Source organism: Delphinus delphis, chromosome 9 (assembly GCF_949987515.2).
Source record: "Delphinus delphis chromosome 9, mDelDel1.2, whole genome shotgun sequence".
In the NCBI taxonomy this organism is placed as follows: Eukaryota; Metazoa; Chordata; class Mammalia; order Artiodactyla; family Delphinidae; genus Delphinus; species Delphinus delphis.
The window spans coordinates 61149885-61418132 of record NC_082691.1 but is presented as its reverse complement, the minus strand read 5'-3'; the positions used below and the strand labels follow the sequence as shown (position 1 = coordinate 61418132).

Here is a 268248-nt window from a genome sequence, read left to right as displayed (position 1 = left end):
AGTTGGAATTTTACATTTGTTTGATTATTGATGTCCGTTCCTCACAAGACTGTAAGTTCCATGAGGGCATGGAAAGTGTGGCTTTTTGGCTCACCGTTGCAGTGCTTGGCACGCAGTAACCTCTAGGTAAGTATTTGTTGAATAAATGAGTAGTGAGAAGGCCATTTACAGGCTGAACATTGGATACAGAGGATAAAAATTGGAGTTGGATAAAAATTCATTCAGCTCATAGATATGTGCTTTGTTTTCCTCAGTGCCGGGGACGGTATCTTAGTCAAGGCAGGCTAAGCCACGCAGTGGAAACAAGCCCCTCAGCCTCAGGGTCTTGATGGAATGAAAGCACGTTACAAGTTTACTTGGTACACCCTCTCATCTCCCTCCGAACAGTTCCCCACTTAAGTGGCAATCCTGGGTGTCTCTTCTCCAAGCGGTGACTCAGGGACCCAGGCTCTTATCTAGTGCTAACCAGGCCCCTGGGTCCCTCACAGAGTCTGTCACTAGATCCTGTGCACCTGGCTGGCCAGAGAAAAGGGGCAGATATTGGAAGAAGTTTTGGCCAAGCCTGGAAGGGTTTGCATCCCTCTGCCCACTATCCATGTTGGCAGAAATCGGTCACATAGGCAAACCTACCTGCAAAGGGGTCAGAAAATGTGGTTTTGTGTGTGTGTCCAGGAAGAGAAAGAAAAAAATTTTGGCAAGCACATAGCAAGCGTGTCTTTGCCACACACACGAACAATTGTCTGGCTATCAAGTATCTAAGCTAAATATGCAATCTTAGTAAAACATTTTACAATAAACAAAGTTACATGAAAAAATTCAAGTGTCAGTTCCTGTTATTAAGCCATCAAAATGTCATAAAGAAAAATTTTTTGTGTCTGTGTGGATCAGCTAAATTCCTTCTGCTTTAAACTGTGTATCTAGAAACACCATCTAGCACAACTGATTAGTTTCAAACCAGAACATCATGTTAAAATGTGGTTATGCAAAGAAAATAAAAACACTAATTCAAAAAGATTAAAAAAAAGTGGTCATCATCTTGATTAAATTCCCTCTCCATATGGATCTCCCCTGTCACCCCACTCTTAACGCCATCGTCACAGGCTAACTTCAGTATTCCTACTCAGTGCTGTGTTCATAATCCCTTCACAGCACTGATCTTCACAGCACGACTGTATTATTATTATTGATCTTCTGGCTGTCATTAAACAACACTGTCCATGATAGGCCTCACATCTGTACCCCCAGCATCTAACACAGTGCCTGGGACCTATGATGGTACAATAAGTGATCTGTGAATGAATGAATGAATGAATAAAGGAGTGAATGAATATTCCCGCTTCAGTGATTGTTTCCTGAAGGTTGCACATGACCTAATCTTCCTTGACATTTCCCCTGTGGCAGATGCCCCTTCTGTTTCCTCTCTGGGTGGGACTTTTTGTTTCTTTCACCTCGAGGATTCTGGAGTTATGAAACTGGCCTGCTATGTTCTCTCCTTGGCCCTCTTTCCTCTCTCCTCTGTCTCTCTCCAAACAGGAATCCACATTAAACTGTCACTGTGTTTTCTTGTCAGCCAAACAGTTCTGACTTCATTTAAAATTTGTAGCTTCTTTATTCTACCCTCTACCAGTTCTTCAAAAATTAAAAGTGCTGCTTCATCCAAATCAGTATACATGTATAGAACTGAACAAAGTTTTATGAGGTCATACCCATGCTACGTGGGATGCACTCCAGTTTCTAGTCTATTCCATTTCACTTTTGTAAAATGCTGGTTACTACCTGCTGAACTGACTTCATAAGCCACTAATGGGTTGTAATCTGCAGTTTGACAGACGATGGTCTAAATCAGTGCTTTGCAAACTTTAGTGCATGAAAGAATCAACTGGAGACCTTGTTAAAACAGACTGCTGGGCCCTACCCTCAATGATCCTCCTTCCTTAGGTCAGGGTTGGACCTTGAGAACGTGCATTCTAACAAGCAGCCCAGTGATGCTGCTGCCACAAGACGTCTGACCATCTTTGGAGAAGTACTGGTCTAAATGACACTCTCCTGTACATAATCAGAACTGTTGTTTTAATGTCTCAGAGACCAGAGCCCCAGCTCTTTAAAATTTCTAGTATTTGAAGCTTTTTTATGTTTTGTTTTTCTTCCTCCTGACAGGGTTAAATGATGATATTTGACCACAGACTTTAGGGGTTCACAATTAGTTTGTATGGTTAAAGCACTTCATGTTGACAAATTTGGTGACCAGAAACCCACACTGGAACAGATAAGCTAGTTGTGGGATCCTCAATAAAAATACCTGCCCAGTCATTTCACTGTTATCTAGTTGAATTGCAATTGGAGTGAGTCTCTTCCCTTTGGCATTTACTCTTTTTTGTGTTTATCTTTCCTCTGTTGCCCACTCTTTTAAAGCTGTGATGGATCAGGCCTTTGACATGTAGGACAGCAGATCTGCACCGGGCAGAAGACCTGTCACACCCCTTAATCTGCTCAGTTAGGCCCATAGCCTCCCAACCATGCTGTCATGCAGTCAGCACCGGCCCTACACTGTCTGCTAAAGTCTCTGCCATCCCACTTTCCTCTCATTATAGTATTTAAAAGATGGCCATGGTTTTGCCTTCTTTTTTGGGGGGAGGGGTATTATATACTACCTAGTCTCCTTACCAAACTATAGGACTGCATGTATAATTACCTATCTTTAAGTAGGCTTTTTTCCTATTCTTATATTTCATTTTTAAAGAAATAAATGAGGCATCTAAACAATAAAATTTATCTTAATCCACCCTACAAAAGATTTTAGTGGCGATTAGAAATTTAGATCTTAATAAAACTGAAGTCAGTTTAGAGGAATATTTAGGAATTGCACTGTTGGGTAATTTTTCAAAGAACATCAAAAATTGGGATAATATCTTTAACACACTTTTATTTTTCTGTCATGAGTAAGCCAAATACTTCCTTCCCTTTACTCTCATTGATTCTTTAATCAATCATACCTGTCTTCCAAAGGACGGAGCCATCATGACGGGATTATAAGCACACACCATGAAGTAGGTAAGCTCAGGCCAGCGTTCGCCCCTGGCTCTGCCTAGCACTGCTGTGGGGTTTAGGACAAGCCACTTAAACTGGTTAAACCTGTTTTCTCTGTAAAATGCAGATAATCATAATACCAGTCTCACAGAGTAGTTGTGAGTCTCAAAAGATTCAGTCTCTCTTTACTTTGAAATTTGTTAATAGATAGACATATTTTAATCTCAATGTTATTATCCCTAGCAGGTTGTAATCATTTGCATACTACCTCTAGCAGGTTATGATATTGTGCAGTTTAATATATACTGACACTGACTGGGACTGATTTTACCAATTTGTATAATTTTTTTAATTAATTAATTAATTAATTTTTTTATTTTTGGCTGCACTGGGTATTCATTGCTGCGCGCAGCCTTTCTCTAGTTGCGGCGAGCGGGGTCTACTCTGTTGCAGCGCGCGGGCTTCTCATTGCGGTGGCTTTTCTCTTGTTGCGGAGCTCGGACTCTAGTCGTGCGGGCTTCAGTAGCTGTGGCTCCTGAGCTCCAGAGCGCAGGCTCAGTAGTTGTGGCACATGGGCTTAGCTGCTCCACGGCATGTGGGATCTTCCCAGATCAGGGCTCGAACCCATGTCCCCTGCATTGGCAGGTGGATTCCTAACCACTGCCCCCTGAGGGAAGTCCCCTATGATTTTAATATATATTGGCACTTGAGAATTTATTGGTAATAATTGTTTAGTAGTAATTTACTAATAAGTATGTATATCACTACTCTAATTTTGATGACAATATGACGTGTCATGATGACAAACCTACATCTTTCTATCATTGGACGGATTAATGTGTATGCATGCACATATATGTATGAAATGTGAAAAGAAATTGTCATTAAGAGACCAGGGACTAGTTATTTGAAATATATCTAAAGCTTTAAAAAAAAAAAACTCTTGGGCTTCCCTGGTGGCGCAGTGGTTGAGAGTCCACCTGCCGATACAGGGGACACGGGTTCGTGCCCTGGTCCAGGAAGATCCCACATGCCGTGGAGCGGCTGGGCCCGTGAGCCATGGCCGCAGAGCCTGCGCGTCCGGAGCCTGTGCTCCGCAACGGGAGAGGCCACAACAGTGAGAGGCCCGCGTACCTCAAAAACAAACAAACAAACAAAAACCTCTTGATTCTATAGGATAATTAAATTACGCTTTCACTAAGGAGTCTTCGGAGTCCTGAACAGGACTAAGTGTGTTGTGAAAGCATTTCATGTTAATCAATCAGTGGCCAGATCCCTAAGCTATGTCAAACATGGATTCTGGGATCATTTTCCTCTCCAAAAATAGCGCGAGATACAATGTAAGCAACTACTAATAAAAATAACTTAATTCTTGCTTATCAAAATGATATTGAGTATTAATAAGAGCTTAAATATTTATATTATGCTCTCTTCTCAATTAATCCACTTTGGATTGCAAAAAGTACTTTTAAAAAAATCTTTAAAAGCCCTTGTTTTAAAACCCTTAATACAAAACGACCACAACCCATGATGATTTTCCTCCATTATGAAGAAAACTCTCAGATTCCATACAGAATGTTTTAAAAGGAATCCCTGCTCTTTATGAGGGGCATACTGTTGAAAAAACACAACATTTAGTGGACAATTGTGTCATGAGGCCAGTACCGAGGGGCATTTCCCTGCCTACAGAAATGAAGAACAGCTTGGAGAAAAAATAGCTCTCTGCTACATAATGCATGCAGTGCCTCCTCCAGTGCATATGCACCACCTCCCTGCTTCCTGTCACTTGCGGAAATCACTATGGTTATACATGAATGATTAAGTAGTAGTATAAGACATTTTCCCTTACCCGGAAAGGTAGCCAAAAGCCCCAATAAAAGCAAGCCCCTTATTTTAGGCCTAGATTGCATAAGCCTCCCAAATACAGAACTCTGTTTCTGTTTTATTTTTAACTCCCTACAGTGCCTGCTTCTGAGACAGTCTGCACACAGGAGACATCAGTAACTGCTGTGGATCACGAGAGACAGCAGTGACAATACCCGTCCTGAATCACTACCGACTTAGCAGGCTGTCATTACCGCATTAAGTTTGCGTGTGTCCCATTTGCCATCTTCTACACTTTTCATCCAGGGCAGTCCATACCTTAGGTGGCCAATTCCCTTTGAGTTGCTATTGATTGACGTATGCCCCCAGGTTTGGCCAGGTTGCAAGTGGTAAACTCATAACTTCAGGATGATCTTTCCCTGGCAACCAGAAAGAAAACAGAGCAATAAGAGCTACTGTTCAACTTGCCCCACCCTCTATTTCCCAGAAACTAGCTGGGCTCTGGCTGCACTCTAGGGATACAGGTCTAAACCGTGTAGGCTTTGGAACATAGCCCTGAACCAGGTCATCCCTGGTGCATGGAAACAGCAGAATACCTTGGGACCTGCACTGGAGATGTCTTCATCCCTTAAGCAAAAAGTGACTGTGCATTTGTCATTGCCAGGCCCTGTGCTTATCACTGGGAATGCAAAGCTAAGCCAGACAGGGTCCCTGCCTTCAAAAACCTTACAGCATAGAGTCAGAGGACATAGATATAAATAACGAGATGATTAGAGTGCAGTGTGGTAAATACATGCTGGGGTGGAGTGCAGGGATGGGGGTTGGGTGAAGGACAAAGATGAATTCCCAGAAGTGATACTGAGCTGAATCTTGAGAGAGAGAGAGAGCTGGCTTAAGCAGCCACAGGCATTCCAGCCTGAGGGAGCATGAAGCAAGTGAGAGCTTTGAGCATCTGAAGAACGGCATGCAGTTCATTACAGCTGGAACGAAGAGTAGGGAGGCGATGAGGTGAGCGAATAGGCTGGAAAAGCAGGTTGAGGCAGAGACTAACTGGCATGGTGTGCTGGGTTAAGAGGTTAGAATCAATCCAGGAGACAAAAAGGAACCACTTTCATAAACAGGGAAGTAGCATGAGTGTATATACAGTTTAGAAGGATAACTCAAGCAGTATTTTGGAGAATTTCTTGATAGGATGGAGGAAAGCACAGTGAAGTGGAAGACTGGTTAGGAGACTGATGTAGGGCAGATTCAAAAGCTATTAAGAGAATAGCCACCATAGGTCTTGGAGACCAATTGGATGCTGTGCATGACTAAGAAGGGACACTCAAGGATGACAGGTAAGCTTTTGGGTCCCTGGGAGCACTAGGTAGGAAAGATCAATTTGAGAAGTGGGAGATGAATTCAGCTCTACAAGGCAGAACAAAACCAGCCTTTAGGTTGTAGCAAGGCATGGGGTTAAGTTCTGTTGGCTTTAGGCATCCAATCCTACACTGAATTTGCACGGGGCTATAAACAGCTTTCTCAGAGCCCTGGATTTCATTTTGCACAATGTTTCTCAGTGCAGGAACCATGTCTCCTGCTCTCCCTGTGTCTTCACCCTGAACCAACTCAGTGTTATTCCTAGGATCAACATCCTGAAAATGGGGAGTCACAAGGGGTAGCAGAGGTAGTGCTGTGCACAGTCAGGTTGGAGGGCCACCAAATATTAATGCTGGGTGTGGCAAATTTATTTCTCTTCCTTGTTAACATTCCATGACTGAAGGAAATTTAGGCCTTATTATTTTCCCACACAGTTTACTACAAACAGCAGTTTTCTATCACATGGAATTAGGCTATTAAAAAGTTCATCACCTCAAAAATTGCATCTTATAGTATTTTTATTTAAAATAATGACTGTGATAGGCAGAAAAATGCCCACTAAAGATGTCTATGCCTTTATGCATGGAACCTGTGAATATGGACTTTGCAGGTGTAAATAAATGAAGGGTGTTAAGATAGGGAGATTGTATTTTCTGAGTGGGCCCAATTTAATGATAAGGTTCCTTATAAATGAAAGAGGGAGGAGGAGAGGCAGAGGCAGAGTGATGCAGTGCAAGAAGGACTCAATGTGCCATTGTTGGCTTTGAAGACAGAGGGGGCTACGAGCCAAGGAATGTTGATAGCTTCTAGAAGCTGGAAAAGGCAAGGAAATGGATCCTCCCCAGATCTTCCAAGAGGAACACTGCCCGGCCAACATCTTGATTTTAACCCAGTGTGACCCATTTAGGATTTCTGACCTCTAAAACTGCAAGGTAATAAATTTGTGTCGTTTTGAGCAACCAAGTTTGTGGTCATTTGTTACAGCAGCCATAGGAAACTAATATAATGACTGTTCTTTAAGACTTCAGAAGCTCCCTGATTACAAACTGCCTCAAATAAATAAATAAATAAATATTCTCGTAAACGTGGCCAATGAAATCCTTATGTAGCTAATCATAAATATTTTTTCTTGGCTTCCTGCCCTACTCTTGAGCCATGGTAGCGTAAGATGCTTGGTTTCCTGAAGCTGGGCACTACAGGTATCTGAGGTCGCATGTGCTTTTAAAAGACCCTAAGTAGGGCTTCCCTGGTGGCACAGTGGTTGACAGTCCGCCTGCCGATGCAGGGGACACGGGTTCGTGCCCCGGTCTGGGAACATCCCACATGCTACGGAGTGGCTGGGCCCGTGAGCCATGGCCGCTGAGCCTGCGCGTCCGGAGCCTGTGCTCCGCAACGGGAGAGGCCACAACAGTGAGAGGCCCGCGTACCGCAAAAAAAAAAAAAAAAAAAAAAAAAAAAAAAAAGACCCTAAGTGGAACACAGCTGGGACTTCCCATTACCAGCCTCAAAACAGCCTGGTAGGCTGCCTTCCAAATGCAAGCACAGAGATTAGAAGATTACAGCATGAAAACAGTACAGCCTTTGGTTCAGGGTTTCTGTGTTTTAAAAGAACTCTGAAAAGTTAAAATGTGTAAGTATATAATATATTTGGTGAAATTACAGTTCTGAAAATAGCCCTGTGTTTGCCAGGACTTGGGGAAGGACCCAGGGTGCTGTCTGGTACATCTCCTGCAGAGAGAGGGTGGCGGTCGGAAAAGTCCACACTGACATCTAGTGATAACAAAACTGCACTGCCAAAGGCTCCAAACCTGAAACCATTTGTGTCGACGGGCTCCTCATTTTCGATGCACTTACCCCCCAAGAGGGTTCAAGACGCAGCGCGGACCCGAAGACGGACCAGGTGACGTCAGCGGCCGTGGGCAGAGCCGAGACTGGTCAGACTCCTTTATGCTGTGTTCACCGGTACAAAGTCAGCCATCTAAGAGTTTTGCATCTTACTTTTTAGAAATTATCATTTCTGCACATTATAAAGCTACAGATTATACTTCTAAAAGCCTTTTTGTGCTTCTGGTGGCCAGACACTTTAGTGCCAAATGAGTTTAAGAGCATTTATGTTTTCCAGGTTCACAAAACAATCCCTTAGACTGTGATGTCCAGAGCAAGAAATAATCTGCCTCAGGGATGCGCAAGTGCAGCAGATACATGCCCTTCTTTGCCCCTGGAACTCTATCTGCATTTGATCTTCATCAGCTATGTAGCCTAAAGCACAGAAGAAATGGCAAAGAAATCCCCTTCCATTTCTTCCATTTTTCTCCGATGCATGGTGAAAATAAGTCAACACAGATATTCAATTTCTATTTCTTTCCTTAAAGGGGGCAAAATTAGAAGCAAGACTGGATTCTGAAGGCTGTACAGGTACAAAATGATGATGGGGTTGCACAACCATGTGAATGTACTTAACGCCACTGAACTGTACACTTAAAAATGCTTTGGACAAACAGCAAGGTCCTACTGTATAGCACAGGGAACTATATTCAATATCCTGTAATAAATCATAATGGAAAAGAATATGAAAGAGAATATATGTATGTATAACTGAATCACATTACTGTACAGCAGAAATTCACACAACATTGTAAATCAACTATGCTTCAATAAAATAAAAAATTTTAAATGTTTTAAATGGTAAATTTAATGTTATGTATATTTTACCACCAGAAAAAAAAAAAAAAATGAGAGGCTGACCCACATCAGTAACAGTGGGAATGGAAGAAGAGTCTACTGGTCTAACGAAATGATAGGATGCAGATTCATTTTCATAGCATGGGCAAATTGTGAACCAATATTAAACTCTAAAAGATTAATGCCAACACGCTCTTACAACTGTCTCATTGAAACAAACAGACTTAAACAGTATGGAATAACTTAATCAGATTTTACAACGAAATGTATTTCTCTTCATACATTTAGAATATTTTCTTTTATGACATATAAATACCAAGCTTCAAGCAAATCATACAGATGGGAAATGTGCTGCACTAAAAGCACACAGATTTAGCAGAGAAAGGGCAAAAAGAAAACACACACACACGGAACACTCCATGAGGCATCTCTGATTCAGTGTTGAGTGTCAGAAATAAGAGAGAGGTAAAAACATTTCCATAATTGAGCTCCTTTGGTGAGGCAAGCAAAAAAGGAAAAGATATTTGAATAGGAAGGAACTTCAGACATGACTTTTGCAAACAGCAGATTCATACATTTGGAAATGACAATTTGTTACTTTTTAGAATTTGTAATACATTGAAATTGTGATTCATTGAAATTCCAGGGAGGAATTAGGAGAGATCTGGAATTTCTTCAGAAAACGCAACATTTCAATTAAACGTTCAGCCGTACATCTATCCGATTTCTCTAGCATGTCTTTTCACAAATGTCATGCTACTTATAAATTTTGCTCTGTTTCTTCATGCCTGCCCCCCTCCAATGATTGGGTGACATGAAAAATACTGTCAAGGCCAATATTAATGAGGAGAATGGCAGCTACAATTAAGATTTCATTTTAAAACAGCAGGATTTTTTTCTACTGAATTATAGTTATTTGATAATAACTCATGACTTTTAGTAGCAGAAGAGTTTCTTCCGGAACTCACAAAGAATTGAATATGTAGAATTAAAAAAATTTTTTAAAGCCCCACCATGCAGGAAATTTACTTAACTTGATACATATGAACTTCAGAGAAGCAAGAGTTTTGGAAAGGAAGATCATCTCTAGGATGTTTGTAAACTCAGTCATTATGCAGGGGAAAACAAGTGTCTGTTATCTTCAGTGTAAATATTAGAATGATAATGGCCTATAGTCAAATTTGAAATGGCGATGGCTTGATAAAGTGAATAATAGAAACGGTCTTGTTTTTCATAATTTAGTGTAATCAAACTAATGGTTTTTGTATACTTTTCCAAACTACTTACTGGAGATATATATATATATATATATATATATATATATATATATATATATTTTTTTTTTTTTTTTGCGCTACGCGGGCCTCTCACTGTTGTGGCCTCTCCCGTTGCGGAGCACAGGCTCCGGACGCGCAGACTCAGCGGCCATGGCTCACGGGCCCAGCCGCTCCGCGGCATGTGGGATCTTCCCGGACCGGAACACGAACCCGTGTCCCCTGCATCGGCAGGTGGACTCTAAACCACTGCGCCACCAGGGAAGCCCCTTACTGGATATTTTATGATGAAAAAATAATTATCTTTCTTGTCAGGCAAAATATAAAGAATCCAGATTTCCTCATCTGAAGGGTAAATAGCTTCAGGAAGAAGTTTATATCTGTTGGAGCAGTAATTCTAGGCACTGATCTACAGACCAATGCAGGTCTGTGATGAAGTTTTCCCAGTGAACTAAGAAAAATTAGGACAACGCAGTAGTTGCTTCCTTATCTAAAAAAAGCTAACTGTCTTCAAACAGTATGGTGGTACCTCCAAACATTAAGCATTCAATTACCATATGATCCAGCAATCCCACCTCTGGGTATATACCCCAAAGAATTGAAAGCAGTGAATCAAACAGATTTGTTCACCCTGTTCATAGCAGCATTATTCGAAATAGCCAAAAGGTGGAAGCAACCTATATCTATCCGTGGATGAATGGATTAAAAGAATGTGGTATATACATACAATAAAATATTATTCAGACATTATTATTTTTGTTTTGTTTTGTTTTGTTTTTGCGGTACGCGGGCCTCTCACTGTTGTGGCCTCTCCCGTTGCAGAGCACAGGCTCCAGACGCGCATGCCCAGCGGCCATGGCTCACTTCCATCAACCAGAGCCTCGATACGGCATCATATTGTCAGCTGGAATTTCGGCCTTAAAGGGTCAGGGTGCATATCAGAATAGCCGGGAGTCATGTACATTAGACAAAGGCCCTGGGTGATTCTAATAAGGCCCTCTCCCCACTCCCAGGTGGCAATGACCCCTTCCCAAACCCAGCTAAACTGAGAATTCCGGCTCAGTAGTATTAATAGAATAGGATATTTGAGTGGGGCTAGAAAGAACCTAGACATCTCATTTCTTAATTCACCATCTTGCCTCCTCTACAGGACTGTGACTTAGCCTCCCAGAAAATGGGTAGGACTTCCAGGGAAGGCAAGTCCTTCTGAAATATCCAGCAACCAAAACAATACAGAGGGCTTTCTTTGTTTCTGACACCAATCCTTCATACTGGAATTTGAACACATTTTTCCTCACTCTTCCAGGCTAAGTTATTTCGATATTCTGGGTTATTGTTTCCTCAAGGAAAAATGAAAAGGAATAAGTCAGGTCTTCCAGACTGCAAGTTGTGACCCATTAGTGGTGCAGGAAACCAGTTCAGTTAGGCATGACCAGTATTTTTTTTCCTAACAAAAGAAAAGAGTATTGAAAGACTAGAAAATATCAAAGTGCATCACATGTAGTGAAGGTAAATATTATTTCATTGTACTCATCAAATCATCTTTATAATCTGTTATGGCTTCAAATTCTATGACTCTCAGTTTCACAGTAAACACAGAACTCTCCCCTCACCCACTCCAGCTCACCATCCCCATCAACAAATCCAAGAGCTCCATTTGCCCTCGAGACCCATGTGGTGTCCTGGGAGCAATCTGCCTTGTTTCTTTTATGCAAACTTGGACGTCAGGCTTTCCTCTGGATCTCCCCTGGCCCGCGGGATAATGATTTTATAGTGCTATTGTAATTGTAATTGTTTTTTTCATCTCCCCATAAAGCTCTGCCTATAGTTTGACGAAGTCAATTGCACATAAGAGAAATGAGTGAAGGAAGGAAGGAAGGAACCAACAAGCTATATTTGCTTAAGGGAATGGTTCTCAGACCTGGCGTCACATCAGAATCCCATGGGAAGCTTTTTCTAAGCTCAATACCCAGACCATACCCAGACGAAGCAGAATTACCTTCAGTGGAACCCAGGCATCAGGATTCTGTCAAGGTCCCTATGGAAGTCCAATGTGCAGACAAGGTTGATACCCACTGGTTTAGACCAGGACCTGGGATCTTGTTACAATGCAGATTCTGGGTCCCTAGGTCTGGAGTGGGGCTCAAGAATTTTAGAACATACAATGCTGCTGGTTTGCATCATTGCTGACTTTGAGGAGCTATGGAAGAGTATCTTATGGATGCTGGCAATATAGAATGAACCAAGATAACAAAATCAGACAGACCTGGAAGATAGCGAAGGTAGTGACCAGGCACGTGGCTTCTGGGGTAAACTGCCTGGGATAGTTCATTACTAGCTATGTGACCTTGGGCTAGTTACTTAAAGGTTTTCCCATCTGATAATGGAAACATGACAGTATCTTAACTTATAGGGTGGTTGTGAAGACCAAGCAGCATACTTCATAAAGACCCTGGCACATACGTGTGCTTTATTAGTATTATGATTATGTATTCCCACTCCACTTACTAGCTTTGTGTCCTTGGTAAGTTACTTAACCTCTCTGAGTTTCATTTTTCTCAAATATAAAATGGGAACTCATAATATCCATCCCACAAGATTGGCTTTACATAAAGAAATGGTATGTAAACTTCTTAGCACAGTATTTGACCCATGTTACATGGTCAATAAATGGTTCTTCAAATCAGTTTCACTTGTACTGGAATAAATCACTCTGATCCCCCCATAGGTACATTCTCTATTTAGCCATCTGCCAGATCTCAGAACCTCCTCCTGCCCCTACCCTCCACAGGCCCTAGGCTGTGGGGCCAGATGACAAAAGATGGAAAGCTCATCTCTTCATTTCAACATGTTATAGTTCAACAGCAGGACTTGTTTTTCTACCCTATTGAGTTCACATGGGTAGGTTTTGGTAGAAGCAATTACTTTCCATATTACTTTACAGATGAAGAAGACATAGACTTGGCTCTGACATGTCGGATTTTCTCAAGCATGTCCCATATAGAGGATAAAAGCTCTTGATTCTAATCAGAGCCAGAGAAAATACTCCCAGCTTCATGCCTCTTTTTCAAAACACTTTGAAGACCTGCAATGTGCCAAGTGTTGTACCAGTTTCAAACAGAGGTTTGAACAAATTGCTATAGGATCACAGGTGGGGGTCTGGGGGATAGTGGGAGGCAAGCTCTGACACGTGGAGACAGGGCCAAGCAGGATATGGTATTTCACAGGAGAGGTGCTATTTTGGCTGGGCAATGAAGGTCAAGGAGGAGTCGGTAAATGGGAAATGGGGGGGAAAGTTGTTCAGGAAGAGGGAATAGCGTGGACAGTGACGATGAGGTGGCAACAGCGTGGTGTGTTTGGGGAATGGCCAGTGGCCAGAATGGAAGAATATGGAGCCAAAAAGTTAGCCTGGGGCCAGATTGTACGTCAGAAAAAAGAGTTTGGATTTTATCCTGTCAGCCATGGTAGTATGACCACATAATTCATCATCCAAATGGGTCGTTTTTGAGAGTAGAAGGGCATGCTAACCAGATGGGATAACAGAACACCCCACATAAAACTGCACTTTCCAGAGCTAACAGGGTCATTCAGTCACCCTAGCTTTGGAAAACCTCTAAGGCCTGACACTGTTCAGATGTGTGTATTATAGAGGGGGTTCTGGTAGCAATGCAGATTGGAAAGCAGAAGGGGTGCCTATAGTCAGGAGGATAGCTAGGAACACAATGGGGATGGAGAAGAGAGACATCTAGGAATGGTTTATTCAGAAACGGAATGAACTGAATATATGGAGGGGGGGGGAAGGAGGGAGGGATGGAGAGGGAGAGGGAGGGGGGGAGGGAGGGAGGGATGGAGAGGGGGAGAGAGAGAGAGAGAGAGAGAGCGAAATGTAAGGACTCAGCGTTTCCAAGCTGGTTGATGTGGGGATTAAGGAAGATAAGAAGAGAAGCAGGTTTGGGGGAAACAGCTTGTACAATCTGAGGCATGTTGAGCTGGAGATATTTGCTAAATATCAGTGTCAAGCAAGTAGAGCTGGAGGCATGGGGCTCACAAGTGGAGATGGGAGATATAGGGGAACAAAGGAGCGAGTTATTCATTCAGCACATTCAAACAGGTGGAGAACGATAAAGACTGACATCATCCTTGACAGGACAGCATCCCTCACTGTTGATCTTTTTAGAGTGGTGGAGGTGGAAGCCAGGCCATTGCTTACTGAAGACTGCTTGGGAATGAGTACTAGAAGGCAACTATAGACCACTCTTTCCGGGAGGTCAACAATGACCGGCAGGAAAAGGAGTTACAGCAGCTTGAAGGGGAGGCAGTTTCCCTGCTTCATTTTCCTCGTGCTGTTTACTCTTAAGTCTGGTATAACATGTGGTTAGAAAAAGCAGCTGAATTTACCCCAGGTCCCCTGGGTCTCACAGTCACAGTCAGGAGAGCTGAACTTAAAGTGCTTTTCCTTGTCCAGATTGATGGTAGCTTTAAGCAATTATGTTGAGAGTGTGTTTTCCAGTCCCAAATCTTGAGGTCTTGTATTCAGATGTAACTTGGTAATGGCCCAGTTAGGACATTTCAGTGCATAATGCTTTTGCACATGTGTTGTAGGCCACTATAGCTTAGCTATTATAAACAGTGAAAATGTCAATTGAAAGAATTTTATATAATGAATACTCATGATTCTGTGTGTAAGACCAAAGATGGATGAATCAGTGCCCTCAGAGCTTGCAGAAAGCCGTGACTTTCCAAAGATAGTGTGGGGCACCTGAATTCTCAAGGCCTTGACTAACCTTGGTCTGAAGACATGCAGGTTACCAAACTTGTCCTTGTGGTGGGTCATCCCCAGCGACAGAAAGTTGTGGGCTCTACTATAATATAAAGCTAGAGAGAAATCCAGGTAATATAAAGTTCAGAGAATGAGGACTCCCTTGAAGAATGAATAGAGGGTAACTCTACGAGAAGATACAGCTATCAAGGCTGCAATTCTTGCCTTCACCTCCTGATGCACGAAGCAATGAGTGAAAATAATTTGTTGGCATTAAGAAATGTTCCTGGGCCTCCCTGGTGGCGCAGTGGTTGAGAGTCCGCCTGCCGATGCAGGGGACACGGGTTCGTGCCCCGGTCCGGGAAGATCCCACATGCCGCGGAGCGACTGGGCCCGTGAGCCATGGCCGCAGAGCCTGCGCGTCCGGAGCCTGTGCTCCGCAACAGGAGAGGCCACAACAGTGAGAGGCCCGCGTACCGCAAAAAAAGAAAGAAAGAAAAAAAAAGAAATGTTCCTACTTGGACTTCCCTGGTGGCACAGTGCTTAAGAATCCAGCTAAGCCCGTGAGCCACAACTACTGAAGTCTGCGCGCCTAGAGCCCTGCTCTGCAACAAGAGAAGCCACCACATTGAGAAGCCTGCGTACCTCAACGAAGACGCAATGCAGCCAAAATAAATAAATAAAATTAATTAATTAAAAAATTGGTTCTTGGGCTTCCCTGGTGGCGCAGTGGTTGAGGGTCCGCCTGCCGATGCAGGGGACACGGGTTCGTGCCCTGGTCCGGCAGAATCCCACGTGCCGCAGAGCGGCTGCGCCGGTGAGCCATGGCCGCTGGGCCTGCGCGTCCTGAGCCTGTTGCTCCGCAACGGGAGAGGCCACAGCGGTGAGAGGCCCACGTACCGCAAAACAAAAACAAAAACAAAAAACAAAAAAATGGTTCTTAAAAAAAAAAAGAAATGTTCCTACTGATAGACCATATTGGTTATATTAAAATTTTTTGGTCATCTTCCACCTTGAGAATTTCTCTACCACTGCTTTATCATACTGGCTATGCATATAATAACTTTTATTTCTCAAATTTCAAACACTGACATTGCTACCATCCATCACTCTCAGGTACCTCCTCTTCAGTCATGCGGAACTTTAGGCACCTGTTCAATATCCTTCTCTCCCAAGTAGTATCAATCAGGAAGATTTCAAAATCCATATGGACACCCTCTGTCTTAGTCTATTCGGGCTGCTAAAACACAATGTCATAAACTGAGTGGCTTATAAACCACAGAATATTATTTCTCACAGTTCTGAGTCTGGGAAGTTCAAGATGAAGGTGCCAGTAGATTTGGTGTCTGGTGAAGGCCTGCTTCCTGGATGGCCATCTTTTCACTGTAACCTCACATGATGGAAGGGGCTAGGGAGTTCTCTGAAGCCTCTTTCATAAAGGCACTAATCCCATTCATGGGTACATCACCTTCATGATCTAACTGCTTCCCAAAGGCCCCACCTCAAAATACCATCACCTTCAGTGTTATGATTTAAACACATGAATTTTGGGAGGATATAAACATACAGACCATGTTACCCTCTCATCAGCCTGGCCTCAAAAATCCACTACCTGCCCTCTCCCCCACAGCAGTAACATTTACTTACACTCCACTCCAGCTATCCATTCCCAACTTACCCTGGATTTTGTCATTACTTGAAACTATTCCACTATTTCAAAACGTGTACTTGTTTTCCCCACTAAGACCTCTTTGGAGTAATGTCAGTGAAAATGGCAGAGTAAGGATCTCCGAAAATTCTCTCCTCCACAAAAACAATGAAGAAACTGGCAAAAATGGTCAGAATCAACTTTTTCAAAACTCTGGAAATTAATCAAATATTGCAACAATCCAGGGAGTTTTTATTCAAGAAAAGCAGTTGAATCTCACTAAGAACAGTGAGCTTAATTTGCCCTGTTCCCATTACCCACATCTCCCAAATTTGTAGCCTTGAAAATGAACAGCCAACAAGCACAGTGAAAACCAGCATGCTGACAGCAACTGGAGAGGGTAAAATAAAACCAGAGCACTTTCAAAGACTCATTCTCGTAGAACTGTCATAATTTGACCTGTCTGGTGTTTCCCTGGAATATTCCAATCGTAAGGCAGTCTTTATTTGACTTCTTTGGAGCTCACCCAGTGGGAAAAGGACTTTTCCCTGAGGACTTTTGTTGAAAATACTTAGAGGCAATTATTTAATTTCATTACCACTTGAGGCAGTGGATAACTGTTGGCAAACAGTAGGCTAAACTAGAAGCTTAAAAGGAAAAGATGGGGAATGCCCATAGGGACTTTAAAAAACTCCAACACACTTCTGGGAAACTAGAAGGCCATGTGCATGCATGGGGCTGTACACATGCTCAAGTTGTGCAAGTGGGTGAGCTCAGGAAAGACCCGAGTAGGCCCTGAGTTTTCACCTCTGTGTAACCTAAACTTGAAGCTGTGTGCAAGTAGGAAGTGTAGGCTAAGGCAGAGTTTTCAATTGCCTGACTGGATATTGAAGGCATGACCCAACACGTACACAGAGCCCCCTCTGTAAAGACTGGGAGATTCATTGGTTCCCAACATTTAAGGAAATCTCTATCTAATAATTACCTAACCACTAAGCTAACTGAGGAGAGACTTAAGTGTCAAAAACAAACAAACAAACAAAAACTATCAGAAACAAAGGAAGGGGCAATTTAATAATAATATTTGGAGACTTCAATATGACACTTTTAATAATGGATAGAACAACTAGAGAGAAGATCAATAAGGAAACCAGAAGATGTGAACAACACTTTAAACCAACTAGACCTAAGAGACATTTATAAAACACTCCACTTGCCAACAGCAAAATACACACTCATCTCAAGTGCACATGGAATGCTCTGCAGGATAGACTATACTGTTATGCTATAAAACAAGTTTAAAACAATTTTAAAAGATTAAAGCTATACAGCATGTCTTCTTGGGCCACTATACAATGAAACTGAAGTCAATTAACAGAAGAAAATTTGGGGAATTCACGAAAATGTGGAAATCAAACAACACATTTCTAAATAACCAATAAGTCAAAGAAAATCACAAGAGAAATTAGAAAATACTTTAAGAGGAATAAAAATGAAAACACAACATACCAAATCTTATGAGATACAGTGAAAGCAATGATTAGATGGATACTTTTAGCTATAAACACCTATATTAAAAAAGAAGAAAGTTATCAAATCAATAAAATAAACTTCTACCTTAAGACTAGAAAAATAAGAGCAAAATAAACCCCAATTAGGTAGAAGGAAGGAAACAATAAAGATCAGAGTAGAAACAAATTGGAGAAAAACAATAGAGAAAATCAATAAAACCAAAACTTGATTCTTTGAAAATATGATAAAATTTACAAACCTTTGGCTGGACTGACAAAGAAAAAAAGAGAGAAGAATCAAATTACTAAAATCAGAAATGAAAGAGGGGGCATTACTACCAAATTTACAGAAATATAAAAGGATTATAAGGGAATGCTATGAACAACTGTTATGCCAGAAAATTGGATAGCTTAGATGAAATGAACAAATTCCTAGGAAGGCACAAACTACCAAAATGGACACAAGAATAAATAGAAAATCTGAATAGACCTACAAGAAGTAAAAAGATTGAATTAATAATTTTTAAATTTCCATAAAGGAAGGCTCAGGACCAAAAGGCTTCACTGTATGAAGAAACTGATGAATTCTAACAAAGGTTTACAATCCTTCAAAACGCCTTTGAAAAACAGAAGAGGAAGGAACACTTCCCATCTAATGCTACGAGGCCAGTATTACCCTGATACCAAAACCAGATGAAGTCATCACAAGAAAAGTATATTATAGACTGATACCCTTATGAATCCAGATATAAAAATCCTCAACAAAATATTAGCCAACTGAATCCAGCAATATGGAGTATACACTATCATGACCAAGTGATTTTTATTCCAGTAATACAGTGTTGGTTCAACATATGAAAATCAATCAATGTGCTACACCATGTCCATAAAGGACAAAAACCGTATGATCTTAGCAACAGAAAATACGTGGAGATCATATATCTTTTTTTTTTTTTTTTTTTTGGTGGTACGCGGGCCTCTCACCGCTGTGGCCTCTCCCGTTGCGGAGCACAGGCCCCGGACGCCCAGGCTCAGCGGCCATGGCTCATGGGCCCAGCCACTCCGCGGCACGTGGGATCCGCCCGGACCAGGGCACGAACCCGCGTCCCCTGCATCGGCAGGCGGACTCTCAACCACTGCGCCACCAGGGAAGCCCCCATATATCTTATAAGGTCTGCTTTCTAGGATATATAAAGAACTCTTACAACTCAGTAATAATAAGACAAATAACGCAATTGAAAACTGAGCAAAGAATATCTACAAATGTCCAACAAGCACATGAAGAGATGCTAAACATTATTAATCATCAGGCAAATACAGATCAAAACCACAGTGAACTATCACTTCATACCCACTAGGGTAGCTATCATAAAAAGGACAGGCAGGGCTTCCCTGGTGGCGCAGTGGTTGAGAGTCCGCCTGCCGATGCAGGGGACACGGGTTCGTGTCCCAGTCCGGGAAGATCCCACATGCCGTGGAGCGGCTGGGCCCGTGAGCCATGGCCGCTGAGCCTGCGCGTCCGGAGCCTGTTGCTCCGCAACGGGAGAGGCCACAACAGTGAGAGGCCCACATACCGCAAAAAACAAAACAAACAAGCAAACAAAATGGTCAGAATGGTAATGTTGATGTTATCTATATTTTATCACATTAAAAAGGGGGGAAAAGAGCTGAAAATTATATAAATTATATATATATATGAAATTCATGCTTCTTATAAAAAGTTAAAATGTTTAGCGTGTAACTTATTCACTGTTAGCAGTTTAATGTGCTAGTCAATGTGTATATACTTAGTTTGTTATGTTATAATTTTTGCTTTTCATTAAATGGGATCAATAACGTGTCATAACGTCTGTCCATTCCTGTACATCTAGAGCTACAATGTTCAGTACTAGAATACTTAGAAACAGACAAACCTATTTCTTTCTGTGTTTAGGAATACTGTGGAGAATTAGTTTCCCTAAGGAGTCCAGATGCACCAGCCCTTATACTTCACAACGTGTATGTTATATTAATTGGTGATACACTCAGAACAACAGTCATGGTAGAGAAGAGGGTTGTAGAAGAAAAAGTAGATAATCCCAATCTTCTGAGGTTACCTTCAGTTTAGTGGAAAGTGCTAATAGTCTGAGTTGGGAAAGAAAGGTTAGGGTGGGGTTAGAACGGGGATGAGGAAAAGAGAGGAAAGCACTAGCCAGTTAGGAATTCTCTCTAGCCAGGAAGTAAGTGCAGAGAGGGAAGGTGGGGCATGGCAACGATGTCTTGGATAGTAAAGAGGTAAGGTTTAGATTAACAATTTGCTCAGAATCAACCCCATTTTAGCTAACGTTAGTTACCTCTAGGCAAACTAGTTGGCTGGATGATGGTGTAAGAAGAGACTTTATACCATGTGCCCTTTACTTTTGGATTGTGTACCATTTGACTGTATTAAGTGAAATGTATGAGAGTTTCCCAGCCTAAGGACTTAGTACCGTGTTTTTTACTATCTGTCACAGAGCGTAACTATAAATCTAAAGTCAGGTACATTTACAAGGGATCATAGATCTCAGACATAGAGGAGATCCCAACAGATTATTGGTCTACCCATTGCCACCAGCCAAGGCCCCACCCGCCAAAAGACAATGTGTCATGGTGGTTCAGCATGCTGGCTCTGGAAACAGGTTCAACTAGGTCTAGGTTCAACTCCTGGTCCTGCTGTTTGTTAGCTGTGTGACTTTGGGCAAGATATGTAATCTCTCTGTGACCCAGTTTCCTCAGTTATAAGTTAGGGATGATAATATAATAGTACCTACCTCGTTGGGGGGTTGAAAATGAATGCATAGGAAGGACCCCAGCCATGTGTTTGCTACTTTGTTGTTGTTATTGTAATTACTAATTTAAGTAAGTAATTGAGGAAAGGGCTCCTGCTTCCTAGTGCTTACATTTCCCACCATACTGTTAGTAAATAATGATAATAATAATAAAAATAGCCTATACTTAGTTAACAGTTGCTGTGTGCCAGACACAGTGCTAAATTACTTTGCATACCTTCTCATTGAATCTCATGAAGTAGGAGCTGTTATTACCCCCATTTCACAATCGACAAAACTGAGGCTTAGAGAGATTAGATAACTAGCCCAAGATCACACTGCTAGTAAGTGATGGGTTAGGATTTGAAGTCAGATGTGGTTCCTGAACTTCTACTTTATACTGACAATGCAACAAGCAGAATTGTCAAGTCACTTAACAGAATACAGGTTAAATGGCCAAAAGCTATCTCCCCCCCACCACCACCCTACTGCAGTTTCCTCTGTATTTTCCCACACGATTCTTCAATGGCATTTTTCTACGATAAGCATTAGCAATCAAATCACTCATTGTTCCTTTTAAACCTGAAAGATACCATTATTTCTCTAAATCTTAATGATTTTTTAAGGCTCTATGCTCTCAACCCATGTGATGGTTAATTTTATGTGTCAACTTGACTGAGCTAAGGAATGCCCAGATGATTCCAGATGATTTCTGGAAGAGATTAGCATTTGAAACAGTAGACTGTGTAAGGAAGATCGCCCTCACCAATGCAGGTGGGCGTCCTCCAATCCGCTGAGGAACTGAGTAAGACAAAAAGCTGGAGGAAGGGAGAAATCCCTCTCTCTGCTTAGCTGGGAAATCCATCTCTTCCTGCCCTTGGACATCAGTCAGTGCTCCTGGCTCTTGAGCCTTCAGACTAGGACTAAATCACCCCACCAGCTTTCCTGGTTCTCAGACTGCAGACGGCAGATCAGATCATAGGACTTCTCGGCCTTCATATTCACACGAGCCAATTCCTATAATACATCTCCTCTTATATATATCTCTATATAGCCTATCAGTTCTGTTTCTCTGGAGAACCCTGACTAATGCAGCCCAGTACCACAAGCACATCAACTCCCTAAAAGCCCAAAACACAACACTTTCAGGTCGAACTGCCAAGCAAACTCTTGGTTGTTAGAAAATTTGGTTACATTAGCAAAGGCTGGTGATTTCCAACGAAAGCACACCTTCTAGAAGGGAGAGTGTCCCTGAAGACAAGATTATTTAACATTTAAGGAAACTTGATTTTTATTTTTAAAAAAATGGCCCAAAGCCAGGCAGTGGAGTGATAAGGAAGCAAGGTGAGTGCCCTCTCTGTACCACTTCCCATCCATTCAGCCCGTCACAACTGGGAACATAACACCTTCAGGTCCAGAGAGCTCAGTTATGACTGAAAGTAGTGGTGATTTCACAGTCATAATTAGTATTAATCTACCATGTCTTCTATGTGAAGCCCAGCGACAGATGTTGTAAATTCTACCACAGTCATGATAAACTCCAGGGGATTTGAGGGTGACAGTTGGTTCCAGGGCACGCGGGAACCTGACATGTTGGCCATCTGTTGCAAAGAGCATAAGTGACTACACAGGGAAAGCCAACTTGTAGGGATTTCCCTGTTCATAGTTTTTAGAGACACATGCTGAGTAGCATTTATTGCTCATTAGCCCAGATACCTCTAAGAGATTCTGCCTAAACTACTATAAATCTCTTAGTCAAGCAGCATGGAAATGGCCATGTATATTCATGGGGAGAAAGAAAGAGCTGGTGTGTGTTTCTGAAAGGAGAGATCAGCAAAAGCCAGAGAGGTCAAAATGTAGCCCCATGTCACCTAGAGTATGACAATGAGTATGCCACGTATACACGAGTATGCCCCTTCCTGAGCCCTTGGCAGACATCGGTAATCAATCATTGTAGATGATCACTGCTGAGACTGGTCTTCGAATCTATTTCAGCTCAGGGCACAGAGCCACTACCTCTTCTTCAGCTTTAATTCTCCTAAAGAAACTTTGCCACCCCTGGCCTAGTTTCCCCAATTCATTGGGGACAGCAGACTAAGTGTTTTTTGCTGTATTTCCTGCTTTTCTGCCACCAGCCTCAGATTCCAGCTCTCCTTTCTCAAGGCATCCTTCATGCCCTTCACTCTTTGTGACTCTCTATGGTCACAACTTACCCAAGAGGCACTGGCAGAGTTAGGGAAGACATTTAGTATATTTAGCAACTGGTTCGGCTCAGGTGCTCATCAACCAATGGCTCCCTGCCCATAAACAGCCACGAAGACAGCCCTGCAATGGTGCGGGTTACCTTGAAGAAGCATGGCATCCAGCCAGGGCGCTGGTATTTTCGGGCAGCATTTAAAAGATATGCTGACGTGTACACTCAATAAAAACAGAACCGTCTGGAAATTCCAAAGGACTTGAATTAGAGTGACTGCCGGTCCAGATTTATGGCCTTCACGCTGAGGGGCCCAGCACATTCCTTGCCCTTCTGAAGGGTATGCGTAAGGCCGTCCTCTATTGGATCTTAAGCATTACTTGGTCATCACCCCTCCCCCACCTCAACCCTCTGGAATTTTCCACAGCTAAGGGTTTTTCTCTTTGGCCCATTTTTCATACTGAAACATACCAAGAAAATGAGTTGTTATTTGGAGGCTTATGCACTTCCATCTCAGCACTAGGGTGAAAAAGCTCTGTCCTTTATCTCTGTCGCTTGAAAAAAACAATAAAGGGAAAGCCTGCACTGAGCAAACAAATGATTACATACCCTTTGAATGAAATGTATCTTAGAACTGTTTCCTGATGTGTGCTCCTTGGATCCTTTGCCTGCACTCAGTACCCTGGTTTGTTTGTTAAAATACTGATTCCAGGCCCTCACCCCAGGCCTGTTGACAAGAGGGCGAGGACTCTACAGTTTTAACTAAAGTTTGCAAACCTGTGGCTTGAAGACTTTTAGTCATTCTGCCCAAAGACTTGGCCTTCTCTTGAACTGACTCCTTAACAATAAAGTCTTGACAATACAGAACATTAGCCTTTCTTTGTCATCATCACAGTAGAACTTAATCACAGATAAAACAAGGTATCAGACCTAGAAATAAACACTGGCCCGTGTATCACTGAATACAAGGCCAATTGCTGGTTATGGCCCTGGAGGGCAAATGAACTATTTGTTTCTATGTCATGACATTTAGTCAACATCGATCATTCTTATGGACAGAGGGAGAAGCAAGGATAGGTTATACAAAAGAGGAGATAAGCCAGATATTTTACACCCAGCTCTGGAAGGTACTCAGGGCCACAGTGTGTCTTGGGCACTTGGTCTCACTTGGCCCCTGGCCTTGGAACCTCTTCAGAGTCCCTTACACCCTCCACAGACCAGAAGAGGCCCTGGTGTCAACGGATTAACCAGTCCTGGTCAACCCAGGATTGTCTCTGTTAACGGTGAGTCTCTGTGCCCCTAAAGTCTTTTCATAACTTCTTTTTAGGCATCAGGATTAAAATGCCAGTCCCCAAATAGCCTTCAGTTGACATCAAAAGTATATCCCAGATTAAAATATGTGTCCAGTGGTTTTATTTTGAGAAGTAAGCTAGTGAGGCTAGAAAATCATGGACTTTGGGCTCAGACAAACTGAGTTCAAATTCAGACTGCTGCCGGTTAACAGCTCAGGACCTTGATCGAGTGACTTGTTTTCTGAGCTTCTGATTTTTCCTATTTTAAATTGGCATAATGCTTCCAACTTCATACAGTTACTAAGGAGATTTAATGCAATAATGGATATGAAAGCACCAAATGCAGTTCCTGGCACACAGTATACACTCAGTGAATGTTAGTGTCCTTCCACTTAAGAAGCTGGATAGATTTCCAAAGCTTAGATTATCTCTGCTAGCCAAAGGAAGTTAATCATTGACTGACAAAACCAGGTCACAGAAGATCTAGGAAACAATAACAAGGTTGTCCTTCAGCTCAGTGTTTCCAAGCAGACTTTGGAATCTTATGGACAAGTACATTTTATGGATGTTAAAAACACCAATTTAATGCCAAAAAATAGGAAGAACATTATATCAGAAGAAAGAACAGTTGGCAACAATACGCACATTCACACATTCACATACACACACACACACACACACACACACACACACACACACCCCACATTTATCCTTTTTTTCTCATTGATAGAAAGACCCACTTGGAACTGTTTTTTTAGGAAGCCACTGTTCTAGAAGTAACACCACATCTATCTTCTCAGGCCACAGAACCCCATGAATCAGCATCTCGCTCTAGAAACCTTCCATGGACCCAGCAACAGAGGTGCCACAAACCCCTGGCAAGCCTGCATCAGTGTACGGCCCTGAGGTTAGGCCTCTCCATGGAAATGGCAAAGCCACGGCCACTAATTCCAACAGCCTTTGCCAAATTCCTCAGGACAGAAGTAGAAAACGGTACTCTTTCCTTTTCACATATGAAAAAAACCAAACAAACACAAAACCAGACATAAAAAAGGTTAAATAATTTTTCTAATTCACATTGATTTAGTGGTGAAAACAGGATGCAAAATCCTATTTTAAAGCTGGAACTGATATTCATAGATTTGAGAGCAATCTACCAGTCACCTATCCATGCTGCAGACACACAGATAGAATAAGTAGGGCAACTGTAAACCTGCCAGCATCAGTCTGGACAGCAAAAACAACATTAATGCCTTTTTTTATTCCCAAGATTATGTGTACTCTATAAGCCAATTATTTAAAGAAAAGTTTACATGTGAGTGTTTTTTTTTAAGATATAAACATAAATATTTATTTAGAGAATATAACAAATGTTTAAAAGCTGATAAATCACAAATGTCACAAATCTAAAAATGATATTATCTGAGTCTTAATTAAATGCCTGACATACTTCTATACTCCTTTGTTTTTAAACATGTGAAGGATTTGGGCATTATTGATGTCAGCAGAGTTGCATTTAAATCAAGGAGTTTCAGGGTCCACTGAGGAGTGGAGTAGGGGAAGGGAGTAAATCATCTACAGAGGAAGAACACAGGCCCAGAGCGGCAAAGCGACTTGACTGGCGAAAGTTGGATTCTGGTCCTCATTCTGCCAAAGGCTCACTGTGAGATAGCAGCAAGTTTCTCAACTTTTTAATCTCAGCCTAATGTCCCTAACATTGTGCTTCACATTCTAAGGGTTGAGGTCACTCACATGTTTGCCCGAACACAAGGTAAAATGCTTTGGATTTATATAAAGAACGCTTTCATCATGAGTCAAAGGCTTACCGGTGACAAATAGTTATAGACCATTTAGTAGTGACGATGCTTTCTGCTGCGGGTGTCTGTCCTTCAAGAGCTAGGTTAGCACTGCAGACAGAGATGAGAGGCAAGTTTTACCCGTTAAAAGTGTCTCTGCCACAGGCTTGTGGTTGCCAAGGGGGAGGGGGGGTGGCAAAAGGAAGGATTGGGAGTTTGGGATTAGCAGATACAAACTATTATATATAGGATGGATAAACAACAGGGTCCTACTGTATAGCACAGGGAACTGTATTCAATAGCCTGTGATAAACCATAACGGAAAAGAAGATGAAAAAAATATATATGTATAACTGAATCCCTTTGCTGTACAGCAGAAATTAACACAACATTGTAAATCAACTACACGTCAATAAAATTTTTTAAAAAATTGTCTCTCCCCCCTCAGCATGTGTCAGGGCCTGAAGTTCCCACCATTTGTCTCTTCTTTGGGTCAAGATGGTGTTTTCATTCATCTGTTCATCCATGCACTTACTTGACAGTTACTAACCGAACCCCTGTGTGGGCCAGGCACTGGGTGTACAGTGGTGCAGTGTCCTCGTGGTGTTCATCATCTCCTGGGGGAGATGGGCGTTAAGCGATTATGAAATTGTTGTGATATTTGGTAGCAAAATCTAAGAAGGAAAAGAGCAGAGCCAGGGCTCAGTTGGGGGAAAAGACTTTGAGGCTGAGATTGAAGGGTGGGAAGGAGGTAGCAGCTGAGTGGGGGTGGGAGGGGGTCCTCTGGGCAGTGGCAGCAACACTGGCGCAGGCCAAGGTCCAAGAGCTTGGTGAGTTTCAGGAATTGCCCTTGAGGCTGAAGCAGAGCATGTGAGAAGGAAAGTTGTAGGAACTAAATTGGAGACTTTACTAGGGTCTGGTAGCTCCAAAAAGTAACTTTACAATTAAAGAATGTTGCCTTGAGTACGAACAAAGCCCACTGGATAACTTGGTGTGCAGAGTGTATCAGGTCGGCAAGCCTCAGTAGGGGTGTGACAAAGGACAGTCAGAGCTGATGAAGACAGAAGAAGGAATGGTCTGAAGGGACACTTGGGTAGGAGCTCTATCTCTCCCCATGGGCTGAGGCATTGGATAGATGTGGGTACAACAAGAGGTGGGAAGACTGATGGCTGTCAGACTTCACCCAGGGCCACGGCTGAGTCACTCCCGGGACTGTGGGCTAAGGCTGCTTAATCAACCATATGCCTCCATCAGGCCGCTCTGAAGCTGAATTATAGTCATGGCATCTTGGAGCTGAAGGGATCAGGGTGATAGTCTAGTTCAAGTTCCTCATCTTACAGGTTACAATTCTATGGCCCAATTCAGTTGAAGTGAAAGCTCCCAACTGGTGGTGAAATCGAGGTCAATTTCCTGACTCTCACGCACCATGCTGCCCCCATGGGCCTTACTGCTGATCACGAGCTCCTCCACGTAATCAGAATCAGCTCTCAAGGGAACTGGGTTAGATACAGTCAGATAGTACGTGCTCAAGAAATACTGGTTGGGGCTTCCCTGGTGGCGCAGTGGTTGAGAGTCCACCAGCCGATGCAGGGGACACGGGTTCGTGTCCCGGTCCGGGAAGATCCCACATGCCGCGGAGCGGCTGGGCCTGGGAGCCATGGCCGCTGAGCCTGCGCGTCCAGAGCCTGTGCTCCGCAACGGCAGACCACAACAGTGAGAGTCCCGCGTACCGGAAAAAAAAAAAAAAAAAAGAAATACTGGTTGAAATAAATTATTTCCCTGCATCAGATTTTCCTTTAGTTTCTTTTCAAGTTCATGTAGATTAAAAACTAAACCAGATAACTATAGCCCTATACTCACATGAACTTGTGAGTCATCAGCATCCTTCAGAAGAATTGCTGTTTTGCCAGTTAAAACTAGTATTTTGGGTAGAGAATATTTAAGGAAATGAAATACATGAAATGCATCATTATACTCATCAAAGAAATTGCGTAGAATCTGAAATAGGTTTCTTTTTAGTTAATAAACTAAATGTATTGAGATCTACAGTATGTTCATTTAAGGGGTGGGAGAAAAGTTGGAGGTAGGCGAAGGGGGGAATAATATCAATAGATTATTTCACTTCCAGGAGAGATTATGTTAAAGAAAAACCTAAAATCAGAATTTTTAACATCAAAACAAAGGACACAATAGATAGCAATTGGATGGTAGGAATTAGTAAAATTTTGGCTCTGAATATGTCTTTTTAGAAGTATAAAGAACACCAGAAGGAAAAGGCATAAAAGGCATTTCCCTGAGAATATATTAATCTGCTGTGTGTGTGTGTGTGTGTGTGTGTGTTGTGTGTGTGTGAGCTCCTTACACGTGGGCAAGTGCTGTTTCCATAGCAACTGCAGTGGGGAGGGGGAAGTATGCCTTGCCATGAGGCAATCTTTTTAGATTCAGGCACACTTACAAAGATCTGTGAACTGAAAGCTATGGAGGAGAGATTTTGAAACCAAAAGAAAAAGTATTCTAATATTCTTTGAGATGACCCCCAAGAGGTCTAGCTATCATCCCTGCTTCCCTCAGTCATTCTCAGTGCTGGATTATCTGCTAGCTCCAAGCTTAATTTCGGGTATATTTTTAAACACATGGCACTCCGTTTCCCCAAATCCAGCCTAGCTACAACCTCAGTCACCATTTACTGTATCCCTGGGGGTTTCTCAAACCTGGCCGTAGGATAGGACAAAGATCTCATAATCATTGCTCCTGAATACAAAATGTTTTTTAAAAATGTGACAAATTTGACTATACATCCAGAGTTCCTACAGTGGTAGTCCTTGGTCTGGAATGTCTGACTCCCTTTTGAGATGGTTAAAAAATAAGGAAGACAGGGCTTCCCTGGTGGCGCAGTGGTTGAGAGTCCGCCTGCCGATGCAGGGAGACACGGGTTCGTGCCCTGGTCCGGGAAGATGCCACATGCTGCGGAGCGGCTGGGCCCGTGAGCCATGGCCGCTGAGCCTGCGTTTCCGGAGCCTGTGCTCCGCGATGGGAGAGGCCACAACAGTGAGAGGCCTGCGAACCGCAAAAAAAATAAAATAAAATAAGGAAGACAGTTTTTAGCCCCACATTTTTATTCTTGGACATGAGGTTTGCAAACTTTTCCCTTTCTTCTGATCTCACCTTCGAGTGTTAACAAAGTTCAATGAAAGAATAAATGTCCCTTTTGCCTTCAGTGAGAAACTTGATGTTTGATGCTCTGCCCAGCCACCGGTGATCTTTTCTGAGCTTTTCCTCAAAGACGTATAAGGTGATTTCTAGCAGTGGCTCCTTATTGAACTTGTGTTACTTCTACTTAATTCTCAAAAGTATTGTTTACTTATTTCATTTTCTTGTCTTTCAGGGGCTAGAACTTCCAGAAATAGTGATCTTGATTAATAAGAATGCCTTGACTTTTTAAAAACATATTTTGAAGAGAATAAGCTTAGACACTTACCCATAGTTGTTTGCTTATGGGAAACTTGGTTCATGCTTTCTTAACCTACAGTCTGATACTGGCCGCACAATTTGGCACCTGACAAGCAGGAGTGTATAGATCTTCCAGCCTAGATTCTGATGCTTAGAATTGAATCCAGCATTAGAGTCCACTTTTTTTTTAAGATGTTGGGGGTAGGAGTCTATTAATTAATTAATTTATTTTTGCTGTGTTGGGTCTTCTTTTCCGTGCAAGGTCTTTCTCTAGTTGTGGCAAGCGGGGGCCACTCTTCATCGCGGTGTGCGGGCCTCTCACTAGCGCGGCCTCTCTTGTTGCGGAGCACAGGCTCCAGACGCGCAGGCTCAGTAGCTGTGGCTCACAGGTCTAGTTCCTCCGCGGCATGTGGGATCCTCCCAGACCAGGGCTCGAACACGTGTCCCCTGCATTAGCAGGCAGATTCTCAACCACTGTGCCACCAGGGAAGCCCCCAGAGTCCACTTTTGAGAGTCGGCTCCATTGAGAGTAATGTCCCCTTAATATAAGATGATTAAGGAGGGGGGATAAATTAGAAGGTTGGAATTAACATAGACACACTACTACATATAAAATAGATAAGCAAGGACCTACTGTATAGCACAGGGAACTAAACTTCATAGGTTTGTAATAACCTATAAGGGAAAAGGATCTGAAAAAAAATACATATACGTGTATGTATAACTAAATCACTTTGCTATACACCTAACACTAACACAGCACTGTCAATCAACTGTGCTTCAATAAAAAAATTTTAATAAATAATAAAATATAAGATGATTAAGCAGACAACTAAGCAGAAAGCAAGATCTTCATTCAACTGTGAACATTCAAGATGGTGTGCGTCTCAATAAAGAACAATACCAGGCAAAACTCAAAGACTGTAAGCTAGGTATACAAAGGTGAATAAGATAGCACAGTGCTGGCACACAAAAGTCAGTCGGTAAATATTGCTGACACTCATCTCCTGCCCACACTTATCCGTGAAGAAAGGTCAAATGATGATCCAACCCATCTTAACAGCAAAACACTTCTTTGCTATATTTAGAGAGGATAAAAACACCAAGCCGGAGGATGACTGCCTTCCTCACTATGTACAACTCATTGTCCTTTCATGAAAGAGGATGTGAATCAAATCCATCTGGCCACTTTTATTTTCTGAATAAGTATCTTACATGGAATCTATAGGAAAAGAAAAACCCAATCTCCTTTCAGTTCTCATAATCACAAGGTGTCCATCGTCATAGGGATCAGGAACGGTTAAATAATACGTGCATTCTTTTGCTCCCTTTTTCTCCTTTTATTTGCATTTCCCAGTGGATTAAAATAGTTAAGAGTTCAGCTTGGAAAACAAAGAAGCAAAGGTTCCAACAATACTGTATTTCTATGGACTGTGCTCACAGCACAATCACGAGGATAAAGTTATAAATGATATGGCTTTGCTAGTAAGGCTCACTTATTTGCATGCCTACACTGAATTCAATGATATAAAGGATAAAAACAAAGACTTTATTATGTCTTCTAGTTTTACAATTGTCGTGCTTTCTGTTGAGTCATTATAAGTATAGTTCATTCCTAGCTGGCTGTATTTCTCAGTTTTTTTAATCACCGTTCACAAGTTCCTATGTTCTGTTCCTCTTTTATAAAGCAGCTTTCTTTTCACCAGTTCCAATTGGTCTAATGATTGGGTAGACCAGCAGTGTGGCTTTATGTTCAAAATTCATGCAGAATCTGATCTCTTCTCACCATCACAGGCCGAGTCAAAAAAAAAAAAGCATCATCTCTTATCTGGATCACTGCAGTGGCCTCCTGACTGGCCTCTCTGCCTCTACCCTGGCCCCTTGGAGTCCATTCTCGAAAGAGCAGCCAGGGTGGTCCTTTCAATTCAGAAGTCAGAACCGGCTCCTCCTCTGCTCAGAGCCTGGCAGGGTCCTGCACTTCACTCTGAGTGAAAGACAAGTCTGTACAAAGGCCTAGGAGGCCCACCATGACCGGGCACCCCATTACACTCTGACACATCTCCCATTGCTCTCCACTGCGCGCGCTGTTCTTTGAACACACCACGCATACCCTATTCCCTCTGCCTGGAACGCTCTTCCTCATGTAAAGGCATGGTTACTTCCCTCGCTTCCTTCAATATATGTACTCGAATGTCACCTTCTCAACAAGAGCTCCCATGACCACCTTCTGCACAAGTGGATCCTGTCCCCTCACTCCCACTCCCGCACTCCTGGTCCCCTTTACTGTGCCCTATGATTCCTCTTTTCCATAGAGCCTATCACTTTCTAATATATTATACTATTTCCTTAAACATATCTTGTTTATTGTCTGCTAGGCCCAGTGTTTGCTAATGTGCTCCGAGCACAAAACAGTGCCTGGCCAGTAATGAACACTAGGAAATATTTGTTGAACGAATGCACTCATCCCCAGTGCCTAGAGCTGCTCTTGACACAGTGGGCTCTCAATGCTTGTTGAATGTCTCTCCCCTGGGGAGGAACAGGACTGTGTCAAAACAGAGGGGACCCAGGCAGCGTAGGCTGGGGACTCAGAAGACTGCAGGTTCTCCTTCAGCTGGCTTGGAGGCTTGGCTCTGCTATGTCCTCGTGGTCTGACCTGGGCAATTCACTTCATCTCTCTGAGCCCCTGTTTTCTAAACTACAAGTTGGAGATCATAATAGTACCTTCTTTGTAAGGGGCTTATGAGATTTAAGTGTGACAATTCAGAAAATAAATCTGGTAAATGCTCAATACATTTGAGCTATTGTTATGATGAGGTCTTATTATTTTACCCCTCTTCCAGGGAAATAACGTCCACATTCTTTCTTACCTCTCACGATTATTGGCACAAATATGCAACACTTTAAGTGGAAAACGCTTTGTAAACCATACACCACTCTACAGATGCTAGGGATTATGATGATGATTCTTCCGAATCCCCCAGAAGACCTAGCACCACGCTGCACATACAAGAGGTGGCCAGGGAACACTACAGACTCTGAAGTCTGTCAGCAACTGGGGAACTGTCTTAAGTCTGAAAAAAAAAAATGACACTGGCTCTAGTCCATAGCTAGAATCCCTTCTGCAACAGAGCTCCTTCCCTGTGGCACCCCAGAGGCAGGAGGAAGGCTACGGCTGTATTTCAAAGCCCTCCTCCTTCTCTTTCCTCTTCCTCCCTGGGCTGCCAGAACCTTCGTTTGCCGTGAAAGCACAACTGTATTGCTGGAAGTGAAATTTGCTGTCTGCCCTATCCGGTGGTTTCTGCACGTGGGCTGTTACTATGTTCAAAGTATTAAGCTGTCTGCAAGTGGATTATTTACAGAGCTTCTCTCTTCCCAGAGCCGCTAATATGCGGATGTACTCCGACCCTCTTCGCCCTAACGGACACTTTTTCTCATGTGTCCCGCGGAGACCCTTTGTTTGCTGCCAGCAGCTGGCTATGCTGGGTACTTACTGGCACAATTCTCTCCAATCCCTAGAAGACGCAGCCCTCGCCTACCCACCAGGGAGGAAATAAGATTTCTGCTCAAAGCTAGCAACCCTTCTCTGAGGTGGTGTCATACTGAGACAGAAAAATAAATGTGCTGTTTCTGCTTTTAAATGGCGTTGGATGATAAGTCAGCCTTCCAGACAGACTTTTGACACCAGGAGGATCAAGGTATGATTGCCTTTGAGTATTCCTCGCACAGAAAACCGCTCCTAATTGGACAAAAGAGAGAAAGGAGCCAGCTGCTGCTTTCATGTTTATTTCAACACCCCCCACCCCCACCGACAGTCAGAAACGCCTCATTGTTTCACTACCATTGAAATTCGATTGCCACTACATTTTCTACTGGCCTCCGCTCCCCTCTATGCAAATTGGGCAGAAGAAAGAAATTCATAAAGCACTCCTTTGGTTTCTGAATGTATTGTTTGCATATAGACATTGGCAGCCGGAAAATATCCTAGCAAGGAATGTCAAACTGACAACACTGTTTTTCTATTGTTCTCTCTGAAAATATAATTGTTAAGGTATCCATAAAGGCAAGCCAGATTGTGTTTTATCAGTATTTTAGTAGGAGCCAAGAGGCTTGGTGGTTCAACTGTGGGCATTGGACATTAATGAAAATCATTTCTGGGAGAGTTCAGTTTATAAAAGATTAAAAGAATTCAGCAACTTGAAAAAAAAATTCGTTCTGACCCTCTGCTGACAGTTGATGTTTATGCTGGTGGCTGAGTATTATATAATGATTTGTACAGCACTTTACAGTTTTTAAAACATTTCTGCCTCCGGTATGTCATATGACACTCCCAAGGACCCTGTGAGGGAGGCAAGGGCAGCTTTCTTATCCTCATTCTACAGACGAGAAAACTGGTTCTCGGAAAGATGGGGACATACAAATTGTCACAGAATATGCCCCATCCCTCATAGGTCTTAGAGTGTCTTTTTCTACCTTGTTTTGTTGGCAGATTTCTTATCCTTTGAAGCTTGAATAAAACGTCTCCTCTTCTCTGAAGCTTTTCCTGTTTCCCTCTGCTCAGCCCCCTGAAACTGTTAATCGGTTTAACCAGTATCAATGAACAACGATTACATGCGCCCCAGGCAGAGATGCGGCACTGTCAACATAATCGTGGGCCCACAGCAAGGAGCTTGTTGTCTGTCTAATGACATGGAATGTCTAACTCCTGGGGTCCCCCAGGGAGCCAAGAAATAGCACCCCTCTATCTTGACCAAATTCCAAACTTATTGAGAAGTAAATTGGAATATTGGCAAATGGGCCCCACACGTATCGCGTACCTGGTAAAGGTGAAGTCGGAGAACGGCTCAGTGGGAGGACCAAATGCATCTGTGACCTGAAACCCAAACCAGCCAAGCCTCCCTGCCATCTTTGCAGGCAGAGCTGGCCTGGGGGGTCCCCACAGGGCCCCAGGATGGGCGGCAGCCTGCCCCTGCGGCCCAGACAGAGGGCCAGCTTCTCACCCGCTGAGGCTCCCAAGAGGCAAGATGAGGGAGCCGCTAAGCCGAGCGCCCAGCAGCACCAGCTCCTAGTTGTTCTCCCAGATTTACCGCTCAGATCACACCCGGAGGGAGTAAAGGGTGTCTTTCGGTCAAAATGTCTCCTCCCGGGAGGCAAAGAAGGGGAAAGTATCCCCCTGTAACACCGTTCTAACTCATGCTCACTCCGTGGGCTCAGACGCAGAACTTACAGGATGGAGAGGCTCACGTGCTCCCACCGAGCTGCCCGCGGTTCCGACCTCTGTGATGGCACGTGCTGCGTGCTGCCAGCGTCTCTGCCTACTCCATAATGTGAGAGATCCCAGGGCAGAGACCATTTCTCAGTCAGTGCCCAGCGCAAGGCCTGGCCCCGGGGCAGTGCCCGCTGTGGCTTGCTGACTGCCCGTGCAGCCTGGGGACTCATCCCTGGTGACCAGGGGACAGAGCCAGAGCCAACAAGCCTGCTCCCTGCCTCAGGGCTCTCTGCCCTGTGCTGCCTCAACGGTAGCTACTCCCTGACCCGTAACCCACATCCCCTCAACCCAAAAAGGAGAGGAGGGCTAATAATGCAAGCAGATAAGGTAGGGGGTGGGGGCGGAGAAAAGGAACCAGGCATGGCTTTCTTGACATAAGAGAAGCCATTTTGGCCTAAGCCATTTTGTGATCTAAGCCTGGCCACAATGCTTGCCCTTGAACAGGTGTCAGTAATTAATGATCTTAAGAGAACAAAGGCATGCGGGAACGGAAAAAAGGCCTTCAAAGAATAGTACAGTGACAAAGCAGAGTCCTAGTTCCTCCTCAAGGGGTACACATAATAACATACCTTTGAGTTCTGCAGGAACTAAGCCTCCCACTCAGGTGGAGGATGGAATGATGATGTTGACCCTCCTGACTTCAATCAACTAAAGCTTGGACTCTGTTGACCTTTGCCCCAATTCTATGCTGAGTTCCCCTCTGTTTAAGCCCCTTCATGACTATGCATGTACTCTTAGCCTAAAACTACCCCAGTTTTGCTGTTCAGGGAGATACTGCTTCGGGAAAGATACCCAGTGTTCTCCTTACTTGCTGCAAGTAATAATAGATCCTTCCTTCTGATCTTTGGCCTGGTTCTGTCTGTTGGCTCGACACCCACCAAGAGGCGAACCCAGTTTTCGGGTAACAATAACACTAATAATAGTTAATGCTTATGAGAGCCCACTGTGTGGCCCTGGTGTTTACACACACATACCTCTGTCGACCCCTTTGAGCTGGGTACTAATATACCCTCATTCTATGGATGAGGAAACTCATGCTTAGAGAGGTTTAGGCACTGGCCCAAAGCCACAGAGCTAGAAGTGACCCTGGCTCACACCTGGACTCTTAACTCTCATAGAATGTGTTCAGGAAGTTGACAAAAACAAAGCAACCCAAAGGCTAAGCATTTGCATAGTAATATCCAGGGATGTTTTCCTGATCATCCATCTTTGTTATAGACCCTGTATGACATGGTACAGAGCTACTCAAAGCTGGCCTGAGAACTGTCACTGGTTTAGAAACTGTGGTGGCAACTTGACACAGCTGCTATAGCCAAGTGATCGCCATTTGTCTTGTTGAGTGGGGGGAGACCTTTTGGATGAAATGACCCCATACAATGAGCCACAAGTGGCCTGAGCTGTGTACCAGTATCTGATTGCAAATGGTAAAAATGGATTCTTTACCACAGTTTTCGAAGCACCAACACTGTAGTACTATTTCAGTTAGCTTGAGCATGGACGATGGCAAAAACCCAGCCATAGCTAGGGGACTTCCCTCTAGCTCTCCTTGCCTCCTGTCTGGGTGACCTGGGACAACGCCCCTCAGGACAGCTGTAAAGTAAGGGGCTTGGGCTCAGTTCTCTCTAAGGTCCCTCTGGTTCCTATGCAGTGGCATATGCACATGCATATATGTTTGCTACGGAGCTGTGGACGAAGAATGTCACCTGCCATTTCAGTAAACAAAGGATGTTGCAGCCCTCGGCCAATGCAGCCGCCCCTACAGTGCACCCTGAGGGGATTCAGGATGGAGAAAAACAGGATACTGGCCCTAGGTAGTTACAGTGCCTATCAAAGGAATAATTTCAACAAGCCCCGATTCTTGCATCTTCCCATACATAGAAAAGCACTAAAATTAACTTGAGATGTCTGGTTTTTTTTTTATGATTAGCAGTAACCTTTAGATATTTGACTACCTGTTTCTTTGTTTTTTTCTCCCAGCAGAAACTCCTATATACCCTGGCTCTTCCTTTACCTCTTTGGAACAATTCCTCAGAGCTATCTGAGAGGTGCTGTCCCCAGCTATAGTCTTCGGTAAGGCTAACTTTTAGGTTGTGCACTTTTTTCCAGTCAACAGAGCAAACCTTTTTTTTTTTTTAATTACAAAATTTTCTGTTTATTGAAAGAGGATCCTTATACTTTGACATTTATCTTCTATCACTCTTGTGCATTCATATAACAAAATAAAAAGTGAAATAAATTGGTTCAGGTATTCCTAAAATTTCCTATTCACCGTTGGACTCTTCTAAGTCACTCCTAGTTTTTGGCATCCTTCCCTTCTGCCCTCCCCACAGCACTTTGCTCCTTCAAGGCTGTTGCTCTTACAGCATTTCTTAAAGAGTGCTCCATTATCGTCACCAGGATTTTTTGTCTTTAATATTGATTTATTTATTTATTTGGTTGCATTGTGTCTCGGTTGCGGCAGGCGGGCTCTTTAGTTGCGGCATGCATGTGGGATCTAGTTCCTGGATCAGGGATTGAACCCGGGCCCCCTGAATTGGGAGCACGAAGCCTTAACCACTGTACCACCAGGGAAGTCCCTGTCACCAGGATTTTCTTCCAAGCCCTTGCTAGGTTTGACGCACAGGCTCCAGTGGCAACAATACTTCATGACTACTACCCGACCAATGGTGATTGAGAAATGCATTCTGATTTCTGATAGGTTAAAATGTGAGTAAAGATATACATTTTAGGATTGATGAAATATGGTAGCTTGCTCACTCTCCTCTGCCTTCTCCCATCTTTGCTAATAGTAGCACCAAGGCACCATAACAATCTCATCGGAGCAAATCATTTTTACCATCCTCCTCTACAGAACAAAATTATTTTCAGCACAAATTCTGTAGTAATCAGAAATTAGCACAATCTCCTGAATTTGTTCTTTAATTTAAAAAACAAATAAATAATTTTAAAAGAGTGATTTCACTTGTTTTAGAGGGATTTCATTTTAAAAGATCACTCAACTGTGATAAAATATATCATGAACTAAAATTTGCATCTGCAAAACAAAACTATCACACCTCACACTCCACCTTCTGTTAGCTGTTTTAACTTTAAATACTAAGATGAATTCCCGGAAGTCACACAGAATTGAAGTAACTCAAGTTTTGTTTCTTTGTCTTTACAAGCCCTGAGCTCTCATCCTTGCTTCTGAGTCTACTGTTTTCACTCAGGAGTGTGAAGGGCTGTAGGGGTTGGAGACACACTGAAGGGATTGAAACTGTTAGCACCTGAGTCCGGAATGTCAGAGGCTGATTGTATAACTGGGAGTTCTCCGGTACATAACTAACAAAAATGTGCTAACATGAAACTAATTGCAGCCGTGCTTTTTAGAGCTTAGCAAATAAGATGGAAGGGGGAGGCTATTTTATCACTATTGTTTGGAAATGTTGGCACCTGGTGACAATAAAAAGCAGAGCAATTTTTAATTTTACTTGGGTTTTTAAAAAATTATTTTAAAAATTCTCTAGAGACAATGGACCCTCTTATTGCTTGAATCCAGGGCAGGCCACCTTACCCCAACACCTTACTTTTGATTTGCTGCTGCTTCCAGTTATAATAGTGGGTGTATTTTAGGTGATTGGTTTTAAAGAATTTCAACAGCAAGGCACTTGCTCTGCTGTTTCAATAAATTTTAGTTCTGGGCCAAGGAAGAAAAAAAAGCAATCAATATTAATAATAGTCAACACTTACTGTGTATGTGCTTTCTGCCAGGTACAGTGCCCAGTGTAGGTGCACTCTCTCTTCTTTTCTTCCAAAGGCACCCCTAGGAGATATGTTCTATTACTGTCTCTAGTTTACAGATAGGGACACTGAAGCTCAGAGAGGCCAAGTAACTTCTCCAAGGTCACACAGTTAGTTAAGTGGTAGAGGATGGGTCTGGGCCCAACAGCATGACTTCAGGGTCTATGTCCTTGACCTTCAAGCTCTATTCCCTTCTACTATGCGTCCACCTACCATATGCCCATCAAACAGAAGACAGCACGCCACAGTAAAATTGTAACCATTTGGGGGTATCGCTTCAGGACTAGGAACTGTAAAAACCCTACCATATTTAATCCAAACAACAGCCCTGCAAGGGAGGTATTTAGTATGCCCTTTTACCTGGCAGGAGAATGATATTCGGTAAGGTTGTTTTTAGATTACAGAATCAGTAGATGACGGGGCTGGTATTCAGACCTACACTTTTCTTCTGTGCTTTTTTGTTATCTCACACTCCCTGCCTAAGACACCCTACGGTGCCTTGAACTAGAAATACATAGGCGCACACACAGTATGAGAATATCCCCATGCGTAAGAAACAGGATGCTGTCAATGTAGACGGAGAGCTAGGTACTTGATTCCTCAGCCTGCCTTGCAGCTTGTGTGGGTGGCACAGTCCAGGCCAATGAGATGTTAAAGGGAAGTTGGCTGGTGGAGGTGTGTGGGTTCTTGGAAGACAAGTCATGAATAAGCAGTTGCGATGAAGCAATGTAAGTCAGAAATAAGCAGAAACCAAGAGGTAGAAAGAAGGAAAGTTGAAAAGTTACAGGGTAACCACAGGAGAATTGCATTGCCTTCAAAGCAGGAAGCCACTAATAGCTGCTACTAAAGGACAAATAAGGTGGCCAGGCCCCTTCCCTGTCAACCTTCTAGAGCTCTGTGGTGCCATAGGAGCTACTATGGTTCCAGGCTGATCACTGACTAGGCTCTGTGGCTGGTGAAGCCATGTCATCTAGCTTATCTCCCCAGATACACTCCCCATCAGATCACATTAGTCCTGGTAGTCTGAAAGAGCTTAACCAACATGTTGGCAACTCAGGGTCATCATTCCCATCATCATCAGTCCTCGTGATGTGTTGCACATACACCTATGGAGCCAGAGACTACACACAGGGTGCCTGTGGGCCATATTTGTCCCAAGTATATGTCTTGTTTAGCCTATGTGGTATCTTAAGATGTGTACTTGGATGCCTTTGGATGAGGTGTATGCCCTTCAGTTGGTCACGGTCCCTACCCCTCTCTCCTTCTAATACTTGCCCTACTTTGCGCATTCACATGACCTGCTTGGTCCCTGTAGGCACTTGAGTTGCAGCCTCTGGCAGACAATTGCAAAGGCAGTCAGGTCACATATGCTGCCCAGGTGCTCCACACAGCTGACTTCTCCTGGCAGCAGCAGCCCCGTGCCCTCAAGGCAGGACAGGAAGCTGCTGCTTTCGCCAGGATCTTCCTTGTTTCTAAGGGCTATTGAAGAGAGACAGAGAGACAGAGAGAGAGAGAGAGAGAGAGAGAGAGAGAGAGAGAGAGAGAGAGAGAGGGCGCTTGTTACCACCCCTGCAGACCACAGACATCTTTCAGTCACTTCATCATCGACTTACTTCTCCACTGCAGAGTGTCTGCTGCTCATAACTCCTGTCGCCACTTCTAATCACATCCAAGTACCACTTAACCACCGCAGCTTTCTCCTCTCCTGGCCTTCTGTTGTTTTTTATCATACCTGTCTTACCGGTGTTCTGTGGTTGATCTTTGTGGTCATAACCAATTAGTGGGCACTTCTCCTTCTGCCCAGCAAACCCTGACTCTCAGCACACTGCGGGTCTGGGACGGTGGCTCTGGATAACAGTGTTGGTGAGCTGAGCCCTCAGGGCTGCGCTTTACTGTCAATCAGTTCTGGTTTTGTTTTCCCCAAGATTTCTGGACTCCAGAGGGATTCTAGAAGCCTGACGGATCTGAAAAATGGGGCCAGTACAGAGGTGTGGCTTACCTCCGAAAATAACAGCCCGTGAAGATAGAGAAAGGAGAGATTACTGGGACGTATGTGAGGTGGTAAACAAGTTTTCTTTACAGGATGAGTTAAACCAGAAGAACAAGGATTACAAAGCACATCCCAAACTGTAGAGGGGCAATAAAAGTGGGTGACAGTGCAGGACATGGTGTATACACACAGGAGTGTGTATATGTGTCCACATGTGTGCTTACACATTTGTGCACACATGTGCATGTGTGTACGGAGCAGGGTTAGCACTGGAGAGCTTTGGAAAATCAGGTTAGGTCAGGACATATTATAAACACATTATTGAAAGGTAGGTGAACACATGTGGAATCACTGCAGTAGGTAGTTTAGAGCTATTGACCGGGAGAGACATTTGGATCCAGGTACCTATCTAGGTGATGTTCCAAACGCAGAGTAGAAACGGAGAGGAAATCATCCTAGGGTATTTTGAAGGCATAATTGACAAGCCTGGATGACTGGCTCAATTTGAAGGGCTGAAAGGAGGAAGCAGTCGATGTAGATGCCAAAGTTCTAAGCTCAGGGGCATATTGGCACAAGCCATAGAATGGAAAGGCTGAGAGAGCTGAAAGGAGATGACGAATTTTGTTGTAGAAGTGACATTTCTTTCTTCAGAAAGGGACCTTTCTTCCTCCGGTATTTACTTAGCTGCCTATGAGGTTGCCAAAACAGATCTGCATCTGCAGTGGAATGGGTAAGCCTGGAAAACAAGGACGAGCTTCTGTCTTGCCGACAAGCCTGGGTTTCTTAGCCAACAGGACAGCAGGACCAGAAGCTTCCACTAGACTAGCCTCCATCAAATGGCTGCTGGTCTCTGGCCAGAATGAGACAGATATCTACCAGTTAGTCCAAGACGAGAGCTCAGAAGCTCATTCCTTGATGTGACTTCAGAGGAATGCTCACATTCTTTGGCTGACAGTTAGGTACTTGTCAAATTTGGCCCCCTTAGCACACTAGCAAGCCGCCAATCTGTTAAATAGAAACTGACCCGGCACGGGAGGCAAGTGAAGGGCAAATGGTCATCGCACTCGACATCCCTTGCCATAGACCACATCCCTGTTCTCTGCGTTCAGAAACTGTAAGTATCAGCAACCCCCAAACTACATCAAGTTGTAAGGCCCCAGGAAGGGCAACTGTTCTCAGGCTGTGCAAACTTCTTCTGGGAGTTTGGGAACCTTTCTACGTCCCAAGGACCTACGTGGGAGCTCCCGTGGCAGGTTCCCCCTGGAATAAACTGACTGATTTTCACAACACAATCGTGCACTGGAGTTTCAAACTGGTTGTGGATTTTGGACCATGGATCAACAGGCACCTATTGGGCCTGTATAATCCTGAATGGTAGCATGTAAACTTCACTGTCACAAGACCAGTCAGTTCATTTGGGGACATCTGGCTTTTCTTGGTGTCCAGGCATTCTGGAAATCCTAGGTGGGTCTCCACGACATGCAACAGAGTGAGCAGTTGTTCAATGTGCTGGTTTCATGCATGCAGAGCTAAGCTGGAGGCTCAGCTTTGCTTCTACCAGCTGCTCTGACCCCAGGAAAATTAATTAACTTTTGTAAGCCTCGGTATCCTTATCAGTAAAATGGGGATAACAATGTCTTCAGAGTGTTGTTGTGATGAATAAATTACATATAAAGGCTGTGTGAGTTACCTATTGCTGCATAACAAATGACCCCAAAACATTTAGTGGCTTAAAGCACCAATAAGCATCTAATATCTCATCGTTTCTGAGGGTCAGGAATTTAGGAGTGGTTTAGCTGGGGGGTTCCGGCTTGGGATTTCTCAAAGAGTTCAGTCAGATGTCGGCTGGGGCTGCAGTCATCGGAAGGCCAGACTGGGGCTGGAGGATCTGCTTCTAAAGTGGCTCACTATGTGGCAGATATGTTGGTGCTGGTCCTGGTTCCTCTCCACACGGGCCTAATTATAGGATGTCTAGAGTGTGTTCAGAGCCATCAATTCTAGAGACCAAGGCAGAAGTTGCAATGTCTATCATGACTCAGCCTCAGAAGTCACACATCACCACTTCCACTGTATGCTATTGGTCATATAGGTCAGCCCTGATTCAGTGTGGGAGGGGACTGTACGAGGGCATGAATACCAGGAAGCAAGGATCATTGTAGGCTGTCTTGGATGCTGGCAACCACAAGGACTTGCACGGTACCTAACTAAATAGTAGCTGGTAACAGGATGATTTTTGTTATCTGCTTCTTATCACTTCCACAAAAAAAGGACCATTCCTTTTCCTTTGCTCTAAAGTGGCCAAACATTGCTTTGCTACTCTCAGATCTCGTGAACTGTCAGTCCCATGGTGATGTCAGAAAGCACAGGACCCCACAGTCTCCAGAGGGTGACTCAAATACCTTAAAGATGTACTCTGAAACTTGGACCTCTTCTATTTCTTTCCTCATTGGTATAATTAGAATCCCTCACAGCAACTTCTTGGTTTCTCTGATGATTTGAATGCTGCAGTCAGCCAGGATCTGCAGGACAGAAGCAATCACTGCAGCAGGAAAGATGCTGACTTGCACTTTATGGTCCAGCTCTGCTAGGCAGAGAATAGTGACCCGATCACCCCGTGACTATAACAGAGAACTTGCCGCAAATAGAAATGTGCCATTAGAGGGCAACTGGCGAAGTGTGTCATCCCTTGGGCAGTGTTTATCAGCAGCAGCCCCAAACACTTGGTTAGTTGTAAGCCACTGTCAGGGTGACTTTCCCTATATCATCACAGCAGTTGTCACACATTTGATGAGACTCAGGTTGGCTAGTGATGGGATGGCTGAGGACACCTCAGTGGCAGAAGCTGCCAGTTGTTTCCCCATATCAGTTCTTCCCTTCTTCCACAGGAAGAGGCATATAAGTGGAGGTCATATGTGCAGCTGCTGGAAAGGGAGCATGTATTTCTTCTCCTCTTACTCCTTCCTGTTTTCTGGAAGGTTGATGAAATAACTGGAGCCCCAGGAGCCATTTTGGACCACGAGGTGACCTTGGGAATGGCAGCCACTTGCAGCAGAGCAAAAAGATAGAAGAAATGTGATAGCTCCCTTCCAACTCCAAGCTGCCTGCCTCTAGATTTCTTGAACATTAGAAAGAAATAAACTTTAAGTTTTTTTAAAAGCCATTTTTACTCTGTTTCTTTCTGTTACTTTATGACAAACCTAACCCCAACTAGCACAGCTTCCTATTGTAATGGTTATTATTACAGTTCTCGCACATGATCTGCCACTGGGGCATGCATTTACCTGCTGCAGGAAAGTCTGCAGAAATGATCCCAGGAGGAAGAAGATAAATCATCATTTATAGTTTCATGCAACATTTATTGAGCTCCCCCTACCATGAGCAAGGCACTGTAAGGAGCTCAAAGATGAATAGGTCTCATCCCATGGAGCCCAACTACCAAATTACATGCAGGAGGTCCAGCAGTTTTGTACAGAGTTTGTTGTGAGTTTCTCCCTGATCTTGGGTCCCCTGTTACCACCATTTTGTTTGTTCATACATTTGTTCTACTGTTCTTTCTTTCTTTTTTTTTTTTTTTTTTTTGCGCTACGCGGGCCTCTCACTGCTGTGGCCTCTCCCATTGCGGAGCACAGGCTCCGGATGCGCAGGCCCAGCGGCCATGGCTCACGGGCCCAGCCACTCCGCGGCATGTGGGATCCTCCCGGACCAGGGCATGAACCCGTGTCCCCTGCATCGGTAGACGGACTCTCAACCACTGCGCCACCAGGGAAGCCCTCTACTGTTCTTTCATTCATTCATTCATTCAACAAATATCCATGAAGAACTTCCATCGGTCAGGCATTGTGCCAGGTGCTGAAATCACAGTGACGCACTGAAACAGATGTACATGTGCTTGTGAAGTTACCAACGTAGCATGCTGCAGGGTATAGGGGTATACTTTGGGTTTCTATGCCTTAAAGAAAATTGTGTTAACATTACTTCTTATTTCAAAAGTGACATATATTCAATAAACAAAGAGAAGAAAATAATCACAATTCAGGAACAAATACGAACATTCTCCTATTTTTCAAGTCTTAGTATAGGTATACTTTTCTTGTTTTACGTGGGAATAATTAATTTTGGGACCTGTTTTTTTTTAATATCATATTAGGAACATTTCACCTTGACAATAAATATACTCCCACGACAACATTTTTAGAAGGGATCATGTATTCCATTGAATGGAGCTGATGTGGGACGTGTAGACAGGTCTTAATTTTCACCATACTAAAGAGCTGCTATAGTGAATATTTCTGTAGCTAAACATTTTGTGTACTTATGATTATTTCTTTGGAATGCATTCTTTTTTTAATGGAAGGATAGTTAATTTACAATGTTGTGTTAGTTTCAGGTTACAGCAAGGTGATTCAGTTATTTATATATTCTTCTTCAGATTCTTTTCCGTTATAGGTTATTACTGGAATACATTCTTAAAAGTAGAATTGCTGGGGCTTCCCTGGGGGTGCAGTGGTTAAGAATCTGCCTGCCAATGCAGGAGACATGGGTTCGAGCCCTGGTCTGGGAGGATCCTACATGCCACGGAGCAACTAAGCCCGTGCGCCACAACTACAGCCTGTGCTCTAGAGCCCGCGAGCCACAACTACTGAGCCCGTGTGACACAACTACTGAAGCCCACGCACCTAGAGCCTGTGCTCCGCAACAAGAGAAGCCACCACAGTGAGAAGCCCGTGCACCACAACGAAGAGTACACCCCGCTCCCCGCAACTAGAGAAAGCCCATACAAAGCAACGAAGACCCAATGCAGCCAAAATTAAAAATAAAATAAATAAATTTTTTTTAAAAAGTAGAATTGCTAGGTCAAAATGTGTGTACAATTCTAAGAGTTTTGGTACAAATCAAAAACGAAATCTAACTTTAAGTGGTTAGACAAAGTTAGTCTGCCTCCAACAGGCCAAGAGTTCCACTCAATGTTTTCTTTTTAACGTAAAGACTTTGAGAGGACTCCCAGAACGTGATGAATCACTTATACCTTCGTATGACTCATTTTTTAGACTGCTTCCCTCCCCAGAGGAAAGCTCCAGGAGAAGACAGGACTCTGGCAAAGGGCACAGCAAGGTGGGCCAGGCCAGGTAACAGCAGCCTTAGCAAATGTCCTGCTCCAGGAGTAGACCTGCTTCCCTCCTGCAGAATGTCCTTCAAGCTGATGAAGTTGCACATTATGCTCACTGGAAAGGCAGGAGGCCCTGATTCAAGCTCCAGGTCCTGCCCACAGCAGTTAGCTCTAGAGAAGATGACGGCTCGTCCCCTTTCTCCAACTTCATCTTCTCTCCCTTCTCCTCCTTGCCCTCTTTCTTTGTCACTGATTATCATTTTCCAAAATGAAAAGAGCCTTACTGGTTTTTCTATTTATAAAGGGATGCAAACCCTTTGAAATAATTTTAAAGAAATACAGAAAAGGAGAAAGAAAAAATAAAAATCACCCCCAAATTTTGCTATCCACTGATATGACCGCTGTTCATGCATAGGTGAACATTCTTCTAGATGTCTGTCTGCATATACAACAGTTCCCATTTATTATCCAGCCTTACAAGAAATTCATGAGATGGGCAACATTATATCTCTCGTAATTATGGAACTGAAGTGCTAGAGATGTCAAGTTGCTTGCTCAATTTTATAGAACTAGTCAGTGTGGCACTGGATTTGAACGTGGTTCTCTTACTCCAAAGCCTGCAAATCTTAACCATTGCGTGATCTCTCCAACTCTTCTGCTTTCTTCTTTCTGTTTATATATTTGCACAAATGGCGTCCTTTTATGGCCTTTGTTTCTCTGTTTCATTCAAAAAGGTGCTGGGGGCATCTTCACAAAGATGTTTCTACAGTGGGCTCTAAAGTTTAAGTCTTGACAACTGCTTATTAAGTCTGTGACCTTAAGCCTACTTAACTTCAGGCCATTTTCCTCATCTATCAAATGAGTAATATAATACCTAGCTCAAGGAGTGGTTATGAGTATCGAATCACACAATATATGTAAAGCACTTGCCACATGGCCAACCCGCATTAAAAATCAGCTCTCGTTATCTTTCCAGGCAGGAAATATAGATCACCACCATTTGAATGGCAGCTCATTATGTCTTGTGGTCTATTTAACAGACATTAAATAAGGTCTTGTCTTGACATTTTGTTGTCTCCAATTCTCCAATTTCTCACTAATGTGCATTCCAACACTTCCATCTTGCACACCTGTCCAGTTGCTTCCTTAGGATAAATTCCCAGAATAACTGGGTCAAAGTGGATGCATATGACAGATATGCCCTGCAGAAGGGTTGTACCAACTTATTTCAAGAGGGAGGTTCTTAACAGTGCAGGAAATGGGAGCAGGAAATTCTCCCCTCCAGTTTCTATTTCTTCCCTCCCTGTTAGCTGTGAGAGTCATGTCACTTTCTAGAGACCCCTACTACCCAATTGACTATGTTAAAACCCTTCCTTCCTTCCTACCTTTCTTCCTTCCTTCCGCAGATTAAAAAAAGAGAGAGAGAGGACTGTTGGATGTTATAGCCAGGAGCACCACACCTTCGGTTACAGAGGTAAAATGAAAAGTGGCATAATTCTGTTGAAAACAAAACAAAACAAAACAAAAATTGCTAAAATTCAGTTCTGCTGAGCCCTCATACATTAAAGCCTGTGTGTGTGCTTAATTTATATGGCATGTTCACACAGAGGCACACACAGATTTGATTATATAGGGGAAGCTGTATGTCTAATAAGGGATTTACACACACATTAATGCATGTGTGTGTGTGCATATGTGGAATATACACATGATGTGTGACCAAAAATTTAAAGCAGAAAATATAACTCCTTCTTCTCAAATCCAGACTGACATTTCCTACAGAAGTATTAAACATCCTTTTGTTTTTTCATGTTTACAAATACTTTGGAATAAATATTTATTTTCCTGATTTTCACAGACACTGCAGATCTATATCTGTCATTTTTGTAACAAGCCTGTATTTTAAAACAAGAATAGGTGAGGGCCAACTACTGGGCCTGCGCTCTAGATGTCGCGAGCCACAACTACTGAGCCCGTGCACCGCAACTACTGAAGCCTGTGTGCCTAGAGCCCGTGCTCCGCAACAAGAGAAGCCACCGCAATGAGAAGCCCGCACACCGCAACGAGGAGTAGCCCCTGCTCACCGCTACTAGAGAAAGCCCGAACACAGCAATGAAGATGCAAGGCAGCCAAAAACAACAACAACAAAAACCCAAAAAACAAGAATAGGCGAGGGCTGCAGTCAGGGTGGTGGGGAGCCAGCAGGGCATTTTACAATCGATCACAAGGTGAATACTGGCAGCTGATTTCGCTGTTAGGTCTGCTCCCCCCCTCCACTACCCCCAAAAGACCCTCTGAATGCAGAAACTCAGCTACTCCCTTCTTTGACTTCATATCCATAGGAGAGATATAAAGAGGTTTCAATTATTTTTTAAAATTCAATTTTACTCTAAATTCCTTAAGCAAAGGAGCCATGCAGGACTTGAGTTGGGCTGATGAAGCTGTAATCAGATCATCTGGTCTATTTATCTCCAGGAGGCAGGGCACTTCCCAACAATATGTTCCCTGGAGTTTTCTGGTTTGGAGTCAAGCCCCTGGGTCACTGCCTGGCAATTAAGTAGACCATGCAATTAGGCAGAGGAGAGCTCACGCCCCCTCTCTCCTGTTTTTTTCTCAGCGAAGTTGCATCTGCGGTTTGTGTCAGTTCTAATAAGGCTAGTTAGAAGTCAAGCCATCCCTCCCTCCAGCCAAACGTTAACAAGGAGATAAGGTGGGAAGTCCCTATGATTCCATTTTGAAGTGCAACGAAAATTTTCCGAAATGCAATTTAAGCTGTAGCGGAATCACCACCATCCTCAATACTTCATCAGACTCAAGAGTTTCAAACAGCAGTGGAAAAGCACAGTCTATCGGGAAACCACGTCCCAGCCCTGATGCTAACTGACCAGCTGTGTGAGTGCAGGCAGCTCACTTGACTCTGGCCTCCTCTTCCAATGATGATAACAATACATGCGCTTCCCATCTAAGTCGTGGAGCTGCCACGGTAAGAACCAACTGAAGTAACATGAGAGTATTTTGGAAATAAACAAGGCAAGGTATTCATTACTGGTGGCCTGGTTTATTGGAGTTGGTTGAGAAGATATAGAGGAAAGACTGATTTCATTCAGCTAGCTGCTCCCATCGTCCTCCTGAGTAGACTCGAGGCTAATTTTTCTCTCTCCCTGCACGTCAATCAGCACTTAAGTTCTTCTGCTTACCTCTTGCTCCAGCTTCTAAATACCCCAAGGGAAGGAGACTCTGTCCCACCCAGGTAATTCATCGGCTAGTTCAGAAATCCTTATTATCTAGGAGTTCTTTCAACATCTATCCACAGCCCCTTGCACAGCCAAGGAAATTAATTGCCTCTTACTCTGATCTCAGAGGAAATAAATATCATCTTCTCTTTCGCCTGACCTTGAAGGCGGTTTAGAGTCTTCCTCTGCCGCTGTGTTTTTTTTTCTCTCTCTTTCTAGTGGAGTAAAGGCAAGAATTTATTTTATATGCAGTTAAGAGGAATGTCAAAAATTTAGTTTACCTGCAATTCGAAAGACAATCCTGCTAGAACAGAAGACTCAGAAAGAGGCTGAGGACAGGCTTCTAGGTAAGGGGAATATTTAAATGTTGTGAACAAAGCAACGTACCACAATGGCACCTTCAGGAATCCCACCTGAAGCCCAGGAAAGACCATGGGGGAAGGTGAATAGAAGAAAAATGTTTCACAGCTACAGGTATAGAGGCCTCGAACTGGAGCTCTGAATGGTCTCCTCTTGTCACTGGCCCAGCAAGAGCAAGAGTCCAGCAATGCTCTGTTTTCCAGAATCTTCCTTTTTAAGACTTGAGAATGCTCTGAAGGCACTCAGCAAACAAGGCTTAAGGGCATGTATTACCACCAGCTATATTTCACAGAAAGAGAAATTCAAATAAACCCTTGCTCTTCCTTTTCGCATCTTTTTGCTCCAACATAATGAACTCTTTATCGAATCTCAGTTTTCCAGTGATGCTAAAGTATTGAAAAAAGTTCCAGCGCTGTGATTTCTACAATGAAGCTTCCAGTTTTTGCTTTCCAGGACAAAGAGGCTACTTTTCAGAAGGCAGACCATTTTGAGCTTGAGTAAAAGTTGGTCAGCTGGGAGGCAAGGATGGGAAATTGCTACCCTCACAGTCTAAGTTGGTTTACGCCAAGGCACAGAAAGGACTTCCAAAGATTGGAGTCCCAATGGCCTTTTATCACTGCAGTAGCAACGCTTTCCCTTCAGTGATTGTGTGTGAGGCGGGGTCTCCAAGCCCACAGTCACCAGCAAAGTCTTGGAATGCAGCCCACTTTCAGCTATGTCAGCCCTTCCACATGTGGGCCTGGGCATCAGGTCCGGGCACTAGGCCTGCCCCTAACATTGGTGGGGCCCAGAGCAAGAGTACAACTGGATGCCCCCAGCACATGGCCTGCTCCATCTCTCCTCCCACCCTGCTTCCATCTTTCCCTGAGAGGGACTTTTGTACACAAGCTCCATCCATGCTCCCCAAAGACTGCCCTTAGCCACGGCTCAGATCAATCGGAGAGCCCTCTGGGGGTGGAGCTCATTCTTGGGAGGATAGATCCAGGGAAGAGATCCACACTGGCCTTGGCAATCAGCTTCTGACCATGTGAGCACAGAATTCTAAGTAACCGGAGCGTGTTCTAGAATCTCAGGCCCCAGCCAGACCTACTGAATCTGAATCTGCATTTCAGCATGATGCCCAGGTGATCTGTGTATACACCAGAGTTCAAGCTCTACTGGCTGGAAGCAAACTCGAAGCTTGTAGAAGGCAGAAGGGAGCTCTCTCCTCCCACCCCTCCTTCTCTGTGCCTCGTTTTCCCCATGGCTTGCCAGAGGGTGCCAGGCCTGGCTGCATTGAAGGCCTCTCTAGAGAGCTTTCAAATGTGACACGTGAACCCTACTCCAGAGCTCTTATTTAATCTGGGCAAAAGGTACTGCTTAAGAAGCTCCACAGGTGATATTGCCACGCAGCCTGGGCGGAGAGTCACAGGCAAGTCCAACACCCAACATGTGGCCACCTTCAGAACTGCCATGTGGCAGGGTAAACACACCCAAACTTACATCCTTGAGGGCTCCGGAGCAAGTCTGGCTGTATAAGCAGTCAAATCTCTGTAAAACTGTACAAACAGTCCTGTCTCACAAAATCCCAGAAACTGATGCTGTATGTGAAAATGGTACCTCTCTGAGAAACTAAGTCTTACTTAACTTGGACACTGCTGTCCAATCCTGCTGTCCATGGCAGTTTGCTACCTCAGCTGATTCCTCTGAGGTGAGTGAAATTTGGGAGAAATATCAAATTCATACATCTATTAAATAATTACTTGTTCTAATGAAAGTGCCCATGTTGAACATATTGATATAGCTGGTCCTTTCCAGTCACTTATTAACAAATAGATATTTATTGAGTCCCTACTGTGTGCCAGACCTAATGGGGCTGCAAAGATGTTTCAACATGACAGACTCTACCTTTGAGGACCCCACCACCTCATGGGGACAGGCAAGTGCCTAGAATTCAGGAGAGTCGAGTCCTATCTGCCCTTCAGTTTCTGAATCTGTAAAGAGTGGAATAAAATCTAAAATCTTTATGATTAGTGCTTAGGGTGTCTGAGGGATTTGAAGCACCATCACTTTTTTATATTATAGTTAGCATTTTCTTAACCTTAAAAAATAATCTGGATATATAAATCTAGTTCCCTCAAGTCACCCAGCTGCTTACAAAAAAAAGCTTTCTGGATGAGGCATAAATGTAATTGTAAATGATTGAGGGTCCAACTTGATAACTGTTTTCCCACAGTTTTGCAATATTGTATATTTGCATAATAATAGAATGGACAGAGATAGGAAACTTTTTATTATGCAAATCATGAACAATGAAAAGGGAGAATTTGGGGCACTCTATTTTCTTCTAGAATTTCTGTGTGTGGGGGAATGGGGGTGGTGAATGGGTGTGCACCTGTGCCCGTTCTTGTATTTTCTTGCCTGTTTGTGACCAGGGAAAGGCAGGAGGGCAGAGAGAAAGGGCAAAGGATCCTGGCTACAGCATAGCCCATCAACACGCGTTCCTCAGACTGTACCCTGGCATTTGGATGATTAAATGGCAAGCATAGCCGGCAAAATGTATTTCTGCGAAAAGTTTAGTGCAAACTTAAAGCAGAGAATCAAAAAGACAGTGAGGGGCTTCCCTGGTGGCGCAGTGGTTGAGAGTCCGCCCGCCGATGCAGGGGACGCGGGTTCGCGCCCCGGTCTGGGAAGATCCCACATGCCGCGGAGCGGCTGGGCCCGTGAACCATGGCCGCTGAGCCTGCGCGTCCGGAGCCTGTGCTCCGCAACGGGAGAGGCCACAGCAGTGAGAGGCCCGCGTACCGCAAAAAAAAAAAAAAAAAAAAAAAAAAAAGAAGAAGACAGTGAGAGAGGCAGAAGGTCAGCAGAGAAATATAAGAGAAAAGATGGCTTTATAAGGCTGCTTGGGAGGAGAGCGCAAGGGCTGGTAAGACCAAGAGAGCAGCTGTCGGAGGCCAGCCTGCCCCACACGCGGCTAAGGAGCTACGTTTTCTCCAGGAGCAGCCTGGGCTGCCCTGGATACAACTGACAGGACTTCCGCCGAGAGAAAAAAGAAGTCCCTTTTTCAGAACAAATCAATTTGACAGAGTCTGAGCCATTCTGTTGTACCACGCTTGAGTCTTCGCGTGGCCACCTTCAGAGCAGTTGAACAGACGTCAGGCTGCCTGCCACAGCCAAAGAGGCTCCCCGACAGAGCACATGGCAGGAGCTGGGTGCAGGCGGGCACCCCTGCATCCCTGGCATGCTCGCTCTCCACCCCACCCTTCTGTCAACCAGGTGCAGAGCTTGGCAGGTGCCTCTCTGGCTCCGGTTTGCAATCCTTCATCACAGACCTGCTGCCCACGCTTCATTTGGGGGATGAAGACAGTAAACACCAGCCTGCCATCGCCTGTCTTTCCGCGTCCATCATCCTGAGGGGCAGAGCTGACCTTAAGCAGACAGTAAGCATCATCATGGCAGGTAAAATGGGTACTTGGAGCCAGTGGGATGTGAGTAAAGGTCCAACTCCCTTCTCTTCCCAGTCCTGGGCACTGGCCTGCTGAGGCCCATCTCCCTGGAAATTTGCCTTTGTGACTGTGTGACACCTAGGAAAGAATAATAGCATGTTTCCCCAAGTAGCTCCTTTGTGACAAGATAATATGTCAGGAAGGAGGGAGAGAGATGGAGGGGCAGGTAGTAGCGGCTGACACTGGTGGTAGCTAAGTTCCCATCTTTGGATGCGGCCGAGGTAAATGAAGCCTTGTGCGGTCCTGCTAAGTGGTGGGTGAGCAACTGGGGCAGGCAGGCAGGGAGCTGGGAGTCTGGCGGTGATTCAGGCCCAAAGAGCTTGCTGAGCCAGTGTATTTTAGAAGAAGGTGGCGGCAAAGGGAAGTGGGAAGTGAATGACTGATAAGGAAGTATTTCTGAAATAGAACCTATCTAGGTTTGGAAGCCGGTGTGACAGCTCCCGGTGGGAGAGGTAGCAAAAGCCTATTATTAGGACCGATGGGCACAGAAGCGTCGCGTCACCCCACGGCAGCACAGCCTGCCCACACCTGAAGCCCAGTACAAGTGGCCCCGCATCAGGAGTGACCCACACAGGAAGAAAGTGCTTTAGATAGACACAGATTGACACTGCTAGGGCAGGAGCTGAAGAGGCCTAGATAACTGAATGCATGCAAAATAAAAGGATCGCGAGATGAATTCTAAAGAAAATACAGCAACACCATAGCAGAACGTTTAGACAATTAAAGAGGAAAATCCATGGTATTCTAAACCCATGGTATTCTCCCTCCCTAATGAAGGTATCTTCATCTTGCATGTGCTTTTCTAGTTTGGCTCACACATTTTCACAAAATTTTCAGTCCACCCAGAATTTCATATGGCTTTTTTCATTTGCCCTCACGTCATAGACATTTCCCAGTGTAACTTCATACTCTTCTTATCACGGATAATGGCTATAAAAGATTCCACTTAATGGATATACCATCATTTATTGAAATATTTCTCTCTTCTGTAAGTAGATTGCTTTCTTTTTAAAAATGACTTTATTAAGTTACAATTGGTATACAGTAAATTGTACAAATTTAAAGTGTACAATTTGGGGACTTCTCTGGTGGCCCAGTGGTTAAGAGTCCACCTGCCAATGGAGGAGACGTAGGTTCGAGCCCTGGCCCAGGAAGATCCCACATGCCTAGGAGCAACTAAGCCCGTGCGCCACAACTACTGAGCCTGTGCTCTAGAGTCTGCAAGCCACAACTACTGAGCCCACGTTCCACAACTACTGAGCCTGCACACCTAGAGCCCGTGCTCCACAAAAGAAGCCACCGCAGTGAGAAGTCTGTGCACTGCAACGAAGAGTAGCCGCCACTCGCCACAGAAGAGAAAGCCCGTGCGCAGCAACGAAGACCCGACGCGGCCAAAAATAAATAAACAAATTTATAAAAAAATAAAGTGTATAATTCGGTAAGTTCTCTCTCTATATATATGGAAATGAAATTAATATTTTAAAGCAGGACAAGAAAATTTAAACATAAAATTCCCTCTCCGTGCTTGTATGGGCCTCCTCCCTCCCCCACTAATATGCAGTGAGCATCTGCATTACACATTAACCAAGCTTCCTCAAAGATGGGAGTGCCTGCTCCACCACAAAAACAAAGATCTTTGTTTTTCTTCTGACGCTAGCAATGCAACTTCTTAAAAGCATAGCGTTCCTTCCCAGCTTTGTAGGGGGTCATGGTGACTTGCTTTGTATGTGCTTGCCTGGACTATGTATCCTTGCTGAACTTTATGCAAAATATCAATATGACATTTTTTTTTTCAATATGACATTTTGATGTAAGATCGTTTGTCTCAAAAATGTGTCTGACTGTGCCTTCTACTTCTAACAGGTGTAACAGCTCTCAGAGCTTTCTGAGAGTCTGTTTCCCTGGATTATAATCCTCAGTTTGGCTAGAATATAATCCCCCCTTTTTGTTGTTCTTCTTAGTTTGATTGTTAACTGAATTTTCCCTGATATATATCACCTATGAAACCATCACTACAACCAATATAAAAAGATACCCACCACGTCAAAAAGCTTCCTCCCACCTCTTTGTAATCTCTCTCTCCCCTGCAGCGTCATTTCCATGTGGTAGACTGTTACTTTGGTGGTTCCCCAAACCTCCTTGTATTCATATACTTATGTAGCCCCCTCCCGTTATATCTGGCTGCCCGGTGATCTATTTTAAAAGATTGTGGTGAGGGTGATGCCATGCTAGTTTCAGGTCTAAGTCTTAGGAAGTACTAGCAGCTCATGCTTTTGTACTCTTGATATGTGTTTTCTTGGAACTTGACTGCCATGCCACAAGGAAGCTCAAGCAACCATATGGAGAGGACCTCTGGTCAATAAATAACCAGCCATTTGGGGCTTCCAAACATGCCAGTGCTCCAGCCCACATCACCTGAAACATGTTAGCTCAGTCATCCCACAGAATCCTGAGAAGTAGTAAATTCTTGTAGTTTAAGCCACTAAATTTTGAAGTGATTTGCTACACCATCATCAGTAAGTAAAATAGGTAGAGAATATAAGCAATTACTGTTAGGATAGGTTCCTATTCTTTGAGAATCCCATAAAATAGGACAAGAGAGGTGAGGCAGGATTTTTTTTCAACTCCATGTCATGCTCCAGTTATTACCTAGCTATTGCCTCCTTTACAGTTGAACTTTTTGGCAAAGTGCTTATATTTACTGTGCATCCTTCCTCGCTTGGAGTTTACTCTTAGAATTGAGCCTCTGATGATATCACCCCTTGAAAATGCTCTCACTGGAGTCGCCAGTGAATTCCTTTTTGCTTAACCAGGAGGAAGCTTTTCAGCCCTCATCTTATTTGACCTATTAGCTGCATTTCTCTGTTAGTCACTCCCTTTTTAACTTGTCTTTTCCCTGAATGCACTGGGTAAGACAGATATTGATTCAGCCACATTTAAGAGATCTAAAGAAATAGCTGCTTAGAAAGCATAGGATCTTATTTCACTTTCATGCCAACACTGGAGTTGGTATTTTAGCTCTGCTCTGTGACATTGTCAGAGGCCCAGGTTCTTTCTATCTTGTTGCTCCAACATTCCTAGATGTTCCACCTGTGTGCATCGCCCCAGATGGCTCTTCACCACAGCTTCATTCCACCACTGGGATAAAAGGAAAATACATAGGGGAGGACACACTTCTTCCCTTTAAGAGAATAACCTGTAGTTGTCCACATCTCTCCTGTTTAGATACTGTTAGCCTGAACAGAGTCACATGTTCATATCTAGCTGCACTAGAGGCTGGGAAATACAGTCTTTAGTTGGGTAGCCATGTACCTGTTTAAAATTCTACCACCATGGAAAAGAGAATGAATGTTGGGGCAACTAGTCGTCTCTGCCACACCGACTTCTGTGACTACTATTTCTCATTCTGCTTTGTAAGCTTCTCTTCTTCAACCCCATCCTCAAATGCTGAGACCCCATAGGCCTTATCCCACCCTCTGCTTTTCTCACTCTACATATACTCCTTGATATTTAATAACCTAAAGGATGTCCCTAGTTTTACCCTCGTATGGCTGTCTTGAATCCCCCGCTCCTTTACCCACTGTTTCTAAGGAAAAGCAGATTTGTTTTGATATTAGCCATAGCTCATCTATAGATATAAGGTGTATGTGTGGAAGGAGAGAGAGGTTCGAAAGGCTTTCCAAACTTAGGAGGATGAATATTTTAAAAATATTTTTCCTGTTTTGTGTTATTAGACTTTTTTTTTTTAACATAGAAAAGTATAAGAAGATTTCATGGAGAAAAGCCATAAGAAGTCTGAATTCCCTGAAGACGGTTATATTATACAGCACTTTATAAATTCCTTTCTCTCATGTAATCTCCATAACAAATCCATAAGGACAGTACTATCCACATTTTAAAGATGAAGGTGGTGCTCAGATGAGTGAGGTCACCTGCCTGAGTCGCAGAGCCAGCAAAGTGAGCACATGTGTCAGGCGGGTCTGCACTGTTCTCCCACCTGGATGCTTTCTGGACGTGGCTGATAGTGTTACCAGAAAGAATACTTGGGGCTAAACATTCATAAAGGGGTCTGGTTGCCTGGGGGTGGGGCATGCTCACATATGGACAGGGTACAGGTTCAACTGTAGGTCTATGTAGGAGCAGGGAGAGTGGAGAAGGTTGATAAAGATTATCATTAAAACCCAAGTCCTAATTCTGGGAGGGGCCCACAATCAGAAACTTGGAGGGCAGGCAGATGTCAGGTCCTGCAAGGGGACCCCACCTGGGCAGCGTCGGTGTTACAGTCAAATGCTGATCTTCCTATTTGAGGCTGTCATCAGACTTTGCCCTAGCTGGGTGTTGGTGGCTGCACCCGGTTTAAGATCTCCTGGTGGTGTCATTAATGGCTGGGCTTTGAAGGAAATTTCCCTGCCAGTCGGAGCTTGTGCAGGTGAAAAGAAGGTACAGCTAGTCCAGAGCATCCAGAGGCCTCCTGTGGTTCTGGGCATCACCAGGCCATCCTTCCTCCTGTCTCTTGGACAGAGGAGGCAAGAGCAAACTGCAGGGAGGGTCTGTGGCATGTCTGGGGACTGGGAGGGAAGCAAATTCCTTCCTCACCATTTGTCCTAATGTCGCACCTTCAGTGATCTCACCTACATTCCTGAGGTTGGGAATGGGGTGGGGAAGGGTCAAAGCAGTGCTCAGGGCATCCCTTTCACCGTCTCCAAGAAACAGCATTTATAGAATAATCATGCCAGGGTTCCCTCCTCCGAGAGTAGCTGACAGGCTTTGGGAAATCATTATCACTATCAATAAACATCACGCCTGCTTATTGTGCATCAGTCAAAGGAGAAGGAGACAGAAAAAGAAGGCTAAAATTACCCATAATTTTACCACCAAGAGATAATAAATGTTACTATTTTAGTGTATGCCATCCAGACATCGAAGTATTTAGCAACGTGATTTCTTTAAAGATGGGGTCATACCATATATACAACCAGATTTTTTGGCAACCAGGGTTTTTTTCACTCATTAATGTACTGTAAATGTCTGTGGCATTAAATACACTTCAGCAACATTATTTGCAAAGACCATCGTGGAATAGCATATGTGTGTACTGTAATATACTCAGCTAATCCTCCTTACTGACCATTTGGGTCATTTCAATTTGTTCTTTATAAATAATATTAGGATGAACACCCTTGTGATTTCCTCAGAATACATTCCTTGATTTGGGCCCAAAAACATTTTGAAAGCTTTTAACGTATATTCTTCTCCAGGTATGGCATTTCATTAGTCTAATGTTCAATTTTTCCATAAACCTGATTCAAGTGAAAGCCCACAGTTGCTACCCATTTAACTGATTAGATTTTTAAATTTTATTGAGGTGTAATTACATACAATGAATGCCATCCTTTTTTGTAAAATTTTTATTTTGTATTGGAGCATAGTTGATTAACAATATTGTGTTAGTTTCAGGTATAAAGCGAAGTGATTATTATATTGGGCTGGCCAAAAAGTTCGTTCGGTTTTAAGCAAAAATAAGAGACTCATTTTTCATTTTCACCAAGAACTTTATTGAACAACGTATTCATTAACCGAATGAACTTTCGGGCCAACCCAACACACATACATGTATCTATTATTTTTCAAATTCTTTTCCTATTTAGGTTATTACAGAATATTGAGCAAAGTTCCCTGTGCTACACAGTAGGTCCTTGTTGGTTATCTACTTTAAATATGGTAGCGTGTACACGTCAATCCCCAAATCCCAATCTATCCCTCCCCCCGACCCTTCCTCCCTGGTAACCATAAACTCATTTTCTAAGTCTATGAGTCTGTTTCTGTTTTGTAAATAAAGTTATCTCCATCCTTTTAAAGTGTACAATTGGATGACGTTTAACAGGAATCCACACCTGTGAAATCACCACAGCAATCGGCCACAGAACGTTTCCATCACCCACAAGTTTCCCAATGCCCATTCCAGTACTTTCCTCCCTCCACCCCTCAGCCAGCACTGCTGATCTGTTTTTTGTCACCATGCAGGCTAATTTACATTTTCTAGAATTCTATATAGATGGTATCATATAGTCTGTACTCTTTTGCTCTGGCTTCTCTGCATTAGCATAATGATTTTAGGGTATCAGGAGTCTGTTCCTCTTTATTGCTATATCCATTTCATAGATATGCCCTATTTTGTTTAGCCATTCACCCATTGATGGACATCAGAGTTGTTTCCAGTTTTTATTTCATGTGAATAAAGCTGCTCTGAGCATTTGTGTCCTAGTCTTTGTGTGGACATATGTTTTCATTTCACTTGTGTAAATAGCTAGGAATGGAATAACAAGGTCATACAGCAGCAGGTGAATACTGAATTATTAAAAATACTTATTTATTAAATTGACTTTATTTTTATAGCAGTTTTAGGTTCACAGCAGGAAGTACAGAGAGTTCCCATATATCCCCTACCTCCACACACGCACAGCCCCCTCACCATTAACATCCTGTGCCAGAGTAGTAGATTTGTTATAATTGATGAACCTACATTGACGTACCATTATCAACCAAAGTCCATAGTTAATACCAGGGTTTACTCTTGGTGTTGTACATTTTATGGATTTTGACAAATATATAATCATATGTATCTACCATTATAGCATCATACAGAATAATTTCGCTGCCCTAATACTCCTCTGGGCTTTGCAGATTCATCCCTCCCTCCCCACCAGCCCCTGGCAACCACTGATTTTTTTTTTTTTTTTTTTTCAGTATGTGGGTCTCTCACTGTTGTGGCCCCTCCTGTTGCGGAGCACAGGCTCCGGACGCGCAGGCCCAGCGGCCAGGGCTCACCGGCCCAGCCGCTCCGCGGTATGCAGGATCTTCCCGGACTGGGGCACGAACCCGCGTCCCCTGCATCGGCAGGCAGACTCTCAACCACTGCGCCACCAGGGAAGCCCTCTGCCCAGTTTTTAATCAGGTTGTTTGTTTTCTTATTTGTGAGTTTTAAGGGTTCTTCGTGTACTCTGACTCATAGTCCTTTATCAAATGTCTTTTGCAATTTTCTCCCAGTTCTGTGGCTTGTCTTCTCAACCTCGTAACAGTGTCTTTTGCAGAACATAAGGTTTCAATTTTAATGAAGTCCAGCTTACCAATTATTTCTATCATGGATTGTGCTTTTGGTATATTAAAAAGTCATTGCCATGCCCCAAGACATCGAGTTTTTTCTCCTGTGTTAATTTTAGGAGTTTCGTAGGTTTGCATTTTACATTTAGGTCTATGAACCATTTTGAGTTAACTTTGGTGAAAGGTATAAGCTCTCTGTCTAGATTCATTTTTTTGCATGTGGATGTCCAGTTGTTTCAGTGCCTTTTATTGAAGACTATCTTTTCCACATTGTATTGTGTCTCTTTCTGAGCTTTCTATTCTGTTCCATTGATCTATTTGTCTATTCTTTCACCAAAACACTCTGTCTTCATTACCACAGTGTTATAGTAAGTCAAAGTCAAGTAGTGTCAATCCTCTGGCTTTACTCTTCTCCTTTAATACAGTGTTGGCTATTCTGGGTCTTTCAGCTCTTCATACAAACTTTAGAATCAGTTTGTTAACATTTCCAAAATTAACTTGCTGGTGAATGCATTTGGTGTCACTGAACTGTACCTTTAAAAATGGTTAAAATGGTAGATTTTATGTTATGTATATTTTACCACAACAAAATAAATAAATAAGAAATGAAGGAAGAAACAAAGAGAGGGTACAGGGGAGGAAAAAGTTTTCTTTACCTTCTTAGGGTCTCTTGACATTTTAGGGTCTGAAAATTAAACTGACAAAGACATATTAACAGGGAAAAGCACACAATTTATTTATTTATTTATAATTTTTTTGGCTGCGTTGGTCTTCGATGTTGCACGCGGGCTTTCTCTAGTTGCGGTGAACTGGGGCTACTCTTTGTTGTGGTGCACAGGCTTCTCATTGCGGTGGCTTCTCTTTGTTGTGGAGCATGGGCTCTAGGCGCACGGGCTTCAGTAGCTGTGGCATGTGGGCTCAGTAGTCGTGGCTCTCGGGCTCTAGAGCGCAGGCTCAGTAGTTGTGGCGCACAGGCTTATTTGCTCCGCAGCACATGCGATCTTCCCGGAGCAGGGCTCAAACCTGTGTCCCCTGCACTGGCAGGCGGATTCTTAACCATTGCGCCACCAGGGAAGTCCCCACACAATTTATTTAATAGAAGTTTTATGTGACATGAGAGGCTTCATAAGGAAATGAAGATTATGACCTGTTTCAGGGAAGAAAGTTTGTGGGGGGAGGTCAGAGTGACCTTCCTGCTTTTGCCTTTTTTCCCAAACTCTTTCAGTTTAAAATGTTTAATATGCCAAGGTGCCATATTTTGGGGTAGACTGTCCTGATCACCATCAAGGGCAAGTGAGAGAAAGAGGAAGGAAGAAAGGAAGAAACGAAAGAAAAGGAAAGAAGGCAGGCAAACATCTGCTTTCCAACAGCAGCAAAACTTGGTGTTATAAAAATCTATTAAAAAATAAACCAGCCCATCTTCAGTCCTAGAACTGTGACTTCTCAACTGAATAAAGAAGTGTCTCATTTCATTTCATTTGCATATTAATGTAATGCAAATACAAGAATGGCAGGAAGTGAATGGGGCGGGGTGGGGGGGTGGAGGGGTGCCACCAGCAGTAAACACTTGGTTAAAAAGTTGAACACAGCATGTCGGTGTGAAGGGCATGCAGATAACAGATGAGGAGACATAAGTTCTGATAAAATAGAGTCAGTTTATTCCAAAGACCTAAGGACAGACATGTTACTCAGACAGCCGGCAGTGGGCTAAGTGGGCGTGACAACAAGACATGTCTTTGTTTAAAGTTCATTTGAGTTGTTGTGACTGTAGTGATAGGAAAGGCAGGGAAAGCACAGATGCAGTTGTGTCCAGGCTACACAGAAAAGAGAGCTAGAGGAAACACAACTTTTCACACCATGCCTTGGAAGCACCTGCAGCAAATGGAAACCTGTCCTTAAAAACCCACGTTGCATGAATGGTTGGTTTGTGCAGACAGTTTTGTTGAAGACTGGAGTGTTATTTAGGTTTCCTTTTTCCTTAAAAGAGAAAACAGCTTTGTTTGGAATTGCTAAGTAGGAGCATAGATTTCACTATTAGATACTCAGGGCACTGCCTGTAGATGCTGTCACCGTCTGCCTGGCATAAATTAATTAATAGGAATTAATTAATACATGAATTAATATGCTATGTGTTTCCCGGCCTTTCTCTCTCCTAGCAGCATCTCCCACTCCTGGGCTGGACCCAGCTTCTCGTCCGTCTCTCTCAGCCATGAAGCTGTTCTTGTGGTTCAGTCTATCAGGCGCTCACTAAATACTCAGAGAAAGAGTGGACTGTGGAGTAAGGAGGCACAAGGGAGTCGAAAGTATCTCTTGAAGAGGAAGGGATCAGAACTGGGTAGGGGTCTCCGACGTGAGTGGCAGCCTGGAGCGCTGGTAGAGAAGCACTCAGACGCCTGGCCCCGGCCCCGTGGGAGAGCCGGCTGTGACCCATTCGCCATGTCCACCTGGGGCAAGGGATAGGGGACTGGCGACACTGGAACTGCATATTTACATTTTTGGACTGGGACTATTTCCTCTTTCTAGTCTCGTACCTTTCAGTGACGGTCCCAGCCAGTTCATTCTTTTCTGGGGTCTAATTCTATGCAAAACGCCTATACTAGTTTCCTAAGGCTGTCCTCACAAATTACTACAAACTGGGTGGCTTAAAACAACAGAAATTTATTCTCTCAGAGTTCTGGAGGCTGGAAGTCCAAAAGCAACGTGTCGGCGGGGTTGGTTCCTTCTGACGGTTCTGAGGGAGAGTTGGTTCCATGCCTCTCTCCCAGCTGCTGCTGTTGCTGGTGACTGCTGGCATTCCTTGGCTTGCAGTGGCATCCCTCCCACCTCAGCCTTCATCATCGCATGGCCTTCCTCCCTTGTAACATCGCAGCATCTTTTTATAAGGACACCAGTTGTACTGGATTAAGGGCCCACCCTGCTCCGGTGTGACCTCAAATTAACTAAATACATCTGCAATGACCCTATTTTCAAATAAGTTCACATTCTGAGACATAATTCAACCCATAATAATGACTAAAGCTGAAGTTTTTACTGAAGCGTTAAGCCACCGTGGTGCAAAGGCAGAATTGCTTTGCAATCCATCTCATCTGTTCTTATTTAAAAAAAAAACCCAGGATAATAGGGAGGTGGGGGGATGCATGACTTTAATCTGAGGAACTGTACCCTGGGTTTAAATATCTTCTCTTTTTAAAGGACTTTTCATTCCATAAGCTCATTTTTTCTTATATTTGAGAACTTAGGGCAGAATTTTCTCCAGACTCCTGGACACTGGAATCCAGCCGAGCATGGTCAGAAGGCACTTTGAGGGTCCCTCTGTTTCCTGTGCCCATGGCTGGCTCCATGGCTGAAGTCCCATAGAGAATTCCCAGTACTGTCCTCAGCATGTTAACATGGGAAAACATACATGAAACTAAATTTTTCTACCAATTCAAACAGACCTGGTGCAGAGTATAAATGCATGAGGATGGGCCTCTAAGTCCCTAACAAATCCAAAGCATTACTTTTCTGAGCCTCAGTTTATTCATCTGCAAAATGGAGAGGTTGGCCTCTGAAGGAAACTTTAGGCTTCTTTCCCCTCTCCCCTCAAGCTGAAGCTCTGTGTGGTCAGGGTAAAGGCATTCTCTGGTCACTGCTGGTAGGAAAAACTTTTACTAGGTCTGGTTAAGTGGACAAGTGTAGTATGTCCTTACTTCTATCTGTGGAGACTGTATTAACATCAATCAAGCCACTGGGATGGACTGGGTGGGTGTGTTTGTGACACTTGAAATGATAACGCATGGACAGTCCCTGCTATGGACTGAACTGTGTCCCCCCAAAATTCATAGGTTGAAATCCTAAGCCCCACAATTGCGGCTGTATTTGGTGATGGGCCTCTAAGGAGGTAATTAAGGTCATAAGGGTGGGGCCCTGATCCAAAAACATTAGTGTCCTTATAAGAAACACCAAAGAGTGGCAGATGTGAGACACAACAAGAAGGTGGCCATTTGAAGCCAGGAAGAGGACCACTGAAGAGGACCAGCATCTTGATCTTGGGCTTCCCAGCCTCTAGAACTGTGAGAAATACATTTATGTTGTTTAAGCCACCCATTCTAGGGTATTTTGTTATGTCAGCCTGAGAAGGCCAAGACAGTCCCCTATTCAGTTCTAGGCAGGACGAGCTACTAGAGTGAAGGCTCCTTCCCCAGCCTTTCATGGACCAAAAGTGGCCATGGATGGTGCAGCAGGACTCCTGTGGGGCAGGATTGGTCATGATTATAGTCACTGAGGAGTGTGTTGTTTGTTTTGATCCTGAGGAATTTACTCACTTCCGTGAGTAAGTCAGGGGCTCTGTGTACCATCCTGCCCTTGACCAGTCTCTGTCCACATGCTGGGTCAGCATGAGCCTGTTGGGAAGAAAAGTCCTCAGTGTGTCTTTGGGTTGCTCACCAACTCTCAGAAAAGTGCTTCAAGACCTTTCATCCTCTCCCTGCACTAGTTCCCTCCAGGCATCTGCCAGCAGCACGTGCAAGACTCAGACACCACTTCTTTTCCATCTGTTCCCCCATTATTCTCCATTCTCATCACTGTCCATTCACAGTAAGCTAGCAAAGAAAATTTGAAGGGGTATATGCTTGGAGGTGGCTTACTACTAATTAAGAGCCTCAAACAATAAGAAGATTGGGTTATGCTTGCCATGGAAACTTAATTTGATCCACAAAGGGAAAATGGATTTCTATGTCCTATAGTTTTGATTTTTTTCCATTTACTTCTCAGCAGTGTCCAGGTAGTGGGCTCATCTTTTGGTGCTGATCAATTTGATCCTGTTTATTGGACATTTGGGATTTAGAAATGTGTCCCTACCTTAGACAATGTTCAGTGGCACCCTTCCATTCCCATGTGTGATCTCTAGACCTGTACTTTTTCCTCCTACTTTCTCTCATATTGTTGATTTCTCTAAGACCATTCAAATCAAATAAGCATATCTCCCTTTACTCCCCCACCTCCTTTTGTTAAGATCTGCTTAAAAAATCAACAAATGCCAGGCTTCCTGGTGGCACAGTGGTTAAGAATCCGCCTGCCAATGCAGGGGACACGGGTTCGAGCCCTGGTCTGGGAAGATCCCACAAGCCGCAGAGCAACTAAGCCCATGCACCACAACTACTGAGCCCACGTGCCACAACTACTGAGCCCATGCGCCTAGAGCCTGTGTTCCGCAACAAGAGAAGCCACCGCAATGAGAAGCCCACGCACTGCAACAAAGAGTACCCCTGCTCGCCACAACTAGAGAAAGCCTGCATGCAGCAACGAAGACCCAACACAGCCAAAAATAAATAAATAAATTTATTTAAAAAAAGAAAAGTCAGCAAATGCCTTGTAATCGGTTTGGAGAAGCCCTTGACTTCATTTTTGCATGTGAATCTCTGCCCCTCCATGAGCAGTGAGGATTAACCACCTGACACAGAGATTCCAGAAGCTAAAAGTGCATGGTTTCTTTTCAGAGGGGGAGGGGTGGAGTCACCTCTCTGCTACTCTGGTCTCTGCAAATGAAGGTCTGCAAGGAGAAGTCTTAGGGGCAGAGCTCTCGGAGCAGATGGACAATTCAGAGTGTACACCCCAAAGAAGGAGCTCTGCAAAGGATGGTGAACCACAAGTCAAATGTCAATGAGCTTAACCTGTGACTCAGAGTCAAGCAGGCAGGCAGCAGGAACCTTCTGGCAACTTTCCCATTGTTCAGGCCATATCATTGAAACACCCTTGCCCTTTTATTAGTCTTTGCGCTAGGCACAGTTCTAAGTGCTTGACACCCTTATCTCAGTGGTTCTCAAACTGGGGTTCAAGGACCCCACAGGGACTAAGAATATCCTGGGAGAATTTAAACATTTTGTATTTTCACTTCAATAAGGTGGGCATACCTTGGAGATATTGTGGGTTTAAACCACTGCAAAAAGTGAATATTGCAATAAAGCAAGTCACATGGATTTTTTGGTTTCCCAGTGTATATAAAAGTTATGTTTATACTATCCTGTAGTCTATTAAAAGTGCAATAGCATTATGTCTAAAAAACAATCTACATACCTTAATTAAAAAATACTTTATTGTTAAAAAATGCCAACCGTCATCTGAGCCTTCAGTGAGTTGTAATCTTTTTGCAATAATAACGTCAAAGATCACTGACCACAAATCACCATAACAAATATAATAATAATGAAAAAGTTTGAAATATTGCAAAAATGACCAAATGTGTGACACAGAGCCATGAAGTGAGCAAATGCTGTTGGAAAAACGGTGCCAATTGGCTTGTTCCATACAGGGTTGCCACAAACCTTCAATTTGTAAAAAAAAAAAAAAAAAAAAATGCATTATCTGTGAAGCACAATAAAGTGATGTGTAATAAAACAAAGTATGCCTGTAATCTTCAAACACATTTACATAAACATATTTGGCTGGGTCATCTAGATGGACACCTTGTAACTGAATACTCATAATTTCAGCAACTATTTTGCTCTTGGGTTTCTCACCTTTTGTGGGTGTCTTGAAGCGCTGTTTAATTGTCACTAGCTAGTGAAGAAAGAACAGATGCTTTTCAACAAGTCATATAGGGAGGGGTCACAGACCCGAATACCACAGGGTCTGGCAGCTGACATGAATGAGTACAGCCGGGGGAGTGGAGTTGGGGGCAAAACCGAAGCCCAGGCCTAGGCTAGAGGGGCCGCCGTTCAGCTCCAGACTCTGTGGCCTTGTGGGAATGTGGGCCTCATGGGGCTAGATCTTCCAGCTATTCAGGAGAAGCTGGAAAGGCAGAGTTTGTGTGAAATGTCTTAATTCTTCTATAATAGCAACTAACTGAAAAAAAAACTCCGAATATTGTGAGGGGCAAATGAAACATGTCCCTGGGTTGAAGACAGCCTGCAGTCCTCCAGGGTACAACATCTAAGACTCAGGTTGTAGGTGAGACTAATCATCATACAGCATGTAGTGGACTAGAGATGCCAAGCTCAAAAGAACCATGCTCTGGCAGTTGCTAGAAGTGAATGTTTCAAGAAGCTGAATTAATTTCAGCAAAATAACGTCTTCCTTCACGTTAATTGATTTTACTTTTATTGGCTTTTTGTTTGTTCTTTTTACTTGTAAACTTGCCTTTGGTTGTATAGTTGTATAAGAATATATTTGTCAGTATTTAAGACATGTCCTAACTTAAATAATTCAAATCAACAGTGGGGATCTAAGATAGAGTCATTCTCAAGTCTGAGAAATGACGTCCTATCTCATATAATCTTCTCATAAGTCCTTAGGAATATGTATCACTATTTCCACTTTATAGATAAGAAAACTGAGACTCAGAGAGGTTAACCGATTTGCCCAAACTCACACAGCTAATAAAAGGCAGAGCTGGGATCTGACCCTAAGTCAAGACTGACTCCCAAGCCCAAGATTTCAACTCTGACTCCCAGATTAATAGCACTAGACATGTAAATGATGCCATCCTTCTCCCATTGAGTCCTCTCATCTTGCTTTTGACCTTCCACTGCCATCTGCCAGGCCAAATGCACACACCCTCCAAGTTTAGAGGGCCAAGACAAGGGGAAGGGGTTAAGACTTGGACAGCTGAGATTCGGGTCTCAGAGGGACCCGGAATTCAGAAGGACTTTGGAGGAATCTGTGATCAGAAGTGTTATCAACGATCTCTCAGTTACGTTGCTGGTCACTTCAGTTTTGTTGAACTGGCCTGGAAACCTAAACACCATTTACAATCTTGTTCTTATAGATAAATATCATGCAAGTTCCAATATACGTTTGGAAACAGCTCAATGTCATCTAAACTGCCTGCATCAGGATCAGATCTGTGGTTGGTGGGGAATCTGCTGAGAAGGTGGTGGGTTTGCATCCTTTATGAGCGGATTAGATTTCTCTCTGTTCTGGGTCACACATGGCACTCCTGGCTCCATCTGCGACTGTATGCATGAGTGGCGTGTAAAAGGTTTAGTACAGGTTCACTGGCACACCTGGGGCAGTGGGACCTGAAAGAGGCCTGTGGCTAAAGACTTTAAACAATGCACGGGAAAAACTGGGAAGGAGATGCAGTAATAAGTTAATAGTGGTTGTCTCAGTGGCTGTAGCATAATGGGAGATTTAAAGTTTCTTCTTTATAATTTTCTACGATATGAAAACAGCATATTGCTTTTGATATAAAGAAAATTATTTTTGGATGAGAGAAAAAGGAATGTATGAAAAAAAAAAAAACCACTCCTGACAGTGGGGAAGGAGTACTCTTGCCACACACGGCCATCTGTTACATCTTCCTAAGCATCCCACAGTGTAAGAAGACAATAGGAATCACAGATTGGATTCAGAGCAAAATATGGACAATTGTGACAGATGGAAGTGTTCCAAGGCACTCGTTAAAGGTGTAGGCAGCGACACACTTCTTGGTTTCTTCCCCATTGACTCATATGCAGCTCTGAGCACATATTCCTCCCCTGCCCCTCAAGCCCAGGCTCCCTCCCCTCCCTCTAAGGACTGGCACAGGAACAGGGAGATTATGTGGTCCCATAAACTCCTTAATCCACTGTGGTTGTCCTGGGTACTTGCTCTTTTGCCACTTGTGTTGCTGCCAGTGTAAGTGTCTGCCTCCCTATGTCCCCTTGGTGGGCATGTCCTCACAGGACTGCCATGCTGTGTGCATATGGGCACCTGCCCTTGAAGCCCCTTACTGCAACCATTGACTCCTTCTTCCAGGTATTAACATAACTTCCCATTGGGGCCAGAGATCCCAAATCCACAAACCCTCAGCCCTTCCTGACATTGGGGCTGCAAGCTCTCCCAGCCCTTCAAAGCCCCCATCTCAAACTCCTATGCCCCACCTCCCTGCTCCAACCCATGTCCATTTGGGATAACTCCCAACCCTCCCTAGACGGGTCCAGAAAGACCAAATCCACACCCAGGTGGGGTTGTCTTTTAAGCAGCCTTTAGAACACAGAAGAGCCGATCATTCTCAATGGGAGAAGGGGCAGAATACCAAAGAACCTGAAAACCTGACCCTTCACTGTGAAGGAAGAGGGAGGAGTTTGCTGTTGTATTCTTACGCTCAGGAGTGTAAAGCAGCGAAATAAATCACTAACTGGGTGCTCACATGGAAACTAAATACGTAAAGAAATTACTCCAACTGCCCAGGTGTGTCTGGGGTGGGGGTGAGGAGAGGGGATCATCACCTCCTCCCAACCGATTCTTCCCATGTTGTGTCCCTACAACAATTTTAACTGTGGTAAAATACACATAACATCACATTTCCATCTTGACCATGTTAAAATGTACAGTTCAGTGGCAATGAAGTACATCGTATTTTGTGCAAACATCACCATCACCCATCTCCAGAAATTTTCATCTTCCCAAACTGGAACTCTGTGCCCATTAAACAGTGACTCCGCATTCCCTCCTCCCCCCATCCCCTGGCAAGTACCCTTCTACTTTTTGTCTCTATGACTTTGACCACTCTGGGTACCTCACATAAGTGAAGTCATACAGTATCTGTCTTTTTGTGACGGGCTTATTTCACTTAGCGTAATGTTCTTAAGGTTCATCCATATTGTAGCATGTGTCAGAATTGCCTCCTTTTCTTTTTTAAAATTAATTAATTTATTTATTTTTGGCTGCATTGGGTCTTTGCTGCCGTGCATGGGCTTTCTCTAGCTGCGGTGAGAGGAGGCTACCCTTCTTTGCGGCGCACGGGCTTCTCACTGCGGTGGCTTCTCTTGTTGAGAAGCATGGGCTCTAGGTGCGAGGGCTTCAGTAGTTGTGGCACATGGGCTCAGTAGTTGTGGCGCATGGACTTAGTTGCTCCACAGCATGTGGGATGTTCCCGGACCAGGGTTTGAACCCATGTCCCCTGCATTGGCAGGCGCCACCAGGGAAGTCCTGCTTTCCTTCTTAAGGCTGAATAATATTCCATTGTATGTATAGGTCACATTTTGTTTATCCATCTATCCATCAATGGACAAGAATTGCTTCCACCTTTTAGCTGTTTTGAATAATGCTGCTATGAATATGGATGTATAAATATCTCTTTGAGTCCCTGCTTTCCATTCTTTTTGGTTTCAATAACTTTTTTGAAGATTCTATGTCAGTATAATGGCCATTAAGTCTATGTTGAGAGATCAGAGGGTAAAATTAAGAAGTGAGATGCAGAGAAGCTGGTCCAAGGGCGACTCATTTTCATGCTTATTCCTCAGCTGATGGTGGCAGCTCATTGAGTTTGCTCTGCCTCTGACAGTGAATTTCTCAGTGATTCACTAGATAGGTCATTAAAGATAGGCAAATAAGAATACTGGGAAGAGATAAAGGGAACTAGGGGCTTTCAGTTTGTCCAGGAGCAGACTCAGGTGCCCTTTCCCTGATCTCAGGTAATCTTGATGGATTCCTGCTTGAACATCAAAGCAAGGGGGACTCCAGGGGACTCTCCAGGGCCCAGGCTATGATTCTGGCTTGTCACCTTCTAGGTAGTGTGACCTCAACCGAAGCAGCAGGAAAACTCACCAAGGTGTGAATATAAGGCAGAAAAAAAGACATTAGCTATCCTCACACCTTGGCTGCCCACCCCAAAGAGGGACATGGATTCAATAAACATCTCTGGACTTTTTTTTTTAATATGTTCTGTCTTTTTGGTCAAATCAAGTAATTAAAACACTTTTAATAGTCTCAGCATTAACAAAAAATGGGACGAAGGCTGTTTTGATTTTTGTTTTTAGAGAACTAAATCAGGCATGTGAAATCTAAAAGGCACTAACTTACTAAAATCCTGCAGTGGTTTCCTTATGTAACTCTGTTTTTCACCAAACAACCAGGGCAAAGGGAAGGAGCAGGAATCTTTGGAGCCAAACTTTAACATGGTTGTTACTCAAGATGCCAGGTTAAAAGTCAATTCAACTTGAGGGCGAAATCTTAATTAATATTATTTTTGTATGAAAGCAAACTGAACGTATTATAGAGAGGAAGACAAATTTTCCATTCAGAAGCCTAAGAGGAAATTGAAACTTAAAGCAAGCCATGTGGGTCATGAGCCCCTGTATGGAGGGCCAAGGGGAAAGGGCTGATCTTAGAGACATTCCTTAGGAAACAGCAGCTAGCCTGCTGATAGATGGAATGTGTTGGAGTCCTTGGCAAAGAAACATCTATTGAATCTGCAGTTGTTTGGGCTCCTTTGAAAATACTGGTATTAATCCAAGTCTATTATTACCATTGCATTTTCATTTCCTCTTCTCTTTTATGTTTATATTTCTTGTTGCCCATACTAGTCCTGAGTGGTTTACCTGCCATTTTACATACAAGCAACGCAAATATTTTTAACCACAGTGAGGTCACATCCTAACATTATTCATACGCCTTTTGTTCATTTTGAGTCAGAGGAAAAATTCTCCTGTTCTTCACGTAGGTCTTAATCGGGCTTGAATAGGAAAATAATTTGAGGTTCTCCTTTAATATTTAGTAAGCACTGTGCTGTGCTAACATTTATCTGGGAGTTCAAATGATTTTGATGGAGTAGTTGGATGGAGGGACATCTGTCCCCAATTATCCCTCTTTTTCTCTGCCTTTTATTGTTCTCCTTCCACACCACTTCCCCCAAAGAGAGTTGCCTCATGGGTCGGTCAAAATCCACAATGGAATCTTTCTGCAGTGCCCACGTGGAGTCTGCCCTCTTGCTACATGGCAAATCTGTCATCTAGCGGTTGGTCCCTTTTCCTCACCTACACAATGAAGCTTATGATTTATTACAAACTGGGTCCAAGGCCTAATTTCTGTTCATAATACCCTGTCATCTCTGCGTGAACTGTGCTGTTTAAGGGCCAAGATTATAATGAAACACTGGTTTGAGAGTTCACAACAGTGGGAATTAAGGAAATATAGGAGATGCTGTCTTCAGCTGTGAACAAAGACGTTTAGGATACCCAGTGCCACTGCTTCTCAGCTGTGGGTGGAGGTTGTTCCTTTCGTTCATTGTGCTGACATTTGCAAGCTGGATCCTCATACATTTATTGAACAACTAGTCTTGAGATCAGTCCAATGTCCTTATTTCAAATCTTTTAAAATACCACCTCTTCCAAGAAGTTCACTGAAATTAAGTAGAACTGAAGTAATGATCGTCCTTCCTTATTCTGTTGTCTTGGAACAGTTTCTCACCTCACAGCACCCAAACTGGAACCACCTATTAACTTCATCTCCAGATGGGTTCCTTTATCTATAAACATGTTACTCTAATGTTTTCTAGAACATAATGGCTGAAGACATCAAGACAGAGCAGGCACAGAAGATATTAAAGAATAGGAAGTTTACCTTATTTAACTTTGTATGTTCCAAAGGGCCCATTAGCATCATAGCTGATACTAATCATCGGGTGGATGAATTAATTTAATAATAAATAGGGGGGACTTCCCTGGTGGTGCAGTGGTTAAGAATCTGCCTACCAATGCAGGGGACACGAGTTCGAGCCCTGGTTTGGGAAGATCCCACATGCCGTGGAGCAACTAAGCCCGTGTGCCACAACTACTGAGCCTGTGCTCTAGAGCCCGCGAGCCACAACTACTGAGCCTGCGTGCCACAACTACTGAAGCCCACGCGCCTACAGCCCATGCTCCATGCTCCACAAAAGAAGCCACTGCAATGAGAAGCCCACGCACCGCAACGAAGAGCAGCCCCCGCTCGCTGCAACTAGAGAAAGCCTGTGCGCAACATTGAAGACCCAACACGGCTAAAAATAAATAAATAAATAATAAATACATTTAAAATAATAATAATAAATAGGCTACTGGTTTATCACCCAGAAAGACTCTGAGATGCTCATAAGACCCTCCCGACAATCTTTTAGGGCTACTGAAGATTGTGTCTGTGTTTCGAAAAAGAAAGTATAAAGAAAAGAAACAATTTGGATCTTGGACAAATAGTAACAAAGCCAGACAAACCCAGGTCTGAAATGAGCAGTGACAACAATCCAGCCATTGATTTCTTAGAATCTAGACATTTACAGGAATGATGAGATGCTGCTTTGATAGTGATTCCAAACTGCTGCTTCTTAGTCACTTAGCTTCTACAAGATAATATTTTTTTTTAACCCCAAACCACAACGGTCAGAACCACAGAGCAATATACTGTAACAAGAGAAGTGTGCACTGCCATGGCATTTCTCCCAGCGACTATCTGTGTCAGTCCCAGGAGCTATCTGTGTCAGAAAGTCTTTGGGGGCCAACTGAATTAGTCAACATCACATATTATACCCCCATCTGGAGCATTACACTGTACAGTTATATATTAAAGACTCTGAGAAGTTGACCTGCTAAATATATTTGGTCACAGATTCCTATTTTCATATAATATCTATCACTTTTGCACAGAACCCACTTTAGGAAAAACACACCTGCCTGAAGTTCATTGATAGTGTTTTCATGCACGTGGAGCAGAGATTTGCACCTGCAAGAAATTTGTGCCAGAAGAGACATGCAGTCCGTTGGCTACCAACACATTTTCCCTTCTTCTTCTGAAGGGTGACCTTGACCCTCTGTCAGCCTTCTTCTTCTGTATGACCTTGACATACCCTGCAAGTGAGGTTGGGCAGGTAGACCAGAAGGACCAAACCGGAAGGACCAGAAAGTGGGAAGCTTGAAGCGTAGTCTTGCAAAGGCTGGCAACTATGGGAGAGAGCTGCCAACTCCCAGTTTGGGTTGAGTGTGCACTCATTCCTAGAGAAACGGCAATGTTCTGCTGATCAGAGGTAGACTCTTGGCCAGTCACAGGGATGAGTGGCAGCCTTGGAAGCACATCTGACACTTATGTTGGCAGCAGATCAGAGGCTAGCACATTTCCTATGAATGTTGGATTTGAGAGAATTTTCATGGTATTTGCTATTACTTTGAAATTGGTCCACAACCTAGCAGATGAGATGGGGAAAAGTGCACAGTTTTCTCTACAAAATTCAAATAGTTTCAGGGCTTATTGAAGCTTCCAGGGCAAAATATATCCCAGACATAGGTGTGTGAAACAGGTTTCCAAATCCTGATTACAGGAAGCTATGGTATCCTATTCAGTTGTAGCCCTGTGATTTTCTTGGCGTGGTCAGGTGCTAGAATGATGTATTTTCGGATGTGTTTCTCCCTTCCCCTCTGCCCTTCTACTCTCTGTCCTTTCCTTATCAGTCAGCCTGACACCCAGCTTGCCACAGAGGTGAAGAGACATTGCAGAAAGCTGAGCAATATGTTAAAGAGTCGGTTCTTAGCTTTTGATTTTTAAAAGTCTAAAAGCCTCAGGATCAGCAAGAAAAATCGAGGGCATCAAAAATACATTTGGAACAACACCTGATTAGGGGCCATAGTTTACCCTTACTCCAGCTTCCTCACCCAATCTGGAACTCTCCCAGTTGGGGAAAGGAGAGGAAGGAGTGGGTACACACTAATGGGTCCTGGAGGTGCACTGTGACCTGCTCTCCACTCCAGACTGAGACTCAGAGAGGGGGACGGATGATGGAAAAATCTAGAAGGTGGGAGGAATTGGAGTGTGCAGATTTGTGGAAGTGGCAAGATGGCAGAGAAGATGTTTGCAGACTTTCCTGAGTTCTCTGTGAGAGCCACTGGGTTCCCAGGTGCCCAAGAAGGGCACTAGACTCACAAAGAGAGACCAGGGATGGGAGGGAACAAGGGGTGGTGAACCAACAACCCAAACAACAAGCAACCATAATTCAACAATCTGAAGGGGTAGGGAGGCCCTGGGTGGGGTCCCTAGACAGGATTCAGGCAGATCTGTACAATGCAGCTTAGTCGGACCCCGACCCCCTTCCACATCTCTGGCCCTGGAAATGGGTCCTGGCTTCCTTGTCCCCCACTGTCCCTCAGCCCTGGTCCTGGTCAATGCCAACATGGACGGATGCCCATGAAGACCAGATGTGACTCATATATCTGTGCTACTCAAGTCCTGGGGAACTTAGACAATCTCAAAGGAAGGGGTGTTGGGAGAAGAAGAAAGCTGAATTGATTGCGATTCAGTTTCTTCCTCCCCCACCCCCAGAAAGGAGGCTTAGGATATACATTAACTTCTGCTGAAGTAAAACAGTTTTATTTCATGCACACTTATGTTTGTGGGCTAAGATTTGCACTCAGTATGCTAGAATAGACAGTGATTTAATCCTAAATTACACGATCACTTCTTTTTTTAAAAAAACATTATTTATTTATTTTTGGCTGCATTGGTTCTTCACTGCTGCGCGCGATCTCTCTAGTTGCAGTGAGCGGGGGGGTTACTCTTTGTTGCAGTGCACGGGCTTCTCATTGCAGTGGCCTCTCTTTGTTGCGGAACACGGGCTCTAGGCGCACAGGCTTCAGTAGTTGTGGCATGGGGGCTCAGTAGTTGTGGCTCGCGGGCTCTAGAGCTCAGGCTCAGTAGATGTGGCTCACAGGCTTAGCTGCTCCGTGGCATGTGGGATATTCCCGGACCAGGACTTGAACCCGTGTCCCCTGCATTGGCAGGTGGATTCTTAACCACTGCACCACCAGGGAGGTCCCTACACGATCACTTCTATTATGACAAGTTATTGTTTATCACGCTGAATAGTGACAGAAAAAAGGGTATAGCCCCATGGAGCTCAGAGATAGACACACATACACACAACACACACACAGACACAGGTACACACATAACCCCTACACACATGTATAAACACAAATACATACATTAGAGACACAAAGACACATATAGCGCCTCGTACTCACAGGCAGACACATACACCAAACAGACACGCCCACACACACATGCACACACAAACATACCCCCAAATTGAAGAACGGGTAACATTGGTCTTTATACTAATAATCCAGGCATAGCTACTACAGCAGAATGACCCTCAGCAGCTGCTGTTAGACTTCAAGCACATGGTTCCCATTTTGTTCCCATTTAATCCATCTTTTCTGACCATGGACTCAATCTACATCCCGGCGGGACACCATCTGGAGTTCCTCACTGAAGTCTGAAAATGCACGTTTCCAACTTTGGCTTGATTACCAGTGAGAGCAAGGAGGAAGTATATGCCCCGAAATGGATTTCAGGATCTGTTAAATCTGTAAAAGTGGATCAACTCAGAGACTGAGAGCCTATGCAGATTGCCAAACTATACAGACTAAGACACATCTGTCAGTATTTCTGGTACCTACCACGCAGAATAAAAACACTTGAAATAACACACACACACACACGCACACACACGCATACACAGACACTTCCTCCTTTAAACCTATTTAGTTTGTCCACACCACCCACTGCCTGATGGTTTCCTCACAATTAGGAAGTGTCATGGGCATTAATCAGCATCTACCACAGGTGGTGAAGTAGCGTCATGTGTCTTTGATTTTCTAAATCAGATTTCATCTGCTCTGGGGCAGAAGAGCTTTGGTCTCCACTACTGTGGTAGAGACTGATCTTGTTTCTGCATCCCACCATATCCATACTCTCCAACGCTCCCTAATTTTTAGCTTGACACCTGGACATAGGCATGGCTGAGACCCCTTCTGGAGCATGTCAGCACCCTAGGCTGATGAGAAGACAATATGGAAGGACCTTGAACTCCTGACAACGTCACAGGGCCAGGCTGCTACACCACCATGAACTGTCATGTGAAAAAGAGATACACTGTCTCGTTTCAGGTATTGTTATTTAGGGTCTCTGTCAAAGCTGCTTATATCAATACTGTATCCCAGTTAATACCACATTCAAGGTGTTTGAGTTTGAATGTCCTTTGAGAACAGGAGAGAGAGCCTTGGGTCCATGAGATGGAGAGTTAGAACTGAAACCTCCTCCTGAAAGCAGAGCTCCATCAGGGCTACACACCGAACAAGCCAGTTAGGCGGATACAGTCCATTCATGGCAAAGGGAGACGACAGAGAAAGCTGTCTGTCTTTGACCTGGCTCTGGATGGGGAAAATGTCTTTCATGATTATCCGTAACTCCACTTGTATTGGGGCTTTAAATTTGCATTGTTTCATGTCTGGGAAAAGAAAAGAACACAAAACTTGGTCCTAAGCCTATGATGCCCCTGAGACATTCGGCAGAATCAAAGGCAGAACCGCCCTGAGGGACACATCTTCAACCCAGACTGCCCAGACAGAGGCTTGCTGGAGTGGGATTACAAAACATAAACATATGAAAAGGATCCTCCATGAGCAAGAATCAGCAGGCAGAGCAGGGTTATCGCTGAGGACAACAGGGCTCCAGCCTGCCAGAGACCTTCTGAAGTGCTGAGGAAAACATACTTCAGAATTGCTGCACCCAGGAGTGAGCGGACGGCGGAGCTGATGCCATAAATGCAGTCCCTTGTTTGTTGAAGGTTGGTCCTCAGGGTTCTAACCCCTCAGCGCTCTAGCCTGTCCTGTGGTGGGCTGAGCACACTCCTCCAGGCAGAGAGACACGGGTACCCGAGCAGGAAGCTGATGATGACTATGGAAATGGTCCCTAGAAGCTGCAGGAGACATTCAGACGTCCAAGTGGATGGAGGCAGGGCACCAACGGCATCTGCTGTACCAGCCCCTCACCCATCATGCTTTCCTGCCTCCCTACTTCCCTCTATTATAATAGCATTTGTCACATTCTTGTGAAGTAGATTTTCTGCCTGTCTGCTCTATTAATCAGAACTCTTGATTTTAAGTGAAGAAAACCCCAACTTCAATTAACTTTAAAAAGGGAGTTTGTTGGTTCGTGTAACTACAAAGTTGGTTATCTATCCATCCGTCTAGGATGCAGTACTGCTGGGCCAGGGACTAAGGTGATGTAATCACATCCTTTCTCTGACTCTCTCTCACCCATTTCTTAGCCCTTCTCTCCTCTAGGTTAGCTCTCATTTCAGGCAAGATTCTTCCATGAGGCGGCAAAGGCGGCTCCTAGCGTCTCCAGTCTTACACTGTCCTTATCTTGCTATCTCAGGTGCTGAAAGAGTCTTTCTTTGGTTCCATCAAAGGTCCTGGGGAAGGATTTAAGTGGCTGACCTCAGGTCACATGTCCACTTATGAACCAGTCACCACAGCACTCTGATTAGCCAAGCCTGGTCGTATGCCTATCCCTGGAGCTGGCAGAGGTGAAGATAGCACCCCTGGAAGCACACTGACTGGGAGCTGGACTCTCCACAATGAGATGCTGGGCAAAAGAAAGTGGGCACCCACTCTGCTTGTCTTCACGGCTAGAGCGCCGTCTCCTTCAGCATCTGGTTTCTCTTCATATTCCCAGCTCCTCACCTAGCACATGGCACATAGAAGGTGCTTACTTAACACTTGTTGAACAAATGAATGAGGTTCAGTGGCATTCTGAACATCCACAGGGCACCCAAGAGGCTTTGTGAAGTTGTTATAGGACACCTTGAGGTTAAGGTTCTCCCAGGGTTTGTGTTACCTGGCACAGGTGTCCTTCAAATTCAGACCCACTCTTACTTCTCTGCCTGGTCTCCTCCTATGTATCAAGGTCTCACCTTGAATGCCTCTTCCTCAGAGACAGCTTTTCCATCTCCTCAACTAGGATAAGACCCCTGCTGTAGGCTTCTAGGACCCCTCATCCATCCCCTTCGTCAGACTCATCACCTTATTGTAATTACTTGTTTCATTATGGACCTTCCCTGCTACCCTGTAAGCTCATGGGGGTGAGGGAACCCTGGGATGTTTTCTGACAACAACCAATATTCTGTGGACGTCAGCTGGGTACCCTACAATTCAGTTCAGTTCTGGCACTAACTACCCAGAGTTAGCACAGACCTCCACAGAGTAAGGACTCAGTCCCACAAGCTACCCCCGTTTTAGATGCCAGTTACAAGTCCCAGGCCACTTGGACCTCTGACCAACCAGCTGTAAAATCAGGGGTTCCCACAACCCCCTTCTCAGGTTCAATAATTTGCTAGAACACCCCACAGAATTCACAAACACACTTCACTTATGTTTACTGGCTTATTATCAAGGATACAAATGAACAGCCAGATGAAGAGGTACATAAGGCGAAGTCTGGAAGGGCCCCGAGTGCAGGAGTTTTGTCCCCACGTAGTTGGGGTGTGTCACCCTCCCAGCAGGGGCATGTGCTCGCCAACCCAGAAGCGCATCAAATCTCCGTGTTCGAGAGTGTCTGTAGAGCCTGATCTCTAGATAGTCCTATCACGAAATTCCTAGGGTTTTGGAAGCTCAGTGCCAAGGGCCAGAGACAGAGATCAAACACGTTTTAAATTGGTGCAGCCACTATGGAAAACAGTATGGAGATTCCTTAAAAAATTAAAAACAGAGTTACCATATGATCCAGCAGTCCCAGTCCTGGGCATAGAGCTGGAAAAATCTCTAACTTGAAAAGATAGATGCACCCCAATGTTCATAGCAGCACTATTTACAATAGCCAACACATGGAAGCAACCTAAATGTCCATCAACAGAGGAATGGATAAAGAAGATTTGGTATACAGATACAACGGAATATTACTCAGCCATAAAAAAGACCAAAATAGTGCCATTTGCAGCAACATGGATGGACCGAGGGATTGTCATACTGAGTAAAGTCAGACAGAGAAAGACAAATATCATATGAAATTGCTTATATGTGGAATCTAAAAAAAAAGGGTACAAATGAACATATTTACAAAACAGATTAGAAAACAAATTTATGGTTACCAAACAGGAAAGGGGGATTGGTAGCGATAAATTAGGAGTTTGGGATTAGCAGCTACAAACTACTATATATAAAATAGATAAACAACAAAGGCTTACTGTATAGCACAGGGAACTATATTCAATGTCTTGTAATAACCTGTAATGGAAAAGAATCTGAAAAAGAATATATATATTATATATATATAAAAAATATAGTTTTATATATATATATATATATATATAACTGAATCACTTTGCGGTACACCTGAAACTAACACAACAGTGTAAATCAACTATACTTCAGTACAAAAAAAAAAAAAAAAAGCCCAAACACGTTTCCTATTACACCACAGGAAAATGCTGACCATGTTCACGGTTGTGCTGTGCCTGGCACACAGTAGGCCTGCAGTCAGTATTTGTTCAATGAATGAATGAGCTCACAAATGAATACATTATTCCCTCTGACGTGTGGGAGAAGCTCCCCCCAGGAACTGGGATGGCAGAACCAAGCCTTGGCCCCAGAGCCCACTTAGGTAATTAAAAACCGCTCTCGCCAGTTTTCCAGCAGCACCCTGGGTGGATTTGGAAGTGTGTCTCTTTACTACAAGAGAAGCAGGGTTTTGGTTGGCTCCCTGAATGGCGGGTCCTAGTGGCACCCCAGGGGAAGCAGCTGTCTTCGGGACAAAGGGGCCCAAAGCCACCAGGTTCCCAGTTTCCAGGCCAGCCCTGCAGCCCCTCCCTCCTCCTCCTGGGAAAGGCAGCCTCAGAAGGCGCTTCAAGGAGCTCGGTGCTGGCAGCCACGGGAAGCTCTGACTATCAGCCTCCCAGTAAACCAGTCAGTGTAAAAAGAAATCCAAACCCACTGGGAAAGCAGTTAAATAGGATTGTGTAGTCCCCAAACTGAAGAGAACTTTTTTCTGAGAAACAGCTTCCCAGAGATATTGAGGTAGGATGGAATCAACATAACTCCGAATAGAGAATGTCTATCGGGAGGTTGGGGGATGGGGGACAAATAACCATATTAATGATTCTGTTCAGTCACTTTCCCATCTGTTGTCTAAATAAAGCCCCAAAAAAACCAACAAAAAATCAAAGACAGGCATATTACTTCCGCTCTTGCCAAAACCAGAAAAGTGTGACAACCATGATAAATGAGAATCCTGGATCTTATTTCATTGACATTAATGCTCAAAGGGTTATAAAGATAAGATAAAATGGTATTCAAAGGATATAAAATTTGAGGCTATTTTCATCAAATAATGTAAATTAAAATAAATGTAAAAAAATTAAACATTTAAAATGTTATCGAATATGTATTTGTCTTCTAAAACTTTAAAATTTATCTTTAAGATTCAAAGGCAAAATACAAATTACAATGAATGCTAAAAGTTTGAGTCAAAATTAAATAAAATAATTTTAGAAAAATAAAACTATTCACAGTTCTAGTATCCAATGTCCATCGAGTCACCAATGCAACAAATGTGTCACATTTCACTCACATTATAGCAAGACCTATATAAAACATTGTCTTAGGGCTTCCCTGGTGGCGTGGTGGTTGAGAGTCCGCCTGCCGATGCAGGGGACACGGGTTCGTGCCCCGGTCTGGGAAGATCCCACATGCCGCGGAGCGGCTGGGCCCGTGAGCCATGGCCGCTGAGCCTGCACGTCCGGAGCCTGTGCTCTGCAACGGGAGAGGCCACAACAGTGAGAGGCCCGCGTACCGCAAAAAAAAAAAAAAAAAAAAAAAAAATTGTCTTAATATAAGTTGTTTAACATTGCAAAATGTTCTCCAGTTGCCACGTGCATCTGTTGTAAATACCGTGCCAAGCTGAGCACCCCCAGAACCAGAACCAGGAACTGAAACTCAAAGAGAAGCCAGGATGCCTGGCTGCACCAGGAACTGATACTTTCGTTATGCAAGAGTCCAGCACATTTATGTTGTCTGAGAGGAAGGATCTGACCAGTTAATTGATTTGTCATTTCTGTTATCTAAGTACTTAGGCAGCTCAAATCGTCCTTGCACCCCAAAGCGGTGCCCACCTGAGTCAGGAACACAGAAGCCCTAAACCTTCCTTTGATGGACACAAGGCCGATGTGGAGGTCTGGAGCCTGAGGTGTGCTAGTCATGATAGTGGCTATTAAGGGGTATGGGTCACCCGCTGCCAGTGGAGATCCTTAGATGGCCAGGGACAGGATGGCTGTGTGTTCTTTAATTTTTTGTTTTGGTGTGGTTTGTGCTATTCGGGTCCTTGAAAGCAGGAACGGGCACATTTTTTCTGCAAAGGGTCAGAGAGTAAGTATTTTTGGCTTTGGTCTCTACTGCGATTACTGTACTCAATTCCACTCTTGTAGTACAAAAGCAGCCAAGGACAATTCCTAAGTGAACGAGCGTGGACATGTTCTCATAGAACGTTATTTACCCAAACAGGCTGGATTTGGTCCAGTTGGCAGGCTAGCTAACTAACACACTAAGTAACTCACTAACACACTACCTCACTCGCTAACACACTAACACACACGCAGGACCCTGGGCAGAGGCCTCTCTTCCCAGAATCTAAAGGCAGCTCTGACTGTTCCAACTCTACAATCCCATGAATTTAAGCATTTCTAAAGCAATGGATTCAAAAGAAATGTGAAACCTTCCTGCTCATCAGCCGGATAAGAATGCTGGTGGTCATGGTTTCGTGACCTTGGGCGAATCCTTTAACCCCTCTCAGCTTTGGTTTCTTCAACTATAAAGTGGTCAACTTGCTCTATCTAGCTCCCCCAGAGGATTGTTGAGAAAGTCAAAACAACGATGATGATAATGATGGTAACAATACTTTCCATTTGCAAAGTGCTTTATAGTTTTCCAAATTGTTTTCCATTTAACCCTTGCAAGAATCTCATGAGGTAATTAGTCTCAACCCCATTTTTACATGTATGGAAACCAGGAGGCAGCGTAAGTAACTTGCTGAAGGACTCCAAACTGGTAACCAGCAGAAACCAAGTCTCAAAACCATATGTCTTAATTCCTGATACAGGGCCACTTTCCTTTCAGCTTTGTGGGGCCTCCATGTAAATATTAAGGGCAATGTAAAAGCAGTGATATTTGAAACATTATTATTATTTTTTTATTTTATTATTATTATTTTTGTGGTATGCGGGCCTCTCACTGCTGTGGCCTCTCCCGTTGCGGAGCACAGGCTCTGGCCATGGCTCACGGGCCCAGTCACTCCACGGCATGTGGGATCTTCCCGGACCGGGGCACGAACCCGGTCCCCTGCATCAGCAGGTGGACCCTCAACCACTGCACCACCAGGGAAGCCCGAAACATTATTTTTTTCATCTTGGATCCTTGACCCTCTGGGTTATAATTCTCCTAATATTTAAACTTACCATAGACACTAGACATTCTCCCACAATGTCTGTGACACATTTGAGTTATTAGTGAACAAACACTTTTTATACCTATATCCTTGGTTGTGCCAGTAGGAACAGAAAACATGCCAACTTCATTAATTTCTCCCCATATGGGCTCTTTCATTAGGCTGTCAATGAGCGAACTCATTGCCAACTCAGAGTGGGTTACATAAGCACTGCTTCCTCTTTCACCTTCCCCCCAAAAATAACCCTCACCTGTACAGGTTCAACATGTACTTTGAGAAGGACACAGGAAACGCTCCTCTGTTTGATGAGATCTGATGCTGCCTCATTTGTGCACTATGGTTGTTTACCAAAGGGCACACATTTTGGGATGGTAAGTTCTGAGTCAGAGTTCAATCCTTTTATTCCAGTGGAATTACAATTCGCCAGATAGCTCTAAAGACCGGACTCTTTGACATCTAACATTTAGAAATGGTTCAGATTTTGCTTGTTTTTACACTAAAGGGATAGAATAAGAATGATGTTCACCATGCGTTAAAAATTTGGTTCTTTCTGATGTTTTCAACCCTACAACCTCTATGCTTCCTTATATTTGCGTTTAACTGCTCCCTGACAGTGTTTGCCCTTCCTCACGTAGATATGGCAATTTTAATCCTAAAAAGCTCTGCTGTCCAACGTGGTAGCCACAGATCACATAAGGCTATTTACATTTAATAAATTTGAAAATTCACTTCCTCTAGCCAAATTTCCAGTGCTCTCAATACCTCATGTGACATGGCTGTACTGTATTGGGCAGCACAGATATAGGACTTTTCTATTCTTGCAGAATGTTCTTTTGGACAGCAGTATATAATGGATTTAGAAACTAACTTGACAAACTTCATAATCTGGTACTAATTCATCTGAGAATTGCTCTTGACCCACCTACTTCCCTCTTTTAAACTGCTCAGACTAATACTAAGATCAAGGTTGCCAGTGATCACAGGTACCATTTATTGATTACATGTCCTGTGCCAGGCACTGACTGTGCCCTTAGTGTATACTATCTCATTGAATCTTTATACGCCCATGTTATAAAGAAGATGTGGTTTATATGTACAATGGAATATTACTCAGCCATTAAAAAGAATGAAATTTTGCCATTTGCAACAACATGGATGGACTTGGAGGGTATTATGCTAAGTGAAATAAGTCAGACAGAGAAAGACAAATACTTTATGATATCATTTATATGTGGGATCTAAAAAAATAGTATAAATGAACTTATTTACAAACCAGAAACAGTCATAGACATAGAAAACAAACGTATGGTTGCCAAAGTTGGGGGGAGAGATAAATCGAGAGTATGGGGTTAACAGATGCACACTATCGTATGTAAAATAGATAAATAACAAGGATCTACTGTATAGCACAGTAAAGATTCAATACCTTATAATAAACTATGATGTAAAAGAATAAAAAAATATTTACATATATATATATGTATAACCAAATCACTTTGATGTACAGCTGAAACTAAAACACTATTGTAAACCAATTAGACTTCAATTTTTAAAAGTTACTGAAAATAAGAAAAAAAAAAACAACCCACGTTACTATCAAGACTTAATTGGAACCTGAGGCCCAGGATCATAGAGTAGGAGGCCGACTTGAGATTTGAAGGCAGGTCTTTCCGTCTCCAGGGCCTGAGCTCTTACACACTCAGCTCTACCAGCTCCTCCGCCCCCCACTCCGTTGTGGGCCTGGCCGGTCAACCTGGGGACAGAGCCAAAACTGAATGTCATGCTGGAGGGGCACCCTGCCAAAGGCGAGGGCAGGGCTGGGCATGAGTAGGCAGCATGAACTCTCCAGGTGGGGGTAATTCAGCCCAGGCTAATTTTGTGCCGAAATGAAAGTAGCGTCCTTCATAACACAGCTACTGAGGCTTTTCACAAACCGGATACTTTCCCACTGGAAATACCCAAATAAGGATAATCACTGGTGGGTCTGTTCGGATTGGCGAGAAAAATTTGATATTAACCAAAAAAACTGAATGTGTGGGCGGCAGCTCCTCCTCTGCTTCTTCTCCTCCTCCTTCTTTTTTCATTTTTTCTTTTTGAAAAAACTTATTTCATTCCACAGGTCTCATGCACCAGCTAGCATTACAGTCTGCTTTTTAAACTTTTTCTCTGGGTCAACTCTATCAGACTGGCCGCTGCCACTCATTCAAAGCAAACAGTCCATATGCCTGCCCTGAATGTTGAGTGTTTGCTCTGAAGCTTAAATTTAGTTTTGCTTTTCATGCAAATAAATCTGTAGATTAGATAGGAGGAAATTGCATCTCTAGGGGGCAGCCTAGAGGTTTTCTCTAGCTTGTTATGAAAACCCCGCGTTTCATTATGTCATGGATTTCTTACTAGTCCCTCTTTCCTAGCACTCCTTTCTTTCCTTTTCTTCTTTCTTTCACATGATTCCTTGAAATTCGGCTTTTCAGCCGTCAGGACTTACCGTATCTATTACTACGTTTTTATAGGTCACAACACTGCCAGAGTGAGCAAATCTAAATTGGAACAAGACAGAGTTTTCCTCAAAATGAGTTTGCACAGAAAGTATGCTAAGCCCAGGATGCAGGGGAAATTTCCTTGGAATCAAACAATGTCATGAGATCTTCAGGATCTAATCTGGCCTCCTCAAACCTGCTCTAAAAGGAAAGGTGCTGGATGGTAGAATAGAGAACTGCACCAACCTCCCTCCCAGGACCGTGGTTCTCTTGAACCTGAATGTGGTGTGTCACATTTCATCATTAGGCCATTCCTTGAGCGTCTATCTGGTATATTGGACACATTGGGTAATTAGCAATAATGAGTAAGAACGCAAGAGCAGACCAATTTAAAAAACCTCTACCTATTAGTCACGTTTGCAACTTACCAATTATCAAACACCAGCCAAATTCTGTCTATAATCAAAAAAAATAAAACACCTATTGAGAAGGCGGACCTTTGAGATCATGATGTCAGAATTGGGTTGAACTACATGAGTCAGAACGGAAATTCACTGGGTCAATGGACAGAGTGAATAGTATAAGATAATAAGACTTGGAAGAGTCAGAACCAATGGGTTCAGACATAAAATAATCATGTGGTCAAAGCTGAATTTCAAGAATTCAAGACTTGGGCAAAGTTGTTACTGGACTTAATAATGTTAAGTGGTCTGTAGGCTCCAAGTGTCATGGACCATGTCTATTTTTGCTTCCCATTGTACCTCTAGCCCCAAAGAGCAGTCAGCTTCGAGCAGGCATTCAGTAAGTATTTTGTAAATTAATTAATAAATGAATAAAGTGAAATTTGTTTTCTATCCTTTGTCACAAGTCTACCTCCCTTGGTCAAATATCTCCAAGGTGACTTGAGGAGTTTTATGGCCGCCCACATGGCCCTAATGGGCAGACCATGATGAACAATGGTATGTTATTCAGGAATTCCTGTCTTGTTTTTCTGCTCTCCATCAAGCCTTAACTATGTTGAATTCTTTCCCTCAGAGCCAGTTCATTCCATTAACTTGTTTGTTAATGGGTCAATGAATGCAAATAAGTGTATGGGAATAAGTGTATTCATCCCTTATAACGCATTTTCATTTTAAGCATGAAACTTCGGTTAAGTCTTTGGAGTCAGACCTGGATTGGAATCTGCCACTTAATAGCTGTTAGACCTCGAGCAAGTCACTTAGAGTCTCTAAGGCTTAATTTCCTCATCTGTAAATAAGAGATATAAATAGTATAATACCTACCTCAAAGCAACGTTGTGAGCACTAAATAAAACTATCTTGGTAAAGTGCCTGGCATGGCGCCTATCATACAGAAAGCACACAGTTAATCAGCAGTTCTCAAAGTGCGTTCCCAGACCCCAGCATCAGCATTCCCAGGAATCTGTTACAACTGCACATTCTTGGTCCCTCCCCTAACCTGTTGAGTCAGAAACTCTGGGTGTGGGCCCAACAATCTTTGTTTTAATAAGATTTCTAGGTGATACTGACGCAAGCTAAGTTTGAAAACCACTGCAGTAAATGCCAGTAGTAATAAATAATAATAATAAGCTAGTATTTATATCATAATATTGTATTGATATTATTATTGCTTTGACAGGGACCATGCAGAATACTTTAGTTCAGCTGTTTTCCAACCAAGTTCTGGGAAGCTTTGGGGCTCACAGAAAAATGTTGACGGGCACATCCCAGACAAGGATCTAGGCTGTCCCCAGCTCTGCTCTGATGAGTAAACTCCACTTTGTCAGTTTCATATACTTCAGTTCCATTCCATATTAAGTGCTTGACACAAGAGTTCTGCTCTGAGATAAATCTTAAAAATCACTCCCTTGTCCAAAATGCCAGTGGGAATTTGGCCAGACTATGGGGGAGAAACGGGGGATAGGAAGATTTTCCCGGGCCTGCTCTGCATTCCAATCTAAACTGCACAAGGATTCATTGGGAACTGTGCTAGGTACCTTTTGTCATACATCATATCATTAAATCCTTACAAGGTGTTCTTTCCCCTCCTTCTCGAGGGAGAAAATGAAAATGCAAAGAGGTTAAGGAAACATGTTCAAGGTCACACAGCTAGTGCAGTTGGGACGAGAAGCCAGATCACTGGATACTGAGATTGGTTCTCATTCTCCAAGAACGGCTGCTGGTCGCACTTGAGCAGATAACCTCTTGATGCAGGACAGTCACCCATGGGGGCACTGGATGAACTCTTGCAGGGATGTTCAGATCACACTTCTGGACTAACAAGTAGAAGGCAGCTGGCTTTTGCTCCACCATTTGCTCAGGAACAAGGCCTGGGACAAATGATTGGTTTCTTCCAAAGTGAGTCATGGTCACAAGGAATTAGAAAGTTCTAATGGGGTTTTCCCTATTAGAACTTTCCCTATTCAGATGGGGTTTTTCCCTATTTGCTAAATCAGTCAGGCTGGGAAGATGACCTCAGCATACTGGATATGTAGGAGCTGTGAGCTGAGAGTACGAGAATCTGAATCCCAACGCTATAACCATGCCAGCTCAACTCTATGGTCCTAGGCAAGGCAAGCCTACCCCTTTGGACCTTGGTCAAATGCCTAAATAAATGGCCAAACTTGTTATTTATCATCCAAGCTGGACTTTGAATTAGATGATATTGAGAGGTCTTTGAGCATCTTGGAAAGGGGCGCTAGATAACTCTGTTGTCATTAACTGCAATATTACTTATTCATTGATTAAGCCATTTCACAAATGTTTTTTAAGCACTTATCATGTGCCAAGTGTTGTACCAGGTACTAAGAACACAACTGTGAACAAGACAGATGTGGTGCCAGCCTTCATGGAGCCTAGAGTTTGGTGGGGATGGGGAATCTCTGCTAATGGTCTGTCCTGTGCCTATCGCATAGAAGTACTGTTAAGTATTTACCATGTGCTAGGCATGATACGAAGTGCTGCACACAAATTATTTCACTTAATTCTCACTATAGTCCTACAAGATAGGAATAGTGATCTTCAAATTACAGAAGAGGAAACTAAGGTTCAGAAAGTTTAAGTAACTTGCCAAAGGAGAGTTTCCTGTTACTAAATGGCAAGATCTATCTGACTTCAAAGGCATGCTCTTAGCCTCTATCTCATAGGTATCTATGTACATTTGTACCCACATACAAGCACTATCTCCTTTAGAGTGCCTGCAAGAGTATCCAGCCTATGGTGGCCTCCTAATAAATAGTTATTAAGTAAATACGCCCATGTGACTCAAGCTAGAGAGAGAGGTCGCAGATGACGAGATGAATAAGGGTCGTGGGAACTGAGTGAGCATTCTGAGAGGGAGGCAGGGGGAGAGAAGACCCACCCAACAGCGGCCTGAGAAACAGGTATGAGCAGAGGGGATGTCCGAGACTGCTGTCCAAGCTGCCAAGAAGCCACAGCGCTAGAAACTGTCCGTGCCAGGAGTTTTCAGAGTGTGTTGGTGGTGGCTGCAGGAGATAGGAAGAGAGGGCTGACACTAACCATCTCTCCCAGCTGTCATCACAGAAGGATGTTACAGCCGTCAGTCAGTCGGGCCCTGGTCCATCACACAGACTGGAAGCTCTGTCTACCCCAGTGGCGTGGAAGAAGGTGGCTCCCAGAGAAGGCTGCTGTGACAGTGTGTGGGCTGCTTTCCTCATGCTCTTCTGCCCCATCTGTTTCTCCAGAGTGGCAGCGTCCCATTAATGGCCAATTTGCTGGGCCGGGCATACAGAGATAATTTACCAGTGGTCTCTGAGTGCAGGACTGCGTTAAAAGGTGAGGACAGTTGGGACTTCCCTGGTGGCACAGTGGTTAAGATTCCAAGCTCCCAAGGCAGGGGACCCAGGTTTGATCCCTGGTCAGGGAACTAGAGCCCACATGCATGTTGCAACTAAGAGTTCACAGGCCACAACTAAGGAGCCAGTGAGCCACAACTAAGGAGCCCACATGCCACAACTAAGGAGCACGCCTGCTGTAACTAAGACCAGGAGCAACCAAATAAATAAATAAATAAATATTAAAATAAAATAAAATTGCACTCTCCCCTCTCCTGTTTAAAAAAAAAAGAAAAGGTGATGACAGTTGTTATCAGCTGCCTTGATAACAGGGCAACATTTGCTCCTCCCTTCATCACGTAAGCTGCTCAGCTTTAAATAACACTGTTTTAGAAAAGTGTGTTGGGCTTCCCTGGTGGCGCAGTGGTTAAGATTCTGCCTGCCAATGCAGGAGACACAGGTTCAAGCCCTAGTCCAGGAAGATCCCACATGCTGTGGAGCAAGCCCGTGCACCACAACTACTGAGCCTGCGCTCTAGAGCCCGTGAGCCGCAACTACTGAGCCCACAAGCCACAACAACTGAGCCCATGCACTGCAACTACTGAAGCCCACATGCCTAGAGCCCGCGCTCCGCAACGAGAAGCCACCACAATGAGAAGCCCACACACCGCAACGAAGAGTAGCCCCCGCTCACCACAACTAGAGAAAGCCCGTGCACAGCAACAAAGACCCAACGCAGCCAAAAATAAATAAATAAATTTATTTTTTTAAAAATGTGTGTTAATTTGAAAGTCCCAATTATTGCTTGTTAAATTGGGGTTACTCAATATCCCTGGCTAAGAGTTTTTAGTTGATGGAGTCCCATGATGAAGGTGACATCACTGTTACCTTTTTGTTCAGGTCATAGCAGGGAACAAGCACTGAGGATCCAGGCATGCATAGAAAGAAGAACCCAAACATTGGAGGCTGACGGACCTGAGTTAAACCCCCAGGTGTTACTTCCTGTGGCGGGCTGACTCAGATGGCCCCCCGTCCTCCCCTCTCCTAGAATTCATGCCCTTGCTAGGTCAGCCCTCCCCTTGAGTGGGGGCAACTTCATTCTAGCCAACCAAACATAGCAAAGGTGATGAGATGTCACTTCTGAGATTAGGGGATAAGAGATTGTAGGCTCTGCCTCATTAGCAGACACTCTGTGCCTTCTCAGCCCACACACGTTGATGAAGTGAGCAGCCACATCACACAGGCCCCCACGGCAAGGAACTGACAGTGGCCTCCAGCCAGCAGGCAGCAAGGAATTGAGGCCCTCCGTCCAACAGCTAAAAAGGAATGGAATTCTGTCAACAACAGTGCCTTGGAAGTGGATCCTCACCAACTGAGCTATCAGATGAAAGCCCAGCCCTGGCTGACACTGATGTCGGCCCATAAAAGACTCTGAAGCAGAGGACCCAGCTAAGATGTGCCCAGGTTCCTGAAGCACAGAAACTCAAATGATAGAGGTGAGTTGTTTTAAGTTGCTACATTTGTGGCAATCTGTCACACAGCACTAGAACACTAAGGCACTTCCCGTCTGGGTGAATTTGGGCAGGTTATTTCTCCTCTATAAACCTCAGTTTTCTCATGTGTCAAAAAGGCAGGGACAATAATAAAAATGATAATACGTCTGACTTTGAGGAATTAAATGAGAAAGTGTGCCCAAAAGTGTGCAAATGTTGAAATCTCCTGAGTAAGGGATCTGGGCTTTGCCTGGGCTGGAGTTGGAGGAATGGGGGTGAGTGGAGTGGTTGGAATTACTCAGGAGTGGGAAGGGCTTCCCTGTAGCCATGAGGCTTGGAGCACAGGGATCTAAAGACAGGATGTCAAGTAAAGACAAAGTTAGGGGCCCCAGAGACCACCAAAGGAGTTCAGCCAGACAGAGTTGTAGACTCAAAGGAAAAGTGGGAAACAGTGCTAAGAATGAGATGGAGGGAGCCTTTTATATGGTGCCACTGATGCCAATGAGTGGGAAGAATAGATTAGGACACTATGACTGTTTAAATACATGGTGGAAATCAATTCGTGTCAAGGGCACTGGAATCCAGGGCTTGGGTACCCACTGCACTTGGTTCCAGGCCCTCACCCCATCTTATTCATGGAACTCCTCGCCACACGGCCCAGAAATCCCAGGGGACCCCTTTTTGATGGTGATTCCCAAACCCTACATCAGCCTTCTCTATCCATCTGCCTGCTCAGCATCTCCGCTCTGTATCTAATGGGCATCTGCAATTTAGCATGTCCAAATCTGAACTCCAGATTTCAAACTCGTCCTCTAGATTCTACTCTAGCTGCAGCCCTCCCACTTTCGTCTTGCTCTGACACCTCTGTAGGGAACTGGGATGATAGAAGAATAACCTTACAATACATATTGTGAAAGATGCACAAATGGAGATTTAAGTAAAAAGAGTAAAAAGCAAACATCTTCCTTTCTCTGTCCTGCTGTCCTCACTCCTCCCCCACCACGTATGTTAGAATTGTTTTCGTATCAGAACCTATGGAGCTACCTGCACTCACCTGGCCATGACTTACCACCTTTCTGTTATTGATGAACAGATTGCTTCCTCCCCAGCCCCCATTTTTTTATTACAAGCAACACTACAATGAACATCCATGTCCATATGCACAATTGTTTCTTCAGGATAGATCTTAGAAGTGGGATGGTAAAGTCAAAGTGTTTACATGTGAAATGTTTGGTGGAAACTGACGAAACGCTCTTTGAACGTGTCTGAGCCAATTTACACCCTCACTAACAGCGTGTGACGATGCCTCTGCACCAATGCTGGACACTCTCAACCTTTTATTTTTTATTTTTCAAACTTCTAAAAATTTGCCACGAATGAGGTCTTGTCTTAATTTGCAATTTCCTGATGACTAGAGAGCTTGAACACATTTTGATGACTAGAGAGCCTGAACACATTTTCAAGTATTTATTGGCCATTTGTATTTGTTCTTCAGTGAATTGTCTCTCTGTAGCCTTGGTTCATTTTTCTATTGGGTTATTTATCCCAAATTACTAATGAAAAATCTGAGCACTGGAGAAATTAACTTCTGAATTGGCTTGAAGTCTCACAAGTAGTAAGCAGCTGAGCTGGGACTTAAGCTTGGCTCTGTTTCTTCAAAGTACAGGTCAGTTGTTCTGCTTTCTCACATATGGTCAGCGTTAACTAATGAATGAAAACCTGAAGGCTGGAACTTCCCTGGCAGTCCAGTGGTAAAGACTCCGCGCTTCAAATGCAAGGGGGCGCGGGTTTGATCCTTGGTCGGCAAACTAAGATCCCACATGCCATGTGGCCCAAAAAAACAAAAAAAAATTCCTAATTATTCTTAGCCTTCATCTCCTTAAACAAACAAACAAACAAACAAAAACCCCAAAAAACCTGAAGGCTGGCTATCACTGTCCTGCAGAAGCCTGGCCCTTCCTGCTTTTAACTGAAACATCCCAGCTGTATGACGCAGCTCCCTCCAGGGGCCGGGCCTCCATGAAGGCCCTGGGGAAGGCCATCAGGCTATCTGACTGACCACGACTGTCGTGCTGCACTGGCCCTGGCTGCCCATGCTACAGCATTTAGCTGGAGAGCAATTACATTGTCCCTCAAGACACAGGCAGCCAGAACTAAGTAGCAACCTCTGGTTTACAGCCATTTCCTTACTTGCCGATTAGGGCTAGACAGTCCGTGGCTTTGGGTGCAATTCATTCTCCAAAATCTGAACCTGATACGGCTCCCTGGATCTGGCAGAGCTCAGCTGGAAAGTTGGAGAGGGAACGCGCACTCCGCTGCTGCCAACTCATCTGACATCATGCCAGGGCCACCCGACCATTGTCTGTGGCAGAACAAGGCCTTTCTTTGGCAGGGGTTTGCAGCCCGCCCTTCAGTGCCTGTCGGGAATCTGGCTACTTCTCAGCAGGCCTGAGAGCGTCTGAGTGCCCCAGGAATGCCTCCTCTATTAATAGAAGTCCTTTTCAGGGTTTCCACTGCCTGGAAGCCTGAACAGCATCCGTGCCATGTTATACATTCTGCAGAGCACCAGCTGTGGGCGTGGTGGGAAAGATAATCTTGGGAGAGGAACGGGGTGCTGTCAATAGGCAGCTGTTCAAATCCCCTAGCCTGGGGCCGTCACAGACCAGCACGGGGGCAGACCCTCGCTGCAGGCAGCTGTGCTTAGTTTCACAGTGAGTCCAGGCAGCTCAGAGGTCTGATGTGACTAGCAGGTAATGAACCTGATTCTTTTGTCACTCCAGACTCACTGATCCTCTTGGACAGTGATTCCAGTTGGGTCTTTGTAAACAAGTTACTATGACTTGGGGGCTCCCTGAGGTCAACACAGACCCTACTGGAAGAAGATGCTATGGGGGGGGGGGGCGGTGAACCTGGTCCCAATCAGAACCCAGTTCTGCCACCCAGTGGCCTGGCTTTGAGGAGGTGTCGGAGCTTTAATACAGCTCTCTCAAACCAAAATCCCTGTTCCCATCTTGGAAACAGCAGGGAAACGCCACTCAACCTTCTATGGGCTCTAAAGCGGAAGGGTCAAGCCTATGGCTGGAGTGACAGTTCCTGGGAACGAAAGCCTGCTCCAGCAGTCACAGGGAGAAGGGCAGGCCTACAACGGGAAAGCTTGGCTGTGCAGGACTGAGAAGGGAGGTGCAATCCCAGGAAGGAGAACAGCAGGTGCCACAGAAATGAGCTTGTCAAACACACATGAGACACCACAAGGGCCACCCCGGAATATTTGGGAGGGATCTGAGGAGGGCTGAGAATCCCCAAAGTAAGTGTCAGAGCCAGAGAAACAAGAATTCGTGTCTGTAGTTGTGAGTCTCTCCTCACCCCAGGCTGGTGCGGTTTGGAGAAGATGGATGACGTCAGTAAATGTCCAGAGGTTGGGAGACAGAATTAGTCACCCTGCCCAAGAGGATGAATTCCCTAGTTTCTGCCTGCTTGTGACATCACCGCTCCAAAGCATAGCCCACTGTGGTGCCAGATGAAAAGTTCTATTTCTAGAGGATTCACAAGAGTGCCATTGTCTTGATGACGGACTAACACACCAAGGCCATTGTATTTCCCAGCAGCTGCTCTGCCCAACTCCACATCCGTAATCCTCTCCCTCAGCAGCAGGCAGGACCGTCCCCAGGAGAGGGGCTCTAAGCAGCGAGTAGCATACTGAACTCAGTGTTTATTGTCTTTTGTCAAAATTCTGTCTGGAATCACCACCACTAGCTTTCAAATGGAATTTTCAAGAGCATGTGGCCAGTTTTTTTTTGTGCTTTTCCAGAGTTGAAGAGCACAGGGTCAGAGTAAGGTTTGAAGGGCACCTCAGGGAATAAGCTTTCATGCATTAAGCAAAGGTTTGGTCAGAGTTCTAAAGAGACTGGACCATGTGGATGGCTTGGATGAGTTCATTAGCACTGAACAAGATGATGCCTCTGGCTTGCTTATGGATAACAGACCTTTTTCAAAAGCTTGGGAGGTACAGGTGGAGAAGGTGCTTCCCGCCTGCCACAAGAAGGGCGCTGGTTTGTGTTTCCTGCACAGAGAGGGCTTTACACGAAGTCACTCATATTATCTCACTAAGCCCTTCTTGTAACCAGTTACAGGAGTTGCTGAGGAGCTGGCCAGAGTCAGAAATAGTCTTTGAAGGAAGGAGGTGCATAGTTTAGCTCTGTCACCAAGTATCACCCACTCCACAGCGAAATCACCGGTTGTAATGGCACTGTACAAGCCAGCTAGTAAATGGTACGGGTTAAATAACAGTCACTTGCCACGTAGGGATTTTCCTCTGAGCTAAGGCCGCTTGCAAATGTGAAGGACATGCTTCTGAAGTAGTAGGGTTGTCTAGTAAAGAATTTCATTATATCCCCATGTTTAATTTAGATGAACTTTGAATTCTAAAGGGCTCAATGTCAGGCGAGCTGGGAGAGGAAGGGATGGAAGGAGTGTGGGTGTGGTGGGAAACGGAGGCCTGGAGACAGCCCTCAGCGGGGTACACCTGACCAAATTCGTGTCCCATTGCAGAGTGACACCTGGGGGAGGCTGTGTAGTTCGTGTCCCTTCAGTTGCTAGATTTCCATTTCTGATAACAAGGACTGCTGGAGTCAGTTGTTAGACGGGACACTTTCCAGACCCGTTTTAAAGTTGATTCTCCACAGGAGTTTGTCTTTTTAGAGCCCCTTGCAGCCCAAGGCTCAAAGTGGCCCATAACATTTCTAAGCAGGAGAAACTCAAGATTTAAAAGACCAAGGCCATGTGGGAAGCAAGACTCCCATCCGAGACCCCCACTCTTCTTCATCACCATGTGACATTATCCCCTTCTCTTTCCGAGCCTGTGTAGCTTCATGCTCCTTGGAGAATTTGTTCAAGGGTTTGGTCTTGACTCACCTTTTCTGCTCTCCTTCCTCGCATCCCAGCATCGTTTGGAAAATGGAAAAGCACCGCTCCCGGGATTCAGCACCCTCTCCCTGGAGCCACTCACCAGCAAGCTCACGCTCGCATGCATGACCCATGGGGTCCCAACCATGACGGATCTGTGTGTTGACACTTGGGATCTCAGAAGCAGGGAAAGTAGGTTTGGAGCACTAACATTTCTTATGGGATATGATGTGGCCACCTTTTCTTTTCCTGCACTGGTGGAGGAAACAACTGCAGAGATCATCCAAACAAGCAGATGAGACTCAAAGTGAATGGAATTTGTCTTTGAAACGTGTTCTCCAATTCCCACGCACTCCTGTACCAAGACAAGCCTGAGGATTCCGCGGCGGTGATAGGGTCACTGAGGGCGTGTGCTAGTGCCTCAGCAGGGACGTGGGAAAGGAAAGGGCTGGAAGGCAGGCTGCAAGGGTGTTCTCACGGGTCGGGGAGATACACAGACTGAAGTCGTCAGGGTGTGCTGTGGCCCTACCGCGCGGCACCGGGTCTGACTGGGTGACAACAGCTTCCTTCTGGTTCTCAGGGACTAGCCTGACTGCAGAGTGAATTTTTGCTCCTGGTTATTTCAGAGTAAGCTTGAGTAAAAGCCGCTTCATCATGAGGAGTCTGTAAGAGCCTCTTCTGTTCTCAGAAGAGTCCGTAATGGCCTCGTTCAGGGGGCGAGACCTAGGAAGAAGGGTCCAGATAGGGGAGCACAATGGTTGTCTCCACAGCCTTGCCCTGCCTCAGGATCCTCTGATTTTATCAATCACTAAATTATTTCAACGAATATGTTGCTCCGGTTCTTTAGGGCATTTTCAAGTCTTTGCAACCACATGGATACTGGGAAAAAATGTGTCAGTTATCATCCTAATCCACTCAGCATGGCCATACTGGTCACAGGCAAGGCAAAGAGCTGATGAAACTGAATGAGTTTTCTTCATTCCATCCTGTGCACGGGCAACCAAGCAGACCAGCAGTGTTCACCGCATCAGGGCCTCTGTGATGCTGGGCAAAAAGGACCAGGGATTTCATTAAAAGTTAAGACCAATGCTGATGACACTCTGTGGAGGAGAGAAGGTAAGAGGGCTCTGAAGCCACACTGCCTTGGTTTGAATCTCAGCTCCAGCACCTACCAGCTGTGTGATCTTATGAAAATTACTTAATGTCTCTGGACCTCAGTCTCCTCATCTATAAAAGGGGGATATTATGGGAAAGGGAAGTATTGCGGAGTTTGGGATTAGCAGATGCAAACTATTATATATAGCATGGATAAACAACAGGGTCCTACTGTATAGCACAGGGAACTACATTCAAATTCTGTGATAAACCATAATGGAAAAGAATATGAAAAAGAATATATATATGTATAACTGAGTCACTCTGTTGTACAGCAGAAATTAAACACAACATTGTAAATCAACTATACTTGAATAAAATTAAAAAAACACAAACCTTGAGATATAGAAATATTTTAAAAAAAGGGGGGTATCAATCATAACATCTACCTTTTGTTGGGAGCATTGCAGGAGTCAAAAGGAGTTTAGTACAGTGTCTGGTACTTAGAAAGGGCTTTATAAATGTTTGTTTTAAAAAAATTATTGCGTGTAACAGTGGCACACAGCTGGGGTATATTCACTTAGCACTGTTTGCTTCATGGCAAAATGAATGAAACCTCCTCGGGCTGTTCCACACTTGCAAAGAATGCAAGCAACACTGGGGAGCAGGGTAACCTTGGACCTTGTCCACACTCACCAGAATCGAAAAACATCATTTTGAAACTTAACGGTAGTAGCGAGACTGCTGTTAAGCCACTGTTAAAATGTTTCTTGGGGGAGTAGGGGCTTCCGTTATGCCTGTGACACGTTTACTGTCCTTTTCACCAATATCCCTTCTCAGGGAGTGTGTCCCAGGCTCAGTCAAATCACCCAGCAAAGGGCAACTGTCAACCCCATGACTGTGACATGGGTTAGACCTAATTCAGTAGAAAGAATAAAAACCCTGAACAGAAGGGGCAACACAGGAAGAGGGAAGGAAAGGCCTTCCTGTTCCTTCTTGGGCCAAAAGGAAACCCTGGGGCAACTCTGGGAGCCGCTGGGAACTCCCAAGGCTGCCACCAGTTTGGGCTTTGGCCTGCGGTGGTCTATGACACCCCTGGCCATCACCACATGTTGTTACTGCATCTTGTGCCCTGGAGCCCCCAGGAGTGTCAGCCAGTTTCTAGGGGCTCCCAACTACCTCACTTCTGGCCAGATATCCTACAGATGCTCAAATCCTTCCCCACCCACCCCTGATCTGTGCAGGCCTCAGGCAGACTGATTTCAGCCGAGTAGAAACCTGTGGTCCCGGCACCGCCCTCGGCACCCCGAATTTGGGTTGGAAGTCACAGGGCTTCACAAAGCCTGCCGGCTGATCATCAGAATGTCCCGGGCTGCCTTGGAACACAGAGCAGCCTTTCACCTTGCTCAGAGCAAAATGAAATGTGCCATCCATCTCCTCTTTGGCATTTCCCCAGCCCTTCTCAGAGTGAGCTAAATGCCATGGTTCATCGATCGGTCAATAAGTCATGTTTATTGAGCTGACAGTGTGTACATACGGGGGTGTGGGAGCTGCAGAGAAAGACGGATGAGAAGGGAAGAAAACCAACCAGAGTCAAACGTTAGGGTTTATGTATAAAGAAGGGACTCTACACCTTCGTCTCCTATGCACAGCTGGGCTGCTCGCTCCTTTCACGCCACTCTGGGGTTCTGCTACCACGCCTCTCCCAAAGGCTCCACAAGGAAACGGGCAAAAGGCTACCCAGCACTAGAAAGCCCTTTCCTTATGCAGTGCTGACCTCTAGAGGCTTCCAATTAAAAAGCATCCCAAAGGACCAACTTCGTTTTACTGTAGGTTTTTTTTTGTTTGTTTGTTTTTTTTGTTTTTTTTGTGGTACGCGGGCCTCTCACTATTGTGGCCTCTCCCTTTGCGGAGCACAGGCTCTGGACGCGCAGGCTCAGCGGCCATGGCTCACGGGCCCAGCCGCTCCGCGGCATGTGGGATCTTCCCGGACCGGGGCATGAACCTGTGTCCCCTGCATCGGCAGGCAGACTCTCAACCACTGCGCCACCAGGGAAGCCCTACTGTAGGTTTTTACATCCCACATCATTGCCATATTTTCCTGGAAAACAAAGAGAAAATCTCTCTGCTCCTTTAAATGTGGCCTAATAGGAAATGCCTGCTTTATTCTTTGGCTCCCTAATTACAGCCTGCTCAGATTTTTAGAAATGCCATTGCTTTTTGCTCCAAAAAAGGGAAAAAAGGTGGGTCAAAGATCAGGAAAGTATTTCAAAGTTAGTATTTGCCCACTGTGAAACTAAGAGGAAACGCACTGTGCCAGCTATTTCGGGACACATTTCTTGAGTTTTCAAAGTACCAGATGGCCAGGCCCGCCAAGGGAGGAAGGCATGTTTGCTCCGCACCCCGCCCCTCGCCCTGATTCAGCAGGAGAGCACGGGGTGGGGAGGGGGTACTACCTGCCAGCCCCTCCGGCACACACGCAGCCAGCCCACTGGCTCCAGCCCCGCGGCAGGGTCCAAACACTGGGTAGTGGGTTTTGTTCTGCTTACTTTATTTCAACCTGTTCACATCCACAGTGAACACTAGGGACAATGGGGTATCCCACCCGGCCTGACTTTACTATGAAAACCAGGCTCGTTTCTAAAGGAAACGAGACTATTTGTTACGTCCCTAAGCAAAACAGCCCAAATATTCCTATTTTGTGGTAGTTTTTATCCTGTATTCTTGATCACAGAAAGAAGGGACATGTAGGAAGGCAGGAGAAAGTATCCAGGGATGTCAGCACTGGAGCTAATATACACCCACTATTTTGGCTGGGATCTTTATTTCTTTTCTTTTTATTAGAGTTTACTTTTTACAGTAGTTTTAGGGTCACAGCAATTTTGAGCAGAAGATACAGAGATTTCCCTTTTAGCCCCAGTCCACACACATGCATCTCCCATTTCAACATCCCCCATGTAGCGATGCATTTGTTACAACTGATGAGCCTACAATGACACATCTTATCACCCAGAGTCCATAATTTACACTATAGTTCACACTTGGTGTTGTACATCCTATGGGTTTGGACAAATTTATAATATGTGTTCACCATTACAGTATCACATAGAATACTTTCCCTACTAAAAATCCCTGAAAATCCTCTCTGCTCCGTCTATTAATCCCTCTCTTTGGGGGTCTTTATTTCTAAAAGGGACCTTAGAGAAGATAGGTCAATGTCAGTCGCCCAGCCCTCGTTTCCTGAGACGGTATTTTCCTTATAAACTTTGCTTCCCACCTGCCCTAATCTCACTAGCCAAGATACATTCCTACAATGCTAGTGCCTAGAGGGAACTTGGAAATGAGTCCACACTCCTGTTTTTACAGATGAGGAAACAAAGGTGGGGCAGGGGGCAAGGGGGAGCTGGTGACAAGCCTGTGATCACACAGCCAGTCAGGGAGGAGACTGGGCTAGAACCTTGTCCCCGGGGAACCAATCTGAGAAAGATTCACTGCAAAGGGGAAAGTGGCTCTTTCCACCACCAGTCCCTGCACTCAGATAGAAGAGCCAGCTTACATCTGTTTCAAATTCTTTGCCCATTTACGTTGTTACATAATGTTGAGCAGAGATCCCTGTGCTATACAGTAAGTCCTTGTTGGTTATCCATTTTAAATATAGCAGTGTGTACAACAGAAACTAACACAACACTGTTAATCAACTATACTCCAATATAAAATACAAAGTTAAAAAAAAAAAGTCTATCTGTTAGCGCTCAACTAACAGTAAGAAATGAGTTCTCTTGTAAGAAAGCCTTTGTCTGAGGATCTTACACTAAGTGAGGTCTGGAACGCTTGCACACAGCCGACCACTCAGTACAATCTCTGACAACATCCATGTCCAAACCGAAGAAGCACGAATTAAGTTACCTGAAACACACACAGGAGCCTCTAGGCTGTGCCTATTAAGGCACTCGCAAATCTAATTTAACAATCTATGGAGACCTATTCATTTGGGGAAAGAAAATTGCTCTTGATCAAATAATGGGACTTACCACCAACTTCCAGACTTATTTTTTAAATGCCATTGTTTCTGAATAACAATTGGGCAGAAAGTAATGGGAAATGGTGTCATGTCATCGTAGAAGGACCACAGGTTTCTAATTGATGCCATGAAGGATTCCTAACTAGGACGGGGAAAAAAATCTAAAGTTCGAAGGAAGAGTGGAAAATTACGAAACACCAGGTACAGCATCAGGATAGGTTAATGTCTCCAAATACATCAATTATTAACATCTGAATCATATCAGTGGTTCTTGTAATCACTCCTCCCTCCCCATCCCCCTGCCCCACCGCAGCCAGGCTCCAACAACAGCAACCACAAAGCTGGCTGATGGTCCCTATTCCCGGTCCTCCTTTATAGCAAGTCAGGCGTCCTTTAGGACCAAACATGATGGAGAAAGTAAACAAGAGGCACATCGCAGCGGAATTCGGAAGGCTCTTTAATAGCAAGCGTATGGTAATTACATCGTTGGATGAGATCCTCACCCTCAGGGGAGAGAGGAAGGAGCAGGTGTGGCCAGGGTTCAATTCTGCGTTTACACTGCTGAGGCAGCTGATGAAGGGCAACGGTGTTTGGCAACCCATTTCACAGTTTTGTAATTTACAAGAGAGTTCTTTGAAAGGAATATAAAGGCAAAGAAAGCAGAGACACCCTGCATGAAACATTTCTCACCTGAAAAACAAAACCCCCAAACCATTCCTTGCTTTTGCTTCTTATGTAGACACTAAACTTACACAAATTAAGACTGGTTCACAGATAGTTTCAAGTTTTCCCTAGAACTGACGACTTACTTTCTCCTCTAAAAAGCTGACATTTGTACAGAGTATGGCTCTGTATCTTATCTGCCTAGCTATCAGAAGGTACTTAAAGTAAAAAATGAATCTGAAGAAACAAAAAAGAAAAAAAAAACCAGGCAAAGGCAGTTTTACAGGGAACAGACTGTCAGCTCTCTCTGTGGTACCGAGTAACTTGAATACACAGTTCTCAGAAAATGAAATGTTTATTTGTATGTGGCCTGGTGCCTGCTTTTTACTACTTGGGCCTCTTCGGCCATACCGTGCTTTAAGTAGACTTTCTACAACATGAAATGCTCATAGGTCCTCTATTTTTGTCATCCAGATTTAAATAAAAATACCAAAGACAACACATTATTTAACAATTTGCCCAAGGAACACGAGCTATAGATATCTTACCATGGACACCACGTTGCCACGGATACCAGTGGCTACCAGCGTTCTGGCAAGTCTGAGAATTATTCTGTATAAAATCTAAAAGACTTCAGCCTTTCATGCCATACCTGGTATCACCAAACCAAGATAACTGCTTGTGTCTTTATGGAAGAGGATTAGTTTTTAATTCAAAAAAACCTGAGGCTTCTCTGGTAATCTGAAAACTAAGCAATCAGGCAATGACGTCTCTTTGGAGTTAACACTCACTAGAGGGAAGAGGGGTCTGTGATCCACTTGAGTTTTAATTGTGCTCTTTTACAACCCGGAAGCCTGGTGGAGTAGGTGGGCTCTGCCCTCTGGCCGGCTGGGGCATTCCTGATCTGTAGCCTCCTCTGCGGCTGACAGCGAGGTCAAGTTTGGTTCCCGTTCTGCCTGCCAGGTGACTGGAGCCCCTTGCAGATCTGTCAGCACTTTGGAAATACAGGCTTCTCTGGCAGCTGGTTTAGTGAGGAACAGAACTCCACCAGATTTGCAAGACACCCACTGTCTCCTTGGCTGGGGGGCATTTTTTTGGGGGCGGCATTTTTAAAGCCACAAGGCCACCCCCGACAGAGGCCTTGCCTCTCAACATGCAAGCAGCCCCTTTGAGGAAAGCAGGATCCTGGTGAGATAGCCAGGACAACAGTTCTCTTGTATTTTATATGTTAACTGCCTCTTGCCTTTATATTTATTTAAAAAATCAGACCCTAACTCTCCCATTCTACCTTACTCATCTCCTCCTACCCCAGGTTAAGTCCTGCCTTTTCCTATGTGTCTCGCAAACCAGGAGAAATAAGATCTGTTCATACCACAGCTTCCCAACTTGTACATTTTAACATGAGGCAGACTCCTAAAATATAAATTCCAATGATGCTCCAGTATCACAGCTCTCCTAGGTCCATACACTTTGTGCTCTTATGAAACAGAAGCAATATTTAGACACGTACTTGTGCTAGGGAAAGGTTTCTGCTCCTATGTGGAAACACAGTGACTACGAGAGGAGAGGGGTTTTCACTTAAGGACACTGGAAACCTCAATTCTGGCACCAGGACACAAGGAGAATTCCTAAATTAGAGACTTTTCATGTTCTAGGCATGGGGGGAAAAAAGCACTATGTGTTGCTGGCAGCCTGGGAGACTTGAGTGGACACCGCAGTGTCCGTGGTGGTGGCAGGCATACTGTGGGGTCTCACCTCCCTCCAGAATCTGCTCTCTCACTCCCCGAAGTCTCCTTGGTATGATTATCAGGCAGGGAAAGTAACCGGGTAACCACTAGAAAAATGTCTCTGTGATTCACTCAAACCTGGGACCAAGGTTGTGGAACGTTATCACAGGTGTGACTTCGCAGCTAGCCCACAGTGATCAACAAGCAATCAACCATTCCCCTACTCACACACACACACACACACACACACACACACACACACACACACACTCACACACTCAGTCACTTTCTCTGTTACTTCTCTTTCTCTCTACTGGATGACATGGCAACAAAGCACTCATCTCTCACTCTCTTCCAGCTATTCTTCATGCGAATTCCCCGACTAAGTTAGGTTAAACTTACTCTACTTCCAAAGCCCCAGTCTGTCAGAGCACAAGGCAAATCCATACCTTCCACGGCACAGCAGCCAACTGGGACAAGTATTGATACGCTTTCCATATCTCCGGGGCCCCCCTTTACCCTCTCATCTGAGGACAGAATCTCATCAGCCCCTCAGCATCAGACCTGAGGGGGTTTCAACACGCACAGACTAACACAAACCTGTTCTAAGGTCATCCTGTGGCCAGGATCCTAAGGACAGCAAGATTCAAAATGCATTTGCTTCGCATTTCTCGAGAAGTTTCCTTGACTGTTGCTCTTCATACACACACACATAGTAAGGCAGTTAAGGAAGGACAGTGGTTCAAGCAGGAAGGGCCAACTCCCCTTTCTTCAGGCGAGTTAAATGACCTGTCCGAGGGCACGTACATGGTCACTGGCAGAGTCAGGACTAAACCCGGGCCTCTCTCCTAACTCCTGGGTCTACGCTTCTCCTGTGGTACCACACTGCCTCTCGGTAGGTGTGTTTACATGTTTGTGAGAGTCGGAACTCGGTCTAGCCAGGGAACCACTTCCATAGTGAGAACCACAGGCTGCCCGCGTCCCTGAGCGGCCAGGTGAAGCTCTGCACTGAGCCAGTTCTGATGCCACCCACGACCCAAACAGAGAATCCACAGCGCAGGTGAGTGTGTACATGTGCATGTGTGTCAGCATGCACTGGCCGGGATGTGCACAATCAGAGAAAACGAAGCTTTAGAGGAAACAAACCGATTCGCAACGCCCTCTGGGGTTTTGCCTTGAAAATAAGTAACACACAGCGATGTCCTTTCCTACCCCTGGGGCAGAACAAAGGCCAGATTTCTCCTCAGCCCACTGAATGGCTGAGTCTATCTCAGCTCAATTTTTATCAACAGAGAACATTCACATAATAATACCACAATGCATTTGGTCAAAGCCTAAACACTTTTTTCATAAAATACATTTTATATGTCCATTCCATTTTCAAACATATGTAAATTTAGATTTTAAGCCTCTACGTACAAAATTCCAGTTTACCTTTGAATGGAGCAAACCAGTCCAGCTTCTTCATTTCGGTGGCAGAAGTCATTCTTTCAGACTACAGTGTGAGCACGGAGCTTTGCAGACGCGGGCTCTACCTACGGGAGGCATAGCTCCCAATCACCTGTGCTCAGGTTCACAGCCAATCAGAACACAGGCGAGGGAGCAAAGCACGGAATCCGCTTGCTCCACTGGATAAAACCCCAAGGTTTGTTTTGTTAATAGGCTACTCCAAAGATAATTCATTTCACTTGAAGTTAACCTTTAATATGTTTTTCCAAGAAAAGAAAAAAACATGGGTACTGAAGCACAGATCGAAACCACGAAATTATTTTACCCGATGACTTAAAACTGTAGGACACCATTTTACCACGAGCAGCTGTACTCCTCACGGCACCAATCAATTAAACAGAAAATGTTGAGATAATCAGGTTTACACCAACATGCCTGGAAGATATACAAGACTCCCGTAAACTCCGTGGCCTCTGCTGCTTTTTTTTTTTTAATCTAAAACTTTGACAACCCAACAGGCATGTGTGTGCATGTTAAAAACAATTCCACCCCAGATGTTATGTTAAGTGTTGTAAAAGAGGCATTCTGCATCTTTTATTAGAACCAGAGATGCAGAAGGGTCTAAGCAAAATGAATGTTTTAAATAATTCCATGTTAGCATTGCAAAGAATTTCCCCCCTCAGTGTGTGTTGCTAAATGATGACATCAGTGTTTCCAGTTATGATAGTAGTTGTTTCTGTGAGTTGTCTGAATATTTGATCATTAAAACTTCCCTTCTGAACCAAGCTAACCCACGATTAAAAGATTCCCACCTTCATACGACTTTAAAACTTCACTGCAGTTAGGTTCCTCAAAGCACTTGATTACAATTTTTAAATAAATTATACAGTGGGATCCTTTCTTGACTTTTTTTTGAAGAATAAAAGTCAGATTAAGAAAGTAAAGAAGGATTCCATCGTATTTTTAAAAAATTTATCCTGGTTTATTTTCCTATTAAATTCATCTATGGCTTCAAAGTTTAAGTGGCACTTGGATTTGGGATGTTTTCATGATTTAACAAGTTGCCATCTTGTTATAAAGAGAGAAGGTAAATGTTTCATTTCATATGTGGGGTGGCTTATAAACGTTTTAAAGAAATCAATAATTTATGTCACCCCATTTATATTCTCCACTATTAGACTTTAAAAGTGGCTTTGGAATCAGCATGTTTTAAAATAACTGAACATGCAAATAATGTTTCTACCTAACCATGAACCAGCTGCTATATATCTAGGTAACTCAGTAATGGCAGAACCCTTAAAGGCTTCTTTGCCTCTCTTACCCTCTTAACCCAAAACTAAGTAATTCTCCTTTTCTGCCCTTGTATTTGCACTTGTGCAGTTTAACGACTAGATATTAAAACTCATGCTTTATAAGCAAAACCTTCCATTTACATACACTTAAAAGGTACATAAAAAGTGCAGACTGCATTTCTTCTCTGCCATGCTTTCTCTCAATAATGTCACCTGTGATGACTCAAAACATATCCTTAATACATTCAGAGTTCTCTACTTTTGAGTCAGCAAATGTTAGTTCTCCAACATAAACTCAAGAGAGAACAGTCAGCCGCAAAATGGACTCTAAATTCAAAATGGCAAAGGCTACCGAGACAACTCCATTAGAGACCCACTGAAACGGGAGTAAAATTCAGGTCACTTCTGAGCAAAGCTCATCCCAGATATCGTGTGGTCATTAAAAAGGTATTTCATTTTAATTTGGATGCTGGGAGTCAGACGTCCTGTTTCGAAGTGCTATTGCAAAATGCTAACCCAGGAGCTTGTGACCCCACCTCGGGTACCACAGGGCCCACTCTCCTTCTCAGGTGGGAGCCCTTGGAAGTCTACTGCTGACTGACCCCCATTTGGGGGTGGTCCGCCTCTGGCTCCTCCTCTTCCACGTCCGCACTGTACTCTTCAAATGCGTCGTCATCTGCATCCGGAAGCCCCAGTAACTACAGGGGAGAGAAGAGAAGCAGCTGTGAGTGCCAAATGGCCCACAGGCAGGAAGACAACCAAAGGCAACTGATCCAAATTCAACAAAGGGGGCAAGAATAGACTGTGGGGAAAAGACAATCTATTCAATAAGTGGTGCTAGGAAAACTAGACAGCTCCATGTAAAAGAACGAGATTAGAACACTTCCTCAGACCATACACAAAAATAAACTCAAAATGGATTAAAGACCTAAATTTAAGACCAGAAACCATAAAACTCCTAGGAGAGAACACAGACAGGACACTCTTTGACGTAAATCGTAGCAATATTTTTTTGGATATGTCTCCTAAGGCAAAAGAAAGAAAAGCAAAAATAAACAAATGGGACCTAATGGAACTGAAAAGCTTTTTCACAGAAAAGGAAATCACTGACAAAACGAAAAGACAACCTACTGAACAGGAGAAATATTTTCAAATGATATGACTGATAAGGGGTTAATATCCAAAATATATAAACAACTCATACAACTCAATATCAAAAAAACAGCCCAATCAAAAAACAGGCAGAAGACCTGAATAGACATCTTTCCAAAGAAGAAATACAGATGGCCAACAGGCACATGAAAAGATGCTCAACATCACTAATATGAGAGAAATGCAAATCAAAACCACAACGAGATATCACCTCAAACTTCAGAATAGCTATTACCAAAAAGTCTACGAATAGTAAATGTTGGAGAGGGTGTGGAGAAAAGGGAGCCCTCCTACACTGTTGGTGGGAATGTAAACTGGTGTAGCCACTATGGAAAACAGTGTGGAGGTTCCTCAAAAAATTCAAAACAGAACTTCCATATGACCCAGCAATTCTGCTCCTGGGTATATATCTGAAGAAAACAAGAACACTGATTCAAAAAGATACATGCACCCCCAATGTTCATAGCAGCATTACTTACAATAGCCAAGATACGGAAGTAAACTAAGTTTCCATCAACAGATGACTAGATAAAGAAGATGTGAGTTACACACCACACACACACACACACACACACACACACACACACACACAGGATTATTATTCAGCCATAAAAAAGAATGAAATTCTGCCATTTGCAACAACATGACTGGACCTAGAGAGTATTATGCTTAGTGAAATAAATCAGACAAAGACAAATACTCTGTTATTACTTATATGTGGAATCTAAAAAATAAAACAAATGAATGCATATAACAAAACAGAAAAAGATTCACAGATATATAGAACAAACTCGTGGTGACCAGTGGGGAGAGGGAAGGAGGGAGGGGCAACATAGGGGTAGGGGACTCAAAGATACAAACTACTATGTGTAAAATAAATAAGCAACAAGAATATATTGTATAGCACAGGGTAATATAGCCATTGTTTTGTAATAACTTTAAATGGAGTATAATCTATAAAAATACTGAATCACTATGTAATACACTTGAAATTAATATAATATTGTAAATCAACTATACTTCAATAAAAAAATTTCAACAGCACTTAACAGGAATTAGCACAGTAGCTATGGATTTCTCATGGGAGTCAGCTACCTCTATAATTATTTTCATAAGCTTATTAGATGAAGTGTCAATCGTACAATGGATTGGTGCCCAAAGGACTAAGTTTTACTGGAGAGCCTGGAGATTCTCTACTTTTAAGTATCATCCATGCATACACAAAGATACAATATCTATGCACACACACACACTGGGCTGTCAGCAGCAGTACAATGAACAGTGCTGACTAGCCCATCAAGATGTTAAAAATCTATTCTCCTCTATGTCTTCTTCTCTAAAAATGCACGCTGCTATTATTCGTAACACACATATAAAGGTATAGAGACTACTGAAATGTTCAACAAAACGGTTAAATAAATTATGGTGCATCTATAAAATGGAATCTTATATATCCACTTAAAATACTATTTTTGAGTTGAATGATATAAAAAATGTGCTCATGTGTGTAAAAAGAACATGATGAAAATTGCATTTTCATTATGATACAAATTTTTTTTTAAGTATACACAAATGCATAGAAAAAAAGACTTCAATGAAATAAATATATCCAAATTTTAAGAGTACTTTTTTAGGCAATGTGATTATGGGTAAATTTTTTCCTTTTCATCTTTTTGTATTTTCCAAATGCTCTATAATTATCATCAGGGAAATTCACAATAAATACACAGTAGACGTTTTCTTAAAACACTGGCTGGTCCTGGGTTAGAAACCGTGAGTGCCCTTTGCTGGGCCTGATCAATATGGACGAACGCGCTGGTGCTGGCAGGAAGCCATGGCTGCAGGTATCTTGCTTGGCCTTGTCTGCCATCACGGGGATGCCGACCCACAGCTCTTTGATGAACGTTTCTCACATGGTAGCCCCTTGGTTGACCATTTTCAGGCAACTTTACTGAATGGCCCTATGATCCAAACACTAACTGCATTAGGACAAAGTGAGATGGACCAGGACCATGGTCCTGCAGACCACAACTCTTGCAGGTCTCAGAGAGCCCTCTGAACACGCTCAGGACAAAATCATCTGCCAGGCATTATGGGTCATATGATGCACGTGGCCTGCCAAGGCACTACAGCCAACTGCAGGCACGTGCCTTCCCCTTAGAGCTCAGGGCTACAGCTGTCTCAGAGACACTGCTGACTGCGGGGAGGGGTGGGAGGGGCGCATCTCAGCTTGTTCGCACAGTCTGCACAAATCACATAGTCTGCACCAATCTCGTGTGTGCTGGGGAGAAGGGAAAAGCCCCTTTCCCCTACTACTGTCTCCCTTCCATATTTTACTGGGTGGAATAAAAGGCAAAGTTTGCCTCTAAAGAGGGAAAAAAATGGCTGGTTACAATGAACACAGATGACTAATGGTGTTCAAGTTTATTTCAAGAGCTGCTAGATGACACAGCAAGGTGAAAGTATCAAAAGAGTGGTAACATATAAACAGTTGATAAAATATAAATATTTTTGCCATTACCAAGAACTCCAGAATCACCTAAATGCCAAAAGAGGATGCATTATTTCAATAATAAATATAACTCCTCATTGTACTGAAGGGATGCTCCTTAAAAGAGGAATGGTCAATGGGTTTCTTCTCAGTTAACAAATCTGACTGGATGCCTGGAGCCTTGGGTTCAGGAGGATTCTGAAGCTCAGTGGGAAAGATCCTGGTCAGTTAGCAATGGCTGTCATGAGTACAGGGGACGCAGTTGAGGTATGCATCCACATATTTGCCATCTTGTCCTAAAGTGACATGCCACTGATTATTCTTTTTCATAATACGTTTAGATAATTCACAGGGACTCAAACTGTAGGTACCCCTTAACACCCACCCTCTCCTCAGCTTAGGGTGGCCTGGTAGAAGAGGTTCCAGCAAGCCAAGCATGAAACCCTTCCCCTCTCTCCTCTGCCTAGCTCTGTACCTTACCTTGATGTGAATCCAAAGCACATAGTTCTAGGTCTGTAGCTTCAGCCACATGGGAAGCCCTTCCCTTTGGCAGGAAATCTTCAGATGCTCATTTGAGAGCTGCTCTCCCCCTGTCCTTAAAGGAGGGAGAGAGAAGAGAAGCAGCTCTCAATGGCTGTCAGGACGTTTAAGGCACCTTAGCGGAGAATCTGAAGATTTGTTGAGAGGCTGTGTGGAAAAGGCACTGGACCTCGCGTCTGGAAGCCAGGGCTCTAGCTGGGGACCACTGCCTTTGCTGAGCCTCGGTGTCCTTCTCTGTAAAGTGGGAACCATGACATCTGCTCTACTCCAGAGAAACTATGGAGATTCAGTGAGAAAGTGAATGTGGCCATGGTCTGCAAACTGTAGAGTCTTATGTGAATCATCTAATTACATTATATTACCTTGCTTCTCATTTTAAAGCACAGCCAGTTCAATTATTCAAGGGGAGTTACTGCTGCATCAGTAGACTGTCTCCAGACCCTGCTTCTTCCTCTCTCTTCTGCTGGGCTTGCTTCTGGACTGCCTCATTGTTAATTAGTACTGTAGGAAGTAGGAAGAGAACTAAGAAACTCAATTCTATCAGCCTCTGCATTAGATTCTCAGGCTTACATTCCATTGAACCAACCAATTTTGTCACACTACGGATTCAATGATAATAGTTTATATTGGTTAAGTTACTATCTGCTAGGCACTGTATAAGCAGCTTTTCTGTATACTAATTCCTTTGGTCCTCATAATAACCCTATGGGGTAGGTACTATTATCTCCCTTTCACAAAGAAGATCTGAAGATGTTGAGTAAATTTGCTCAGAGCTGCCCAGTAGGAATCAGAGCAGGATTCAAACACAGGCCAGCAGGTTGTAGACATTACACACCTAACCGCCAGGCTACCTGGGAGATATCCTTCCAGCTGTCCATGCTGCTCCTATAGCTGGAGCCTTCAACGTTTTCTACTCGGTAATACACTTAAAAAAATTCAATATGCAATGTTAATATCAACATTTATGAGTATGTACAATTTGGAAGCATGAGGAGGAAAAGAGAAAAAGCACAAGAGCTAGAATTTGCCTGGGATTCCAAAGGACATCATACAGATATGTAATAATCTAGCATTCCCACCTCTGTCTCCATTCTCATTTATGGTAGGTAAGTCTAACTTCTGGGTTACCAGAGGCAGAGGTGAGGGGAGGGAAAATTGGCTGAAGGCAGTCAAAAAAGTACTAACTTCCAGTTATAACTTAAATAAGTACTAGAGATATAATTTACATCATGATAAATATAATTAACATTGCTGTATGCTGTATAAGCAAGTTGTTAAGAGGGGCCTCCCTGGTGGCGCAGTGCTTAAGAATCTGCCTGCCAATGCAAGGGCCATAGGTTCGAGCCCTGGTCCAGGAAGATCCCACATGCCACGGAGCAACTAAGCCTGTGTGCCACAACTACTGAGCCCGTGAGCCACAACTACTGAGCCCACGTGCCATAACTACTGAAGCCCAGGTGCCTAGAGCCCGTGCTCTGCAACAAGAGAAGCCATCACGATAAGAAGCCCGCGTACTGCAACGAAGAGTAGCCCCTGCTCACCACAACTAGAGAAAGCCTGCGTGTAGCAACAAAGACCCAATGCAGCCAAAAAAAAAAAAAGTTGTTAAGAGAGTAAATCCCAAGAGTTCTCATCACAAGGAAAAAAAGGTGTTTTTTTCCTATTTCTTTAATTGTTTATCTATATAAGACCATGGATATTCACTAAACTTACCGTGATCATCATTTCATGATGTATGTTAGTCAAATCATTATGCTGTATGCCATAAACTTCTACAGTGCTGTGTGTCAATTATATCGCAATAAAACTGGAGGGGAAAAAAAAGAATAGATTGAATAGCCAGACTGGAAAAAAAAATTTAATTTCTGGATCCAAATTTTTAACAGTCAAGAATTCGTATTAGAAACAGGACTATAAACAGACTGGGAAGAATCCTGAGTCCTTGCTTTTACTGCACTCACACACTCTTATAAGGGAAAGGAGACAGGCCAAGAAACCCTGTCAAGTATATTTAAATTGCTCCTGATAGAGTCATTCATTCCTACTTCAGCAAATTTTTTTTTCAGTTGACGGGAAAAAATCTTTATGATCACTCTGGACAACAGTGTTGGCACTCCCAGGGTCTTGCTTCTTCAGAACAGTCTCTGATCACGTAAGAACTACTGGAGCCCACCCATCCTAACAGGGTTGTACCTGGTGGGTAGAGATGCCAACCCTTGAGAATTAAAGCTCTTCAGACCCAAGAGAGTATCAGTTTTCTGTAGGACTAACTCCAGGTCTTTTTGAAAGTGTTATAAACTAGTTGAGGCTCTACTCAGTTGGCACTTAGCATCTGCTGTCTCTCACTCAAACACTTGGGCTAGAGTGTCTTTTTTTTTTTTAATAATCTTTTTAAAAAATTAATTAATTAATTTATTTATTTATGGCTGTGTTGGGTCTTCGTTTCTGTGTGAGGGCTTTCTCTAGTTGCGGCGAGCGGGGGCCACTCTTCATCGCGGTGCGCGGGCCTCTCACTATCGTGGCCTCTCTTGTTGCGGAGCACAGGCTCCAGATGCACAGGCTCAGTAGTTGTGGCTCACGGACCTAGTTGTTCCGCAGCATGTGGGATCTCCCCAGACCAGATCTCGAACCCGTGTCCCCTGCATTGGCAGGCAGATTCTCAACCACTGCGCCACCAGGGAAGCCCTAGAGTGTCTTTATAAAAGAAGAGGAGATAGTATCTAGGCCCTGGAGAGCACAGGCAACCAGCTAGGCCTTCGGGGCTTCCATTAAGTGCCCTGTGGCTTTAGAGGTTCCTGTAAGCTCCTTCCAGATGATTCTTTGAAGCAGCATTTCCCACACTTTGCTGTGTATGTGACTCACCCAGGATCTACCTAAAACGTAGATTCTGAGTCAGTGGGTCTCAGGTGGGATCTGAGATTCTGCTTTCCTAACAAGCTCCCTGGTGACGGGGATACTGCTGGTCCAGAAACCACATTCTGAGTATTGAGACCCTAAAGCATCTGGGGAATTTGTCACGATTTATCTTAATGATCCATGATGCTGGTGTTACCAAGAAACCTCTGATGGGATCCTGGTCAGTCTGTCTTTTTGATAATAATAAAAAAAAAAGGTGGGGGGGTAGGTGGAAAAACTGATGAAACACCCAAATGGGCAAGAGTAATAGGTACCCTCTTATTTTAGGGGCTATCGCATGTTCTACAAAAGGCAAGGGTTTGAAAAAAAAAAAAAAGACAAGGGTTTGAATGTTCACCATATGAGCAAAAAACAAATGCCATGATAAACTTAAATTGTCAACATTCAATGTGTGTGTGTGTGGTTTTGTTTTGGTTTTTTTTTTTGGAGGTAGTGGGTTGTTTTTTTTTGTTTTCTTATTAATAGTTTTTTACTGAAGTATAGTTTATTTACAATGTTGTGTTAATTCAATGTGTTTTTATTAAAATCCACACTTGTGCATAATCTTTCCTACCAGACTTTCTGACCAACTGGGGCAGCTTCCCACAAGTGGATTCTCTCTCTTCTTCCAGACTCTTGACCAGACTAGAAGAGTAGAAGCAAGAATTGAACTTTTTCTGGGTCACAAAGGGTCTTCCTGTGGGGTATAATCCCTGGCTCTCCAGCCACTAGTGGCAAAAATAAACAACAGCCAATCTTGCTCATGCCAGTAAGACTTAATTAAGGGAATTTTTCTGGTGGAAGGATCTCTGTTTCTCAAGAGAAAAAAACGTGGAGTCATACAGCAACCCCAGGCAGGGGACCAGGGTCAATCAGAGTGAGAAAACCTAGGGAAGCACAGGCTCTCACTCCAGGTAGGGCCATCAAAGCAACAATGAGAACCTGCTGTATAGCACAGGGAACTCTACTTCACTTCGCTGTACAGTGGAAAATAACACAACATTGTAAAACAACTGTATCCCAATTAAAAAAAAAAAAAACATCAACCAAAACAGCACAGAAAATCATCACAGCAACAGGTGCCTCATGACCCTAATGTCCACAGTGCTAGTAAGAGGAGAATACTCCAGGAGAATAGAGTAAAGCTTTGAGAGAACTAAAAGGCAAAGATTAGTTTTGGTTTTGCAGCTAACTTGGAAATGGTAAGTTCTCTCTTCTTTTGTGAACTGTTTTCTAGTGGGGGGGGGGTGGAGGGGAGGAAGGACTGTTAATCATCACTAAATAAAAGATATAAAAACATGGAGGAAAAAAAATGACTGGCATGGCCAGCATTATTTAGACCCATAACCACTATTTCATTATCTAACTCAGTCATGTGATGGCTGGCAACTGTCAATCCAGGGCCACTTAAACAAAAAAAAAGTAGGACTCCAACGGTTCTCCAATTCGCATTGATCAAGCCTAGTGACGGGTGTCTCCGAAGCCATTACTGGTGCCAGGACGTGGATAAACCCTCCCGCTCACAGATGGCAATGACAGCACTGTCATTTGCACACATGTACCATTTGGATATGACATTGCAGCAGGAAGGAAAAGAAAAAACTAGGTAGAAGCTAGGCGGCCCCTGGAGTGGAGCAGAATATAGGTCAGTCCAGGAAGGAAGCTGTCCCGCTGCATGCACGGAGCCACATATCCACCCAATAAGCATTTCCTAACAGCAGTTAGGAGCTGGAAATTGAAACAAACCTCAGTGGGGTGGCTGGGCTTTGATAGCCCTCTGTGTTCTGATTTTGAAGCTCCCCATGCATCCACGAGGCAGAGAAACACGTATGACCCCCATTTTAAAGATGGGGGCACTAAGGCTGAACACCATGGGCTGGGAGCCGGCCAGGCCAGGGCTAAGCCACCTTGCCCCACCCAGGGACATCTCTAAGGTTCTCTGGGCTATGGGGCCAAGATGGGCCCTTCTGGTCTTTCTTCTTGGCCGGCCCTCCTCCTGCTCCAACATTGTCCAGATCTCGCCCTTTCAAGCCCCACTCCTGGCGAAGCCACTGCCAGCACTTTGTTCCTCGATGAGCCCACTCACATCTGATATTCCCAGTCCTTCTGACACATAGTAGATAAGGCAGTTTTTTTAAAAAAAACACAACATAGTTCCTGATTATAAATGTCTTCTGTGACATCATGGAAAATTTAGAAAATCCAGAAGAGAAAATAAATATCACCCCTAACCCTGTCACCAGAGGCTCTTTGGTCATATGTCCCTCTGGGGGACAGGAGCATCCATTTGTCCCCCTTGTAGCACTAGCCTCAAACCCACGGAGTTGTACGGATCAGGTACTGAATGGATGGTTATTATTTTGCCAAAACCAGTGTCGATAAACTTTTGGCAATAATACCCCAACACTGCCCCCTTAAAATCTCTTATCTTAGCCAGATGCTTCTGTTAAGCGTGTGTTGAAATCACTTAGCAAATTGTTTTCTTCCTCCATCAAAAACCTAAGGGTCCTACAAAAGCTTTCATTACTGAGCTCACTTCTCAACAGTATTTTGCCGAGTGTCCCCATCCCGTCCGTGTCAATGCCAGCATTTACTCAGTGCTTATCCTCTGTGCCGTGCGCTGCACTAAGTCCCCAACAAGAATCGTGTCATTTAATCTTCATAGCAATCCTAAGGTAACTATCATCATTTGTTTCCTACTTTTACAAATGAAAAAACTGAGAAACAGCAAGGTCAAGTAACTTGCCTGAGGTCACACAGCCAGCAAGTGACAGAACTGGGATTTGAATCCAGGCAGCCTGCCCCCAGAGCTTGGGTTCCTCATCACTGTAGTAACCCGATTCTGCATAACTAGGTAAAGGGACCACAACCAACACCCTGCGGTCGGTGCACACTCACTGACATCCTCTCAGGAAACACTTCCCCAGAGAACCAGCAGATCGGAGTAAGCAGGGCAGGGAATGGAACTCCTTTGCACTGTATCTAGCAGAGTATCTAGACCAAAATAAATGCTCAATTTTGTAACCTGGAGTTTCCCTGTACGTTTTTGTGGCTCTGTCTCCTACCAGAAAGCCAGCTCCTTGAGCGCAAGGGCTGGGCACCCTGCCCTGCCTCTTACTCTCCAAAGCGGTGCTTTGGCAAATAGCAGATGATCATACATTTTGTTGATCATGTGATGAAGAGATAGAGAAAAAAGAGGAGGAGTAACATGGTGAATAAGAAAAAGAATAATTATTTTTTCCTTGTCAAATCAAATAACAGATTTCTTTGGTAGGGCATGGACTTTGTGATATTGATTGTTTCAGCGCGGGGAAGGCAAACAGAAAGGGCGGGGGGGAAGGCAAACAGAAAGGGGAGGAAAAGCACACAGTCTACAAAATTGGAATGTCCAAAGGTAGAGAGTGCTACTGTGGCACACTGAGCCTTGCAGGCAGGATCGCTGAGGATGGCCAGAAGATGACTCCATTCTTTGGCCCATGCAGGCAGGCATGCGTGGGCTTCAGCGACGTTAATTGACCCTGCTTGACTGATGCCCCAAAAGGCAGCAGAAGGCTGTCAACAGAAAGGTCCTTATCTTTCTGGAGAGATTACCCAGCGTAGGGGCTGGCAGTGGGCTGGCCAAGGTAAAGCAAGAATTCCAAGCCATGAATGAGGCTGTTCTAAGATGAAGGTAAAAATATTCCTTCTGTGGTTTCCCCAACTATAAACAAAAAGGAGCTACACAGATTGATCAGATTATCCAAAATTTTCAGGGGATGAGGTGCTCAAGCTTACCAGCGTGATAACCGTGTAGCATTTGGGTACGTGCTACTTCAACAAATACTTTCAGCTACAACAGCAGTAAGAGCCTTCCCTGGGTCTTATTTCTAAATCCAAAGCTCCTTTATATAAAACAGGTAAATACCAGGGGGAAGAAATACACTCTTCAGTGGAGAGGGAGAGGGTAAAGGCTTCCCCACCGATCTCCAGCAGTCCCTCACCTGGGTCTGTAACACTCCCTCTCATCCGATCTGGGGCACATCCTGACTGAGAGAAACCCAAAGCTGTGTGCATTTCACCCTCACTAGTCCTGAGAAGGCCTCCAGCCTTTCCCGTGGGCAGAAAGACCCAGCCAGAGTGCCCAGCACGCAAAAGCTTCCCCACCAAAGGGGGCGCCGTGCCAGGTAAAGGCCCCACCTCGGGAGCATCATCCCTGCCCACTGTGGCGGAAGGCTCTGCTTTAGAAATGAACTCTGGAAGCCCAACAGCGTTAAACGAAATCCGTGTGTCTCCGTGACACAAAGCAGCTTGATCTGAAAGAAAGTATTCAACCAAGTCAATCGCTTTTAGCTATGCATCTGGATTTTTTGGACTGTACTTTTTTCCATTTACACGTGGCGGCCTGGTTGCTGAAATACAGCCATAGACTTGGTAAAGCAAGGTGGCAAAAGAAGTCCTGGTGGGAGCTCACCTTCTGCAGTTAAGCCCATTCTGCAGGTAGTCTGTTGCTTGCCCCCACAGATGACAGCCACATACAGAGAATCAGGTGGCAGGCTAATGGGTGGAACCCCCCTGAGGAAGTCAGCTGCACAGTGAGTATCATTTGCTAATTAGATAGTTTGGGGGGGGGTTAAGATTTGAGGGAACCAGTTTTTAAAAAAAAATTTTGCTTGCCTTGATATCTCTAGTTGGATGTCTAACAGGTATTTCAAACACTGACACGTCTATAACCGAGCTCTTGATAGTCTCACCCCTGAACTTTCCTCCTGCGGCCTCATCCATCCCAGTCAAGGAACACCATTCCCTTCACTGAGTAGATGAGGACCTCTGGAGTCAGCCATGTCTTCTTTTTCCCACACCACACTTCCAACCCATCAGCAAGTCCGGTTGGGTCTACTTTCAAGGCATCTCCAGAATCCGGCCCATTTCTTCCACCTTCACTGTGACCACCATCCTGGTCCAAGACCTATGGCCTCGCCTGGATGAAAGCAACAGCCTCCTCACTGCGCTCCCTGCTCCCACCCCTGCCTCACAGCCTGTTCTCTACTCAGCAGATCCCTCTTATGCTTAAACCCCTCCAGCGGCTCCCCAGCACACGGGAGTACAAGCCCAAGTCCTTCTGTGACCTGCAAGCCCCTGAGGTTCCTCGGATTCATCTCTCGAGGTTCCTCCCCTCCCCCCCAACTCAGGCCGTACCAGCCCCTCCTTGTTCTCTGAACACTAGTTTTCTCTCCCTCCCTCTGTGGTCATATTTGCTGTTCTCTCTACTCGGAAAGCTCTTCCTGTAGCTCTCCTCATGGCTCACATCTCACTTCAAGTTTTACTCACATTACCTTCTCAGTGAAGCCTTCCCTGCTCCCCTAGTCAAAACTGTCAGTGCCTCTGACACTTCTCACCCCCTTTCCCTGACTCATGTTTTTTTCTCCTCAGCACTTGTCACTAACACATTATGTGTTGTACTCATTTATCTTATGTTGTACTTATTTATCTTCTCTCTCTGCCACTAGAATACAAGCTCTGTGAGGTCTAAGATTTTCATCTGTCTGGTTCAACTGCTAGGAACAGAGCAGTAAAGAGTGCCAAGTGCCTACTGGGTACTCAGTAAATACATCTTGAATGAGTGGAAGTGGGATAGACCAGTATCTTTAAGTCAAATATCTATTTTGAATAAGCCAAACAGGCTTAGAAAATTAACAAACAACAAAAGGAAATGGTTGGACAAATGATACAGATCAGATAAAGTGACAAAATCCACTTGAAATTCCACTTTTTATAATGATGGATTAAGTGATAGTGATCAGGACAAACTCCTGCAAAGAGAACTAAAAAATCTGGATTCAATATGAAAAATGCCTTCTTAAATATATTGAGAATTAGCACCCAGAGAGGTAAACCTATCATAAAAAGCTGCTTTTGTCCTCAGGACATCTGCTGACCTGGAAGAAACTTCTACTGCATCCTTGGCCTACTCTAAGAGCTAGGGAGACCAAAGTCAAACCCAGGGCCTTTCAAAGGAGCAAACTGTTATAAACCATTGTCACTTTAGGCTAGGACCCCTATGCTATGGTCTGAGTATTTGTGTTCCCCCCTCCAAATTCATATGTTGAAATCCTGACCTTCGAGGTGATGGTATTAGAAGGTGGGCCCTATGAGAGGTGATTAGGTCATGAAGGTAGAGCCCTCATAAATGGCCTAGTGCCCTTACAAAAGAGGCCCTGGGGCTCTCTCTGTCTCCTTCCACCATGTGAAGTTCAAGTGAAAAGATGGCCATCTGTCTAGGAAGTGGGCCCTCACTAGATACCAGATCTGCTGGCACTCTAATCTCAGACTTCCAGCCTCTAGAACAATGAGAGATAAATTTTTGTTTATAAGCCACCTAGTCTATGGTATTTTGTAATATCAGCCTGAACAGACTGAGGCTGCTCTCAGAACAAGGATGAACCAGAATAAACCAGGCCTGCAACCTGACTGTCCATCACCTGGAGAGTTCTAAGAACGACAAGTCTCAAACTGATTGAGGGTGGTCTCTGACTGACAGGGCCCCTCCAGCCCTGGCAGAAGCAAATAAAAATCCTCTCTGGAGGAAAGTACCATCATCTTAGGCCTCAATATACCCCTATATATAAATTTTCAAATACAAATATTCAAGCATGCAGAGATAATCCAACATGCAAAGAAACAAGATACCAGGACAGGGAACCAGTGGTAACAAAAGCTGACAAAACAGACTCCCAAACCTTGAAATACTGGAATATCTGACAGTCTCTCATGCAGCCAAGCCTACCATGTTCAGAGAAACAAAAGACAAGTTTGAAAATTCCAGGAAAGAAGTATATACTATTTTAAAAGATTTGAAAAAAGAAAAAAAAAATAAAGAAATCCTAGAGCAAATAACACTGAGCATGTAGAGCATTTATGGTGGGCAGGGAATTTAACTTAGGGCAAGTGTCACGTAATCTGACTTTCTCTTCCAATAAAGATAAAGAGAGAAGTAGTCTTCAAATTAGGGGTGAGTATTCATTTTACATGTTTTTCAGCTATAATGAAACAAACTGTCAGCTAACCACAGACATACAGATTCCTAAATCCTAAGGGGGTTGGGGGAAAGCAACCTCTGTAAGAGACTTCATAAAAAGAGAAAAGAACAGAACAACTATCCAATTTCCTCCTTCTCTATATCCATCAACATGGAGGCACATCCTTTATATAGCCTTCTGGCAATTTCCTATCATAAGAGAACCTCCATAGCACTTCCAAGCATTTTGGTTTTAAGTCTACTGGATGAGAACCAGAATACTCAGTTGTCTCATAAAGGCTCTGTTTGCTTCCCACCCAATCAGAGATTCTTAACTCAAGTGATGCTAGAAATAACCATCATCCCTGCAACAAACAGCTGTGTCGCATCCCGTTTCCCCCTCCCTCTCCGCCCTCAGCCTCCCTCCACTAGCTGCTATCTTTAAGCCACAGGGCAGACAAGAGAAAAACAATTAGTCACCCCAGGTTTTGCCCACTTTCCCCACAATCCATGTCATTCAATGCACAATCACTGGAGACAACAAGATGGCTTTAGAAACCAAGCAGGCACCTACAGGTCTGAAAGACTTGAAGACTTTTTCCAAGACTTCATGGAGCGTCTTCTTGCCGCAGGAGGAGATATAATCCTGTGCTAGCTGCAAAAAAGGCAGGCAGTCCTCGCTCTCACTCCACACGTGCTACATGCCCGCCGGCAAGGGAAAGGAGAAAACAAAGACACACAGTTATTATACTCAGTTTGAAATAAACACAGCCAAGAAGATTTTTTTTTCTTTAATTACGTGAATTTGAAGAAGGCCTCCAGTCCAGAGTAAACTCCATATAGTCATCCTTGATTTGTTTGCACTGAAGGAGATCAGAAAATGCATACCCTGCAGAAAACCCCCACGCTTCTGGGCCATAATCTCACCTGCTCAATTTTCCATCAGATCTGCTCATACGTGGTAAAAGCGGCATTGGGATCAATATTCCCCCACCCATGATTTCCACCGCCCCCCTTCTGGTGCCAGCTACGGGTGGTTTTAAAACAGGAGGAAGGAGAAACCGAGAGCCTATGTAACCCTTACCTTTGCCTTCAGCACTGGCTGAAGGATTAATTAGGCATAGTTTGTAACTGCTTACTTGGAGATATTCTTTACCCAGATTAGCCTGTGATGATAAATTTACTTCAAGATGAAATGAATTCAGGAGAACACACAGAAAAGTCATCACTAAGTCACCAGGAAACAAAGGCTTTCTGAAAGCTCACCTTCCCTTAAAATGCTTTAAGAGGGCATCATCGTACCCAGGCAACACTTTGCAATGTTAACACTCGCCAAGAGGAGACTGATTTAGGTTTTATTTTTTTCTTAGGGCTAGACAAGTGGGGTATTTTTTCCCCAAATGAGGATATCCATTTTAGCACATCTTTAAGACTAGGCTAGTTTCTCCCATAAATGTTCAAGGATCTGGAGTAAGTCCAAGAAACAGGCTTGAGAGATGGAGATGCAGAAGGCCCCTGCATATCTGAGCAATGGAGGGGGCACTGAGCTACCAGGATGACATCGGGGTATCAGTCAGGTACCAAGAATCACTGTTTAGAGGGGCCTGAGCAATGACAGCTCAACGTTGGTGAAAAAAGTGTAGAGGAGAGGAAGATATTTGGCAGATGAGAGCAAGGAGTAGGGACTAGGCAGCAAGAGACACGATCAGTTTGGAGAAATGGTCCATGTCAAGCACTTGCCCCTCCTATTAATACAAATGATGAGAGCATCACCCCAGAAAGTCATACGCCCAACACTCAATAAACATATTTCACTTCCTTCTTTCTCACTGCAGGATCTCCAGGAACTAGAAAGAACTTAAAACACTTCTCAGATCCAAGAGAGAACAACAAGGTGCTAATATGCCATCTTTACCACCCAGTTATCTGTGTTTCATAGATGTGAAGGTCCATTTCCGACACGTGCTGCTCTAATTCCAGCAGACTTCTAGAGCAGCTATCGCCTTGACCTAATAAAGATCACTTCTAGATTCTCCAACCTTAGAGAATAGCTCAAACACGATTCCCTATTAATTAGAGGCCCTTAAAGTTGTTGAGCCTCTGAAATGCCATTTATATAATAGTCTCTTGCATTGTACAAAAACGTAAGAGTACAAAGCGCGTTTATATCCGTTACTGCACTTGATTCTTAATTAGTGGGGATTCTGCAAGACCAATAATAAAGTCCCACTTTATATAAGTTCAGCTCAGCACCCATTTTCAAACTCAAATTTTAAAAAGTTCAAGCATATTTCAAATTCTTACCCAAGTTAGAGATGGGGTTAACACCTAGCACCACACGATGGAAAATTTTAAGCCTGCCTTCCCTAGACTTGTTGTGAAGATTAGAGAAAAAGTAAAATGTTTATTTAGTGCCTGGCACAGTGCCTGGCTGGCAAATAGTAGGTATTCAATAAATGGTGGATGTAAGTCGCCTATTTCCCCTTTTGCACCTGCAGGAGGATTGGGGGGAGGGGCTTCCACCTGCCACAAGGCTAAATCAGACACCCTATGTGACTTCACTGAGAACGCTATCCAAGGCAACTTGGGACACAGTTCATTCAGAAGCAGGTGTATCTATGAAAACCTTGCATGGCTATTTTTAAACTACATGTTTTTAAAAAAGTACTTCAAATTACAAAGTAAACTAAGGAAAGTATATCACTCAAACAATAACAGAATCACAGAGTATCCACCACTGCTTGGTAATCAGTTTATTCAGTCTGAGTGTTTCTAGGGCATCTATAGCCTCATGAGGAGATTATCCATGCCACAATTTTCATTACTCCACTTTTGGAGTTGTTGATTTATGAATATATTGGAGAAGAAAGACTTAACACCTGCCAAAGGGCCTTATGTCCAGTGTGCCTAAATCTCCTTCCCGTGGCTGTCTAACTCATCCTGAATTCCCAGTAGTGTTGGTTTTGCGGTTTAAAAAAGAGTTTTAACTGAAGCCCTGCCCAAATGATAACGTGAGGGAGCAGGGGATTTGGAGTAAGAGAGGCCCAGGTGTCCACGGCCGCTTAAAAGACATCACTTGCTAAACGTTAATTGTTTCATGTCCATTGTATCTCATGATAAAAGGTATTCAGTTTTATTCATTGAAACTGTCCCCTTCTAAAATTAATCAAGACAGTCAGCATACAAGATAAGATGCACTAAAACTTAAGTCTGCAGTTGAGAACATAAAGACAAAGGGGAAACAACGGAAGAAGAAGAATGTAAAACCAAGTGAGATTAGGACCAACAGTGCCGGTAGACAAGCCTGGCACTTGCCACGGATGGAACACAGATATGCCTCCACTGCTTTCCAGAGGCCTATGCTATGCAAAGAAAGACACGCCATCAGTGCCCCGAGGCAGTGCCCACATATAAAACAGCCCAGCTCTTCAGAACTAACAGGAAAGGGACCAGGGACAGGAGGGTTACCACTCAGGAAAATAGAGAGGCCCATTCCAAAACCAAGGGAAGGCAGAGAGAGCATGCGGCGGCTGGGCTGAAGCTACTGAAAGCAGGATCTGGGGTCTAGTCTTGTACAAAGACAAATGGGCACTTGAAGACCCACAGTCCTGCACCACAGGGCGTGGCTACAAGGCCTTCAACTTGGAAAATATCAAGCATATGTAACCAAACACCCACTTTGGCCACGAAAAAACTATAGCAGGGGGTCAGAGAACCTATGGCTTTGAACAATGTAATTCCCTGGCAAATATAAATCTGAGGACAGAATGTACTGAATTTCCAATAGGGTAGTTGGAGCCAAGGCAGATTGCAGGCCTGGACTATTATAATAGGGGAAATGCCAAGAAAAGGCTTCGCAAAGGAGGGGGAAGCGGTGGTTCTTAAGCTTTAGCTTGCATCACAATCACCTGGAGGCTTTATTAAAACACAATTGTTGGGTCTCACCCCAGAGTTTCTGATGGGGGATGGGGCTGAGAATTTGCATGTCCAACAAGTTCCCAGGTAATGCTTCTGCTGCTGGCTCTGGGACCGCAATCTGAGAACAAGAACCAGAATGGAACTTTGACTAACTCCATATTTGAGGGTGGGCGTTACATCAAAAAAAACCTAAATGTCATTACTGACTAAAACCACCTCGAATCTTCAGGATGGCATGGGTTGCAGTGAAGTGGCCCCCCTTGTACCTACCTTGAGCAGCCTATAGATTCCTGCTCATTTAGAGCTGAAAATCCCCAGTGAGAACTCTGATTTCAGCACACACCATCTGCGGCCGTTCTTTCTGTTATTAAGTTGGGTCAGAGTTTATTATCAAAGCTCGCCCAGCTTAAGACATTATAACAATGTCATCTGCAAACAGGAAAATGAGCGCCTTTCTGTTTTCTGTAGTATAGATGAGAACATCCAGCTTACCCAAAAATGGAAGTAGATCATCGAGGTAGTTCAATCCCACAAACATCTTACTGATCAGCCTGTGTGCTCCTACTGTTCTGCCACTTGTGGGGACGGCGCTTGACTTCCTGGTGCCTAGGCAGAGCTGGGGGTGGCAGGGGAGCTAAGAACACGCCCGTCGTCCTCCCAGGACTCAGTTATCTGTGTCAAAGGGCCATTGCCAAGGGCCTCACTCTCACTGCCTGGGTTTTCTGCTGTCAGCAGTACTAGGGAGTGCATTTTAAGTCGGTGCAGCTTAACACAAAACTGACTGCTCTCCACAGAAGAGATGGTATAAGAGGGTAAGAGCTACAAGCCATCTCATGCCAGCCAACGTATTTCTGCCCAGGGAAGAGCATGGCTGGCCACACCTACCACCTGCTCTTGGTGTCAAACACTGCTCTGTTTTACCAAGGAGGAAACTGAGGCTCAGAAAGGTTAAGCAACTTGTCTGTGGTCACACAGGAAGCAACAGGCAAAGCCAGGATGTCAAGTGAGGTGTCATGCCTTCAACCTGAGCCTCAGCTCCTTCCTTTGTAAGTCGCAGAAAATAATAATACCCACAGGGTGGATATAAACATTCCATGAGATAATCTGTAGATAACCCTGCCTCTCATTTGGCAGGGGCCCAATGAGTGCTTATTCCCTCCTATTTGAACTTATATTAGCAGAATTTTACTCTCCTCAGGATTATCACCCATGAATGATGAAGGGCATATCTTTTTCCCTGAAATAATCTCTCTGTATGAATAATGCATGGCCACTGTGGAAGGCATTACAGTCTACCGCTATTGCTCATTTAATCTGCAAATAATAATGTGATATAGGTATGATTATCCCCATTTGACAGAAGAGGAAACTGAGAATAGAGTTTGAATTTAACAAGAAAGTGCCTTCTTTCCACTATACCACCATGTAAACATGATGCAATCCCATTCAAACAAGTTGTATTTTCTTTCTCCAAAATGAAAAGGTTGTTATTTAGTCACATAGTTAAGAATAGAGACATGCCTAGGACGAAAATGGAGAGAGAAAGACATAGGCACAGGCACACATATAAAATTAAATCACACAGTCCCTCTATAAATAAAACATTTTTCTTCAATACTATGACAACTGCTACCTTTGTTTTTGCATTGAGGAGGGATTAAACTCTACAAAACTGTGGACCCAAACATGTCGTGGACAGTAAGGGAGCACCCCCCTCCTTGTCGGCAGTGCCCAGGCACCAGGGAGGGGCCGGGCAGTGCACTTTGAGAGCTCCTTTCTCCTGGCCTAGGCGAAAAGGGAAACAGCTGGTGCTGCCATGCCCAGGAGCACGTGTCCCTCTGTCTGGCTGGCATGTTAGTGGCTGCCAACACTCCATTCCTCAAGCCTGACCGAGCTCTCAGGACCTTCTGAGCTGGCAGAAGAGGGGAGCACACTGACTGTGTGAGCTGTCGGCCACTTCCCCATGACACCTGAAGAGCCAGGCAGAGTAGCTACGTCCCTGAACTTCCAGCACACACAAGGCACTGGCAGCTTATCCCAGGACCTGAACTCCTTGGCCATCCATGGAGAGAGACCTGAATCAGGGCAGCAGTTTGGAAACGGACTGCAGGGACAGGATGGCCTGTGAAGCAAGAAGGGGAAGGAGTGCACAAGGGACCCAGGAGCTGCCAAAGAGAGGGCAGACAAAAAGAAGTCCTTGTTCCTAGGCCTCTGGAGCCCCCAGCCTGATGCTGCCTGGGGTACAGTCTGCAAGGCAGAAGGCACAGCCCTCTGGGCTTTGGCTCAAGTCCTGGCTCTCTTACTTCTTAGTGGCATAGTCCTGGATGAGTCCCTTAAGCTCATTAGCCTCGGTTTCCTCACCTATAAAATGGGGACATAATAATACCCACCTCAGAGAATATTTGTGAGGCTCAATAAGAAGTAGCCCTGGAACCCACAGGCTGAACTGGGTCCCCTGTTGTCACTCCTGTGGTGCTATATAATCACTACAAGGCTACCGTTCAAGTTGCTCTACCGTCTATTAGCTGTGGGAAAGTTAGTAAACCTTGCTGGGCTTCACTTTTCTCATCTGTAAAGTGGAGATAATTACAGGGTAGTCTGTGAGATTACTAAGATTAAATGAGTTCATATATGCAAAGTCTGACACACAGTAAATTGCACTTAAGTGGTAGTTGTCTTTGAAGCTGTCACTCTTGAAATTTAACATCTATCTTCTACACTAGACTGTTAGTCATTCATTCTTACAAACATGGATTGAACGCCTATCACATGTTTGACACTGACACTGTTCCAAGCGCTGCAATACAGTGATAAGACAAGCTCTCGTGAAGCTTCTAGACTAGTGGGGCAGGCAGAGAATAAACAGAGGACTATCAAGTGCTGATGAGCGCTATGATAAGAATAAAAGGGGGAGGGAGGGAGGATGTGGTCAGGAAGGTTTCTCCCAGGCCACAATGGCAAAAAGGAGCTGGCCATGTAAAGACGTGGGGGAAGAATATTTTAGGCAGAGGGAACAGCAAACGTAAAGGCCCTGAGGCAGGAATGAGCTTGGCTTGTCTGAAGACCAGAAAGGCCAGTGTGGCAGGAACACAGTAAGCAAGGGGGAAGAATGGTCCAGGATGAGGTCATAGAGGTGGCAGGAGACAAATCATGTGGGGACTTGAAGCCAAGAAAGCTTAGGTTTTATTGCAATAATGGGAAGTCAGTTTAGGAGAGGTAGGGAGTGGTGAGAACATGACTTGGATTATATTTTAAATAGATCCAGAGGGACTGCTGTGCAGAGACCCTGCCAGAGCCACTAATATCATCACCCCCACTTTAGGCATGTTTCCCAAACAAGTCTGCTAGGGAGGTATTAATATCATCCCTATTTTACAGATGTGGAAACCAGGTCAGAGAGGGGTTAAATAACTTCCCCCAAGGCTCAAAGTTAGATGTGGGGAGCTGGGGTGCAAACTCGAGTAGCCTGACCCCCAGAGCCTGTGCCCCTAACCATTATACAACACTGCCTCTTAGATGAATAGAATGGCCCCATTCTAGGTAGCCCTGGCCAAGTGCAGAGTGAGCCCTCAATAAATGTCTGTTGAATGAATGAATGAATGAATGATATAAAGACAACCTGTAAATTGAGAATTGCTATGTAAATATTCTTATTGTTAACAAATCCTTCAGATTACATTCCTTTCATCTCAAATTTCTTCTAATGTTTAGCAGGTTTTCCTGGGGAAAGGAAAAGAACAGAGGTAGGACATTTACTTCATGTCTGAGTTCCCTTAGCTAGAGGCAAACAGCACTTGACAAATCTGGCCTGGGACAGATTAGAGATGTTTTGGGTGAAGAAAACTCCAGTGGTTGGCATCTTGTCCATTATGGCCTCTAGAAACTGAAAAAGTTCCAGTCTACCCAATGAATTACTCCCCCCCACCACGCCCACCATTATCTTTCTTCCCTATCTATTTCATTTAATTGTCAGTGAATGAATGCTTTCAAAAGAAATACTTTCAAGCACTTTACTCATACAGGTGGGAAAACATTTAAAATATAATATGGGTGGCCTTGAAAAAGGCCTGATATACTTAATGTTTCTGAATGATGGTTTGATAAACATATTCAAGGCAAGAGAATAGCCTTGCTTTTCTCTACCCACTTATTCTCTTTGGATATGTCTCCTGCAGTGCCAGCAGGAAGGCTGTGTGGAACTCTCCCCCATAAAATCCGGAACCATGAGTGATTCTTGTCCCACCTCGAGCAATAAAGAGGGGGAAAGGTCACTGGCAGTCCAAGGAAGTCCAGGGCTAGAAGGGACTCCTAATCAAACCCTAACACTGCAGTTACTTGGACCCTGATGCCCTTTCCACTATATCCCTGGAGCTTACTTTTACAATGGAGTAAATCCCTTTTTAATGATCTCCCACTGACAACACTAATTTACTTATTTTAACTAGTTAATAGTGTTCTTACATACATTTATAGTTTACTTGCTCTTCACAAGTACCTATGATGGAGGCATTCTGATTAACCTCATTTTACAGGTGAGAAATTGAGGCTCTTAAAAAAGAGACAAGTTCTAAACTCTGGAACCCCAGATCTCTGACCCAAATTTGTGGGGCCCTTGCTGTGCAGTGGAGACTATTAGGTGCTTTATCTATTTGATCACCTGGGGGTTGGTATTATACCCATTTTTTGGATGTGTACACTGAGCATCTGAAAACATTAAAATGCATTTGACCGGAGTCACACAACCAGAACTCAAATCTGGCTGTCCCCCAATGCCATCCCTTCTCTAGAGTGTGGCAGGGCTGGGGCCAGGTGGGTTGTTCACCTTTGCGGGGTGGGGTGGAGGTGGTGGGAGGGGAATGCTTCATCGACAAGTCATACAGAAGCCTTCATCTCTCTGGGGCCAAGAGAGACAATCTTGCTGTCTCTGTAACTCCTTCTCGAACTTCCCGTGGGTGGTAGGGGCGCGCGACAGCTTGGACCTCAGCCCAGCTTTGTCTCACCCCACCTGAGGAGCCAGCGCCAGGCCTCGCTGAGGCGCTGCCCCACCTCCGTCCGCAGGGGCGGCAGCAGCGCCAGCTCCAGGCTCAGGCCGGCGACTCAGGCCGGTAACCTGAGCCCACAGCCGCCTCCATCTTACATTTGGGGACCATTATTTTTTCCTCGTCCTTACAAACACTTCATGAAGCGCCATCGTCGCCCAGTCTCTGCACCTCCCAGCCCAACTCCCCGGCCCTCTACATCCCCTTCCTAAACTACCAGCGCCAAGATCCCAGGTGGGCGCAGGATGCAAAGTCGAGGTTTTGGACACCGCAGTTCCAGGTCCCGGTACCTCCGAGCCTGGGGCAGGGCGGGGAGTGGGGTGGGGAGGGGGAATTCCCCCTCTTCTGGAAAAACCGAAGGGCTGTGGCAGGGCCGAGACCGCCGCCTTAGCTGGACAGAACCTCTCGGGCTCCAAACACCTCGTTGGAAGCTCACAGAGAAGCAATGGAAGCACGAGAGGAAAGGGGGATAGGCGTGCCTGTGTGTTTGTGTGTGTATGCGCACGCGCGAGTGCGTTTTTAAGATCCGAGGTGTAATTCCGCAAAGAAGGTTCAGGAGATGGGGCATCGCTAGTGTGGACGGAGGCTTTGTGTCCAAACACCGCTGAGAATAACATGGGGGAGGGGGACGGGAGCGGGTTCTCCCCGGCGGGGACAACTCGAGGAGTTGTGTCTGCGTATTTAGAGGGTAACGGGGTTCCTCACCTGGGCGGGACGCCTGGGTGTAGGAAGCTCCCGACTCAGGATCCTGTGGGAGGGGAGGGTCCGTGCGCCCGGTCCGCGCGCCCTGGCCCGCACTGGTGCGAGGCTGAGACACCCCCGGAGATGCTCCAAGCCGAGCACAGCGCTCGAGCCGTGGGGTCGCGTCCCGGAACCAGCCCTCTCTAGCCCGGCTCCCCGGATCCTAAGGACGCCCCTGCCTGCCGCCTACCGGACGCACCCGGAGCGCTGACCCCAACGGGCCGGGCCCGAGGGCTCCCCCGGCGGAGCGCGGAGCAGCTGGGTGCGCCGCGGTCAGCCGGTTACGCCCCCCCACCTCCCGCCCCACCGCCTCGCGGCGAGGGAGCTCGGGCGCAGGGAAGCGGCGGCGAGTCCACACTCCCGCGCGCTGCGGCGGTCCCTCCCCCAGGCACTCACAAAATTGTCCCCGCAGCCGTTGTCCGGACACAGCACGTAGAAGGAGACGCCGGGGTCGGCGTAGAAATCCATCCTGCGCTCGGTCTCCTCGGTGGCGATGAGCTCGAAGGGCGTGTTGGAACACCATTTCTCCGCAACGTCAGCCAGCTGCTGGAAATCCATCCTGGCCCGCCGCGCCCGTTGCTCCCTCAGCCTCCTCACGCGCCGCACGCCTCCCGCTCCCTTCGCCGCCCGCCCTCCTCTCCTCGGGCGCGCTCCTCCCGGGCGGGCAGCGCGCGGCTCTGTGGGCTCTCGGGCAGGCGGCGGGGCCGGGCGACGCGGGTTCCCTCCAGTCCCGGGGCTCCTCCCGGCGGGGACTGTTTACATGCTGTGTGTAACGGGGTGGGCGGCGACCAGGGACAGCGCGGCGCCGCGCCCGGCTCCTCCCCGCTCCGCCTCTCCGCCCGCCCCCTTTCGGGCAGCCACCGAGGCTGGCGCGGTGGCCGGGCGAGGTTGGCTGTGGGCGCGACCGGGCGGGACCCGGCGCGGCGGGAGGGACCGGGCGCTCCGCGAGCTCCCCTGTTTCACCTCCCCCCCCTGCCCTTTTTAAAAACTAACCCGGATCATAGCTGGGCCCTCCCGAACCCAGGGCCGCCCCGGCCCGTGACGTCATGGGCCCCAGCCAATCAGCCGAGCCTGAGGCCAGCGCCGCGGCCTGCGAGCCCGGTGACGTCACAGCGCGGGCCCGAAATCCGCGGCTCCCAGGTTGCAGTGAAGTGGAGTTATGTGGATCGCGTTTTTCTGCCGTTGGAAGGCCGGGAAAGCGTTTTCCCCAATGCGACTGAAATGCAGGAAAGCTCACAGAATTGCAGATAACGTGTACCTTGTCTGAGGCTAGCAATGGAGGAGCTGACAAAACCTAAGGGAAACAGAGCTTTTCTTTTTCAGAAATCACAGCTCTGTTCTCTGATCAACGTAAAGAAATGTTTCCCATAAATACATTTACTAGACACTGAAATGAATGTCCATTTGGAAAGGAAGATGAAAGTTTTGGGATTTGGGGGGTTTGTGTGTGTGTTAACATAAAGCTGAATATTTCTTAGAAATAAGCCTTATAAGACTAGCTTGAATAGTAGTCACCTTCAATTCATATTGTATAACCTAAAATGATCAACTGCTAATTTGGGAGAGAAGAAAATACATTTTAAAACAGGAGTACAAGGCCCAAAGAGTGCACCTGTTGAACGCTCACTGGCTGCCGGGGAACAGACAGGCATTGCTGGCTTGCAGAAAATGCGTTGGACAGAGCCCTGGCCGGCAGGAAGTGAACGACTAGTAGCAGAGACAGGCTAAATAGCATTCATTCTACAAACATTTAATCAGCTTTTGTCTTTAAAGTTTGTCTTCTGAACCAGGCACTGTGCTTTCCTTAGGGATGTAAATATGAATAATATGTAGTTCCACCCTCAAAGAGCTGGCAGACTAGGGAAGGGAAGTTCATGACACCACAAACCCATTGACCACACCACTTCCTCAATAGAATAGATGCGATTCTGGAAAGTTGTTCTTCTTCCACATCTCTGGGATAGGAATTCTTTTTCCCTTGACTTCCCTTAATAAAACCAAAGCTGTATTCCCATAGTGAAAGTAGAAAATCCAGTTAATCTTTTGGTAGAGGAAGAGGTCACGATAGTGATCAGCCGAAAGGCATCCTGGGCATTGCATCCTATCTGATCTTTTTCCTGATGGGAGTTGTCCTTACCTGGAAGTTAATGCTCATGTGTAACAATTTCATGACTTCGTAATTTCCGAATCCCTTTAAAACAGTTCAGTTCAGTGAACATCCCTGGAGTATCTATTGAGTACCAGACAAAGATGCACAAGGCCCAGTTTTTGCCATCGAGGAATTTACAGACTGAACTAGGGAGGATTCTAAGATGACCTTCAAGATCCCTGTGTACACCAAGATTCCTGGTATACACAGATGTTCTCCCAATTATTCAAACCACCACTAATCTAGGCACTGCTGTGAGGGATTTTGCTGATGTAACTAAGGTCTCAAATCAGTTGACTTCCAGAGAGGGAGATTGTCCTTGGTGGGCCTGATGTCATCACGTGAGCCCTTACAAGGGATTGGGCTTTTCTTGGAGATTCAAAGCATGAAGTAGATTCATCGTCAGTGAGATTCTCCACTAATGGCTTTGATGATGGAGGGGGCTGCTCTCCTGGAGAGGATTCTAGGAGCTCAGAGCAACCCCTGACCACCAGCCAGCAAGGAAATGAGACTTGAGTCTTACAACTGCAACGACCTCAGGGAGCTTGAAGGTGAATTTTCTGCAGAGCCTCCAGAGAAGAGCTCAGCCTGACTGATAGCATGACTTCAGCCTTGGGAACCCTGAGCAGAGAACTCAGTTATGCCGTGGCTGTGCTAGAAATTCTGCCTTACAGAACTGTGAGCTAATTAATGGGTGTTGTCTTAAGTGGCTAAATTTGTTTTAATTTGTTATGCAGCAGTAGAAAACTAATACACAGGACAATGAAGGAGACAGACACAAGAATAAAAAAATTCAATACGCTGTTGTGTTACAAAATGCTGCTTTTTTCTTTCTTTCTTTCTTTTAAATAGGGACACCTCAAGATAGAGCAATTGTCCTTGTAGTCTTACCTGGTTCTGCCACTTAAAGCATTATATGCATTAGTCTGGAAGTTTCATAAAGGAAGAGATTCTTTAAATTTGGAACTAAAATATATAAAAGACACCGCTTTTCTTCTTTTTGGAAAGGAGGGAGTTTTACAAATACATGTGTTTTTAAATCCATCTATCAAGTTTGCTCCAAGTGATGGATGACCATAATTACAAAGTTTTATTTTATTTAACAAATACTTTTTGTCAGAAGATGAAAAATTCTCAGGATGAAAAAGAGAACTCTGAGGCTTCCCTGGTGGCACAGTGGTTAAGAATCTGCCTGCCGATGCAGGGGACACGGGTTCGATCCCTGGTCTGGGAAGATCCCACATGCCGCAGAGCAACTAAGCCCATGCGCCACAGCTACTGAGCCTGCGCTCTAGAGCCCGCGAGCCACAACTGCTGAGCCCATAAGCCACAACTACCGAAGCCTGCCCGTCTAGACCCTGTGCTCTGCAATAAGAGAGGCCACCACAGTGAGAAGCTCGAGCACCGCAAGAAAGAGTAGCCCCCGCTTGCCACAACTAGAGAAAGCCCGTGTGCAGCAACGAAGACGCATCACAGCCAAAAATAAATAAAATAAAATAAAATAAAAAGAGAATTCTGAATATAAAGCAATTGTTCAATAAATTGAATAGACATCGTTGGTTTCCTTAGAAAGGCATTGAGTTTAAAGAGCAGAAACTTGAGTTCTGGGTTGATTCCCACCTCAGTGACTTTAAGTTTCATGTATTGATAATCTGCAATTTACTTAATTGCCCTGAGCCTCAGTTTTCTCTTCTGAAAATGGTGACAATAAGTGAGATAAAGTATGTAAATTCCTTTCTCCAGAACCTGGCACACAGTAAGAACTCAGTAAATGCCATGATTACTCTTAATCTGCTTCTTGGGAATGATTTGTAGGAAGATCAGCTGATGAATTTTAAAAGTAAAATTCAGGAGTGACATGAGGGTGATAGCATGGTGAGTACTGATCACAGATGATGTAAAATATTTTTTCCAAGCATTTGGAGCAGCGTTTCTCAATAGCAGCACTATTGATATTTGGAACTGGCTCTTTCTTTCTTGTGGGCAGTTATCTTTTGCATTGTCGGATGTTTAGCAGTATCCCTGGCATCTACCTGCTAGATGCCAGTAGCATCCCCCCCCACTCCCCCTGCCACTGTGACAACCAAAAGTGTCTCCAGACATTGTTAACTGTTCCCTGGAGGCCAAAATCACCCCCACTTGAGAACTACAGATTTAGAGAGAAAAGTCTTGCACTTTTTATGGAAAGGGTGCTCATATAAAACAGTGGAAATTAGTTCTGGAAAGTGCATCTACAGAGGCTGCTTGAACCTAGGTTTCCTTAATGCAACTGGAAAAGTCAGTTGCTTAGACAGGAAGCCAATAAGTCACTCTGCTTCCCTCCTGCTTGGACAGAGTCCTGTGAGGCTCCAGGTACAGGGCAGTGGTCATTCCGGAACTTCAGCCAGGTCTTTTGTGTAGCCCAAGGCTGAAGGAACATCAGGGACCCCTGAATCCCCTTTCTTTCTCTTTTTTTTTTTTTTTTTTTGCCTTTGGCCATTGTTCAGAAGTAGAAGGAAAATTAAACCATAGCCCCATTGGTGGGCAGAGAGTTGTTCAGGCTTCATTGCATTTAGAGAAATGTTTCTCTTCTTTTACAGTAATCTAGACTTCACTCTTTCTGAACACTGTCTTTGGGAGATGTGTGTTGTTAAGGAGAGGAGGCATCTTCAAACCTGGCTGGGAGGTCTCAGAAGCCCGAATCAGAATTGCAAAGCCCACCCAAGATTCTCCCACTCAAGCTGACTCTTCCACCCACCCCTGTTCCCAAGTCCTCTGTGGCTTTTATCCTAGTGTGAGTAAGGCTGACTTGGATATATAATTTTACCTTTTATTTACTCCCACATTGTAAGTGCATTTAATTAGCCCTACCATCTGGTGAATCTGCTTCATCCACAGAGGCTCGTGGTCATGTGGCACAAGGAACGAGGCAGAAAGGGAAGTGTGGCTGGCTCCACATTCACCCTTTGAACCCAAGGTAGTTGCATTGTATCGTGAGGGACTGTAGCCGCCAAGCTCCAGGAGGTGACCGTCAGTAGAGTGGTGTGTGATTTGTCACAGCAGTGATGGGAGAGGTGAAAGGACTCCAGGATCTGGAGGCAAAAACCCCCAAGAATTCAACATAAGAGGGATGAGAGCCATCCCCACGTCTTCCCAATACACTCAGGAGAGGTGACACTTGGGCAGTGGGGTGGGGTGGATAAATAGAAGGTAGTCGGGTGAGTTCAGCCTATGCCAAAGTTTATGTTTCATTGTAACTGGCGTTTGAAAAAAAAATTAAATTGGAAGATCAGCAAAAATGAAAAATCTACATAAATGGGTCACTGTGACCCAAATACCCCACAAACCTCAGGAGAAGAATTTTCTTCAGCATTCTTGCCCTCTGGCCAGAAAAATTCATTCTGAATTTTGTTTCTGAATCTGTCGATCTTAACTTCTACAAAATCATTTCTTTCTTGTTATCCCTCTAAAGGCTTTGCATCTAGAATCTGAGGAAGCTTCGGGTTACATAATTTCGCTACATTTGCCTTCAAAGCATGTCTACCTGATCAAATTCCCTGATAAACATTTTCCTTTTATATATGTCAAAGAAACAGAAATTATTTTTATTTTATTTTTATTTTTTAAAATACATTTAAACACCTCAGCATTCTATTTTGTTCAGTCATTCCCCTCCTTGCCCTTACTCTCAACTATAATAGTTTCTCATGTTCCCTGTTTCTAAACATTTTCATTGCCTTCTTTCCATATAACACACAGAACTCCCTTTTCAGCGATATCTCTTTGGTGGTGCTGAAAGAGAAACACAGACTTTATGGTGGCAAAATGGTTGTTTTTTTTTTTTTTTTTTTGCGGTACGCGGGCCTCTCACTGTTGTGGCCTCTCCCGTTGTGGAGCACAGGCTCCGGACGCACAGGCTCAGCGGACATGGATCACGGGCCCAGCCGCTCCGCGGCATGTGGGATCTTCCCGGATCGGGGAACGAACCCGTGTCCCCTGCATCGGCAGGCGGACTCTCAACCACTGCGCCACCAGGGAAGCCCAAAATGGTTGTTTTAATACTTTTCTTTTCCCTTTCTGATCATGATTATAGTTCTGCCTTTATTTTATTTGTCTGCTGAGGCTTATTAGCACCTCATTACATTAGCTCATTCTCTAGCGAGGTGTCCCAAGAGCATTACTCCAGAACTCCTACAAGGATGTAGATTTCCCTCTGGGAAAAGACATGTATCCAGGAAATTTGCTAAACCAGAACCTGCTGTCCTTAAATTAGCAGACTGATCTTTTATGATACATCCACTTAGTAAGATACAATGATCTGGATGACAGGAGAGCTTGCTTTACTCCAGCCTTGCCCCAGACAGAGAGCGTGCTTGTCCTCAGCTGCAACGCCAGCAAAGTAGTTGATAGAACGAGTGCAGCTAAGATTTGTGACACAAATGGAAGTTGGGGTGTTAGAAAGACTTCAATTAATTAATTAATTGTGACCTTGGATAGGTTACCTAACTCCTGTGAACCCCCATTTCCTCATCTGTAAAAACGCAATAAAGGTATATTCCTTGTGAACTTGTAAGAATTTGAGAAAATAAGTATGTGAGTGTGTGTTTAATAGGGGAAGACAGTGCAAAGATCAGCATGAAGTTTTTTAGAAAGTGAGAAATTTGACAATATATCTAAAGTCCTGATAGTAGTGGTCCTTGGTCTATAATGTGTGTAGAGATATTGATTAAGTTTAGGTTTCGTTAAATTAAGTATGCCTGTTAAAAAATTTAAGATGTAACAGTTAGAAATTGCCTTCAGCTAATAATAAAAATCTTGACTAAAGTGACTTGAACAAAATCAGAGTTGGTTTTTGTTTCATATGAATGAAATGTGGAGGTGGGCAGTTCAGGGCAGATTTGGCCACTCCTTGGTCATCAGGGGTCGGGCTCTTTCTGTCCTACTATCCTTAGGGTGTGGCTTCCATCTTCAAAGTTGCCTCAGGGTGCATCATGGTTTTTGGAGTTCCAACTATCACACCCACATTCCAAGCAGGACAAAGGAGGGAAGGACAGAGGAACATAGGCCAACTGTCATTATTCTTTTAATGAGCCTTCCCAGAAGTTCCAACTAACTTCTCACACACTGTTTCCCTTCTATCTTTGAGGGATACTCAGAAATGTAGTTTCTCAGCAAGGTTTATTTCCCAGTTTCGTTGCTAAGGAAAAAAGGGAGAATCGCTATCGCAGAGACCTCGAGCAGGTTCTGCCATAAGGGTAACCACTAAATATTAGAGAAAGAATGAGAAACTCCCAAACAAATAGAAAGGAAAATGGGGACCAAAGAAAGTCCATCGATCCAACAGATGGCGGGAATGGAATAAACAGAAGCCAAGAAAAATCATTCTAATGAATGATATACACAAAATAAGATGGAGTAAATAATTCCAGTGTTTAAGCGTACTCATAATCAATGTGAAAGGACTTAACCCACAGATGAGAACATAGATTGTCAGACAGGATAAATCAAACAAAAGTCATCCATATGCTGTTTATAAGAGACACACTTAAGTTATAACAGAGGAAGTGTGAAAGCAAAGGACTGGGAAAATATGTAACAGGCAAATTCCTGTTAAAGGATAATGTTTTTAAAAGATAATATCATGATGCTTATATAAATAGAGAAGAAAACATCAAAGATTTTATTTAACTCTTTAATTAGTGAGGGAACTAGTAAGTAAAAGAGAATTCAAAGTATTACACTTTTATAGTTAAATCAGGAATGAATACACAAATAGATGCAAAATTGGTTAACATCCACAGGGTGATAATCAATTACATTTCACTGAGCACAATTTTTATATCGACGGAGAAAAATTATTTGCATTGCTATCATTTTTCTATAAGACAGCTCAAAGACAAGGAAAGGCACAAACTACAGAACCTGAAACTCAGCGGGATGTGCTCTCAAACAATGCTTAATTTTCCATTGAAGACACCAGGGAACCTTTTGCTCTGTTAGTCCTTCACAACGTTCCCTAGTGTCCCCTCTCCTTCTATGATCATAACAATCTCAAAGGAAGATTACTCTTTTTTTAAAAAAATTATTTATTTATCATTTATTTTTGGTCGCACTGGGTCTTTGTTGCTGTGCGCAGGCTTTCTCTAGTTGCGGCGAGCGGGGGTCCTTGTTGTGGTGCGCGGGCCTCTCATTGCGGTGGCTTCTCCTGTTGTGGAGCACGGGCTCTAGGCACGCGGGCCTCAGTAGTTGTGGCTCATGGGCTCTAGAGTGCCGGCTCAGTAGTTGTGACGCACAGGCTTAGTTGCTCCACAGCGTGGGGGATCTTCCTGGACCAGGGCTCGAACCCGTGTCCCCTGCATTGGCAGGCAGGTTCTTAACCACTGTGCCACCAGGGAAGCTCTCGCAGAAAGATTATTCTTAAGTTTGACTGGCAAGATCCAGGTCCACAGAGTAATTTGACCAACTACAAAATTAATTTTTGTCTTGAAGTTTTCATAAGGAATCCCAGAATGATCTCTTAAAAGATTTGCTCTCCTATGGCTAGGAAATTCTTGCCATCAAATTATGCCTGCAGTATCTATAAATTTGGGTGAATTTCTTTCCTCTTAAAATCTTCCAAATTTCTTAAGGCTCCTGGTCTGCCAGGAAGTAACCTTCCTCACCTCCTGTGAGGCTGGGATCCTATAAGCCAGACACCACCCAGTTTTCCTAGGAGGGCTTTGTAAGTGTCAGCGCCATAAGCCACGTCAACCTTAGCTCCCTAAAAGCGGTTGGTCATATCTGATGAAATAAGCATCATTCTCAAATATGGCACTCCAGGAAAGGCCCTGGTTGTACAATCAACTCATTCAATTGTATTCTGGTAAGGAGAAGAGATTCTTTCTGAATCTTGGCAAATAATTATATTGCCATGAAAAGCATGGAGAATCAGTAAGAGTTTCTGAATTCTGTGAGATCAGTGGTGATCAAATATAATTTTTAAATGTTCCATTTCAGTTTACAAAAGCAGAACCTACTAAATTTTATAGGTTACAAATAGCTTAAGAAGAAAGAAAAGGGTTTATTTATACAACCAGAATATAGAACACTGAAATAAAATCAACATTCCAAAAAAATAACCACAGTGAAATTTTCCTCATCAGTTCACTCAGTCTTATGTAATTAATTCTTATTCTCTGAGCCTTGGGTTTGTAGTCCTCTTGACTAAAAACAGTCCTGGAGATCTTGATTTGGTCCACTGGTATGGTATGAAAGTTATCTAAGAGATGCCAGCTCAGAAGCATGTACACTAGAGGCTAAGTTTTAAAGCACTGATAGCCTGAAGTACCTGGTACAGTCCTTTTCTATACTGAGAAAAGACTCTGAGACCATCCTTCTCGGTTGAAGACAAAATTGGCCTGTAGCAGGACTTCCCTGATGGTACAGTGGTTAAGAATCCACCTGCCAATGCAGGAGACACGGGTTTGAGCCCGGGTGTGGGAAGATCCCACATGCTGTGGAGCAAATAAGCCCATGTACCGCAACTGCTGAATCCCGCACGCCTAGAGCCCGTGCTCTGCAACAAGAGAAGCCACTGCAATGAGAGGCCTGCGCATCGCAACGAGGAGTGGCCCCCGCTCGCCGCAACTAGAGAAAGCCCGTGTGCAGCAATGAAGACCCAATGCAGCCAAAAATAAATAAATAAATAAATTTATTTAAAAAAAAAATTGGGCTGTAGCTTACAGCAAAGCCTTCAGGCAAGCATCAGAGTAAAATAAAAACTACTTGTAGATGGCAGAGACTTAAAATGGCTATGTTTAATTTATAACTAGTAACCTTCAAATGTGAAAGGTCTGATGAGGGGTGCCTAATAATAATGCAACCCACAAGGAAATTTGGTTGTTTCTGTAGCATGCCAAAGAAAGATAATAACGTCACCCCCCTGGCAAAAAAAAGCCTGTCCTTAAGGATAATGATTGAGCTTACATTCAAAGATATCTGATTCATTAAAATGGAGAAACGTAATTTTATGGAGGAAAAATCTTGAGATATAATGTAATGATCATAAAACATAATATACCAAGAATATACTAAGAATAGCAAGTAAAGAGATTCAGGAGTAGGGCCCAGACCTCTGTATTTTTTATAAAACTCCACAGGTAAGTTTGATGTGCATTCCCATTTTGAAAACCAGTAGACACCAGGTTCAAATTAAAGAAATAAGACTATGGCCAGGCCAAGGTAACATGTTAATTACTGAAATTATGATTGAGACTACACTGTTGTATAACTATACTGTTGTCGAATGTCATCAGGCAAAGTATTGCCAGGACTCTGATAAACACAGGAAAACACGACACACCTATTTCATAAGAGTTTTGATTAGTATTTTCCTTGAGGATAAAAACAGAACACGGGGGCTTCCCTGGTGGCGCAGTGGTTGAGAGTCCGCCTGACGATGCAGGGGACACGGGTTCGTGCCCCGGTCCGGGAAGGTCCCATATGCCGCGGAGCGGCTGGGCCCGTGAGCCATGGCCGCTGAGCCTGCGCGTCCGGAGCCTGTGCTCCGCAACGGGAGAGGCCACAACAGTTAGAGGCCCGCGTACCGCAAAACAAACAAACAAACAAAAACAACAGAACACGGACAGACAGGGCATTGACAAATCTCCAGGGATTTCCTGGAAAGCGTACCATTTCTGCAATATTTATATTAACAATAGTTTATCTGTACAAGTTTAACCTAGGGAAAGCTGAGCTCCTCTTCTGATCTGACAGCTCTACTCATGCAAGTCCTACAATAGTAATGCATTAAACAAATCTAGCGCCTCTCTTTTTACAAGGTGAAAGAACAAGGCTTTGTGACTTCCAGGGACCCTCTAGGGAACCTCAAGATTGTTTTAGATGTAAAAGACATCTTGATTTTCTGTACACTTTAAAATGGCTAAAATGGTAAGTTTTATATTATATATATTTTACCACAATAAAAAGATTTTTTTAAACATTTAAATTACAATTAAAGAATGCCCCCACCCCGAATCCTGATTTTATTTTACTTTTTCTAAATTTAAGATCTAAGTTTTGGGGAAATGAAAATAAAAAACTTATCAGAAGATATTTGGATACTTAATTAAGATGGGATCATGGATGACTTAGAAACAATAATTGATTACCTATTTAATTAGAGTCACAATAAACATAGATGGTAGCAGGATTTTTAAAAATCTATGTTCTTTCACAAGTGAAGAACCTTGGTTCTTTTTCTTCCTTAAATAATCAAGAATATAGTGAAGTCAACATAAAGCACAGGAAATTATTCTGGTAAAACCCAGAATCTTTGGTTACACAGCAGGTAATGATAACCTTTACATTGTAGGCTGAGGCATTACTCAGTAAATCAAGGCAACAAGCCTACCAAAATTGGGCAAACTTTGCTAAGATTTTAACACATTACAGAGCTACTTTTCAGACTCGAGTATTAGAAACTAAGGCAAATAAAATGTAATTTCCAAGTTCTGTCTTTCATTATCCGTTTTCCTATTCTGAAACAGACTGACATTTTACTTTAGAACAGATCTTAGGGGGGCTGCAAGGTCAAAACTAATTTTATTATAACACTAAGATGTTATCTATGTTAACATGCAGTGCATTAATCATTGCTGGTGGCAAATGAATCAATATGTATTTTTAAAAGTTCTCAGTTGCCACCTTTAATACAGTAAATGTCGATAAGTTATAACCCACATAACCAAAAGTCGCTGGGGCCCTCAATAAATCATGAGTGTACAAAGGGGCCCAGAAACTAACAAACAAAAAAAGTCCAAGAAGTACTGCCTTAGGATAAATTTATTCCTTTTCCTTGGAAAACAAAAGCACATCTACAGTTGTACATCTATTTATGATAAAAGCTCTCTAGAAAGTGAGCATAGAGGGAACCTACCTCAACACAGTAAAGGCCACGTATGACAAGCCCAGAGCTAACATCATACTCAGTGGTGAAAAGCTGAAAGCATTTCTTCTGAGATCAGGAACAAGACAAGGATACCCCCTCCTGCCATTTTTATTCAACATAGTCTTCTTGGAAGTCCTAGCCACAGCAATCAGACAAGAAAGAGATAAAAGGAATCCAAATTGGAAAGGAAGAAATAAGATTGTCACTGTTGGAAGATGACGTGATATTATACATAGAAAATCCTAAAGATGCCACCAAAAAAAACTACCAGAGCTCATCAATGAATTCAGTAGAGTGGCAGGATACAAAATTAATATAGAGAAATCTGTTGCATTTCTATATACTAACAATGAACTACCAGAAAGAGAAATTAAGGAAACAACCTCATTTACAATTGCATCAAAAGAATAAAATACCTAAGAATAAACCTGCCTAAGGAGGTAAAACATCTGTACTAGGAAAAGTATAAGACGCTAATGAAAGAAATTGAAAATGACACAAACAGATGGAAAGATATACTGTGCTTAACCCACACACTTATGGTCAATTAATCTATGACAAAGGAGGCAAGAACATACAATGGAGAAAAGACAGTCTCTTCAATAAGTGATTCTGGGAAAACTGGACAGCTACACATAAAAGAATGAAATTAGAATATTTTCTAACAACATATAGAAAAATAAACTAAAAATGGATTAAAGACCTAAATGTGAGACCAGAAACCATAAAACCCCTAGAAGGAAACATAGGCATAACACTCTTTGACAGAAATCATAGCAATGTTTTTTCAATTTGTCACCTAAGGCAAAGGAAACAGAAGCAAAAATTTAAAAATGGGAACTAATTAAACTTAAAACGTTTTGCACAGCAAAGGAATCCATCGACAAATGAAAAGACAACCTACTGAATAGGAGAAAGAATTTGCAAATGATATGACTGATATGGGGTTAATATCCAAAAATGTATAAATAGCTCATACAACTCAACATCAAAAAAACAAACCACCTGATTTAAAAATGGGCAGAAGGGGACTTCCCTGGTGATCCAGCAGTAAGACTCCATGCTCCCAATGCAGGGGGCCCGGGTTCAATCCTTGGTAAGGGAACTAGATCCCACGTGCATGCCACAACTAAAGATCCCACACACCACAACTAAAGATCCCACATGCCACAACTAAGACCCAGTGCAGCCAAACAAATAAATAAATAATTTTAAAAATAATAAAAATAAAAGTGGGCAGAAGACCTGAATAGATATTTTTGCAACGAAGACATACAGATGGCCAACAGGCACATGAAAAACTGCTCAATATCATATATCATCAGAGAAATGCAAATCGAAGCCACAATGAGCTATTACCTCACATCTGTCAGAATGGCTACCAACAAAAAGTCTACAAATAATGTTGGTGAGGATGTGGAGAAAAGGGAACCCGAGAACACTGTTGGTGGGAATGTAAATTGGTGCAGTCACCATGGAAAACATTATGGAGGTCCTCAAAAAATTTAAAATAGAACTACCATATGACCCAGCAATTACACTCCTGGGTATATATCTGAAGAAAACAAAAACACTAATTTGAAAAGATACATGCACCCCAATGTTCACAGCAGCACTATTTACAATTGCCAAGGTATGGAAGCAACCTAAGTGTCCATCAACAGATGAATGGATAAAGATGTTGTGGTATATATATATATATATATATATATATATATATATATATATATATATATATATATATATATATATATATATATAGTGGAATACTACTCAGCCATAAAAAAGAATGAAATTTTGTCATTTGCAGCAATATGGATGGGCCTAGAGGGTATTATGCTTAGTGAAATAAGTCAGACTGAGAAAGACAAATACTGTATGATATTTCTTATATGTGGATGTTAAAAAACAAAACAAGCTAGTGAACATAACACAAAAGAAACAGACTCACAGATAAGAGAACAAACTAGTGGTTATCATCAGTGGGGAAAGGAAAGGGAGGAGGAGAAAGATAGAGGAAGGGGACTAAGAGGTACAAATTACCATGTATAAAATAAATAAGCTATAAGTATGTATTGTACAGCACAGGGAATACAGCCAATATTTTATAATAACTCTAAATGGAGTATAAACTTTAAAAATTGTGAATCACTATGTTGTACACCTGAAACATGTAATACTGTAAATCAACTATACCTCAATTTTTAAAAAGCACATACAGTTGTATTTCTTTGTCGCTATCATTCCTAGCGTAGCCTCAATAACTCTTTTTTTTTTTGGCTGTGTTGTACGACATTCGGGATCTTAGTTCCCTGACCAGGGATCAAACACGTGCCCCCTGTATTGGGAGCATGGAGTCTTAACCACTGGACTGCCAGGGAAGTCCCAATAACTCATACTAATTAAACTTTAAACCACAATAATTAACTTCCATTTATAATGACCCAAAGATGTATCCTCTCTGTAGCATATGAAAATAAGAAGCAAAGTATATAAAATTAAATAGCGGTTACTAGTCCACATTTTGGTATTCTAACTTACCTGGTTGTATATACCAGAAAGCCAAACCAGCTTAAGCAAAAAGGAAATACACGGGGTCCGGTAACTGAGAAGTTTAGGAGTGGAATAACTTTGGCATGGTTGACTCTACCTGCTCAAATAAAGTCACTGGGCATCTGTCTCTTTTCATCTCTTGGTTCTGTTTTCCTCTGAGCTGGCCTTGTTCTTCAGAGCCGTCTGCCTTCTCATGATGAAAAGAAAGTCCCTAGCAGCACTAAGCTCACATGATCTTTAGTGTCTAACAGCTCAGAAAATGGAGATTCAGATCATCTCTTTTAGTATCTGATTATTCTCCCTAAAAGGTCCTTAAGTAGCTCTACTTGGAGCAGAAGCCCATCCCTGGGCCAATAGCTGACTCCAGAGGTCTGGGATATTCCAAATGCTCAGCCTGGACCACCTGCCCACCCCTGTGATCATTTAGAATAGGGAGCAGGTGTTCTCTGCCCCAAGCATGATGCTCACTGTTTTCATGAAAAGGCAGTCTTGAAACTTCAGCAGGGCGCCATGGAGGCCTACGAGCAGATCCAAAAGGAGCCCCTGAAGCTGAAAGGCGTGGCAGAGCTCAGAGTGACTAAGCGGAAGAAGAAAAAGAACAAAGACAAGGCGAAACTCCTGTAAGCGACGGGAACAAGCAAAAAGAACGAGGAGGAGAAGTGGCGCAGCCTGGACAAGCGGACACTGGCCCAGGTGGCCTCTGAGAAGAAGCGGGAGAAATGGCAAATGGAAAGGATCCTGAAGAAAGCATCCAAAACCCACAAGCAGACAGTAGAAGACTTCAGCAGACACCTGGACACACTCACGGAGCACTATGACGTTCCTAAAGTTAGCTGGACAAAGGAGCCTCCCCATCCGGGGTACGGAGTAGCATCGAGGCAAAGTTGGGATTATGTTTGGTGCCTTTGGCATTTTCTAGAAATAGTCTCTTACACACATCCTTACGTCTTCTGCTTGAGACAGTGCTTTTCAAAACTGTTATGTCCTCATTCTGGAACTTGATTAAAGTAAGACTGTCCTTTTACTCTATTTTGATTTCTCGGTAGGACGTAGAAGAGAAAGCTTTTAGCTTGGAAAGTTTACCCAGAGATTAAGGTTATTTCTGTGTAAGTGCTGTGGAAAAGTGTTTTTACCCCCGAGTTGCATCTGACTCTTTGACAGCCAGCCAGCTGGCTTTGCCTAGATGAAACCAACTCCAGAGACGAGGAGCTAATGCCAGCGTGGCCTGCAGCATGCAGACCGCTGTAGGGCCCTGCAGGGGCTGCCTTTCCAAGCTCCCTCTAGCTTGGGGCTCATGCTCTCCCGTCCAGGGTCCAGGGAAGCCACTTGTAGCTTCACGGCCTTCAGACTACCTCCTCAGCCACCTGGCCACTGAGACAATGTGGCCTGGGAAACAGAACAACCACCTAAGGCAAGGATGGAGCGTACATCTTGTCCCTTTCTGAAGCTGTGGCCAGTGTGTAGCCTCTTCCCCCAATGTCCCCATTCCAGACATATCTAGTGGGTGTTGCCACGGCAGACATTGCCAGTTGAGGACTGAATTCTTTGTAATGGAACCCAGACCCAACCTGCCTTCCTACCCTCCACCCTGGGCTCCAAGCAGTTCCCCGTATTTATTCAGAGTTGGCACATAACATGTTTGGCGTTCCTGGCCTCAGGACACCTCAGGTGTGATGGGACCAATGCAGAGCTCCAGAACCAACAGACATGGGTACAGTTGAAAGGAAGGACTGAGGTTCCCATGCTGGAGAGCCAGGATCTTTGAGGGCCTATGTGTACCCACCAGATGAAGATCAAATTGCATGTGCTATTGGGAGAAAGTGTGTTGACATAGATGCTGAAAGAATAAGAAAGTCAAAAAAGAAAAACCAAGTGTTGGGTTTGGGACTGTCATATGTGAAAGGCAGAATAAAACAAAAAAGGTATTAAAAAAAAAGAAAAGGCAGCCTTGTTTAGCAAAAAGAACACTAAACTGATATTCAAAATACCTTGGTTTTGCTTCTGCTCTGCCACCTCCTAACTGTGTGACCTTGGGCAGGCAATTTCACTTCCTCAGACACCAGTATTTTGTGGTATAGAGTGAATGGGTTGGATTAGATGATTCCAGACTTAAATGTCTATAAATGTGTTTCATTAATTCAGAAAGAATCAAGGTTTATTTGTCTGTCTGGGGGCTCAAAACAAGATGTAGAAGTAAGTTCTAGTAGTCCTAGTCAATAACAGAAACTTATTCAAGCTAGGTTAAGCGAAAGAAAAAAAAGTCAGGAGAACTTTGTACAAAAATCCGGAGTATCTCACAGAACCCAAGGACAGAAGTGGACGTCACGAAAGCCAAGCAGCAGGAACTAGAAAACTACCAGGAACTATTATTTTCTCTCAGTCTCTGTCTCTCCCTCTCCCTTCCTACCTCTCTCTTGCTCTCTCTCTCTCTCTCTCTAACCAGATCATTTTTTTTCCCCTTTTCCCTATATTTTGCACATCCGTTCCATTCTCCTCTTTAATTGTCTGCTTTCTCTGCTTCTCCCGGCATGTGGATGAGAATGGTTTTCCATGATGGCAGCTTCCGCTCTTCAGTTTCCATAACCCTCATTCCAGCTAAAAGGCACAACACAATCATCCCTGAAGCTCACCTCCAAGTCTGATTGCCTCACCTCAGGTCAGGTGTCCATTCGTGGCCAGCAAAGCAGGGTCATCAATCATAAACATGGCTGCCTCATGGAGATGGAGATGTTCTCAATGAAATGGGGGTACTGAACTGGGAAGACACCCCCAAAGGTATCTATTTCAACAGTTAGGCTAATTTTTTTTTACCGACAAGTGCAAGGTCCTATTGTTAAGAAAGAAGAACTCAACAAGAAATAACAAATGTCGGAGAGGATGTAGAGAAAAAGGAACTTTTGTACACTGTTGGTGGGAATGTAAATTGGTGCAGCCACTATGGAAAACAGCATGTAAGTGCCTTGAAAAATTAAAAATAGAACTACCATATGATCCAGCAACTCCATTTTTGGGTATTTATCTGAAGAAAATGAAAACACTAACTTGAAAAGATATATGAACCCTCATGTTCATTGCAGCATTATTTATAATAGCTAAGACATGGAAGCAGTCTAAGTGTCCATCAATGGAAGAATGGATAAAAAAGATGTCACACACACACAGACGAATATATACACACAATGGAATTTTATTCAGCCATGAAAAAGAAGGACCTCTTGCCACTTTTGACCACATTGGATGGATCTTGAGGACATTATGCTAAGTGAAATAAGACAGACAGAGAAAGACAAATTCCATATGATCTCACTAATATGCTGAATCAAAAAAAACAAGTAAAACGGCTCATAGATACTGAGAACAGATTGGTGGTTGCCAGAGGTGGGGGGGGGGAGTGGGTGAAATGGGTCAAAGTGTGGTCAAAAGTACAAATTTCCAGTTATAAAATAAATAAGTCCTGGGGATGTACAGCATGGTGGCTTCAGTTAATAATACTGTATTGTATATTTGAAAGCTGCTAAGAGAGTAGAGCTTAAAAGTTCTCATTACACACACACACAAATTGTAGCTACATGTGGTGAATGATATTCACCAGACTTATTGTGGTGATCATTTCACAACACTTGTATATACAGAAATCAAATCATTATGTTGTACACCGAAAACTAACATAATGTTAAATGTCAATTATATCTCAATTTTTTAAAAAGGAAAAAGAAAGAACTTTACAACTATAAGGCTTTTAGATAGATAAACATGAGTTAAAAAAAAAAACTTCTTGGAAGGGGATGGATTCATAGCGTAGAGGAAACTGAGCATGAGTCATAATAACACCATTTTAAAAACGCAGTAGGGAAAAAAAACACAGTGGGAAGTGTAACCAAAAGTATAACACAAACAGTTTTAGTGTCTTGTATGATTTATATATATTTGGCAATGAGGATTCTGATAATCAATATGTGGATCTGGTGGTATTTCTTTTCTGAACTCAATTAGAAAACCAGATGGATCAATTTCCAACAGCAGCTCCCAAGCTAATAGGTTCTGATCCCACCTCTTAGAAGAAAGGCCATCTGACGGAATGCCCAGGTGGAATCACAAGGCATTTCATACTGATACCCTCATTTCTGGTCATACCTCTTATAGTTATTTATAAATAAATATTTATATTATATAGAGAGAGAAATAAATGTGGAGATTTCATAGAAATGGAATCATATAATATGTGTGGTCTTTCATGTCTGGCTTCTTCCATTTAGTACAGATATGCCACATATTTTTATCCATTCATCAGTTGATGGACATTTGGGTTGTTTCCACCTTTTGGCTATTGTGAATAGTGCTGCTGTGAATATTTGTGTACGAGCTCTTGTTTGAACACCTGTTTTCAATTCTTTTGGGTATACACCCAGGAATGGAATTGCTGGGTCATATGATAATTCTATGTTTAACTTATTAAGAAACTGTCAAAATGTTTTCCAGAGCGGGCGCACCATTTCACATTCTCACCAGGGTTACATGATGAGGGTTATAATTTCTCCACATCGTGGCCAACATTCCTTTTCCGTTTTTTGACTACAGCTAACCTAGTGAGTATGAAGAGGGAATCTCAAGGTGGTTTCGAGTTGCCTTTCTCTAATAACTAAGTTCTTAGGTTTTTGATTGCACAGAAAAGATTGTTTACTCTCAGAGGCATGGATTGTACCTTAGAGGTTTAATATTCTCAGGGCTGAGAACACAGTAGGTGATTTAATCATTGCCTGCTGACAAATCTTTCATTTGGCAAACATTTACAAGCAGAGTCTGGGCTTCGTGTGAGCTCAGCACCAATCAACAAGAGTTCTATTTAGCTTCAGGAGGTCAGAAGATCAGAGCACATGGATACATTCTAAAGACTCTGACAACAGGCCCCTAAGAAGGCAGATTCACACCTCAACATGACACAGCAATGGAAGCTTTAGAAGCAATTTGATCCATTGCACCAAATGGTGGCTGAAGGTCAATTACAATGAAAATCGGTATTGGCTTCTGTTTTCATCTCCCTTTTCACTTTTAATAAAACGTGTCTTGGCAGAAATCTCTTAAGGCAGATGGGTGCCCACTTTGTAGAGGTGTTTGGTGGGTTAATGTGAGCCAAACACTTCATGATAAGACGTCCGCTGCAACTGAAGAGTCAGGTGCTCTTATTAATGAGACTTTTAATTCTGAGCATTTACTCCATGCAAGATCCTGTCCCAGGCAATTTATTAATAGCTGAGAACGTAATGCGCAGCTTTCAGACATTATCTCAATCTTAATAAATAGCTCTTTCCTCCGCTGCAGCACTGGTTCTGTCTGGGCTCAGATCTGAGCTCTGCCCCTCACTAGCTATGAGATTTAACCTCTGTGAACATCAATTTCCTTATCTGGAAAGATGGAAATTAAAACGCTCATCTCTTAGGTTGTTTTTAGGATGCGCTAGGATAACCTGGTTAACGTACTACAATGTCTGGTACCTGGAGAGAAGTTAATAATGTTAGCTCTCTTTGCCTTCATTTAGAAGTAGGGATATTACAGATATTATTCCTCCTACTTTGTAGATGGGAGGAGTGAGGCACAAGCCTCACAGTGAATGAGTCATCATCCTGTCTTCCCAGCTCACAGCCATTTCCAGCTCCCTGAGGACTGCACGCTGAACCAGGGTGATGGACCACAGCAGTCATGTTCGTACCACAGGCACAGCCTTCAGGTCATTGCTCATTGAATTGAGGGAGACAGACATGGGATTAAAGTGGGCCAATTACATTCTTGTGTAAGAATTTGGAATTGAGACCGAGAGGCAGAAAGTTAGAATCTGTATGTGGTTAGAACCGTGTCATGTAATTTAGAATCTTGATGCCACTACATTCTGGCATATGGATGGGGGAGTGCAGAAAGTTGGTCCTCAGAGAGAGAAGAGGGAAGTAGATGTGCAGAAAGAAGCAGCAATGAGAGCCTAGAAGAAACCCCAGTGGTTTTCCAGTACTCGGTTCTAGTATTTTCTGAGCCCAGCTCACACATTTTCCCTTGGATTCCATGAGACACCCACCTACAGACTTATAATAAATTCCCTCAGGTCGCTTCTCGGAGTTTGGTGGGCAAGATTTTCACAGGCCACCAAACTCCAGTGAGCAAGTGACTGAACTTTATTTCCTGTAACATAATTACATTTGAGTTCTCATTCCACCTGATGGCGGAAAGGCAATCAAGTTCAGCTTCAGGTAAACTCAGTCATTTTAGCGTTTTTTGGGCATTTTAGGTTTCACTCAATTCAGGGTATCTTCACACATTTCCTTCTCACCATAGTGTCATCTCCAGACTTCTTGGGCATCCTTCTTGCCAACAAGAGGAGGCACTTAGCCCATGCTCACCTCCCTGGAGAGAGGTGTAACCGTGGTTCGATGCATTCCATCTGCTCTGGGGTCATCATGTCCTTGCAGCCACTCTCCAGTCACCTGATTCTGCACCACAGCCCTCTACAGCTCTTTGCTCACTGTCAGACACTTTTGTGCCCCTTTTAGGAACTCACTAGCATCCAAATCTTTTTATATCTTTTTATTTTTAATAAAAATGGTTTTGACAAAATCTGAACAATCTTTAATCTGCAGGAAGTAGAGCCTTGTAGTTACTCTTCTGATTTCTTTCTAATGTCTTGCTTACAAAATAACCTTGTGCATTGATCTTTTGGGGGGAGAGTCTTTGGAAACTTGAAATTCCTTTTTATTTCAAAAATCCTGGCTGTTGTAAATCAAAAGTGTTAGATTTTAAGACTATTGTTTCTACTATAAATTTCAAGAGCCTAAATTGGAACTAATCTGAGTTTTAAGAACCTAATTTGGAACTCAAATCCATTTGGCTAAGATACTGCATAGTGGTGACTTAACTGGGGAGGGCCAAGGAGTAACTTACAGGAAATGCACATTTTTGTCGGGCTGCATGGGTTTGCGTTGATTTCTTGATCACTGTGAGCTGGATAAACACTGGCTTCCCAAGAATGCTTTCCATCCTTTGACCCTGTCTGCCTTTTAGAATTTCCAGGATTATCTCCTCTGTAATGTTCCACCTGCTTTCCACAATCCTTGTGTCACTTGGTGCACAGATACTGGTGGGCACATGGAAAGGGTGAGCCAAAGTTAGACCTGCATTTGCAAGACCACGTGAAACCCAACGCTCATTCTCCTGAAGCCAGGCTGCTTTTAGAAAGAGAGAAGAGGAATGCCATTCCATCACGCATGCTTATCATTCCCCAACTTTGGTTTCAAACCATCTTTATACCCTGGCCCATGGAGAAACTTGCCATTAAATTCTGTTCTCTCACAGCCCTTATATAGCAACTGTGTTGGGACCACTTCAGGCATTCCAAGCTTCACTAAGAGAGCAATTTTCTAACAAGAAAGCTAGAATGGGGGAGCATCTAAGATTTAGTTGCAGCAAATTGGAGACCAGACAATATAATCAACTTATTCAGAATAGTCAGTGAGAATCAGCTCTATGGGAGAGACACAACATTGTCATGCTTTAAATGCAATGCATCTATCAGTTAGGATTATAGGGGTCTTAGAGTAAGTATCCCCTTTGTTACTTCCAGGTCACGGGGTACAGAAAAGTAAATTTAATGAATTTTAATGATATAATAAAATATAATATCACATGAAAAAAGTAGTAAACAGATATACACATATGAATCCAGTTATTCATATATATATATATACACACATACACATATATGTGTATCTAGACACATATAAGAATAAAAGATGGAAGCAGTAAACAATGATCACTTCTAGGTAGTGGTATCATGGGTAGTTTACATTTTCCTCCTAACATTTTAACATGTGGCCCCAATTTTTCATTACTCTTATCAAGAGAAAATAATTAACATCATCCTTCTTTGAAGAGTGAAATGGGACTTCCAATCTCATAAGATAAGATGAGGGGAAATGATAATCTGAAAGCTCTCCTGCCACATTGTCTAGAAATGCTTGATAAAATCTAGCAAAAGTGGGCTTCCCTGGTGGCGCAGTGGTTGGGAGTCTGCCTGCCAATGCAGGGGACGCGGGTTCGTGCCCTGGTCCAGGAGGATCCCGCATGCCATGGAGTGGCTGGGCCCGTGAGCCATCGCTGCTGGGCCTGTGCGTCCGGAGCCTGTGCTCTGCGACGGGAGAGGCCACAGCAGTGAGAGGCCCGTGTATCGCAAAAAAAAAAAAAAAAAAAATATATATATATATATATATATATATCAAAAGTTATTTTAAATCCCTTAGTGAACTATTAAGAGAGAAGGGAAGGCCCAGGTGTGTCAGTTAGAAATAGGAAAGTCAGTGGCAAGGATGTGAGTTGCTGCTGCAACTGGGATTGGGACCTGGATCCCTGAATAAAGCAGTTTTTAAAGGGCTGTACTCTCATTGAAAGAGTAGATTAGGAAAAATGTCAATCCACTGGCAGAGAGACAAAAAGGTATTTGTATGCTTTTCTCTGGGTGGGAAAAATGTCCATCTGAGAAACAAAATCTCCAGGTTTGTTTCTACTCCAACTTTGGAGGTTTAAATTTGCAGATGATCCAGGAACCATGATTCTAAATGACCTTCAAGGTGATAAAATGACCAAAAACTTGGTCCAGATATGGTGATCTCTCCGTAGCAAACACAAAGCAGCTCTTGAGAGATACACCCCAAAACCAAGCCACAGGGGAGTCTCACAGTAAAACAGCCTTCTCTAAAGAGGAGCTCACAAACTAAAATGATGAAATGCAGGACAAAATCCTCCATGAGAGTCAGCAGACACATAAATAGCACCAAAAGATTCCCTAAAACTCTGCATAATAGAATGACAATTTGTTTTTGTTGTTTGTTTGTTTGAGTACAGGAGTGGCATGATCTGATGTAATATTCCACTGTATATATGTGACACATCTAGAATGACAATTTGAAAGAGAATGTAAAATAATCACCTTTATAAGTCTTAAAAGGCCTGAACGATGTAATTAAAACACCAAGGGGCTTCCCTGGTGGCACAGTGGTTAAGAATCCATCTGCCAATGCAGGGGACATGGGTACGAGCCCTGGTCCGGGAATATCCCACATGCCGCGGAGCAACTAAGCCCGTGCGCCACAACTACTGAGCCTGAGCCTGTGAGTCACAACTACTGAAGCCCGTGTGCCTAGAGCCCGTGCTCTGCAACGAGAGAAGCCACCACAGTGAGAAGCCCACGCACCGCAACGAAGAGTAGCCCCCGCTCGATGCAGCTAGAGAAAGCCTGCATGGAGCAACGAAGACCCAACGCAGCCAAAAATAAATAAATAAATTTTTTTTAAAAAAGGGTTTGTTTAAAAAAAAACCACGAAAAAAAGAACAAGTCCTATGAAAGGCACTTTGCATGACGTTACAAGTACAAAATCTGGAGCTAAACTGCTAGGTTCAAATCCCAGCCCTATCACCCATTAGCTGGACGGTACCACCTATTAGCTTGATTTCTTGATTACTGTGAGCTGAAAACCCTGGTCTCCCAAGAATGCCTTCCATCCTTTGACCTTGCCTGCCTCTTAGAATTTCCAGGATTATCTCCTCTGTAATGTTCAGTCTGCTTTCCACAATCATGTCAATTGGGGTGAGTCACTTAATATTTCTGTGCCTCAGGTCCCTCCTCTATAAAGTGGGAATACTAATGGTACTTACATCAATGGGGTGTTGTGAGGATTAAATGTGTTAATATATGTAAAGTGCTTAGAAGACTGTCTATCAAACTATATCACGATCTATATACAGAGAGATGGAAGTGGATAGACATAGACATAGTTATATATTGTATCGGTATATATATAATATATATTCTAAATGTTTATATACTAAATCCATGAATTTAAAAATAGACTCAGATATCAGACACAAAAACCCAGCCATAGGCTGTTCATAACAAGGACACTTAAAATCTAATAACTCAGGAAGACTAAAAAAAAATGAAATAGCAAAAAAATTATACCAGGTAAATACACATTTTTAAAAAATTGAGGGCTTCTCTGGTGGTGCAGTGGTTGAGAGTCCACATGCCGATGAAGGGGACACGGGTTTGTGCCCCGGTCTGGGAAGATCCCACATGCCGCGGAGCGGCTGGGCCCATGAGCCATGGCCACTGAGCCTGCGCGTCCGGAGCCTGCGCTCCGCAACGGGAGAGGCCACGACAGTGAGAGGCCCGCGTACAGGAAAAAAAAAAAAAAAAAAAAAAAATTGAGAGCACCTACTCAGTAGCAACAACAGAGGCCAGAAGACAGTAATTATGTTGATACTAGACAAGAAAGACTTTGAAATTTAAAAAATTTTTTAGATAAAGAAGGTCACTGCAAGATGAAAACATGAACAATTCACCAGGAATATTCAACAGTTCTGATGTTCTAAGCACCAAATAATATAGCATAATTGACAGAATGACATGGTAAAAATGGACAAATTCACATTTAGAATGTGGCAGGCAAAACCAGAATATGGAAGATTTGAACAACCCAATTTACATGACTCAGTGTATACCAAAAAAGTCAAGGTTTTCTGAATACAATGTACTACAGTTTGAAATTAGTTAACAAGATGACTCAAAAAAACCATTAAAAACACACTTCTAAATAGTTTCTTTGTCAAGAAAGAGATTTTAAGGGAAATAAATACATATTTATCACTAAAGGACAATGACAATAACACATGATAATACATGTGGGATGCAGCTAAAGCAGACCTTGAGTCACTTATGACCTTAATTGCATACATTAGAAAGGAAGAAAGCCTGAAAAGTAAAAAGAGAAACGTCCATCTTCCAGTTGTAAAACAAATATGACAAACCCCAAAAAGTAGAAGCTAGGAAATAGTAAAAATCAAAACAGAAATGAATTAAAAAAAACAAAAGTTGTTTTTAAAAAAGTTAAAATAAGATGACACTGAATAGCCGAAACAATCTTGAAAAAGAATGAAGTTGGGGGGGCTTCCCTGGTGGCGCAGTGGTTGAGAGTCCGCCTGCTGAGTCAGGAGACACGGGTTCGTGCCCCGGTCCGGGAAGATCCCACAGGCCACAGAGAGGCTAGGCCCGTGAGCCATGGCCGCTGAGCCCGCGCGTCCGGAGACTGTGCTCTGCAACGGGAGAGGCCAACCTCAAAAAAAAAAAAAAAAAGATTCCGCATGCCTCAAGGAAGATCCCGCGTGCTGCGACTAAGACCCAATGCAGCCAAAAATAAATCAATAAATAAAAAATAAATCTTAAAAAAAAAAGAATGAAGTTGGGGGACTTACTCTTTCCAATTTCAAAATTTACTACAAAGCTCTGGAAATCGAGACACTGTGGCATTAATAAACTGTTATATTAATGGTCAATCAATTTTTAACAAACATGCCAAGAAAATTCAATGGGGAAAGAATAGTTTTTTCCACAGATGGTGCTGGGACAACTAGATATCCACATGAAAAAGGATGAAAGTGGACCCTTATTTTACATTATATAAAGAATTAACTCAAAGTGGATCAGAGATCTAAAAATCTAAAATTCTTAGATGAAAGCATAAGAGCAAATCTTCATGATTTTAGACTATGACTTCTTATATACTTCTTATATAAAATAAGAAGTATATAGACTATGACTTCCTATATAAAATAAAAATTTTGATAAATTGGACTTTATCAAAATTAAAGAATTCTGAGTTTCAAGTGATAACACCAAAAAAGTGAAAAGACAACCCATAGACTGCAAGAAAACATTTGAAAGTCATATATCTGGAAAGGGACTTGTACCCAGAATATATAAAGAGCTCTTACAACTCAATAATATAAAAATAAATAACTCAATTAAAATTGGGCAAATGATTTGAATAGACATTTCTCTAGTGAAGATATACAAATGGTCAGTAAGTGTATGAAAAGATGCTTAACGTCATTAGTCATTAGGGAAATCAAATTATTTGCAAATCAAAATGATGAGATACCACTGTGCACCCACTAAGATGGCTATAGTAATAAAAGAATAATAATAACAAGTGTTGGTGAAGATGTGGAGAAACTGTAACTCTCATTAATGGCTGGTAAATCAGAAAATGATGCAACCACTTTAGAAAACAGCTTAATGTCAAATATGGAGTTACCAGTTACCATAGGACCAAGCAATTCTGCTTCTAGATATATATCCAAGAGAAATGAAAACGTTTGTCCACACAAATATTGGTACACAAATATTCATAGCGGCATTATTCATAACAGACAAAGAAAGGAAACAATCCAAATGTCCATCAACTGGTGAATGGATAAACAAAATGTGGCACATCCATACAATAGAATACTTTTCAGCAATAAATAAAGCAGAATAAAGTACTGATGTATGCTACAATATAGATGAATCTCAAAAACATGCTAAGTGAAAGAAGCCAGTCATAAAAGACCAAATATTGTATAATTCTATTTATATGAAAGATTAAGAATAGGAAAATCCATGGAGACAAAAAGCAGATTACTTGCTCCCTAGGGCTGGAGGATGGAGGAATGGGGAATGATTGCTTAATGGGCACAGGGTTATTATTATTATTTTTTTTTGCGGTACGAGGGCCTCTCACTGTTGTGGCCTCTCCCACTGCGGAGCACAGACTCCGGACGTGCAGGCTCAGCGGCCATGGCTCACGGGCCTAGCCGCTCCGCGGCATGTGGGATCTTCCTGGACCGGGGCACGAACCCGTGTCCCCTGCATTGGCAGGCGGACTCTCAACCACTGCGCCATCAGGGAAGCCCAGCACAGGGTTATTTTTGAGGGTGATAAAAAATTTTTAGGATTAGATTATGGTGAGGACTATGTAACTCTGTAAATATGATAAAAACCATTTAATTGTGCACTTTGAATGAGTGAACTTTATGGTATGTAAATATGATTGCATTTTGAAAAATTAAATAAGATGAGATAAATGCAATGTGCTATCCTGGATTGGATCCTGAAACAGAATCCTGGAACAGAAAAGGAACACAATGAAAAAATTGGTAAAGTCTGAGTAATCTTTGTACTAACATTAGGGATGATGGGTGATAATAATACAGGAATTCCGTATTAACTTTGCAACTTTCCTATAAATCTGAAATTATTCCAAAACGAAAGTAAAACAGAACCATGGCAAACCTTTAGTGCGCTTGATCTAGAGATACGGGGCAGGGAGCCGGTAGAGGAGGCACAAATAAATAGTTAGGAGTGACACATAGGATATAAACTATAAACAGTGGAGGTGTAAACCTAATACTAAGAACTATTGTGTACTACTGCTGTGCAAGGTAGGTTCCTTCACTGTCACCACCTGAAAGTTCTCTGGGCTCAGGATGACTTCCACAACGTAACACAGTTTGAGATAAGGAACAGGCCCTATTGGGGGAAACCGACAACACAAGGGTCAGCAGAAGAGACGAGAAATGTGGTTCACTGTCTTCCCATCACTGCATGGAGAGTCATGTCAGGACCTAAGCGTGTATCAGTGGGCAGCAAACGACTGCTTGGCAGAGTGATCTGGGTTCAAGTGCTTGATGTTTATAGCAGCTGCTGAGAAAGCCAGTTGCCCAGCACCTGGAAACCTGGGGTTGGGGGTGTGGGCTGTGGGAAGCTGCAGGTGCTCCTGCCAAAGGAAGGGAGCTACTGATCCAGTGGGAAGCTGATTTTGGGTGTGATCCCTCCCTCTAGGAGAAGGTGGTACAGGCATAGCCTGCTTCTTGTCCAGTCTACCCAGAGTAAGCTCTCAGGGTTACTTTTGCATGGTTGTACTTGACATTCATAACCAGTAAATTGAAAATATACACAAAATGCATGGTTTCTTAGAAAAATACAACTTAATAAAACCACTCAAGAAGAAATATAATTTTGTCTTAGATTTATAACTTGAACCAGGAGTTTTAAAATCCACCTTCCTCTCTTAACAAGAAAGAAAAGGAAGAAAGAAAGAATAAAACAGCCCATTAAGCCCAGAAGACTTTACCAGACACAAACTTCAAAGAACAGATCATTGTTTTCTGAAACAAACTGTTCCAGTGAATACAAAATGAGGGAACACTGCTCACCTCATTCTATGAAGTAAAATAATTCTGATGGCAAAATCAGATAAGGAAGGTATGAGAAAGTAATAATTAAAGGCTAATCTCACTTCCAAATATAGATGCAAAAATCCTAAATAAAATTTAGTCACATCAATCCAGAAATGCCTATTAAAAATATATCATTACCAAGTTGGAGTCATCTTAGGAATGCAAAGATGATTAAAATTAGAAAGTCTATTAAGAAGATTTATTATTATATTAACTGGTTAAAGCAGAGAACCATACGATCATCTCAATAAATGCAGGAAAACCTTTGACAATATTCAACCTTGTTTCACAAATATCCATAGCAAACTAGAGTAGAAAGCAAATTCCTTAGCCTGGTAAATGGTAGCTACAAAAATTATAGCAATTTTCAAAATTACACAGCAAAAATTATACATAATGGTGAAATGCTGAAGGCATTCCCTTTCAGATCAGGAACAATGGAGATTTGTTCTATCACCACTTCTATTCAGCATTGTACTGGGGTTTTTCACTAGTGTGATAATACAAGAAAAAGAAATAAAAATTATAAAGATTGAAAAGGAAAAACTGAAATACAAAAGAATCTACAGACTACTAGAAATAAGGGTTTATCAAGGTTATTGAAGGCAAAACAGATATGTAAAATCAGTAACACTGCTGTTCACCAGCAACAAAAATTATAAAATGTAATTTTTTAAAAAGATAGATTTTCAAAGGCAACTCTAAAATATAAGGTACTAGGAATAAATACAACAAAAAATGCACAAGATTTTTATCACTAAAATTATAAAACTTTATTTATTAAAAAAAGTTTTTAAACTTTATTGAAGAAAATAGTAGAACACCTAAATAGATGGAAATATAAACCATATTTATTGATGGGAAGATATAATTTTGTAGCAATTGGAGTTTCTCTCCAAATCAGTCTGTTAGTATGATTATAATAAAAATTCTAACAAGATATTTTTCAGAACTTGAGAAGATGATCCTTAAATTCTTACAGAAGATTAAAGGATGAAGAATAGCCAAAACTCTTTTTTTTTTTTTTGCGGTACACGGGCCTCTCACTGTTGTGGCCTCTCCCGTTGTGGAGCACAGGCTCCAGACGCGCAGGCTCGGCGGCCATGGCTCACGAGCCCAGCCGCTCTGCGGCATGTGGGATCTAACCGCACCGGGGCGCGAACCCGTGTTCCCTAGCATTGGCAGGCGGACTCTCAACCACTGCGCCACCAGGGAAGCCCCAAAACTCTTTTTAAGAGGAAACACAAGGGGTGTGTGTGTGTGTGTGTAGTGGAGGAAACTCATCACTTTCTTTAAAGAACAGTGTGGTATTTGTCCAGAGAGAGACAATCAAACAAATGGAATAGAACAGTCTAGTATTAAACTCATGTATATATGATAGTGGTGGCATTTAAATTACAGGAAAAGGATAGCTCCAGTGGTGCTAAGACTAGTGGCTATCCATAAGGAAAAGCTAACATTAATCCAAACCACACCTCATACACAATCTCTGGATGATTTTAAAAGCCTAAAGGTGAAAAATTATAAAATTATTGGGAAAAATATCAATGATGTTCTGGTGATATTTGTATATGGACTTATTTTCTAAACCAAACACAACAAGCACTAATCATAAAGGAAAAATGATAATTTGATTATATTAAAATTAGAAACTTGTTTTATAACAAAGCCATGAGATACAAAGTGAAAAGACAAGCCACTAACCAAAAGAAGATATTTGCTACTCATATGACCAATATAACCAGAATTAAAAATATTTGCTACTCATATGACCAATATAACCAGAATTTAAAAAACAAGATAAACAACCTAAGAGAAAAATGACAAAAAGTATGAATAAGCAGTATCAGGAGGAAGAACCCTGAATGTCCGGTAAATATACGCAACCATGCTCACCAACCCCTTTTTTTAGCCATTTTTATTTCTTCATTTGTGAATTATCTAGTCATAGCCTTTGTAACTTTTTCTATTGTGTTCTGCATATTTTCTAACTGATTTGAGGGAATTCATGTTTCTGAACTTACCATTTTGGTCTGGCTCTTCTGACCTTGTAACGTTGGCCCTGCTGTTCTAACACTGTTGTTCCTTAGAACATGTTTGTTTGTTTGTTTTTAATAACTTCTAAAATTTAAATATGATTTACATACGTTTGAAACTTTGTCTGCTCCGAATTCACAAAGATAGTGCCCTAAGTTTCCTCATAGAACCTTTAGACTTTAAAAATTTTTACGTTCAGTTGTGTGATCTTGATTTATTTTTTGTGTGGTGTAAGGAATGGATTGAGGTTCATTATTTTCCCCGTATAGATAGGCAGGTGTTCCAGCACATTTTGTTGAAAAGATCTGCCATTCATCATTGAACTTCTTTGATATTTTGACCAAAATTAATTTGACTACATATATGTGGGTTTATTTCTGAACTCTCTCTTGTTCCTTGATTCTTTATACCATACCATCTTAATTACTACAGCTTTATAGAAAGTCTTGTAATTAGCTAATGTTAAGTCCTCCAACTTTGTTAACGTTCGAGATTCCTCTGGTTATTCTAGGCCCTGTACATTTCCACATAAATTTTAGAATTAGTTCATCAATTTCTGCAAAATCCTACTGGTATTTTTTAGACAGGTTTATTGGGATATAACCCATATACCACACAATTCACCCATTTAAAGTTTACAAGTCAAGAGTAAAATTCAAGGATGCAATTCAAAGTATAGAGTTCATGCAATGAGTTTTGGCATATTATTGCTTTATTATTAAGTTAAAAAATTGTGAAAAATATATGTAATATAAAAGTTGCCATTTTAATCACGTTTAAGTAAGCATTAAGTACATTCACAATGTAGTACAAACATCACCAATATCTAGTTCTGAAACATTTTCATCATCCCAAACAGAAATCCTGTAACCAGTGTGCAATAACTCCCCATTACCCTTCCTCCCAGCCCCTGGTAATCTCTACTTTCTGTCTCTATTAAATTTGCTTACTCTTGATATTTCATGTAAATGTAATTGTACAATGTTTGTTCTTTTGTGTTTGGCTTACTTCATTTAGTATAATGTTTCCAAGATTTGTCCATGTTGTAGCATGTATCAGAACATCATTCCTTTTTTTTTTTACGGCTGAATAATCCATTGTTTGTACAGACGACATTTTGTTTACCAATTCATGTATTGATAGACATTTGGGTTATTTCCACTTTTGGTTATTGTGAATAATGCTGCAACGAATATTGGCATACAAGCGTCTGTTCAAGTCCCTGCTTTCAATTCCTTTGCGTCTATGCTTGGGAGTGGAATGCTGGGTCTTATGGTAATTCTATGTTCAGTTTTCTTTTAGAAACTGCCGAACTGTTTCCACAGCACCAGCACCATTTTACATTCCCACCAGTAATGTACAAGGGTTTCAGTTTCTCCATATTCTCTCCAATCCTTGCTACGTTTTCTTTTGTTTGTTTTTCATTATAGCCGTCCTAATAGGTGTGAAGTGATATCTCATTGTTGCTTTCATTACATTTCTGTAATGACTAATGACGTTGGGTATCTTTTCACATTCTCAATGGCCATTTATATATCTTCTTTGGAGAAACGGCTATTTCTCTTTTGCCTATTTTTAAATCAGGTTGTCTGTCTTTTTGTTATTGAGTTATGCCTTCTATTTATAGTCTGGATACAAGTCCCTTATCGGGTATACGGTTTGCAAATATTTTCTCTTTTTTTGTAGTTCAGCTTTTCACTTTCTTGACAATGTCTCTGATGAGCAAAAGTTTTTTACTTTGACGAAGTTCAATTTATTTATTTGTTATTGGTGTTGCTGCTCATGCTTTTGGTATCATATCTACATGCTAGTATTTTTACTGGGATTACATTGAATCTTTAGATCAATTTTGGAAGAAATGACATTGTGATACTGTGATTTATAATAAGAAATATATCACATTTCTTCCATCCGGCTGTTCCTGTGGTATATCCTTTTATAATAAACTGGTAAGTGTAAGTAAAATGTTTCTCTGAGTTCTGTGAACTAATTTAGCAAGTTAATTGAACCCAAGAATGGGGTTGCAGTCAGTGAGAGGCACAGGTAACAATCTGGACTTGTGATTGGCATCTGAAGTCAGGGGAGGTAGTCTTGCAAGACTGAGCGCTTAACCTGTGGAATTTGACGTTTTCTCTAGGTAGATAAGGGCAGAATTGAATTGAATTGAGTTGAATTGTAGGAAACCCAGCTGATATGAAAGAATTGCTTTGTGCCGTGATAAACACACACGTACACACACACACACACACACGCACACACGTCGGAGGCATCCTGTCAGATCTTCTAACCCATAAACATGGTATAACTTTAAAAATTTACTTTAGGTCTTCTATATCTTGTCTCAGACATATCTTACAGTTTTCTGTGTAGAGGTTTTATACATATTTTATTAAATTTATTCTTGATTTTTTATGCTATTTTAAATGGCACTGCTTTTCAAATTTTGTTTTCTAATTGTTTTTTGCTAGTATGTAGAAATACAACTTATTTTTCTATACTGATCTTGTCTCCTGCAAACATCCTATATTCAGCTATTAGCTCTAGTTGTCTTTGTAGAGTTCTTAGGGTTTTCTGCTGCAGACATACATCCTTTGCAAATAAAATGTTTTACTTCTTTCTTTTCAATCTGTACACTTTTATTTCTTTTGTTGCCTTACTGCACTGGCTAGAACCTCAACTTCAATAACGAATGGAAGTGGTGTGGTTAGAACAAACATCCTTACCTGTTCCTGATCTTTGGCGGGGTGGGGGGGGCGGGGGAAACATTCATTCATACTGTTAGGTATAATGCCACCCAGTGTTACAGGCTGAATTGTGTCCCTCCAAAAGATATGTTTAAATCCTAATTCCTGGCAGCTGTGAATCTGACCTTATTTGGAAACAGGGTCTTTGCAGATATAATCAAGTTAAGATGAGGTTATACAGAGTTAGGGTGGGCCCTAAATCCAATGACTGGTATTATAATAAGGAGAGAGAGATTTGGAGACACAAGGGGAAGACAGCCACTTAAAGATAAAGGCAGACATTGGAGGGATGCTGCCATAAGCCAAGGAACACAAGGATTGCTGACAAACGTCAGAAGCTAAGAAGAGGGGGCACAACCCTGCCAGCACTTTGATTTTGGACTTCTAGCCTCCAGAACTGAGAGAATAAATTTCTGTTGTTTTAAGCCAACTAGTTTGTGGTAATTTGCTACTGCCCTAGCAAACTAAAATACCTAGTTTTGTAGTAAAAGATGTTCATGAAGTTTTGGTTTTGCTTTCTTGTTGTTGTCTGTTTTTATGCGGAAATTCAGAGACTGAAAAATTATACTGTTGCCATTCCCATCTTCCCAGAATCTTTCTTCAAGTCACTGATTTTGTTTTATGGTTAGCACATGGTTTAGCTTGGTGAATGTTCCACGTGTACTTGCAAAGAACTTGTATTTTGTAAATGGATGTAGTTTTCTACAAATGTCAGTGAGGCTGAGTTGGTTGATAGTGTTTGTTAGGTCTTTGGTCACTTGCAACCAAAAGAGTGCTAACTGGTACAATGTTCTTTATGCTCCCACTGCATTGCCACTCCCTCTAGGAAGCCTTTGTGCTATGCTCTCAACTAAAGGGACACACTCTCCCCTCTGGGATCCTGAAGCATTTTGTTTACACTTTTTGTAGAGCTTGTATTACATTCTGTTTAATAAGAAAGTAATTCAAGAACATGTCTTATCTCCATTCCTAGACTGAAAATTCCTGGAGAGCAGGGTGTGTATGATTCATTCCTATGTCTGCAAGGCACCTATCACGGTGCCTTGCACACCATAGGTACTCGCTTGTTTGCAGTGTTTTACTTCCTGCCTGGTTGTGGAGATTTTTGTCAATAGAACTCAGTTTTACAATGCAGGGACCAGCACGGGGCTATATTAGATAGATTTCACTTTTGGTGTGTGATTAAACATCTTATTTTCTAAAACATAAGATATTTTAAATAATGTTCTTTTAAAAGAAACTTCCACTCCTACCAATCCTGAATATTCAGCAGATTGAAACAAATAACCATAAGAAACTTAAAAGAAAAAGCCTTAAGTATAAGTGATGACATTTATGAACAGTCTAAAGATGTCCTTCCTGAGAATGTAATTTCCTTTCTGTCTACGTGCAATTAGACTGAGCTGAGGAGGAATTAACTACATGTCAGAAGCAGGTACCTCTTTAACCACTCCACCACCACAACTTAACTAGTACTTGCCATGTGCCACGCACAGTGCTATGTGCTATAGATATGTTCATCTCACATACTCCTCATAACAACGCCATCTCAGTCTTAAAGACAAGGAAATAAAGATTCAAGGGGTTAAATGATTTGCCAAGATGATCCAGAGTGTAAATTACAAGGGCAGAACTAGAATCCAGACCTGTCCATTCCAGTCCCATGCAGTTTCTACCCTCTCGCTCAGGAAGATAAGAAGGGTACGGATGGATCTGAACAAAATGTGAGCTCCCACTACGTGTCCAGGAGATTCGAACGTGGGCCATGACGAAAATACCTACAGGCTTGTGCCTGTCCAGGTGAGTAAGGCAACACGCCAGGGGATTTTCACACGCTGCCACATTTAATCCCTGCAAGGAAATCAAGAGCAGGGAGTGTCACCTCATTCTCTCGGTTTACAGAGGAGAAAGCGAAGCTCAGAGAAAGTAACTAGCTTGCACAGAGCCCAGCAGGCAGGGATGGCAGAGCTAGGATCCGACTCCAGGTGTCTGCTCTCCTGCATCAGTCACTTAGTGGTAAGGACGTGGGCTCTGGAGTCAGCCTGTCTGGGCTCACGGCCCAGTTCCACCTCTCACATGCATGCTCCTTGGGCGGACAGAGCAGCATTTCTAAGCCACAGTTTCTTCATATATAAATGTAGTTAATAATAATAGCATATACTTCCGGGTTATTCTGAGGGTTAAATAAGATACTTTGTATGAAGTTCTTCACACAGTTCTGGGTGGTACATGAAGATTCATTCATTGTAATTTAGGAAAGAGGTAAAGACTAACGGAAAGCAAAGACTCAGCCCAGTGTCCTGGTGCTGCTGCAGAGTCAAGCAGTTATGACTTAACTGGACCCCCAGCTGGCCCTCGTTTAGGCACGTTGCTCCTTTTCCTTCTATTAACCACAGAAGATTGTGTCCACATGTCATGTGGAGGCAGAAAGCATTGAGAGAGAAGGTGATAATAGTGCCAAAGGCAAATGTCTTGGACTCATTTGAAAATTGCTCAGGCTTCTTTCAGTTACAAGTGCAAGAAGCAGGGGGAAGTGTTGGTTTGTACCACTGGGAGAGGCGGGCGTGGACCCGCCCCAGACACGGTCTGACACAGCACTCAGCAGCGTCTATCCACGTCCTCTCGCTCTCTGCCCTCCGTGCTGCCGTTCCTCAGCTCTCTGCTGCCCCCATCTACCCCCTCCTATCTCAGACCTCCACACGCAGCCAAGGGAGGCAGGCTGCCCACGAGTCACTCTTACGCCACCGCAGGTTGGTAACCCTAGAGAAAAGGGATGTCTTCGTCAGCTGGGGCTGCTATTCCAAAATACCATAGCCTGGGTGGGTTACACAACAGACGTTTATTTCTCCCAGTTCTGGAGGATGCAAGTCCAAGATCAGCAGGCAGGCTGGCTGGTTCTTGGTGGGGGTCCTCTTCCTGGTTATGTCCTCACATGGGCTTTCTTGGTCATGGCAGAGACCCCTTGCCTTCCTTTTACAAGAGCACTGATCCGATCAGGAAGGTCCCACCCTCATGACCTAATCTAACCCTAATTACCTCCAGAAGACCCCACCTCCTAATACCATCCCACAGAGGGCAGGGTTTCAACATATGAATTTTGGGGGGACACAAACATGCAGTTCATAACATGGATACTCTTTCCCAGTGTCCAAATATATGATCCTGGAGGAGTCCCAGGGTGGGCCCATTCTGGGTCCCATGCCCACTGCTGTGGCCAGAGGGCTGGGCACTGTGACTGGGGGCCCAACCAAAACTCAGAGCAGTGAAGGGGCTGTCACTCAAAGGAATAAGAGTGTGTTCCAGAACAAGGGGAGAGGAGATTAGGGCAGAAAAATGTATTAGATGTTCTCTGGAGTGAGGGGGAATGTCCTATAGGAAGTGTCAGGTCCACCCTAATGCCCTGTGAGCTCTTCTTCTGGAATCCTTCAACTGGGATACAGCTACGAGGCATCACAGAAGGCTCTAGAACTCAGGCAAGGAAGAGGAAATGCAGCGGTCTCCGTGGAAACGGGATTAGGCGAAGGTCTCCTTTTTGAAGGTGGCATGACATTCAGTGCGGGGAAGGGACCTGCCCTAGAGGCAGCACTGGATCCTCTGCGAGAGCAGGGACAAGTGGCCAAATTAAGAAAAGGCTTATTCAGCTAGGAAAACTCCAGGCATGATGGCCTTTAAAGTTTGACTTCCTGTTAAAACAGTAATAATAACAACAACTATTCCTATCACCACCACCGTTTTCAGAGCTCTTACCTTGAGCTCGACACTGTGCTGCGCACATTATGTACAATTCCTGATTGGATCCTGATAACCTTTTGGGATACTGATTATGCACCACAGATGAAGGAGTCTTCCAGTTCTACAATCCTGTGATCGTCTTTCTATACCAATCAAGTCAAAGATTTGGGATTTTATAAAACTGTGTGACAGAGAGAGGGTCCTGAGTTGCTCTCATGCATGCCGCAATAGAATATAGGGCTCCCGTGGGTTTGCACCAACATAATGTTGAATGGTCCTGAAAACAGATGCTTACTGAAGACAGGTTACTGCTGCACTCTTGCATCTGCCATCCCTGGAAGCTGAATTTGATCAGCACAAGCTAATACCGAAGTGCAGTTCTATTGACCAGCAATTTCACCTGGGCAGGGGAGGGGTTGACGTTTCATTTCCAAGCTCCCAGAAGCACAAAGAAAGAAATCTTTCAGCATCTCCAGTGGACTGCAGCCAATTCATGTGCAAAATTCCCAAGTTGCTGAGTCTTTTTGGCTTCCTCTTGTAAGATGACTGTCAGCTACTCCAAATGGCTTCTTTTTCTATTTTTTTCATGTTTCAGATGCACTGGGCAAGTCAGCAGGTTTCATACTGGGTGTTCCATTTTTTCCTCCTTAGCCCCAAAGAATATAACACTCATAAGCTGTATAAGATGGGATATTTAGATGAATAATATATGAGTAAAGAAATAGCAGCTTATGAGTGAAAAATAACCAGGGGGAAAAGGAAAGTGTGGTGAGATTAAGTTAAAATTTTAAGGTACCTTGCTAGAAGTTATAAAGCAAATGTCACTATAAGGGGCAGCATATGTCAGAGGTCCACTCACACTATACGATGATTTTAAACCTTGTTTTAGACGGGGCCTCCTACCCTAATTTTAAAATAAAAAGATAGCATAGTTGGGCTTCCTTGGTGGCACAGTGGTTGAGAATCTGCCTGCCAATGCAGGGGACACGGGTTCGAGCCCTGGTCTGGGAAGGTTCCACATGCTGTGGAGCAACTAGGCCCGTGAGGCATGGCCGCTGAGCCTGCGTGTCCGGAGCCTGTGCTCCGCAACAAGAGAGGCCGCGACAGTGAGAGGCCTGCGCACCGCGATGAAGAGTGGCCCCTGCTCGCTGCAACTGGAGAAAGCCCTTGCACAGAAACGAAGACCCAACACAGCCAAAAATAAATAAATAAAATTAAAAAAAAAAAAAGAAGATAGCATAGTTATCAAACAAAAGTCAAGCAATATAATAAATGACAAAGAAAAAAGTAAAACTACATCAATACCCACTTAAAAATAACCATCATTGGGCTTCCCTGGTGGTGCAGTGGTTGAGAGTCCACCTGCCGATGCAGGGGACATGGGTTCGTGCCCCGTTCCGGGAAGATTCCACATGCCGTGGAGCGGCTGGGCCCGTGAGCCATGGCCGCTGAGCCTGCGCGTCCGGAGCCTGTGCTCCGCAACAGGAGAGGCCACAACAGTGAGAGGCCCGCGTACCGCAAAAAAAAAAAAACAAAAAAACCCCCCATCATTAACTTTAAATATCATTCCTGACTTTTTTTTAACACAGATACAGATTAAAAAGAATAGAGGATATTTTTATAAACATAGATGTATACTTATTTTTTCAAATTTATTTCTAATCATATTAAGTTTTTAAAAAAGCATTCAGGTAGTTTGCTTGTATTTAGGATAAGAAACTAAACTGAAGCCATTACTAAACTTTAAATATTTCTTTATCCCAAGAGGTATTTCTTTCAAGATCCATTCAAGCTTATTAAAAAAAATACCATTACATATATACTTTATAACTTTTTATTTTAGACAATATCAGCTCTCTGCTATGAAAATAAGAGATTGGCACTCTTATACCTCCCTTTCCCCACTTTCAACTTATTAGTTATATTATAAAGGTTTATAATATTTGCAATCTGTATCTACAATACAACTACAATTCCCAGTTTGGTCTTGGTTCTTTATATAAATTCAATGCTCACCACCAGTCCTTTTATTTGATTAATTTCTCCTATCAAATGGTTTCTTTAAGAAGGGCTCACGGGTGTTGCATTCTCTGAGTTCTTGCATGTTTAAGAGTACTTGACATTATATTTGACAACTTGGTTGGCAATAATATACTAATCTTCAGAAAACTAAAAATAGAATTACCATATGATCCAGCAATCCCACTCCTGGGCATATATCCAGACAAAACTATAATTCAAAAAGATACATGCACCCCTATGTTCATAGCAGCACTATTCACAACAGCCAAGACATGGAAGCAACCTAAATGTCCATTGACAGATGAATGGATAAAGAAATGTGGTATATATATGCAATGGAATATTACTCAGCCACAAAAAAGAACAAAATAATGCCTTTTGCAGCAACATGGATACAACTAGAGATCATCATACTAAGTGAAGTTAGTCAGAAAGAGAAAGACAAATACCATATGATATCACTGATATGTGGAATTTAAAATACGGCACAAATGAACCTGTCTACAAAACAGAAACAGACTCACAGACACAGAGCACAGACTTGTGGCTGCCAAAGGGGAGGGAGTGTTAGGGAGGGATGGATTGGGAGTTTGGGGTTAGTAGATGCAAACTATTATATATAGAATGGATAAACAAGGTCCTACTGTATAGCACATGGAACTATATTCAATATCCTGGGATAAACCATAATGGAAAAGAATATAAAAAAGAATGTATATAGGTGTATAACTGAGCCACTTTGTTGTATAGCAGAAATTAACAAAACATTGTAAATCAGCTATACTTCAATAAAAAAATAAATTAAAAAAATATACTTAAGTCACTCTTTTTTCCCACTCAGAACTTTGGAAACATTCCTCCATTGCCTTCTGTCACTGAATCTCTGAATCTGGTGGTAAAGAAGTTTGAGACCCTTTGGTGTTTCTTCCTAACCACTGAGGAATTCTTTCTTCATTCTTTAAGTTCATTAACTTCATCAGGATACGTTTTGGTGTCAAGTGCTTTCTCTAAGATTCCCTATAACATAGTGTACTTTTTCAATCTGAAGATTCATTCCTTCATTCCAGGAAAACATTTCTGTATTATATCTTTTAGTACGTTTTTAGTTCCTTTTTTTTTTGGATACCAATTAATGTTAGAATACCTTTTTCTTTCTACAATTGTCCTCTCAAGAATTAATCTTGGCTTTTTAAATTCTTCATTCACTTGCAGTCATCTCAAGCCTTTTCTTCTATGTTACCAATTCAGTTTTCAACCATGTTTCTTGCTATTTCTAATTCATTGATTTGTTCTATAATAGCGTTATTTTGGCCAAGTTGTTTCCTTAGCTCTGCAATCTGCCCTTTTATCTCATTTTGTTTAATCAGCTCACATGTGAGCTCTTGTTTTACTGAATTCTTGTTCTTTTGATGTTCTTTGACAACACAATATACCTGTAGGAACTTTTGTTTCTTAGGTTAGCTTTTCTTCCCTATTGGTCTCCTCTGTTCCCCACTCTGCTCCCTTTGCTGCCTGTAGCATATTTATGCAGTTACCAGGCCATTTAATTGAAATTTGCTCATGCTTAAGGTGGGCAAGTCTGTTCAGACCATTTATCTGCCTTGATATGGCATTGGTATATTCTCCTTGGCGTATTTCCCATCTTATTTGACAGCTATTTCTCTTCCTCTGTGAGCTTGTGTTCTATATACTTTCCTGCATGGATGATATTAAAAATATTTAATAACTAGCATGACACAGACACTGAATAAGCAGAAAACAGGTTGACCACAGCTCTGGGGCAGGGGTCCGAAGGCTCCTCGTTAGGCCACAGGTTATCCTTTTAGGTACCGGATTGTGGGGTGGTCTGGAGTTGGGTGGTTCTCGTGAGAGGGGCTGGGGTCAAAGCAGCATGAGTCACTTCAGAGAGCGATTATTTACTGCCTGGTATAAAAGCATTTCGATATTTTAATAACCAGCACAGTCATACCAGTGCGTACCAGCCAAACCTGAGCCCTGCTTGTCTGCGTGGGGGAAGGAGGAAGAGTTGTGTATACAGGCTCTTATTGGAGGGACTGGACTCTGCTCTGCCTTCTGATAGTTATGTTAAGTCCTGCACCAGTGTGAACTCCGAATGGAGAGGAGAGACTATCTACTATAGCATGGGGGAGAATACCCTCGGGATGTGGCTTCTTCTCTTAAATCAGGGATGCGCCGGTTGTTCCTGTTCCTTATTCACCCATCTCTCCCCAGCAAAATCCCCTTCCACCTACCCACACACACACACACACACACACACACACACACGCACACGCACGCACCAGCCCCACTCAGAGGAAGAAAGAGATGTCTACTCATCCTGTCCAACTCTCCAATCTTCTTTCCAAAATCTGAGATTTTAATGAGAATTCTAGATTTTTCAAATTCCCTCAATAAGGGCAGGATTAGGAACTCTTCTCATTCTTGCCAGAAAAACATGGTCTTTTTCTTTGGTGATCATCTTTTGAAGTTTAGGGCACAATGACAAGGTCGGGCTCCTTCTTTTGTTTCATCTCTGGTGAAATTGTTTTTACTGGTTTTTAATTTAAAAATGTTTACTTTTTATTTATTTATTTACTTATGGCTGCTTTGGGTTTTCCTTGCTGCACACAGGCTTTCTCTAGTTGCGATGAGTGGGGGCTACTCTTTGTTGCGCTGCGCAGGCTTCTCATTGCAGTGGCTTCTCTTGTTGCGGAGCACGGGCTCCAGGCACGTGCGCTTCAGTAGTTGTAGCACGTGGGCTCAGTAGTTGTAGCACACGGGCGCAGTAGTTGCAGCAGGCCAGACCTAGAGCGTGGGGGCTCAGCAGTTGTGGCTCGTGGGCTCGAGCACAGGCTCAGTAGTTGTGGCGCAAGGGCTTAGTTGCTCCACAGCATGTGGGAACTTCCCAGCCCAGGGATCAAACCCGTGTTCCCTGCCTTGGCAGGTGGATTCTTAACTACTGCGCCACCAGGGAAGTCCCTCCATCAGTGTTTTTGTTTGCTTGTTTTTTAAGTCCTTCTATTAATTCTAATGTACAAATGGGGCTGAGAACCATGAGCTGGACTTTGCCTTCTAATTGTTCATAACTTGATACACATAAGCACCATTAAAAAAACATTTTTTTACCTGCATTAACGAAGGCAAAATACAAAAAAAACCCATAAATTATTTATAATCTGAGTGTTCGGTCAGTAATTCTTGAGAAGCCAAGGAAGCAGGAAGGACTAGAAGAGATGTGTATGGCTTTGCTTCAAAATATTTTTATCTAGCTAGATAACAGTAGTAACACACCTGAAGGAACCAGGGAACACCATCAGAGGTAATGCTCAACTTCTAAGATAGTCCTGGAAACCTCCCATGGACAGGAAGGCACTGTTGGGTGCTGGGCACACTATTTTGAAGAAAGTGAAGTTTATGGTTTAGTGAGGGAGGCAGCTACACTGATAACCAAAACATGCACCAAAGAATGAGTCCAGTTCTCATGTAGTCACACTTCCCAACATCAAGTTCTAATTTACGTGGTATTGTTTAGAAGTGCAGGAAGTGTTTAGAGGTGAAATTGATGGCTGGGATTTACTGCGTCTGGGCAGTTTCTGAAGAGACTCAACCTGGGTTTTCAGGAAGGGGAAAGGGCAATGCAAGTCTGTAAAGCAACCTGAACCATGGCATGGAGTCATCAAGGATTTTCAGAAAGACAGTGAGAGGCTGAAAAAGCAGAGAATTCAGAGATCAAGGCTGCAGCCGCTGGGAGTGTGCAGGCCAAGACAGGCCTTCATAACAAACTGGGAAAAGAGTGTAGAAGTGAGGGAGTGTAGGGTGTCTGAATTTCTTGCCTGAGAGATGAGAATAATGGTGATGCCACTGACTTAGAAGGCAAAGCTTAAGGGGCAACCACGTTTGGAATTGGGGTTTCAGACGAAGGTAGGACATCTAAGGATCAATGATCAGGAGGCAGATGGGTCTGGATTGGAGCTCCAAGACCGCAGCCCAGGTGAATGACCTGGTTATCCACACTCCATATTCCAGGTGTATCCACATTCTTGTAAAACAGTAATAAAACAGAAAACGTACCAGTATTCTCAGGTTCTGGAAGAATAGGAAGCAGTAGACATTGCCTCTCCTCAGCTGACCCCTCATTAGCACAAGGCAACTTTGCTCTCCTGCCCACCAGAAATGAGGACAGATGTCCAAACATGGTCTCTTTTGAACCCACCTTGGTTCCTCCTCCAGGAAGCTTATCTTTTCATGGTTTCCAACTACTGCAGAGGGCGGAGCTGAGGGACAGCGATTGAGTCTTCACACACACATATCTGAGCACACTGCTCCAGGTAGGTATGGGGGAAGGCAGGAGATGGTCAGCTAGTCCTTATACCGCCATCTCTGGGAGAACTGATGCTTACAATTTGCAAGAACAAAGCCATTACAAAAAGGCCCCTGGGGTTTTCTGGGGGAAGTGAACCTAAGTTAGAATAAGCAGAGCCCATACAGACTGACTTCAGGTCTGGAGAGGCGTTTCCATTTTACACAGTGAGAATGATGGTGGTGGTGGTTCTTTGACGTATATCACTTGGGTGTTTCTGGACTTGCCCATATTCAGTGTGGAATAAAGACACACATGCTTGTCACAGGGATTATTTCAAGGAATAGAAGACCGCTAAAAGCAGCGTAAGCAAAAAAGGTTATGGTCTTACCGTAAAGGTACAGGGTTCTCAAGGGGAGGAATTCTAGGGCGGGAGCTAGAAGTGGGAAAGGGAAAGCCAGCCTTCAAGGAAAGTTTGCTGGTGTGTGGCAACTACACAATTCCTCATCCTTGCTTCTCGGTGTACCTGCACCATCCTTTCCTTTCCCACCGGCTTTCTCTTCTTCCCTCTCTTGCACGTGGCCCAACATGGCCACCCCAGCTCAGACTCCACAGGACCCTTTTACTTAAACACCTGCCACACTTCACTGGTTTCTCTCTCTTCCTTCAACCCTCCCTGTCCCAGTTCTAACTGGCCTAGCTCATGTATTTAAAGAGGTGGCTGGAGAGGAGGCCGTGTGGGCAGGGTTGCACCCCATCGCCAGCCACACGTATCTATCTATCTGCAGGCATCTTAACATCCACCAACAAGTATCAGAGAGTGAAAACCTAACAAGTCCAACCCTACTTCGGCACCAAGTGATTTAGGCAAAAAAGTATCTGCTTTGAATGTAACCAAACAGCAACTCAGACGTTAAGCACAGCAAATTCATCTCTTTGTTCTGCGTTTGTGGTTTCTCTGAAAACAGAATTAAACCAGGCCAAAGAACACAGCCACCTGTGACAGGAGCTAGTCTTTCTAGTGTGCTTAGAACACCCAGGGGCAATGCCATTACAGTGGTCATTTGATGTTTCAAAATTATGTTTTGTTTAGGTTTAAATAGTTTGTTATAAAGATTCTGGAGCTAGGCTGCCTCAGTTTGTAGCCTGGCTCTACTCCTCATCAGCTGTGGGACCTTAGACCAGGGGCTTCCCCAGTCTGTGCCTCAGTTTTCTCATTGTAACTTGGGGTTAATAACAGTACCGGCCCCATAGAGTGATTAGGAGGACTAAGTGTATTAATATCTGTAAAGAGCTTGGAGTGATGCCCAGCAAATAGTATGTGTTCCATAAATGAAACTTATTACTGGCATATTCATTAAGCAAAAACCCACACAATCTTTAAGAGAAGCACTTGATAAAATACTTTAAAAATAAGTTTATTATAACTAATGAATATAAAATCTGACAGATGTTTTCAAATATTTTTGCAAAAAAAGTAAATCCCTCCCTTGTTCCCCCTCCCCACAAGATACAGAGTTAGAACTTGGACAGAGTTTTACATGAAACCTAAACATGAAATTCTCATTTATCAGTTGATCCTTAAAGGCTCCAACACATTATATTCTAAGTAAAGGTCCATTAAAATTAAGGAATCAACAAACCACTGGACACTTGCTTTCTACTGTTGCTTTCTACTGTCATTATGATGCTCATTCAAAATGCTGAAGGACAAGAACAGGTAACATAGGATTGCATGTGACAGGTATTCAAAGTGCATGGATCTATGAGATCACAAACAATGGAGATGAGAATACTGGGGGTAGAATTAAACACTGACTTAAAAAAGCAACCCAAGGAAATCTATGTACATTGTAGCCTTTGGCATCTGGTCTAACATCTTTCTTCTTTATAGAGACATCATTTTGTCCAATCTATTAACCAGATTAAATCAACCTTAACACATGTCTCATCTGACACAGATTGTCCACAGCCAATTTCATATGAGGTAGTTGGGCTGTTTACTGACATTCTAGTGAAAATTGTCATGACACAAAGGGATTCATGCATCAAACATGCCACAGGAGACTGGCTCATTAGCCTTCTGGGAAGCAACAGAATTACTTCTAGATCACCTGTCTTGTCACCACTGACTCCATATACACCTATAAACAGACACAGATACGCAGGAGTCTGTGGATGAGATCAGCTTTGCAAGGGGTATCAACCATTTCAGGGTGGTTTCTGTTTATAAAGTACAGGGAAGAAATACTGATCACACTTTAAAATATATAAAATAGAATGGACAGTGCTTAAAACAAGCAAGATCTGTCGTGTTCTCACATAGCTTAGCTGAAAACATTTGTTCACGCTCAAAGAGAAGTGATTGAAAAGGGTAACCGAAGAATTTTGAAAACTTTTGCTTTGCAGAGTAGTGGTATGTTTTTTCCTTTTAATTTAAAGCTATATAGAAACAGTGGAGAAGAAAGATCAATGCCTGCGTCAACCGTACCGCTGAGGATCGCTTCCAAGTGCCCTGATGCAGCAGCGCAACAAGAAATCATGCAAATGGCTTCTGTACACAGGCTACTGCCTGCGCCAGGATAGGACTGGGGGCATTTCCAGAGGAGGTCTACTGAACAGTATGTTCATGGAATTGCTGAAAGGACCCTAACACCCTTGTAATAGATAAGCAGTCTTAAAATACTATTAGACAGCTAGTGGGTATTTTTGTCATTCTTATGAACCCCTGAGTAAGCAACTGCAGACCACAAAGGGCCGCCCAGAAGCAGAGTGTGTTTCTAAGTAAAGCACTCTATGTGCATGTCACAGGGACACGGGCTGCTGTAGACACTGAAGCTCATGTACAGAGTCCACCAGATCACAAACGGCATGGAAGTCAGCCCCTCCAAGACCAAACACGTTAGCTCAGCTAACAGAACAATGGCTTAAAATGTACTGTACTTATAAATTCTAAATCTAAAAAAATTTTTAAAGGTTGATAGTTCACCTTAAAAAAAGAAATGAAACACAAGGGCAGGGAAGCTGAAGAGTTATAAAACCCATGACTAATTATCAGAAGCAACTGATTTTAATCGATGATTCAGAAATGCACCATCATGTAACCAACTTCTTATAGGACATAGTCGTTTAGTAGAGAAAAACATAAAGTGTTGTTTCAGGAAGTTTCCAAAATCACATCGTCTTGTATCGCTCATGACCCTTTGACTCTTCCTACTGACTTAAATGATATTTCTTCATACATATGACTTTCACAATCAGATTAAGTTTCCTTAGTAAGACACCTCTTCCTTCAGCTCTTTTACTTACTTCAAATTTAATAAAGAAGAGTATAATTTATTTATTGGTCCCTACCACATATTTTTCTTAATTAAAAACACTTTTCCGAAAATATAAAGTTGAAAGCATTAACTTTTGATTAATTAATAATCAAAAAGAGGAGACTGCAAACCTTTCCAGCAGCCCTCATCTAATAACAGATCACCTTTCCTAGATGCTACACACCATGCGGTCACCTGCTTTACAGCTACACATGGGAACAGGGGTTCTTTAAGAAGCTCTTGCAGTCTGGGAGGGGAAGAGAATGCCCACTGACTGGGCACCTGACCCCGGCTAGGTCTGTGCCAGATGCTCCACATATGTGCTCGAAGCTGCTGCTGAGGAACGGAGCAGAACAGCTAAGAAAGGGGATGGATTTGGTGCTCTGATGGGGGCACTGTTCGCAATCATTAGTAACAGAAGAGGAGAGAGAAGCAGCAGGGCTCAACTATGGAGTTCAGATATCCCTCATCGTGGAATATGACATTTGGGGAGCATTTATTTTCAGAATGACACACAAATAATGATAACAAGGCACCTGAAGCCACTACTTACACATCCTAACAAACTCTGCCTTTCAAAGTCAATGCCCTGGGGACTGATGTGCTCAACATTCCAAGAGCCCCAGTTCTAGAACTACCTGAGGAGCTGGATCAAGAGGTGATGAGAAAATCATTTCTACCTCAGAGTCACAAGTTGGTTCTTCCCCAAAAGGTATCCCTCTAACTTAACATTTTTGTCAAGATTAAGTATAATGAATCAAATCTGCTTTCAAGGACAAAAAAAATTTGCCATCATGGAAAGGATTTTGTTCAGTTAGACAAATATATATTAATCCCTCCTAAGTGTAAGGGCTGGCTTCTGCTGCGGGGAAGTGCAGACATGATGAAATTATGTGTATGGAAGTGCCTTATAGGAGGTCATCCAAATGCTACTTATTAGTTAGAAGACACATTACCTTTTCTTTTCCTTCAGGATCTCTCTAAAGGTTACTCTAGAAAGGGAATCCTAAAAAACGTTTGAGCAACAAACAAACATACTAGCGTTTTCCTATCTCCTCTCATTGTCAGAGAAAGAAAGCTTAGAGGTCCCAGGAATCTTAGAGGATTATGGAGAGAAAGCCTTATCTTTTCTCTTTGTCCTTGTCTTAGATAGTAAATGTCAATTAGCACATATTATGCCTTTAAATAAAATGGAGAAGCAAATACTGCAGGTCCAGGAGGAAGCTCTGACCGTGCCAAGCGTCAGGCCAAGTTGAATTTGTCATCTAATATGAAGTTCAATTTCCAGAGCTTTACGCATCTTAGGTAAACTTAGTATGCTCCAGTGAGGAAAATACCTATCAAAAAACATTACCCCTTCCTGTAGGGTTGGAAAAGTGTTGAGTAGGTAATGCAACTTATTCAAGTTATTCAAGCTACTCTGATCTGGGTTCCCAAAGATCCCAGATAATATGAAACCCTTCTTTCCCAGAAAACTGGGTCATATACACCAAGGCAGTACCAATAGAACCGCGAAATGGCCGCGCCGAGCAGCGTTCTTTCTGTGTGTATTCAAAGCCTCGGTGGAAAATCTGAGGTATTTTCAATGTGCCCACCTCTCTCCCAGAGACCAGACCAGCTCTCCTGAGGTGTCGGGGAGCACCACCACTTGCTCCGAACAGTCGTGCTTCACAACACTTACAATCTCCTGGCAGCATCCCCACCCAATGGCGCAATGTCTAATGTGCATTCATTCAAGGTAAAGCAAAGGCTGGTGGCTTTTTCTTTTTCCCTTTTAGGAGGCTCTGTAAGGGCAGGAAGTCTAACTTATCCCCTAGTCCTGCCATCCTGTTCACACTAGCCAGAGAAGGAGGTCCGCACTAATTACTCGTCGGAATGGGAGAAGACAACATACACACCTTAGCAGCTGCTAACAGCAAGCGCTAAGATACAAAAGAATCAACATCACTTGAGCACCCTTTTTCTCCCTAGCCTTAAAATATTTGATGTTGCTTTTCTAAAGGTTAAGCATTTTCCAGGAGTCCTTACTGAGCACAGTATCTGCTTCGTTAATTTGAGCTACATAAATGCCCATTTGTTTAAAGACAGACAAAAAAAATCAATACCCCTCCCTACATTAATCTCTCACCTAAGGAGAGGGTTCTCTTTGCCCTCGGGACAGCATCACCTGTGCCCCTCAAAGGAGCTCACCTTCTACCCGGGGAGCTTCCCTTCCAGCTACTTAAAGCGAGTAGCCCCTGACAGGGAAGGCAGCCATGGCCTCTCCCCGCCGCCCGCTCTTGGCAGCCTGGCCCACTGAGAGACAAGGCCACAGTCCTGGCGTCACACTCTTCGGGAGAACGCCTACACAAGGTTGCTTTGTGAAAGGCTTAAATCCCACCTTTAAACTGTGACACAGTCCCAGAGCTTCTGAGATAAGATAAGCAGCTGCATTTAGCTTACTCTGCACCACTGGTGATAAAGCCAAGACTGATCAGAGAGCACATTCAGAACAGTGGTCCCTGAAGGCCTGCTGGCTCAATTAAGAAACCTGCTGAGTAAACTTGCTCCATTTCTCATTCTCCCTTTAAATACTTCATTTCAACGATAGCCTCTTCCTCTTTGAAAAAAAAGGACACATCATTTAGTTCATGCAGAAGACTGGGAATTCGGTAAACTAGAATTTAATCTCGTAGCTCTTCAACCCTGTGTGCACAAGAATAACTTGGGAAGTTTATTCAAATTCAAGGTTTATTATCCTGAGTCCCAATCCCACAATTCTGGTTCTTCAGGTCAAGGTAAGGCCTGGGAATTTGCTTTTCAAACAAGCACGCCATGTGATTCTGATGCAGAGGTGGTCCAGTTCACATATGGAAATCACGCGGCTCTTCTATTCAGTGGCTGTGTGACTGAGCAAATCCCTCGACCCATACACCTTACTTTTGAAGTTTAATAATAATCCCTGAATGTCATGGTTTTGCTCTGATGTCCAACTCAGATGATGCCGAGGAAAGCAGGCTGGCCAAGGGTGTGCACTGCACAGGGGTCACCTCAGGTGACCTGTCCCACCCCTCCCATACTGTCCTCCAGCTCGGGGCTGGGACATACCACTCATCTCTTCAGAGCCAGTCTCCTGGCCCATAAACAGGGATGGCACTGCTCGGTCACAACCAACGTCCCGGACACACTGACTACACAGGCTCTTCTGGCCCACAGAGCCACAGAGGAGAGGATTCTTTGCAGGACGTCTAGGAATAGCAAACTCTACATTTCAATAGCTTCAACAAAGGGGCTGAGCTCCCTCTAAATTTTTAGTCTAATTCTAAATTGATTGAAACACTGGCTATGAGTTACAGTCCTTGATAAAAAAATTGCTCATTTTCAGCTTGGGTTTGGGTGGCCCATTAAAACTAAAAGCAAAACACAATACTAACAAATTCATTTGTCAAATCTGCTCTTATAACTCGCTGTTCACGTCTGTGTAACAGCTATGATTTGGTTTCCAGGAGGCCCTTTGAACTGAATATATAGCACCTTGATTTTTAAACACACAAAACATATATGCATTTAAAAAATTATACATAAAAGCACTAGGCTTTGCCTCCTCCTCTCCATCCCCCCAAGTAAGGGATTGGAGAGGACTGAAGCTGCTGCTGGAAATTAAGTAGGGCAACAAAACACTTTAGCGAACTTTATTCCCTGAAGTTAGGAGGCGGCGCTGCCCTGCAGACATCATACCACCTCGTCAGACTCCAGTCCGTGGACCTCATATAAAGTGTCCAGTATCGCCAGCTGCTTTTCCATGGCGGGGAGGTAAAGGCTGAGGTCCCTCTGCATCCCAACACTGAAAGCTGCTTTCTGGTGGTCGCCTTCCTTAATGGTTAATGCAGCCACAAAATCTTCATAGGATGGAGCTGCCCTCAGAGCTAACTGCAAAAGAATTGCCCGTGAGAAGCTGCACCACGGCTCGCTCTCTTGCACATTATACTCATGCACAAGCGCATGCGTGCACACACACTCACACACATACAGAGCTGAGGGGAGCAAGAGTGAAAAAAAAAGGCATACAGCCTTTCAGCTCATGGACTCTAAAATTACGTTTCAAGCACCAAATCACTTTAAGGCTAGAAGAAGCAAGTATGTTCTTGGGCCATCTTGAGGATGCATAATCCCATCAAGTCAGGGAATGCTGAGAGAAACAGTTTGAAAAAAGCTCCTTTCTCATTCACAGTGATCCAGCCTCTTCCGGTTGAGTGCTCAGGATGACCTGCATGCGTGCTGCTACCACAGTCTTTGTCGGCACGTGGCCAGCCTGGCAGGGCGTCTCACCATCCTATTTGTATCTCATCTCCACGTACTTTCTTTGCGTGTCTCCTATTTCCCCCTACATGGATATTTCCTTTGTAGTCTTGAATATCTTCTAAAAAGGAAGGGGGTTAACATTTGTTGTCTGCTTGTACACTGATGCTTTAACGTATTTTATCCCAGTTAATCTTTGTAAGAACCCTGTACAATTTACATTCCTATTTGACAGAGAGACATCACACAGCTAGTGAGCGCCAGGGCCGGGATCTGAACTTAGATTCATCTCTATGCTTTTTCAACTACACCACCAACCACACTGCTTCCCTGATGGAAGATTTCCTAAGCTCCTTATAGCTCTCCTCCCTTTGCAGGCCAACTGTTCCCTAAGCTTGCGAAAATCTATCTGGCACCTACTGGCTTGGCTCCGCTGAGTTCTCTGGAGACTTTTTGGAATCTTGAATAATCATTCTGCAGTGGCTTCCTTGAGCTTCCTTATACTGAAAGTCTTTTGAGAATCAACCCTCTCCTTTTTTGCAACTGGAAAGTGACTGGCATTATGCAGTGGTTAAAGCACAGGCGTGGGTGAGGAGACCTGGACTTGAATCCCCAATCTTTTACATATTAGCTTGAGGAATTTAAGCAAGGTGATTAAACTCCTAGAACCTCAGTTTCCTCATCTATAGAAGATGACTGATAGCACTTTCCTTATTTGAGGGATTAATGGGACATGTAGGATGTGTTTATTCCACTGCCTGGCACACAGTGAATACTCAAATAATGATAGGGGTACAGGGAGAGCAGAGAATGAAGGGAAGGCAACTGTCCAAAAATATAATGTGAGAAAGTCTCCCAGAACTGAAGGATATGAGTCTCCAGATTTAAAGACCTATCCAAGTGCTCAGCACAATGAATGATAAAGACCAAAAGGAGAACACAGTGAAATTTTAGAATGTGGGCATAAAGAACAGATCCTAAAAGCATCTAGAAGGAGGTGAGGAACAGTTTATACACAGTGGCACGTTAGATTTTACAACAGTAACACTGGAAGCTGGAGGACATCAGAGGAATGCCTTCAGAGTACTGAGAGAAAATTACTATTAACCTAGAATTCTACACCAGCCAGAGCAACACTCTAGGAAAAAAGGGGCAGAATAAAGACAGTTCCAGGAACTCAAAAATTTACCTCCCTTGCACCCTTTCTTAGGAAGTTACTAGAGTTTGGATACCATCAAAAAAAGGGATTGGATCAAGAAATAGGAAGTCATAGGACTTGGGAAATGGAATTAGGGTGAGGTGGGGATGCAATATAGGAAAACCTGTGAAGAAAAGTCCTAGGGCAATAGCAGTACAACAATTTAGACTGGAAGAAGAGTTTAGAAAGTACTGGAAGGGCACACTCCAAGAAAAAAAATACAGGTAATCTGATACATTCGTGAGTTCAGAATGATGGTGATCTGAGAAATCTGATGGTACGGGGAAAAATGTAAACCTCGTGTAAGAAAGAACGAAAAAAATCACAGAATTCTGGCTCATCATCATCATGTTACCTTGTGATATAATTATATAGGGAAGGTGGAAGCAGGGGAGGTGAGGTAGTGACAGTAAGGTCTAAGAGAGCTAATTTCTAACCCATAACAGAAATCAACAGTGATTAACACTGATAAGTCCACAAAGAACAGTAAATCGTTTTAGAACTACAGAGGTATTGGAAGAAATAGTCAAAGCAGTTGAAAGCGGCAGCCTCTTTTAGTGAGTCTGAGAAGTATGGAACAAACTGCTATTTTTTGTTATAACCTTTTTGGACTCTGTGATAAAAAACAAAACAAAACTCTGTGTATATATATTTAAGTAAAAGAAAAAATTTTTAAAGTTTCTCCAGAGTGGAACCCAGGACTACAGATTTCTTAAAGACTCCTAGTGGACTGTGATGCAGCCGAGTCTATCCGGGAAACGATGACAGAACTCAACTGAAGATGAAGGCAAAACGCAGCCACAGAAAGAGGCAGAGCCTAGACTGGCCAGCAGTTCCACAGACGGTAACTGTTTGAAGATAAAAGTTCACTGTTTGTCTGGTAAATAAGTCAAATTCCTTGAGCGTAAAAGCCATTTCCCTGAGCAACCAGGATTAGTTAAATGAATTTGCTCCTGATAATTTTAATTAGCACATTAGAAAACTCAATAAGCTTTCCAAAGTAGGGAAGACTTAGAGGATAACAGGAGAGACACTGAAAGGTAGCTCCTCTACTGAAAAGGCTGTTGCCAAATGCTCAACATAATCTATTCTCTTAAAAACCAGCAACTTGAAAAACTATTGGCAATAATATCAAGTCTTCAAAATGTTCTTTCTCTATAACTTTGGGTGTATTACGTCACCTCTATGTGTTTCAGGTTTCTTTGTCTATGAGCAGGGAATATAAGAGAACCTACCTCAGAGTTATGAGATTAATAACTTTATGTAAGTAAAGCACTTAAAACAACATCTAGTGCATGGTAAGTGCTCCAATTCTAAGTTGTGGCTGTAGTTTCTTGGTATTAGACATAGCAATTCTACTTCTAGGAACCTATTTTGAGGAAATAACAGTTTTAGTCAAAAATGCATAAAAACAGATGCTGTTCTGTCTGTAAAAACAAATTTAGAAGCAGCTGAAATTTCCAACACAGAGATTTGGGCAAATACATTACGGTACCTCCATACTAGGGAAATATTATGCAGTCCCTAAAAATAAGTGGGGAAGACTACGGCTAACACTGCTGTTGGATACACAGCAAACTTGTTCCAAGAGTAAATTCTAAGAGTTCACATCACAAGGAGAAACATTTTTTCCTTTCTTTTTTTTGAATTGTATCTATATGAGAAGATGGAGGTTAGCTGAAGCTATTGTGGTAAGCATTTCACAATGCATGTAAATCAAACCACCATGCTGTGCACCTTCAACATACAGTAACGTCTGTCAATTCTTTCTCAATAAAACTAGAAAATATAAAAAATTAAAAAGTGGAGAAAAAGAATACAAAATTATACAACCAGCTAAATGTCAAAAAATTTATATGCATATACAGAGTAGGTATACAAAATAAAGGTAATTATACACATAAAATAGACATGTAAATATAAAAATATAAGTATCTATAAGTAGCTATTTATATAAATATATGAAATGAAATAGAACCATATTGAAGAGAATATGTAAAAGTATATGAAAATAAGAGCTAAGAAGGTAAAACACAAAAATGTTAAAAATCCTTATTGTAGAGTGGTGAGATTATGGACAATTTTAATTTTTACCCTTTCTATTCTTCCATAATTAAAAAATTTTTTTTTTTACAATGAGTCTAAATTACTATATATTGGGAAAAATCCTGTAAGTTAAAATGTTCTTTTAAAGACTCATGCGTATGATAAATTTTGTGCTATAGCTTCATTCTTGTTGGCAACATCTCGGATCATCAATAATATTTCAGGATTAAACTCTGCCTTCTATTCTGAAAAAAAACAACCACCCCAAACCACATTTATGTTTCTTATAAATGGTGCAACTCAGTGTTTTCATGCTCTGTCACCTCACCGAGGGAAGGCGGGTGTGAGGCACCTGTAGGCAATCACAGTATTTACTCAGGGAGACTGATGAATGCAGCAGCACCCTTTGCCTCATTTCTCACTAGCAGTTTCTCAGTTATTCTGTCTTCACTGTGGAGAGCTGTGATGTGTGGGATGGGCACCAGCCTCGGAGACAGCAGATCTGGGTTTAGACCTGGACTCTGCCACTGCCTCACTCTGGGACTGGAACAAACAGTTCTGAACTTGTACAATAGTGGGAGTTAATCCTGAGGATTACCAAAGAGAGTGAACACAGAAGTACCTGGCACAGTGCCTGATGCACAGTAAGCGTCCAACAGCCAAATGGCAACTATTATTATGTTATTAAACATGCACTGAAGGTAAGTGTGAGCAGTCAGTGGCTGCAACTGGTCTGGCTCCTATTCCAGTGAACAGTAGGACACAGAGCTAGTCATCTCTATGCTTTCCAAAATGTTTCATTTTTACTAAAATTTGATTTCTTCCACGGTAAATTCTTCCCACTTTCTTTACCTGCCTCCTAGTAAATCATGACCTGAACGGTTCTTACCTTAGGCAAATGATGTCTCCCATGCTTTAAATTAGTAAAAGACCATCATCTGCAAGGCTCTTTTTAATCCCCCGACCTTCCAAACAACACTCATACTCTATGACATTTCCTACTGTACCACTACATGAGACTCCGCCTTTTCATGGCTGCACCTGACTAAGGCTGACCTCTCCCCAGATGAGAGAATAACAGAGTATTACTGCTGACATAAAGGGGCCATCTTCTCCTTCTATTTCACAAAGCAGGCTAAGTGATTTGTCCGGGGGACTATGATTCTCAGGTGTGTGCTCTTCCTAGGTCACGCAAGGAAGGAAGGAGCGGTAGCTAACAGGAGCCCAAACATATGAATACCAACACGTCCATAAAGAAAATAGCTGGGTAAGAAGATATTTCTAGTCCTAGCCACTGGCAATCCAGGTCAGTTAATATTCAAGACAAAATTCAATTTAGGGGAAAAAAACCTGACTAAAATCTGAGAATTAACAGGATTGACTTTAACAGGCAGCAGAGGGAGCTATGGGCTTGAAACCACCACTGGTTTCCCCTCAATGGTGAGCATTTGACAGCTTCCTGCCTATCTCTACACTGACACTCTTTACTACCACATCAGAAGGCAACCACTTCTGAGACAAATCTTCTCAGGGTCACTGGAACTAGATAAGGTGAAGCACATTCTAACAGTCTTTTCTTACTTTTTATTGCCAACATTTCCATACAACAAAGACCTATAGACTTAAATGAAATAAGCAATATTTCGTTCTTATTCTCAAAAACAAACAGAAACACCACACACACAAAGCAAAACAAAACACCTTGCTGTGACCATCAGAACATTAGGAGGCAGAAGGATTACTTACCGCAAAAACCCCTCGAACTACCCAGCCATGGTGTTGCCGTAATGTTTTACCATATGCATTATCTTGAAAAGAAGAAAAACTCCATGAGGAACAATTTCATCAGAATTTGATGTGCTATTTGCATCATGTCCTTTCTAATGTATGTAGTAGCACATTCCTCTTGGTATTAGAAACTGATAAAAAAAAGCTGAATTATGAGATTATGCACCCCAAAAGTCTTGAGTAGGAAAAAAGCCTACAGAGGTTTTTTTTTAAAGAAAAATTGGTATTTCCACTCTTACCCTGTGTCATATCTCAACTTCAGCTTATTATCATGGTTGGAAAATTCAATACATATAAGGAAGTAAAGAGGGAGGAAAAGATACTGTAATATAGAGACTAAATACAATTTAAAATACACTATAAAAATATAAAAATGCAGTTCTTTGAAATGTTGTGTGATCCTGAGCCAGTCCCTTAGCTGACCTCTCTAACCATCTGTTTCCCCCTTTGTAAAATGAACTCTAAGGTTCTCTTCAATTCTAACATTCTATTCTGGGATGTCAAATGCTTGTCCTAGATGTCCCTATGACCCTGGATATACAGTTTTAAAGCGAGAAACCTTTAAAACTATTATGGAAAGAACAGCTTGAAGTTATTAAGGTAGATATAATGTATATGGTGAGGCCTATTGATAAAAGTCATTCACATTCTAGACTTTAAAGATAAAAACCTATTATTTTTGTCCCCGTGAGTTTTTTAAAAGGAGATTTAAAAACTGCTATATAATAATTTTAATTACCAAAAAAAAATCTCGAGAACAAGATGACTGTATTTTATGCAAGGGATGTGTTCCTGAAGGCTTTGAATAATTCAATACATGCAAAATTCAAAACTGATTTTTCCACAAGAATAAATGCGCTCTCAGGAGGGCACAGCTCTGCATCACCACAGTGCATTTTTATTTCAATGCTCCATTTTATTTTCTCAGCATCATCTCCAGTGGTCTACAGAGTCCTCACACTCCTAAATTACAGCACAGAGTATCATAGGGGTTGTTCGACCTTCTTTATCATGTTTTACCACATCTAAATTTTATTCCAAACTTATTTATTTTCATGGGCTAGTTTCAACACTAGTACAAGCACCACCATCAACCATTTAATCAATGCTTGGGCGACACTGTAATAGGATATAAAGACATTTTAAATTATAACAAGAGCAGATGTTAAAATAACAAAAAAAAAAAGACACCAAATCCACAACCACAGGCTCCTATGCAGTAAAAAGCAGTGCGGTTCACAGAATACTGCCAAAGAACATCAGGTATCTGCATTACTGGGCAAAATAGCACTGCCATGTGGCTGTAGCTTGAACACTTCACAATTTATTCAAGCCCTCCAGCTTTGAAATGATGTAATTCTTGTCAATTTCTATTTTTAAAATTTGGGTGAGGCTTTATTAATACTTTTAGCATACCATGTATCAATTTTACATAATTCAAGTTTGCATAAAATACATTATATTTTGTATAAAAGAAGACTGTACGTTTGAATTCTAACAGCAGATTTCGCTGGCTATCTCAAGTTTTAGGAATGGGTTGAAATGCCAGCATCCAGTGTGGTGAAGCTAAAGCAGAAATGATAAAAATCAATAAATTCAAGGGCACAAAGGACTCTTAGAAATAGCCTAAAGGAGAACTCGAGATTAAATTCAATCTTTTTCTTAGGAGAGCAGTCTGTAGGCTAAGACAGTGTCAAAGATACAAGTCTTCAATGTAAGCCACACTTAAAACCTATCTGATTCTCTAAGGGGACAGATGTTATCAGGGACATTTTAGATGGTATTTAAGACCTTAGTGAAGAAAGGGTTGCTAGCATACAGGTGCAGACGGGCAGGAAATACTAGGCACAGCCCCCGCAGTAAATCAGTAAGACGGTCAAATTTCTAACCGTCTAAGGAGCCATCTGGGCTGGTAAGAAGGTGTACAGTCCATGGAAAACATCCTGAGGTGAGTCACAGACGTATAGTGGGAACACTTTCTTTCTTGTGATCCGAATCCACGTAAGGTATTAAATGCCATTAGAAATCAGTAGATGAAATTTAGTGCCATTACAATCTGCTCGTAGACATCTGTGATGGGAACAGCTGCTCCATTCAGCAAGAACTTAGTGCGAGTCTACCACTGCCCCTTACTAAGTGCAAGGCAGCAGGGATCACTGGGTGCTTTAAACTCAGTCCCTTGCCCTCAGGAAGTTCATGGGTTTATAAGAGAGCCAGCCTTTAACAAATCATCGTTATGCAAATTGCTGACTGCTGTAACAGAGATCTCTATCCAGTGCTACAGGAAAAGAGAGATGAATCCAGCCTGGGAGCAAGTGCACAGAAAGAATTCTCCAAAGGAGTCTCAAAGGCTGGGTAGGGCAGAGAGTAGGGTGGTACCTGGGGCTGCAGACAGAGAAAGCTACATGCAGTTGTGAGAGATGGTGGCATGAAGGGGGAACAGTCCAGTAGGGCTGCAGATCACTGGGGCTGGGGCCAAACTGTGAGGACCTTTTTTATGCCGTGTCAAGGATTCTAAACTTCCCACCTGAGGCACCGTGGTAGTTTAAAATAACACTTACTGCTTTTTTTCTGATTTCACAAGTAATGTTCAGGAAAATGCAAAAAGGGAAGAACTAAAGAAACCTATAATCATGCCTCCCAGAGGTAACCACAGAGGGCATTCTGGAGGTATAGTCTCTGAAGTCTTTTCTCCTATACAGACAGTATTATTTTCTTCTACTAACAGTCACGATCATTCTGATTTGGAATTGTGGTAGGGAAGTAAAAGGAGATCAGTATTTCTTTACGGTATGCAGCAAACGCAGCTGACCGCTGTCCTGGTCCCTGAGCCTTCGGCTCCAGAGTTCACCTGGCAGACAAACTGCCTGTTTATAAGGGCTCTGGATCCAGTGCTACCCCAACCTCAGGGGCCTTATACCTTTCCTACACTTTGCCTGTGAAGTCAACCACTCAAAAAAGCCCAGAAACCCTTCTCCATGCTCCCTTCTATGGGACAGCAAGAAAACAAGGATGCTGTGAGTCCAAGTAAGAGGGGCAGGCTGGTCTAAGGAAGGGAGCGTGTTTGTACAGCAACACGATCTGTGTCTCCCCCCAGCCCTTCTAGAGAAGGCAGTTGTTCCTTGCTGTGCCTGCATCTTGCCAGAGAAGAGTCCCACTGGGCAAAATGTGGGCCAGTAAGTCTAATGGGAGAAGAGGGAGGCAGAGAATTTAGGCTAGGTCCTGACTCAGGCCTAGGAAGACCACCTCCACAATTGAATACCAACAAATAAAATAAAACTCATAAATGAAAAGGACTTGCCCCAAGTCTTTAGCTGACTTCTAGGGCTGCAAATATCCCTGCCATGTGAGGCTGCATTAAATTAGGATGAAGTCTAAGCATTGACCTATTTTGGTTACCCAGAGAAGATTAGATAATGAAATACATTAATCTTCACTATAATACCCATTCATTATCATAATGCATGTTCTATAATCTGGAAGTATTTTTGGCCTCTGAAAGACATAAATGATTCCCTTCTCCCAGTTCTCTGAAATCTGTCAGTTCCTTAGAAACTGAGGCAAAATTTCTAAGTAGGAAGTGTTGACAATCACCTTGCCCAATTCTCTTCCTCTTACAGATGAAAAAATAGAAGACCCAGAGAGAGAGTTACCTGCCCAAGGTCACAAAGCTAAAAGCAATGAGAACTTGGGGCATTCTTGTCACATTAAACCATTTTGACAAAACTAATGTTTATTCTTTGTGATAAAACAAAATAATGAAAATGAAAAACGTGCCTTTTCCCAGCCACATCTTGAAAAAATTGGAACCTTATTCTATTCATAAAGATGCAGATTTGACTTCTTTAATGGTTAGTCAAAAACTTTCTATGAGGTATTTAGAGATTATGCCTCAACCTATCATAGCATCTGAACAAGAACTACCTTTCCATTACTGTTGGTGGATAGCTATTCTGTCCAGGAACAGAATATATGAGAGTGTTTCTCTATTGTAAATCTATAATTAGTGAGAATTTGCAAAGTTACTTTGGGTTGTAGAGAGGGCAAAGGAGAAATGCAAATCTAAGTCTTAGGAGACAGCTTGAGAAGTAGACAAGCAAAGCCAGAAAAGGTGAAATCCATCATTCACTGAGCTCAGGAAGTGACAATCATCTCAGTTCTGCAAATGAGCTAAACTAGGAAGTCCTTAGGCAAGAATCACGAACAAAGAAAGGTTTGAAAGTGAATAAGCAGTGAATAAATCTGAAAATACTGAGTGAAAAAGGAAGAATGTGTATAATGTGACACCATGTACATGAGTTTAAAACATGCAATACATTACTAGATACTGTTTGTGGACACATAAATATATAGTAAAAGTATAAAAACATTCATTATATAACGATAAACTGCAAATTCTGGATGAAGATCTTCTCTGGAAGTAATGGGGTTATGAGGTAGTAGATGGTACTGTATTTACCTATTTGGTCAAATGATAAATATTTGATATAATTTAAAAAAACCTACTACTAGGAAAGTACCCCCAAGTTCTTTACAGTGACTAAGCTTTGGGCAAAATGAATTGTATGGAGAAAAGCCAACTCAATAACCAGTTGACAGAGATGGAACAAGTACCCAGAGACATCCTTTGTTACCTTCAGGCACCATCGAGAAGAAAACTTGTACTGTAAGCCAATTCTGCCATTAGAAGCACATGCTGTTAAGAGTTCTGGAAAGGGCATGACTTGATTCACATTCCCTGGTACTTTCAGAATAATTAGTCAAGTTATGATTTGATGTCAAATATCTGATTATGAGTTCTAACTTCATCTCTCTCATATAGCTCTCCTTGTTTGTGAAAGCCTTTCATATTAAATGCATAAGTGAGCCTCCTCTACCTTTTTTTTTCCTCCTATCCTGTGCTACAGATCTTGGTTAGGTTAATGTTTACCTGACATTTACGGAATCATTCCGAGGTGAGGGATGTGGCAATATGCTATCCCACTGAGGGAATAGTGCAGAACACATAATATTTAGTACAATGGTGCATGAAATGGCAGAGCAACTTTTCTTCATTTCACTTACAAAGATGCTTTCCAAAGCCTCTTCTTGATGTGGCGTCTGTGAATGGAGGGGCTCAGCTACAGGGTGGGCCATTAAACACATTTGCCTTGTGTACCCAACTCTTTCCTTAGAGTGATCTCTAGAGAATGTCAGAGGACACTAGAGTTCAGAGCAGCTCTTGGCATGAGACCACCCAAAATATTCCACTCTGATCATCATTATGGGGAATTCAGGTGATGGCTCAAATGCAAAAGGGGGCAGTATAAAGCCCAAGGCCTCCTTCCGATTGCTGAAAACTCATTCTAGGTCACAGAACTGCAGCAATACAATGACTATACATGCATTTTCCAGAGAGTTAATAGATGTCAAGGCTTCCGTTGTGTCATTTAGGACTGTTACATATCATCTCCCATTTTCAAAGCCACTAAGACTATCCAAAATTATGAGCAGTTACCTCAAAACCTTTCTTAAGCAGTGTTTTCAAATTTGGGAGTGTCCTTATTTTATCCCTACTAATTGTCTTGCTGTTCCTAGGTTAAGAAAAGTTTTCAGCCATTGGGTAACCAGCCAATTATCATGAAAAGGAGGCAAAATTAACTGATGCTATGGGTAACTAATTTCAGTACTTTTATTCCTGCTTATTTAATAATCACTTAGATGCAGTCAAAATTCCCAAATAACCAAATGTAGCCTAGTGACAGGTGAGCTTCAACATCCCAGCTCTAGATGAACGGGTCTCACACTTGAGCATGGGTTAGAATCACTTGCATGACTTGTGAACACACGCATTTGCTGGGCCCCACCTTGGGAGTTTCTGAGTCAGCAGGTGTCAGGTGGGACCCAGTAGTCTGCATTTCTAATAAGTCTCCAGGTGATGAAGATGTTGCTGTCCTTGGACCACTTTGAGAACCACTGATCTAGATCTGAGACCCTAGGGAAAGTACTCATCCTCTCTAAACCTCAGTTTACTTGCTGTAAAAGGGGAGTACTCAGAAGATTAAATAAAATGTTTATGGAGAACCTAGTGTTATGCCAACACTGGGTGCTCTATAAATGGTAGCTGTTATTACAATAACTCAATTTCAGAATAAAAAATGCAAGCTAATTTGCCTATATGTGGCATATAAATTGCACATACCCACTCTTTTACTTATATACCTAAACTATCTCATTTTAGACAAAATATCACTTCTGCTTATAAAGCCTGTGATTTCAAAATGAGAAAAAAGCCAGCAATCCAGAAGAAATAGGCAACAAGCAGCCTGTGGGTTCTGCATAGTTAATGTGTAAACAGTTCTCATAAATCTCTCTTATTTGCTTGCACAGAACTTGTTGTGTCTGTGTTTAGAGGGAAGGGGGCTGGTTAGGGGAGCTTTATCTCTCCACATTGCACAGCAGCAGGAAACTAGGGATCCCAGTAAGCAAAGATGATTTAAATCATGAAGACCTCTGAAATAACCCTGAGCATCAAGGATGAAAATCTCAAATTTATGGTCCCTTTTCCTTTCCACTGAAAACAGTCCAGCGGGGAAGAAAAGGAAGGAAAAGCTGAGATTGGCTGTGATTATTTCAGTTTTGAAGCAGCATTTGCCCTTCAAGTCTCCTCTCTCTTCATAAAGTCAACATCTCTAGGCCCAGCTTTCAAATCAAGTAAAAGATAGGGGAGGAAAGGGGGCAGAATTAGGGATGGGGGCAGGGCAGAAAGGGTATATCCTCAACTGTCTCTCCACCTCCAAGGGGCAAAGCTTTTCTTTTCACTTGCTGTGTCTGGTAAGCAGCTGGGTTCTCCTCTATCCCAGCTCCAGCAGAGGGGTAATGAGATTAGCATTCTCCACTTGCCCTCACACAGCCAGCCATCAGAAAGCAGTAGCATCCTGTGACGTGTGGAGTCCACCACGCACACAGTGCTGAATCCCATACCTTCTGCATTTCCTGCAGGTGGTGGAGTCTTCCTACCAGTGCGGAGCTTCCATACTAAGAAGTCAGCCTGGAGAGAAATTTCAGGCTTGGCAGCTGAGCTTGGTAACTTTCCATTTGTGATTTGGGACAAATAAGTCCCATTTTCTGGTAGGTTATCAACTTTGTATATGTCATGATGATGAGAATATAAACAATAGAAGCTAACCTCTATTAAGTGCTTATTATGTACCAAATTTCTAATCTTTTCACATGCATAAACCTATTTAATCTTTACAACAATCTTATTAGGGAAATCAAGTCATCATTCCCATTTTACAGATGAGGAAACTGAGGCACACAAAGGTTAAGTAAATTGTCTAAGGGCACCTAGCCCATGATCTTAATCACTCCACAAAGTCATCAAGTTTGATGGAGACTGGTTAGGGAGTCCTAATAGTCATGGTGAATATATTTTTAATACTGTAATCAGGACACTTAGGAGAGGATATAACTGAGACGGTCCTGGAAATTCAAGGATGTATGAGAAACCCCAAAATGCAGGTAGCTCAGGGACGGTGGAGAAGACCTTCTGTGGGAGAAATGAGGACCTTACAGCTGAGGATCCCAAAATGACCCTGCTTCAGATCCTTTGTGGTCTTAGCGTGTCTTTTGATCTTTCAGAATTTCAGTTACCTAACCTGTAAAAATGGACTGATGTGAGGACTAGGTTGTCTAAATTTTTTATACAGTGTTACAGAAATATCAGCTTTTATTGTTTCACGGCACATCGGCAAGTTTCTATACAGGGAGGCCTGGGAAAATCACACAGGGGCAGGATCCCTCAAGACTCATGACCCAAAGGGAGGACTAACAAAAGGAAGAACTCACCCCTGACATTGATAAAATGCTGTGTGAACACTGGCTCCTCCTCCCCAGCAGAAGTATCTAACTCATTCATTTCATTATTTATAATCATGACTGCCTAGAGCCTGACCATGTGCTTCTCTACATCATAATAATGCAGGGCTTCAAAGTAATATGGAAATCTCACTCCCATCTGATCACCTCAATGCCCATCCTGGAAGGATTTCCTAGAGACCAAGATTGAGAGTTTAGCCAGTCTGTTAGTGGCACTATGAGGATGCTTCCAAGTCTTCAATGTTTTCCAAAAGTGGTCCAATAGGTGCATTGATCCATCCATCTATCCACCCACCCACCCAATGTTTATTAAGTACCTACAATGTTCCAGTCACTGCATTAAGATGCTGGAGATGTCGGACGATCTCCTTTGACCAAGGCCTTCATCCGAATCTCAACTACCACCACAAAAATGGGGCACATAGGGCACTTGAGGAATACAAGATGATGACCAGCCCTTCATCTTACTTCAGAGCAAAACCTAGGGTTCCCCACACCCTCCCTTTTATGGTCTCCAAAACTAGCTTCCCTCTGGATACGGATTTTAGAAAACTACACAGTTATCTCAAGATTCATTTAGGAAGAACTGACTTCTTAAAAATATTAGGTTTTCCTATTAAGATTAAAAGATGGCTCTCTATTAATTTAGCTCTTCTTTAAGATATACTGATTTTTAATAAGTTAGATCTAGACTACCAGGTCACTATCTCGAGTTCTTTTTTAACAAAGCATATAAGAAACAAACAATTAATAATAATGAAATAGAAAAATACCAAAATCAGATCTTGAAAAGCACACCCTATCTCCTCCTCCAAGGGTCTCCATTCCACATCCTATTCAATTAATCAACCAAAATGTAAATAACACTTACTCAGGGCTGTCTGGATGTCCTTTTCACCATTTTTCACTTCTGTCAAAAATCCCTTCAAAAATTTGAGACCTCTAAAACAAAAAAGAGGAAGAAATATTATTTTCAAAGTTCACTTATGTTGAATGGGTATGAATAAATGGCAGACATCAGCTTCTTTTTCAGTAGTATCTTGGGCACAGCAATAAACAAGTCAAGTCACATGGCAGTCCTTTCTAAGTTTCTTCCCTGTGATTTCCCTTTAGCTTGCCCTAGACGCTTCTTATCTGAAATACCTACACAGTGGTTTTCAAAATGTGGTCCCAGGACCAGCAGCTTCAGCATCACCTGGGAACTTGTTAGAAATGCAAATTCTGGAGCTCCCCTCCAGACTTACTGAATCAGAAATTGGGTTTTGGGTGGAGCAATCTGTGTTTTTTAATAAGCCCTCCAGGTGAATCTGATGCCATTACAGTTTGCGATCCACTGACTTAAAGACAAACCAATCGGCTTTACTGTCCTTTATGATTCCTATCTTATATATTCTATTAATATTAACAATGTTTATCACTATCAAGACAGAGGCAAAAAAAAGTCGATATTCTATTCTTCAGGCCTTCTAGAAAAGGCTATACATGGGTTACAGCTTTCACTCAGAAGTAGCCTCTTTTGCATAACAATTTTTTTTGGTAGGGGTAACATTTCAACTAAGCTGGATTTCAACTGCTGCCCCACCCCAGTTGCCTCACCTCTTCAGCCACAGGAGGGCTTCTGTAGCTGAGTTCCTAACCTGGGCTACATCGGCCTCCACTTCATGCAGCACTATCTTCTGGAGTGTGGTAAACTCTTCTTTGTTGGTTATATACTTCTGATTTACTTTCTGCAGGAGAAGCAGGGAAATAACCTAAGTTAAAAGTGCTAAAGCTATCAAGCAAGTCAGATTACTGTTGAGACCTAACTTTGTCAACCAGGCCTCTAAGAAATCAAAATGAATTAAGCCTCTCTTACCTTCGTCCTTATGCTTTCCAAGTAATCTGTTTTATTTGTTTGAGGATTCTTATTAGGCTTAAGCTAGAATTAAATAGTTTCAGGGTTTTAAAGTACTGTTTTTAAAGTATTTTTTCCTCTGAGAAAGGTTCTTACAGCTGGCCTATACTTTTCATCCCGAGTATAAAACTCAACAATCATTTGTTTCTGAATGAGATTTCATGCAGCTACTCCCTCCAAATATACAGTCTCCACGGAGACAAGCCAGTATATTCACCTTAATATTTCCAACTAGATCCATTTTAACAGGAGCAAACACTGTAGGGCCAAGTTTGTCTAGAAGAAAAGATTGAAAACATCTTTGAAAATGCAATTTTTTCAAGTGGAAAATATTTTTTATAGTAGCAATGAATTTAACAGGGCCCCCCCCCCCCCCCCGCCAAACTTTTATTTTTTGCTTTTAAATCATTTTCTAAACATAAGCTTCAAAGGTTCCTGGCACACTGTCATTGCTTTTTTCTACTTCACTGCTCTGAAGTGAGTAACTATAATAAGGGCCTAAGGGCAGGTGAGGATAACCTTGTAAGTTTAGAATGCGCATTGTAATCCTTAGGGCTGCACTGTCCAATACGGTAGCCAGTAGATGTGTGGCTATTGAGCTCTTGGAATGTACCGATTCCAAACTGAAATATGCCATAAGTATAAATATATACCAGATTTCAAAGACTCAGTACCAAAAAAAGAATGCCAAATATCTCAATAATGATTCTTTTATATTGATTCCATGTTCAGATGATATATTGTATATACCAAGTTAGATAAAATACATTATTAAAATTAGTTTTATCTGTTTTGCTTTACAATTTTAATATTCTTGCCAGAAAATATAAAATTATATATGTAGTCTGAATATTTTTGTTGGATAAGAGCAACTAAAAATAGTAACACAAAGGGGTATAGCCAAAAAGCCAAAAGAGAAAATATAATAAAATTCTAAAAAATACTTGACTCATCCAAAAGAAAGGCAGGAACAAAGATAGGTAGCTAAAAAGCTAAAAGAGGAAATAAAACAGAATACAAAAAAATAATTGATTAATTGGGTGGAAATCAAGAAAGGAGTAAACAAGGAAGAACACATGAGACAAACAGATAATAAGTAGCAAGATGGTAGAAACAGACAGCAAGATAGCAGGCTTAAATTCATCCAAACAATGTAATTTATTACACTGAGTACAAGAAAAAAACATGATAATTTCAATAAACACAGAAAAATATATTTTATAAATTAACTCATTCATGATTGTAAAAGACAACTCAATGTACAAGTCAATTGTATCTATATGCTATTAATAAACAACTGGAAAATGAAATACTTTTCATGATAGCATAAAAAAACATAAAATTCTAAAAGTTATTCCTAACAAAAGATGTGTAAGACCTTTACACGATACAAAACGTTGTGAAAATAAAGACCTAAGTAAATGAGAGATATAGCACATTCATGGATTAGAAGACTCAATGTTGTTTAAGATGCCAATTTCCTACTAATTGGTTTACAGTTTCAATGTAATCCTAATCAAAATCCCAACAGGATTTTTTTTTTTTTAGAGAAATAGTAAGAAAATCACATATGTTTATTGAAAGGTTTTCAAGATTCATTACTTCAAAAAAAAAATCACAATGGGACACATAGAACAAGCTCTCTTTTGTGTCTTATATAATACAGTATGTCTTATTCAGAAATGCCTCTATCTATTCAAAACAATCAGTTGGTAGTACTTATGTTTTACTTACTCTCACTAAGTTTTGAGTGGTTTACTGGCTTAGTACAGAAAACCAGTACATTTATCAGAATACTGCATTTTACTACCTTACTCCTTTTTTTATTCCTAAACCATAGTCGTTTTCTGTTTCTGTGTATGTTTGGGATATATGTAATGAGATTTATTTTCATTTATACAGAGAAGTATTTATGATTTCTCTGATTTTAAGGTTTAAGACTTAAGACTCCTGGCATCTTCATGATAAGAGGGATAACTTGTATTATTGGCCATAACTACTGGGTAGGATGGAATTGGAGTTACCTTGTAGCTCTTCCATCAGACTGCTATTCTATCCTGCCTCCTACTGTCATACATGCTTATCAAAGAATGTATGGTCCCAGGAATCCTACAGGAAAAAAAAATCCCCTTCAACCTCTAGTCCCAGTGTGTATATAGACTCTCCTTTCTTTGGCCAACTGGACCACGTGGAAGCCACCTGCATGCCCCCCTACTCTGTGGGCTCCACTTTGTCCTTGCTTATCCTATCCAGGAGAGTGAAGAGGAGTCATGGAAGGAGGATGGGAACTTTGATACCCTCCACACATCTTTGGAAAGGTCCACTCTAGTACACTGACCCCTGGATACGGTCTTAGTTTTTCTCTTTGATCTGTATCAGGGCTCTTCTTCCTCTCTGGGGTTGAATTAGTGGGATGGGCAGCTTTGCTTTTTCCCTTAAAGTAATGGGAAGCATGCATGGCCCATGATTCTCCCCCCCCCCACCCCGTCACACACTGTATTTTATTTTTACAAGAGATAAATAAACTGACACCAAGCATTGTAAATGGATGACCACAACAAAAGCAACAATGATTGCAATTACCAAACATGAAACACACTCATACTATGTCATAATATTGACATTCATTTTAACAGCTAAAATTTATATGGACATGCAAAGGACCTAGAATTGCCAAAACATCTTGAAAAAGAAGAACAAAACTGGAAGAATACATTATCTGATTTCAAGCCTTACACAGTAATTAAGATACTATAATACTAGGATGAGGAAAAAAAACAGATGGCTGAAACAAAAGAGAGTCCAGAAATAGACCCACACTTATAGGGTCAACTGGTTTTCAAAGTGCTGCCAAGGTAATATAAAAGGGTAAAAAGATACTTTTTCAACAAATGGTTCTTGAACAACCAGATAAAGGAAAAAAAAAAAAAAAAAGAAGGCATCTCAACCCTTACCTCACACCACATAAAAAACTGATTCCAAGATGGATCACAGATGTAAACTTAAAATCAAAAATAAAAAGTGTAGAAGACAACACAGAAGACTATCTTCATGACCTTGGGGATAAGCAAAGATCTTTTAGGATACTGAAAGCACTAACTATAAAAGAAGAAAACACAGATAAATTGGATTTAATGAAAATTAAAAACCCTGCTCTTCAAAAGGCATCATTAAGAAAAGAAATGAACAAGTCATAGTCTGGGGGAAAATATTCATAATGAGTACGTCTAAAATGAAATGTTATTCAGAACATACAAAGAACTTTCAATTCAATAATAAAAAGAAAATTAACCAACTTTTAAAAATAGGTTAAAGATTTGAACAGACTTCACAATGGAAGAGATAGCAATGGTCGATAACCATATGAAAAAGTGCTCAACATCATTAGTCACCAGAGAAATACAAATTAAAGCCACCAAACACTCACAGAAATGGCTAAAACCAAAAATACTGACACCACCAAGTGCTAGTGAGGATGTGAAGCAACCAGAATATTCATATTTTGCTATTGGAAGTACACAATGGTACAACCACTCTTCATGAAATTACATGTATAAACCCTATGAATCAGCAATTCCACCCCTAGGTGTTTACTCAATAATGAAAACATGTGCCCACAGACACAAAAACGTTCAGAGCAATTTCACTTATAATAGCCCCAAACAAGAAACTACCCAAATGTTTATCAGTAGGAGAATGAATAAACAAAATGGGGTAGAATACTATTCAGCAATAGAAAGGAATGAGCGACTAATACATGTAACAAAAAAGGTGAAAACATTATACTATCAAGAGTATAATAATGCAAGAGTACGTAACATGATTCCACTTATGTAAAATTTTAGAACACGCAAAACTAATCTATGGTGACAGAAATCAGTATGGTTGCCTTGGGCTGGGTGACAGGTTGTGGACTGACTGGCATAGGGAACATTCTGGGGTGATGAAAACATTCTCTGCCTTGATAGAGATGTGGATTACATAGGTAGATGCATTTGTCAAAACTCACTGAATTATAACAGTTAAGTTCTATGCAAGATATACCTTGATTTAAAAAAGAGATACAGAGTTAAGTGGATTATATAGCAAATTTCAACACATTAGCAATTCCTGGTACTACTGGCTCTATAAAAAGTAAATGTAATTTAAACTTAAATAAAGTTATATATATATCTTTTTTTAATCTGAAAGAAGTTTTAGCTGGTAAAATGTTTTTTCATAGTACCAACAGATTTGAAGATCTGTTCCTCAACGACTTTCACTTTTGCTCTTAAGTAAGATTTCTAGAAAACAGAATTCCCTTTTTTCATTACACAACTCTAAGATCAATATTAATCATAATTAGAAATGAAATGGAAATATGTAATAATGCTTAAGGTCACACAGTTTTAACTATATGTGCCTAGTGATATGAAGAGGTAGATAAGAAGGGTCATCTCACTGTACACATAGCTCAGCATATTTCTACTACAAAATAACTGCAGTGAAACAGATTCTAGAGACTATGAATTTAAGGCAAATCCAGCAATCTTACCTAATACTGGAACCACAGCATAACATGATGCTAAGAATGCTTCTGTGGGAATGCCACTGTCTTCCAGAAGTTCAATGTCACTAAAGCTAAACAATTTGGTGATACAGAGGAGGAAAGATTGAAAACACAACATTAGCATGCTCTGCAGTTCAGAGGCAGTCATGAAAACAGCTGCCCCTCTGTAGGTCAAATCATTTAACTTCATCTCACAAATATGCCCCAGTGACTGTTCTTCTATTATAACACAGTCTAATAAAATCATTTTCCAAAGACAATCCACCAAAGCAAGCTAAAACTTGTTGACAGAGTATACTCTCACAATCCAGTTCCTTCTCATCCACTGCTTCAGGCAAGGTGAACAGTAAAGCAGATGCTTGGTATGCCACATTCTCTATTCTGTTAGGATACGCCATCCCCTGAAAGGAACACCAACATTGACTTTCCAGAAGGAAAGCTCGTATCCAACTGTCAGTGATGTTAGAGAGTACAGAATACCTGGTGTTCATGGTACTAAAGAAAGTTGGGATGACTTCTTGGCCTTCTTCCCAGTGGGCTTCTGGAGAGCTGCTTGAGGAGTGGGATTCAGACTGTGCCAAGTGGCTGTCATGATTTCCCAGGTTTTCCTCTCCATCTTCCTTTATCATTTCACGTTGGACTGTAAAGCAGGAGATACCTATTACTAACCTTTTATTTATGTATTATAAGATTACTATATATATATATATTCATTGTTGAACATTCTTAACACAGAAAAGTATACAGAAAGAAAAATCAGTAAATACTATACATATACACACAAACAAAATTGAGTTTAAATACATGTAGATTTTCATCCAGCCTGTTTTCACTGAACGGTATATCATGAATATTTTCATTATCATTCAATACTCTTCAAAACATGGTTTTAATGACCATGTAATATTGAATCATGTTTATGTGGCGGGCATTTAGGTAGTTTCTAAAATTTCAGTATTATAAGTAGAGTTGAGCCTCAATATTAGTGTATTCTGTCTTTGTGGATTTGCCTACTTGCTGAAGTTTATTTGTAATACTAAAATCAACGCTCATGGAACTCTTGCAGTCATTTTGGATATGTGCAGAGTGGTGAAAAAATTTTGAGTTACCTGACACGCATGTTCCCAGCTGAGGTCGAACAAGGTGACACTCTGCCTTCTTGTTTTACCTTTCATACTGTACGCAAATGTGTTTATTTAGTGCCATTTTTTTTTTTGCATTCCTGTGCATTTCGTTGTTGATTTTGCTGTTTAAAAGGACCCCCAAGTGTAGTGCTGCCTAGTGTTCCTAAGCACAAGAAGGCTGTGATGTGCCTTATGGAAAAACACGTGTTATATAAGCTTATATAAGATGAGCTTCGTGGGCTTCCCTGGTGGCGCAGTGGTTCACAGTCCGCCTGCCGATGCAGGGGACGTGGGTTTGTGCCCCGGTCCGGGAGGATTCCACGTGCCGCGGAGCGGCTGGGTCTGTGAGCCATGGCCGCTGGGCCTAGGCCACAGCAGTGAGAGGCCCGCGTACCGCAAAAAAAAAAAAAAAAAGAGAGAAGCTTCGTTCAGGCATGAGTTATAGTGCTGTTGGCCATGGGTTCAATGTTAATGAGTCAACAATCTATATAAACAAGGTATCTTTTTTTTTTCCTTTAGGAGGAGGGACTCTTTTCTTTTTAATTTTTATTGGAGTATAGTTGATTTACAATGTTGTGTTAGTTTCAGGTGTACAGCAAAGTGAATCAGTTATACATATACATATATCCACTCTTTTTTAGATTCTTTTCCCATATAGGCCATTACAGAGTACTGAGTAGAGTCCCCTGTGCTTTACAGTAGTTCCTTATTAGTTTCCTATTTTATATATAGTAGTATGTATATGTCAATCCCAATCTTCCAATTTATCCCTCTCCCCAACAAGGTGTCTTTAAACAGAAACACACAAAACAACAATATGTTCTGATCAGTTGATGAAAATGTGAAAAGAGGCTTGCGGGAACCTAACCATGTATTTCCCCTAGGAGCAACGGTTCAGTATTTTCTAATTCAGTGTTTGCAGTGACTTTATAGAACAAAACTACCATGAGTAATGAGAATTAACTGTAATGTCATAAAGGACATCCCTGTCCATATATATTTGTCTTTAAATCTGACTATTCCCTGAGGACAAATTCCTAGAAAAAAATTATTGGGTCAAATAAATAATAGTACTGTTTTAACAGAAATTCTCCTGTCTATTACTTACTCAAGGGATAAGACTTCAGTGATGTATGGATTGCTTGCTGCAGGTTAACAGCTATGAAAATGCATCTTTTCTTCCCCCCACTCACCAGAGGAGATGAGGAGGAAACTTTAAAAAAAATTTTATTTTCAAACTATTTAATACACACTTATAACACAATTAAAAACTCTAAGATGATTGTCATGGACTGATCTGAAGTTGGTTTTAGTAGTTAGAACCAATGAAATTAGTAAATCGAAAAGGGCAGCACTTTCAACTACAGGTTATTACCAAAAACTTGGGAATTTGGCTTGATGAACAGAGACGGCCAGGCGAAAGTCTGATGGTGGTTGGTGAACTCGGACATCCTCAGGCCTCACCAGAAACCAGGAGGATGGAAAACTGAACTGCCATAACTCTGCAGACTCTTAAGTCTCACATCATAGTCTATGTTCAATGGACTTTGAAATTCTGAGCAGAAGGCCCTAATACTCATACTCTCTAAAAAGTCAGCACAGACAGCTACAGCTCACTGAAGCCCATGGACATCACAGCTAAGAACAGTGAGTGGGAAACTCCTCTTCATTCTGCCTTTTCAATAGGGGGGTCAGGTGGGATGGCAGAACGTTTCCAAGTGAACTCTGTTATCTTACGAACAGCTGCCTCGGGAGCTACCTAGCACGCTGTCTTGAGGTCAGTCCCTATCAAGTGTCGCATCATGGATAATGAATCAAAGCCCCATGATCCTTTTATTCACACCTTTTTTGTTTTTACCTGTTATATTATCATCTGTATTTTCTTCACTTGATATGCTGCGATCTGTCTCTGCAGGTTTCAAACATAAGGAGCTCTTGTTTTTCATTAGGATTTCTTCATCATCATTTATTTCCATATGTAAAGATCCATTCTCACAACTGTTTAACTCTGTTTGCCTAAAATTTTTTTAAAAGGAAAAAAGCCAAGAAGTCCAATTATTTGGTCACAAATAGATTGCACAGATAGATCCTATTCTGAGGGATGGGGAAGGGTCCACAACCACAATTACCAACTCCCTTTAACATTGATTGAAAAACAGAACTGTTAAATCAAGCCAAATCTCTCACCCCACCCTCCTGCCTCAAAGGCGGGTATCCTCCTGTGCTGGGAGCAGGCCTGTCTCCAGGCTGAAGTTCAGAGACCAAAGAGCCATTCATGGCTCTTCATGCACCCTCAGCTGACTCCAACTTCCTGCTCCCCACCAGCAACAGGAAATATTCACTGAGAGCACCCGGGTTTTCAATCAGCTTTTCTACAGGTACCACATTCAACACTTTTTCTCACTTGCCTCAGCTTCTCCCTGGAAGGTTTTTTCCTCTCTCCTCACCTCTCAAATCACTGGCCACTTCCATTTGTTTGCCTAGCAGTTAACTGTCTAGAAGCCACAGCTGTGGTCAAGGAAGACAAAAAAAAAAAAAAAAAAACCCAGGAGGACACAATACATCCTGAGTATCTGTTGCTCTTTAAGGTAACATAAAAGGCTATTTAACATGCAAGTGAAATAACTGATTCTGTTAAAGGGACAATCATAACATCTTATTATAAATAACTAGACTCAGCCAAATTAGAACAAAATCATTTTCTTCTAATACGAATAAAGGGAAAAGGTCCAAGCTACATGTGGACTCCAGGAAAAGCATTTGTTTTTCTAAAAAAATACCGTATTTCAACTTGGCAATTAAAAATATAGGAGTATATTGATGAAATACCTCAAAAGAAAAAAAAATCTACAAAGATGTTCCTAGTAGAAATATTTAGATCAGGAGAAAATTATTAACCAAATTGGGGAACAATCCTTGTACTAAAGAAACAAACAACTGTATATAAAGAGATGAAAATATTAAATAACAACTTGAAAGGACAAATACATGGACAATGTCAAAATACAGGAATGCTTATATGAAATAATAACTGAATAAAGACCCTAAATAATAGGAACATAACTGTGTAAACGTGTACTTTTTTTCAGTAGTTCAGATTTTGATATTATGTTCTTTTTCCAACCTGTAAAGCTACCTAGGATTTTTATTTTTCAATGAAACAAAATAGCACTGTCTTTTCTGATAAAACCACATTTAAATCAATGCTCGGCTCCTTCACAAGAGAGGGGGTTCCAATACTCAGTACAACAGAGAAATGAAAAGTTATTAGCTGTGGTGGGTGAGATCCATATCCTGGGGAAATGCAAACATCTTCCCTAGTAGTCAGTGCTGAATGAAAGATTTGCAGTGCTTCAGGGTCACCTCTGGTATCATCTCAAACCATGAGAAAAACCACCACATGATTTCTTTTCTTTTCTTTTTAAAATTTATTTATTATTTTTGGCTGTGTTGGGTCATTGTTGCTGCACATGGGCTTTCTCTAGTTGCAGTGAGCAGGGGCTACTCTTTGTAGCTGTGCATGGGCTTCTCAATGCAGTGGCTTCTCTTGTTGCGGAGCACGGGCTCTAGAGCACGTGGGCTTCAGTAGATGCGGCGTGTGGGCTCTAGAGCACAGGCTCAGTAGTTGTGGCACACGGGCTTAGTTGCTCCGTGGCAAGTGGGATCTTTCCAGACTAGGGCTCGAACCCGTGTCCCCTGCACTGGCGGGCGGATTCTTAACCACTGCACCACCAGGGAAGCCCACCACGTAATTTCTTAAAAAAAAAAAACAAGGAATACCAATATCCTTATTTTTATATTTTTAGAAAGAAGAAAAAACAAAAAATGTTACTGTACCTTTCCAATGAATTATGAATTGGTACAATAGGATGTTTCATCTTTAAAAGAAGCAAAGAAAAGAAAATTCACATGTTAAACTCCCAACAGAATATATTTAGAGTTTTATCACATATGAAAGTGGTAAATATGATCATAACACACACTGCCCCACTCAAGAGGAATAATTTTAGGTCTTCCCAAAAGAAAGGAGTCATTGATCCCAACCAGTCTCAAATAAGGATACCCAAATTTCTAAGAAAAAGGAAGATGGTCTTTTGAAGGGCCTAATTACCGTATTTATACCCTTGGTGGTTAGCTTTCTTGTAATTACTATTACACTCATTAAATATTATTAAATACCAAACTATGATACAGCATTGTATCAAACACTGGAAGCATAAAGGTAAACAGTATGGGGTTCTTGCCCTTAAGGTACTTTCAATATAGAATAAGGCTAAAATAGGGGTATGCGTAGAGGAGGAACTCTTAGCCCAACTAAGGGATTCAGGGAAAGAGAGATTAAATTTTAAAGGATGAATAAGAGCTAAGCAGGGAAAGACAGGTGAGAAGGGCATTCTTGGTACTGGGAAATGGCCCAAAGAAGTGGGGGAGCTACAAGCAGTTAATACGTTCAAGCCAGTTATGAAAAAGAAAGAGGTTGGTGATGTGGGAAGGGGCTAAGACGTTTTGACTTTAACCTGTAGGCAATGAGGGAGCCACTAAAAGTTTTAGGTGAAGTGGCCCAATTTACACTGCATGAACAGAAACACTGTAGGCTGCCTGGGAGAGTCGAGTTGAAGGCAACTAGTTAGAAGGCTATCACCAATCTCAACAAGACTCCCTGGACAAGGAGGCTGGAGACGAGAAACTAGCTACATCAGAGAGAGACATGTTCAGGTGGTAAAACTGCCAACACTAACTGACTGGATACGAGGGACTAAGGGCATATATAATAGTGGACATAAAAGAGAGTCCACTACAAAAATGTCTTTATCGGTTGCCAAAGGGTGATGGAGAACTTAGCTCAGTATATCACTTTCTTAACTTTTCATCATGCCCTACTGCAGCCAAGCTGACCTGGTCTGTTACCTTGTTGGACTTGAGCATGGCCAGCTGAGGTGATCCTGGGGGAGTGCGATAGAGCAGCTCAGAAGTGAAGGCTGCGTTTGCGATCTGCATGCATTCTTCCAACGTCTTCAGAAAAGTATTGCAGGTTGATTTCAGCAGAGTTCCCACATCAATTCCCTCCTACAAAACAACCAGGGTGAAGACTCCTTTACCTTGCCAAAAAGGAAAAAGCCCAGTTGTGGAATGTCCTTAGAGCTTTTATCCAGCTAATAACGGGTGATAACAATAATCGTGTACCCGTCTATTTTGCTGGACAAATATGGGTATCAGTTATAAAAGAAAAAGACTGAGCAAGTCCAACTTATCTATTAATCATACGCAAGCCTTACCCTCAATCTGCCCTTCATGCTCACCCACCACTCCAACTGAAGGCAACGACTTCTCTCAACTCAACAACACTATATGACAGCAGTATGTCAGGTGCTAGGCGCTGAGCCCTTGTGGAGTTTGCGGTCTCTAAGGGGTGGCAGACACCAAACAGAATTATATGGACTGAAGACCAGGGGGATCAATGGAAAAATGTCTCCCACTGTCTGAGTAAAAATGAAGTTCTAGAATAGAAGCATTAGAAACCACAAATCACAGTACAGATGAGTCTTTCAGTACAGATGAGTCTAAGAGGTTTCAGCAACTGGAATTATTCTGAATATCTAATCATTTTTTTCTCCAAGTTATTTCACTTGCTCAGGTTGTTTTTCCTCTGGATATTGATATTGATAAGTTGTTCAGGAAACTGAGGCTACCCCCTGACTAGAGAGTTTGGTAACCACATCTTAGTGGCATTAGAGTTACCAGATTGGGCCCAAGATGGAGTCACTCATGCTAAGTCTCACAACAGCAAACCAAAAACTTATCCAAGTTTCTATGCTGGGCTCTCCCAGAAAAGGCAGGCCTAGGTCAACCAATCAGTGCTTGCCTGCTCGGCACAAGCTAGTGTACTGACCTGGCTCCAAGACTTCCCTTTGCTCCATATAAGAAAAGTAACCCTGCTTTAACCATTCAGTGAATGCCCAGTATAACGTCCTTGTTCCAGCTCACTTTGGTCCATAAAGATCTCTAGCCTGGTATAGCTCTTCACAGCTCCTTTCTACCTGCTAGACTGGACGCTGCCCGATTTATGAATTGCTGAATAAAGTTAATAAGATCTTTAAATTTTACTCAGTTGAATTTTGTTCTTTAGCCATAGCCTCTATATTTTCCTCAATTTTGTATTTCTAACAAGCTAGATGTTACTGGTCGTGAACCACTATTTTTCAGACACCAATTACAATGTGTGTTTTTTTTCCACACCACCAAGAAATTCTTGGACACCAGCCGGGTGTCTTACAATTCTGACACAATTTACCTGGAAATAGTGTCAGATCTCACAGGTTAAGCGCTCAGTCCTACAAGATTGCTCCCCACCCCCACTTCAGACACCAATGGCAAGTTCAGGGTGTCACTTGTGCTACTGACTGACCCACTCTAGACTGAAGATTCCAACAACCCCCTCCTTGTGTTTAATTACTTTGCCAGAGCAGCTCACAGAACTAAAAGAAACATTTAACTTATTAGACTGCCAGTATATTATAAAAGCATATAACTCAGGAACAGCCAGATGGAAGAGATGCATAGGGCAAGGCATGTGGGAAGGGGCTTGGCGCGTCCATGCTCCCTGAGTATGCCACTCTCCCCAGTCAACACATATTCACCAACTCGGGAGCTCTCCAAACCCCATGCTGTGGGTTATGGAAGCTTCGTTAAATGGGCACGATTGATTAAATCATTGGCCAAGGGTGACTGAAGTCAATCTTCAGTCCCTCTCCCCTCCCAGGAGGGGAGGGGGTAGGAATGAAAGTTCCAACCCTCTAATCACTTGCTTGGGTCTACAGTCAACCAGAGCCTCTATCCTTAGTATTTTCCAATTAACATAACAAAGACACTTTTTATCACCTGGAAATTCCAAGGGTTATTTTTTGGAGCTCTGTGCCAAAAACTAGACAAAGACCAAACATATATTTCTTATTATAAATCACAATATCATAACCACAGTTTCATAAGCAAGTTCCCAAGGCACTTACTATAAACACTTCCTAGAATTAAACATTGCTGTGTTCACTTTTTCCCTTCCTACTAGAACAGGGCTTCTCTACCTTGGCATCACTGGCATTTGGGGCTGGCTTACTGGAGCAGGGGATATAGGGGGAGTGGCTCTCCTATCCATTGCAGATATTAAGCAGCGTCCGGCCTCTACCCCTTAGATGCCAACAGCACTCCCCCAGTAGTGACAACCAAAAGTGTCTCAGACGTTGCCCAATGTCTCCTGAGGAGCAAAACTGCTCTGGGTTGAGAATCAATGCTCTAGTCTCTAACATCCCAAAAGCAGGACTGAAGTGTTTTGGTACCCCTCCTATCTCCCTCCCGCAGCACAGTATCTTGTACACGATAGGCAGTTGCTGAATGAGTAAGAGAGACCCCCAAAAAGTGGGTGAAAGTGAGTTAAACCACCTTTATTAGAAAAACTTAGAGCACATATATTACTAGTAGCATAGTGATACACTACCTAAGAAAAGTAATTTAAAACCATTAATTATAATCTACAGATTCTTCATTTTGTGGGCACTGTTTTTCAGATAACTTCTCTGAGAGCAGAGCAGAGACCCCTCTCTGGTTAATGTGAACCATTCAACACATAGCTTAACACCAGATAGATCTTTTAATATATGTTTTAGAATGAGTAAATAACAATTTCATTAATAAATGATAAAAATCGCAATCCTTGCTGATGATGGAGAGAAATAAAGCTGTGTCTCTATCTTTGAAAGCACTAGTCTCTACTCAAGCAGAACATCTATTACGGTGAAATAAAATCCTGTTACAGTCTCATCAGAGGTGACAGACACATATTACTGACAGACATGATGCTGTCACCTTAGGAGCCACATGCGTAGTATAGAAATGGCTCTGCCAGACAGCTAAGGCTATATTTTAGAAAGTTATGCAAACTGGAGAGACACATATTTTAGTACATCAGTACTAAAGTTAAAAGTTCCAAAATTAGCAATTAATTAATCCTGAATTCATCCCAGGAAGGAAAACTATACGCTTCCATATGCTGAAATGCACACACTTCTTCTCTTTGTTGAAGTCTGTCACTTTTTTTCTCTGAAAAACAGTAAATTCCAAGGTAGGGATTATGTGAGAATAAGCAGCACCTGTAAGCAACATCTGGGGCTACTTGTCACGTGGCTAAGAAGAATGGTATTTTACCTCAGAATTGGACACACCAGTTGCGGTCACTTCTTTTGTTTTATCTACTTGCTGAACAAGAAGATCACAGTAGAGTCTTAGTTCCGACATTTTAGTTTTCAAGTTTTCAGTGTTTTCAGCAAACTCTAAATAACAAAATGATGAAAACGTAATTTAATTCCCAGAATAAATAACTGATATACTAGTTAGCATACTATACAGATAAGTGAAATATAATCTATGCCTAAAGTCAGATGTTTATAGTATGGGTTACAGATATGACATATTTGAAGTTATGGGAGCAAGAAAAAGAGAAGAAGGAGATTTCTAGTCTTCTGAAGTAATCTACATTATTTCTTGAGCCAACATATTTAATGATCACCAGTACAGGAAGAAGGAGACAGTATACCTCTGATCCACTTGTGTCAGAACTGGGAACAGTCAAGGGTTCAGGGTTTTGGTCTCAGTTCTGCCACAGTTTTCCTATCTGTAAAATGGGGTCACAGCTATCTATCCAGTGCTCAAAACTGGGAAACAGTGTTCTGTAACATGCAATTACCACTAATAAGACAGCTTGTGAATTCAGAGGACTGGTCCAGCATGCTGCCTGGCAAGGCGAACGGCACCCTCTGCACACCTGCTGCTCCTTCATTAGCACGGCATTCCAGCCATCCTGGCGCTGAGGGCTCGGCTACAATCGTAACTGCCTCTGCTTGCTTCTCCGTGAAAAAGCTGCACATTACCACCTGATCTGAGTCAGAGCTGACAGTGTCTAGAATTTGCTCTCGACTTAGCATTGAAAAACAACCAACAAATAGGTCATTTTACTGTGTCTACTTGAAGAGTTAAGCACATCTGCCATATGTGTCATGAGAAAGGTCCCCTGAAACACTTGTTCCCAGAGGCCCCTCTCTCCCACCAATCTTTTCAGGTGTACATTCGAGGCTGGGGGGCTGGGAAGGCAGAGCTCAGGCAGTAAGCCCTGGCACTCGTGACCCAGGCAAAATAGAAAGTTATGCCGTGGTTCTCAGGAGACCTAATGATGTTGAGTCAACGAGCATTAAGCAGCAGCAACCTGACAATTAAGTATCCATCTACCCCAGGAACAGGGCGGGGAAAGCGGGCTGTTACTGCAGGAAATACCACATCCAAGGCTTCTCTGGCTCAGCTACTCTTTACCAAAAGTCAACTTTGTGCCAGACGAGGTACCTCATGGTAATCCTTCTAAGATAGGTCATTACCTCTTTTCAAAATATAAGGAAACTGAAGATTAGAGAGGTTAAGTGACCTATGTCAAGGTCACAAAGCCATGATTTGAACCCAGTTGTATCTGGCTCCAAAACCTGCATTCTTTCTACTATGACATGCTAAGAAAGAAGAGTCAGGTATAGACTGTTTAAGGTCCACTGAGATATACAGCACTTGCATGATATAAAAAGCTGGCTATGGGGGCCTCCCTGGGGGCGCAGTGGTTGAGAATCTGCCTGCCAAAGCAGGGGACACTGGTTCGAGCCCTGGTCTGGGAAGATCCCACATGCCGCGGAGCAACTAGGCCCGTGAGCCATGGCCGCTGGAGCCTGCGCGTCCAGAGCCTGTGCTCCGCAACAAGAGAGGCAGCGATAGTGAGAGGCCGGCACACCGCGATGAAGAGTGGCCGCAACTAGAGAAAGCCCTCACACAGAAACGAAGACCCAACACAGCCAAAAATAAATAAATAAAATACTGAATACATAACTACTTTAAAAAAAAGAAAAAAAGCTGGCTATGGCTAGGTGGTCAGAAGGAAGATAACAAATATGGGAACCCAGAGATGCCACTAGGTGATTCCCAGGGTTCCCAGTCCAGAGGACAATCAATACTTGCCTTTTTCTTTCTGGGTCCTACTGTCTGTCAGGCAAGCCTTGGCTGACCCCAAGGCTACCAGCCACCGTTGTCTCTCAGCCACACTTCTGGCCTTCAGGTAGAAATATTGTTCCCCAGGGATTATCAGGTCCATGCGTGTGTTATCTACAGAATGAACTGGGAGCAAGACATAGAGAGGTCAGAAACCCAGAAAAGCCCTATCTGGGTAGCCTCCACTCCACCCAAATTCTTGAGCTTAACTGGCACGCCAGTCACTGAGAGCTTCTTCCAAGAGAGGATGTCAGCCCTTACTACTTCTCCTGGTTTATTTATCTCTTCCTAGAGGTCTCTGCTAATGGAGAGGGAAAACTCTGCAATTGGCTCCAAGGTCTCACCAGGACTTTGGCCTAAAAAAGAATCACTTAAATCTCCTTAGGATCATTTATAAGAGGAGAGAGGAAAAATCTCTCTTCTGGTGTGTGTGTGTGTAAAGTATGCTGCTCTGCGGCCAAAAAGGCTTGATGCAAACAAGTAAGGATGTGCTCTTTATCTCCTTGGGTTATTGAAAAGCAATCAAGAACACAATAGTTTTCCTTTCTACTTTCCTTCACTAGTCTTATCAAAAATGTGAGAATTCCCTTAGAACACTTTAGGAGAAGAAACAAGCAAGCCACACTCTCCTTCACCCCCCAAGCCTCATGCCCCAAATTCCCTTCTAGTCGGTTTCTGAGCCACATCCTCTCAGCATGTCTCAAGATTCTCAAAACCAAGAAGAAAAGGCTATTTGTAGGTCTGTCAGGTGTTTGCTTGTTTAGTTTTGAGCATGGTGGTGGTGGTGAGAAGGTGTGTATGCGTCGTGATTTAAACACAGAAGTGTTTGATGTTGCAATAAAAAGACAAATAAGCTTAGCAAACTGCCACAAGCCCGAGGTGAGCAGGTGACCAAGGAATGAGCACTACATGTGTGGTTACTAAGCACATTGCTCTCATTTATTCTGACTACCTCGAAACCAAGCTCCTTGTAAAAACTCGCTGCAGTTTTAGGTCTTACTTGTAAGACTTTTTCTGGGGGACGTAACATTATATATCTTTATACTATGGGAGCAGCAAAGAAAGGCACACAGAAGCCAGTGGTTTTTTTTATTTTGGGGGAGAAACAGAAAGAAAAATAAAACCTGCAAGTGTCTTGGCTTCTCACCTTGAATTTCACACACCGCCATCTGAATGCTCCCTTTGCAACCTTTCCAAGCATCTTCAGGAGAATCATAATAAGATAATATTCCCCCACAGAGAAGGAACCACCGAGGCTGCCAACCTGAAAACAGAAGCAAGAGCATGGTCTCAATGACTGCTTCCCAGGACATAGGAATAGGACCTAACAAAGGATGCTGGATTCTAGCTCCAAGGAACTTACATTCTGGGGGAAAATTCTAAGGGAAAGAAATAAGTTAGAAAAGATCTGTATGTTTGATCTCATTTTTGCATAGAAGTCTGGAAGGATCAGCAATAAATATGGTGATGATTCTCTAGGTAATGGGATTACTTATGATTTTTATTCCTTTTTCCCCCTAATACAGTACTAGTAATCTTTGATTTTTACTTTTTCTAAGATAAAAGATTATTATTTTCCAAAGATTATTGTTAACATACTTGCTCTCCTCCCCTCTGGTTAAGGAAAATTATTTCAAACCTAGAAATGCGATAAAAGATTATGCTGCCCTTTCAACATCATACGTAGTGCTGTCTAATAAGCCTGCCTAGGGTCATATGTTCCCTAAGGAAAGATAACTTTAAACTTACTATTTGGTATTGATCCACTGAAATGGAATAATCTTAAAACATTCAAGGGCTTAACTACTTTTACTTCACAGTATTTCAGGGGACGAACCATATTCAGTGGAAACACACGTCTTATCTAGTCCTCTTACACAACCTATGTTCTAGTCAAACCAAACTTACTTGCTGTGTGCCTGCCTCAGGGCTTTTGCTCAAACTGGATCTTCCTAAAATGTCATCCCTGACTACCTCTGCATAAGCCTTGTCAGTCTCCTCATCAGATGTATTTTTTCCTTCTCTGAAATGCCATAGGCTTTTAAGGATACATTTTCTCACTAGACTCTTCTACAGCTGAGACAGCTGGAGCGAAGGCTGGTAGGCGCTTTGCGCAGAGCCCCAAGGGCTGGCTCAGGTACATACCTGATGGGCCCTTGGGAATTGATCCACACCAGCTAAATACGTAAGTCACCAACTGATGTCACAGTAGTATTTTTAGGGAACCACTAACTGAAACCGCCCACCCTGGCCAGGCAGAATAATAACTGCTTGCATGAGTTATCTCACAACAGGAGGTCTCAATAAGAAACACGGAACTGACCAGCTACCACCAGCTGGCAGAAATCGGGAGGGGCCAAAAGGAGGGAGGAGATGCCAGCCATAATATGTCCTGCCGATGTCCCAGAAACCCTGACGCTGGAAACCACCTTGACTGAGAGATGCGTGTGTCACCAGGAATTGGACCAAATATGGGCACAAGCAAGATGACTGGCCAGAGACAACCCGGCAAGCTAACCCCATTACCATAAAACCTGAGATGTGAGCTACGTGGCAGAGCAGTTCTCCTGGGTTTCCTTTGCCCGCTGCTCTCCTCCCAGGGGGCCACTTCCCAATAAAGTCTTTTGCTTTGTCAGCATGTGTGTCTCCTCGGACAATTCATTCCCGGGTGTTAGACAAGAGCCCACTCTTGGGCCCTGGATGGGGTTCCCCTTCTGGTAACAGCATCAATTTATTACGTTATAACAGAAGATTAGTACGCTGCCTGGAGCACCCATAGCCTAAGATCATAGTTCGGGGAAACTTACATTTTTAATCAGGAGGCTGAATGGTCAGCACTAAATCTAAGCTCAGGCACAGGAGTTAGGTGGCAAGCGAGATGTTTCACTCATCATTTATTTCATCAGGGTCTGCTTTCTAGGAACCAGAACACTCAGGCCTGCTCAGGTACCACATCTCTCACTTCCTTAAACAAAACTGGATAAAGACCAATTCTCAATATCCACCCTCATACCAGTCACTGAAATACCCTTCCCTATAAGCCTTCTCAATCAAAGATGAGTAATGTATTCTACAACTATGGCTTATGTTCCTCTTATTCCATCTTATACTGGGGACTTCCTTCCCAACGATGAACCTAGACCCTTTACTGGACATCAGGAGCCCCACGGCCTTATCTCAACACTCCCACAAGTTGATTACTGGCTAGAAAACCTCTTGGGGTGAACTTGAACATTTTATTTCAGAAGGTGATGCTTCCTGACCTTGGCTTCAAATTTTACGGAAACACAAACCCGAGGGCTACTATTCTTGGCACAAACATTACAATCCAGGAAATCAAACTGATCATCAGATTGTCTTGTTGAGTAGCTAATCAACACTCCTGGAGTCAGATATTATTAGTGATATTTTAGCCCTTTGCAAGAGAGTCATTATTTATACCTTATGCCATCTCCCCTCACTGAAACAGAAGAATCAATTCCTAAGAATCTGAGAAACGGAAAGGGCCTTTGAAATCACCTAGTCCAACCAGCTCATTTTACAGAGAAGGAAACCAATCCCAGGTAGATTAAGTGACCTATCTAAAGTCACACAGGAAGTACACAACAGAGTTGGGAAGAAAACTATGTCTTTCTAACACTGTCCCTCCTGGCATAACAACCCCCAAACCTTGACTCCCCATTGCTAGAAAGCTATCCTGGTATAGAACAGTAGCATCTTCTCCCTTACAGCTCAACTTCCATGATTATGTTTGGTGTGAACACTCTCCAAATCCACTATGACTCTCAAGTAGAGGGAGTTCAGCATACCCTCAATCATCATATTTTATAATTTAGGACCCCATCTGTATTAGTCTTGGTTCTCCAAAGAAACAGAACCAATAATATGTATGTATATCTATATATAATTTATTATAAGGAATTTTCTCATGCAATTATAGAGGCTGCAAAATTCCAAGATCTGCAGTCAGCAAGCTAGAGAATCAGGAGAGCCAATTTGTAATTCCAGTCCAAAAGTCATCAGGCTTGAGACCCAAGAAGAGCCAGTGTTTCACTGAGACTGAGAAAACCGGAAAAGACCGATATCCCAGCTCAACAATCAAGCAGGAGGAGCTACCCCTTACTCAGCCTTTTTGTTCTACTTAGGTCTCCAACTGACTGGATGAGATCCACTCACACTAGGGAAAGCGATTTACTTTACTCAGTCTATCAGTTCAAATGTTAATCTCATCCAGAAACACCCTCAGACACACCCAGAATGATGTTAGGTCAAATGTCTGGGCACCCCATGGCCCAGGCAAGTTGACACAAAAAATTAACCATCACATACCATTAATTTGAAGATAAACTAAAATATTTGCATGTGATGTGACCGACAAGGCTTAATTTCCAAAATACACAAATAGCTCATACAACTCAATAACAAAAAACAAACAACCCAATCAAAAAATGGGCAGAAGACCTAAACAGTCATTTCTCCATAGAAGACATACAGATGACCAATAGGCACATGAAAAGATGCTCAATATCACTAATTATGAGAGAAATGCAAATCAAAACTACCATGAGGTGTCACCTCACACCAGTCAGAATGGCCATCATTAAAAAGTCTACAAATAATAAATGCTGGAGAGGGTGTGGAGAAAAGGGAACCCTGCTACACTGATGGTGGGAATGTAAATTGGTGCAGCCACTATGGAAAACAGTATGGGGGTTTCTTAAAAAACTAAAAACAGAGTTACTGTATGATCCAGCAATCCCACTCCTGGGCATATATCTGGAAAAGACTCTAATTCAAAAAGCTACATGCACCCCTATGTTCACAGCAGCACTATTTACAATAGCCAAGACATGGAAGCAACCTAAATGTCCATCGACTGATGAATGGATAAAGAAGATGTGGTGTGTGTACACACACACACACACACACACACACACACACACACACACACAAAGGAATACTCAGCCATAAAAAAGAATGAAAAAATTCCATTTACAGCTACACGGATGGACCTAGAGATTATCATACTAAGTGAAGTAAATCAGACAGAGAAAGACAAATATCATATGATATCACTTATGTGTGAAATCTAAAATAAGATACGAATGAACTTACAAAACAGTAATAGACATAGAAAACAAACTTATGGTTATCAAAGGGTTATCAAAGGGGGAGGGATAAATTAGGAGTTTGGGATTAGCAGATGCAAACTACTGTATAGAAAATAGATAGGGCTTCCCTGGTGGTGCAGTGGTTGAGAGTCCGCCTGCCAATGCAGGGGACACGGGTTCGTGCCCCGGTCTGGGAGGATCCCACATGCCGCGGAGCGGCTGGGCCCGTGAGCCATGGCCGCTGAGCCTGCGCGTCCGGAGCCTGTGCTCCGCAACGGGAGAGGCCACAGCAGTGAGAGGCCCGCGTACCGCAAAAAAAAAAAAAAAAAAAAAAAAAAAGAAAATAGATAAACAACAAGGTCCTAATGTATAGCACAGGGAATTGTATTCAATATCTCTTCTAACAACCTATAATGGAAAAGAATATGAAAAAGAAAATATATATATATATAACTGAGTCACTTTGCTGTATACCAGAAACTAACACATTGTAAATCAATTATACTTCAAGTAAAAAAAAAACAAAAAATAACCTGCCCATTAAGCAATGACATGATACTCATTCTCAGATGCTTCATGACTTCAGAGCTGTTGGAATGTGAAAAAAAATGCCTAAAAATTGAAAAAATGTGGTACAAACTAGGTTTATCTTACAGGAATCTGAAAAATGTTAAATAACCCAAACACACACACACACACACACACACGCACAGCACAGCTGCAATATATTTTAAAAGTAGCTTGTAAATGATAATAGTAACTGAAATAATACCTTCTCTGTAATAGGTTCTGTATTTACCTAGGAAAAGTTATAATGACACTAGAAGAGTTTCAATTATTTTATTCTGTAGTTTGTAACTATAAAAACTATGACCAAGAAAAACTTCTCCTTAAAGCATAAAGTTCCTAGAATTTCAGAAGGCATGTTAAGAGACCACAGACGTCTCATTCCCATTATCTGAGATTTAATGGCAGAGCAATGGAGAGTCCAGAGTAATGTAGAGACACACTGCTCTTTCACAATGTACACTCCTGGGAAGCTCAGATACAGCTCAGGAATGATGCATGAATTGCATGAGAAAAGAGGCATCATGATGAAGAGGCCATTAATGCACTTCCTGTTTTAAATTAATCTGCTGTTACCTCGGTTTGGGTGATGGCTAATTTCATGTACGAACTTGACTGGTCTACCAGATGCTCAGATAGCTGGTAAACCATTATTTCCGGGTGTGTCTGTGAGGGGGTCTCTGGGAGATATTAGCATTTGGATCAGCAGACAGTAAAGATTGCCATCAACAATGCGGGTGGATATCATCCAATCTAATGAGGGCCTGAGTAGAACAGAAAGGCAGAGGAAGGGTGAATCTCCTCTCTGTGCCTGAGCTGCAACATCCATCTTCTCCTGCCCTGGACACTGATGCTCCTCATTCTTGGGCTCTTAGACTCAGACCAGGACTTGAACCATCCACCACCCTCGATTCTCAGGCCTGTAAACTCAGACTGAATTGTGTTATCAGCCTTCCTGGTTCTCCAGCCTGCTGAGAAAAGACTGTAGGACTTCACAGTCTCCGTAACTGCATGAGCCAATTCCTATCATAAATCTCCTCATATGTATATATATGGTTCTGTTTCTCTGGAGAACCCTAATACACTTGAAAATGATAAAATATTCAAGGTAACCAAAGAGCAGATGAAAACTGGGGGTCTATACCAGTCCCTGATCCATTCAATTACCATCAGACTATCTTCCTGTCCAACCCTACTCCCTTTTTTTTGCCATCCCTTACCAGACATGGAAAGTGGTGTCAGCCAAACTCCCCGCTTAGAAGATTAGACAAGAAACTTCCATGAGCAGGGAAAAGTTTTAGCTCATATAAGCTACTGCTGCCAGGGATGGGCTAGGGGGTTAAAGTACTTAAATGCCAATTTCACATATTTTGTATTATCTTGGATTATTTCACTATAGAAGGTACAGTGGACATTTATTTTTGGCAACCCAGCATCCACCTCCTACATTTCTGTTCCTGAAAACCTCCTTCTGCACACTCTATCCATGTAGTTAGGGTTGGGCTGACTAGCCCCAGGTGGGCCTATGATTCAGGCTTAAATGGAGCTTCACATCCCCTTTCCTCAATGATATGTTCCAAGACAGGCAAGGGACCCAACCAGAAATAATTCTGGGACTTTTGCTGGGACTGGGGAAAGGTGGAGAGAAATGGAGACTGTCTCTCTTTTTTCTTTGGTCTCAAAGATGTTTACCTGGAGCTGCTGGAAGTCATTTTGCCATCACATGGACCTAAACATGATCGACACATACAAGGAAAGCGGGTGGGAGGATCTGAGGGAGGCAGGGAAAGGAAGCAAATCTAGATGACATTTTTTGAACACTTCGATCAGACTGTGTAATACCTATAGATAAGATACCCTCTGGACTTTTTAGTTACATGGACTAATAGATGTCCATTTTTCACTTCAACCCTGAGTTGGATTTTTCTTTAATATTTTTAAGGTATCACATGATTATCTCACTAAATGTATAAAAAGCATTTGACAGAATCTAATACCCTTTCATAATAAAAACTCTTAACAAACTAGGTATAGAAGGGAACTTCTTCAACCTGATAAAGGCATCTACAAAAACCCCACAGCTAACATCACACCCAATGACAAAAGACTGGATGTTTTTCCCCTGAGATCAGGAGTAAGATAAAGATGCTTGCTTTCACCACTTCTATTTAACACTGTATTGGAGGTCCTAGCCAGGGCAATTAGACTACAAAAGGCATCCAGAGAGGAAGGGAAGAAGCAAATCTACCTCTTCACAGACATGCTCCTGTATATTAAAAAAAAAAAAAAAAAAGGAATCCACTTAAAAAACTATTAGAATAAATGAGTTCAGCAAAGTTGCAAGATATAAGACCAATACATGCGGAAGACCTTCAAGATGGCAAAGGAGTAAGATGTGCAGATCACCTTCCTCCTCACAAATACATCAAAAATACATCTACATCTGGAACAGCTCCTACAGAACACCTACTGAACGCTGGCAGAAGACCTCAGACCTCCCAAAAGGCAAGAAACTCTGCATGTACCTGGGTAGGGCAAAAGGAAAAATAGACACAAAAGAAAAGACATGTGACCTGCATGTCTGCGAGGGAGCTGTGAAGGAGGAAAACTTTCCACACACTAGGAGTCCCCCTCACTGGTGGAGACAAGGGGTGGCGGGGTGGGGGAGGCTTTGGAGCCACGGAGGAGAGTGCAGTAACAGGGGTGCAGAGGGCAAAGCAGAGAGATTCCCGCACAGAGGATCGGTGCCGACCAGCACTCACCAGCCTGAGAGGCTTGTCTTCTCACCTGCCGGGGTGGCTGGGGGCTGGGAGCTGAGGCTCGGGCTTTGGAGGTCGGATACCAGGGAGAGGACTGGGGCTGGCTGCGTGAACACAGCCTGAAGAGGGCTAGTGCGCCACAGCTAGCCGGGAGGGAGTCCAGGAAAAAGTCTCAAACTGCCTAAGAGTAAAGAGACCACTGTTTCGGGGTGCGCGAGGAGAGGGGATTCAGAGCACCGCCTAAACGAGCTCAAGAGATGGGCGCTAGCCGCGTCTATCAGTGCGGACCCCAGAGACGGGCATGAGACACTAAGGCTGCTGCTGCAGCCACCAAGAAGCCTGTGTGGAAGCACAAGTCGCTATCCGCACCTCCGTTCCCGGGAGCCTGTGCAGCCCGCCACTGCCAGGGTCCTGTGACCCAGGTACAACTTCTCCGGGAGAACACATGGCATGTCTCAGGTTGGTGCAACATCACGCTGGCCTCTGCCGCCACATGGTCGCCCCGCATTCCGTACCCTGCCCTCCACCCTGAGTGAGGCAGAGGCCCCTAATCAGCTGCTCCTTTAACCCCCTGCTGTCTGAGTGAAGAACAGACACACTTAGAAGACCTACACGCAGAGGCGTGTCCAAAACCAAAGCTGAACCCCGGGAGCTGTGCGAACAAAGAAGAGAAAGGGAAATCTCTCCCAGCAGCCTCGGGAGCAGTGGATTAAATCTCCACAATCAACTTGATGTACTCTGCATCTGTGGAATACCTGAATAGACAACGAATCATCCCAAATTGAGGAGGTGGGCTTTGGGAGCAGCTGTAGACTTTGGGTTTGCTTTCTGCATCTAATTTGTTTCTGGCTTTATGTTTATCTTACTTTAGTATTTAGAGACTATCATCATTAGTAGATTTGTTTATTGATTTGGTTTCTCTCTTTCTTTTTTTTATATATATATTTTTCTTTTTCTCTTTTTGTGAGTGTGTATGTGCATGCTTCTTTGTGGGATTCTGTCTGTATAGGTGTGCTTTTACCATTAGTCCCAGGGTTCTGTCTGTCCGTTTTCTTTTAGTATAGTTTTTAGCACTTGTTATCACTGGTGGATTTGTTTATTGGTTTGGCTGCTCTCTTCTTATTTTTTTAAATTACTTTTTAAAATTTTAATCATTTAAAAAATTTTTGACTTTAATAATTTTATTTATTTATTTATTTTTCTTTTTTTTTCTCCCTTTTCTTCTGAGCCATGTGGCTGACAGAGTCTTGGTGCTACAGCAGGGTGTCAGGCCTGAGCCTCTGAGGTGGGAGAGCCAAGTTCAGGACACTGGTCCCCCAGAGACCTCCCGGGCCCTCATACTATCAATCGGCGAAAGCTCACCCACAGACCTCCGTCTCAACACTAAGACCCAGCTCCAGTCAATGACCAGCAATCTCCACTGCAGGACACCCCATGCCAAACAACTAGAAAGACAGGAACACAACCCCACCCATTGGCAGAGAGGCTGCCTAAAATCATACTAAGTTCACAGAAACCCAAAAACACACCACCAGATGTGGTCCTGCCCACGATAAAGACAAGTACTAGCCTCATCCACCAGAACACAGGCACTAGTCCCCTCCACCAGGAAGCCTACACAATGCACTGAACCAACCTTACCCACTGCAGGCAGACACCAAAAACAATGGGAACTACGAACCTGCAGCCTGCGAAAAGGAGACCCCAAACACAGTAAGTTAAGCAAAATGAGAAGACAGAGAAATACACAGCAGATGAAGGAGCAAGGTGAAAACCCACCAGACCAAATGAAGAGGAAATAGGCAGTCTACCTGAAAAAGAATTCAGAGTAATGACAGTAAAGATGATCCAAAATCTTGGAAATAGAATGGAGAAAATACAAGAAACGTTTAACAAGGACCTAGAAGAACGAAAGAGCAAACAAACAATGATGAACAACACAATAACTGAAATTTAAAATGCTCTACAAGGAATCAATAGCAGAATAACTGAGGCAGAGAACGGATAAGTGACGTGGAAGATAAAATAGTGGAAATAACTACCGCAGAGCAGAATAAAAAAGAATTAAAAGAATTGAGGATAGGGGCTTCCCTGGTGGCACAGTGGTTGAGAGTCCGCCTGCCGATGCAGGGGACACGGGTTCATGCCCCGGTCTAGGAAGATTCCACATGCTGCGGAGCGGCTAGGCCCATGAGCCATGGCTGCTGAGCCTGCACATCTGGAGCCTGTGCTCCGCAATGGGAGAGGCCACAACAGTGAGAGGCCCGTGTACCACAAAAAAAAAAAAAAAAAAAAAAGAATTGAGGACAGTCTCGGAGACCTCTGGGACAACATTAAATGCACCAGCATTCGAATTATAGGGGTCCCAGAAGAAGAAGAGAAAAAGAAAGGTACTGAGAAAATATTTGAAGAAATTATAGTTGAAAATTTCCCTAATATGGGAAAGGAACTGGTTAATCAAGTCCAGGAAGCGCAGAGAGTCCCATGCAGGATAAATCCAAGGAGAAACAAGCCAAGACACATATTAATCAAACTATCAAAAATTAAATACAAAGAAAAAATATTAAAAGCAGCAAGGGAAAAACAACAAATAACACACAAGGGAATCCCCATAAGGTTAACAGCTGATCTTTCAGCAGAAACTCTGCAAGCCAGAAGGGAGTGGCAGGACATATTTAAAGTGATGAAAGGCAAAAACCGACAACCAAGATTACTCTACCCAGCAAGGCTCTCATTCAGATTCGATGGAGAAATTAAAACCTTTACAGAAAAGCAAAAGCTAACAGAATTCAGCATCACAGACCAGCTTCACAACAAATGCTAAAGGAACTTCTCCAGGCAGGAAACACAAGGAAAAGACCTACAATAACAAACCCAAAACAATTAAGAAAATGGTAATTGGAACATACATATCGATAGTTACCTGAAATGTAAATGGATTAAATGCTCCAACCAAAAGACATAGACTGGCTGAATGGATACAAAAACAAGACCTGTATATATGCTGTCTACAAGAGACCAACTTCAGACCCAGGGACACATACAGACTGAAAGTGAGGGGATGGAAAAAGATATTCTATGCAAATGGAAATCAAAAGAAAGCTGGAGTAGAAATTCTTATATCAGACAAAATAGACTTTAAAATAAATACTATTACAAGAGACAAAGAAGGACATTACATAATGATCACGGGATCAATCCAAGAAAAAGATATAAGAATTGTAAATATTTATGAACCCAACATAGAAGCACCTCAATACATAGGACAAATGCTAACAGCTATTAAAGAGGAAACCGACAGTAACACACTAATAGAAGGGGACTTTAACAGCCCACTTTCACCAATGGACAGATCATCCAAAATGAAAATAAATAAGGAAACAAGCTTTAAATGACATATTAAAGAAGATGGACTTAACTGATATTTATAGGACATCCCATCCAAAAACAACAGAATACATTTTCTTCTCAAGTGCTCATGGAACATTTGCCAGGACAGATCATATCTTGGATCACAAATCAAGCTTTGGTAAACTTACGAAAACCGAAATCACATCAAATATCTTTTCCGACCACAATGCTATGAGACTAGACATCGATTACAGGAAAAAAACTGTAAAAAATACAAAAACATGGGGGCTAAACAATACATTACTTAATAACCAAGAAATCACTGAAGAAATCAAAGAGGAAATAAAAAAATACCTAAAAACAAATGATAATGAGAACATGATGGCCCAAAACCTATGGGCTGCAGCAAAAGCAGTTCTAAGAGGGAAGTTTATAGCAATACAATCCTACCTCAAAAAACAAGAAACATCTTCAATAAACAACCTAACCTTACACCGAAACCAATTAGAGAAAGAAAAAAAAAGAAACCCAAAGTTAGCAGAAGGAAAGCAATCATAAATATCAGATCAGAAATAAATGAAAAAGAAATGAAGGAAACGATGGCAAAGATCAATAAAATTAAAAGCTGGTTCTTTGAAAAGATAAAAAAAAAAATTGATAAACCATTAGCCAGATTCATCAAGTAAAAAAGGGAGAAGACTCAATAGAATTAGAAATGAAAGGAGAAGTAACAACTGACGCTGCAGAAATACAAAGGATCATGAGAGATTACTACAAGCAACTACATGCCAATAAAATGAACAACCTGGAAGAAATGGACAAATTCTTAGAAAAGCACAACCTTCCGAGACTGAACCAGGAAGAAATAGAAAATAGGAACAGACTAATCACAGCACTGAAATTGAAACTGTGATTAAACATCTTCCAACAAACAAAAGCCCAGGACCAGATGGCTTCACAGGCGAATTCTATCAAACATTTAGAGAACAGCTAACACCTACCCTTCTCAAACTTCCAAAATACAGCAGAGGGAGGAACACTCCCAAACTCATTCTACAAGGCCACCATCACTCTGATACCAAAACCAGACAAAGATGTCACAAAAAAAGAAAACTACAGGCCAATATCACTGATGAACAGATGCAAAAATCCTCAACAAAATACTAGCAAACAGAATCCAACAGCACATTAAAAGGATCAAGTGGGGTTTATCCCAGGAATACAAGGATTCTTCAATATATTCAATTCAATCAATGTGTTAAACCATATTAACAAATTGAAGGATAAAAACCATATGATAATCTCAATAGATGCAGAAAAAGCTTTTGACAAAATTCAACACGTATGTATGATAAAAAACCTAGATAGTAGGAAAAGAGGGAACTTACCTCAACATAATAAAGGCCATATGACAAACCCACAGCCAACATACTTCTCAATGGTAAAAAACTGAAACCATTTCCACTAAGATCAGGAACAAGACAAGGTTGTCCACTTTCACCACTATTATTCAATAAAGTTTTGGAAGTCTTAGCCACAGCAATCAGAGAAGAAAAAGAAATAAAAGGAATCCCAATCGGAAAAGAAGAAGTAAAACTGTCACTGTTTGCAGATGACATGATACTACACGTAGAGAATCCTAAAGATGCTACCAGAAAATTACTAGAGCTAAACAATGAATTTGGTAAAGTAGCGGGATACAAAATTAATGCACAGAAATCTCTTGCATTCCTATACACTAATGATGAAAAATCTGAAATAGAAATTAAAGAAACACTCTCTTTTACCACTGCAACAAAAGGAACTAAATACCTAGGAATAAACCTACCTAAGGAGACAAAAGATCTGTATGCGGAAAACTATAAGACACTGATGAAAGAAATTAAAGATGATACAAGTAGATGGAGAGATATACCATGTTTTTAGATTGGAAGAATCAACATTGTGAGAATGACTATACTACCCAAAGCAATCTAAGATTCAATGCAATCCCTATCAAACTACCACTGGCATTTTTCACAGAACTAGAACAAAAAATTTCACAATTTGTATGGAAACGCAAAAGACCCCGAAGAGCCAAAGCAATCTTGAGAACGAAAAACGGAGCTGGAGGAATCAGGCTCCCTGACTTCAGACTATACTACAAAGTTACAGTAATCAGACAATATGGTACTGGCACAAAAACAGAAATATAGATCAATGGAACAGGATAGAAAGCACAGAGATAAACCCAGACACATATAGTCACCTTATCTTTGATAAAAGAGGCAAGAATATACAATGGAGAAAAGACAGCCTCTTCAATAAGTGGTGCTGGGAAAACTGGACAGCTACAGGTAAAAAGAATGAAATTAGAACACTCCCTAACACCATACACAAAAATAAACTCAAAATGGATTAGAAACCTAAATGTAAGGCCAGACACTATCAAACTCTTAAAGGAAAACATAGGCAGAACACTCTATGACATAAATCACAGCAAGATCCTTTTTGACCCACCTCCTAGAGAAAGGGAAATAAAAACAAAAATAAATAAATTGGGCCTAATGAAACTTAAAAGGTTTTGCACAGCAAAGGAAACCATAAAGACGAAAAGACAACCCTCAAAATGGGAGAAAATATTTGCAAATGAAGCAAGTGACAAAGGATTAATCTCCAAATATTCAAGCAGCTCATGCAGCTCAATATCAAAAAAACAAACAACCCAAACCAAAAATGGTCAGAAGACCTAAATAGACATTTCTCCAAAGAAGATATACAGCCTGCCAACAAACACATGACAGGATGCTCAACATCACTAATCATTAGAGAAATGCAAATCAAAACTGCAATGATGTATCACTTCACACCAGTCAGAATGGCCATCATCAAAAAGTCTACAAAGAATAAATGCTGGAGAGGGTGTGGAGAAAAGGGAAACCTCTTGCACTGTTGTTGGGAATGTAAATTGATACAGCCACTATGGAGAACAGTATGGAGGTTCCTTAAAAAACTAAAAATAGAACTACCATATGACCCACCAATCCCACTACTGGGCATATACCCTGAGAAAACCATAATTCAAAAAGAGTCATGTACCATCATGTTCATTGCAGCACTATTTACAATAGCCAGGACATGGAAGCAACCTAAGTGTCCACTGACAGATGAATGGATAAAGAATGGCACATATATACAATGCAATATTACTGAGCCATAAAGAGAAATGAAATTGAGTTATTTGTAATGAGGTGGATGGACCTAGAGTCTGTCATACAGAGTGAAATAAGTCAGAAAGAGAAAAACAAATACTGTATGCTAACACATATATATGGAATCTAAAAAAAATAGTCTGAAAAACCTAGGGGCAGGACAGGAATAAACACGCAGACGTGGAGAGTGGACTTGAGGACACGGGGAGCGGGAAGTGTGGGCTGGGACGAGGTGAGAGAGTGGCATGGACATATATATTACCAAATGTAGAATGGATGGCTGGTGGGAAGCAGCTGCTTAGCACAGGGAGATCAGCTCGGTGCTTTGTGACCACCTAGAGGGTTGGGATGGGGAGGCTGGGAGGGAGACGCAAGAGGGAGGGGATACGGGGATATGTGTATATGTATGGCTGATTCACTTTGTTATACAGCAGAAGCTAACGCACCATTGTAGAGCAATTATACTGTAATAAAGATATTGGGGAGAAGAAAAGATCAATATACACATATCAATTGTACTTCTATATAGTTGCAATGAACAATCTGAAAATGAAATTAAGAATATAATTTCAGGACTTCCCATGTGGCACAGTGGTTAAGAATCCGCCTGCCAATGCAGGGGACACGGGTTTGATCCCTGGTCGGGGAAGATCCCACATGCCGTGGAGCAACTAAGCCCATGCGCCACAACTACTGAGCCTGTGCTCTAGAGCCAGCGAGCCACAACTATTGAGCCTGCGCACCACAATTACTGAAGCCTGCGTGCCTAGAGCCCGTGCTCCACAACAATAGAAGCCACCACAATGAGAAGCCCACACACTACAATGAAGAGTAGCCCCTGCTCTGCACAACTAGAGAAAGCCCACGCACAGCAACGAAGACCCAACACAGCCCAAAATAAATAAAATTTTTAAAAATTTTGAAAAGAAAATAATTTCATTTACAATATCAAAAAGAACATAACAGGAATAAACTTAATAAAAGAAGTGTAAAACTTATACTCTGATAACTACAAAACATTATTCAAAGAAATTAAAGATTTGAAGATCATTATTCTGAAACTGTTAACAGCTTGCTTTTTTCTCACGTAGTGCAAATGTCTTTTTATACTTAATTGACAGCAATTGTTTGCAAGTCATTTTTCAGTTCAAGTAATGTTGAACAGTATGTATTTTTTCAATGAGCACAATTTTCTTTAAAAAATGCACTTATATTTGGATCTACAATGGCATAGCTCATGTTGGTTTTGCACTATATTTTCTTCCTTTTTTATTTCACAATAGTCACCATTTTAAAATCAAAATTTCTAAATAGAGATGCCCTTATTTCTTTAAAGATCCAAACCAAAAAAGGTGATTACTTGTGAGTCATACTCATGTCTGACTGTAGCTTTCCTTATTTTTTACTCAGCAGTCTTGTGACAAGTAGCTCATCCAAACACATCACTTAAAAAAATTAAAAAACTATTCCATTTAAAAGACACTTAAATTTTTTAGTATTTATTTTAAAATTTATGCATAGTGAAATTTCTTCTTTGGTTAACAGTTCTGTGCTTTGATAAATTCATAGTTGTCTAACTACCATAATAATCAAGATACAGAAAAACTCCATTATCCTCCCCTTAAAATTCCTTTGTGCTACCCCTTTGTAGCCAAGCCCTCCCCCAACACTTTACCTCTGGCCAACCACCGTTATGTTTTCAATTTAAGTTGAAAATATTTTCTAATTTTCTTGGAGACTTCTTCTTTGGCCCACAGGTTATTTAAAAGTGTACTGTTTAATTTCCTAATGTTTGGGGATTTCCTACATCTTCCTCTTATTGATTTCTAGTTTACTTTTTGTAAAGACACAGAACATTCTTTTAAATTTGGTAGTTTCCACTATGCCCGGAATATGGTCAATTTTAGTGAATATTCCATGTGCATTTGAAAAAATGCAGTATTCTGCTGTTGTGAGACTCTTCTATATTGTTAATTAGGTCAAGTTGGTTGACAGTGTTCTGATCTTCTATATCTTTGTGTGATTTACTGTCTACTTGTTCTATGGATTACTCAAAGAAGAATGCTGAAGTTTCCAAGTTTAATTGTGGATCTATTTCTCCTTTCAGTTCTATCAGTTTTTGCTTCATATATTTTGACAATATGCTTTTAGTTAGATACACATTTAGGATTCATGTCTTTTTGATGAATTGATCCTTTTATAATTATGCAATGTCTTCTTTATCCTTTGCAATTTTCCCTGTTCTGAGGTCTACTTTGTCTATGTTAATATAGTCAATTCAACTTTCTTTTGATTAGTGTTTGCATGGTATACCTTTTCCTATTTTTTTAAAACTTTTTAAGAAGACTTAAAATTTTTAGAGCAATTATAGGTTTAAAACAAAATTGAGAGGGAGGCAGAAATTCCCAACATGTCCCCTGCCTCCACATGTGCATAGCCTTCCCCATTATCAACATCACTCACTGCAACGGTACATTTTTTTACCATTTACATTGACACACCATAATTTACCTTAGTCCATAGTTTACCTCAGTGTTCATCCTTGGTGTTGTACATTCTATGGATGTGGAAAAATGTATGATAATATATACCCATCTTATTCATCTCCCACAACAATCACCCCCATCCCCCCGGCAACCACTTATCTGTTTACTGTCTCCATAGTTTTGCCTTTTCCAGAATGTCACGTAATTGGAATCATTCAGTATGTAGCCTTTTCAGATTCTCTTCTTTCACTTAGTAATATTTAAGGTTCATACAGGTCTTTTCATGGCTCAATAGCTCATGTCTTTTAAGTGTTTAATAATATTCCATTTTCTGGATGTACCACAGTTTGTTTATACATTCACCTACTAAAAGATATCTTGCTTGCTTCCAAGTTTTGGCAACTATGAATAAAGCTGCTATAAAGATCCTTGTGCAGGTTTTTGTGTGAACGTAAGTTTTTGTGTAGACCTAAGTTTTTGGTTGCTTTGGATAAATACCAAGGAGTGAATTCACTGAATCATATGGTAGGAGTATGTTTAGTTTTGTAAGAAACCATCAAACTGTTCTAAAGTGGCCATCACCACTTTGCATTCCCATCAGCAATGTTTGAGAGCTCCTGTTGCTTCACACCCTTGTCAGCATTTGGTGTTGTCAGTGTTCTGGATTTTGTCCATTCTAACAGGTGTGTAGTGGTAGCTCATCGTTGCTTTAATTTGCATTTTCTTGATGACATATGATGTGGAGCTAGTTTTCCTATGCTTATTTGCCATCTGTATATCTTTTTGGTGAGGTGTCTGTTAGGGTCTTTCACCCATTTTTAGATTGGGTTCTTTGTTCTCTTATTGTTGAGTTTTAAGAGTTTTTTGTGTATTTTGGGTAACAGTCCTTTTATCCAATGTCTTTTACAAATACTTTCTCTTAGTCTGTTATTTGTCTTCTAATTCTCTTGATATTGTCTTTCACAGAGCAAAAGTTTTTAACTTTAATGAAGTCCAGCTTATCAATTATTTATTTCATGGACTGTGTCTTTGGGATTTTATTGAAAAAGGCATCAAAATACCCAAGGTCATCTAGATTTTCTCCAACACTATCTTCTAAGAGTTTCATAGTTTTGCATTTTACAATTAGATCTGTGATCCATTTTGAATTAATTTTGGTGAAGTGTGTAAGGTCTGTGTCTAGATTCATTTTTTTGCATATAAAAGTCCAATTGTTCCAGTACCATTTGTTGAAGACACTATCTTTGCTCCATTGTACTGCCTTTGCTCCTTTGTCAAAGATCAGTTGATTGTATTTATGCGGGTGTACTTCAGGGCTTTCTACTTTGTTACACGGATCTATTTGTCTATTATTTCACCAGTACCATACAATACTGACTACTGTAGCTTTATAGTAAGTCTTGAAGTCAGGTAGCGTCAGTCTTTCAACTTTGTTCTTCTCCTTCAATACCGTGTTGGCTATTCTGGGTCTTTTACCCGCCCCCAACCCTCCAAATAAACTTTAGAATCAGTTTGTTGATATCCATAAAATAACTTTCTGGGATTTTTCACTGGGATTGCATTGAATTTATAGATCAAGTTGGTAAGAACTGAAATCTTGACAACATTATTTCTATTCATGAACATGGAATATCTCTCCATTTATTTAAAGTTTCTTTGATTTCATTCACCAGTTTCGTAGTTTTCCTCATACAGATCTTGCCTATATGTTGTTAGATTTATACCTAAGTCTTTTATTTTTAGGGGTGCTAATGTAAAGATATTGTGTTTTGAATTTCAAATTCTGCTTGTTCATTGCCAGTATACAGGAAAGCAATTGACTTTTGCACAGTAACTTTGTATCCTGCAACCTTGCTATAATCACTTATTAGTACCAGTTTTTTCGTCAGTTCTTTCAGATTTTCTACATAGGCGATCATATCATTGGTGAACAAAGACAGTTTTATGTCTTCCTTCAGAATCTGTATACTTTTTTGTTTGTTTGTTTGTTTGGCCATTCCGTACAGCATGCAGGATCTTAGTTCCCTGACCAGGGACCTAACCTGTGCCCCTTGCATTGGGAGTGTGGAGTCTTAACCACTGGACCACCAGGGAAGTCCTCCGAATCTGTGTAGTTTTAATTTCCTTTTCTTGCCTTACTGTATTAGAAAGGACTTCCAGTATGAGGTTAAAAAGGAGTGATGAGGGAGGACATCCTTCCTTTGTACCTGATCTTAGTGGAAAAGTTTCTAGGTTCTCACCATTAAGTATGATGTCAGCTGTAGGTTTTTTGTAGCTAGTCTTTATCAAGTTGAGAAAGTTCTCCTCTATCCCTATTTTACTGAGTTTTTATCATGAGTGGGTGATTTGCCAAATGCCTTTTCTGCATCTATTGATACGATCGTGTGGTTCTTCTTTTTTAGTCTGTTGATGTGATAGATTGATTTTTAAATTTGAACCAGCCTTGCATATCCTGGATCAATTCTAATTGGTCATGGTGTACAATTCTTTTTATATTTTTTGGACTCAGTTTGCTAATATTTTGCTGAGAATTTTTACATCTGTTCATATATACTTTTACTTTCAATCTTTCTTGATCTCTTCTCATAGACAGCATATAGTTTGGTCTTCTTTTCTTCCCCTGACCATCTGTATCTTTTACTTCATCTGTTTAGACCACTTACACTTAATAGATATAGATATAGATATCAATATGGTTGGAATTAGGGACAATATTTTATTATTTTTTATTGTTTCCTGGGTTTTTTTGGGGGGGGTGCAGGGTTACTTTGTTCCTCCCTTTTCTGCCTTCTTTCAGGTTGTACGAATCCATTTTAATTTATCTATTGGAGTTTTTGCTGTATCTCTTGGTATTTTTTCATTAGTTGCTCTAGGGCTTATGAAATACATATCTAACTTTCAGCCTATTTAGTATTGTTTTATCATTTCAAGTAAAACATACAAACCTAAAACCATATAAGTCCTTTCAGCCTTCCAACTTTATTATAGTTATCATATATATTACATATACATACAGTGAACACTATATCCCCAATGACAATGTTACAGTTTTTGCTTCCAATAGTCATACACATTTTAAAGAATTAAAAGGAGAAAAAGTCTATTATATTTACCAAGATATTTATCATTTCTGTTGCTCTTCCTTTAATCCCGATGTTCTAACTTCCCCCATTACCACTTCCCCTCAGCTTAAAGAAATGCCTGTAGATTTCCTTATTACAATTTTCCTTCATCTAAGGATATTTTTATTTTGCCGTAACCCTTGAATACTATTTCATTGGATATAGAATGCTGTGTTGACAATTCCTTTCTTTCAGCACTTTAAAGATGTTGTTCCACTTTCTTCTAGCCTCTATGCTTTCTGAAAAGAAATCCCAGATATTGAAATTGTTGTTTCCCTATATGTATTGTGTCTTTCTACTCTTGCTGCTTTTAAGATTTTTTTTTTAGCTTTTGGCAGTTTCATTATGTTGTGTGTGGGTATGTCTTTCTTTGAGTTTATACTGCTTGGAGTTTGCTGAGCTTCTTGAATCTGTACATTTGTAGCTTTTACCTAATTTGGGAAATTTTCAGTTACTATTTTTTCAAACCACTTTTCTTCACCAATTTCTTTCCCCTTTCCCCTTCTCCTTTCTCCAGTGCCAGAATGTTAGACCTTTTGTTATTGTCCCACAAGTCCCTGAGTTTTTATTCATTTTTTCCCAATCTTTTTTCTCTCTGTTCTTCAGACTAGATACTTTCTATTGATTTATTCAAGTTCACTGATTCTTTCCTGTGTCATCTGCATTTGCATTCTACTAAGCCAATCTACTGAATGATTAAAAATTTTTTTCAGATATTGTACTTTTCAGTTCAAAAATGTCCTTTTAGCCCTATTTTTTCATAAATTTATTTTATTATTTTACTTTATTTTTTTTGGATGCATTGGGTCTTCGTAGCTGTGCACGGGCTTTTCTCTGGTTGTGGCGAGCAGGCTTCTCATTGCTGTGGTTTCTCCTGTTGCGGAGCATGGGCTCTAGGCATGCGGGCTTCCATAGCTGTGGCATGTGGGCTCAGTAGTTGTGGGTCGTGGGCTCTAGAGCACAGGCTCAGTAGTTGTGGCGTACAGGCTTAGTTGCTCCGCGGCACGTGGGATCCTCCTGGACCAGGGTTCGAACCCATGTCCCCTGCATTGGCAGGCAGATTCTCAAACACTGTGCCACCAGGGAAGCCACCTTTTAGTCCTTTTGAATAGTTTATATTTCTCTGCCAAGAATCTCTGCCTTTCTGTTTGTTTCAAGAGTGTTGATCTTTATCATGTTGATCATTCAAGTTTTGTCTTCCCTCCCCAGTCTGTCTGTTGTTATACTTTTCAGAGTCCTCAAGCACTTGCTTTTAGTACTTTGTTCTGAGCTTTTAATTGTAATCAGTGGGAGAGAGGCTACAGTGGGCTTACTCTATGTTGGCCCCAAAACAACATTCAAATAGAACAAGTAGTGGGATGCCCACTTAGTGAAACCTCATGTTAGTCAGCCTCATGTTAGGGTACATCATTCTTCCTGTAAACCCATCAGAGCCTTTTCAGAACTTTTGCTGATTAGGTGTTATGAGAAACCAGAAGTTTACAATCTTACTGTTAAACAGAAAAAGAAAATACAGATAAAAATAAAACATTTACACACTGTGAACTTTAAAAAATCCATAATGAAATGTTGCCATGCAGAAATGCAGAAAAACATGAGAAGGAGCTATTGAAATCCATTACTTGGGACTTCCCTGGCAGTCCAGTAGTTAAGACTCCACGCTTCCACTGCAGGGGGCATGGGTTTGATCCATGGCTGGGGAACTAAGATCCCTCATGCCATGCAGTGTGGCCAAAAAATAAAAAAATTTTTAAAATCCATTACAGGGCTTCCCTGGTGGCGCAGTGGTTGAGAGTCCACCTGCCGATGCAGGGGACACGGGTTCGTGCCCCGGTCTGGGAAGATCCCACATGCCGCGGAGCGGCGGGGCCCGTGAGCCATGGCCGCTGAGCCTGTGCATCTGGAGCCTGTGCTCTGGAACGGGAGAGGCCACAACAGTGAGAGGTCAAATACTGCAAAAAAAAAAAAAAAAAAAAAAAAAAAAATCCATTACAGAAACTTAGGCCAAAAGAAAAGAAAAAAGTGAAGGAAAGGTGCTATTTCATCAGTCATAAGAAGAAAACACTAGTGACTGTAATTAAGCAGCTATAGAACAAGAGAAGCAAAAGGGTTGATTAAGTCCCTAACTTCTTTTGGCTTTAGTTTCCTTTTCTACAAAATTAAAGCATGAGCTTAACAGTCTCTAGTAGTCTCCTTCAGCTTTCAAAACCTGTAAACCTCTATCTTAATACAGAGTAACAGGAAACAATTCTTTCTTATAATCATGAGAAAATAACTAATGTCAAGAATACAAAGGAAGATTAAATTTCTTGATAGGATTGACAATCTTTCTCAAGTGGTGAGTCAAGACTTAATTTATTCACCACTAATTATGGTTGCTGTGTTCATAATCCATATAATTATATGATGATTATACCTCACATATTATGAATGTTATATCTATATGTTAAAGGTGAAAAAAATCTACCATTTTAAAATTGAAACAAAGCTCAGTTATTGACCTTTGATCTCCATGGCCTTGGTACTGTCCACTGTCCAGCCCTGGGTGTTCAGCTATACTCTACCTCATCAGAGTCCTCCATCATGACTAAGCTTCCCTTGGGGAGCTCCAGACAGGACAGCAGATAACAAAGCTTTAGGTTTCTTTGTCAGGTCAGTCAGTAAGAGTTTTGCTACAGCTGGGGAGGAAAGAAGACGAGGCACCCCTAATAGTAACAGATAATAACCAAGCATTAGCTAAATTATAGGCTCCTTAATTTACCATTAATTAGCTCAGAAAGCATTTTTTTTTCAGCACTTATAATTTTCCAGGCATGGAGATTTAGAAAAAAGGAAATGCCAGCCCTCAAAGAGTGACAAGTCTTCTGGAGAGTCAGGCATGCAGATGGTGAGGAGACTATAACTGCAATATATGATACCAAATTCTCTTTAAAATCTTCTGTTAGTCACCTCTTTTGTGTGAGCTTTGGGCTACCAAACTAGATATTTGTTTTATTTATTTGTTCTAGGCAATGCCCTCTAATATGTCCCACCATCACCTTACTCAAAAAAATAGTCAGGAAACTTTGCTTAAAGTTCAGACGCATAACATCCAGATGTGCCATCTTTTTTTAACATCTTTGAGTATAACTGCTTAACAATGGTGTGTTAGTTTCTGCTTTATAACAAAGTGAATCAGTTATACATATACATATGTCCGCATATCTCTTCCCTCTTACGTCTACCTCTCTCCCACCCTCCCACCCCTCTAGGTGGTCACAAAGCACTGAGCTGATCTCCCTGTGCTGTGCAACTGCTTCCCACTAGCTATCTATTTTACATTTGGTAGTGTATATATGTCCATGCCACTCTCTCACTTTGTCCCAGCTTACTGTTCCCCCTCCCCTTGTCCTCAAGTCCATTCTCTAGTAGGTCTGCATCTTTATTCCCATCTTGCCCCTAGGTTCTTCATGACCATGTTTTTATTTTTTTTTAGATTCCATATATATGTGTTAGCATACAGTATTTGTTTTTCTCTTTCTGACTTACTTCACTCTGTATGGCAGACTCTAGGTCCATCCACCTCACTACAAATAACTCAATTTCGTTTCTTTTTATGCCTGAGTAATATTCCATTGTATGTATGTGCCACATCTTCTTTATCAATTCATCTGTCGATGGACATTTAGGCTGCTTCCATGTCCTGGCTATTGTAAATAGAGCTGCAATGAACATTGTAGGACATGACTCTTTTTGAATTATGGTTTTCTCAGGGTATATGCCCAGTAGTGGGATTGGTGGGTCATATGGTAGTTCTATTTTTAGTTTTTAAGGAACCTCCATACTGTTCTCCATAGTGGCTGTATCAATTTACATTCCCAACAACAGTGCAAGAGGGTTCCCTTTTCTACATACCCTCTACAGCATTTACTGTTTGCAGATTTTTTGATGATGGCCATTCTGACTGGTGTGAGATGATATCTCAATGTAGTTTTGATTTGCATTTCTCTAATGATTACTGATGTTGAGCATCCTTTCATGTGTTTGTTGGCACTCTGTATATCTTCTTTGGAGAAATGTCTATTTAGGTCTTCTGCCCATTTTTGGATTGGGTTGTTTTCATTTTTGTTATTAAGCTGCATGAGCTGCTTGTAAATTTTGGAGATTAATCCTTTGTCACTTGCTTCATTTGCAAATATTTTCTCCCATTCTGAGGGTTGTCTTTTCATCTTGTTTATGGTTTCCTTTGCTGTGCAAAAGCTTTAAAGTTTCATTAGGCCCAATTTGTTTATTTTTGTTTTTATTTCCCTTTCTCTAGGAGGTGGGTCAAAAAGGACCTTGCTGTGATTTATGTCATAGAGTGTTCTGCCTATGTTTTCCTCTAAGAGTTTGATAGTGTCTGGCCTTACATTTAGGTTTCTAATCCATTTTGAGTTTATTTTTGTGTATGGTGTTAGGGAGTGTTCTAATTTCTTCTTTTACATGTAGCTGTCCAGTTTTCCCAGCACCACTTGTTGAAGAGGCTGTCTTTTCTCCATTGTATATTCTTGCGTCTTTTATCAAAGATAAGGTGACCATATGTGTGTGGGTTTATCTCTGGGCTTTCTATACTGTTCCATTGATCTATATTTCTGTTTTAGTGCCAGTACCATACTGTCCTGATTACTGTAGCTTTGTAGTATAACCTGAAGTCAGGGAGCCTGATTCCTCCAGCTCTGTTTTTCTTTCTCAAGATTGCTTTGGCTATTCAGGGTCTTTTGTGTTTCCATACAAATTGTGAAATTTTTTGTTCTAGTTCTGTGAAAAATGCCAGTGGTAGTTTGATAGGGATTGCATTGAATCTTAGATTGCTTTGGGTAGTATAGTCATTCTCACAATGTTGATTCTTTCAATCTAAAAACATGGTATATCTCTCCATCTACTTGTATCATCTTTAATTTCTTTCATCAGTGTCTTATAGTTTTCCGCATATAGGTCTTTTGTCTCCTTAGGTAGGTTTATTCCTTGTATCTTATTCTTTTTGTTGCAATGGTAAATGGGAGTGTTTTCTTAATTTCACTTTCAGATTTTTCATCATTAGTGTATAGGAATGCAAGAGATTTCTGTGCATTAATTTTGTATCCTGCTACTTTACCAAATTCATTGATTAGCTCTAGTAGTTCCCTGGTAGCATCTTTAGGATTCTCTACGTATAGTATCATGTCATCTGCAAACAGTGACAGTTTTACTTCTTCTTTTCCAATTTGGATTCCTTTTATTTCTTTTTCTTCTCTGATTGCTGTGGCTAAAACTTCCAAAACTATGTTGAAGAAGAGTGGTGAGAGTGGGCAACCTTGTCTTGTTCCTGATCTTAGTGGAAATGCTTTCAGTTTTTCACCATTAAGGACGATGTTGGCTGTGGGTTTGTCATACATGGCCTTTATTATGTTGAGGTTAGTTCCCTCTGTGCCTACTTTCTGGAGGTTTTTTATCATAAATGGGTGTTGAATTTTGTCGAAGGCTTTCTCTGCATCTATTGAGATGATCATACGGTTTTTCTCCTTCAATTTGTTAATACAGTGTATCACATTGATTGATTTGCGTATATTGAAGAATCCTTGCATTCCTGGGATAAACCCCACTTGATCATGGTGTATGATCCTTTTAATGTGCTGTTGGATTCTGTTTGCTAGTATTTTGTTGAGGATTTTTGCATCTATGTTCATCAGTAATATTGGCTGGTACTTTTCTTTCTTTGTGACATCTCTGTTTGGTTTTGGTATCAGGGTGATGGTGGCCTCGTAGAATGAGTTTGGAAGTGTTCCTCCCTCTGCCATATTTTGGAAGAGTTTGAGAATGATAGGTGTTAGTTCATCTCTAAATGTTTGATAGAATTTGCCTGTGAAGCCATCTGGTCCTGGGCTTTTGTTTGTTGGAAGATTTTAATCAGTTTCAATTTCAGTGCTTGTGATTGGTCTGTTTATATTTTCTATTTCTTCCTGGTTCAGTCTCAGAATGTTGTGCTTTTGTAAGAATTTGTCCTTTTCTTCCAGGGTGTCCATTTATTGGCACATAGTTGCCTGTAGTAATCTCTCATGATCCTTTGTATTTCTGCAGGGTCAGTTGTTACTTTTCCTTTTTCATTTCTAATTCTATTGATTTGAGTCTTTTCCGTTTTTTTCTTGATGAGTCTGCCTAATGGTTTATCAATTTTGTTTATCTTCTCAAAGAACCAGCTTTTAGTTTTATTGATCTTTGTTATCGTTTTCTTCATTTCTTTTTCATTTATTTCTGATCTGATCTTTACGATTTCTTTCCTTCTGCTAACTTTGGGGTTTTTTTGTTCTTTCTCTCATTGCTTTAGGTGTAAGGTTAGGTTGTTTATTTAAGATGTTTCTTGTTTCTTAAGGTAGGATTGTATTGCTATAAACTTCCCTCTTAGAACTGCTTTTGCTGCATCCCACAGGTTTTGGCTTGTCGTGTTTTCATCGTTATTTGTTTCTAGGTGCTTTTTGATTTCCTCTTTGACTTCTTCAGGGATCTCATCGTTATTAAGTAGTGTATTGTTTAGCCTCCATGTGTTTGTATATTTTACAGAGTTTTTCCTGTAATTGACATCTAGTCTCATAGCATTGTGGTCAGAAAAGATACTTGATACGATTTCAATTTTCTTACACTTACCAAGGCTTGATTTGTGACCCAAGATATGATCTATCTTGGAGAATGTTCCATGAGTACTTGAGAAGAAAGTGTATTCTGCTGTTTTTGGATGGAATGTCCTATAAATATCAATTAAGTCTGTCTTGTTTAATGTATCATTTAAAGCTTCTGTTTCCTTATTTATTTTCATTTTGGATGATCGGTCCATTGGCAAAAGTGGGGTGTTAAAGTCCCCTACTGTGAATGTGTTACTGTCGATTTCCCCTTTTATGGCTGTTAGTATTTGCCTTATGTATTGAGGTGCTCCTATGCTGGGTGCATAAATATTTACAGTTGTTATATCTTCTTCTTGGATTGATCCCTTGATCATTATGTAGTGTCCTTCTTTGTCTCTTGTAATAGTCTTTGTTTTAAAATCTATTTTGTCTGATATGAGAATTGCATTGCTACTCCAGCTTACTTTTGATTTCCATTTGCATGGAATATCTTTTTCCATTCCCTCACTTTCAGTCTGTATGTGTCCCTAGGTCTGAAGTGGGTGTCTCTTAGACAGCATATATATGGGTCTTGTTTTTGTATCCATTCAGCCAGTCTATGTCTTTTGGCTGGAGCATTTAATCCATTTACATTTAAGGTAATTATTGATATGTATGTTCCTGTCACCATTTTCTTAATTGTTTTGGGTGTGTTATTGTAGGTCTTTTCTTTCTCTTGTGTTTCCTGCCTAGAGAAGTTCCTTTGCCATTTGTTGTAAAGCTGGTTTGGTGGTGCTGAATTCTCTTAGTTTTTGCTTGTCTGTAAAGATTTTAATTTCTCCATCAAATTTGAATGAGATCCTTGCTGGGTAGAGTAATCTTGGTTGTAGGTCTTTCCCTTTCATCACTTTAAATATGTCCTGCCACTCCCTTCTGGCTTGCAGAGTTTCTTCTGAAAGATCAGCTGTTAACCTTATGGGGATTCCCTTGTATGTTATTTTTCCCTTGCTGCTTTTAATATTTTTTCTTTGTATTTAATTTTTGATAGTTTGATTAATATGTCTTGGCATGTTTCTCCTTGGAGTTATCATGTATGGGACTCTCTGTGCTTCCTGGACTTGATTACCTATTTCCTTTCCCATATTAGGGAAATTTTCAACTATAATCTCTTCAAATATTTTCTCAGTACCTTTCTTTTTCTCTTCTTCTTCTGGGACCCCTATAACTCAAATGTTGGTGCATTTAATGTTGTCCCAGATGTCTCTGAGACTGTCCTCAATTCTTTTCATTCTTTTTTCTTTATTCTGCTCTGCAGTAGTTATTTCCAGTATTTTATTTTCCAGGTCACTTATCTGTTCTTCTGCCTCAGTTATTCTGCTATTGATCCCTTCTAGAGAATTTTTTAGTTCATTTATTGTATTGTTCATCATTGTTTGTTTGCTCTTTCGTTCTTCTAGGTCCTTGTTAACTGTTTCTTGTATTTTCTCCATTCTATTTCCAAGATTTTGAATCATCTTTACTATCATTATTCTGAATTCTTTCTCAGGTAGACAGCTTCTTTCCTCTTCATTTGTTAGGTCTGGTGAGTTTTCACCTTGTTCCTTCATCTGCTGTGTGTTTCTCTGTCTTCTCATTTTGCTTAACTTACTGTTTTTGGGGTCTCCTTTTTGCAGGCTGCAGGTTCGTAGTTCCCGTTGTTTTTGGTGTCTGCCCCAGTGAGTAAGGTTGGTTCAGTGCATTGTGTAGGCTTCCTGCAGGAGGGGACCAGTGCCTGTGTTCTGGTGGATGAGGCTGGATCTTGTCTTTCTGATGGGCAGGTCCACATCTGGTGGTGTGTTTTGGGGTGTCTGACCTTATTATGATTTTAGGCAGCCTCTCTGCTAATGGGTGGGGCTGTATTCCTGTCTTGCTAGTTGTCTGGCATAGGGTGTCCAGCAGTGTAGCTTGCTGGTCATTGAGTGGAGCTGGGTCTTGGCTTTGAGATGGAGGTCTCTGGGAGGTTTTCGCCGTTTGATATTACGTGGAGCTGGGAGGTCTCTGGTGAACCAATGTCCTGAACTTGGCTCTCCCACCTCAGAGGCACAGCCCTGATGCCTGGGTGGAGCACCAAGAGCCTGTCATCCACATGGCTCAGAATAAAAGGGAGAACAAAAGAAAGAAAGAATGAAAAAGATAAAATAAAATGAAATGAAATAAAATAAAATAATGTTATTAAAATAAAAAATAATTATTAAAAATTGTTTTTAAATAATTAAAAAGAAAAGAAAGAAAGAAATAAGAAAGCAACCAAACCAAAAAACAAATCCACCAATGATAACAAGCGCTAAAAACTATACTAAAAAAAAGAAAAAAAAGGACAGACAGAACCCTAGGACAAATGGTAAAAGCAAAGCTATACAGACAAAATCACACACAGAAATATATACATACACACTCACAAAAAGAGAAAAATGGAAAAAAAAATATGTCTTTGCTCCCAAAGTCCACTTCCTCAATTTGGGATGATTCATTGTCTATTCAGATATTCCAGGGATGCAGGGTACATCAAGTTGATGGTGGAGATTTAATCTGCTGCTCCTGAGGCTGCTGGGAGAGATTTCCCTTTCTCTTCTTTGTTTGCACAGCTCCTGGGGTTCAGCTTTGGATTTGGCTCCCCCTCTGCGTGTAGGTCGCCTGAGGGTGTCTGTTCTTCGCTCAGAGAGCACGGGGTTAAAGTAGCAGCTTATTAGGGGGCTCTGGCTCACTCAGGCCGCGGGGAGAGAGGGGTATGGAGTGCGGGGCGAGCCTGCGGTAGCACAGGCCGGCATGCCGTTGCACCAGCCTGAGGCACGCTGTGCATTCTCCCGGGGAAGTTGTGCCTGGATCACGGGACCCTGGCAGTGGCCGGCTGCACAGGCTCCCGGGAGGGGAGGTGTGGAGAGTGACCTGTGCTTGCACACAGGCTTCTTGGTTGCTGCAGTAGCAACCTTAGCGCCTCATGCCCGTCTCTGGGGTCCGCACGGTTAGCCGTGCCTCCCGTCCATCTCTGGAGCTCGTTTAGGCGGTGCTCTGAATCCCCTCTCCTCGCACACCCTGGAACAATGGTCTCTTGCCTCTTAGGCAGGTCCAGACTGTTTCCGGGACTCCCTCCCGGCTAGCTGCGGCGCACTAGCCCCCTTCAGGCTGTGTTCACACAGCCAACCCCAGTCCTCTCCCTGGGGTCTGACCTCCAAAGCCCGAGCCTCAGCTCCCAGCCCCCACCCACCCTGGCAGCTTAGCAGACAAGCCTCTCAGGCAGGTGAGTGCTGGTCGCAGATGTGCCATCTTGAGCATGTCATTTAAGTCCTTTGGGCATTATTTTCCAGTTTATAAACTGGAGAGAGAGATGAACTAAACTGAGTATCCAAGGTTTAATATGTCATCTTCCTTCAGACTACACTGTCTCTCTTAACAAACCCAGCATTCTCTTATCATCTTAGCTCCAAGCCTGAGGGTCTCTTCTGCCCTATTCCTCCAGGTCAATCGCTAAATCCTACCCAATCACCCTCATTTCTACTTCCGGCTTCAAATGTTCCACCGTGCCCACACCAGGGCATGAAGTCGTGGAAAGGACACGGGGTCAGGCAGACCTGGCTCAGGACTTATTTGCAGTATTGTTCTAAGTGAAGTGTTTAGCACGTGACCTTGGTTTATTCATCTGTGAAATGGGGAACAATGCCTCCCCTCTTGCCTTCCCACATCACCTTGCCCTTGTATTTCAACCTTCCCTCTTCCCTTATCATGTTTCAGATGGCTGAATCTTCCTGAAGTACTGTTTCTACCTGTCCTTTCCTCCTATTTAGAAACCCCTAGAGATTCCCTACAATACCAACTTGAAACTCTCAGGCTTGGCTTGGTTTAATAACCTAATCCCACCCTAACAACACCCCAGTATAACCTACTGCTCCCAGAAAAGAACCCTCCTTTTTAGTCCTGCTGGTTTCTTCATTGAGGGTTCCTTCTGTTCCCTCACACCTTACTCTTTCTGTCCAGGCCAATCCCACCCACCCTTTGGTCCCTCCTTTTCCATGAAGTCTTCCCTGACCACTCCTGAAAAAGGATTCTCTACATTTTTCTTGACAAAGGTATGCCTGTCTCCTCGAGTTTTACACCTTCCTCACTTTCTTACATTCTTCTCTTAATTTTTGGCGGCTTATACTGGCCTCAGAAGTTAAACAGCTGGACTCCATCCAAGTTGTAAATACTGGCCAGCAGAGGCAGAAAAGCAACAGGACGTCTGTCGTGTCAACCTGGATGACCAAAGACTAACATTACTGGTCAGGGGTGCCCCAAATTTGCCTTTAAAATTCCAGTAAAGACACCCGAGGGTGATAGGTAACATCTAACTACACCTAGGGACCAGCTATATGCAATGTGGTCCCTCTAAGCCTTGTCAAGCCAGTCTCAGAATAACCACATAGAAGCTTCAAGGTCAAAATCACAAATTTATCTGGAAGGGCATTTTTGTAGTTGAGAAAGATGTTCACTAGACTATGACCTCCTTGAGAAAAAGGATCATGTTGTACTCAAAACAGTATTCCCAACAACCCACATAGGGTCTGGTAAGAAGTTGATAAGCAGTGTTTTTTAATCATTTATTCTCAGTAAATGAAAGATTGATTGACTGGGGGCTATTAGACCATGTTAAAAGTAGATTGCTGAAACCATTTCTCTGATATCTAAAGATCAAAACAGAGCCATCCTTGTCTTGGACTATATAGGAACAATTCTACCTGAAGGACATGGAATAGATTCTCAAGCAAATGGTATTTTGCTTCCTCTGATGTGATAGGAATACTGAGAACGGTCAGCCCTCTCTCTGGCTAACTCTGTATTATCCATTTCTCCTTCTCTCCTGGTACTTTTATACCCTCCAAGGCCAACTTGAAAATGGATCTGGGGAGAAAAATGCCCAACCATCATGGTAATTTTTGGACTCACCTTCCCTATTGTTTCATTCATCTGTCTTGCATACAAAAACAGCTCCACTGCTGGTGTTTTTGGTCTCAAATCTATTCCTAATGGAATTTAACTAGCTTTTTTGCTCAATTCTACATAAGATGAAAGTAATCGTAACAGGAAGTGGTGAGGATTAAACACTGAGAGTACAGTCTGAGAACAATGGTACCCAGGCTTCTTCCATCCACAGACCACTTCAATCACATAATACTCCACGGATCACTCCTAGTATCTCCAGTCACATCACATATCAGAATCAAGGGGAAGATGGGTATTTCTTTTGATGCAGTGGCAATGAGGCAATGGTTTCACATCTCTTATGTTCCTTAACAAATTATTAATTAATTTTTGCTGGGAGCAAAAGTACATACCAGTGGTACACAGAATTACATGATCTGTAATCACCATTCATCCACAAGGATGATTGTCATAGGACTGTAGAGTCACTTCCAAAATTCTGATGGGTTATTTGAATCTTTTCCTTTATAATTTATACCCCTCCAACTTCCAAAAGGACGATTTAAGGAATTCAGGATACATATACTCTCACAAACCACAAGGAGCCACAATTCACACAGAGGCGATACAAACTGATTTTTTCCCTGGTATCATTAACCAGGAAAACCTAACCTGAAGTGAATTATGTACAAGGCACATTCATATATGCGATCCATTTCACCTTTATAACAAACCTAGTATGGCTATTATTCTTGCTGTCACAAAACTGAGGCTCAGGGAGATTAAGTAAGAGCTAAACTACAAAAAAATTTTAGAAAAAAAAATAGGACCTAGGGTTAGGCAAAGGTTTAAGATTTGACACTAAATGTACAAGCAATAAGAGAAAAAAACTGATAAACCAGATGTCAAAATTTAAAACTTTTGTGCTGCAAATGACACCATAAGAAAGTGAAAGACAATCTACAGAACAGGAAAATATATTTGCAAATAATATATGATAAGAAACTTGTATCTAGAATAAAGAGCCCTAACAATTCCATAATGAAAAAATAACCCAATTAACAAATGGGCAAAGGATGCAAATAGACATTTCTCCAAAGAAGATGTACAAATGGCTAAATAAACGCATGAAATGATGATCAACATCATTAGTCATTAAGGAAATATAAACCACACTGAGCTACCACTTCACACTCACGAGGATAGATATAATAAAAGAGACAGGCAATAACAAATGTTGGTGAGGCTGTGAAGAAACAGGAAACTTCTTTCATTACTAACAATAATGTAAAATGGTGTAGCCACTTTGGAAAAGTTTAGCAGTTCCCCGAACTGTTAAAGAGTTACCACATGACCCCACAATTCTACTCCTAGGTTTATATTCAAGAGAAATGAAAACACGTCCACACAGAAACGTGACACAAATGTTCACAGCACCATTACTCATAATAACCAAAAGAATGGAGCAACTCAAATGTTCATCAGTTGATGAACAATCAAAATGATATATACATACAATAGAAAATTATTTGTTAATAAAAAGGAATGAAGTACTGATACATGCTACAACACTGATGAATCCAAAAAAACATCACAGTAGGTAAAAGAAGCCAGTCACAAAAGACCACATAATGTATGATTCCATTTATATGAAATGTCTGGAATAGGCAAATTTATACAGACAAATTAGTGGTTGTCAAGGGCAAGAGGGGGTGGGGGGAATGGTTGATAACGGGTATTTCTTTTTAGGATAATGCAAACGTTTTAAAATTGATTGTGGTGATGGTTATACACTGTAAATATATTAAAAACCATTGACTAGTATACTTTAACTTTTTTTTTTGTGGTATGTGGGCCTCTCACTGTTGTGGCCTCTCCCGTTGTGGAGCACAGGACGCGCAAGCTCAGTGGCCATGGCTCACGTGCCCAGCCGCTCCACGGCATGTGGGATCTTCCCGGACCGGGGCACGAACCCGTGTCCCCTGCATCGGCAGGCGGACTCTCAACCACTGTGCCACCAGGGAAGCCCTTGACTAGTATATTTTTAAATGGGTGAAATTCATGAGAGGTTAATTCATATCTCAGTAAAGATGTTAAAAAAAAAAAAAAAAAAAGGTTGACTAGTGAGACCATGAGAATCTTGCTCTGAATCACTCACATTCCAGATGGCCTCTTGGCACTGTTTACACAGTACAAACATATATGGACAAGCATCACCTTCTTCCACCTGGGGGGGTAAGCAAAATTATAGCACCTCCTTAGACAACCATCTGTGAGCATGATGCAAGCTTTTGTTATTTTTGGAATGCAGTGCTGCAATGTGCTTGTGTTTTACTGCACTGGAAGGGCCCAAGAAGCCTGCAACCGGCTACAGCTCATGGCAGAAGCCCTCCTGTGTGCTGAGTGGGCAGGAAAGGGACCTAAAACTGAAAGTAGAAAGCTCAGAGCACAGCTCAGAAAATTTCATTGTGACAAAACATATGCACAACACCAGGCAAAGTCCTCCGTACTCCTGAATTCCTCCCCACCTCCCACCCCCAAATAAAGTCTGCTATTCTAGGTCGACATACTTTAAATATAGGCACATTATGAATCAGCTAGAATTATATAACGATCAAGCAGGAAGGACCTTTACAAGTATTATGTAATGAATGGAAAACAGACACTGGAGCCACTTACTAACTGTGCAACCTTGGGCTAGTTCCTTCCTCCACCTTTCTGTGCCTCAATGTCTTCATCTGGAAAATGGGAATAATAAAGGCAACTGCTTCCTAAAATTGCTGCAAAGATTAAATGAGTTAATCCATGTAAAATATTTAGAATAATGCCTAGAACATTAGAAGTGTTAAGTATTTTTTTTTTGGTTTTGTTTTTTTACTATTCTTACAATTATTAATGGGTAAATCTCATCACTTTTATGGAGGAAGATACTAAAGCTCAGAATGATAAAGTGACTGCAGCTGGCAGTGACAGAGCCGGCACTAGACTTTAGGACTCTTTGACTCAACTAGTGTTCTACTATAGAGCATTAACGTATAACCAAGCAGGTATAATATCCCTTGACTAACTTTTAGGGCTTGAAAGATACAAGTAACAAACTTACAGTGCCTAGTGTTATGTCTCATACAATGCAGGTGTTTGTAAAATGTTTAATCCACCCCCTTTCCATTCCGGGCTTAATCTTCTAATATGTGAAGAGAGGGCTGGACACTAAATCCCAGAATATCCAATGTTCTACTGCACAAAAGGCAGGATGGCTCAGCATGTTGAAGAAAATACACAGAAGCTCTTTTTCTTTTTCCTTTTCCTCTGATGGAGCACAGGGTACCTGAGTTTGCCTAATAGATTAGGGAAAAGAGACTTTTCTTCCTTTCTCTTTCTGTATTTTAGCAGCACACTCATGTGAGCAATTTAGATACTGCTATTCTCAGGGCTTGATGGATGTTTCCAACTTTCAGTAATTGATACCTAACAGTTTAACTCAAGAGGCAAGAGAAGCTCACAAAATAACTACAGTATTTGGCAAAATACAATAAATGTAACCAAAATGAGCTTTTAAACAATCTCACCATTTCTCTCTTACACACACGCAAACACATGCACGTGCATGCACAATCACTCCACAGTGTTTAAACCAGCCTATGGGGTCCTGCAATTTCAGGCCTGCCCTCCATCCCTGCAGTCTTGTTGGAGCCTCTTCTCAGCTCTCCAGCCATGTGGGTCTTCTTTCCTTTCCTTACACTTACCAGTTTTTTTCCTGCTTTAGGGCCTTCACACTGACATTCCCTGAGCCTAAAAAGCTTTTCCTTATAGCCTCCAACTGCACTTCTGCTATGGCCTCACCATCTACCCAGCTTCTGTTTATCCTTCAGGCTCTGCTTAAATCTTTTCCTCAGTGAAGCCTTACCCAGCGACACAGACTAGCCTCTCCCATCCTCTCCCCTCAAATCACACACACTTGGAACTTGCTTCCAACCATGTATCCAATGAATGTCTGTCTCCCCCACCAGACTGTAAGCTCAAGAAAGGCAGGATCAGTGTTTGTCTTGTTTTTGCCCTGTGCCTAGCACAGAGCCCAGCACACCAGTAGCTGGCGAATGAAATTAACAACATCCACCAAGGATTCAAAGGATCAGCTGATAAACTGTTTCTCTAACCTCTCCAGTCAAATTTGGACATAAGGCATCCCATATCAAGCTGTGGACATGACGGAAATAAACTACACAAACGGGTCATGTACTCCCTTCGGAGAAAAATTCAAAATGAACAAAAACTTAGACTGATATTACATGTATTTTTAAATTACTATGTGCAAAACCATAAGAAAAAAAATGTTACTTTTAAAAACAAGCTTCAGGAGAAGAAAATTAGTGATGTCTTCGTCAAAGCTTGTCATTAACACTCACACTATGCTCTTTTGGGGAGACTAACTTGCATAGAAGGGTGGAAGAAACAAAAATGCATTTGCTCCTCCTAGGCTATTACCGTTCCTTTCCAAAGTAAATGTATCTCCTAAGGAAAGAGAATGTGCTGAACCGTAATTCTAAGTATACCCAGTGTGATGGGCTTCTATGAACAGTTTGTCCACAGAGAGTTGGCTTGTGGGCCATGGGAACAAGCAGCATGATGTAAGGACAGTCATCTCTGGCAATGGCTCCAGCGCCCCTTTTCTTTAGGGCTTCCACTATGGCATCACTCACAAAATTAACTTCTCTTACTTGGGGCAGAAAAAAGTAGACTCTTTTCCAACAGAACAGATGGTACAGGCACCACATGATAAAGATTCCAAAAGATCCTTCTAGAGAAATTTTGCTTTATTGAAGGATACATAAAAACAGTAAGGGGAAAAAAAGATATTTCATGACCAGGAAGTAGGTACAGTACCAAGAGACTAAACCTTCTATATAAAGGAGGAGGAGAAGAAGAAAGAAGAGGCAAAAAAAAAAAAAAAAGGAGCGGGGGAGATGGAACAAAAGAAGGAAGAGTGTTGAGGATGAAAGAAAACAAGTTAAAAGGTGTGTGTGATGGAAAGGGGGGAAAGACCAAGACCAGCGACTAAATTTCATTCAAGGGCATAAGATTATACATCTTAGAGCTTAGAGATACCTCAAAAGCAAATTACTTGATCAAGCACCCTCCTTTTAGGTTAGGAGAACTTAGCCTCTGACATTCACCAGAGTCTAGCCATGAGGCATCCACATCAAATACAATCTCTTGACATCAAATGAAGGTCCTTGAAGCAAAGGGCAAGTCTTCTAAGACACCCCTCCTCACTCAGTTTCTACTAATGATCACAAGAAAAATAAACAGAACTCATTTGCAACCACACTATGCATAGGGAAGAGATTCTGGGTATACCCAACAGGTGCACTTCTGGCTGTGCTCTAGAACCTCATCAGTCACTATGCCAACTGCTCCTCCCAGACACAAATGTCCTTAAAACAGCCCCAGAGGATCATACTACAACCTTAAAAAAAACTGTCCTATGGTCCCCTAGGATGGGAAAATACATCTCTGCCACTCTAAGAGACACTGGGAATGTTTCTCATTTCAAATACATTGCTATTAAAATTTTAAGTGCCCACCTCATTTTCCATAATAAAAAGTTTAATTTCAAAAAAGTACCTAGCACAGTTTCCAGAACACAGAAGGCTTTTATTTATATACTCATTTATGAAAATGCTCGTCCTGAATCATATCCGCAGCTGAAAAATAGTTATGACCTTCTCAAAACATGAAGTACTTCCACAAATTGGAAAGGGGGTGGGATACTATTTTTAAGCCATTCTGCTCAGCGGGACAAGAAAAGAGTTGCTAATGCTTGCGTTCTATTTTACGGTAATTTCTGAGTCTGTAAAACAAAAAGAAATGCCCAGTGAGAAAACCAAAAACCTTGTGCATACTTTGGAACTGAGACGTAACTCTGATACCTTGGTCTGCACTCGGATGACTCTGCAGGTGACAAAGGGAAAGTGCTTGCTCTGGGGACTTTGTTTGAAAAAGGACCTTTCACCTCTGGGATTCCAGGTTACTGCTGGCATTTATTTGAAACCTTCTGAGACAAGCTCCTTCGCCAGAATTCGAGACTCCCAGAGGACCCCACTGCGGGAATCAGCGCCTCCCTCCCGCTGCCACCGAGGGCATCGTGCCTTTCAAGTCACCCCACATCTCAGGATTTCTTAGCTTTCCTCGAAGTGAGGAAAGCTACGGCCCTCACCCAGCCCCTACAGGGGGCTGTGTCTGTATAGCACGGGAGACATAGAACTGCTGTGGGGAAACATTCCCGGTCCGCGCAGGCCTCTCTGGTCTCAGGAGGGACCGTGACCCCGACCCCCTGAAGGCGCGTCCCGACGCCACCCTCCCGCGGCTCAGACAAAGGACCAGAACCCTGGCACGGCTCCCACTCACCGCTCAGATAGTTGGTCCACTTGTACAGCACCCCCTCCATGGCGCCCGCGGCCACCTTGCCCTCGCCTGCCGGCCCCCTCACTGCCCCAGGCCCCAGGAGGCGAGGAGCACCGGCAGCAGGGCCATTGCCCGGCGCTGCCGAGCCGGCCACTCCCGGCGCCTAGGCCCGGTGCGGGGACACCCTGCGGGCCTCACATCCCGGGCCCGGGGGCGGGGTCACTGTGACGGCCTCCGCACGTGAGGACGCAGCCGGCCGGTGGCCCGGCGCGGCGGGCCCGGCGCGCTGTCCTCAAGGAGGTCAAGGCACTGGGTGGGTCCGAGGGGCGGCTGAAGCCACCCAAATGTCCCGAGTGAAGGAGCTGGTTGCTGGCGGCGCCACGACGCTCTACCTGAGTCCTCGACCCACGGAGCTCGGGGCTCGCTCGCGCATGCTCAGTGCACCGCTTGCGCGTCTGTTCCCAAAATCCACCCCGGGGTTTAGAGGCGCCGGCGCCATGGCTGATGTAGTGAGAGAGGCCCGCGGGGAAAATGAGTCCTGGGAGGCAGGCTTGGGACTAAAGGCAGGGTGAGAAGGGAGGAGGAAGGCCTCTGGGACAACGGTGCAACACAGTCCTGACTCAATGGTGCCGTAGATGGGTTCCATCACCAGATGTTTGGGAGCCACCGTGGCCCCTTAGGGTGCCCCCTGGATTCTAGTCTTCAGAATTCAATTCTTATTCCAAGGCTAATTAATCCTACGCACTTAAAGACTATTGAGGTACCCAACAATAAGGCGTACGGAGATGATGGGAATTTCACGATAATATACTATGGGTGGCCAGCGAGCGTAAACAGATGTTGTCTAAACTGTAAAACCTCGCTACAGGAAGTGTGGTCCGCGCACGGCAGCACTGACATCACTTAGGAGCTTCTCGGAATTGTAGGATCTCGCCACAAGCCCAGGACCTCCCGAATCGAACTTTGCATTTTAACAAGATCTCTCGGGGGATTCCTATGCATATGAAAGTGTGAGAAAGGACTGTGCTAAGGATATTTGACTAGGGAAAATGTTAACTATAGATTTCAGTGGTAAAAGCAGGTTACGAAACACAGTATACAATAGGATCCTAATTGTTTTAGGCATATGTCACAAAACCATGCACCAAAATGTTAAGATGATTATTTCTGGATGGTGGCGTTACAAGAGATCTTTTTCCTTTCTTTCTTTTTCTTTAGTGTAAGGTTACCAGATTTAGCAAATAAAAACACAGAACAATGAATTCGTTGTTTACCTTTAATTCAAATTTAATTCGGCTCCTTTATTTTAACTGGAAACTCTAGTGCTTTCCAGTTTCTTCCAAATCGACAATGAACATGTATTGCTTTTGAAATTATGCGAAAAATGTAAAATTAAAAATTTTAAAGAAAGATGAGCCTGTGTAACTCGTAACTGTGATTATTACTTCTTGAAAGCGGAGGTCTGCACGTCCTTATCCTTGATAGAGGCTATTATTGACCCTCTACACTAAGGTCCTCTAAAATTATTAGCAGCCATAATGTTGTGCGGCGTTGTAGAATGAATCAGATGATGGTTTGATGGCGGGGCTCAGTTGCTTTTGGGGCTGAACAACCTTAAGCAGGACGCTTAACCTCTCCTAGCCAAAATATACTTATCTTTTAATGGGATATAAGAATCTGCCTTACCGGCAGTGTAGAGAGGCTCACGAAGAACGGGAAAGCACTTTGTGAAACCTAAATCACTGTTAAAGTCTTTATCGTTCATATCCTAAGTTAAATAATAAGCAATTACTATTGGGGGGCCTCTCACCAACTGTGAGGGTAAACGAGTCTTTCCTGAGACCTTGGACTTCACACCCTGGCCGGGTTCTTTACAGCTGTGAATCTGTCGAAGTTTCCGGTTAGCTCCGCGTTCCACCCCTCTCTCAAAGTCCGAGGTTGTGGAATTCTGTAATCCTCCGGGTTCCAGGACCTCACCGGGTGGTTCGCCTCTGCGCTACCGCCCTGCTCGGCCGGGTGGTAAATTACATTGTTGTAGAGTCATTGGCTTGAGAGGCTCCTGAGGGACAGCACCGCAAGCCAACGGGAGCTCGCGCTTTCCAGGAGGCAGTGTTGTAAGAGCCAGTCAAGGGCCGGGTTTGGGTTTAACTCTTTAGCGATGAGTTCGCAGTGCGTGGGAAAGTTGTCGGTGGTGAATGTGCCACGTCTGCTAGGAAGGGGGAGTCATGAACTTGCCAGAGGCTGTTGTCTTTAAGTCTTCAACTACATCCTTAACTCTATGAGGTCGGGGGGCCCTTTTTGTGTTTTTGTAGCAACTTTTTTCCCGCCCTGGTAACATGAGGCTTTTCTTGTGGAACGCGGTCCTGACGCTTTTAGTCACTTCTTTGAGTGGGGCTCTGATCCCTGAACCAGAAGTGAAGATTGAAGTGCTCCAGAAGCCGTTTATCTGCCATCGCAAGACCAAAGGAGGGGATTTGATGTTGGTCCACTATGAAGGCTACTTAGAAAAGGACGGCTCCTTATTTCACTCCACGTGAGTAATTATACCCTGCAGGTAAAATAGTAAAGAACCCACCCACATATGCCAGCTCTTGGGCAGGAACAGTGGCGTGTACCAGCTTTAACCCTCTTGAAAAAAACTGAAATATCTAATTTCTTAGTTTGGGGAAAGGAAATTGTTTAAAGCCAATCTTATATAACAAGGACTTTGAAGGTCTTATCGGAAACATGTGGTCAGGATAAAGCAGTAATTTTTTTAATTATAAAAATTAGAACTAGAATTTCTGAAATGCTGTAGAAATATCTAGGTGTATAATTAGGTAATAAGTAGAAAAGCCTTAAAGGAATTCTCATTTCTCAAACTTTGTTCCTGAGGGAAACTAACTCAATTCCATTTTTATTTTGGTGTAGGTGAAATTTACTTAAACTTTTCATAGCAACTTCATGAGCAGAATATACAATCATTTATTTGCTTGTTGTAGGTTATGTTAATGCTAGTCCATTGACCTAACTTTCTGATAGGTGCCACTTTGGTCAAGGCACAGGACCACGATTTGTTTCATTATTTGTTTCTTTCTAGAAATTCAAAGACTTCATTGATGGGTGTGGGTGTGGTTATGGAAGATTAATTCAATACCTACAGTGAAGGATTTTCAGGTGGTTACACTATCACTATTTCTGTTTTATAAAGAAAGAAATTGCAACATGGAAAACTTTTACAAGTGTAATGATTTCCAATTAGGCATTGATTCTCCAATTCCATTCCAAAAGTATTTACTGAACATTTCTTTATGTTAGGCCCTTTGTTTGTCACTAGGGAGATTTTAAAATCTGGCTTCTCTCCATCCTCATCCATTCATTCATCTATTCATCAATCAAATCCTTAATGAGTCAGGCCCTGGGGATGCAAAGATGACTAAGAGTGGGTTCTTCTCCTCTAGAAGAACACTGTCTACAGCAGGGAGGAAGACAACTCATGATGTAAAGTACAGAATGTTCAAAGTGCTCACAAAGCATAATGGACTCTGGACATAATCATGCCCTGAGAGATGGGGAAAGAGAACGACTTCCCAGAGATCATAATTGAGATGGGCCTTGAAAGATGGGTGGAGGTTTCTTGGTGGAGAATGAGGACAGGAGGACATCCCAGGTAGGGGGAATGTCGTGAACTAAAGCAGTGAAGCTTCATGGCCCTTCCTAGACCTCGTTTTCTGATAAACTACCTTCACTGGGCATTCCGATCTGGTCTGTCATGAGGTTCTGAAGTCAGTGGCACTCTTCTCTGAACTCCGTTAGCCTTTGCAAAAAGTTCCAAGATGAGGGCATGCCATAGAATTCTCAACAGCCCTATCTTTTTTTATCAACAAGGCCGGTGCCACAGTGGACAGTAAACAATATTATGATTTGCATTTGAAACTTCCAATTACATTTTTTATTTTTAGTCTGATCTTTTTTAGACCCAGCCTGCTTTCTTTCAGGTCTCAGAACCAAAAGCCTGTGTGGACCCTGGTGGTGACCGCTTGACATTATTTAGCACTTTGCTACTAAAGTTCTAGTACCTGAAGAGGGGAATATTGTCATGCAGCCTCCATGTAAATGGCCCAGACCTGCTAACTCTCAGTATTATAAAGAAGTACCATCAAATGATCAGTTTATAAAGCATGTTCATTATTTCGAGACCCGTAGCCTACGTGGTAAATAGCCTAAGTCCTTTACCACGACAAGAAACGTGCCAAAACTGTAGGCAGTGCTGGGTGGTAGATTCTTTCTTCTTTCTTTATTCTTTTCTAGCCTTCCCCTATTTTCTATGGTTGCCATTTTGCTACTTTGATCGTGGGGGAAATTAAGGAAAAGAAGTGATGGCCTTTACCTAGATTTAGTAACCATGGTACCTGTGAAGCCTAGTAGAGTGACTTCCGTTTCTCAACTACAAGATATCCTTGAATGGGACACTTTCCTTATTGCACTAAGAGGGAGCTAACTGGGGCTCAGACACTACTCAGCCCACAAGCCCCTCCAGTAGCTCAGCAGGTTGGTTTTCTTAGGCTGGCCTCTCTCCAACTCATAAGCCAGGATATCTTGACCATTTCCTTCTTCCCCAGTCCTTGAGGGGCCACTTCTCCAGACTTCCTTGCATAGCCCCACAATAAACGCCTGGGGAGAGAACTAGGCCAGGGTCTGAGTGGGAATTCAGGGTTGAAGAGCAGCCTCTTGCATGTATCAGAGCCATCAGCAGGCTAGACATCAGGAAAGGTTATAGGCAGGATATAAGACACTGCGCTCCTGACTCCACTGTGCATGTGGGCATGGACCCGTGAGCATTGGCAGTAAATTCTTAGCTTCTCATTCTCCTTCCCAAACTCATCCATTTTCCATTATTTTATCCCTTTTCTGCATCCTAGTGGTTTCCTGGGACAGCATCATTTTGTGATTAAGACTTTGAACTTTGGAGTTGGGCCAGATACTGGCACACTCCTCTGTACAATGGGGTAATAATGGTACTTATCTCATATTATCATTGTTAGACTTAAAAGAAGCAAAGCATTTAGGATAATACCTGTATACAGTAAATGCTGAGAGTTTTTATTATTATTCCCTCTGCCAGCTCTAGCAATTTCAGCTATGTGAAATTTGCATCAAGAAAGGTGGGAAGTGAAGTGAATTACTATAGAATTTGACATGTGCATGTGTGCTATTTTCATTAATTTCCAAACTAATAAAATTAATCAGTCATGGGTGGCAATGTTACACCACAGCAATAAAAAAGTAATGATAAAGTTACTAAGGAGTTCTAATGTGTTTTCTTTCTACTGTAGTCACAAACATAACAATGGTCAGCCTATTTGGTTTACCCTGGGCATCCTGGAGGCTCTCAAAGGTTGGGACCAGGGCTTGAAGGGAATGTGTGTAGGAGAGAAGAGAAAGCTCATCATTCCTCCTGCCTTGGGCTATGGCAAAGAAGGAAAAGGTAATAACAATTCTACATTTTTACTACAGCATTAGAATTCTTCTCTGGATTAGGGATAGAAGTTACTAACTACTATGTATTTTTTTCTAGAAGTAAATAGAGGACTTGGATATCTTAGGAAAATATAATTGTCTTGATTAGCATTTGAGTTGGCCAATTAAGGCCATAATAGGTAAATGGTCAACTGAGCTAATAAGGAAAATCGTTCTGTAATCGCAACTCTATTATTAATATTGCTCACCAATATGGCGGGTTTTGTTTGTTTGTTTGGGGCCACACCACCTGACATGTGGGATCTTAGTTCCCCAACCAGGGATCGAACCCATGCCCTCTGCAGTGGAAGCACAGAGTCTTAACTACTAGACCGCCAGGGAAGCCCCTGGTGGTTTTTTTTTAATGGTGGTATTATTTCCATAACATGATGTTTACCATTTTAACCATTTTTAAGTGTACAGTTCAGTGGCATTAAACATTCACATTGTTGTGCCAGCGTCACCACTATCCATCTCTAAGACTTTTTTATCCTCCCCAGTTGAAACTTACCAATTTGTCTTCACAATGCAAAAAGAAAGACTACTCAACGTAATTGTTTTGATGAGTCAAACATTTGAAATATAGATTATTAAGGCACTAAATGCAGTTTTAGATGTGGGCTGTGTGTGACTCACAAATGAAGTCTCCCACGACAGAGCTCTTATGGGAGTTAATTTTCATCTTTGTTTTAAAGTTGTTTTATAAAGTTTTTGATAATTTATTTAAATGAATAATGGAGTGACATGAAATGAGTTTAATAAAGCAGAAGCAAGTGGGCTAGTTGGTCCAGGGAGCCTTTGTGCTAGCTGTTCTAGGGCAGCCAATAACACCTGTTGTTTAGGTGGGAACTCATGCAGTTTTCCAAAGGGCTATTTACAAGAAGCCTGAAGATGTTTACATGCATGTATCCTGTAATTCCTTTATTAGAATCTTACCTAAGGGAATAGTCTGGTATTGGGAGAAAGGTTCATAAACAAGGATGTCCATCACTTGTTATTTCTAATAGCAAAAAGAATGGAACCATCTTAAGTGTATAATGAAAAGGGTGTATCTAGATAAAATATGGCCCAGTTATTTTTAAATGGCATTTTAAAGATTTTAAAAATTACATCTAAAATATGTGTGATATAATGTTATATTTATAAAGGTAGAAAATGAAGATATTTATATTATGATAGTAAGTATTAGGAAAAAATATATACACATACAAAGTGAATCACAAGGAAATAAATAAGAATGTTAATAATGGACAGTGGTTCTGGGAGTTATTTTTATTTCTGGTTCTGTCTCTTTCACATTCCCTACAATGGGCACATATTATATAATGAGAAAGAAAAAAAATTTTAAGAAGTTATCAGAACTAGACAGAAAACCACTCTGACGTAGTAGAAACACAGACTTCACAGCATCCTGAAGTCCAAGCTTAACCATTTACAAGGTGGGGATTATGATTTCCTAGCCCCAGTGTACTGGGAAGAAAATAGGTGTCATATGTGAAGTATTACATATTCTAAATGGATCTTGCTATGTAAATCTTATGCATAGAATAGGATTTACTAACAAAATTCAATTCTTTTTTTTTTTTCAATTCTTATTTTAATAATGATCCTTTTAGAGAAGTCAAGTATCTAGAAAATGTTTCTCTGATGTTTAAACATTTCTTTCACTTTCCTGTATCTTTGTCTCACCTTTAATATTTATGTATATAGTATTAGTCCATTTCTCTTTCTCCATACTCTATTTGACTTGATTTTATTTTATAACAAGTAGAGATCTGAATCTGAGTCATTTCCTTCAAACAGAATACCATGAAACTAATTCTGCTAATACGTATTTAAACACTAATTTTGTAGTTTTTTAGTACCATGTTTGCATGCCTCCTTTTGGAAAGATACCAGTTTTATCGATGACCTCTAGTGCATGCCCTTCTCTGTCTAGATCTGGAATGGTAAGCTTCGGCACACAGTGTAAGTTTTGTTCTTTTGGTGCTTACAGATGCTCTTTAATGGGATGAGGGGGTGGGGCACTGAGAAATATTTGTAATGTTTACCCGGACCTGTATGTTAAATATAGTTATAAAGAAACACATTGAACAAAAATTGTCCATGTTTCCCAGAAGTTTTTTGTTTGTTTTGGTTTGGCTTTTTTTAAGGTCCCTGGGGCTTTAACAAAGCTCTTTTTACTTTAAAAAATTTTTATCTCCGTTCTCAGAAATTTGCTTTAATGTCTCCCCTCCCATGGAACTTCCTTAACATGTGTTAAATTTGCTTCCAGATGAGAAAACTGAGGCTTAAAGAGGGGCAGATGTGAGCCTCAATCCCAGTGTGAAACCAGAGCTCATTCAGTTATATACTGCCTCCCAGTGGTGGAAACGGCAGTACTATATGTATTTCTAGGCCAGGACTTTTTGACCCAAAAGTTAGTAAATCATTTGTACTATAATTAACTCCGAATTATCTAAAGCCCATTAAGTCATTCTTGACATATAATATGTAACCTCTTAATTATATTTGAAATTTAATACTCAGACCATGAGGCATATCTGTGTGTGTGTGCAAAACAATTTTTAATTGCAAAGCCAAAAACACATTGTTTTTGATCTAATAGTTTGGATTGTTCCTTATTTATTTTGTTTGAATAAACTATAAGTAATTTCTATATATGGGACAGTCTTAGAAAGGCTCTTTATTTAATTCAATTAAAACAGTATTTTGTTCAGTACCACAAGTTTTCTATCATCAAAACTTTGGAATCTATTTAATAAAACTTAACCCCTCTCTCTCTTCATGTCAGGTAAAATTCCTCCAGAGAGTACACTGATATTCAACATCGATCTCCTAGAGATTCGAAATGGACCAAGGTCCCATGAATCATTCCAAGAAATGGATCTTAATGATGACTGGAAACTCTCTAAAGATGAGGTGATCTTTCCTTTTTCTTTCTTCCTTTCTTCCTTTCTCTCTTTCCTTCTCTCTCTCCCCCTCTTCCTTTTTTCCTCCCTTCCTCCCTTCCTTTCTTTTAGCTCACTTTTTAAGAAATATATTTTAAAATAAAATTTATTTTTATTTGTGTAAAGTGTTATTTATAAGTTTTCTTAAACACTGATGCTTTGAAAATTGACTTTTTTTCATAGGAAATCATTGTTTTGGAGAGAAATATATTGAGACTTTTCATTCTTTTGCTTTTTTTCTCCTTAATGCTTAGGGTTCAGTGTATGTTGCTCTCGCCCTGAGTTTTTTTTTTTTTTTTTTTTTTTTTGCGCGTACCCCAAAAAAAAAAAAAATCAATTCAATATAAAAAGATTTATTAAGAAGTCATTCTCCCACCCACATCCTCTTCTACCATGTGACCTCCCCCTTCATATCCAGTTTTACTAGTTTCTAACAAACCCTTCCAGTGTTTCTTTATGCAAATACTAGCAAGCATGAATATATATTCTTATTTCCCCCTTGCTTACACAAGAAGTAGCATACTATACATACTGTTTGACATCTCACTTTATTCACACAATATACCCTGCAGACATGCTCTACATTAGTCCATAGAGTTTCATTATTACTGCCCACCCCCCCTTTTTTTTTTTTTTGCGGTACGCGGGCCTCTCACTGTTGTGGCCTCTCCCGCTGCGGAGCACAGGCTCCGGACGCGCAGGCTCAGTGGCCATGGCTCACGGGCCCAGCCGCTCCGCGGCATGTGGGATCTTCCCAGACCGGGGCACGAACCCGTGTCCCCTGCATCGGCAGCGGGACTCTCAACCACTGCGCCACCAGAGAAGCGCCCCCCGCCCCCCGCTTTTTAACAACGGCATTAAATCCCCTTAATCTTAAAAATAAATATACACTATATGTTTGCATGTTGGTGGTAGGGGGAGGAGAGAAGATTTGAAAGTGCTGATCTAACAGAGGAATAATAGGGATATGATTCAAAATGAAAATATAGGTTGAATTGCATTATGGTGAATCTAGTAGGTAACTGAGGGCAATATTTTGTTTATATATTTAAATATCTGTATAAAAATGGAAACTTTTAGTCTTAAATACTCATCAGGCTGGATTTTGCTTTAATTTCTGAGATCGGAAGGTCATGTGGCGTGATTACAGCCAGACCACAGCAGGTACTATTCCCAGACGCCTACTTAAAATTTAAAAAGGCCATCATTTAATCTGATTTTAAGAGAAATATCTGGAATTCTGACCCTTCTTAGAAAACAAGATCTGGATAATTTGGTGGATTGAAAGATAGCAGTCTTTCAAATGCTTGGCTTTATTTAGACTCGGATTAAGAACACGTAATATGCTTTCACTGTGTGTTTTTCCCATGATCTAAGCCATATCTTTGCCTCTGAGCAATATTTTGTGTCTCTACTGTAGCACTATAGCAACAGCTTTTAAGGGGAAAAATTCCTTTTAATTCTTTTACTATCATTAGAAATATATCATAAGGTAGTTGTTTAGTAGTTGTTATATGTAACTAAATGCACTACCCGTCCAGTCTATGATACTGATTGGCTCGATGTGGGTGTCCTATGAATTAGAATTATTAATGTGACCCATTATTTTGTAGGTTAAAGTGTATTTAAAGAAGGAGTTTGAAAAGCATGGTGCAGTGGTGAATGAAAGTCATCATGATGTTTTGGTGGAGGATATTTTTGATAAAGAAGATGAAGACAAAGATGGATTTATATCTGCCAGAGAATTTACATATAAACATGATGAATTATAGACACACGTCTGCCCATTTTATATAGCATCCATCCTTAAAAGAGAGGGTAACCATCTTGAAAGAAAGTCTTATTTGTTAACTATGTTCTGTTCATGCTTTGGTTTTTATTTTTATATATTTTTCTGAATATTATTAGAAGAACCCCTTAGGGCTTCTAAGTACCCATTTCTTTCTGGTAGGTTATTAGGAAGAAAAAATTGATTTGTCTTTGAATAGAAGACTTCTGGACCATTTTCCACTTTTACATATGAAGCCTTATGTTTTACCTGCTTACTTGTAATTTTAAAATATTGCCACTGGGTGCACGCCCAACATAAGATCGGGTTATAGCACAAATCAGCACCCTCTGTTTCTTCTTCCCTCTGTTTTCTCCAAGTTAGATGCTGATATTTGAAAAGCCTTTTGCAATAGCCCAAGGCTTATTATTTTCATGTTGTAATGAAACAAGTGTGTCTGTAAGTGCCTTTGAGTCTCTGCTTGAGGAAAAGGGGAAAATGGTTGTTGAGCTCTACGTTTAAGAGTTACTGCTTTACTGAGGAGATGTGCAAAGCTGAAATGAGTAAAGTTCATAATTTATAAATATGTTTACATTGAAATATTCTGCCTGGGATTTAAGCTACATAAGGTTAAGTTCCTAGTGATGAATGACCTATTGTGATTAATAGAACAAATTATTTATGTGTTTATTTCTTCATAATAAAATGTGTCAAAGTATTGTAGAGGAGGTAAAGAGTTGTATTGAGTCAGTGTTTACTTTTTAAGGCTGGAAGATCACCCTTCCTGGTTCTTTAATTAACAAAGACTATAACTAATGTATTATACTATAGTAACATTGTCTTATAAGAGAGATGAGTAATACAATAAAAATTTTCCTATTTCTGACTCATCAAAAAAATGAGGCAGACCCACAGCAGCTACTACTGAATACAGGTCTATCCTGGATCAAAAAGTTGATGATTTTATAATTTTATCTTAAATTGGAATTTTTCCTTAATACTTTAAAAAAGTGCCCAAATCTCCATTTGCTAAGAAGAATCCTTTATAAGTTTACAAAGTGATCTCAAGTGCATCATTGTCTGATTCTCATTAGTCTGAAGCCTATGGAAAAAAGAGGATAGATCTTAATGTACCTATTTTATAGATGAGGGAATTGTCATTAAGAGAGACTGACTGTTGTGCCCAAGGTCAACAACTAACTTATAGAATCAGATTTCTGTCCCCAAGTTAAGAATGTTTCTACTGCCCTCTTCTTTTGAAAAAGTAAAATTTTTCTTTGAATTCATTGGGCCTAATTCCCTCTTCAGTTTGCTCTCCTAGCAGTCAACTCTGTTTTTTGTGTCTGGGTCCTTATCCTTTGAAGATAGTTAACTGGCTGTTTATGGTGCTTTTGAATTCCCATGATCCAGAAATGGCTCTGGTTTCATTGAATAATCTTGGGGTGAACACTGAATTGCCTCAAAAAACCTAGGGGTGAGAGGGTCCAGGTGTGTGTCTTAGTCCTTTCATTCCTGTTTACCTCTAGGTTTTGTATTTTTTTTAATACTTATGAACAATTACTACATCATATATAGACTACTTTCACCAATTATATATTGACATTTTCGTCACTAAAACATAAAGTTCTTGAGAAGAACATAAATAACACCTTTGTCTGATGAAATCACCTATATTTAGAAAAGTCGTAAGTTGTCACTGCTGTTTTCCTCAACCTGGAGGTGTTATAAGCCACAATACAGAAAGCTTTGGTCTGTATTATTGGGAGAAAGAAAGTAGCTTGTCCTGGGGTGCTATTTTGTATAAACATTACTGATGATGCTATCTGTGGTAGAGCAAGTAAAGTAAAAAGAATTTTGGTTATTCAGGTAGCATGTTTCTTTATCTTGTGTGAATTTGGATCAATTCCCCCCTAAATAGTTAGACACAAGTATGAAATGACAATATATAAATAGGTTATGGTTGTTTTTATGTTACCTGCCTTTTTAGTTTAGCTGCATCTCTGCACCTTTTCATTCGTAAGAATAATCAGACATGAACTGTGACTTCACTTGTATATAATTTGACTCAGTAATACTGCTAAGATGTGTCATATTTAAATTTACACAACTCTGTTGTGGTATTCTTTTCAAAATAAAGTTTATTTGGGAAAGAATTGGTTTTGTGAAAAATTCTTCAAGCCTCAATTTCCTCAGCAGCTTTATTGATTTTCTTAACTGTTACTCTAGGTTTTATGTTGAAATTAAGTGAGGAAAATGGACAGGTAATGAGAGGACAGGGGTATGGTGACATTTTGAATGTGTCTCTGGTTATTCACTCTGTTTAGATATATGTGTAAGGAAAGCTGTGGTGTGGTTTAAATTGTTTTGAAATAAGCATCAAACCTTGAACATTGAGGGCAATAGTTAATGGTGAATTTTTTGGTAGTGGAGAGGTGTATGTGGTGTTTTGCTTTGTTTGGGTGGTAATTATTATTGTTTTGGTTTAGGAGTTTATTGTGTGTCACAGGTGGACATTATGACGATTAATGCCTACTGAGTAAATTAGTGCTATAAAATACCTTATGTAATTAAGTGAACTTCTGGGTTGCCATAAAAATAACAGGAAACAATGATTTCTGATTCAGATGGGTGACTAGCCATTTGAATCTTTCCTTGTGGAAATGAATTTGTACCTCTTATCTTATTTGATATACGATATTGCTTACACCTGTAATGCTATTTAGATATCAGTATGCTGTCTCTCCACTGAATTGAGGATATGGGTGATTTCCCAGTGTTGTTTGGAAACTACAAGAGAAGAAGGAACTTGGTGAAATGTTATGGGAAAAAATAACATGTTCTCACCTCTTGTTAAAAAAGCAAATTGTCTGAATGAACCTAGAGATTATCATACTGAGACAGAGAAAGACAAATATTATATGATATCATTTATAAGTGGAATCTAAAAATAATAAGGATGAATCTACATACAAAACAGAAACAGCCTCACAGACATAGAAAACAAACTTGTGGTTACCAAAGGGGAAGGCAGGGAGGGATAAATTAGGAGTATGGGATTAACAGATACACACCACTACATACAAAACAGATAAACAAGGATTTACTGTATAGCACAGGGAACTATATTCACTATCTTGTAATAACCCTATAATGAAAAATGAAGAATCAGAAAAAATATATAACTAAATCACTTAGCTGTACACCTGAAACTAACACAATATTCTAAATCTATACTTCAATTAAAAAACAAAAGCAAATTGTCATTATAATAATAACTCTGGGAAAAAATAACAAGGGACTTATTTTCCAGAGATGCAAAACACTTGGGCGTAAGAGTTTTGTTTTGTCTTGGTTTTGTTTCTTACCCACTTTAGTTTGAATTGAAATCTAAAATGTCAATCATGAATATAAATTAATATGCCCATTTGAAAACATTAAAATTATAGTACTTCTATTTCTTAATATCTATAGCATTCTTTTTAGTAGGATTTGCATATTCCCTTTTAGGACAATGAAACCCATACATTCTTTCATATGGGTTTGGAGTCTTTATGTGAAGGTAAATTCTTTTCTCTCTTTAAAATATTATTTTGCCTCTGCTTTCAGCTTTGCCTCTGCAACCTCCCTCTCCTTGCTCCAGACTAATAGGAGAAAGAGACCTTAACAAACATTGGATTCATAGCTCAGTCTTCTTCAAATACAGTGAGAGGCATGCTTTGGTTCCTAAAGGCTACAGAAATGTAGTAGTGATTCAAATTTTGTGTACACTACAATCATGTGGGATATGTGTTAAAACTGCAGATTCCTAACCCTTTCCCCAGAAATTCTGATTAATTTGTGGATTGGGCTCATGAATCTGCATTTTAACCCACTTGATAGATGATACCGATGCAGGTGGTCTAAAAACCTTAATTTGAGAGACAATTAACTTCACTAATTCTCTGCCCTTGAATATACAGTCTCCTATGTTTTTCTCTTCTACGAATATTCTTTTCTGCATTCTGGAAAACATTGGGCATTGGGACAACTAATTGTGCCTAAAAATGAATATACAGTTAAAGGATAAGTTGTGTGTAGAAACCATTTTCCCCAGGGTTAGAAATTTTTTATGACTATGAATTCTTACAGCAGAAAGTTAGATGGTCAGTAAATCTATTTTGTGAACATCTTCTCTATGAGAAACGAGAAAAGAGCTCCAGACTTTCCCCCAATTATTCTTCTATATTATTTTTTCAGAATTATCTACAACCCACCCCTTTAGAAGAATATACAGTTGAGATTTAGAAAAAATGAAACTATTCTCTTAAAAATATAGAGATGTATATATGTGTATATATATATATATATATATAGGGCAAACTATATACTGTATATAAACTATAAACTGTATGTATAAAGTATGTGTATGTATATAGTATGTGTGTGTGTGTGTGTGTGTGTGTGTGTGTGTGTGTGTGTGTAGTTTTGTACCAAACATAGCCATTGAAATGCTCTCTCTAGTACATGATTTCCTCTCTCTGGAAACTTCTTTACTGTGGAAGAAGTCAAACTTCCTTTTTGTCAATTTGGGGTCTGTCATCCTCTACTTTGCTCAATTTTCTGTGTTTCACTTATAATTTAGGTAAAATTTCCTAGTAGTTCTCCACGTAAAACCAACAATAATCTTTTTTTTTTTACCCCTTTAGCTTGAGGGTTGCCAAGGGGTTAAGTGGCTCCTTTTGATATGCACAGATTATTTTTAGGGAAAGGATAAAAACTGTTGGAAGATTCCCAGAGATCTGCAACACGCAGCATGGTGTCTGTGGATTCCTTTGTTTACCAGTTCTTTGTGTCCCTGGACTGCTAATAAAGCCTCTGGCATAAAATGGATGCCTTTAGTGAGTATGAGTCAGCCAATAATTTACAAAGCCAATCTAAGTGCCTGTGATCTAGACTACCATCCATTTTATTTTATGATCTAAAAGCAAATGACATGAGATGTTAGCTAAGGTCTTATTTTAAAAATCCAGAGTAAAGTGAATGCTGTTCCCTTGGTCCCTAATAACAGGTAAATTATATTCCACTTGGGGATTTCTGGGAATTTACAAGTCCTTTTATTAATTTAGAATTCCAGGCGGCAGTAGGATAAAGATAATTTCCTCTTCGGTAAACAGTTACAGTAAAAACAATTCCATGCACAATGTAAATTGAGGTATTGAGGGATAGTTTTCATTATTATAAAGAATGAAGGAAGGGTAGGGAGATCCTTTGGGGCTTAGTTCCAATTTCTTATAGCATTTTCTCATTCATTTGTTGGACTTACTCTGTCAGAGTGCATTTTGTGTTAATATAACTCTGAGTTTAATTTTTACCTCTGGGTAGGAGAGTAGGACATTATAACATTCAACCATGTATTGTTGGTTCTTTGCCCTTGTGATCACGTCTCCTGGAATTGTTGTGCAGCTGTTTCGTGCAGTATATGTTCTCTTTGAGACATCCTAGATTTTTAAAAGTTGGTTCTTAAGTTAATAGCTAAATTTAATAAAATGGGTAATTATAATTGTGTAGAATAACCAAGAAGAGGAGTAGTACAAGTACGGGAGATTTGCCCTAAAATAAGAGACAGCATTTTACTTGTGGGAAAATAGGGAAGAACTTAAAGAGGATCTTGCAATGAAATTCTCATTTGAATGGCCAGATTTCCTCCCAGCAGAATTGTTCTCTCCAAGTTTTTCCTTGCACTATTTTGGCTACATTTTATAATATATAATCTTTTACAAAATGTCATGCCACGTACAGTAGTATTCCAGGTTTTCTGTTTTTGTTTTTGTTTTTTTTTTGCGGTACGCGGGCCTCTCACTGTTGTGGTCTCTCCCGCTGTGGAGCGCAGGCTCCGGATGTGCAGGCTCAGTGGCCATGGCTCACGGGCCCAGCCGCTCTGGGGCATGTGGGATCTTCCCGGACCGGGGCACGAACCCATGTCCCCTGCATCGGCAGGCGGACCCTCAACCACTGCGCCACCAGGGAAGCCCAGGTTTTCTGTTTCGAATCATAGTCTTTAAAGAAAATTAAAAACAGCCTACTAAAGTTAATTGATTCTCACATTAAGACTGAACAGTAAATCAACTCTACGCCCTGGAATTTTTTTCAAACATTTTACTACTATGGCAATAATTCTTTAAAACTATTAACTCTTTATCATTCACCTATCTCCCCTGAACTGGGCAATGTTGTTTGGTTTTCAAAAAAATTTTTTTTGACGTGGGGTATTTTATTTCATTTTTTATAAGAATTAATTTGTAGTACACTGATTTTTTTTTACAGTTCAATAAATCTTAGGACATTCACAGAGTTATGCATACATTACCACAATTTTAGAACATTTTCATCATCCCCAAAAGAAACCCCCATACCCATTGGCAGTTACTGCCCACTTTCCCCGCATCCCCTAAGCTACCAGTCTACATTCTCTACGTATTTGGCTATTCTGGAAATGTTCTAATAATTTTTAAAGCTCAATCCTTTCTTTATATTCAGGGTAAAGAGAAATCAATGATCTGATAAATTCATATCATGGTAAAATAATCTCTGCTTTTAATTTTTGTTTCAAAAAATATGAAAAGTGTGGGACTTCCCTGGTGGCGCAGTGGTTAAGAATCCGCCTGCCAATGCAGGGGACATGGTTTCAATCCCTGGTCCAGGAGGATCCCACATGCCGCGGAACAACTAGGCCCTTGTGCCACAACTACTGAGCCTGCGCTCTAGAGCTCGAGAGCCACAACTACTGAAGCCCACGACCCCTAGGGCCTGTGTGCTGCAACTACTGAGCCCAGGCGCTGCAACTACTGAAGCCCACGCGCCTAGAGCCTGTGCTCCGCAACAAGGGAAGCCACCGCAATGAGAAGCCCGCACACCACATTGAGGAGTAGCCCCCGCTCGCCACAACTAGAGAAAGCCTGCGTGCAGCAACGAAGACCCAGTGCAGCCAAAAATAAATTAAAAATATATATGAGAAGTGTTTTTTGAAATTCAAGTAGAACCAAACGCAGATTCCAGCTCTAAGGAATAAATCACTCTACATATGCAAAAAAGTCAAATCCTTTGCAAATGTAAGAGCTAGAACCAATGGTATAAGAGATTTATTAAGAATAGTAAAAACCTAGGACTTGGTTTATGATTAAGGTAGAAAGTCGGTGGAAAGGAGGGTAAAGAATAATCAAGAATTTAAAAACTAAAATATCTCTCTATGTCTAGATTATTCTCAATTCTCTGAAATTAATCCAACAAGAAACAAAATAATGCCAGTTTTTTGGTCTTTTATAGAACACAGAAGAGCACCCAAAACAAAATACTCTTTCTCTAGAGTCAGAAACTTCACACATTCTCTCAATAGGTGAAATCATTTTATAATCACTTATAGCATGAAGGAAGTCTTCCTTTAACTGAACCTAAAATTCCTACAGCAATTTAGACCAGACCTTGTTTTTTCTGAAGAATTGGAAAACGACTAATAGTAACTTCTGATAAAGTCATATATTATCTCAAGTGAGCAGTGGTGTTAAAATTGTCAACATAAAAAGCTCAACATTTACAATTCAAAATAAGCTTTCATCTATTAAAAGGTGGCCTCAGGTGTCACTAGAATATTAAAAGCAAGCCCTATTTTAAAACCGTACATAGCATAAGGTGAACCTTTTCTACACATGTAAACTAGGAAAACATATCAGCAAGAAAGAATTGGGTTGAAACTGCTAAGTCTGATCAGAGAATCTTCTAGTCTGCCCTTTGATGATCACAAGATGAAGTTTTAGCAATTGTCCTTTAAATTATCTGTACAGTTGGCTAAACGCATGAATGATTCCTAGAGGTGCAGCAATGAATGTAAAGCATATATGATAATTTGTTTCTGAAACCAGGTCCAGAATATTCATGAACTGTTATTTAAAATTAAATAGGAGCCACTCATTGAAACGACACATTTGAATAACTGAACTGATAAACCCATCACCTAATTATATGAGTAGGATTTTACACCTTTTTGCTAAAATACAGTTTATGGTTGTCTAAAGTACATACCTAAAGGACTTGATTGATCATTTAAATTTTAAAAATAATTTTTAAATAGATCTGAATACTTACAGTCTCTCAGTGTTGCCTATACTCAACATGCACAATAATTCTGTAAATTGTTTTAAGGGCATTTTAAAGGTTTGTTACCATGGTAACCAAATTCAGAAAACTAACCTCTTAAACATGGTTGTCATAGGATTAAGGCAGATGGC

General features: G+C 42.1%; 3 protein-coding genes and 1 pseudogene across 7 annotated transcripts; 2 read left to right on the top strand and 2 right to left on the bottom strand.

The window, feature by feature from the left end:
- Positions 1-99486: 99486 nt before the first annotated feature.
- Positions 99487-130527, bottom strand: MTURN (maturin, neural progenitor differentiation regulator homolog). 2 transcript variants are annotated; one of them, XR_009520629.1, is made up of 4 exons: positions 129986-130527; positions 120466-120588; positions 106356-106517; positions 99487-104962 (listed from the first exon to the last, which is right to left on the bottom strand). XR_009520629.1 is itself a non-coding variant. In XM_060020668.1 (3 exons), the coding sequence occupies exons 1-3, from the start codon at positions 130145-130147 to the stop codon at positions 106407-106409; spliced, it is 396 nt and encodes a 131-aa protein (XP_059876651.1). In that variant the 5' UTR covers positions 130148-130523; the 3' UTR covers positions 99487-106406. The 2 variants fall into 2 exon arrangements, 1 of the variants encoding a protein (XP_059876651.1); XM_060020668.1 differs by having other exon boundaries at positions 99487-106517; positions 129986-130523.
- A 4035-nt stretch (positions 130528-134562) lies between these two features.
- Positions 134563-250183, bottom strand: PLEKHA8 (pleckstrin homology domain containing A8). Of its 4 annotated transcripts, XM_060020664.1 has the most exons (14): positions 249773-250183; positions 212397-212513; positions 211220-211375; positions 209378-209502; positions 206090-206248; positions 205019-205059; positions 203040-203197; positions 200538-200697; positions 200043-200128; positions 195726-195784; positions 195211-195341; positions 194486-194556; positions 185713-185774; positions 177578-180353 (listed from the first exon to the last, which is right to left on the bottom strand). In XM_060020664.1, exons 1-14 carry the CDS (start codon positions 249810-249812, stop codon positions 180156-180158), a joined length of 1563 nt encoding a protein of 520 aa, XP_059876647.1. In that variant the 5' UTR covers positions 249813-250183; the 3' UTR covers positions 177578-180155. The 4 variants fall into 4 exon arrangements, with proteins under 4 accessions (XP_059876648.1, XP_059876647.1, XP_059876649.1 ...); XM_060020665.1 differs by lacking the exons at positions 177578-180353; positions 185713-185774 and adding an exon at positions 134563-134809; XM_060020666.1 differs by lacking the exon at positions 185713-185774 and having other exon boundaries at positions 180199-180353.
- Positions 143816-145963, top strand: LOC132431350 (protein FAM32A-like; annotated as a pseudogene).
- Positions 250184-251918: 1735 nt separating the features above from the next.
- FKBP14 (FKBP prolyl isomerase 14) lies at positions 251919-262130 on the top strand. The gene is made up of 4 exons (XM_060020663.1): positions 251919-252302; positions 255085-255236; positions 258063-258190; positions 259833-262130. The coding sequence occupies exons 1-4, from the start codon at positions 252106-252108 to the stop codon at positions 259989-259991; spliced, it is 636 nt and encodes a 211-aa protein (XP_059876646.1). The 5' UTR covers positions 251919-252105; the 3' UTR covers positions 259992-262130.
- The last annotated feature ends 6118 nt before the right edge of the window (positions 262131-268248 follow it).

Excerpts from the sequence above, each read along its gene's own strand:
- FKBP14 (XM_060020663.1), top strand. The coding sequence starts at position 252,106 with ATGAGGCTTTTCTTGTGGAACGCGGTCCTGACGCTTTTAGTCACTTCT. Across the intron at positions 252,303-255,084 it reads GGCTCCTTATTTCACTCCAC|TCACAAACATAACAATGGTC; the intron begins GTGAGTAATTAT and ends TTTCTACTGTAG. Across the intron at positions 255,237-258,062 it reads CTATGGCAAAGAAGGAAAAG|GTAAAATTCCTCCAGAGAGT; the intron begins GTAATAACAATT and ends TCTTCATGTCAG.
- PLEKHA8 (XM_060020664.1), bottom strand. The coding sequence starts at position 249,812 with ATGGAGGGGGTGCTGTACAAGTGGACCAACTATCTGAGCG. Across the intron at positions 195,785-200,042 it reads TGCTGTGGTTCCAGTATTAG|ACAAACTTGGCCCTACAGTG; the intron begins GTAAGATTGCTG and ends CTTTTCTTCTAG. Across the intron at positions 194,557-195,210 it reads GCCCTCCTGTGGCTGAAGAG|AGGTCTCAAATTTTTGAAGG; the intron begins GTGAGGCAACTG and ends TTTTTGTTTTAG.
- MTURN (XM_060020668.1), bottom strand. The coding sequence starts at position 130,147 with ATGGATTTCCAGCAGCTGGCTGACGTTGCGGAGAAATGGTGTTCCAAC. Across the intron at positions 120,589-129,985 it reads ACGGCTGCGGGGACAATTTT|CACGTGTGGAGTGAGAGCGA; the intron begins GTGAGTGCCTGG and ends GCGGGCATGTAG. Across the intron at positions 106,518-120,465 it reads TCTTCAAGTCTTTCAGACCT|TTACTGGGGCTTCCGGATGC; the intron begins GTAGGTGCCTGC and ends TCTCCCCTGTAG.